This window comes from Taudactylus pleione, unplaced genomic scaffold (genome assembly GCF_031769625.1).
Source record: "Taudactylus pleione unplaced genomic scaffold, aTauple2 ptg000114l, whole genome shotgun sequence".
NCBI lineage: Eukaryota > Metazoa > Chordata > Amphibia > Anura > Myobatrachidae > Taudactylus > Taudactylus pleione.
This window is the reverse complement of record NW_028284516.1, coordinates 10,416,193-10,704,550: the sequence shown is the minus strand read 5'-3', so window position 1 is coordinate 10,704,550 and position 288,358 is coordinate 10,416,193. Positions and strand designations below refer to the sequence as shown.

The following is a 288,358-nucleotide window of genomic DNA, read 5'->3' as shown; positions in this document are numbered from 1 at the left end:
TACAGCTTTGTTGTCGGGCCCTAGGATTTGTATTTTTGTCACCAAGTAATTGTTAGAAAGTTGCATATTATGCATAACGACACGTGACATGAGAAATGGCGTGGCTCACGCCTATTGGACTTCTGTCTTTGGCCTTTTTACCTAGTCTAACAACTTAGAAACTGCATGAAGCGTCAGCATCTGTACTCAGGGCTCCCTGCTTTGTACTTTGGTTGCAGTAAAGAAGCGAATAAGAGACAAGTTTTGTGAGAAGTCTCTGGCGGGATGCAAGGTGCGTCTACATCACAAAGTCCATGGAGTGCCAAACAGGTTTATTTGACGTGATCTGTTTCATCGCGGATGTGTATGCGGGCACATCTGTAATAAAACAGTTTGGCATATCTTAACAAGAAATGTACATAATTGTAACCCATGTCATTACAGCTCCTGGAGATTGTCGTTAGTCAAACCAATCTATGCTTTTTAAATTATAGACCATTTTATTGATTTATTTTATAAATAATACATTCAAGTATTAAATCTGAAATAACATACTGTATCCACAGTAAACCCAGCACCTATATAGCAGGATGTGGTCGCAAATTGCAAAGTTCTGATCCCATATTATTGATCTCATGTCTTGTATCCAAGTAGTTTGCCGAAATTAAATTCAAGGGGTTTTTTATATCATCACTTTCTCTTATTGTGACAGATTGTTTTGAAAATCATGAACCTCATTCTCACTACACAGGGCAGTTCATGGCAGATGGCAGAGCAAAATGACCCAATTCCAATTTGGGTACAAGGATACCCCATCCAGCACTCAGATCTGGTCACATCCCTGTCAGTCAGCAGATGACTGCATGCTGATTGCTTTTACGATCTAAAAGTGGATAATTTTGAGACCATGTATGAGTGGTCAACACTAAATTATGCTATAGTGCTAGAATTGGGTAGCTAAAAAGTAAGAACATAAAGGGCCTGATTCGGAGGTCTGAGATGCCCATTTTGAGCGTCTGTAGACATTGTAATGTCACCTGCTGCGTCTTTAGACTTCACCATCGGTAGCGCCATTAAAAGTTCCACCGGCTCTGTGGCAGGTGCAGAGTATGGCCTCCAAAATTAATGATTGTCTGTCCATGTCACGCCCATAACATGCCCATTAGATGGGCCATCTCTGTGCCTCTGTTTAGCTGCCTCCCAGTCACCGCCCAGGAACGGCCAGCACTTTTCCAAGACATTTCTAACACCCTGGGTCTCACTCGCAGCAGCACCTTTGAATGCACACTGTGGGCCTGATTCAGAGCCGAACGCTCTGACCAGAGCGCTCACTCTGAATCAGTGCCCTCCTACCTGAAAATGGAGTGGCCTCCTGGCATTACTGATGTCAGTGGGGCCGGCTTCAGATGGTAGGCGTTCCCATGGGAATGCCTCCGTCTGGCAGCCACGCCCCCGGCACTCACGTGCTGTCACTCACCATCGACAGCACGCCCCCTTTGGTTCGAGACCCCGAGCGACGTATTCCTCATCGCTCGCCGGGTCTCGCGCATTGCACGACTGAGCTCCCTCCGCCGTGCGCATTCACATTCGCACAACATCGACCCGCTTGCGAGCGTCCTTTGCTCACGAGCGGGTCTGAATGACCCCCTGTGTACGGAATGCGCCGCATACTATTGCTATTAATACCATCGAAGAGGTTGGAGATCAATACCTGCTCAGCCAATAACAAGAAGCCAGCATGCAAGCATTGCATGTGATTGGCTGAACTTTTTCCATTGATTGTGTTTTAATGGTTTTTCTGCAGCCAATGAAAATCTGTTTTCTGTTCAAATGAATGAGTAATGTGACAATTTTGCATTGCCAAGCAAACACAATGAATATATACTGTATATATATATATTTTTTTATATATATATATATATATATATATGGAGTAGAATAATGGGCAGTATGGATACTTAATTCATCAATTTTTTTTTGCTATTTTCATTTCTGAACAAAATATCGCATTGTATAATAATGGCATTCATTTGAACCAAACATTGTGCAACATTAATAGTGGTATAAATGATAATTTATACACATATATGTGTATATGGCTGTGCACCTGTTTGTGTAATGAAAAAGCTTCTATGTCCGTGCAGAAAGTCCTTTCTAAGCCCGGCGTGAGTGCTTCTATCCACTAGTCTTTGGCCAAGGCATTAACTAGATTCTGTTTTTAATGTACCATTCAAGCCACTTTTCACAGAATCATTAAGTTAATTATAATTGTTACACATAATGTACACTGTTAATTGTCACTGTAGTGTTGTAACATGTATAAAATGTTCGCATTTGCATGTTTCAATGATGAATTCTTCAAGTACTCAAAGAGAACGTAGCTATGTTCCTGCTATTTACTGTAATTGTGTTATAGTAATACAGCTGATGCGCCAGGATTAATGGTGCATCGCCTGATTTAAATGTCAATCATATCTCTCACTCTGGTGCACTTAATATAACTTCCCCCTCCTGAAAAAGCAGGAATTGACATTTGAATTGGAGAAAGGTACTTTCCTTTTAAACTTCATATTTTACTTAAGTACCATAATTGGTTGCTCCGACGATTTTTATGATTGCTATATTTTTTTTAGAACGTTTTGATTTTTATTATTATTTAATTTAAAGTTCCAGGGAAAATATGTTATAACCCTGAAGCAGGTTTACGCAAACTGCAGCCTTTCAGCTGATGACAGCTACAAGTGTTAGAATGCCGCATCCTTCCCTAGGTGTAACATTATGGCGTGACACACGTGTAATTTTTTTCTTTAAAATGTTGGCTATAAAATAAATGTGCAATTAGGGCCTGATTCATAGTTGCACGCAAATCGGCCATATTGCGTGCTTGGAAATAATCTCCGACTATATTCATAGTTGGCTGGATCTATGTGGCCACACCTCCCCTATACATCCGCTTGTGCAAGTATCCATCTTAACTATCAGTGCACATTTGCACCAGCCGTATCCTTGTGCACAAAATTCGACGGATATCAGAAGAATCTCTGTATATGTTCATCCATGAGTAGCCAGCAATTTTGTTTACATGCCAATGACATGCCCTCAGAACAATAATCCTACATGTGAAGAACGGTGTTTCGCAGAGGTGTGCACGACTCTGAAACGCCCGTAGATGATCATAGTTGGATATGCACAGTAGAGATGAGCGGTTTGGTTTTGCTGAAAACTGAGCACACCCGAACTTTGAGGTTCCAAGCCAAACCGAGTCCCAGCTCAGATCAGTTTGAGGTTCCAAGTAGCACTGAGTCCCAATCGAGGGTTGGTGCAGGAGGGAGACATTCTTCAAAAGAAGAGAAGTATTAGAACAAGAGGACATGCACTGAAACTGGAGGGAGGTAGATTCAAAGGAAATTTGAGGAAAAATGACTTCACAGAAAGGGTAAGTAGATAAATGGAATAGCCTCCCATCAGAGGTGGTAGAGGCTAAGACAGTAGAACAATTTAAACATGCTTGGGATAGGCATAAGAATATCCTTATAAAGAACTGAGGAGCACATAGGGTTGAGGTTACCAAAAGGTAAAAAAGGCAGACTAGATGGGCCAAGTGGTTCGTATCTTCCATAGAATTCTATGTTTCTAGGTCTTCTCGCCAAGTTCGGAACTCTGATCTAAATCCTGGATCTCAAGGATTTTGGATTGCATATAGGTCACTCCCTTGTGATTTCAGGTGCTGTGAAGTAATTGACTGGAAATTAATGTTATTGATGTTAATAATACTATAGGAACAAAACCAGGTCCAAGATACATGATTTTAGCTGTTGTTATCAATTTTTAAAGAAATCCAAAACCGAACCAAAACACTTCATGGTGGTTTTAACAAAACCTAACATTTGAGGTTAGTTCTGACAAAACCAAAACACAGTGATCCGCGCATATCTCTAATACACAGTGCAAAGCTCCATCAATAATGCTTCAAACTAGTGGAGGATCCACACCAGCAAGGGTAATGGAATTGGCCAATGAGATTTTTTCTTTTTTCATATTTCCATTGAGTTATTTTACAATAGATTTGTAAAGCAATATCTAATGCGTTTCTGGGAAAGTCTGCTGGGAAGTATGTGTTAGTTTTTATTCTTGTATAGAGTTTATATGAGGATCCAAGCGAGCTATATTTTCAGATGCAAGGCTGAGCAGAAGCAGGAGCCATCCTCTACATAATTCATATGTCAGAAAAACCCCTTTAGGTTTGGCAGCACTTTTAAAATATCACGGTCTCCGAAGTGATTGTTATTCTCTGACTAACATGATGCATTTTACACATTTTACCCAGCTTTAGAAAAATAACAGCAAGCCATACACACACTCTGGCAAAGCTCTCTGGAGAAGACACAACTTTAAATTGCAATTCCCTACAACAAAAGTTAAAGTTTCTATTTTTAATAGTGCTATTTAAACTGTGCTATGATAATAACCAAGCAAACCTTTCCCTCTGAGATAGATCAAGACATAAATCTGCTAGATAGTTATGGAAACTCAGGTCAGTATGTGAGTAACATTATTTGCTCCAAGCAACAGATTATAATTGCAAATTGACTTAATGATTAATTTATTAGAATACAGTACATTATCTGTCAGATTAATTATTTTGCTGTGTTCTAATTATATCAATTAGTTTACTGCATGCAGTCATGAGCCACACATAGGTCATTCCTGTGCCTCATGGCGAGAACCAAGCAACAGGATTAATGTCAAATCGGTCACACATGTAGTTACCCAAATAGGACAAGGTACGGCCATTCACGTTTGAGACGAGCACTTTCGGTGTCATTAGATCCTATAGGTTGTTCAGTTGATTGTTACACACACAGACTAGTAGGGGGCCATCTACGTGCATTTACTAAAATTCCCGAAAATAATCCTATTGAGTTTGTTAGGACTATTAATGGACATCATTCATTTTCAGGCCAAACTATGATATTCAGAGCAATGTTACAGCACTTATATGACTAGCATTAGAAAGCTTATAATGATTGCTTTGGTTAGCTATTAAGGATATTATCTTTAGTAAAGGTGACCCAATGTTTTTTTTAGTACAATCCTAGGACACACAATGTGTTCACTGCCACGAAAGCACTGCTGTAGGGGGTTGTGACATCATCCCACAGAGGGTGTGACAGTCCTCACAACTGCAACTTCGTCCTACACCCCACACTCTTGCAAGTCTGCATACAAGTTTTTGGTGTATTCCTTTGTCCTGGCTCACTCCTGCTGTCTACTTTATGGCATGCAGATATACAGTAGCTTGTGGAACAATAACACAGTGCTGGAGCAGGGCATTTTTGCACCTTGTGCCGGCCCATCCCCTGTGAACACTAGGAAGTACTGTACTGACTGGAGCATTCATAGGATGCTGCTTTTCCTTGTGTTATCTCCCCATCCTGCCCACTTCACTAGGAAGTGGGCGGGATGCAGAAGATTCACACACACTTCCGGGGATGTGGGGAACTACCTGCCCCCTCCGGGAGAGTAGGTAAGTATGGTTTGAAGGTAGGGTCAATATGGGAGGAATATAACAGTGACCTGCGATGAGGTAACTGGCTGGGGAGGCACTGGCCAGTATCAGAGCATATATGAACCCGAGGGTTTATGTGGGCGTTATACAAAGGTGCAGCAGTATACAGTGCTGGAAATTTGGTGTGGTTTGATCAGGGATGTGCGGAAAAAGGGAGACAGGGGAGGCTATAAAAATTATTAGAATAAGACAAGCAAGATATTTATAATATTTTCTTCACATTTTTCTTATAATTTTTATAGTCAAAACTCTGGAATATACCTACAGTAAGTATGACAGGAAAGGCTCTGCCTCAGCTACCTCACTGCACATCACTGGGATACAGGTGTGCCCGAGTCAGAAATACTGTGGTATCCCCAGGGCCGAATTATAGGTGGGGGCCCCCACATATTGGGGCCTCCACACTCAGTAAACTCTTTAACTCCCTCCTCCCTCTCCCTCCATATTTCCCTCTCTCTCCCTCTATCCCTCTCTTTTACCTCCTTCCTCTCTCTCTTTTCCTCTCTCCACCTGTCTTTCTCCATCTGTCTCTCGCTCCATCTCTTTCTTTGTGTCTCTGTCCCTGTCTCCCTCCTCTCTCCTGCTCTCCCTCACAATCGATATCGCTCTCCCTTTCTCTCTCTCTCTTTCCCTCTCCCCTCTCTTTTTCCCTCCCCCGATCTCCCTCTCTCTCTTCCTCTCTCTCTCTCTCTCTCTCCTCCTCTTTGTCTCCCTCCCTCTCTGTACTCCTCCTTCTCTTTCCCTCCCTCCTCTCTCTCTCTCCCTCCATATTTCCCTCTCTCTCCCTCTTCCCTCTTTCTTTCCCCCTCCCTCTCTCTCTTTTACTCTCTCCCTCTTTCTCCCTCCCTATACCATCTGCTGCTCTCTCTTTCTCCCTCTGTCTCTGTCTCCATCTCTTTCTTTGTGTTTCTGTCCCTGTCTCCCTCCTCTCTCCTTCTCTCCCCCACTATCGATATCTCTCTCCCTTTCTCTCTCTCTTTCCCTCACCCTCAATCCCTCTCTCTCTCTCTTTCCCTCCCTCTCTCTCTCCTTCTCTCTCACCCACCACTCAAAATCCTGCATTTGCCCCTGGCAGTGTACTAGATCATGTCCGCTATGCTGAGGGGAGTCGGTTCTCAGCAGTGTTGCAGACATGATGTAGTGTGCTGCAACCTTGACAATCAGTGGAAAGGAGAAGTAAGGGGCATAGCAGTAGCTGCTGGGGGCTGTGGCAATTTTTTTGGTAGGGACCCCCACAACTTAGTTCCCCCTTGGCCCCCATAAGCCTTAATCCAGCCCTGCCCAGGGTTCTTTGATCATGTATTTTAATTTCTTTGCCCTTTATTGCTAATTTTTAAAGAAAAGAGCTACAGTATAAATTATAGGAACAGTTTCTGTTTTAATCAAAAGGAAACTCACTCTTTGTGAGAAGCAAGATAAAAAAAACAGGATAGTGCTAAAAGTTCTAATTAGTGTGGAGGAGGATTTCTCATTACTGTCTACTTAAATGTCTGACAGGTGATTAAAAGACACAAAGTATCTACATTTATGGATTCTGATTTAAGGGCAAAAATGTCATTTATTTCAAAGTTAGAAATGCAAATGCTCCATACTTTTCATTCAGTTGTGATTATTGTTTGTTCTGTGACATGAACATATAAAATGTAAAGTAACACAATATCAGGGTGGTTATAGCAGATGCTATCAAATAAATAAAACTTTTCTGTTATATATATATAATTATTATCTATATATATATGTAATACCCTGAAACTGTGGAGTATTACGAAGCTTCTGATAATTTTCCTTTCAGCTACACCTAATGGTAATGTTGCTAAAAGTTACTTTTTGATGACGTATGCGGTCTCACACTTTTCTCCCAATGTAACAAGTCAATTGGTACTTTAACACATTTCTTTTATTAACAATTACCTTGATAACAAGATAAGGTTTGAACAAATGTTCGTATACATTTCTAAACATATGAATTAGATTAATACATTCAATCACAGTTTGGCACATAAAACACACAAAATTACTGACGTTTTATTATTCTGGAACAATCTAGTCTCTGGGCTGTGCGTCTGTGGAGCCAAAAATGGTTAGATCAGGGCATACAAAACGAATCAAACACATCAGACCAGATCCTGCTCTCTGTAACATATAATCTACCTAAACAATGTACAGTATACTGGTTCAACTCAAAACATTACACATATTGCTGGCCAGTTAATTCTTTAGAGGAGGTGCACTTTCTGGAATTATACCCTGATTTTAAGTCAATTATTCTTGTACAATAGTTATTTTCCGTTGCCCGTGATAATATTTTAAATTGCAGTTACAGACACATTAGCTTCCTCTTCTATTAAACTTTGCTACCTCTGTATAACAAGTTCTGCAACATTTTGTCCTTTAGTAATAAAACTGGATACTTTAGGTAAGATAGTGACATTAGCAACCAAATGACTCTTAAACTGTTACTCCAAAGTTCAATTAGTATATAATATATCTGTGGTGGACCTCCTTCCACCCTGCAACTATGGGGTTACCTCTGCTTAGTGAATATATCCTTTTCTAAGGCATATGGAGAACCCCACTTCTCTCCTGGACACAATTTGCTAGTTAGCTCCATATAAGATAAGATGACTAGTCTCTGTAACTGGCATAGTGTACAGTACTTATCTATATGTAGATAGCATTATTTCTGTGCTGTCTGATAGGGTAATTACTTTTCTTCAGAGTATTATACTGGGTATGCATGTCTCGGTGGAGGAATCAGGGAGATACTCCTCCTGCTTACCCATCTCCTGCAGTGTTGCTCACCTGGAACCACCCTCGGTCTCTGGTTATGTTTGGGTAGACTGGGTAGTGTGCAGGGTGTTGTCTGATTGTAGCCACCTCGATCTGCCTCCACCTCTCGGCATCCGCAACAACAGACCGTCAGTCTGGGTCACTGCTCCAAAGATTTCAGATCACCGTACCAATTATTAGCGTTACTCTGCGTCCCAGTCACAATCAGTGGTTACTGGACACCGGTAGGTAAAGCTGCGCAGCCCCTCTCCATCTGAAAGCCTCCCCAGGACCCCTGTAACTGCCCTATCTGCTGCTGGCTCCAGCCGGTTCTATGTCATGTAACCTGCTGCTGACTCCCCACTGCTATATTCACTCCTCTCTTTCCCTATTGGCTCTGGGTTATCCTTGTGGGGTCCAGAGCCCTAACATAGTAAATAAAGAACAATATAAATAATTACATATTATAACAGCCATAGTACCGTACTTACAGTATACAAAATTCTAATATATGTTTTAACATCTATACAGGGGCACACTACTATAAGTGGTACTCCTAGTATCTGGGGTACCACATATATATAAAATCGAATATCCTGACTCACTGACTGACTCATCAAAGCCCAGCCCAAATCCATGGAACTAGAAACATGAAAATCAGGGAGTATATTCCATCCATGACGTATGTACCCAATAAGAAGGGAAATTTGGAAATTCGACTCCTAAGGGAAAGAAAAGGACTAAAATGTTTCCTCCCCCTGTGCAATGTCCTGACTGACTGACTCATCGGGCCTGCAGCATAGTTCATAATCAAACACCAACTGTCATCCCAAGTGCTGCCAAACATCACTGGCAGTTGGTGTGGCTCCCCTATTTGAATACTGAGGGAAGGGAATGTGTTACTACAGAGGTGAGAGAGAAAAATGTGTAATGCTGGGTACACACTGTTCTGACATATCAGCCGTTCAATTGAACAGCCAATATATCGTGTGTGCGTCGACCATTGTGTACCAGCAATATGTCTGTGAATGACATAGTTCACAGACATATCGCGTCAGCTGTGCTGCACAGCCGATGCCCAATATATCTGCAGATATACACTTGCTGAACAGGCCGGTGGTGATTGACAGCTGAACTGGGAGGGCGCATGTAAATGCCCGCCCAGTTGTGACGTAAGTCACAATGAATAAGGCAGTCTGTATGCAGAACATATGTTCAACACAGTCTGCAGATATATCTGCAGATAAGCGGATCTGCAGATATACTGTATCATTTAGGTATGTACTCACCTTAAAGCTGGGCACACACCTGAAAGATATATCTGCAGATGATGGTTGTTTAAACACACTGAACATCCATCACTGCCATCTGGCCGGTGCCCCACTGTCCAGGGGTCGCATCGCGCTCCCTTCCGCAGCGGCCTCTGCAGCAAGTGTACAAGCCCATACACACATGGCCATAGAGAGCTGGCCCGGGCTCCATTAGTAACAGGAAGTGGCCTAATCGCAGGAGGCGTGGCCAAGCCCCTTTAGGAAAATAAACCTTTTTGCAGCGCCACGAAGGAGCATTGCGCACTGGGGAGGGGGGCGCTGTGAGTGTCCAGGAAAAGCAGGGGTTAACTCCCTGACAGCCTTTCACATGAATAGCACAGGACTGCAGTGTGTTTGGAGGAAGGAGGAGGACTTTAAAACCCAGAGCTGGCTGTAGGGAAACAGCGTGTGTAAGCAGCTTGTGCCCTGACTGAGAGAGAGATCCCAGGAAGTTTGAGGAGAGGGGAATGCACGTTGTGACCAGGGGCCAAGTAAAGAGCAGGAGTGCTGTGTGTTTGGAGCCCCTGTAATTACAGTAAGTGGGGTAGCAGTATGAACCTGTGGCTGCAGTGTGAGAAGAGTCAGACCCCTAGAGACAGGCAGTGGATGACCTTATGCTGGGTACACACTGGCTGACATATCGGCCATTCATTTGAACAGCCGATATATTGTGCGTGTGTTGGCCAGTGTGTACAGATTCGTTCACAGACATATCGCGTCGGCTGTTCAACACATCATGCTGTGTGTACGGGTGGTCAGCTAACCACCCATACTCTTGCTGCACAGGCCACCAGTGACTGACATCACAACTGGGTGGGCAAATGTAAATGCCCGCCCAGTTGTGACGTCAGGCACAACACATCAGGCCGACGATTGGTAAGTGTGTATGCACTTACCAATCATCAGATAGGAGGGTGATCGGCTGGATAGACGATCTGTCGTCCTAATTTGTACCCAGCTTCAAATTACGAGATCATTCTTAGGTATAGGTTGTATATATCAGTCTATTTATTATCGACAATAAAATCAAATGAGCTCATATAGAGCCAAACATAAAATTAAACTCTATAGAGCAAATGTAGCAAACAAATAAATTAGCTCTGATGGAGCAACAATGGCAAATAAGGTAAATTAGTTCACAAAGATCAACAGATAAATGAATGCAAATAAGAGCAGGGGGAGCAAGTAAAAACAATTGTCACCGTACCAAATAGATGATAAGTTCAGCATTGGATTGCATACAAGGTGATTGAAGTTTCAGCTTTATTATATATAAAACTTTGTTTGTTCTGTAAAACATGCCAATGACGTTTTAAAATATTCTCAAGCTTTGTGTGGTGTGAACCATGTTTAGTAAAAGCTCATTCCTTCCTTTTATCGCTCTTAACTATAACTGACTGTTTACCATTGGTAAGATCAGTCAAAGGGACAGCAATGGTGGCAAAATGTGGTATAAATCTTCTATAATATCCTGTGATTCATAAGAAAGCTCTCAATTGCTTCTTATTTAAGTCGTGGTCAATTTTGTAAAACCTCAATTTTATTGAAATGGGGCTTTATAAAACCTCTACCTATGCTGTATCTAAGATACTTCATATCTAACTTCCCCATACTTGCCGACATTCAGCTCCCTCCTTCCGGGAGGGAGCTGATTGTCATCTAGCAGCGGGGGGCATGCCCGGACAGTTATGACACATTGGGGGTGGAGCCAGGGGCATAGCCATGGATTGCATCATTGTGACCCCGCCCCCTCTTCACAATGCTATTATTTTCAGCATTGTGAAGCAGGGGGCGGGGCCACAATGACGCGATTCAGCATGATTCGTGTCACTGCCCCCCCCCCATCCTGCTGCGAGGATTTCTAGTTTATTCTGGGGGGAGGTCGGGAGTAATGGTGGATGCCAGGAGGCTTGCCTGCCTTACCGGAGGGCCGGGAACGGTACCCGATATTCGGGAGGCTCCTGGTCAAATCGGGAGGGTAGGTAAGTCTGACCTTCCCCAATCAACACTTTTTTGGGTTCTCAATCATGCCTCACAGGACGAAGTCCAACACTGCTTGTACTTTGTGTAAGTGTGACTGCCAGTCTGGACTATAGATGTCTACATCATCAAGATAAGCAGCAGCATACTGTCTATGGAGCATTTGAATGTTATCCATCATCCTCTGAAAGAAGGCGTATACCCCATGTTACCCAAATAGCAACATTTTATATTGGAACAGCTGCGGAAAAAGCTGTGCAGGAAAAGCTGTCTTTTCTTTTGTATCTCACCTACTTGCACATAACTGCAGACAGAGGGCCTGATTCAGACCCACTCGCGAGCTTATAGCGCTCGCAAGCGGGTCGATGGTTGGGCAGTGCACACACGTGGCGTGCGCACTGTTCATGCATGAGCATCGGAGTGAGTGAGAACTTCACTCGCTTGGGGCTCGCAGCAAAACGGGGCGGCTGTCAATGTTGATCGACAGCTCGCTCCGTTTTGTAGGCGGGCCGGGGGGGGGGTGGCTGCACAAACCGAGGCGTTCCCAAAGGAGCGACTGCCATTTGTGGGTAGCCCTACTGACATCACACGTGAAACGTGATGTCAGTAGTGAACTTCCTGCTCTATTAGATAATCGCGACCAATGCCAGGCCGCCCGGACAAGCTGTGGGTGGTCACCCACAGCTATGCGAGCGGGCTGGAGGCGGATTTTAATTTTTTTTTTTAAATCTGCCCTGATTCAGAGCGATCGCTCGCAAATAGCTTGCCCCTCTGAAACAGGACCAGAGACCATAGATATCAGTCCATAACCACCCTTTCTACAATCTGCGACCCTGCTAAAGTCTCTGGTTGTAGCAACTTCATGGTGAGATGGATGAAGTCTTGTATGTAATATCCTCTGATATGTTATCCAGGTCCTCCACTTTGACCAAGAGTTTATTGATTTCCTTTTATTGACGTCTATTAAATCATTGTGCGATTTGGCAAAAGTCTCTATTTTATTTTCAATAGTTGAGTTGTGCTGCCCTATTTGTATCATATCTGCCTGTATTCCAGTGACAATATGCTCAAAGGCTTCATGGAGGGAAGATTCAGATAGAGGTTTTGTCATTAATTAGAAACTGGCAGCTCTATTATCTGTATAGCTCTGGCTGGAACTGAAGCTGGAGATAATACATCATTCCTGAGCCAATAACTGCCCATTTTTTCAGGCTGTGATTCTTAAGAGTCCTGATCATACTGGATCAGTTATTTATGCTTCTCTATAGACAGAGCTGTAAAGTAACATATTTGCTGTATTTGGTGGCCAAGCCATTTGTCCAGTGTGTCTTTTACAAATCAGTGTATTGCAGTTTCTGAACCAGTTTTATTTTAGACCTGCAGATGTATTTTAGATGTACAATTTTTTTTGGTTACACTACCATACAGTAATGGGCAGTGGACCTTATTCAGACTTGGACGCAAACAGAATCACAAAATGCATCTATACAAAGTTTGCAGCTGCGGCCAGGGGCGTATTAAGAGAGTAGGGGTCCATGTGCATTCCCCATCCGGGGCCCCTCCTCTCTCCCTGGTGGCCTCCAGGGAACTGATAGCAGCAGCAATCTCCAGGCACTAGTCTGTGCCCGGAGTCTACTCCACAGGACACCGGGAAAATGACGTGGCAGCCATTTTCCAGATGATTTGCTTACTGTGCATGTGGAAAATGCAGGCTCCAATTTTCCAAGCGTATTGTGTAGTGCTACACCTGCCAAAGTGGGACTTCAGAGAGGTAAGTATAAAAAATGATGGGTGCGGTGTGGTCCCTCCTGCACCCAGGGACCTGTGTGTCCCGCACACCCTGCACCCATTATAGATACGACCCTGCCAGTGACTCCCTCCCCGTTATGTGCCTGGGTCAAATGCAGCTGGAATATGACTGCTTATACATTTCATTCAGGGGCATAACAATAGCCCCTGCAGACCCTTCAGTGGCTTAAGGGCGTGGTGGCTTGGGGGGTGCAGAGGATTGGAGGCTGCAGATTGCAGGTGGACTAGCCATGGTGTGTTGCATAATGTGTAATGGGCATTTTGTTGTGTATAATAATGTGTAATGGGCATTACTGTGTTTGGCATAATGTGTACTGGGCATTTTGGTGTGTGGAATAATGTGTAATGGGCATTACGGTGTGTGGCATATTGAGCACCCCTAATGTACCTGTGCATGCCTTAGGGGTGGGGGTGTAATGTGAGCATCACCAATATACCTGTGTCTGTGCAGGGCTTATGTGGTGGGCTGTAATGTGAGCACCCCTAAAGAGGTAAGCAGGTGTGTGTTTGTGTGTGTGTGCATGCATGCACTTGCGTTTGTTATGTTGATTACAATACCAGGTAACACAGACCCACAAGTGTCACTGCCCCCAGGACTTGAGTCAGCCCCAGGGAGGGAGAGAGCTGCAGTCTGATGCTAGGTGCCAACAGTAGCAGCCATGTTTTATTATTAGTGGCCCCACACATTTGTTGCCATGGGGCCTCCACAGACCTTAATCTGGCCCTGATTAAGTACCCGCACAGGGCTTCTCTGAGCTGGTCCTTGTTGTGGAAAAACAGGGGACTAAATGAGTAGGGGTCCCCTGTAATTTACATAACCAGTACCAGACTCTTTCTAGTGGGGAGGTAATGCCACAGCCAGGAAAATCCTTTCACCGGTTTCCTCGGCCAAAGCATTGCCCCTGACCGCTAGCCAGCCCAGACCGGGGATCCCTGGGGAGGTGGGGACCCACCAATAAAGGGGTCCCCCTCTCCAGGGCAATCCAGGTCTAGGCTTATAGCCCGGGGCTATCTCCAGCACCCCTGTCCAGTGGGTGCCGGGTTGATGGTGTAAATGTGTTGTGTAAAATAGAAGTGTTATTATTGTCTTTAGAAGTGGTACTGCACATCCCAGCAAGTCTCCCATGCATGCTCTTATTTGGAGAACCACAAGTACCAACATGCGGGACATTACGGGCCCGCTGGTACCTGCAGTTCCACAGCCAAATAAATATTTAAATAAAGACAAGACACACCGTGAAAGTACAATTTTATTAAAACACACATGCACACTCACACTAACTGACACACATACTCACCTAGTATCCCTGATGACATTATGTCCCCTTGTCCAGTAGGATGCCATAGATGTACCTGTAATATAAAATCCATGTGATGTTCATGTCCTCTTCAGTCCCTGTAGGCATCCATGGAGTTAAAAAAAAAACACAAAAATCCGAAACCATGCCAGACAGGAGGAAAGGTATGTGTTTACACATACCTTGCCTCCACGCGAATGACTGGGGCCCACGTGTGGGCCAGGCATTGCAGGAGCCGCCACCAATCAGCGGGTGTCTCCATCGAAGCTGCTCGCTGATTGGCTGTGTGCAGTAAGCCTGTCTCCTCTATAGACTTCAATGGTGAGAAATCTCCATTGAAGTCTATGGTGGGAACCGTCACATTGTATCCAGTGATGTAACCACAAGGTTCACCTCAACTAACCTTTTTTTTTTTTTTAACCCCATGGATGCCTACAAGGACCGAAGAGGACATGAACATCGCATAGGAGAGGTGAGTATGGATTTTTTATTACAGGTACACCTATGGAATCCTACTGGACAAGGGGACGTGATGTCATCAGGGATACTAGGTGAGTATGTGTGTCAGTTAGTGTGAGTGTGCATGTGTGTTTAAATAAAATTGTACTTTCACTGTGTGTCTTGTCTTTATTTAAATATTTCTTTGGCTGTGTAACTACAGATACCAGTGGGCCCATAATGCCCTGCATGCTGGTACTTGTGGTTCTCCAAATCCCAGCATGCGGGGAGGCTTGCTGGGATGTTTAGTACCACAGCTAAAAACAATATTAAACACTTTTATTTTACACAACACATTTACACTATCAACCCGGCACCCACCGGCCAGGGGTGCCGGGGATAGCCCAGGGCTATCAGCCTAGGCCTGGGGTGCCCTGGAGAGGGGGATCCCTTTATTGAGGGGTTCCCCACCTTCCCAGGGATCCCTGGACTGGGCTGACTAGCAGTCAGGGGTAATGTTTTCGCCGGTGAAACCGGTGAAAGGTTTTCCCTGGCTGTGGCATTACCCCCCCGCTAGAAAGTCTGGTGCAGTTATGGAAATTACAGGGAACCCCTACTCATTTTGTCCCCATGTTTTTCCATAACCAGGACCAGCTCAGCAAAGTCCTGTGCTGGTACTTAATATACAGGGGCCCCCTATGCATTTTGGCCCCTATATTTTTAGAACCAGGACAGGCTGTACAGAGCCCGGTGTTGGTTATGCTTTTGGGGAGGGGATGCACGTCTTTTTTTTAAAACACACAGATAGAAGCCTTCACGGATCACACTGATCTATGATGGCCTCTGTATAACTCGTACCTTTTAATGCTAGTAGCATTAAAAGTTGTACAGTAAGTTTACATAGGGAAATACTCGCACAGATTCGCATAGTGTAGTAACATGGAGCTGAAAAGTTTGCAGACTAATACATTTGCGAGTCCCAGCACCAACTCGCACATTCAAAAAATGCATGAAGGTGCGGGTTGGATTTTTACTTTAATTCGTGACATTTGGCCCATTATGTCTAAAGGGAACTTTTAAGTTATGGTGATCATAATATGATAACTTTTGATTTGTGTTTTGATAAACCCGTGTGTAAGGGTGCTATAAAATCTTTTCATTTTAGAAACTGCCAATTTTGAACATATGAGTCATGCATTAAATCTGTTTGAATAAGATACTCTTCTTATACAGAGAAGCACAGAGCCCAAATGGGATGCTAATTATTGTTGCGGGTATATACACTACAGCAACAAGACTTCTAGGCATAAAATGAAAAATGTGGCTATATAAAAGTAAAAATGATGCAGGAAAATAATATCAGTATTTAAGTTGGGTGCATAAAGTTCATTACTTAAATATAAGCAATGGATCAAAAATATGCAAAGAGAAATTAGATTAGCAATGAGAGAAACTCAAAAAATATTGCTAAAGAAAAGAAAGTCTTACCTCAAACAGTGGCAGATTTAGGAGATTTTGTGGATTTTTTTTTTTTTTAAACAAACTACTACTGGGCGCTTGGGGCTGGCTTCCAAAGGCAGTAGACCAGGACTTGACTGTTCGGGCACCGCACTCTAGTGTGTCCTGCATTTCACCAGCCCCAACTCCCACTTGATCAGATGCATGATATGGCTAAGTCCCGCCTTCTGCACCTGTAGATGAATGCCACTCCACTACTGCTCCATGCGCAGCACCAGTGCCTGGTTATCACCACTAAGTGCCCCCCATCCTTCTCTCCTCTCTCCCCATTATGAGTGCAACATCATGCCACCGCCTGCTGGTCAGGACAGGGGATGCCATGATATATGGAAGCTGCAGGCATGACAGCAGACTGAAAAATTGATCAGAGAGCAGCAGGAGCAGCCCTGGCGGTCCCTGTGTTTCCATGGTGGGCAATCAGGTAAGGGCAGGGGATAGGCAGGGGGCATGTAAGAAAAAAAAACTGATTGACAGGAATGCATGTGAGGAATTAGATGGTAAGCTGGGGGGCATGTGAGAGAAAGTTGCTGGGCAGGAGGGAATGGGAGGGGAAGCTGGTAAGCAGGTGGCATGTGAGGAAAATGTGGCAGGGAGGGGGAAGTAATGAAAAAGCTGGTGGACAGGAATGCATTTTATGGAAAAGTTGGTGGGCAGGGTGGCATGTGAGGGAAAATCTGGTATGCAGATGACTATGTGAGGGAAAAGCATGGCATGTAAGAAGAAATCAGGTGGGCAGTGCGGGGCATATGAGAAAAATGCTGGTGGGCAGTGGGATGCATTTGAGAGAAAAGATGGTGGGAAGTGGGGCATATAAGAGAAAAGATATTGAGCAGTGAGGCATGTAAGGGAAAAGCAGGTGGGTAGTGAGGCATGTTAGAGAAGATCTGATGGGTATAGAGGCATGTTAGAGAAGAGCTGGTGGGTAGAGAGACATATCAAGTAGAGGAAAGTGAGGAAAATGTTGATGGGTAGAGGGATATTTGAGGGAAAAGGTGGGGACAGAGGTACATGTAAAGTAATAAGTGGTAGATCTTTTTATGTTTTCATTATTTTGTTTCTCTGATTTAGAATAAACACTTTGGGGGATTTTAGTTATTGATAATGTGTGGCTGCCATTATGGTACCCCAACCTTGTACATTTACCTGTGCATCTCTATGGTTAAAGGCCATGATGGCTATGTTGATGGCCATGATGTGCCAGCATTCTGAATGTTTCTCCAGCACTTTGTCGATATCATTGCTAATTGAATTTTCTCCTTTATTCAGGTTTTAATTTTCACAGTGCCTTTGAATATGTGTTGAGTATCTGCTGATTTTGACAAGTATTTTTGCTTACCTTTTTAAAAATCAAGCATTTGGAAACCCCCTCCGAATCTAGGAATCCTACTTTTGCCCCTGGACAACAGTGGAGCCTGGACAGCATGCTGTACCCAACATCAGTGCATCTGGACAGCAGTCTTGCCAGCCAGCCTACCAGCCAGAAGCAGGCAATGTAATAGTTATTTTTATTATACAAACATGCTTGGATGTGTTATATAACTGTATATTTGCAATGACAGCTCTGGAATCAGGAGCATAGTAAGATATAAACTGTTTATTGAAACAAAAACATATTCCAGGCAATGCAGAAAAAACAAGAGTGATGCTTGAACCGGACTGTAGCCATTAGTAAACAGAAATTTGAAGGTATGCAAAACTGGATATAAACAATAACCAACTGCTGCTGAGTGGATGAGTCAGAGTGACATGCAGCAATAGGAGGAACAGCTTGCAGAGGCCCAGCTGGCTGGAGCTGCACAGATTATGGGCTACAGATATACAGACTGGATATAAGAAAAGGCAAAAAGCTGCAGCGTAGATGAAACAGTATCACAGACAGCAGTGGAGCTGCAGCTTGCAGAAGTCCAGTAGACAGGAGCGCAGGTTTAGGCAGTGAAATACAATTCAAGGAAAACAATCAATGACCAGCAAGGTGCATGGTGAGGGGCAGGAATAAATAGTCTGTGAGGCAGGTGCAGGTGGTTAAACAGGGGAGTGAGATTAACTCCTGCATGTGATGAGAAAATGCCAGAATACACCAGCAGCACATCTGGTGGCATAGAGCTACTGCAGGCCAAAGGCCAGTGGGCCTGATTCAGAGACGGACGCTCTGAAAGAGCGCTTACTCTGAATCAGGGCTTTTCTTTTTTTTTGGAGCGACCTCCTGGCCGCTCGCATAGCTGTGGGTGACCACCCACAGCTATAGCGAGCATCCAGTTTGATGGTCGCGATGGTCAAGAGCATCGCGACCATCGGGCTTGCGACGAGACCCTTGTGGTAGTCTCGTGGCCCCAAGCCCCAGAGAGCTCCTGGCTCTAATAGAGCCGGAAGCTCTCCCACTGACATCACTGGTGATGTCAGTGGGGCCGCCCACAAATGGCAGGTGTTCGCTTGGGAACGCCTCTGTTTGTGAAGCCACCCCCCGGCCATGCTTACCAATCACCATCGACAGCTCGCCCCCTTTGGTGCGAGACCCGGAGCAACGGAGCACCTGTCGCTAGCCGGGTCTCGCGCATGCGCACGACGGAGCCGGCTCTGTCGTGCACATGCCCAGTGGGCAAGCATCGACCCGGTTGCGAGCGCTCAGTGCTTGTGTCTGGGTCTGAATCATGCCCAGAGTCCTAAACGGATGCATGTCTTGTGGGGCAAGGAGGGGCAGTAGGCTGAAATTTTGCCTAGGGTGCTAAAAAATCTTGTGTCCCTTACCGGTAGAATCTTGCCATGAGGTGCTATACAGGTGGTCTATTCTAATCCACTATTATTAGAACCCTGGAATTTTGGAGGCACTATTGCCCACTCAAATGCAATACTGATTTACGTACACGGTGCCTGGTTCACTACCGATTGCTATTGCGATCACAGCTGCGATTATGCACAAAGGTCTGCTGCAAAAATATGCTAATGAATGCAATCGCAAAGCCGTCGCACACCCAATACCGCTTACTACCTCTATCTCACATCCGTAATACCTTGCAGTCCTGCATATACATCGGGAACATCGAGTAACATTGGCCACTCACACAGAATTGCAGCAGCCCTGACCTTACTCAGAATTTGCTAACCTCGTTGTCCACCTAGTACCTAACCCTAACCCCGCACCCTAACCTTCCCCTAACACCCCAATACTTATGTTTGGGTTGCTGGCGGTCGGGATACTGGTGCCGGGATCCCGACCTATCAGGATTTTGGCGCCGGTCTTCAGACCATCTGCATGTCGCACGCCAAGATGCTGACTACATCCCCTCCCACATCACCACCCCCAAACACTGATCTCCCGTCACTCACTCTGTGATATTTCTCTTACTGTGTGAACGCCCGCATGCACACTGCAGTGAATACGCATGCACAGTACGCACCATGAACCGTTCTGCGTATGCTGTTGCAGTTGCGATCCGTGATGAATCAGGCCCACTGTCTGCTATTTCTCCACAGCTACTAGTTTACAAAGTGTTTAATAGGTACACATACTGTACATACTGTAAGATGCTGAAAACTTAAAGAAAAACTTTCACTCAGCAATGGTCAGTCAAGGACCTGTTCCCCTTTCAGTAGTGCCCAATGACTGTGCACATGCCTTACATTCACAGCAAGCTTGAGGCAACAGCCCTCTATGCAATTGGCCACAGCAGCCTATTCCATTTCCTGTTGCCCCCCCTCCCCCTCCCCAGCCATTTGTTTTCCTGGATCAACCAATGACCTCAAAGTATTAGTAATATTGAAATAGCAATAAAATATAAAGCTGAGAACACAGGTTCACTAAAAGAAAGACCTATTAATTTTAGTTGATACAGAGAAAGCTGACTTGTTAATTATGTTATTTTCCTCTTTGTTTTCACAGGAAGAACCAATGCTAAGGAACATATTTAACAGAAAAATCTACGCAAACTATTAGATATTTTGGTGGACTGTAACTCAAAAAGGAAGTTAATATATAGAACCCTTAAACTAGTTTAATCATAAAATAAGATTCTTCGTATCGCAGTGAGATTTTATTTTTACAGGCACTTAAACAAATATATTTTACACTAGCTGAGGTACCCAGGGTTGCCCGGGTTTAAATCTTCAAGTTAAGTTAGGCATCCCAGACCACTTGCCAACCCTCTGTGACGCTTTCATTCAAATCCATCCAATGGAAGGCCAGAAGAGGCTCCCTGGTTGAATGCACTGACCAGCGTACACCAATGGGAGGTCCGACCTGGACCCCAACTCCCTAGTATGTCATTTGGGATCCAATGTTATCACTTTGTGAAGTTTCAACCAAAATCCATCCAGTGGAAGACTCAGAAGAGGCTCCCAGGGTCAAAGTTCTGCCCAGCATACACCAAGGGGAGGTTTGACTGGGACCCTAACCCCCCTAAAACCTGGCCAGGATCCAACTGGAGCACCTCGTGTTCGTTTCATCTCAATTGGTGCAGGAGTGTCCGAATGCATAACTGGACAGATAAGCAAACAGACCAGTGATTTTTATTTGATTTAATAATTTTTTTTAACTAAAAGATACTCAGATTTTGCGGAGCAACTGGCACCAAACAACATGATTTACTCAATGCTTTACAGGGCTATTCTCCATCATTGCGACCAAATGGAACAGGTAGCTCAGCGAAAGCATCCATTTTCATTGGCAAAACAGTGTGTACTCCTTTGATAGATAGGCCTTTGCTAAAATAGGCACCTTAAATGAATAAAGAAAACCGGCAACGCTAAAGACAATCTATATAATAATATTAAGATAAATAGAGAGATGAGGGGTAACAGTGGGAGGAGCGCTGAAGAGAGAGAGGAATAAAGCGGGCACAACGAGAACGGGTTGGGTACGGGATGCCAGCGCTCAGAATCCCGATCCAATTAGGTAAGTGTCCTAAGCCTAACCCTAACCTTCCTCCTAACCCACCTTTCCCGCAGCCTAACTCTAACCCTTCCCCCCTACAGCCTAACCTTAACCCTCCCCCTGCAGCCTATCCCTAATCCTCTCCTTCCCCCGCAACCTAATCCTAACGCTCCCCCTAGTGTCTAACCCATAACCAAAATGTAAAAGCATGTTCAATCATATAACCTGGGTGCTAAGAATCATTAAATACACTTCCCTTAGGGTTTTGTAGGATCTTTTCTACTCCTCCTTGCGTCTCCAGATATTTCAGGTATATATTATAAATAAAGGAAAAACACAGTAAGATCCTCGTGTGATACAGTAACATAATGAGGTGATTTTCACAATAAGTCACTCTGTGGGACACATATAAATAGCTTCTGGTAAAAAAATAACAGGATTATGGGGAGACCCCCTTTCCTAGACACTCACAATGATGAGGCTATTGGGCTATATGCTGCTGCTTTACACATGGAGACATACAGCTGATCATTCTCCTCTGGGTCTTCCCACCGCTGAGACAATACACCCGCAAGTATTTGCAAACCACCCTTCTGAGTTCTATACACCACGTCTGTTGCTGTACAGACCACGCTGCAGCCTTGTCATCACCCTCCTCACAGACCCGGTGGTCAGGGTGCACGGGCTCACAGCATACAGCGGGGACCTTAAGCGGACAGCCTGTTGGAGTTTGGCGGACTTTCCACACAGCTGCAACCCACAGCCGTGTCATCACCCTCCTCACGGACCCGGCGGTTAAGGTGCACGGGCTCAAAGCTCACAGCGGGGAGCCTAAGCGGACAGCCTGTTGGAGTTTGGCGGACTTTCCACTCAGCTGCAACCCACAGCCGCAGCATCCCACCAAGCGGTCAGCGTGCACAGGCTGAGAGCATCAACGAGGAGAAGCTCTCACAGCAGGCTACCTCACTCGGTGAGCCGCAGGAGTCTACCACTCTACACCACGGCCCGTTTCTCCTATTGGGGAGTCACGGATCCAGTGTAACCCCCACCTCCACTAGTTTTATTTTTATTTTTATATATTTTTCAGTGGAACATTTATTACTATTGTGGAGAGACTTTGTCATTTATTGATCAGCTCCATTTCATTGCCAGCATATTTGCGCTTTGAAACTATGTTTATTATTTATTTCTATTGCTTGTAACATTTGTACATTAAATTGTTTTTATATTGTCTACTAGTGCTACCTTGTTTCCTTCTTTTTGTAACTCACAATGATGTGTATTAAACAGGCATATCGTCTCCGGCTTTATAGTGGTTCTGTATCGTCACGTCACGTATAAAGATCGGGGATGCCCCGTTTATAAAACACTCACGATTGTGAAATAATAAAGGGCTTATCAGGTGGGTCTTTATCTCCGCCATCCTCCTTTCCGAGTGCATGCAGCCTGGCGATTGCTGCGTTACGTACTATGCCGCGATGCATGCGCACGTGAGACAGATAAACTTTTGAATGAAAATTGGCCATATAAAACATTATCAAAACAATATAAAGAAGATAAAAATAATATAAAAAATATAAAAAACAGCGAGGGCTTAAAAATATGAATCATACTTACAAATACAGATTTTAATCCTATTATAAAAACCACTTAATTTCGAAATCCTGAGTGTACCAGGGTTTTACATGTAAAAATCGATTTCATCTCAGTCTTGGCCAAAAAGGTAGAAACATCCTTAACTCTCTCTGTTGATTTAACTGTTTTTATACCATAATTTTTTTTTATATGGTCAGATGTTCTGTACTTTCTTCAAGTGCGAGGATAAAGAATACGTTTCTAAACCCTACCTGATATTTCTCAGATGTTCCTCTATTCTAACTTTTAGTGGTCTTGTTGTGTGGCCAATATAAACTTTACACACTATGGGCCGTATTCAATTAGTTTCGCGTCTTGGATAAATTTTCACCTGCCGGACTTTCCACCTACATCCCGTATTTTGGATGCAAAAACTTATTGTGCGTGCCCCCGCTAAACAAGTAGATCTTACTAACTCCTTTTCAGCTTATTTACATTTGAATGTAAATTAATTTTATGACACGCCTCTCAGATGTAGCAGTACACGCACACTTTACCGCCGCGCTCATAGGTGCTGCATTCACAATCTCCCTAAAATACTTTTTCAAAAGCAGGCAAGTATGCCCATAAACCTACCTTCCCCCTAACCCTAATACTTTCGGAATGTCGGCAGTCGGCATTCTGGCACCGGGATTCCGACTGCTATCAGGATTCAGACGGCTGTATTCTGAGTGTCGGCACCCCTTCAACTTGGATGGTACTTACATCCTGGGACAACATCTGGTAGTTAAATAAGTAAAGTTGGAGGCATTAATTGGGTTTACTTACAGGGCTTAGTGCACAAATACGAAAATCGGGTGCTGCTCCCGGCCCCCCGGAAAGGCAGGCAAGCCTCCCGGTCCCCGGCAACCCGTCTGCCCCCCCCCCCCGCGATTACCATATAAACCCCGGCAGTGGAGGGGTTTGGTGGCGCGATTCACGCTGAATCGCATCATCGTGGCCCCTCCTCCTGCTTCACAATGCCATCATTCTGGGCATCGTGAAGAGGGGGCAGGCCGTGATTATGCGATCACGCTGTCACGCCCATGCCCTGCCCCCATTTTCACATCAGTTACCTGGCCACGACCCCTCCCCGCTGATGAAGCCCGACAGCTCCCTCCCGGAAGGAGGGAGGGAGGGAGGGAGCTAAAAGTCGGCAACCCTGTTTAAGACCCAGCCACAAATTACAAGTACATTTTCAGGCACAGTTAACTAACTGACAAAAACAAAACCCTTCTAGTTCTTATAGCTTGCAATATGTGTCATCACCTTCTGTTTACTAGACAATCAAATAAAGAGGTAAATGACTTTGTATATAGTATAGTACCCTCACCATTGTATGTGTGTTTTGTTATGCTTCTTGTATGCTCCAAATATCTCACAGTGGGTGCAAACTGAGGACGAATACTTTCTTAAAATTACAAAATGTCAGACAGACCCATTATTTTTCTGAAAATTGCCATTTGAAAAGGTCACTATGACTCGTGGGCTCTCTATTCTGTTTTGAAAAATGCCATCCATATACAAAGATCTCTATGAGGGCCAACGTCTGCTAGAAGTTGAAGACCCTTCAGATAATTACATTATTTTAGTGTCATTAAATATGAAGACTCAGAAAGTGAAGTGAATTACAGTCAAATGTAAGGTGTTTTTTTTTTTTACTTTCAAGCTGATATGATCTAATGTTATGGTAATAACTGCTTGCACCCACATATATTTCTCTTTTCTAAGGTGTAAGGTAAAAAAGTATTTTCTATAGTATTACAGTAATTACTTGCATCGATTAAAGTATCATATCTCAACACAAGTTTTAATGGCATTTTTAGACTGCGGGGCTCAAGCTGAGTTGGGAAAAAATGCCCATTTGCTAGTGCAAAATATGCAAATTTGTACTACATATGCCCACAAAAAAAGTGTACTCCTAAATCATGCTCATTTACTCTCCTGTACTTTCAAGAGAATGTTGGGTGACTCTCCCAGACTTCGAGTAGAGTAGGCAAGTGTATTGGACATGGCTAACTGCTGCCCCCCCCGTCCATATTTTTAGCAGGGCCGTCAAGAGCTCTGACGGGCCCTGGAACCTGCTCCCCCCGCCTTTCAGCGCCCCAGATCCCTAATGAAGTTGGCAGTCCAAGCAGCTGGTTGATGTGATTCAGCAGAAATCACGACACATTACAAATCACAACATTGTGGACCTAAGCCCCCCCACTTTACAAAGCCAGAAATCGTGGCTCCGGATCTCCCACCTGGCTGCCCCCTCCAAGAGGGAAAGCAAAATATCAGGAAAAATTACCTGCGTCAGTTTGGGCAGCATGGTTGGCATAGTGGTCAGCATTACTGCCTCGCAGCACTGAGGTCATGAGTTGTGTGGAGTTTGTATGTTCTCCACCTGTTTGCATGGGTTTCATCTAGATACTCTGGTTTCCTCAAACATTCCAAAAACAGAATTGTAGGTTAAATGTGTTGATACTTCCTATTGGTGTAGAACAATTGGCACCTGCACAATGTGAAAAGAAGGTTAGTCTAGAAAGCTTATGCTTAGGCAGGTTTGAGCTTTATTCAGGATAACAGCAGTTGTGTACAGTAACCGAGGTAACACAATGTAATACAGAGTAGGCGGATTGTTACTAGAGACAGCAGTAGCAGTGACATATGTGGCATGGGCGTTAATACCATAGGTGCATAGGCTTCTTTATAATGGGTGCAAGGTGTGTGGTGCACACAAGCCCCTGGGTCCAGGGGGGACCACACCGCACACCCTGCACCCATAGTTAATAAATACTTATCTATCCGCAGATTCCGATGTGCTGCTCAAAAGCACCGGACTGGCACTGCAGAGCAGCAAAAAATCACTGGGAAAATGGCGGCGACCATTTTCCCGGTGACCTGCACATGCCCAGAAAAGATGTCTCCAGGAAAATAGGCACAGGTGCCATTTTTCCGGAGACCCGCCCATGCGCAGTAGATTCTGGCATGAATCCATAATCTACTGCGCTCAGAATGCCGACAGAGAGGAGGGGGCCAAACGGAGACTGCACACGGGACCCCTCCTCTCTTAAAATGCCCCTGCATAGGTGCAAGGGTTGCAGCTGCTATGGGGCCCAGAGCTGAGGGGGCCCATCTTCCTTGTCAAAGTTAAATGTGTTATATACATTTTTCACCATTGGGTGGTACATAGGGGCCCTTATAAACTTTTGCTATAGGGCCTTCATATTCCTAGTTACACCCCTGATCTGTGATACTACCTACCTGGTGGAAAATGTACTGTACATCAGTGCAGTACATCACATAGTCACAGAGACACACTCTCAGATGGCGCAGGGGCGCGGGGTTACACATGTGTATTAAGGGTTTGCGGCGGCAGTCTTGGTAAAGGTGGCTGCTTGGCTTCAATATAGGAACAGGAGATAGCGCTGGAGCACACTCCTCTCCCACATGCGTCCTCGCTAGACTGTCTCCAGCTCCTATAATCATATTTACCTCATATCATGGATATATTGTAAATTTTCTGTAACCAAAACAGGGGTTATGCATCAAAAACATAGAACAGTGAAAACATATGAACATGTCAAATACTTTTCAGTCCAGATTTCCCTATGAATGTGTCTACTAAATGTGATGTTAGTCCCTTTGTAAACATATTGGCAGGATTATCTTTCCCTTGCCACAAAGGTAACACTAATAGCTCCTCTCCCCACTAGTTCACGGATAAAGTGTTGTCTAATAGCAATGTGTTTGGGCCGTCCATGGTCCTTGGTGGGAGGCACATATAGAAACTGTTGTAATTCCTACACCGTTCACCTGATTTGGATGTAATTACCCTCAAATTAAATCTGAAAGTCTGCAGTTAAAGCACATCTTATTTTTTTCATTTCAAAGCCATTGTGGTGGTGAATAGAGGCCAAAATATTAAAATTCTGTCAATGTCCCAATATTTATGCACCTGACTGTGTATATATATATATATATATAATATATATATATATATATATATATATATATATATATATACATATGCAAAAAACAGCAGCACTCACAGGACTTGTAAAACAGACTCCAGACTCCTTAGGTCAAGTTTGAACTTGAACTTGGGAGTCTGGAGTCTTCTTTACAAGTCCGGTGAGTGCCGCTGTTTTTTGCAAGTGTACATTTTGGCCTGTTTGGACCATCAGAGGGCACCCAGGCATTTGTATGTTATTTAACCTGTGGAGTGCCGGCTTTATTTCGAGATATATATATATATTAGGGGTGTGCACTGGCCACTTTTCGTGTTTTGTGTTTTGGTTTTGGATCTGGATCTTTCTTTGTGTTTTGGATCTGGATTGGTTTTGCCAAAACCACCCTTCCGTGTTTTGGGTTCTGGGTTTTGTGTTTTGGATCTGTATTTTTGTTTAAAAAAGCATAAAAACAGCTAAAATCACAGAATTTGTGGGTTTTTCTGCTCCTATGCTATTATTAACCTCAATAACCTTAATTTCCACTCATTTCCAGTCTATTCTGAACACCTCACACCTCACAATAGTGTTTTTATGTCCAAAAGGTAGCTGGATAACTATTCTAAGAGATACGAGTGGGCGGCACAAACACGTGGTCCATCTAGGAGTGACACTGCAGTGGCAGACAGGATGGCAGTTTGAAAAACTAGGCCCCAAACAGAACATAATGCAAAGAAAAAAAAGAGGTGCAAGATGGAATTGTCCTTGGGCCCTCCCACCCATCCTTATGTTGTATAAACAGGACATGCACACTTTAACAAACCAATCATTTCAGCACCAGGGTCTGCCACACGACTGTGGCTGAAATGATTGTTTCGTTTGGGCCCCCACAAAACAAGCTGGCAATTAATCTGTCCCTGCACAAACTGGCTCTACGGAGGCAAGATGTCGTCCTCATCCTCCTCATCCACCGATTCCTCACCCTCTTCAGTGTTGTGTACATCCTCATCCTCACAGAGTATTAACTCGTCCCCGCTGGAATCCACCACCACAGGTCCCTCTGTACGTTCTGGAGGCTGGTCTCCCTGGAAGAGTTGATAATTCATTTTTATGAACATCATCTTCTCCACATTTTGTGGAAGCTACCTCCTACGCCTTTTGCTGACAAGGTTCCTGGCTGCACTAAACACTCTTTCGGAGTGCACACTGGAGGGGGGGCAACTCAGGTAAAATAAAACCAGTTTGTACAGGGGCCTCCAAATTGCCTCTTTTTCCTGCCAGTACAGGTACGGACTGTCTGACATGCCTACTTGGATGCTGTCACCGATGTAATCCTTTAACAGACAGACGCACGCTTGTCGCTGCTGCTTTGAGGATGCAAGTGTGGCTACATCGTACACAAGTCACAAACACATTAAAAAAATAGTTTTTTATTTTTTGGAGCACTTTGAGAGCTACACCACCCTTTAACAGACAGACGCACGCTTGTCGCTGCTGCTTTAAGGATGCAGGTGCGGCTACAGCCCACACATTTCACAAAGAGAAAAAAAAGAAGAATTTTTTTATTGTTTGTGGAGCGCACTTTGAGGGTTACACCACCCTTTAACAGACAGACGCACGCTTGTCGCTGCTGCTTTGAGGGTGCAGGTGGAATCTAGACGGGATTTGGAACCGGGGAAACACTACCTCCATCAATTGTCTAAATCCCACTGCACTAATGGCGGATACCAGACACACGTCTAACACCTAACATAGCAGTCAAGGCCTCAGTTATACGTTTTGCTTCAGCATGACTGCTGTCGTACTTCATCCTCATCGCTAGGGACTGTTGGAGGGTCAATTGTTTAGTAAAAGTAGTGGTGTTCCTACTTCCTCTCTGGGATGATGAACAACTCCCAGCAGCAGCAACAGCACTAGGAGGAAGTGGTTCTTGATCTTTCCCTATTTTATTTTTATCGGAGAAAGTTTGGTCCTCCATTTATGTTATATTGATATATACGTGTGGCTAAGGCGCACACAAACACAGAAAATATTTTTATATTTTTGCTGGAGAGTAGTGCACTTTGTGGGTTACACCACCCTTTAAGAAATGAGCCAGCCGGCTCTTTACTTATGGGACACAGCTGCTCCTTTGTTGATGCACGTGCAGCCACAGTGCACACAATTCACAAACACAGAAAATATTTTTTTATTTTGTTTGGAGTGTACTTTGGGGGTTACAGCACCCTTTAACGGTCAAGCCAGCCAGCCCTTTACTTATGACACAGGCGCACGCTTGGCACTACTTTGTTGATGCACGTGCGGCTACTGCGCACACAATTCACAAACACAGAAAATATTTTTTTATTTTGTTTGGAGTGTACTTTGGGGGTTACAGCACCCTTAACGGTCAAGCCAGCCGGCCCTTTACTTATGTCACAGGCGCACGCTTGGCACTACTTTGTTGATGCACGTGCGGCTACTGCGCACACAATTCACAAACACAGAAAATATTTTTTTATTTGGTTTGGAGTGTACTTTGGAGCTTACAGCACCCTTTAATGGTCAAGCCAGCTGGCCCTTTACTTATGACACAGGCGCACGCTTGGCACTACTTTGTTGATGCACGTGCGGCTACTGCGCACACAATTCACAAACACAGAAAAAATATTTTTTTATTTTGTTTGGAGTGTACTTTGGGGGTTACAGCACCCTTTAACGGTCAAGCCAGCTGGCCCTTTACTTATGACACAGGAGCACGCTTGGCACTACTTTGTTGATGCACGTGCGGCTACTGCGCACACAATTCACAAACACAGAAAATATTTTTTTATTTGGTTTGGAGTGTACTTTGGGGGTTACAGCACCCTTTAACGGTCAAGCCAGCCGGCCCTTTACTTATGACACAGGCGCACGTTTGGCACTACTTTGTTGATGCATGTGTGGCTACTGCACACACAATTCACAAACACAGAAAATATTTTTTTATTTGGTTTGGAGTGTGCTTTGGGGGTTACAGCACCCTTTAACGGTCAAGCCAGCCGGCCCTTTACTTATGACACAGTCGCACGCTTGGCACTACTTTATTGATGCACGTGCGGCAACTGCGCACACAATTCACAAACACAGAAAATATTTTTTTATTTTGTTTGGAGTGTACTTTGGGGGTTACAGCACCCTTTAACGGACAAGCCAGCCGTCCCTTTACTTATGGGACACAGGCGCACGCTTGGCGCTGCACCTTTGTTGATGCACGTGCAACCACAGTGCACACAATTCACAAACACAGAAAAAATATTTTTTTTTTAGCTCTTGGGGGGAGCACCTCGGATGGACAGAGCACCCCCTGGACAACACTACAGCACCCCTTTAGGACTGGAACACTGCACAGGACTTTGGAGTGGACACAGCCCCTATGGACAACTGACTGCACAACACAGTCCAGCCAGCCCCTATGGACTTTGAAGTAGTGGACACAGCCCCTATGGACAACAGCAGCACAGCACAGCACAACACTACACTGCACTACACTACGCTACACTACACAGCCCAGCCAGCCCTAACTCCCACCCTCCCTCTTCACTGTCCACAGCCGAGTGAGAAAATGACACCGACGCGGGTACCTTATATAGGATCCAAAACCCGCGAGACCCGGAAGGTGGGATGATGATGTTTTGCCTCGATTTCAGATCCAAGTCAGGCGGGAAAAGTCGAGCCTGACTCGGATCGGCCTCGGATTAGGGGGGCTCGGGGGGGTTCGGATTTCAGAAATCCGAACCCGCTCACCCCTAATATATATATATATATATATTATATATATTTATAACAGGGCACGGACCATGCATTCTCTGATGATTAGTCAAGCGTCTGTTGCTGCTGGCCACACCCCCTATAGTGAATGACTACACCCCTTAAGCATGGGCCCCAACCCACTGCACTGCATTCACTCAATGGACCTAACATTGGCAACTTCTCCAGTTGTCCACTATTTAGAAGGTTTGATACATCCCCCCCTGCCCTTCCCAATGAGCATCAGTCCCTGATTCTCAGTCTAAATTTACAGATTGTCTTTGCATGTATGTCTGTTTTTCCTCTTGAGTGGTTGTGAGGTCATTTAGAAATCAGAAAAAAAGCAGAAACCCATCTTTTTTCCAAAGGAATTCTGCCATTTCTTTGATAGGTGCAAATATTTGATTAGATCAATAGCCTCATTAGCTTCCATTTTCCAGTTTTTCTGCACAATTTAGCTTCATTTATGGCTTTAATTAATCATAAGAGTAAAGAAACATTGAGGCTGTCTGTACTACACAAGTCACTATTGTGAGTTTGAAGATTTTGTATACAAAAGAGCCTTTTTCATAGAGCTTGAAGGAGTAAAATGCATTATAAATACTTGTATATAGACTCAATGATCGCAACCTCAGAGGTGTACGAGAATTAGCCTATTGTATGGGGGAACACTCTAGTACACATACCCTTACCACTCAAGTAGTGTGAGACTGTAGATCCTTTTATACTCTTGCAAGACAACTGAAATTCGTTTCTTTGCTCTCCATTTAGTTTATAAGATTTGGTAAATTTTGGGCTAAACTGGGCAGATTTGTGAATCACTGATTTTGGTTGATTTTTAGTGTAGCTTGCACAGGTTACACTATTTGACTGTAAATAAGTCACAAAATATGATCTAATAACAAGATTAGGAGCGCTTAGCTTATATTTTTACATTTTCTGTGTACTTGGTGCTCAGCCAGTTTATTCCATACAGTTCTTTAAATGTCAAAAACATTCATTTCCACTCTACGCTTTATGAAAAAGTATTGTCAGTGGCCCCTTATCCAGCAGGTAGTACTTACAGAATAATTACTTTTAGCATACAGAAAAGTAGTGCTCTGCAGTTGTCCAAACATAAAGAGTAAGAACAGACATAGAAAGAACATTGTAGGTTTGAAACATGCATTCTTGGATTCTATTCCTGACAAGCTCTTTAGCACTTTTAAATAAAGTTATATTCACAAACATAAGCAAATGAAACCAATGTGTCTTGCATCCACTCAGATCCTAATCAACCAATAGGTTGCAGCCTAAGGCATTGCTAGCTAGGAAGGTGCCACTGAAGCCATCAAGCTACTACTGTATGCTGGAGCAGCAGACCTCATAAATAGTTTAACTTAAAGACACTCCTGGCCTTTTAGTGGCTGGGTCTAACATAATTTTGCATCCTGGTGGTCACATGCCCTCTGGGTGGATTCATCCCTCTCCTTCTTTCCTGCTTCTCACTTGCTCTCCCCCCACTCGTGATGTGCATCATGTTAAGTGAGAACTACAGGAACACATCCACTAGACGATATTAATGAGCAATTGAATGATATCAATATCATTATCATTCTATCGCTCATAAATCGTGCACGAAAATGTCAGAAACAACCAGCGATGCGCGCTCCCACTGGTCGTTTCCGCCATCAATCATCTCCGAACGTGGCAGTCAATCTGCCGATAATGACAGATTGGCCATGTTCGGAGATGATGGAGGGTCCCTACACTGAACAATATATCGTTCAGTGTAGGCACTGCACTGTACAATGAATGAACGATAGCGATATCAATATTGTTCAGTCTTTTCGTTGTCATCTAGTGGATGTGCGCCTTAAGGGCATACTTCAGGAGTCTCCTGGACATTCTGGGAGAATAGGGTAGCTCAGACCTATGGCTCCTATCTAAGTGACATCAGGCAGGCCCAACAACTGAGGAGCCTGTAAGAACACCAGCAATTCATGGTGCCTGTATTCATCAGCAGAAATGTCTTGTTTGCTGCTACACCTGATTGGTTTATTTATTGGGTTACAATACTTAGATATTGATGCACTCTAGGGTGTTAGTGATATTTCATGTATACATAAATTGTAAATAATTTGCATTCCATCCTGATGTTATGGATCGCCCAACAGCTCATAAAAAGTTTGGCATAACTAGAGGAAAACGTGTTTCCCACACCAGTGCCCCAATGTTGTAGATAGAACTCATCCTTAAACCACAGATCTATGGGATAAAATGCATTGGTAACATGCCCACTACCTAAACATAAGATTTGTCTAAGAGCAAATTTAATATTACATTGTTAAGTTGCTATCTTGATTTTATGATACCATTGGTGCTCCAGGCTGGAGTTACCATAGTTACTTGTAATTGTATATGGAAATAAACCTGTGCATTTCATACAAGCACAGCAATCTGATTCATTGATTGGACTCACACTCCCACATACCAAACTCTCACCCACATGCAACCAGCAACAAGACACTGGGACTCTCAGCACCAGCAGATACCACGGGACCTCCCAGGTAAGTAACATTACCTTACCTATACTCTGTTAAATAGTGTCCTTTGTAGTTCCGATGCTGTGTGGCTTGATTATTTAAGATGGAGAGACGGTGACATTGTGTAGCACAAATACAGGTTGGGCATGAAATGCAGACGGCCGGGAAGCCATCTGACTAAATACCGATGCCGCAAGTCTAACGTTAGAAATCTCGACTGGGGCTGGTAAGTACCCTAGCCCTCCCTTCTCCCCCCTCTAACCCTCCTTTAGTGGTGCCTAATCCTAACCTCCCCCCAGTGGTGCCTAACCCTAACCTCCCCACGGGGGTGCCTAAACCTAACCTCCCCTCCCCACACCATAAACCTAACCCTCATGGTGTGGTGCCTAACCATAAGTCCCCCAGGGGGCCCCTAAACCTAACCCTCCCCCCCCACAGCTAAGCGCTAACACTGCTTGGCTTACCTTCATTCGGGAAGCCATCCATCTAGATTTTGGCATTGGGTTTTAGACAGGCGTCGGGATTTTGACGTTTGTCTTTAGTCCCAAATCGTAATTTCGACACTGGGATTTAGACAGACGGCCTCCCGTCCATCGGCATTTTGACTGTATCCCGTCCACATATGGCCAGAAATATGGGAGAGGATTCATGTATGAACAGTGTACAGAGACTGCAGTCATTTGAAACACAGCATACTGAAAGCAGTAATAACAACTTTAAAAACACCCTCTATACCAATCACCGTCTTTAAGAACCCCCTCCATACAGATCACCAAGTTCTTTTAAAACTTAACCAATTCAAGAACATATGAAGCATTGGTAACTCACATGTATCCTCATCATTAGGACACATGGGTCAACATGGTTATTACAGGTTGAGCAATGATTACCATACATTGGATTTTTAATATTGACTTATACTTGATATAACTAGTGGGGTTTATTTACAATTTCTGTATACCTGAAATATCACTAGTGCTCCAGAGTGCGCCAATTTCTCAGTATTATAATTATTTAGGAGGCTGGGACACCTCTAACATCAGAGCTACTAATGGTACACACTTGAGCACTGTACATACCCCATTACATTATTGGGTTAATCTAAAAAGGCAGCAGTGGAGTCAGGGAAGGATATTGAGAGTGATTAGAGAGATAGGAGAGCAACCAGGACAGAGTTACAGAGACCAAGGGACTAGTGTCTGAAGGAGGAGAGGGTTGTCCATGGTATCAAATGCAGCAGATACAGTAGGCTCAACAGGATCAGTACGAGAACTCACCTTTTGATTTAGCAATAAGCAGATTGTTAGTGAACTTAGTGAGGGCTGTTTCTGTGGAGTATAGGGATCAGATTCCAAACTTATGTGGGTCATGGAGTGAGTGGGAGGAGAGGTAAGTGGTGAGGTGGTTATAAACAAGTCTCTCAAGGGGGAGAGAATGAAAGAAGGGCATGGAATTAATTCCCAGTAGCAGGGAGGAAGGATACATAGTAGACAGGCAATTGTAGTTAAGAGAAGATAGGACAGGAGGAGACTGATGGGAGGAGATATTATGGTGGATAGAATCTATTTTGGATGTAAAATGGGTGGCCAAGTCAGGGGCCCTGAGGGAGGGAGGAGAGGGAGCAGAGTAGTGTGTTGAAAAGAAGCATAGGGATTAGAGAACTGGAAGGAAATTAGAGACTTGAAGTAAGATTGTTTGGAGAGAGACAGGGCAGAGATGTAGGAGGAGAGGATGAATTTGAATTGGATGAAGTCAACAAGAGAGTTTGACTTCCTACAGTGTTACCCAGTAGTGTGAGAGCATTTTTGGAGGTGGTGGATGAGTTTGAATTGCTAAGGTATGAGTGACAGCTTATGCGGTGGAGTCCAGGGAAGAAGTAAGGATAAAAGGATAGAGCATGTTCAGGGCAAGTGAGTGTGGAGCTATTGTAGATAAGTACATCAAGTGAGAAATAAAAGAGGGCTGTATCAAGTAAGCTGAGTTTGTATGTGGTGAAAGTAGACTTGGGAAAAGGTAAAGATGAGATGAGATGAGAGAGAAGAAAGAGTTAGTGAAGTCAGTGATTTCACATTGTTGTGAATAGATTAAATCAAGGGAGTGACCAGTGCACCATGAGGTGGAGGAGGTCCATTGGATGAGACCAAAAGAGGAAGAGTGGAATAGGAGTTTGTAGACAGTAGCTTTATTGGGATCATCAGTGGGGATGTTGAAGTCCTCCAGGATGAGGGAAGGAAGGTCAGAGGAGAGAAAGTGGGGGAACCATGCGGCAAAGTAGTAGGTGGATCCAGGGGGTGGTAGATGACTATAACCCATAGGTAAACAGGGTTGCACAGTAGGATAGAATAAAACTCAAAGAAGAGAAGGGAAGGACTCCCACACAACCAGGTTACCTCCCAGTTAACACCTTTGAAGACAATGGTCGGAAGCGCTCATTGGCTGAGAGGCGGAAGGCTCGCCTCCCTCAGCCAATGAATGTCCAGACTCAGCATTTCTAAGGAAAATGCTGCATCTGAGCCCATCATTCGGGAAGTACCTACAGTTTGTGGTTCGGGTCTACTCGTTTATTTGTTTTCAGAAGACAGTGGATGCCTACATGGAGAAGAGGATCAGCCCAGGTATTGTAGGTGAGTATGTGTGAGTGTGTATGTGTGTAATAATCTTATATTGTCATGGTGTGTGTGTCTTGTCTTTATTTTAACATTTCTTTACAGGTGAACTAGAGGTACCAGTGGGCCCTTAATGCCCTGCATGCTGGTACCTGTGGTTCTCTAAGTACCAGAATGTGGGGGAGGCTTACTGGGACCTGTAGTTCTACTGTTAAAGACAGTGTTATCACTTCTATTTTTACACCACACTTTACACTATCAACCTGGCACCCACTGCCCAGGGGTGACGGGTATAGCCCTGGGCTACTAGCCCAGGTATGGGGTGCCCTGAAGAGGGGGACCCCTTTATTTGGGGGTCACCATCTCCCCAGGGATCCTCACCCTGTGCTGACTAGTGGTAGGGCGTAATGGTTTGGCCTGGGGACCTAGTGAATGGGTTCCCCTGGCTGTGGCATTACCCCCCCCCCCCCGCTAGAAAGAGTCTGGTGCTGATTATGGCAAATACAGGGAACTCCTACTCATTTTGTCCCCTGTATTTCCAAAACCACCGGCTCACTTAGCCCAGTGCTGGATGTGCTATAGACATGGGACCCCTACGTCTTTTGCCCCCTGTATTCTCACAACCAGGACTGGCTCTGAAGAGCGGACTCCACTTTTTATTTTTTTTTATTTTAACACCTAAGAACATTTTTAAAGACAGATGCATGCATGGATTTCACTGATCTGTGCATGCATCTGTGTCAATCAGACCTGCTCATGCTAAAATTGAAAGCATGAAGCAGGTCTATTCATTTGGGGATTTGAAGTTTGATTTTGAGAGGGATTTGGTGTTCGATTTCTACATGGGCATGCAAAATTGAACCAAAACAAATTTCATTTAGAAAAGGCTTCTAACATCGAATTTTAATAAATGTGGAATTTGATGAGGGATATCTACATTTGATTTGATTCGATTTGAGGTGAGCTAAATCGAACATCAAATCAAATGCAAAATTGAACTTTGATAAATATTCCCCATAAGGTTGTAATTTTATAATATCCATGAAATTACAATAAGCTTATTTATGGGAACAAGTTACCTTTCACTGGAATATGAATTTAAAGAATGTTTGGCACTGCAGAGGAATGAGTGTAACGTCCTGGTGCATGTAAGACGGTGGCACTTCCTGTTGGTTTGAACCTCTGGAAAATTGTCCACAACTATCACCACTGGGGCCACTTAAAATGACTGTATTGTATTTGTATATCAGTCAATATGATGCTCTCTGCATTGTATATAGGTCACAAGAATGCGCCCTGTTTTGTATGGCGGTCTCTGAGATGCTCTCTGTACTGTATATTGTCCACTGTGTTGCTACCTGTACAGTATATAGATCCTTAACATGCCTGCGCTTGTAGCTCCAAACATAAGCATTGGTGTGTGTGTGTTAGAGGAAGGGATGGGGCTGAACTACAATAGTACTAGCCTATTGCCTTTTATAATGTAGGGAGTGAATATTTCTGATTTTCAAGTTCAAGGAGTTAGCGGTGGTCAGGAGTTTAGAGTGTTGGTAATGCAAAAATGGAAGGATTTGAAAAAGACAGTGAAAGTAGGAAAGGAGTTGCTCCGTGTGGTGGTAATAAAATGAAGGTAGGAGAAGATAGCAGTAGTGGGAAAGGGATAGTTTAGGATAATTGAAATGAAGGAGGAGGAGTTCAAATGATGATGAGATGTGAGTACTTCATGGTGTAGGTGGTATTTGATGGGGAGAGTATCAGGATCATTGCAGGAAAAGTGTAATTCATGGTGGTAATGATGGTAGGTGTGTGCCTGCCTCCTTTGTTAGAATGCCTTGATTTTTACACCATTGTAATTGGCTAGCTTCAATTGTGAAAGTTGATGGTTCTCAATGCACTTTTACCTGACATCTGGAGTTCACACACCTGAGCTGGGCAAATGACCATGCGGCTACGACAGTGAGGTTAAGCTTAAGCTTCTCTGAGAGTGGGTGTGTAGTGATGCCTCTCTATTGAATGGACTGGCAATGACAGTAAACTTGATCCATAGATTACCACTTTTCCCTCACCGGTTTCTCCAATAGAGAGGAATCATCGCTGGGGGTTGTCTGAGCCATGGAAAACACCCAAAACTCCTAATTGTGTGTCCATGCTGAAATAGGCATTGGGCGTCCACATTTTTGTACTGTTCTTAAATGACCTTTACTATTTTTAACAACAAAACAAACTTTTGAAAACACTAAAACCTAAAATGTTGCATTAATCTGTACAGAACAAAAGCATTTCAAAAATGTGAACACATTGTACAGTACTTGGTCCAGGAGAGTCAGTAGAGGACTCCATTAACCCCAATGTGTCCAGTTGCATTGAATACAAGGAATTTGAGCAAGAAGGGTTCTAAAGATGCTACTGGGATGTAATAGTTCCCAACCACAGGTGCAGCAAAAGTGGACATATGGTCATTGAAACCATTTTCATTACAAAGAGCAAATATAAGCATTATTTTGGACACCAGTGAATAAGGGGCCTTAAAATGAACAAACAGTTGTTGAATCAAAATTAAACGCTCCCAAATAATTTTAGTGCAGGAACTAGGCAACCTTTACAAGTGGGGAACAACTGCATATGCTATGATACAACAATGCACAGTATGTTCAGACTTTGAATGAGCTTAGAATGACAGAATAGATAATTACAGAGCTGTTTTCTCCTATCTTTCACAGTCTTCTGAAAGCTATAATTCAACTCCCACAATGTCATTTATTTTTTTAACAGTTCATTTTTTTATTTACTTTACCAGAGGTAAATTTAAAAATATAAAACACTTCTGTTTACTGCATGTTTCTGAATATGTGGAGTTTTTTTATCTTAAAATGTAGTTATGCTCAGCAACTGAAGTGGAAATTTAGATGTGTCAGTCTGGAAAATATACATGAAAGGTATTCTGGGATGCGGTCAACTATCCAACGGCCGGCGCCAGAATCCCGATCAGCTGAAGATGCCGACGGCCGGAATCCCGATCAGCTGGAGATACCGAAGCCGGAATACCAACAGCCGGCATCCCAAATGTAAGTACAGCAGGGGGGTTAGGTTTAGGTGCCCTGGGGGGACCTAAGCTTAGGCTGCGGGAGGAGGGAAGTTAGGGTTAGGCTACAGACAGGTGGTTTAGGGTTAGGCACCATCAGGGGGAGTTTGGGTTAGGTACCCCCGGGTAAGTTAGGGTTAGGCACCCCAAGGGATGGTGAGTGTGGGTAGACGGGGAGGGTTAGGGTACTTACCAGCCGTAGTCGGGATTCTGAACAGCGGGCTTCCGGTGTCGGGATTCCAACCAGCGGCTTTTCAGCTGTCGACATATGATACCCAACAAGGAGTTCTATAGCATTAAAATTAAACCAGCATAAGAAGTAGTGGTATGGCATAGCTTCTTTTACCGGACCGAGCACTGCTTATACTAATATTTATTTCTATACTCCTGGTAATACATACAGTACGTGATGTACTGTAACAACCATGCAGGTGTGTACACGGATGAAGTCAAGAGAGAGATGTATTAACTTTAAGTACCTAGTTACATCAGTTGGGACATAATGGCCTCTTACTCTTTTCTCATTCTTGAGCAGCAACAACGGTTCTTTTCTTGTAAAGCAGAGAGGTAAGGGCTCCCAACCCCAGAGACAATAAACATACACTGGTGAACATATATTTACAGTATTAGCATGTTCTGCGAAGGAAAGACTAGAAGAGGAGAATTCAATTAAGCATTATGTGAGCAGACTGCAGCTGAAATAAGCTGGGTATACATTAGACGATGTGTACAGAAAAAAGAACAAATAAACTGGCGCAAGAAGTAAAAAAAGCTGCCACAGTGTCAGATACAGTGGATTTCCACAAGCCACAAAAGTAGCCAAATAAAATAATGAAAGATGTGCATAACACTTGCGGCGCTACTGCATGGAGTTTCTTGTAATATTAGAGTTCTGTCAATCTCTTAATAGAACTTTCTTGTAATATTAGAGTCCTGTCAATCTCTTCAAAAGATGGTCATATACAATTCAATGATGTCAATCGATTATTTGTTCAGACAATCAAAAGAATTCCAGCCATTCATCGATGTGACCCTATTGGCGAGCCTGTTCTAATATAGACTCTGCTAGCCTGAGGCTGCACCTGCATTCGGCAGCATGGTGGGATATAGACAGAGGAGACAGCGTGGTGCGGGAAGCCTGACACTTACACTAGCGAATTGAAAGTGAAGCAGAATCTATATTAGAACAGGCTCGCCAATAGCGTCACATCGATGAATCAATTGTGTATGACCATCTTTTGAAGAGATTGACAGGACTCTAATATTACAAGAAAGTCCTATTAAGAGATTGACAGAACTCTAATATTACAAGAACCTCCATGCAGTAGCACCGCAAGTGTTATGTACATCTTTCATTATTTTATTAGACGATGTGTACCCAGCACGTTCTTGTGGGCAACGGGACCAGGCGGGGGAGCCGGTATCGGCAAGTGCATAAACACTTGCCGATTTTGGCAGTGACTGGGTGACGGTGGGGGGGGTGCGACATCCTCAGATCTTTCTGCATGTACAAAAGATCTGAGGATGCGACGGATGACCTGCGGGAGTGCACATCGGCATCGTGAGTACATACTGGACGATATGAATGATTTGACGTTCTGATGCATTGGAATCAGTCAAATAGTTCAAGATATCATCTAGTGGTCACCCATCTACAGTCATATGGAGGCTCTCCGGGACCAATAGTGCTATGCAGTTTTGTATTGAGAATGTTTTTATATAAATATTTAATAAGCATTTGATACCAAACTCAGAAGTGTAAGATGGAATCAAATAAATAAGATTCTTCCCAGATGAGCTCCTCAAACAGAACTCTGAATAAGTTAGTGTAATGTTCTTTTCATGTTTTTTATGCAGAGCCAGCAGCGATTCGGCTAGGCATTCGCTTTGGGCAAAGGAGCTGAAGGTCAGTTCCTTTATATGCCTAGAAAAAGCCTGAACTGATTAATTTCATATTACAAATTGATGAGTGTTAAATTGATTAACTCCTTCAGCAATCAAAGACACTGTTTAATGTTAATGTATATCAAAGTTGTGCATTACTGAGTTGAATATTAGATATTAATATTGATTATATAATTGCAGTGTTTATAATTACCTTTAACCAGTCATGTCCACCATGCCGTCTCTCTGTCAGGCTGGAGGTGCTTATATAACACAGCGTACAGAAGAGGTCATTTGTGTTTTGCCTCTATGGACTCAATTCAATTATGCATGATTATATGATTAGATGACATTTTAGAAATAAAGTCACTTAGTGGGGTCAATTCAATTTTATATATATATATATATATATATACATTTATTTATTTTTTTTATTATTTTTTTTGCATGCAGCCCTGTGGGGCTGTGAAGAAAAATCAGTGAGTCTAGAGCTACCATACAGTAAGGGTGGCATGTAGCCGCACTTGCTCGCGGGTATACATAGTCGCAATCATGCACAGCTCATTACTGTGCTGGGATAGTCATTTCCACTCAATTTTGACCGAGTTTGGCACCTGAAATCAGGAGGGAGAGTCTTACATGCAATCAAAAACACTCAAGATCTGGTTTTTAGATTGATGTACGGTGATAAAATCCTTTCAGCAAATTGTTTTAGCAGATTTAAGGTCTGCTGATAAATTGCACAGGTGTGTGTGCATAGACTGGTTATAAAATCTGCAAACAGGTCTGCATTAGGATTGTATAAACAGTCTGTTCTGTAGTTGGATCCCCGGAGGATTGGACAAGTGCGTACCCAGCTTTAGGGGTCTATGTATCAAGCAGTGAGAAGCGTGGAGAAGTGGACCAGTAGAGAAGTTGCCCATAGCAACCAATCAGCTCCTACAGGGCCAGATTAAAGGGGGGTCTACAGGGGCGATCGTCCCTGGGCCCCCACACCTGAAGGGCCACCACACCCAGCCATCAGGGTTAAAGTGAACCGGAGGAGACGGAACCAGTGTCTGGTGTCTCCGCCTCCTCCGGACACCTAACCCCGGTGCCGCACGGAGACACCAGGCGCCCGCTGAGGTTGTAACCAGCGGGCGCCAGGCTCCCTCCCCGCAGCGGCAGTCAGAGCCGGACAGTAGAGCTCACTCGTGAGCTCCGGCTTCCGGCTCAGGCAGTGAACTATGGGAGAGACGTCATGCGTCTCTCTCATAGTGCAGGGGAGCAGCGCCAGCCCAGCGGATCAGAAGGCAGCGGTAGCGGGGCTTAAGCTAAGTATGATTTTTTTTTTTCTTTTTAGCGCAAGCGGCTTTTCCACTGCTGGGGAAGACATTACTCGGGGGGGACATTATTACTGGGGGCATTACTACAGAGGGCACTACTTGGGGGGGACATTACTACTGGGGGCATTACTCGGGGGGGGCATTACTTGGGGGGGACATTACTACAGGGGACATTACTTGGGGGGGACATTACTACTGGGGGCATTACTACAGGGGGCATTACTCGGGGGGGACATTACTATTGGGGGCATTACTCGGGGGCGGGCATTACTACTGGGGGCATTACTCGAGGGGGGCATTACTACTGGGGCATTACTCAAGAGGGACATTACTACAGGGAACATTACTCAGGGGGGACATTACTACAGGGGACATTACTCGGGGGGGAGGGGGGAGGCATTACTACTGGTGCCACAACCATAGGGGGCATTACTACTGGTGCCACTACCACAGGGGGCACAACTACAGGGGTATTACTACTGAGGGCATTACTATTGGGCACACTACTACTGGGGGCATGAGTACTGGGGGCACAACTACAGGGTATTACTACTGGGGGTATTTATACAGGGGGCATTACTATTGGGAACACTACTACTGGGGGTATAACTCCAGGGGGCACTGCATAAGGGGCAACACTCCTGGGGGCACTACTACTGGGTGCACTGCATAAAGGGCACGTAATAGGGGACCCCACATGTTTGTTGCCCAGGGGCCCCCACAGACCTTAATCTAGCCCTGAGCTCCTACCTATTATTTATAGACTGTACTTGATAAATGCGACTTCAAAGTTGATTAGTTGCTATGGGCAACTTCTCCACTGGTCCACTTCTCCACACTTTTCACTGCTTGATACAAAGACCCCTTTGCAGATGCTGTAGCTCACTGTTAAAACACAGCAGAGATAAGACATTGTGAAGTGCCCCTCTCTGCTGCTGCGGCCACGCATTACATGACTTTCAAGTCCCTGCCGGGGGGCCACCAGGGGGCCTGCTGCAAATCACTTATGAAATGTGTGGATAGAGATCTGTTGTTGCTCAGCAGCCCCCTTTGTAGTCCATGACTGCTCCTTTCTCTCTCCTCTGTGTCACCCTGACAGCTAGCTACCGGAGGCCAATGCCTCTACTGCATCTGGAAGTTACATCCAGTGTTGGACTAGGGCACACAGGGGTTTATGTAACCAATCAGCTTTGAAGTAGAATTTATCAAGTACAGTCTATAAAATAATAGGTAGGAGCTGATTGGTTGCTATGGGCAACTTCTCCACTGGTCCACTTTTCCACACTTTTCACTGCTTGATACCTAAACCCCTAAGGGTCCACCAGGTAAGGCAGTCTTAAGGGTCCAAGCATAAGGGGTGTGGCCAGCCACCAGAGGGGGTGTGGACAGGTATCACAGAGTGACTTGGCCAACCATTAGAAAGGACATGCAAAGAACAGGGACCTTTATAAAGAAGGGGATAGGGGTGTGTCAGGACCACCCACTTTCATTAGCAGTAAGGCTAATTTTGGTGTCATTTCCATAGACTCACACCAAGCACCCAGGTTAATTAATGGTCCTGCTCCACCAACTTACTGAACCATAGAGGATGAAGTGGGGCCCTCAGGTAGAGGGGCCCACCAGAGATTTCCCCTGTACACCTGTGGGCTGGTCCAACCCTAGTTACGACACTGTATGTATATGTATATAATATATATATGCACACACACATATCATAAACTTTTTTTATCTGTATAAAACATAATTTTACCTACACTTCTTGCAGGACTTCACAGTCACATGTAAGAAGAGCAGCTAGCAGCAGGGGGCGATCCATGACTGCTGGCTGAGAGGGCCGTCAGAAGCCCAGGCTGGTGGGTGAACCTATCAGGATCACCCATTGCAGCCGCCAGGGTCGTAACTAGGGTTGTGTGACAAGTGCCATGGCACAGAGCACCGCAGGGCAGGGGGCGCTGCTTGGGCCTGTCAATTTTTCTGCTTATTATCATTCTCACTTGTAGCTTCCTCTTCTTTATCCCCAGCACCTCCTGGCCTCTCCTATCTCTTCCCTGGCCCTTCCCCATGAGGCCATGGCCCTTTTTCAGATGCACTATCTTATGTCTCTATTTAAAAAAATGTGTGGGGGGGGGCTCTCACTCAATGCTCTGAAGGCCAGCTGGTAGGAGGGAGCTGAGGAGAGGTTGCTGCGGCAACCAAGGGGCCAGCCAGGTGGGCTTAGCCTGGCAGCTGCTAGAAGATTAGCTGTCAGCAGCTCCCGGCAGGCTCCTCTGGCACAGTTGCATCAGAAGCAACCACGCCAGGCAAGTGTTAAAAAGTAAAGACTCTATTTCGTGCCTAAATCCTCAAAGTATGCACGCAAGCTAGGTTAAAAAGCCTTCATCTATTTAAAAAGAACTGAACTCAACGGTGTTTTGCAATTAATAAGAATCTTTGTGAATGCCTTATTTCATTCTTTGAAGTGATATACTGTGTGTATATATATATATATATAATTTTAATTATGTTCGATTTTGTTGTTATGGTTAACGATATCGTTCAGTGTGTACACCCAATATCGTTTGTCCTGCTCTACAGAAAGTTCACGGGAATCTTTCACCGATATCGCTCATCACACACATCGTCTAGTGTGTATGAGCCTTTACTGCAAGGTCAAGGGTGTATCGTCGTGTCACTATAAACTTCCATTGACGTCACAGGCAGACATCCTCTTTTAATTAGAAACAATTTTGCTATCCTGAAGCAAATAAAAACAAAAATTGGAATTCCCCACATTGGGTTTTAGTTCATTTTGGGGCCCATCGATCAATGAGTTTTATCATACGCAGCGAGCCTGGTACAGCCTAGTACAGATCCTACACATGCGCCGATCTTCTAACATTGGAGTAGTGCACAAACAATCGGGTTTGTGTACTACTGTGAATCAGGCAATATCTATTGCCATTCATTGCTAACGTACATTATGGGATTGTGACCCATTGGTAGAGTTGCGCTGGTGGTTCATGCCTGTTCCTGACTAACCATGCCTGTTCCTGAGTCCGTAATTATTCGCTATTTTTCATCTATCTGGTTTGGTTTTACTTCCCACTGAGGGTGTTAGCAAAATATAGCGTTTCAAAACCCAGCTGAACAGGTATCTCACCCCTTGGTCTCTTCATATAATGCATCTTGTACTCAGTATTTTCGTATCCGAGCTGCAACTTCTGTGATGATGGGTTTTTCCCATGCCGGAAATAAAAGTATTTGACCAATGGAGAGTGGCTAGTTACAAACGTTATATTTACTTTTTTTATTAATCTTGTTTCATGATATTGGATATTTTATTATGTTGTTATTATTTTGTTGGCTACTGGTTATTTGTCATGTTAATTGTGTTTGTGAGTGGTCCCATTGGTCTGTTCTTAGTCTTGTCAACCCTGTCTTTCCTACTTGAGGATCTGCTACCTGAGGGAATTTCATCTTTTTCTTTGTCTATATGGCCACAATTAGCTAAAACATAAGAGAGAAAAATAAAATAAAATCCCTCAGTAGGTTTTTTTGTTTTTTTCCTCTCGTTGAGTTAACATGTCTTTTCCTTGCCATATTCCCATCCCTCCCACCCATTTTTTCCTCTGACTTCCTGTTTGCGTGTCTATGTTTGCTCTGGCAGATCCAGTGCTGTAACAGGGCGGCAGTGCGCCATGTGCAGGCCCTGCCCCTTGAGAGAATGATATCATAACATTGGTCAGAGTGGGTGGATACGCTAGCACCAGGAAGTGCAGCACTGCTCAGAGCATCCTGAGGACGGTCCAAGCAGCGGCACAGATGGCATGGTGCATGCCTGTATCTAGTCAAAAGCAAAGGCCGTGGGGCAGCATTGGCGCTGCCCACAGTGCCCTGTGCTCTGTGTGGCAGCACTGCTCACACACCCCCTAATTAAAGCCCTGGGCAGATCATTAATTAATTATAGTCACTAAACAATTTTAAACAAATGTAATTTTTCAATTTCTTCTTTGGTCTAGGGGCTAAGATGGATGAGTTGGACATTTGGATTATAGGTCTTTCCTGATGTATATTGGGCAGCGCGGTCTGAGGCTGTTTTAGGTCATTTGTTTTTCCTGGGTCCGGTAGAGTGAGATGGTTTGGTTTCAGAGTCTCCATTTAGGATTGTTTTTAAACGTCAGTTGTTGGCAATGTCCTAGTTTAAAGAACAGTTTTAGATTTGTGGCATGCTTTTGTACATGATTTTTGATCTTGATTGTTATGTATGGTTCCTAGGTTTGTGTGGTGAAATGTCCACAATTTCATGGTCATTTTTGAGGCGCTCAAGAAAGTTAATGTGACAGTTAAATTCATTTTTTTTGTTGGCCTATGGTGGATTCGTTGCTTCCCACCCTATAATTTGTTTTCAGTATACTTATCTGTCCCAACCTCATGGCATCCACTTAACTGAGGATGGGTTAATTGTATTTGTGGAAGATGTGTTTCAAGTTCTAGTTAGGGAAGGTTAGGTTGGTGCATTGTGTCTCAGTCATTAGTCAGAATCTTGCTTTAAGTTGAAAGAATAGCAGTTCATCACCTCGGGTCAAGGTTTATTGTTCTAGGGTGCACTCATCTCAGGTGAGTGGTTTTGGGATTCACCACCCTTAACAGGCAGCAACACCACCCTTACATGATGGGTTAATCAAGTTTAGAAAGGGGAGTTGGATACCCTGGTTTGTGTTGATAAGGACACCCAAGAATGTCTCCGACTGCAATGTATTTTTGTTATTATTTAATGGTGCGTTTATGGGCTGGGTTGATTTCTGATTGTCACCATATGGTTTTATTATATTGCCTTATAAATAAACAACTGACCTTTATCTGCCAGTTCACGACTCTTAACACGAGTATTAATTTATTGTTATGTTAAATCTTTTTTATGTGACTCGCACATGGGAGGATTAGAAGAACTGAAGGGTCTAAACCACAAGGCTGGGAGCTGACCTACAGTCACATGTTCGATATTTAATCTAGAGTATTAGTACTTTGGGGCAGAGCCGTATCTAGACTTTTTGGTGCCCTGTGCCAGAAAGAGCATTGGCATAAGATAGTGCATCTGAAAAAGGGCCATGGCCTCATGGGGAAGGGCCAGGGAAGAGATAGGAGAGGCCAGGAGGTGCTGGGGATAAAGAAGAGGAAGCTACAAGTGAGAATGATAATAAACTGAAATATTGACAGGCCCAAACAGCGCCCCCTGACCTGCGGTGCCCTGTGCCATTGCACTGGTCACATTACCCTAGTTACGGCCCTGCTTAGGGGGTGTGTTTGGCTGAGTTAGTTATGACTGTAGCTTTAGGGCCCTTGCCTCTTTGACTGGTGGAATTTTATTTATTATTTATTTATTACCAGTTATTTATATAGCACACACATATTCCGCAACGCTTTACAGAGAATATTTGGCCATTCTCATCAGTCCCTGCCCCAGTGGAGCTTACAAACTATTTTCTCTACTACATGTACACGCGCACACATACACACTAGGGTTCATTTTTGTTGGGAGCCAATTAACCTACCAGTATATTTTTGGCGTGTGAGAGGAAACCGGAGCACCCGAAGGAAACTCACGCAGTGGGAATTTAACCCACGACCTCAGTGCTGTGAGGCAGTAATGTTAAACATTAGCTGCCCAACCTTTGCCACCCTTTGCCCCCATTTTTGGCTGATCTGCTGTTTAGGTTGTTTTGTTGGCTATTTTTGTTGGAAAGACAGCAGATCATTCGGCCTGGGTGCAAGTTTATTGTTTTGAGGTGCATTCACCTTCGTTGAATGGTTTTCGCCTGCAACACTTTTACAGGGGCAGCCACACCAAAGTTACATGATGGGTTGATCAAGTTTATACCCTGGTTTGTGTTGATAAAGGCACCCAGGGCCGTCTCTGTCTGCAATGCTTGCTGTTATTATTTAGTGGTGCATGGATGGGCGGGCTGCACTGATTTCTGCCCATATTTTATTATCACCATCATATTGTCTTTATTATATTGTTTGTCCCATTCTCACACCACTTTTTGTGACTGGCTGTTTTTGCCAGATCATCAGTCTGGGTGTAAGTTTATTGTTTTGGGGTGCACTCACCTTAGTTGACTGATTTTAGGCTGTAATACAAAATAGTGGTTGCTCATATCAACTTAATGGTATTTCCCAGGTGCTTGTAAGGGGAGGGGTTTATTCTGAACTACAAGGAAAACGAAAAAAGGTTTCCCCCCAGCACACTGCACAAAAACAGCAGAAAAACTTGAATACTACATGTATGCAACAAATACCTCTGAATTTCTAATATCATCATGTAGTATTCACGTTTTTCTGCTGGTTTTCTGCAGTGTGCTGGGGTAAAACCTATTTTTGTTTTTCTTTTTTCCTTGTGGTTTTAGGCTGTACCACTTTTACAGGAGCAGCAACACCACCTTTAATGGTACATTGACAGGCTGCACTGATTTCTGGCTGTCCTTTCTTCTCCACCAGTTTCATTATATTGCTTTACAAATAAATAGCTGACCTTTATCTACCAATTCATGTCTCTGATTTCTTTATTATTAATTATTATTATTATTTTTATTATTATTATTATTATTATTATTATTATTATTATTATTATTATTATTATTATTATTATTATTATGTCTTTGCCATGTGACATGTACATTTGACACTCTTCAGTCGATTTAATTCAGTTTTGTTGCTACAGTAAATTCATTGTCTGCCCATTTTGGCTAATTCCATAATGCAGTGTATCAGAATGATGGTGACGTGTGGAGAGCCATTAAAAAAATGTATTTACCTGGGCTACAAGCTGTGGCTCAGTCAGTCGGAGTACAACTAGATCAGTGAGCAGTAAAATGCTTAGTAACTATCTTGTGGTGTAATAATTACATTATCTGCAAAGGCAGATGCATGGCAGCTAATTTGATTGGTCGCCAGGCTGCCTGTCACAGGTAACCTCTGTTGTGTCCCACCCCGATGAGTAATTACCACACTTCTTCCCCATGTCAGATGCAGAACAAAAATGTTAAAGAAAATAATCTTTAGGAGGAAGAGTAAAATATTAACACTACCATAGTGGCGGCTCTGTCTGGGGCTCCTATGTTAGGTCCATAGATTGTGCATGGCTGATCTAGACTGCATCTGTCCATATGTATTGTCATTATCAAATTGCACTAATTGTACATTGGATTCCACTATCCCTCTAGAGTCACAGGGGTGAATTCAATTAGTGGACATGATGCAGGGGTGCGTGTATACAGGACCCTGGCACTGTGGCAAAATTTCCGATTATTTTGTGTACCTGTATCTGAGAAAATGAAAATCGGTGTAGGTGTTATGTGGAATAGCATTATGGAACACGATTCGCACCTTTTAAATCAAATTTATAGAGCAGAGGTTCCCAAACGCGGTCCTCAAGGCACCCCGACAGTTCAGGTTTTAGAAATATCCATGCTTGAGCACAGGTGGTTAAATCAAACTTACTGAGGTACTAATTAAGTCACCTCTGTTCAATCATGGATATCCTTAAAACCTGGACTGTTAGGGTGCCTTAAGGACCGAGTTTGGGAACCTCTGCCATAGAGTATACAATGATGGTGTATTCTCTACCTCTACCACCCCCTCTCATTCACTTTTGAATAACATATTACCAATAAATGTAATTACAGTCATAATACACTGACATTTTCACTCCCAAAGAATCTCTGTTCATTCATTTAGTCTATGGGTGCTGATTTTTTAATATTTCACTTGTGATCACAGTCATTATTGTTATCTGCCAGTCATTGCTATCTGCCAGTCATTATTGTTATCTGCCAGTCATTGCTATCTGCCAGTCAGTATTGCTATCTGCCAGTCATTGCTATCTGCCAGTCATTATTGTTATCTGCCAGTCATTGCTATCTGCCAGTCATTATTGTTATCTGCCAGTCATTGCTATCTGCCAGTCATTATTGTTATCTGCCAGTCATTGCTATCTGCCAGTCAGTATTGTTATCTGCCAGTCAGTATTGTTATCTGCCAGTCATTGCTATCTGCCAGTCATTGCTATCTGCCAGTCATTCATGTTATCTGCCAGTCATTGTTATCTGCCAATCATTATTGTTATCTGCCAGTCATTATTATTATTTGCCAGTCATTGTTATCTGCCAGTCATTATTATTATCTGCCAGTCATTATTGTTATCTGCCAGTCATTGCTATCTGCCAGTCATTATTGTTATCTGCCATTCATTGCTATCTGCCAGTCATTATTGTTATCTGCCAGTCATTGTTATCTGCCAGTCATTATTGTGATCTGATTGCTACCCTTTAAGAACTACAGAGAAAACATCGCTCTAAATAATAACTCTAAACATTGATCATAATCAATACAAGATTTAATCTCAAGAATTCATATGCACATAACAATAAAAAGCACATGAAGGTGTATAGATAAAACTATATCAGCAATATAATATAGAGTAAAAAATGAAGAGTAAAAATCACCCAATCCACATGAGTGAATGGTTTTGTCCCAAGCAGTTAATGTAGGAGCATGAATATAGAATAAAGTCCATAATCACAAATTATCTTTTTGGTGTTTTGTGAAGAGATATGTCCAGCATAAGTGTATAGTTACCAGTTCCAGTGTCCAAATGATAGTATGGGGTCCTTTAGCAATGCTGGCAAAGCTTTTGCAATGAAAGTAGTCCCCTATGGTACAGGTCCGGTCTGCTAGTGGTATGACAGCTGTCTAAAACACCAATGTAGGCAAATAAGGATGAGCTCCCGCTGGGTATTAAGTAATGGAGGGTGAATCAGCCACTTCCTAATGCGTCTCACTGTGTACAGTCTCAGCTTTATCAAAGGACCCCTTTGATAAAGCTGTGACTGTATGCAGTGAAACTTGTACATTTGTTATTGTGCTGATATACTTATTGTGCTGATATAGGCCCTGATTCAGACCCACTCGCAAGCGGCTGTCCGCTCGCAAGTGGGTCAATGTTGTGCACTGCGCATGCGCACGACGGCGGGAGCTCCGTCGTGCGCATGCGCCAGACGCGACGAGCGAAGGAAAGTCCTTCGCTTGTTGTGTCTGATCAAAGGGGGAGTGCTGTCGATGTTGATTGACAGCACGCCCCCTTTGGTGGGCGTGCCGGGGGCGTGCCTCCCTGACGGGGGCGTTCCCAAGGGAACGCCTCCCGTCAGAAGCCAGCCCACTGACATCACTAGTGATGTCAGTGGGAGTGATTTTGGCTCTGATAGAGCCAAAATCACTCCGGGCCTTGCGGTTGAAAACCTCAACCGCAGGCTCTGGCTCGCAGTTTCGATGGTCGCGATGGTCACGACCATCGCGGCCATCAAACTGCACGCTCGTATAGGCTGTGGGTGGTGACCCACAGCTATACGAGCATCCAGGGGGACGCTCCATAGTTATGGAGGACGGCCCTCATTCAGAGCGTGCGCTCTGCTCAGAGCGTACGGCTCTGAATGAGGGCCACAGTTTTATCTATACACCCACATGTGCTTTTTATTGTTATGTGCATATGAATTCTTGACATTAAATCTTGTATTGATTGTGTCCAATGTTTACAATTATTATTTAGAGCGATGTTTTCTCTGTTCATTTATTTGCATGTGAGGACTGACTATCCTCCTATCTATCCAGCTGCTCACTACATCATTAGATACACACACCACATGCGAGGGGATGCAGTCAGGAACCCGACGGTTGCAATGCCGACTGCCGACTTCCTGACTGTCAAATCCCGGCAAGGTACTAATGACAGGCGTCGAAATCCAGATGCCTGTCATTAGACCTACGCCGGGAGCCCAACACCCGGCATGCCGATCGAAGGTAAGCTGGGAGCGGACAGCCACGGGGGGGACTTAGGGTTAGGCACCCTTGGAGGAAGGTTAGGGTTAGGCTGTTGGGGGGGGATAAGGTTTAGGCACTTAGAGGGGAGTTAGGCACTTGGGGGAGAGGTTAGGGTTAGGCACCCCTAAAGGAGGGTTATGGGGTAGAATAAACTTAGTTAGTACTTACCTTTTTTAGCTCTTCACCCCTGCCGGGCTTCCGCTGTCTGGATTTGAACCGCGGTATATCATACTGATTCCCATGGTAGCGCCCCATCAGTAACTCCTTAGTTACTGTTCTCCTTGCTATCCTTTAAGAGTATAATGGTGAAATCTTTAGAGTTTGGCTACACAGAAAGATACCTAAATTGGGCCCACAGCTGTTCTCTCTCTGAGCTTTAGTTATGTGCATGGATTTACCTATGTATGGGCGCATGTTGGGTGGATGTACCCAAGGGAGTACTCAGCAGCATATAGTGACCCCATTTCTGATTATTGTTGTGACTGACCATACTCTGGCATGTAAAGAAAGCCCCTTTGTATCCCCTTTTACAATGTGAATTAAATCATTTTTGAGGCTTAATTCTACTTCAGTAATCGCCAACATCTCTGTCTGATCTTCGTTCCATTATAATTGCAATTAGTTGAAAGATGTTACAGCCAACAATACTAGTTATTCTGCTCATAACACAAAGGGTCCTTTTGATATTGTACTTTTTTCCGCTATAAATATGAACTGTATAGAAATGCAACCAGCCTTAGATTCTTTCATATCTATTTTTGGACTGATCATTGTGAATCCAATTATATTAGAGATCAAAATGATTCTATTCCTCTTCCCGTAACAGCAGCAGACATTGTTGAACTGCTTTGTGCCACATATATCCGAAGGACAATGTAAAAATAAAGAAAAAAAGTACAGTAGAAGTCTATGTGCTATTTTAAGAGGAGCTGGCAGCTTGTTTTTTGTCACTTTTTAACTAGAATTACTACATCGATAAAGGAACATAAACTATTTTTTTTTATAAAGTAGTATTAAAATATGAACTCCATTCACATGTTATGAAAGTCCCTCCAACGTTACATGAATTAACATACCTCCCAGGCATCCGAAAATGCAAAAGCTGACAAGGCCAGAAGGGGGCGTTTCCCCATCCAGCTATGGTAAAAGGTGCATCAAAGTGGGCATGGCCACACCTCTCAGAGCATGCTAGACCACGCCCCTTCCCTACACAAAAACACCACTTCAATGTATTGACATACCAGTTCCAACTGTACCTGCAACTGGACAGAGTCCTGACAATCAGAAAGGCGAGACGGTTGCTCCAAATTGGGACTGTTCCGCCTCAATCGGCATAGTTTGGTGGTATGAATTACAGTAATACAAAACCAAATTAGCAGCAGTTTATGTCACAGCAAACAGTTTCTCTCTAGTTTCCAGCCATATTACTGTTCTTTTATTACTTTAAATGTGAGTTTTGGAGTGCTAAATTTTAAATAGAAGTTACGTTTTTTAATCATATTAGGGCCCATGCAGAGTTTTACAGACAGATCTTTTGTGGTTTCCCACTGCGCATGCTCCAGAGCTAAACGTACGCAACCACGCTCAATACTGAGTTACAGATCAATACTGAGTTACACCCACCGCATTCTTCTCTGCGCCTATGGCTGACGGAGCATAGCTGCCTAGTAATGGAGCAGTCACATGTAGGATAAGTTAAGAGCGGGCGTGAGCAAAGTTGTGTGTGTGTTTAATTATGACAGTTTTCAGAAACATATATTTCATCAAGGAGAGGACTGTGCACAGGGGCGTATTAATGCCCGAGGAGCCATATTTGCAGCGGACCCCCTTCTCTGTGCCACTGCTCCCAGCCTCCCACCTCTACAGCGATGCTGGCGCTGCTACCCGCACTCCCTCCCAGCACCCGCGCTCCCTCCCAGCGCACTGCCACGATCGGAGCTCTCCGATCGGGCTGCGCAGCGGATGGCAGGCCAGTCATGTGACTTGTGACAGGGATCCGCATCCGCCCGGCCCTTAGTCAGAATGAGCTTCTGCATAGAAGCTCATTCTGTCTACAGGAGAAACCAAGATGGCCACGGGAGGGCATGCTGCACATGCCCTGGGGCTGCTACACCTCCCATGGGCCTTTGCGGAGCAGAGCCGTGAGTAACAACTTACGGCAGCTCCGCCTCCATCTAATAGACGCCTAGGCCCCCAGCCAGCCTTTGCGAAGAATCACTGCAGGCCACAGGTAAGACAGCCAGCAGCATAATTCAAAAACAAAGGAGGCAGCCTTTCTCACTCTCTCACTCTGACTCTGGCTATATTAGAGTGGTTTTGTCAGTGCTGCATCTGTCATTGACTGACTATGAGAGGAGGTGGTGTAATCTCATCTGTATGTTATATACTGTATGTGTGTATATATATATATATATATATATATATTATATACAAACACACATATATATAATATATATGTATGTGTGTATATATATATATATATATATATATATATATATTATATATATAGATAGTTAAAGATAGGTGTGTATATATATATATGTGTGTATGTGTGTATATATATATATATATATATATATATATGTGTGTATGTGTATATATATATATATATATATATATATATATGTAGTGGTGTGTCTTATTGAAAGTATCTGGAGCACTATATATATATATATATATATATATACATACACACACATATATATAAATGTATGTATATATAAATGTATACACATATATATATGTCTATATATGTATATATATTAGGGGTGAGCGGGTTCGGATTTCTGAAATCCCCCCCGATCCGAGGCCGATCCGAGTCAGGCTCGACTTTTCCCGCCTGACTCGGATCTGAAATCGAGGCAAAACGTCATCATCCCGCCTTCCGGGTCTCGCGGGTTTTGGATCCTATATAAGGTACCCGCGTCGGCGTCATTTTCTCACTCGGCTGTGGACAGTGAAGAGGGAGGGTGGGAGTTAGGGCTGGCTGGGCTGTGTAGTGTAGTGTAGTGCAGAGTGGGGTTATGCTGTGCTGTGCTGCGCTGTGCTGCTGTTGTCCATAGGGGCTGTGTCCACTACTTCAAAGTCCATAGGGGCTGGCTGTGTTGTGCTGTGCTGCTGTTGTTAATAGGGGCTGTGTCCACTACTTCAAAGTCCATAGGGGCTGGCTGGACTGTGTTGTGCAGTCAGTTGTCCATAGGGGCTGTGTCCACTCCAAAGTCCTGTGCAGTGTCCCAGTCCTAAAGGGGTGCTGTAGTGTTGTCCAGGGGGTGCTCTGTACATCAGGGGTGCTCCCCCCAAGTGCTAAAAAAATAATATTTTTTCTGTGTTTGTGAATTGTGTGTGCAGTAGCCGCACGTGCATCAACAAAGTAGTGCCAAGCGTGCGCCTGTGTCATAAGTAAAGGGCCGGCTGGCTTGACCGTTAAAGGGTGCTGTAACCCCCAAAGTACACTCCAAACCAAATAAAAAATTATTTCCTGTGTTTGTGAATTGTGTGCGCAGTAGCCGCACGTGCATCAACAAAGTAGTGCCAAGCGTGCGCCTGTGTCATAAGTAAAGGGCCGGCTGGCTTGACCTTTAAAAGGTGCTGTAACCCCCAAAGTACACTCCAGTCCAAATAAAAAATATTTTCTGTGTTTGTGAATTGTGTGCGCAGTAGCCGCACGTGCATCAACAAAGTAGTGCCAAGCGTGCGCCTGTGTCATAAGTAAAGGGCCGGCTGGCTTGACCGTTAAAGGGTGCTGTAACCCCCAAAGTACACTCCAAACCAAATAAAAAATTATTTTCTGTGTTTGTGAATTGTGTGCGCAGTAGCCGCACGTGCATCAACAAAGTAGTGCCAAGCGTGCGCCTGTGTCATAAGTAAAGGGCCGGCTGGCTTGACCTTTAAAAGGTGCTGTAACCCCCAAAGTACACTCCAGTCCAAATAAAAAAATATTTTCTGTGTTTGTGAATTGTGTGCGCAGTAGCCGCACGTGCATCAACAAAGTAGTGCCAAGCGTGCGCCTGTGTCATAAGTAAAGGGCCGGCTGGCTTGACCGTTAAAGGGTGCTGTAACCCCAAAAGTACACTTTAAACCAAATAAAAAAATATTTTCTGTGTTTGTGAATTGTGTGCACTGTGGCTGCACACGCATCAACAAAGGAGCAGCGCCAAGCGTGCGCCTGTGTCCCATAAGTAAAGAGCCGGCTGGCTCATTTCTTAAAGGGTGGTGTAACCCACAAAGTGCATTACTCTCCAGCAAAAATAAAAAAATATTTTCTGTGTTTGTGTGCGCCTTAGCCGCACGTATATATCAATATAACATAAATTTAGGACCGATAAAAATAAAATAGGGAAAGATCAAGAACCACTTCCTCCTAGTGCTGTTGCTGCTGCTGGGAGTTGTTCATCATCCCAGAGAGGAAGTAGGAACACCACTACTTTTACTAAACAATTGACCCTCCAACAGTCCACAGCGATGAGGATGAAGTACGACAGCAGTCATGCTGAAGCAAAACGTATAACTGAGGCCTTGACTGCTATGTTGGTGTTAGACGTGCGTCCGGTATCCGCCATTAGTGCAGTGGGATTTAGACAATTGATGGAGGTAGTGTGTCCCCGGTTCCAAATCCCGTCTAGATTCCACCTGCATCCTCAAAGCAGCAGCGACAAGCGTGCGTCTGTCTGTTAAAGGGTGGTGTAACCCTCAAAGTGCGCTCCACAAACAATAAAAAAATTCTTCTTTTTTTTTCTCTTTGTGAAATGTGTGGGCTGTAGCCGCACCTGCATCCTTAAAGCAGCAGCGACAAGCGTGTGTCTGTCTGTTAAAGGGTGGTGACACCCTCAAAGTGTGCTCCACAAACAATAAAAATATTCTTTTTTTTTTTCTGTCTTTGTGAAATGTGTGGGCTGTAGCCGCACCTGCATCCTTAAAGCAGCAGCGACAAGCGTGCATCTGTCTGTTAAAGGGTGGTGTAACCCTCAAAGTGCGCTCCAAAAACAATAAAAAAATTCTTCTTTTTTTTTCTGTCTTTGTGAATTGTGTGGGCTGTAGCCGCACTTGCATCCTCAAAGCAGCAGCGACAAGCGTGCGTCTGTCTGTTAAAGGGTGGTGTAACCCTCAAAGTGCGCTCCACAAACAATAAAAAAATTCTTCTTTTTTTTTCTGTCTTTGTGAAATGTGTGGGTTGTAGCCGCACCTGCATCCTTAAAGCAGCAGCGACAAGCGTGCGTCTGTCTGTTAAAGGATTACATCGGTGACAGCATCCAAGTAGGCATGTCAGACAGTCCGTACCTGTACTGGCAGGAAAAAGAAGCAATTTGGAAGTCCCTGTACAAACTGGCTCTATTTTACCTGAGTTGCCCCCCCTCCAGTGTGTACTCCGAAAGAGTGTTTAGTGCAGCCGGGAACCTTGTCAGCGAAAGGCGTAGGAGGTTGCTTCCACAAAATGCGGAGAAGATGATGTTCATAAAATGAATTATCAACTCTTCCAGGGAGACCAGCCTCCAGAACGTACAGAGGGACCTGTGGTAGTGGATTCCAGCGGGGACGAATTAATACTCTGTGAGGATGAGGATGTACACAACACTGAAGAGGGTGAGGAATCGGTGGATGAGGACGACATCTTGCCTCCGTAGAGCCAGTTTGTGCAGGGACAGATTAATTGCCAGCTTGTTTTGTGGGGGCCCAAACGAACCAATCATTTCAGCCACAGTCGTGTGGCAGACCCTGGCGCTGAAATATTTGGTTTGTTAAAGTGTGCATGTCCTGTTTATACAACATAAGGGTGGGTAGGAGGGCCCAAGGACATTTCCATCTTGTACCTCTTTTTTTTCTTTGAATAATGTACTGTTTGGGGCCTAGTTTTTCAAACTGCCATCCTGTCTGCCACTGCAATGTCACTCCTAGATGGACCACGTGCTTGTGCCGCCCACTCGTATCTCTTAGCATAGTCATCCAGCTACCTCGGTGCAACCTTTTGGATATAAAAACACTATTGTGAGGTGTGAGGTATTCAGAATAGACTGGAAATGAGTGGAAATTAAGGTTATTGAGGTTAATAATACCATAGGAGCAGAAAAACCCACAAATTCTGTGATTTTAGCTGTTTTTATGCTTTTTTTTCAAAAAAATACGGATCCAAAACACAAAACCCAGAACCCAAAACACGGAAGGGTGGTTTTGGCAAAACCAATCCAGATCCAAAACACGAAGAAAGATCCAGATCCAAAACCAAAACACAAAACACGAAAAGTGGCCGGTGCACACCCCTAATATATATATACACACATACACATTTATATATGTATATATACACACACATATATATATATGTGTGTGTGTATATATATATATATGTGTGTATACATATATATACACATATATATATGTGTGTATATATGTGTGTATACATATATATATGTGTGTATATTATATATGCATACATTTATATGTGTGTATGTATATATATTAGGGGTGAGCGGGTTCGGATTTCTGAAATCCGAACCCCCCCGAGCCCCCCCGATCCGAGTCCGATCCGAGTCAGGCTCGACTTTTCCCGCCTGACTCGGATCTGAAATCGAGGCAAAACGTCATCTTCCCGCCTTCCGAGTCTCGCGGGTTTTGGATCCTATATAAGGTACACACGTCGGCGCCATTTTCTCACTCGGCTGTGGACAGTGAAGAGGGAGGGTGGGAGTTAGGGCTGTGTAGTGTAGTGTAGTGTAGTGCTGCTGTTGTCCACTACTTCAAAGTCCATAGGGGCTGGCTGTGTTGTGCTGTGCTGCTGTTGTTAATAGGGGCTGTGTCCACTACTTCAAAGTCCATAGGGGCTGGCTGGACTGTGTTGTGCAGTCAGTTCTCCATAGGGGCTGTGTCCACTCCAAAGTCCTGTGCAGTGTCCCAGTCCTAAAGGAGTGCTGTAGTGTTGTCCAGGGGGTGCTCTGTCCATCAGGGGTGCTCCCCCCAAGTGCTAAAAAAATAATATATTTTCTGTGTTTGTGAATTGTGTGCGCAGTAGCCGCACGTGCATCAACAAAGTAGTGCCAAGCGTGCGCCTGTGTCATAAGTAAAGGGCCGGCTGGCTTGACCGTTAAGGGTGCTGTAACCCCCGAAAGTACACTCCAGTCCAAACCAAAAAAAAAATTATTTTCTGTGTTTGTGAATTGTGTGCGCAGTAGCCGCACGTGCATCAACAAAGTAGTGCCAAGCGTGCGCCTGTGTCATAAGTAAAGGGCCGGCTGGCTTGACCGTTAAGGGTGCTGTAACCCCCGAAAGTACACTCCAGTCCAAACCAAAAAAAAAATTATTTTCTGTGTTTGTGAATTGTGTGCGCAGTAGCCGCACGTGCATCAACAAAGTAGTGCCAAGCGTGCGCCTGTGTCATAAGTAAAGGGCCGGCTGGCTTGACCGTTAAGGGTGCTGTAACCCCCGAAAGTACACTCCAGTCCAAACCAAAAAAAATATTATTTTCTGTGTTTGTGAATTGTGTGCGCAGTAGTCGCACGTGCATCAACAAAGTAGTGCCAAGCGTGCGCCTGTGTCATAAGTAAAGGGCCGGCTGGCTTGACCGTTAAGGGTGCTGTAACCCCCGAAAGTACACTCCAGTCCAAACCAAAAAAAAAATTATTTTCTGTGTTTGTGAATTGTGTGCGCAGTAGCCGCACGTGCATCAACAAAGTAGTGCCAAGCGTGCGCCTGTGTCATAAGTAAAGGGCCGGCTGGCTTGACCGTTAAGGGTGCTGTAACCCCCGAAAGTACACTCCAGTCCAAACCAAAAAAAATATTATTTTCTGTGTTTGTGAATTGTGTGCGCAGTAGTCGCACGTGCATCAACAAAGTAGTGCCAAGCGTGCGCCTGTGTCATAAGTAAAGGGCCGGCTGGCTTGACCGTTAAAGGGTGCTGTAACCCCCAAGTACACTCCAGTCCAAACCAAAAAAAAAATTATTTTCTGTGTTTGTGAATTGTGTGCGCAGTAGCCGCACGTGCATCAACAAAGTAGTGCCAAGCGTGCGCCTGTGTCATAAGTAAAGGGCCGGCTGGCTTGACCGTTAAGGGTGCTGTAACCCCCGAAAGTACACTCCAGTCCAAACCAAAAAAAAAATTATTTTCTGTGTTTGTGAATTGTGTGCGCAGTAGCCGCACGTGCATCAACAAAGTAGTGCCAAGCGTGCGCCTGTGTCATAAGTAAAGGGCCGGCTGGCTTGACCGTTAAAGGGTGCTGTAACCCCCGAAAGTACACTCCAGTCCTAACCAAAAAAAAATTATTTTCTGTGTTTGTGAATTGTGTGCGCAGTAGCCGCACGTGCATCAACAAAGTAGTGCCAAGAGTGCGCCTGTGTCATAAGTAAAGGGCCGGCTGGCTTGACCGTTAAGGGTGCTGTAACCCCCGAAAGTACACTCCAGTCCAAACCAAAAAAAAAATTATTTTCTGTGTTTGTGAATTGTGTGCGCAGTAGCCGCACGTGCATCAACAAAGTAGTGCCAAGCGTGCGCCTGTGTCATAAGTAAAGGGCCGGCTGGCTTGACCGTTAAGGGTGCTGTAACCCCCGAAAGTACACTCCAGTCCAAACCAAAAAAAAATTATTTTCTGTGTTTGTGAATTGTGTGCGCAGTAGCCGCACGTGCATCAACAAAGTAGTGCCAAGCGTGCGCCTGTGTCATAAGTAAAGGGCCGGCTGGCTTGACCGTTAAGGGTGCTGTAACCCCCGAAAGTACACTCCAGTCCAAACCAAAAAAAATATTATTTTATGTGTTTGTGAATTGTGTGCGCAGTAGTCGCACGTGCATCAACAAAGTAGTGCCAAGCGTGCGCCTGTGTCATAAGTAAAGGGCCGGCTGGCTTGACCGTTAAAGGGTGCTGTAACCCCCAAGTACACTCCAGTCCAAACCAAAAAAAAAATTATTTTCTGTGTTTGTGAATTGTGTGCGCAGTAGCCGCACGTGCATCAACAAAGTAGTGCCAAGCGTGCGCCTGTGTCATAAGTAAAGGGCCGGCTGGCTTGACCGTTAAGGGTGCTGTAACCCCCGAAAGTACACTCCAGTCCAAACCAAAAAAAAAATTATTTTCTGTGTTTGTGAATTGTGTGCGCAGTAGCCGCACGTGCATCAACAAAGTAGTGCCAAGCGTGCGCCTGTGTCATAAGTAAAGGGCCGGCTGGCTTGACCGTTAAAGGGTGCTGTAACCCCCGAAAGTACACTCCAGTCCTAACCAAAAAAAAATTATTTTCTGTGTTTGTGAATTGTGTGCGCAGTAGCCGCACGTGCATCAACAAAGTAGTGCCAAGAGTGCGCCTGTGTCATAAGTAAAGGGCCGGCTGGCTTGACCGTTAAGGGTGCTGTAACCCCCGAAAGTACACTCCAGTCCAAACCAAAAAAAAAATTATTTTCTGTGTTTGTGAATTGTGTGCGCAGTAGCCACACGTGCATCAACAAAGTAGTGCCAAGCGTGCGCCTGTGTCATAAGTAAAGGGCCGGCTGGCTTGACCGTTAAGGGTGCTGTAACCCCCGAAAGTACACTCCAGTCCAAACCAAAAAAAAATTATTTTCTGTGTTTGTGAATTGTGTGCGCAGTAGCCGCACGTGCATCAACAAAGTAGTGCCAAGCGTGCGCCTGTGTCATAAGTAAAGGGCCGGCTGGCTTGACCGTTAAGGGTGCTGTAACCCCCGAAAGTACACTCCAGTCCAAACCAAAAAAAATATTATTTTCTGTGTTTGTGAATTGTGTGCGCAGTAGTCGCACGTGCATCAACAAAGTAGTGCCAAGCGTGCGCCTGTGTCATAAGTAAAGGGCCGGCTGGCTTGACCGTTAAAGGGTGCTGTAACCCCCAAGTACACTCCAGTCCAAACCAAAAAAAAAATTATTTTCTGTGTTTGTGAATTGTGTGCGCAGTAGCCGCACGTGCATCAACAAAGTAGTGCCAAGCGTGCGCCTGTGTCATAAGTAAAGGGCCGGCTGGCTTGACCGTTAAAGGGTGCTGTAACCCCCGAAAGTACACTCCAGGCCAAACCAAAAAAAAATTATTTTCTGTGTTTGTGAATTGTGTGCGCAGTAGCCGCACGTGCATCAACAAAGTAGTGCCAAGAGTGCGCCTGTGTCATAAGTAAAGGGCCGGCTGGCTTGACCGTTAAAGGGTGCTGTAACCCACAAAGTACACTCCAGTCCAAACCAAAAAAAAAATTATTTTCTGTGTTTAGCCGCACGTATATATCAAATCGATATAACATAAATGGAGGACCAAACTTTCTCCGATAAAAATAAAATAGAGAAAGATCAAGAACCACTTCCTCCTAGTGCTGAAGCTGCTGCCACTAGTCATGACATAGACGATAACATGCCATCAACGTCGTCTGCCAAGGCCGATGCCCAATGTCATAGTAGAGGGCACATACAATCCCAAGTGGCAAAGTTCAGGAAAATGACCTTGAAAAAGACATTTAAATCAGCTGAAGAGAAACGTAAACTTGCCAATATGCCATTTACGACACGGAGTGGCAAGGAACGGCTAAGGTCGATCCCTAGTATGTTCATGACTAGTGGTTCAGCTTCACATGACGATGGAAGCCCTCCTCCCACTAAAAAAATCAAAAGAGTTAAGCTGGCAAAAGCACAGCGAAGAACTGTGCTTTCTAAGAAGATATCACAAATCCCCAAGGAGAGTCCAAGTGTGGTGGTGGTTGCGATGCCTGACCTTCCCAGCACTGGACGGGAAGAGGTGGCTCTTTCCACCATTTGCATGCCCCCTGCAAGTGCTGAAAGGAGCACCCACAGTCCACTTGCTGATATGCAAATTGAAGATGTCACTGTTGAAGTACAACAGGATGAGGATACTGGTGTAGCTGGCGCTGAGGAGGAAGTTGGCGAGGAGGATTCTGATGGTGATGTGGTTTGTTTAAATCAGGCTCCGGGGGAGACAGTTGTTGTCCGTGGGATGAAAAAGCCCATCACGGTCATGCCTGGGCAGAAGACCAAACATTCCACCTCTTTGGTCTGGCAATATTTCTATCCAAATCCGGACAACAACTGTCTTGCCATATGTACCATATGTAAAGGTGAAATAAGTAGGGGTAGGGACGTCAACCACCTAGGAACATCCTCCCTTATACGGCACCTGCAGCGCGTTCATAAAAAGTTACTGTCAAGTTCAGAAACTTTGGCTAAGACCGTAAGCAGTCCAGGGACACCTAAATCCCGTTGTCCTGTTGTATCCAAGCGCCTGCAAACCACACCGTCAACTCCCTCCTCGTCAATTTCCTCCTTAGTCAGGATCGGAAGTAGTCCTGCAGGCCATGTCACTGGCATGACTGACTCTCCTATCCGGGATTCCTCTGGAGGATCCTGCATTGCTACGCCTACTGCTGCCGCTGCTGCTGTTGCTGCTGCTGGGAGTCGTTCATCATCCCAGAGAGGAAGTAGGAACACCACTACTTTTACTAAACAATTGACCCTCCAACAGTCCTTAGCGAGGAGGATGAAGTACGACAGCAGTCATCCTGAAGCAAAACGTATAACTGAGGCCTTGACTGCTATGTTGGTGTTAGACGTGCGTCCGGTATCCGCCATTAGTGCAGTGGGATTTAGACAATTGATGGAGGTAGTGTGTCCCCGGTTCCAAATACCGTCTAGATTCCACTTCACTAGGCAGGCGATACCGAGACTGTACAGAAACGTCAGAAAAAGTGTCCTCAGTGTCCTGAAAAATGCCGTTGTACACAATGTCCACTTAACCACGGACATGTGGACAAGTGGAACAGGGCAGACTAAGGACTATATGACTGTGACAGCCCACTGGGTAGATGTATCACCTTACGCAGCAACAGCAGCAGCGTCACCAGTAGCAGCATCTCAGAAACGCCAGCTCGTTACAAGGCAGGCTACGCTGTGTATCACCGGTTTCAGTAAGAGGCACACCGCCGACAACCTCTTAGAGAAACTGAGGGAAATCATCGCCCAGTGGCTTACCCCACTTAGACTCTCCTGGGGATTTGTGATATCTGACAACGCCACCAATATTGTGCGGGCATTACATCTGGGCAAATTCCAGCACGTCCCATGTTTTGCTCACACAATAAACTTGGTGGTGCAGAATTTTCTGAAAAGCGACAGGGGCGTGCAGGAGACGCTTTGGGTGGCCCGAAAAATTTCTGGCCACTTTCGCCATTCAGCGACTGCGTGCCGAAGACTGGAGCGCCAGCAAACACTCTTGAACCTGCCCCGCCATCACCTGAAGCAAGAGGTTGTGACACGGTGGAACTCAACCCTCTATATGCTTCAGAGGATGGAGGAGCAGCAAAAGGCCATACAAGCCTATACATCCACCTATGACATAGGCAAAGGAGGGGGTATGCACCTGACTCAAGCGCAGTGGAGAATGATTTCCGTGTTGTGCAAGGTTCTCCAGCCCTTCGAACTTGCCACACGTGAAGTCAGTTCAGACACTGCCAGCTTGAGTCAGGTCATTCCCCTCATCAGGCTTTTGCAGAAGCAGCTGGAGAAAGTGAAGGAGGAGCTAAGACGGAGCGATTCCGCTCGGCATGTGGGACTTGTGGATGAAGCCCTTCATTCGCTTTGCCAGGATTCCAGGGTGGTCAATCTGTTGAAATCAGACCACTACATTTTGGCCACCGTGCTCGATCCTAGGTTTAAAGCCTATGTGGTGTCTCTCTTTCCGGCCGACACAAGCCTGCAGAGGTGCAAAGACCTGCTGGTGAACACACTGTCAGCTGAAGCGGAACGTGACACGTCAACAGCTCCTTCTTCATTTTCTCCTGCAACTGGGGCTGCCAGGAAAAAACTTAGGTATCCTAAGCAACCCGCTGGCGGTGATGCAGGACAGGCAGGACCAAGTTTGGACATCTGGTCCGGACTGAAGGACCTGGCAACAATTTCTGACATGTCTACTGTCACTGCATATGATACTGTCACCATTGACAGAATGGTGGAGGATTACATCGGTGACAGCATCCAAGTAGGCATGGCAGACAGTCCATACCTGTACTGGCAGGAAAAAGAGGCAATTTGGAGGCCCCTGTACAAACTGGCTCTATTTTACCTGAGTTGCCCCCCCTCCAGTGTGTACTCCGAAAGAGTGTTTAGTGCAGCCGGGAACCTTGTCAGCGAAAGGCGTAGGAGGTTGCTTCCACAGAATGTGGAGAAGATGATGTTCATCAAAATGAATTATCAGCTCTTCCAGGGAGACCAGCCTCCAGAAGGTACAGAGGGACCTGTGGTGGTGGATTCAAGTGGGGACGAGTTAATACTTTGTGAGGATGAGGATGTACACACTGAAGAGGGTGAGGAATCGGTGGATGAGGAGGATGAGGATGACATCTTGCCTCCATAGAGCCAGTTTGTGCAGGGACACATTAATTGCCAGCTTGTTTTGTGGGGGCCCAAACGAACCAATCATTTCAGCCACAGTTGTGTGGCAGACCCTGGCGCTGAAATGATTGGTTTGTTAAAGTGTGCATGTCCTGTTTATACAACATAAGGGTGGGTGGGAGGGCCCAAGGACAATTCCATCTTGCACCTCTTTTTTTTCTTTGCATTATGTACAGTTTGGGGCCTAGTTTTTCAAACTGCCATCCTGTCTGCCACTGCAGTTTCACGCCTAGATGGGTCACGTGTTTGTGCCGCCCACTCGTGTCGCTTAGCATAGTCATCCAGCTACCTCGGTGCAACGTTTTGGACATAAAAACACTATTGTGAGGTGTGAGGTGTTCAGAATAGACTGGAAATGAGTGGAAATTAAGGTTATTGAGGTTAATAATAGCATAGGAGCAGAAAAACCTACAAATTCTGTGATTTTAGCTGTTTTTATGCTTTTTTAAAAAAAAATACAGATCCAAAACACAAAACCCAGAACCCAAAACACGGAAGGGTGGTTTTGGCAAAACCAATCCAGATCCAAAACACGAAGAAAGATCCAGATCCAAAACCAAAACACAAAACACGAAAAGTGGCCGGTGCACACCCCTAATATATATATATTAGGGGTGTGCACCGGCCACTTTTCGTGTTTTGTGTTTTGGTTTTGGATCTGGATCTTTCTTCGTGTTTTGGATCTGGATTGGTTTTGCCAAAACCACCCTTCCGTGTTTTGGGTTCTGGGTTTTGTGTTTTGGATCTGGATTTTTTCTTAAAAAATAAAAAAAAACGCTAAAATCACATAAAATGGGCCTTATTTTTCCTACGCTATTAATAACCCCAATAACATTAATTTCCACTCATTTCCACTCTATTCTGAACACCTCACACCTCACAATATTGTTTTTAGGCCAAAAGGTTGCACCGAGGTAGCTGGATGACTATGCTAAGCGACACAAGTGGGCGGCACAAACACGTGGCCCATCTAGGAGTGGCACTGCAGTGGCAGACAGGAAGCCAATCAGCGTTATGGTGCCCATTTGCATGTAGCACGAACCCGGGAGATCCGTGCTACATGCATCTGTGTGATTGGCACAGAGCAATGACAGGTCCGTGAGACCCGTCTGTGCTGCTGTGGTAAAAAAAAAAAAAAAAACCTGTGTAAAAAAAGAAAAAAATGGCGTGCACCCCCCCAAAAAAGAGCAACCAGCCCCGGGCATTAGTAACCCAGTGCTGGGTGTGCTTAAATACAGGGGACAAACGACGTAGGGGTCCCCTGTACTTAAGCACAACCAGCACCGGGCTAGTCAGAACCAGCGCTGGTTGCCAAAATACGGGGGACAAACGATGTAGGGGTCCCCCGTATTCTGCGCAACCAGCTCTGGGCTCTGATCCGGTCCTGGTTCTGGAAATACAGGGGAAAAAAATTTGTAGGGTTCCCCTGTATGTTCCAGAACCAGCACTGGACTTTTTCTAGCGGGGGGCTGATGCCACAGCCAGGGGAGCCCTTTCACCGGGCCCCCCAGCCGCAGCATCAGCCCTGACCGCTAGTCAGCCCAGGCCGGGGATCCCTGGAGAGCTGGGGACCCCCCCCAATAAAGGGGTCACCCTCTCCAGGGCACCCCAGGCCTAGGCTGATAGCCCGGGGCTATCCCCGCCACCCCTGGTGGCGGTGGGTGGCGGGTTGATTGTGTGGTGTGGTGTAAATAAAGAATATCAAACATTGTCTTTACAAGTAGAACTGCAAGTCCCAGCTAGCCTACCCCACATGCTGGTACTTGGAGAACCACACGTACCAGCATGCAGGGCATTAAGGACCCACTAGCACCTGTAGTTCACCTGTAAAAAAATGTTTAAAAAAAACACAGGACACACACACCGTGACAGTATAAGTTTATTAAACATACATACACACACACACACATGTACACATACTCACCTATGTAACCTGTAGCATCGGTCCACTTGTCCGGTAAAGTATACATAGGGGACCTGTGAAAAAAAACATACTCACCATCTCCTATGCGAGGTTCTGTCCTCTTCGTTCCAAAGTAGGCATCCCTGGACTTGGCAAAAAAAAAAACGAAAACGCGATCCACGAACTTAGTACCGTTCTATAGAACGGTACTTCCCGAATGAGAGCTTAGCGGCGGGGAATCACCATGGAAACCCCGCTGCTAAGCGTTCATTGGCTGAGGGAGGTCATCTCCCGTCTCTCAGCCAATGAACGGCTCCCTCCATTGTAGTCAATGGTGGGAGCCGCAAGGTTATTAAAGTTTACCCTGCGGCTGGGGTTGCGGGGATAGCCCCGGGCTATCAGCCTGGGCCTGGGGTGCCCTGGAGAGGGTGACCCCTTTATTGGGGGGGTCCCCAGCTCTCCAGGGATCCCCGGCCTGGGCTGATTAGCGGTCAAGGCTGATGCTGCGGCTGGGGGGCCCGGTGAAAGGGCTCCCCTGGCTGTGGCATCAGCCCCCCGCTAGAAAAAGTCCAGTGCTGGTTCTGGAACATACTGGGGAACCCTACTAATTTTTTTCCCCTGTATTTCCAGAACCAGGACCGGATCAGAGCCCAGAGCTGGTTGCGCAGAATACGGGGGACCCCTATGTCGTTTGTCCCCCGTATTTTGGCAACCAGCGCTGGTTCTGACTAGCCCGGTGCTGGTTGTGCTTAAGTACAGGGGACCCCTACGTCGTTTGTCCCCTGTATTTAAGCACACCCAGCACTGGGTCACTAATGCCCGGGGCTGGTTGCACTTTTTTTTTGGGGGGGGCACGCCATTTTTTTCTTTTTTTATACAGGTTTTTTTTTTTTTTTTACCACAGCAGCACAGACGGGTATCACGGACCCGTCAGTGCTCTGTGTCAATGACACAGATGCAAGTAGCATGGATCTCCTGGTCCATGCGTGCATCTGTGTCATTGAAATAAACAGCAGCACAGACGGGTCTCACTGACCCATCTGTGCTCTGTGTCACTGTCAGTCACACAGATGCATGTAGCACGGATCTCACGAGTCCGTGCTACATGCAAATGAGCACCATAATGCTGATTGGCTGAGAGCCATGACAGACGGCTCTGTCAGCCAATCAGCACTTTGCCCATTAAAGGCAAAGGCATTTTTTTTTAAATGACCGCTCGAGGCAAAACCTCGAGATCCGACAGCAGATCTCGAGGTTTTGCCTCGGAGAGGGATCCGGGGCAGACAGGGAGATCCGAGCTTGGGCTCGGATCGCCCCGGATCCCCGAAGTTCGGGTGGGTTAGGTTCTCAGGGAACCGAACCCGCTCATCGCTAATATATATATATATATATATATATATATATATATATATGTACTAGGGGTGTGCACCGGCCACTTTTCGTGTTTTGTGTTTTGGTTTTGGATCTGGATCTTTCTTCGTGTTTTGGATCTGGATTGGTTTTGCCAAAACCACCCTTGCGTGTTTTGGGTTCTGGGTTTTGTGTTTTGGATCTGTATTTTTTTGAAAAAAAGCATAAAAACAGCTAAAATCACAGAATTTGTAGGTTTTTCTGCTCCTATGCTATTATTAACCTCAATAACCTTAATTTCCACTCATTTCCAGTCTATTCTGAATACCTCACACCTCACAATAGTGTTTTTATGTCCAAAAGGTTGCACCGAGGTAGCTGGATGACTATGCTAAGCGACACAAGTGGGCGGCACAAACACGTGACCCATCTAGGCGTGAAACTGCAGTGGCAGACAGGATGGCATTGAAAAACTAGGCCCCAAACTGTACATAATGCAAAGAAAAAAAAGAGGTGCAAGATGGAATTGTCCTTGGGCCCTCCCACCCACCCTTATGTTGTATAAACAGGACATGCACACTTTAACAAACCAATCATTTCAGCGCCAGGGTCTGCCACACAACTGTGGCTGAAATGATTGGTTCGTTTGGGCCCCCACAAAACAAGCTGGCAATTTATCTGTCCCTGCACAAACTGGCTCTACGGAGGCAAGATGTCATCCTCATCCTCCTCATCCACCGATTCCTCACCCTCTTCAGTGTGTACATCCTCATCCTCACAGAGTATTAATTCGTCCCTGCTGGAACCACAGGTCCCTCTGTACGTTCTGGAGGCTGGTCTCCCTGGAAGAGTTGATAATTCATTTTATGAACATCATCTTCTCCACATTTTGTGGAAGCAACCTCCTACGCCTTTCGCTGACAAGGTTCCCGGCTGCACTAAACACTCTTTCGGAGTACACACTGGAGGGGGGGCAACTCAGGTAAAATAGAGCCAGTTTGTACAGGGACCTCCAAATTGCTTCTTTTTCCTGCCAGTACAGGTACGGACTGTCTGACATGCCTACTTGGATGCTGTCACTGATGTAATCCTTTAACAGACAGACGCACGCTTGTCGCTGCTGCTTTGAGGATTCAAGTGCGGCTACAGCCCACACAATTCACAAAGACAGAAAAAAAAAAGAATATTTTTATTGTTTGTGGAGCACACTTTGAGGGTTACACCACCCTTTAACAGACAGACGCACGCTTGTCGCTGCTGCTTTGAGGATGCAAGTGCGGCTACAGCCCACACAATTCACAAAGACAGAAAAAAGAAGAAGAATATTTTAATTGTTTGTGTAGAACACTTTGAGGTGTCACCACCCTTTAACAGACAGACGCACGCTTGTCGCTGCTGCTTTAAGGATGCAGGTGCGGCTACAGCCCACACATTTCACAAAGACCAAAAAAAAATGAACAATATTTTAATTGTTTGTGTAGAACACTTTGAGGTGTCACCACCCTTTAACAGACAGACGCACGCTTGTCGCTGCTGCTTTAAGGATGCAGGTGCGGCTACAGCCCACACAATTCACATAGACAGAAAAAAAAAGAACAATATTTTAATTGTTTGTGTAGCACACTTTGAGGGAGTCACCACCCTTTAACAGACAGACGCACGCTTGTCGCTGCTGCTTTGAGGATGCAAGTGTGGCTACATCGCACACAAGTCACAAACACATTAAAAAAATAGTTTTTTATTTTTTGGAACACTTTGAGAGTTACACCACCCTTTAACAGACAGACGCACGCTTGTCGCTGCTGCTTTAAGTATGCAGGTGCGGCTACAGCCCACACATTTCACAAAGACCGAAAAAAAAAGAACAATATTTTAATTGTTTGTGTAGAACACTTTGAGGGTGTCACCACCCTTTAACAGACAGACGCACGCTTGTCGCTGCTGCTTTAAGGATGCAGGTGCGGCTACAGCCCACACAATTCACATAGACAGAAAAAAGAAGAATATTTTTATTGTTTGTGTAGCACACTTTGAGGGTGTCACCACCCTTTAACAGACAGACGCACGCTTGTCGCTGCTGCTTTAAGGATGCAGGTGCGGCTACATCGCACACAAGTCACAAACACATTAAAAAAATAGTTTTTTATTTTTTGGAGCACTTTGAGAGTTACACCACCCTTTAACAGACAGATGCACGCTTGTCGCTGCTGCTTTAAGGATGCAGGTGCGGCTACAGCCCACACATTTCACAAAGACCGAAAAAAAAAGAACAATATTTTAATTGTTTGTGTAGAACACTTTGAGGGTGTCACCACCCTTTAACAGACAGACGCACGCTTGTCGCTGCTGCTTTAAGGATGCAGGTGCGGCTACAGCCCACACATTTCACAAAGACCGAAAAAAAAAGAACAATATTTTAATTGTTTGTGTAGAACACTTTGAGGGTGTCACCACCCTTTAACAGACAGACGCACGCTTGTCGCTGCTGCTTTAAGGATGCAGGTGCGGCTACAGCCCACACATTTCACAAAGACCAAAAAAAAAAGAACAATATTTTAATTGTTTGTGTAGCACACTTTGAGGGTGTCACCACCCTTTAACAGACAGACGCACGCTTGTCGCTGCTGCTTTGAGGATTCAAGTGCGGCTACAGCCCACACAATTCACAAAGACAGAAAAAAAAAAGAATATTTTTATTGTTTGTGGAGCACACTTTGAGGGTTACACCACCCTTTAACAGACAGACGCACGCTTGTCGCTGCTGCTTTGAGGATGCAAGTGCGGCTACAGCCCACACAATTCACAAAGACAGAAAAAAGAAGAAGAATATTTTAATTGTTTGTGTAGAACACTTTGAGGTGTCACCACCCTTTAACAGACAGACGCACGCTTGTCGCTGCTGCTTTAAGGATGCAGGTGCGGCTACAGCCCACACATTTCACAAAGACCAAAAAAAAATGAACAATATTTTAATTGTTTGTGTAGAACACTTTGAGGTGTCACCACCCTTTAACAGACAGACGCACGCTTGTCGCTGCTGCTTTAAGGATGCAGGTGCGGCTACAGCCCACACAATTCACATAGACAGAAAAAAAAAGAACAATATTTTAATTGTTTGTGTAGCACACTTTGAGGGAGTCACCACCCTTTAACAGACAGACGCACGCTTGTCGCTGCTGCTTTGAGGATGCAAGTGTGGCTACATCGCACACAAGTCACAAACACATTAAAAAAATAGTTTTTTATTTTTTGGAACACTTTGAGAGTTACACCACCCTTTAACAGACAGACGCACGCTTGTCGCTGCTGCTTTAAGGATGCAGGTGCGGCTACAGTCCACACATTTCACAAAGACCGAAAAAAAAAGAACAATATTTTAATTGTTTGTGTAGAACACTTTGAGGGTGTCACCACCCTTTAACAGACAGACGCACGCTTGTCGCTGCTGCTTTAAGGATGCAGGTGCGGCTACAGCCCACACAATTCACATAGACAGAAAAAAGAAGAATATTTTTATTGTTTGTGTAGCACACTTTGAGGGTGTCACCACCCTTTAACAGACAGACGCACGCTTGTCGCTGCTGCTTTAAGGATGCAGGTGCGGCTACATCGCACACAAGTCACAAACACATTAAAAAAATAGTTTTTTATTTTTTGGAGCACTTTGAGAGTTACACCACCCTTTAACAGACAGATGCACGCTTGTCGCTGCTGCTTTAAGGATGCAGGTGCGGCTACAGCCCACACATTTCACAAAGACCGAAAAAAAAAGAACAATATTTTAATTGTTTGTGTAGAACACTTTGAGGGTGTCACCACCCTTTAACAGACAGACGCACGCTTGTCGCTGCTGCTTTAAGGATGCAGGTGCGGCTACAGCCCACACATTTCACAAAGACCGAAAAAAAAAGAACAATATTTTAATTGTTTGTGTAGAACACTTTGAGGGTGTCACCACCCTTTAACAGACAGACGCACGCTTGTCGCTGCTGCTTTAAGGATGCAGGTGCGGCTACAGCCCACACATTTCACAAAGACCAAAAAAAAAAGAACAATATTTTAATTGTTTGTGTAGCACACTTTGAGGGTGTCACCACCCTTTAACAGACAGACGCACGCTTGTCGCTGCTGCTTTAAGGATGCAGGTGCGGCTACAGCTCACACAATTCACAAAGACAGAAAAAAAAGAACAATATTTTAATTGTTTGTGTAGCACACTTTGAGGGTGTCACCACCCTTTAACAGACAGACGCACGCTTGTCGCTGCTGCTTTAAGGATCTAGGTGCGGCTACAGCCCACACATTTCACAAAGACCAAAAAAAAAAGAACAATATTTTAATTGTTTGTGTAGCACACTTTGAGGGTGTCACCACCCTTTAACAGACAGACGCACGCTTGTCGCTGCTGCTTTAAGGATGCAGGTGCGGCTACAGCCCACACAATTCACAAAGACAGAAAAAAAAAGAACAATATTTTAATTGTTTGTGTAGCACACTTTGAGGGTGTCACCACCCTTTAACAGACAGACGCACGCTTGTCGCTGCTGCTTTGAGGATGCAGGTGGAATCTAGACGGGATTTGGAACCGAGGACACACTACCTCCATCAATTGTCTAAATCCCACTGCACTAATGTCGGATACCGGACGCACGTCTAACACCAACATAGCAGTCAAGGCCTCAGTTATACGTTTTGCTTCAGGATGACTGCTGTCGTACTTCATCCTCATCGCTAGGGACTGTTGGAGGGTCAATTGTTTAGTAAAAGTAGTGATGTTCCTACTTCCTCTCTGGGATGATGAACAACTCCCAGCAGCAGCAACAGCACTAGGAGGAAGTGGTTCTTGATATTTCCCTATTTTATTTTTATCGGAGAAAGTTTGGTCCTCCATTTATGTTATATTGATATATATACGTGCGGCTAAAGCGCACACAAACACAGAAAATATTATTTTGTTTTTGCTGGAGAGTAGTGCACTTTGTGGGTTACACCACCCTTTAAGAAATGAGCCAGCCGGCTCTTTACTTATGGGACACAGGCGCACGCTTGGCGCTGCTCCTTTGTTGATGCACGTGCAGCCACAGTGCACACAATTCACAAACACAGAAAATAATTTTTTTTTTGGTTTGGACTGGAGTGTACTTTCGGGGGTTACAGCACCCTTAACGGTCAAGCCAGCCGGCCCTTTACTTATGACACAGGCGCACGCTTGGCACTACTTTGTTGATGCACGTGCGGCTACTGCGCACACAATTCACAAACACAGAAAATAATTTTTTTTTTGGTTTGGACTGGAGTGTACTTTCGGGGGTTAAAGCACCCTTAACGGTCAAGCCAGCCGGCCCTTTACTTATGACACAGGCGCACGCTTGGCACTACTTTGTTGATGCACGTGCGGCTACTGCGCACACAATTCACAAACACAGAAAATTATTTTTTTTTGGTTTGGACTGGAGTGTACTTTCGGGGGTTACAGCACCCTTAACGGTCAAGCCAGCCGGCCCTTTACTTATGACACAGGCGCACGCTTGGCACTACTTTGTTGATGCACGTGCGGCTACTGCGCACACAATTCACAAACACAGAAAATAATTTTTTTTTTGGTTTGGACTGGAGTGTACTTTCGGGGGTTACAGCACCCTTAACGGTCAAGCCAGCCGGCCCTTTACTTATGACACAGGCGCACGCTTGGCACTACTTTGTTGATGCACGTGCGGCTACTGCGCACACAATTCACAAACACAGAAAATAATTTTTTTTTTGGTTTGGACTGGAGTGTACTTTCGGGGGTTACAGCACCCTTAACGGTCAAGCCAGCCGGCCCTTTACTTATGACACAGGCGCACGCTTGGCACTACTTTGTTGATGCACGTGCGGCTACTGCGCACACAATTCACAAACACAGAAAATAAGTTTTTTTTTGGTTTGGACTGGAGTGTACTTTCGGGGGTTACAGCACCCTTAACGGTCAAGCCAGCCGGCCCTTTACTTATGACACAGGCGCACGCTTGGCACTACTTTGTTGATGCACGTGCGGCTACTGCGCACACAATTCACAAACACAGAAAATAATTTTTTTTTTGGTTTGGACTGGAGTGTACTTTCGTGGTTTACAGCACCCTTAACGGTCAAGCCAGCCGGCCCTTTACTTATGACACAGGCGCACGCTTGGCACTACTTTGTTGATGCACGTGCGGCTACTGCGCACACAATTCACAAACACAGAAAATAATTTTTTTTTTGGTTTGGACTGGAGTGTACTTTCGGGGGTTACAGCACCCTTAACGGTCAAGCCAGCCGGCCCTTTACTTATGACACAGGCGCATGCTTGGCACTACTTTGTTGATGCACGTGCGGCTACTGCGCACACAATTCACAAACACAGAAAATAATTTTTTTTTTGGTTTGGACTGGAGTGTACTTTCGGGGGTTACAGCACCCTTAACGGTCAAGCCAGCCGGCCATTTACTTATGACACAGGCGCACGCTTGGCACTACTTTGTTGATGCACGTGCGGCTACCGCGCACACAATTCACAAACACAGAAAATAATTTTTTTTTGGTTTGGACTGGAGTGTACTTTCGGGGGTTACAGCACCCTTTAACGGTCAAGCCAGCCGGCCCTTTACTTATGACACAGGCGCACGCTTGGCACTACTTTGTTGATGCACGTGCGGCTACTGCGCACACAATTCACAAACACAGAAAATATATTATTTTTTTAGCACTTGGGGGGAGCACCCCTGATGGACAGAGCACCCCCTGGACAACACTGCAGCACTCCTTTAGGACTGGGACACTGCACAGGACTTTGGAGTGGACACAGCCCCTATGGAGAACTGACTGCACAACACAGTCCAGCCAGCCCCTATGGACTTTGAAGTAGTGGACACAGCCCCTATTAACAACAGCAGCACAGCACAACACAGCCAGCCCCTATGGACTTTGAAGTAGTGGACAACAGCAGCACTACACTACACTACACTACACAGCCCTAACTCCCACCCTCCCTCTTCACTGTCCACAGCCGAGTGAGAAAATGGCGCCGACGTGGGTACCTTATATAGGATCCAAAACCCGCGAGACTCGGAAGGCGGGATGATGACGTTTTGCCTCGATTTCAGATCCGAGCCAGGCGGGAAAAGTCGAGCCTGATTCGGATCGGACTCGGATCGGGGGGGCTCGGGGGGGTTCGGATTTCAGAAATCCGAACCCGCTCACCCCTAATATGTACACATATATGTATATAATATATTTATATAATATATATACATACACACACATACATATATTTATAGATTATATATATGTATATATATATATATATATATGTGTGTGTGTGTGTGTGAATGTGTATGTGTATATGTATATGTATATATATTAGGGGTGTGCACCGGCCACTTTTCGTGTTTTGTGTTTTGGTTTTGGATCTGGATCTTTCTTCGTGTTTTGGATCTGGATTGGTTTTGCCAAAACCACCCTTCCGTGTTTTGGGTTCTGGGTTTTGTGTTTTGGATCTGTATTTTTTTTTTAAAAAGCATAAAAACAGCTAAAATCACAGAATTTGTTGGTTTCTCTGCTCCTATGCTATTATTAACCTCAATAACCTTAATTTCCACTCATTTCCAGTCTATTCTGAACACCTCACACCTCACAATAGTGTTTTCATGTCCAAAAGGTTGCACCGAGGTAGCTGGATGACTATGCTAAGCGACACGAGTGGGCGGCACAAACACGTGACCCATCTAGGAGTGACACTGCAGTGGCAGACAGGATGGCAGTTAGAAAAACTAGGCCCCAAACTGTACATAATGCAAAGAAAAAAAAGAAGTGCAAGATGGAATTGTCCTTGGGCCCTCCCACCCACCCTTATGTTGTATAAACAGGACATGCACACTTTAACAAATCAATCATTTCAGCGCCAGGGTCTGCCACACAACTGTGGCTGAAATGATTGGTTCGTTTGGGCCCCCACAAAACAAGCTGGCAATTAATGTGTCCCTGCACAAACTGGCTCTACGGAGGCAAGATGTCATCCTCATCCTCCTCATCCACCGATTCCTCACCCTCTTCAGTGTGTACATCCTCATCCTCACAAAGTATTAACTCGTCCCCACTTGAATCCACCACCACAGGTCCCTCTGTACCTTCTGGAGGCTGGTCTCCCTGGAAGAGCTGATAATTCATTTTGATGAACATCATCTTCTCCACATTCTGTGGAAGCAACCTCCTACGCCTTTCGCTGACAAGGTTCCCGGCTGCACTAAACACTCTTTCGGAGTACACACTGGAGGGGGGGCAACTCAGGTAAAATAGAGCCAGCTTGTACAGGGGCCTCCAAATTGCCTCTTTTTCCTGCCAGTACAGGTATGGACTGTCTGACATGCCTACTTGGATGCTGTCACCGATGTAATCCTCCACCATTCTGTCAATGGTGAAAGTATCATATGCAGTGACAGTAGACATGTCAGAAATTGTTGCCAGGTCCTTCAGTCCGGACCAGATGTCCAAACTTGGTCCTGCCTGCCCTGCATCACCGCCAGCGGGTTGCTTAGGATACCTAAGTTTTTTCCTGGCAGCCCCAGTTGCGGGAGAAAATGAAGAAGGAGCCGTTGACGTGTCACGTTCCGCTTCAGCTGACAGTGTGTTCACCAGCAGGTCTTTGCACCTCTGCAGGCTTGTGTCGGCCGGAAAGAGAGACACCACATAGGCTTTAAACCTAGGATCAAGCACGGTGGCCAAAATGTAGTGGTCTGATTTCAACAGATTGACCACCCTGGAATCCTGGCAAAGCGAATGAAGGGCTTCATCCACAAGTCCCACATGCCGAGCGGAATCGCTCCGTCTTAGCTCCTCCTTCACTTTCTCCAGCTGCTTCTGCAATAGCCTGATGAGGGGAATGACCTGACTCAAGCTGGCTGTGTCTGAACTGACTTCACGTGTGGCAAGTTCGAAGGGCTGGAGAACCTTGCACAACACGGAAATCATTCTCCACTGCGCTTGAGTCAGGTGCATACCCCCTCCTTTGCCTATGTCATAGGTGGATGTATAGGCTTGTATGGCCTTTTGCTGCTCCTCCATCCTCTGAAGCATATAGAGGGTTGAGTTCCACCGCGTCACAACCTCTTGCTTCAGGTGATGGCGGGGCAGGTTCAAGAGTGTTTGCTGGCGCTCCAGTCTTCGGCACGCAGTCGCTGAATGGCGAAAGTGGCCAGAAATTTTTCGGGCCACCCAAAGCGTCTCCTGCACGCCCCTGTCGCTTTTCAGAAAATTCTGCACCACCAAGTTTATTGTGTGAGCAAAACATGGGACGTGCTGGAATTTGCCCAGATGTAATGCCCGCACAATATTGGTGGCGTTGTCAGATATCACAAATCCCCAGGAGAGTCTAAGTGGGGTAAGCCACTGGGCGATGATTTCCCTCAGTTTCTCTAAGAGGTTGTCGGCGGTGTGCCTCTTACTGAAACCGGTGATACACAGCGTAGCCTGCCTTGTAACGAGCTGGCGTTTTTGAGATGCTGCTACTGGTGACGCTGCTGCTGTTGCTGCATAAGGTGATACATCTACCCAGTGGGCTGTCACAGTCATATAGTCCTTAGTCTGCCCTGTTCCACTTGTCCACATGTCCGTGGTTAAGTGGACATTGTGTACAACGGCATTTTTCAGGACACTGAGGACACTTTTTCTGACGTTTCTGTACAGTCTCGGTATCGCCTGCCTAGTGAAGTGGAATCTAGACGGGATTTGGAACCGGGGACACACTACCTCCATCAATTGTCTAAATCCCACTGCACTAATGGCGGATACCGGACGCACGTCTAACACCAACATAGCAGTCAAGGCCTCAGTTATACGTTTTGCTTCAGGATGACTGCTGTCGTACTTCATCCTCCTCGCTAAGGACTGTTGGAGGGTCAATTGTTTAGTAAAAGTAGTGGTGTTCCTACTTCCTCTCTGGGATGATGAACGACTCCCAGCAGCAGCAACAGCAGCAACGGCAGCAGTAGGCGTAGCAATGCAGGATCCTCCAGAGGAATCCCGGATAGGAGAGTCAGTCATGCCAGTGACATGGCCTGCAGGACTACTTCCGATCCTGACTAAGGAGGAAATTGACGAGGAGGGAGTTGACGGTGTGGTTTGCAGGCACTTGGATACAACAGGACAACGGGATTTAGGTGTCCCTGGACTGCTTATGGTCTTAGCCAAAGTTTCTGAACTTGACAGTAACTTTTTATGGAATGCGCTGCAGGTGCCGTATAAGGGAGGATGTTCCTAGGTGGTTGACGTCCCTACCCCTACTTATTTCACCTTTACATATGGTACATATGGCAAGACAGTTGTTGTCCGGATTTGGATAGAAATATTGCCAGACCAAAGAGGTGGAATGTTTGGTCTTCTGCCCAGGCATGACCGTGATGGGCTTTTTCATCCCACGGACAACAACTGTCTCCCCCGTAGCCTGATTTAAACAAACCACATCACCATCAGAATCCTCCTCGCCAACTTCCTCCTCAGCGCCAGCTACACCAGTATCCTCATCCTGTTGTACTTCAACAGTGACATCTTCAATTTGCATATCAGCAAGTGGACTGTGGGTGCTCCTTTCAACACTTGCAGGGGGCGTGCAAATGGTGGAAAGAGCCACCTCTTCCCGTCCAGTGCTGGGAAGGTCAGGCATCGCAACCACCACCACACTTGGACTCTCCTTGGGGATTTGTGATATCTTCTTAGAAAGCACAGTTCTTCGCTGTGCTTTTGCCAGCTTAACTCTTTTGATTTTTTTAGTGGGAGGAGGGCTTCCATCGTCATGTGAAGCTGAACCACTAGTCATGAACATACTAGGGATCGACCTTAGCCGTTCCTTGCCACTCCGTGTCGTAAATGGCATATTGGCAAGTTTACGTTTCTCTTCAGCTGATTTAAATGTCTTTTTCAAGGTCATTTTCCTGAACTTTGCCATTTGGGATTGTATGTGCCCTCTACTATGACATTGGGCATCGGCCTTGGCAGACGACGTTGATGGCATGTTATCGTCTATGTCATGACTAGTGGCAGCAGCTTCAGCACTAGGAGGAAGTGGTTCTTGATCTTTCTCTATTTTATTTTTATCGGAGAAAGTTTGGTCCTCCATTTATGTTATATCGATTTGATATATACGTGCGGCTAAACACAGAAAATAATTTTTTTTTTGGTTTGGACTGGAGTGTACTTTGGGGGTTACAGCACCCTTTAACGGTCAAGCCAGCCGGCCCTTTACTTATGACACAGGCGCACTCTTGGCACTACTTTGTTGATGCACGTGCGGCTACTGCGCACACAATTCACAAACACAGAAAATAATTTTTTTTTTGGTTTGGACTGGAGTGTACTCTCGGGGGTTACAGCACCCTTAACGGTCAAGCCAGCCGGCCCTTTACTTATGACACAGGCGCACGCTTGGCACTACTTTGTTGATGCACGTGCGGCTACTGCGCACACAATTCACAAACACAGAAAATATTTTTTTTTTGGTTTGGACTGGAGTGTACTTTCGGGGGTTACAGCACCCTTTAACGGTCAAGCCAGCCGGCCCTTTACTTATGACACAGGCGCACGCTTGGCACTACTTTGTTGATGCACGTGCGGCTACTGCGCACACAATTCACAAACACAGAAAATAATTTTTTTTTTGGTTTGGACTGGAGTGTACTTTGGGGGTTACAGCACCCTTTAACGGTCAAGCCAGCCGGCCCTTTACTTATGACACAGGCGCACGCTTGGCACTACTTTGTTGATGCACGTGCGGCTACTGCGCACACAATTCACAAACAAAGAAAATAATTTTTTTTTGGTTTGGACTGGAGTGTACTTTCGGGGGTTACAGCACCCTTTAACGGTCAAGCCAGCCGGCCCTTTACTTATGACACAGGCGCACGCTTGGCACTACTTTGTTGATGCACGTGCGGCTACTGCGCACACAATTCACAAACACAGAAAATAATTTTTTTTTTGGTTTGGACTGGAGTGTACTTTGGGGGTTACAGCACCCTTTAACGGTCAAGCCAGCCGGCCCTTTACTTATGACACAGGCGCACGCTTGGCACTACTTTGTTGATGCACATGCGGCTACTGCGCACACAATTCACAAACACAGAAAATAATTTTTTTTTTGGTTTGGACTGGAGTGTACTTTCGGGGGTTACAGCACCCTTAACGGTCAAGCCAGCCGGCCCTTTACTTATGACACAGGTGCACGCTTGGCACTACTTTGTTGATGCACGTGCGGCTACTGCGCACACAATTCACAAACACAGAAAATAATTTTTTTTGGTTTGGACTGGAGTGTACTTTCGGGGGTTACAGCACCCTTAACGGTCAAGCCAGCCGGCCCTTTACTTATGACACAGGCGCACGCTTGGCACTACTTTGTTGATGCACGTGCGGCTACTGCGCACACAATTCACAAACACAGAAAATAATTTTTTTTTTGGTTTGGACTGGAGTGTACTTTCAGGGGTTACAGCACCCTTAACGGTCAAGCCAGCCGGCCCTTTACTTATGACACAGGCGCACGCTTGGCACTACTTTGTTGATGCACGTGCGGCTACTGCGCACACAATTCACAAACACAGAAAATAATTTTTTTTTTGGTTTGGACTGGAGTGTACTTTCGGGGGTTACAGCACCCTTAACGGTCAAGCCAGCCGGCCCTTTACTTATGACACAGGCGCACGCTTGGCACTACTTTGTTGATGCACGTGCGGCTACTGCGCACACAATTCACAAACACAGAAAATAATTTTTTTTTGGTTTGGACTGGAGTGTACTTTCGGGGGTTACAGCACCCTTTAACGGTCAAGCCAGCCGGCCCTTTACTTATGACACAGGCGCACGCTTGGCACTACTTTGTTGATGCACGTGCGGCTACTGCGCACACAATTCACAAACACAGAAAATAATTTTTTTTTTGGTTTGGACTGGAGTGTACTTTGGGGGTTACAGCACCCTTTAACGGTCAAGCCAGCCGGCCCTTTACTTATGACACAGGCGCGCGCTTGGCACTACTTTGTTGATGCACATGCGGCTACTGCGCACACAATTCACAAACACAGAAAATAATTTTTTTTTTGGTTTGGACTGGAGTGTACTTTTGGGGGTTACAGCACCCTTAACGGTCAAGCCAGCCGGCCCTTTACTTATGACACAGGTGCACGCTTGGCACTACTTTGTTGATGCACGTGCGGCTACTGCGCACACAATTCACAAACACAGAAAATAATTTTTTTTTTGGTTTGGACTGGAGTGTACTTTCGGGGGTTACAGCACCCTTAACGGTCAAGCCAGCCGGCCCTTTACTTATGACACAGGCGCACGCTTGGCACTACTTTGTTGATGCACGTGCGGCTACTGCGCACACAATTCACAAACACAGAAAATAATTTTTTTTTGGTTTGGACTGGAGTGTACTTTCGGGGGTTACAGCACCCTTAACGGTCAAGCCAGCCGGCCCTTTACTTATGACACAGGCGCACGTTTGGCACTACTTTGTTGATGCACGTGCGGCTACTGCGCACACAATTCACAAACACAGAAAATAATTTTTTTTTTGGTTTGGACTGGAGTGTACTTTGGGGGTTACAGCACCCTTTAACGGTTAAGCCAGCCGGCCCTTTACTTATGACACAGGCGCACGCTTGGCACTACTTTGTTGATGCACGTGCGGCTACTGCGCACACAATTCACAAACACAGAAAATAATTTTTTTTTTGGTTTGGACTGGAGTGTACTTTCGGGGGTTACAGCACCCTTAACGGTCAAGCCAGCCGGCCCTTTACTTATGACACAGGCGCACGCTTGGCACTACTTTGTTGATGCACGTGCGGCTACTGCGCACACAATTCACAAACACAGAAAATAATTTTTTTTTTGGTTTGGACTGGAGTGTACTTTCGGGGGTTACAGCACCCTTAACGGTCAAGCCAGCCGGCCCTTTACTTATGACACAGGCGCACGCTTGGCACTACTTTGTTGATGCACGTGCGGCTACTGCGCACACAATTCACAAACACAGAAAATAATTTTTTTTGGGTTTGGACTGGAGTGTACTTTCGGGGGTTACAGCACCCTTTAACGGTCAAGCCAGCCGGCCCTTTACTTATGACACAGGCGCACGCTTGGCACTACTTTGTTGATGCACGTGCGGCTACTGCGCACACAATTCACAAACACAGAAAATATATTATTTTTTTAGCACTTGGGGGGAGCACCCCTGATGGACAGAGCACCCCCTGGATAACACTACAGCACTCCTTTAGGACTGGGACACTGCACAGGACTTTGGAGTGGACACAGCCCCTATGGAGAACTGACTGCACAACACAGTCCAGCCAGCCCCTATGGACTTTGAAGTAGTGGACACAGCCCCTATTAACAACAGCAGCACAGCACAACACAGCCAGCCCCTATGGACTTTGAAGTAGTGGACAACAGCAGCACTACACTACACTACACTACACAGCCCTAACTCCCACCCTCCCTCTTCACTGTCCACAGCCGAGTGAGAAAATGGCGCCGACGCGGGTACCTTATATAGGATCCAAAACCCGCGAGACTCGGAAGGCGGGATGATGACGTTTTGCCTCGATTTCAGATCCGAGTCAGGCGGGAAAAGTCGAGCCTGACTCGGATCGGACTCGGATCGGGGGGGCTCGGGGGGGTTCGGATTTCAGAAATCCGAACCCGCTCACCCCTAATATATATATTATATATATATATATATATGTGTGTATGTGTGTATACATTTATATATACATTGCTTCAGACCTGCTTGATAAAGGCAAGAGGCAAATACCACAATCCTCTACCAAAACCGGCTGAGGAGGGCCAGGTCATTTATGTCAGTCACTATACCAACAAGTCTAAATTGACCGAGAGATCTGTCCGGCGTCATTGGCCCATTGTCCAATCTGATTCCACCTTACCATTTAAGAACACCAAAGCACCAATGATGGCATACAAACGAGGACCCAACCTAAGACAATTATTGCTTAGACCAACATTAAATCCTGAGTCCTCAGACTCCATCATTAAGGTCTTGCAAAGTCGTCCAGGTACCTATCGATGCGTGGGGTGTGTGACTTGTAGCTCCATGATTCTGGGCAACACCTTTGCACATCCTCATACTGGCAAGCCAATAAAGATCAAATGGAGGTTACATTGCAAAATGGACCATGTCATTTACATTCTTATGTGTCCTTGTGGCCTATACTATGTCGGCCTTACCTCCAGAAATTTCAGGGAAAGGATGGCGAATCACAGAGCATCCATCAGGGCGGCCCTTAATAGTGGAGAATCAGACAAACCTGTTGCCCGACACTTTCTACAAAGGGGACATCAAGTGGCCACCCTGAAATGTAAATTAATCGACTGGTTACCCCCCCCTGAACGAGGGGGAGATAGACTCGCCTTACTCAAGAGATGCGAGAGCAGATGGATTCATAGGCTTGATACTGTAGCTCCACGTGGTCTTCCTCTAAAGAGACGTTTTACTGCCATTTTTCAGTACTTGATTCCCGAATAATTGCTCAACATAGTTCATATTTAATATATAATATTGTCCCTGTTGATTACTTGCTTTGGTAGTCATGTATAGGGTACCCTCAGGCCCTATAGTCCCAGGTCCTTCCTCATACTCATATATTCCCAATAGCTTTTTTATTTATTATTTTCTATTTTTTATTTTTATTTTTTATTTTTTTATTTTATTTTAATTCCATTTATGTATGATTTATGGCTGCCTGCATTGCCCGATATCGCATACCAAGACATATGGACCCTTATGTATCACCATGTATGCCGTTTTGACATCATTGTCCTCTTTATATACATGATTGTTTTATCCACAGCTTCTATCTTATTACGATCATAATAGCTGATAGTTATCTCGGCCATTCCTCTATCAAGATGGCCGACTGCACTGGACATTCTGCCCCACTTCCTGTTACACTATTAGCCCCACTTCCTGCTGTGCCATGCTGCTTTAGATTTGTATTCCTGCAGCTGTATATTAGTTCAAATACAAGTCCAGCCAGCTTCTTAGAACCGAGCAAACACCACTATTGGACACACAGGCACTTATAATACGGTGCACTATATCGCACACGCACGCTTCCGGTTTTCCGGCAGCGCTGACGCACTTCCAGTCGTGGGGTATATAAACTCTGGAGTCTGACACAGTGTTTGCACCAGCTGATCCCTTGACAGACCAGCGCACAGGTAGGACACAGCTATGGCTTGCCTTTAGACCTTTGTTATTTTTTACATAGACTCACCACGCTGTCACTCACCTATGGTTATTTCAGCTATATCTGATATGTGGTGTGTGCTAGTTTTTCATTATTTTTCAATATTTTTTATTTTTTTATTACTTATCATATATATTATCATGTTTCATGCACTCTTTGGTGTGTTTTTTACAATGTCAGTCATGGTGTATTGTGCAGGTATATGCATAATACACAGTCACTGTACATTATGCAGGTATATGATGTATACATATCAGAATTCACCCAATATTAGCATATGTGTGTGGTTTACGAATAGACATATACTTTATGGTTATATTTGCCTGCACGGACACCTTTCGTGCTAGGTCATGTTCATTATTCCATTATATGTCTGAACACTGCTTTCATGATCCATTTATAAACACAGAGATTATGGCATTTATACACATGTATGATTGAAGGGCCTGTTAGACTTTGCATGCTGACGTTGTTTATATGTACTCCCATGCAGTTACTATGATGTCTAGAAACTCAATGCCTTGACAAAGGTCCATGTTGGACCGAAACATTGGCTGGCAAATTACATTGGTATATTATTAAAAGCTGATTAATGTTGCTGAAAATCTGGAGAGTGCTTTTTTTTCTTTTCATTAAGAAATACAATTGATGTTTATGGAATATATATGAGTAATATATATATATATATATAATGTGTGTGTATGTATGTATATGTGTGTGTATATATATATATATATATATATATATATATATATATATATATATATATATATATATATATATTGCTCCAAATACTTTCAATAACACACACCGCTATACCATGGCTAATGACAATTTTTTTGCTTTCTCACTACAACTCTGGGTATGTTAGGTGTGTTAAAAAAATGAATGTGTAGCTGGCTAGCTGGGAGAAAGGTGGGCACCCGCGACTGGGGCTGGGGGCAAAGAGTGGTTTTAAACCAATGTGTTATATTTGGCGTCCGCGGAAAAACAAAAAGATTGGTGGTGGAATCATCTGCTAGGGGGCACCAGTCAAAATTTTGCCTAGGGCACCAAATTGGCTAGGGCTGGCTCTGCCCATCATTAATATGTCTATGACTGTGCACTAAAAATTATGACGGAGATGAAGCCAATCATACAGATGGGGGCAACCCAACCTCATCTCTGCATGGGGGCAAATACCTACATTTACTGTCACGCACGCAATTTGCACTTTTGCAGACAGCTTCCATTTAATTCTGCATCAGCAACAATATGATGTTTACAAAATGTAACAGCGTTTTAAAGCCTTACAATTTCTGTCTTCTTCAATTGTACAGTATATCACCCCCCTTTGTTTTTCATTTCAGGTTTTCAACTGGACAAAATATACATGGGTTTTGGATGCAATTTTGTTTTTTAATTTAATTTTAAAAAAATGTATGCGTTTTAGATTATCTTCAAAATTCAAGGGAAGCTACAAAAATCAAATTTGCAATGTTGTAATGGAAAGTTATCTGCGACATCACATCATTCGTTAGCTGTCGGTAGAACATTTCAGTTTCCTGTGAATCTCATCAATCATGTGTCAAGCACCACTGTAGATTGCCGTATTACCATCCATCCTATGTCCAAGGTCACTGAACTGAAGTTGAGCAGATTCTCCAGATAATCGACATAAAGTCTATGTTAGAAAGCAGAGTTCTTGCCTCTAACCTGTAGGCTACACAAATGTTCATTCTCCCATCGGATACATACTGACATCAAAGCACAATCTTTAGAAATGGTAAGAACTTTATTGTTACACATTTTTTCTTAATAAACATGACTGACTTTATTCGGATTTAGCATCCTCAAACATGTCTGTGGGTGAGACCTCAAGCAACAGTTGCAAATAGCAGGTGACCCTATCGAAGTACGGGATTTGTATCTTGAAGTGTACAAAGGGGATATAGACAATGACACTGCTAAACATGAACAGCAAGGCATATAAATATTCCACCTTCGGAGACATTATTATTGGTGTCAGGACCAGAAACACTGACACTGCGACAACTCCAAAGGCGATAGGGAGAAAAACCTGAAATGTGAAAACAAAGATTGTCATTATCATAGCAGCAAATCATCTATACAGTGTCAGTATAATTTACTATACTACGGTATAATATAATCTCTCTCTGTTTAGTTGTAGTGAAGGAAACAGAGGTTTAAGAAGCTATATAACTTTCTGATTTACAAATTCTACATCATTTTGATTATATTTCCTGCTATGTTATGATGATGATGATCCATCTATTCTATGTGTTCAAATAGAGTCGGACGATCTAAGTTAAGCCTCCCAGAACCCAATTTCCTTTACAGAAGATCCATCGCTAAGAGGACGTTAATGAAAATTCAGGGGGATACTAATTCTCCAGTCCACAGATAGAAACTTAATCAGTGGTGTCACAGGGTTTGGTGTCACCCAGTGTGCCTACTACTCAACCTGATTCCTTACACTCATGAAAAGGGTTTAGTCTCATGTACACAAAGCCATGCTCCCTGTAGGATGACATTTTTGGGGCATGGTCACATGTCACGCCCCCATTCTCCTCACACTGGGGGCTTGCCTAGCACTCCTGGAGCATCCCCAGCCTCTCAGGACACAGTCATAGTGTAGATGACGCCCATCATCGGCGCTGCTTGGTGATACAATCCGAGTGGGTGACACCAAAATAGCAGAGCAGCTCTGATTGGTTGCTATGGAAAACTGTTTAGCTTGTCCTCTTTGAAAAATTTGATAAATCACTTACTGGTCTTGTCCATGGGATATCTTCAAAGGCTACATTTACTCCCTAAACAATTCTTAAAATGCCAATACAATAAGTGTCTTGATTTTGGCTGGTCAGTGCCAGTTTTAGAGGACTGTCCCGTTGTACAGCGGTCGGCATGTTTGTCCTGACTCGCCGGAAGTTGGGAAGTTTGCAGGTGTTGCGGACATCAGAGGCAGGTGTCTCAGGTGCCTGTGGCAATTGAAGGGGTGGGGTTTTGTGGGAGTGCTAGCACTTTGGCCTGCTAAACACACAGCTGGAGTGTGGCCACACCCCTTATTTTGTAGCCACATCCCAGAACATGATACAATTAATACCCCATTAGTCCTGATCTAGATAATTACAAATTCTGCCATTGTCACACTTAAAATCACATTAAGGGGCATATTTATTTACGGCAATAAAAAATTAAAGATCGCTGGCATGCCCTTGGGATCAATAGCGCCCAGCGATCTCCTGTAAATTTAGCTCTAAAACAATTGAGTACCGCCCACAGAGTGGGCAATGCTATGCATTCTGGAGCTTGGTAAATTCAGCAAGTAGCCAGCCGCCATAGGTTTGTATGGGATATCCCTCAAACATTAATTCAAGAAGCGAGTGGATGAAGATGTTATGTTACGTTTAGAAGAAACTGAGATGTTTACAGTTAAAGATAAATTATTAGAACTTAAGAATTGGACATAGCACTTGTATCCACAAAATATCAGTAAATAGACTGCCAATATTGAAATAACATTGTTACTAATGATTCCTAGGTCATACCACCTTCATCCATTAAAAAAAGTTATTTTTCCGAAAATTGTTACATAATCTGCTCACCTCTACAATTGATATATAGGCCCTTAAGATAATATGTAACTTTCAACCACAGAGATTCTTGCTAATTGGTACAATGCATATCTATCCATGGCACCAAAGGCCCCATGTTCTGCTCTCGAACTGACAACACTAATGGGGGGCATCCACTAGACGATTTTATCCCTGTCCAACCTCTGAACGATTTTCCCTTGAAGTTTCCCTTGACATATGATCTTCCACTCTGAACAATTTGCAAAATATTTGCAAAAGATCTAACAATAAACTATGTTGTTTTAATCTGTGATTGAGAGCTTTCAGCTATAGTGGGCAGACAGTGGTTCATCGTTTGATCGTTCAGCGTGAACGATGTGTAAACGATTTGTAAGCAATCAAGTGAAATTGACCTGCATGTTCAGTCGATGGAGGAGACGATCAAACGACCAGCGGGAGCGTGCATCAAACATCGTTAGAAACAATTGCTGCACGATTTGCAAACGATATTCAAATGATGTTTGAACGATTATCGAACAATTTTATCATTATCGTTCAATCGTTCAACTTTATCGTCTAGTGGATACCCCCCTTAACTCCCATGATTGATCATGTGCTGTCCCCAAACATCAGCTCAGAAGAGCAGAGCAGGGTTCTCCAAAGGATGGATACTTTTCACGGCCCCCTTTCCCCTAAGTGCTCTGCCCCATATGAGTCGTATAGGCTGCTTCAGTAGTACCTAAGCCCCTGACACTAGGTAATACTTGAGGTATGGCAGCTCTGTATGCAAGCATTTAAAACTAATTTTTTGGTGAATTGTGAATATTATTAGATTTTTGTTTGTTTGTTTTATTTTAAGAAAGCAAAATCAATTACTAATTTGCATGTACCTGACATAATGTTTACAAAAATACCAATGACTAAAAAATGCACTAATGTATTAAAAAAGACAGTACGTGTGATCTCACATATTAAAAAAAACAACATTATTTTACATATTAGAGGAGAGGAACTATCTAATTCTTTTGTGAACCAAATCTCCATATGAAATATAGTTTATACATCCAACTTATTTTTCAGAATCTATGTAGCATTTTATTTGTGTTGGAGAGTCTATATGATACATTGTTTATACTTCTTTTCTATTCTTCAATATAACTGTACACAAAAAATAAAATAAAATAGAGAAATCAGTTTTCTCCTGACTAGTGACTACAATATACAGTATTAACGTCTTCTGAGATATTATAGATATGAGAAATAATGAGACATTGCCGAGAACGCAGATATTTCTAGGTTTAATATGCCTAGATATTCTTAGTTAGCATTCATCCACCTCTATATAACATTAAGTATGGGAGTCTTTATCTCATATATTACGATGTTTGTTCTTACCTTGTATGGACGCTGGAGATTGGGCTCTCTGTAACGCATAACAATCAGACTAACACAAGTGAGTCCAACTAACAACCAGGATGCAAAGCTGAAGTAATTTGTCAATGAAATGAGGTCAGAGGGAATGACAAAAATAATCGCAATAACCGTGGAGATGATCATCGCTGGAGCTGGAGTCAAGTAATGCACATGGAGCATGGATATGAGGGCTGGTAGATGCCCCTCTTTGCTTCCAGCATAGTTTAATCGCCCTAGCATAAACATGCCACCATTGAGGGAGCCAAATATCGACACAGCCACTGAAACGGGAATGATCCAGGCCACAGATGGGATTGTTCTATCAGCCCATGTAACTGACACCGCAGCTGTAACAACACAATTTTATATATTGTTTCACATACGTGTATAGGAAACTATGGGTAAGCCTTGGAAAGACATACATAAAGTGGGTGAAGATAAAGTACCAACCAATCAGCTCCCAACTGTCACTTTACAGGCTGTGTTTGAAAAATGACAGTGAGTAGCTGATTGGTTGGTACTTCATCTCCGTCCGCTTTATCTCTCTCCAAGGCTTAGTACATAGATTCTTATATGTATACTGATGACATACAAAAGCCACATTCCGTATATATTATTACACAGTTTTTTGTCAGTGATATACATTATGAAGAAACATCATTATTAATTACAATTATTATTGAATCATTAACCTCAGTCTCTGCCTCATTGGCGTTCCAGTAAAATTCCCTACACAAACTCACACTAGGCTCCATGGGACATATGTTTGTAGGCTATGGGGGGGAAATTGAGCGAATCAAAGAAAACATACGCAATGACATGGAGAACATTTAACTCCACACAGACAGGTCCCTGGTCGAAATTAAATACATGGCCCCAGCACTGTGACTCAGCACTAATAAAGTATCACGTGTGTTCTATTAATTTACAATCCTCTTTGGATATTAAGGGGTCTATTTACTAAGCCTTGGATGGAGGTAGTCAACAGAGATAAAATTCCAGCCAATCAGCTTCTAACTTGGTCAATCAGGCAATACTGATAATGAAGTGTTCAAAAAAATGTTTTGTGTATGCCCTATAGGGGGGTGTACAGCACTGGAGGTAATTATTAAAATATGGATATTAACTAATAAAATACAATTACAGGTGCAAGATTTTAATTCTAAATTTGCCAAATTCTTTATATAATATGCTTTTGTGCAATTTTCTAAAGCAGAAATTAGTGGCGCAAGAATATATCAGTAGAAAAGTTGTAATGGTCTTTAAAAATCTGTCGGCTAAAATAAAAATCTTTAAATTAATATTTTTAATTTGACCGAATGGGGAAAAACAGCATTGTCTTATTCTTTTACCCTGCTCATTGCCAGTAATTAGCTGGATGGATTTGAAGTCTGCAGGAGGTAAAGTTATTCCATTTATTACTGCTTACTGAAACTCCTCCATTAACATGGGAGACATTAATATTAATATAATGCTGCGGCAATTGGAAGAATCTACTCCATTAATGATAAGCAATACTCTGGATCAAATCACAGTGACAAAGTATCACCAGGGATCTACAACAGATCAGCTGTAGCCTGTAGCTACAGAACCTCTTACATGTGTTTAAAGCAAAAGCATAATAAAGCTCTATCTTCTGTATGAGAACATTATTGTTATATTTTTACAATAAAAGCTTGTGATTATTCTCCTGTACTAATTGAAAACTTACAAACAAAAATCATGATAGAAAATGAAATTTAGCATCAACATTTTATATTATATTTTAATTAGAAATGTGCGCCGACCTCCGTGTTTTGGTTTTGCTTTTGGATCTGGATTCATCTTCATGTTTTGGTTTTGGATCTGGCTTTTTTTTTTTTTTAAATATTGGTAAAAAGTTTTTAAAAACAGCTAAAATCATGTAATTTTTACAATCCAAAACATTAAATTCAGATTTAAAATCCGAATTCCGAACCGAGGGAAGATCAGAACCGTGACTCTGATTTATACGGATCTACTCTATAGGCACTGGTTTGATGGTGCCGGCCAGCTGAGTCTCAGCATACGTAGGCTGGCCAGCTTGCGAGGCCAGGAACCTGTGTCCATGGATGCAGTCCTGGCCTTGCCATACTCAGAAAACGGCAACACGACCCCGTACCGCCCAGTACATGCCTGTGCCTGTCAATCATGATCGGGAATCTGCATTCAGCAATGCACTCACTTGCACTGCCGAATCAGACCCTTTATGCACTAGTTTTGATGTAGTTGCTCAGTGTTCACAGACTTTTAGCCCTGACATCTTTAGATACTGCATGGTTATATCTGGTTGCAGCCATTAAAAGAACATTAGTAGAGGTTTGCTTAATACAGTATATTGGTCAGTTTTTATATAAATCTAATATTGGCTCTACTATGCGAACAATTTCTAATTTTGTATAAAAACTTTATACCTCTTCCAATAATCCATTTTATATCATTCATTATTTTTTTGTATTTTTTTTATTGTTGACATGTGCTAAGATATAGTAAATTGTGGTTTTCTATATTGTGGTTTTCTATATTGTGGTTTGGAGTTTTCCTTTTCTGGTTCAGGGGTAGGTGCTGCCATTCTTGCTCTTATCTCTCACCTATATTAATGTTTTTAGGGTGTTGGCGAACCCCTAGGTTAGCAGCCACTCCATTTAATAGTGTTACTTAGAGGGTGCGCTTGATTGCTCTTTCTTCTAAATGATAGAAGTAAGTATGGTAAGTCAGCTTCATTTTTCTATTCATAGTTCAGGGAAAAGATAGACACATGTTGAGGGGCCCTGTAGGTTGGGGGAACCCACCCAGTATGCCTGGCTGGTGCTACCAGAGTTTGCAGGCAACTACTGCTGGCCAGGCTTTCATTTACATATCCCTTGCAACAGTGCTCTCCTCCTGTGTCTCCATCAATTTAAAGAGCAATAAGTTCTGCACATGTGTGGAACTAATTGCCACTTGCTGGTCCACCCTAGGCTGTGACATAGCGGGCTCTGGGAGTGATTTACTATAGGACGGAATTGCGTAGCTGCATGCAAGCAGCATTTCAATTCCATCCTTGCAATTATGGTAATGCAGCAGGAGGCGTCATGCCTCCTATATGCATTACTTATCCGAGCTGCGTCTGAGGATGCAGCGTTGGATAATCATCAGCAGATACAACAACAAGGCTAGGAAATCTCTGCCAGCCAACGAAGATCCTAGCCTCTTCCCTCCACCCCCAATATCGGCAACATGCCTCCGTTTCGGGAAACGGAGGCCTTCACCACCCCCTCCCCGCCCACAAATGGCAGCAGACAGTCAATCACTGTCAGTCTGCTGCCAGACGGCGTTGTGAACACACAGGACCCGTACCGCACATGCGCAGTATGGGTCCGGCACCTTCCCAACCCTCAAAGAGGGAAACTGAAGTTCCATTCTGAGCACTAATCCAGCGATCTCTGCGAGTGTAAATCAGCTGGAGCAAGACGATTGATGATCAGTCCCCTCTGAGAAACTCTATGCTGCACTCTGCCACAGGGACAAATGGACAGGGGAAAGGTGGAGGTAATGCTACAATAGAGACCTACGAACAAAGGGTAGGGGGAATGCTACAAAGCCATAGGCATAGTTATAATGGGTGCATGGTGTGCAGTGAACGGAAATGCAGATATTCGACCACATGCAGAGAAGGGCCACCCCCATCTGTATGCTTGGCTCCATCGCTGTCATCATTTTAGTGCACAATCATAGGCGTATTTATAATGGGTGCAGGGTGTGCTGAGCACCCGGGACCCTGGGTTCAGGAGGACCCTGCATCACACAACCTGCACGCAATGTATACCTGCCTTGCCAGAGCCTTTTCTCTATTGTGTGCATGTACCATCTTCCCGAATATCACTGGGAAGATGGCACCTTGGATGAGGAGGGCCAACTTTCCAGAGTAAGTAAGATGCAAGGCTTGGGTGTCCCGCTGCACATGGGCCTCCTTGGGCGTAGAAGATGCCTGTTCAGGGGCATCAAAACTACAGTGAGTGAGCCAGAGATCAAACGTGTTGAAGGGCCCATCATTCTTTTGGGTGGCCCTGCCTAGTAACCTTGTTTGACAATGTTATAAGTATTATCGTATTAAGATAGCACTACGGTATTATACTGTGAACATCATTCTCTGTCACGTCGGAACTTATGCTGGGTACACACTGCAAAGATATATCTGCAGATGATGGCTGTTCATACACACTGAACACCCATCACCTGCTTCTGGCCATGGGTCCCACCGGCCCTTCAAGTTTGATCTTTGGCTCACTCACTGTAGTTTTGATGTCCCTGTACAGGCATCTTCTACACCTGAGGAGGCCTATGTGCAGTGGGACCCTCAAGGGGGCTGGGCAGGGGCGTGTCCACCATCGTTCATAGACATATCTCTGATACGCACTGGACGACGAGTACCAGACATATTGTCCGATCAATGGATCGGCCAATATATCTGTCAGTGTGTACCCAGCTTTAGAGTCTAAGGGGTCTTTTTGAAGCACTGATGAGCCTAATCATGACTGTTTTGAAGGAGATTTGCATTTATCAAGAGGTTAAATCCCCAGAGAAATCATGATGCTAGTCTCAGTTTTAATACAATTTTAAATAATTACATGCATAGCTATTAACTAAAATCACCATTTCAGAGAGAGTTACTACTATATCTGCTGGGCTACCATGAGGACAGTATAGAGCACCGCAATGGCAAGCTACTGTGGCTGGGAAGCTCCATTTCGGCCATATTAGTATGTAGTGCACACAGAGACAGGAAGGAAAAAGGAAACAGTTTTGTGCAGTCACGGAGCTTGGGGAATTCCGATCACCTTGAAATCAACTAAGTGCAGAGTGAAGTGTCCACATTGCTTCTACCTAAGTGGAAGTACAAAGGTACAGATGAAAGTTTCTGGACATCTGTGAAGGAAAGGGAGATTTCTAGGCACCTGGAAAGTGTACCCCTGCCACTAACAAGATATTATTAAAAACTAATAAGTCTGAGAAACTGAAAATCAAAGAAACTCAATGAATGGAACTGAAAAACAAAAGAGCTGAATGTAGATCTCTATGTAGGTTCCTCACAAATATCTGACAAATGACTTCAACTGTGAAAGTTCTTTCATGTTTCATTAACAAAATAGAAATCACAGCACCTGAAGATACAATTTCCCTGGGTGTCAGAACTGTGAGGTATGAGATGTTCACCAGCAAATAGAAGACAATCACGGCAGACATGGCTGTTATTATACTGCGAGGGATATTCTTGCTGGGGTTCTTTATCTCTTCTGAAAAATAGGAACATAAAATAAATCATTAAAGATATATTGCAGCGTTCAACACAGAAACATATTCAATAGCTGTCTTATTTGTCATATATGGAGGTGACAGAAAAAAAGTACTATATAAACTAAAGCTTTAGATTTATATTTTTAAAAATAAAAATGAAAATAAAACTTTCAAATATTGTGAGCCACTTATTTCATATTTACTAACCAGAATGTTATTAAAATCACAACCAGTGGATTTAACAGAAATAAATGCTAAACAAGCCTGATTTATCATTTTCTCCTATTGCCGTTTTTAACCTATCTTTCAAAGCCGCTGGTGATCGGGGGCTTTGACAACCCACCGGTTATTAAATATACCTCCTAGTCTTGCCGTGTTGGACTAGCAATGTCTGGATAAATTTAGCTGGTGTCAGCTGTATATTCTAAGGGGCTGCAGTTGTATTCCAATGTATATTTAGAACATCATAATCTATTAAGTTAAATTAGACTCAACCTTTGGCAAATGAAATAGAGAATTGATGAGTGAATATAAAAATCTACAATTGGTAAAATGTTTTGTTAATTATTTTGCTTTTTAAAGTTAGTAGGGCCAGTAGAGGGTACTGATTGCACCTGATATTTCTCCAACAGTAAAGGATTTTTTTCATTATTTTTACTCCAGCTAATTATTTATTAACAGCTTCTTATATAGCACAACATATTCTGTTGCACTCTACAATTGGAAACAACATTAATAAAATAAAACTGGGTAGTTACAGACAGATATAATGGTGAGAGAGCCCTGCTCGCAAGCTTACAATCTATAGGGAAATAGGTGTTGATACACAAGGATAGGTGCTACATATTGCAAATTGGTCCAGCCAGATTGCAGAGGATTTTGGTGAACTATATGATCCAGTCACACATGAATGTTTGCCTAGGGTTAGGTGGATGTGAAAGAGAACAAAGAGAAAATATGTGAGGTTATGTGTGAACTGTAAGAAGGGAAGCAGGGCCCTAGCTAGGGTGGTGCGGTCGGTGTTTCCGCACAGAGCGTAACATTGCTGAGGGCGGAACACTAACCGCCGACCATCTCATATATAATAGTATCCCAGTGTGTTCTTTAATCCAGCGCCGGGCGGGCACTGCTGCTTGTCCGCGGCGCCCAGAACAGAGGAGAGAGACAGCCGCAGCCTCCCCGCCTCCTTCTGATTTCCCGTCTCCCGGGAACCTATTGTGATAGGTGAGATGGAGAAGTCATCATGTTTCCCTCCCAATGTGCCCAGAGGTCAATGAGGAGGAGCTGCTGTGTGGTGGGGCTGGCTCAAGGAGTGGCACGGTGCGGCGCTGCATGTGTGTACTGGCTGTGTACACAGGACCGAGGACCTACCACTGTGCCAAGTGAGGTCTGAGTCTCTGACTGGTCCAGACAGAGACTGGGGTAGCAGTATATAGGAAAGATCTACTAGAGTATAAAACCAGACCAGAAAAGAAAGATCAAGTACCCTTTATTACACAATTTAATAAGGAAGAAAAAAGAATTAGACATGTCCTCAATAAACGTTGGGGGAGACTAAAAATGGATCCAATATTGTCAGACATCCTTCCTAACAGACCTAACATTATTTTTAAGAAGGCAAAAAATCTTAAGGATATACTATCCCCAAGTATGCTCACACACACCCAACCCACTAGAGAAGTTCTTAATAAATGTCTGGGGGCCTATAAAAGTGGTCATTGCAATATGTGCAAGTATTTACACCCCTGCAGAAGAGTTTTCTATAATCATAATAACACTAAAAATTCTACATGAAGCACTTTATTAATTGTAATACGTGCTCAGTAATCTATGTATTGGAATGTCCTTGCGGCCTGAAGTATGTAGGCAAAACGAAGAGAAATTTAAAGCTTAGAATACAAGAACATGTGAGAAATATAAAACACAAGATTGAAAGCCACTCAGTATCCAGGCATTTTAAAACACATCACAATGTTAACCCCAAACACTTATTTTTTAGGGGTATTGAACATGTAAAACTAGGAGCAAGAGGGGGTGATCTCGCAACCAAACTCTCTCAGCGAGAGATGTACTGGATATTTGTATTAAATACACTCCTACCTCATGGTCTGAACGACAACTATGAAATTGCTCCCTTTTTATACAGTGTTTTTATATTATTTATGCTGTATCTTCCCTACTGCTACATACTGTCACCTGAGTCGCACCTTGAATTTGTTCGAGGGTTATTATCATTGTCATAATTTAGTCCTATTATGTTTTTAAAATATTTTGTTTTAGTATATTCCATGTTAGGTTTTATTTTCACATTCCTGTAAAGGCCCTTCTATATCATTATGGTATATTAATTGTATTTTTATGTGTATATCTATTTTTAAATACCTTATTCTTTTTAGGCATATATCTATCTAATTATTTATTTGATGTTTTTTAGCAGTTTTATGTATGTTCTTTTGTGCTTATATTTATACTACTTGATTTATAGTAATCTATGGGATTTTGTTTTTAATATTTATTTTAAGGGGAATATCCACCCCACTAGAAATGTATATCTAACCAACAAAATGGCCACTGTTGAAATCTGTCTCTTTTTGGGTCAGCTACCCTCCAACAAAATGGACGCTGGTTTTCACAGTGCATCCAGCTAACCAAGAAAATATCCGCCGCTCCTAAGAGCGTTCGACAGGAGTGTTGTAACGCTATCTTATAAATGCATTGCATCACTTTCTACACTATGGATCTGTCCACTAAGTGGACAATCCACTATTGTTGATAAACAACACCGGAACTAGCGTTAGAGGCCGTTATGTATGGACTGCAAGATGCGCATGCGCGATCCATAGTGTTAGGCATCTTGGGATACCTCCAACGTCATGGCTGATGTCACCATGATGGCCGTGGCGTACCGCGCATGCGCGGACGGGCATTTAGCGCCGTTTTTATTTTCTGATGTTTAACCCACAGATAGCGTATAAAAAGGGTACTCCCAGACCTATACCTCTACCCCTAAGGAAGTCCAAAAGATGAAACGCATTGGAAAACTGCCAGTCTTACCTATATGGACCATTGCAACGATTTTGCAGATAAGCACTTCATTCATTTATTCCTTTGTATTAATTTGTTTGCATGTTTCCACCGCAATTTCCCTTGTTTGTTTGAAATAAAGCCCCTTGCCTTAAAAATATACCACTGATGATGGATCTTTCTTTGATCTAAAGACCACCATCCTTGTACGTGGAAAAATCCTGGGGCAGGAAGAAAAGGGAATATGGATGATTAACAAGAGAGCACACCTTTATACCTTTATACAAGAATCTATCTGGTACGCACACTGACAAATAATAACGTATTTGTGTCCTGGAAATACTACACTATATTTTCTCTCTCCTGTGTGGCTCTGATGCTAGCCATTTTCATCAAGGTCCTCTGTGGCACCAGAAATCCGGGTCCAGCATTATCTGCATCCCGCTGACATTTTTCTCAGATAAGCCTCAAAGAATTTATTTTTGGTACTCACATTCTCACTTGAGCACGAGCACACTTGTTTGTAATTCATCACACTATTTGGCGCATGCCCTTTCCACTCCATTTTTCTAGATCACATTTCATCTGACTGCCCTACAGATACACGAAAAGGACTGCTGCCTCCTTTTACTAGAAGGATCAAAGTGTTATATTTATTATATATATAATTGAATGTATGTGTGTGTAGTGTGTATGTGTGTGTATATATATATATATATATATATATATATATGTGTATATCCAACAAAAAGCTTGTGCCCCTCGCGGCCAATTTTGAAATACCGTGGATATGCGCGCTCCCAATACCCGTGGTATTCAATTACCAAAATATTGGTCGCTGGGTTTTCAGTTCTGAAAACCCTGCGGCGCATATTTTTTGTTGAAAAAAACCCCACCACTTACCTTACCGGGGTCTCCAGTAGTCTCCGCGGCTCCCAGCGGCCTCCCCTCTCTCTTCTTACTGGAGAGGGGGCTGCTGGGAATTCCAGGGGCTGGTGGGAGAAGCAAGGGCTGTTGGGAGATGTAGTTCTCCCAGCGTCCATTCCGGGGGTCCACACTAGCACTGCGGGGGCACACTGATAGTGGGACACACACACACACACTTATACACACACTGACATACTCACCGCTGCTGCAGAAGAGCCGGCTCCCGACGCAGGATGAAGAAGACAGAGCTGCTGGATGTAAGCAATTAAGGACTAATTAAGCTAATTGGATATTTCCAATTGCTTAATTAGTCCTCATGGGGGTGTCAGAGCAAGTGTCGGTGTCGGTAATTTAACCTAAAATCAACGATTTTAGGAAAAATCACGCTTGCTCAGGAGGTGCGTGGAAAAAAACCTCCTGGCGTGTGTTTTTTAAAAAAACACGCACCTAATAGAATAGCAAAAATCCGCACCTGCAGGAAATAGCTCGCAGGTGCGGGTTTTTTGCTAATCTCACAGCCTATTGAATATTCCCCATAGTATATATACATATGTATACATGTGTATACATACACATGCATACATATATATGTAATGTATGTGTGTGTATGTATGTATATATATATATATATATATATATGTGTGTGGGGGGGGGGTGCACCAATGAACTTCTCGCACAAAGCACCAAAATGTCTAGCTACGGCTCTGAAGGGATGTAACTAGATAGGGAGGCTATGAAGGTTGGGTGGGCGGTTCTGGAATCTGATAAACTTGTTTGAGGAGGTGAGTTTTTAGGGAACGCTTGAATGTTAGCGTAAAGCAGTGTTGCCAAAGTGTGCGCCGTGGCACCCTGGGGTGCCTCAGGACACTAGCAAGGGTGCCTCAGATTGGTGGTCCAGCACAAAATCAAATTATTTATGGTCAATGTAATGTAAATATGTGAAGCAGAGACCTGTCCACTCCACCACCACATAACTGAACCAAAGGATGACAGATAAGCACAATTCACTTCACTTTACTACATTTTTTTCTGAATTTTTCAATAACAAGCTTTTGGCTTAGGGGTGCCATGAAAACTATGCTGATACTCTAGGGCGCTGTGCTTCAAAAAAGTTTGGGAACCACTGGCGTAAAGTCTTATTGTGCGTGGGAGGGCATTCCACAGAGTGCGTGCAGCCTGAAAAAAGTCCTGAAGCCGTGCATGGGAACAAATAATGCGTACAGATGAGAGACGGAGATCTTGTGCAGAGCGGAGATGGCGGGTTGGAAGATATTTTGAGAAACTGAAGAGATATATGTTGATGTGGTTTGGTTAATAGCCTTATGTGTAAGTAAAAGTATTTTATATGGAATACGGTAGAAGACCAGTAACCAATGGAGGGACTGACAGAGTGGGTCAGCAGACAATGAACCTTAGGTGAGGAAGACCAGCCTAGCAGCTGTATTCATAATGGATTGTAGCGGCAAGAATCTGTTTTTGGGAAGACCAATAAGGAGACAATTGCAATAGTCAATGCGGGAAACAATAAGTTCATGGATTAGAGTGTTTGCAGTGTCTTGTGCAAGATATGGTCGAATTTGGATATGTATTTTAGAAGTATGCAACATCATTTTGTGAAAGATTGAATGTGGGGAACAATGGACAGTTCAGAGTCACGAATGACACCAAGGCAGTGAGCTTGTGGGGCAGTGATAGAGAAATCAGGTTGGTAACTGTTATTGGCCGGTGGAAATATAACTAATTCCGTTTTAGAAATACTTAGTTTGAGGTGGTGGCGAGATGACATCCAAGATGTTTTTGGGTATGTGGGGTGGAATTTGATTGTCGAATTGTCAACAGTTATAGAGATATCAGGTAATCTAACAACAAAATAACTCTTACATTTTTATATTAATTTTTTTTTTACTCAAGATTTTTCATAAAATTTTCTTGTACGCCCATCCTGAGTCTCCTGCATCGTATGTTGCATCAAGCTCTACTCCTGTATCCTATGGCAACAGGGTTACGTCAGGCGTACCTACATCCACATATACACACATTTGTTTTTATATTGAAAAACACATTATTCATTAAGGGCCTGATTCAGACCTGTTCGCTAGCAAGGGGCCACTCGTTGCAGATGATGTTCGCTAATGTGCGCATGTGTGTAGTTTGCAGTGTGCGTGCACAAACTAGTACGTGCGATCTGATTTTGCTCGCTCGCCCAGCAAAGACTACCCAGTGGAATGAGTGACAGGAGAGACCATTTTTGGGTGGTAACGGGCAGTGCAGTAGTAGCGGGGGAGTGGAGTTGCGGACGCAGGCGTGCCAGAGTGTTTCCACACCATTTCTGGGGCATGCATAATTAACAGGCAGAGTCATAGTACATGTTACCTGGTTGAAAAATACACTGAAGTGCTCGCAGTGCTTGCGGTAGGGTACAGTCAACCGCAAGCACTGCGGTCAGATCCGATGTGACCCGATGTACCGATGGTTGAATATACTTCCTGGAGATGACGTACGCTAGGGGGCAGCTAAAGACAGACTGGTGGGCATCTGTAAACACAAAGTGATCGCTCGCCAAGACATAGTGGGTGTGCCTATGCCTTGCTGAGTGAGCGGCTGCCTTGATGTCACTTTGCAAAATTTACATACCCTGGGAGCGAGCGGCCGCATCTAGCGAGCGGGTCTGAATCAGGCCCTAAGTCTAATATAATAAAGCAGATATACTATTATGTCTCAACGAATGAAAGTAGCAAATACATTTTTTTAATAATTCCTATGATCTATACATGATAAATGAAAAAAGCGCCTATCAGTGTCAGAAGTGAAAACGTAATTATATCAATAGCGGCTAGTTCATGCTGGTGATCGCCATCATTAGTGTACTATATATGTGCACCAGTCCTCGGGGGCACACCATAGATCCGGTTACTGAGAGATGTTTCTTCTTCACCACAAGGATCTGCATCTGATCCTAATTACGCAAACATGCCTTTACTAGATGCAGGCTATGCTAAACTGCCCATTCTTCCCCATCCCACCTCTTCAGGCGCTAGAAGGTGCAAGTGTCAAATGCTAGCACTTCTTCATATGTGTATACTGTATGTGTGTACAAGTTTGAGGATTTAAGCTTTATGCCCAGTGATGGAAGGAAAATAAAAAATTATATCCTTTATAGGCTAACTGAATAGATGTTAGTTGTAAAATTCTTAGGGCGAGTTATCAAACCTTCTATAGAGGACAAGTGGAGGTGTGGCCATAGAAACCAGTCAGATTCTAGCTATCATTTATCTAGAACATTTTATAAGATTAAAGCTAAAATATATTGGTTGTTATGGGTAACATCTCCACTTGACCTCTTTAGAAGTGTTGATAAATCTCTCCCTGAGACTGCTGATCAGGGTTGGTGTTGGTCTGACCCACGGGGGTACAGGGGAAATCTCTGATAGGCCCCACTGCTTAAGGACCAACCCCAGGCTCTAGGGGTCAGTTTCCAGACTGTGCACTCTTATTATACATTGTTAATCTATGAGAGGGTAATTTAACCTAGTGGGACAGGACCACTGATGAACATGGGTGCTTGATTGGCTTTTATAGAAACTACAACAAAATTTGCCCACTTGCCAATTTGATCTCCATAGTGGGTGATCATAACAGGAAGCAGCCGGGAAGCTGATGGACGGAATCCCAACTGTCAGCTTCCCGACTGTATATTCCCGGCAAGGGTTAAATGACAGGCATCGAAATCTCGACGCCTGTCATTTTCCGTATGCCGGGAGCCCGACACCAGGCTTACCGATTGAAGGTAAGCCAGGCAACAGGCGTGGACAGCCGTGGGGGTGGAGGGTTAGGTTTAGGCTTCCCAGGGAGGACTTAGGGTTAGACACCTAGCATTCTAGCTCTGCATTAATTCACTAACCTAGAGTGAAGAGAAGTGGAATCTAGAAGGCACATTGTAGCGGGGACACAGGACCTCCATTAACTGGGTAAAACCCACTGCATTAATGATGGACACTGACGCACATCTAATACCAGCATAGCTGTTATGGCAACAGTAATCTGCTGTGCAACTGGATGTTTGCTGTCATACTTTTTTGCCAATGCAATGGATTGGGTAATAGTCAAATGTTTGGTTGTACTTGACCAACTAAGAGTAGTCTTCTTCCTGGTCCCCTTCTGGGATGAAGATCCAGTCATAGCAACAGCAGCAGGCGTAACATTCAAGGATCTTTCTGAGGAACAACGGATAGGAGAGGAGTCAGTCCTTATGATATTGGATGCAGGACTACTTCCGATCATGAATGAGGATGTTGATAATGATGCAGGTGTTGGTGGTGGATATTGCAGGTGCTTGGATCCAGATAGGAGGGAGCAGCTTGGTGACAGTGGACTGATTGTTGTTTGTTTTACTTTTTTTGTCCGCAAAGTTTCAATACTCGTTCCGATTTGATGAATGCGCTGCAAGTGACGTAACAGGGAGGAGTCTCCAAGATGGTTAAGGTCCTTACAGCTACTCACTTTTATTTGGCAACGGTCACAAATGGCTTGGCAAAAGTTGTCCGGATTTGGGTGGAAATAATTCCACACATGAGATGTGGATTTTTTGATCCTTTGCCCAGGCATGGCAACAATGGGATTTTTCCCACCATGGGCAACAACAACTGTTGCCTGATTTACAGTTTTTACACAAACATCCTCTCCATCAACATCCTCATCATCATCAACATCCTCATCATCCTTGTTGTTATTGCCAACTACATAAATATCCTCCTCGTGCAATTCCACAGAAGCATCCTCAATTTTTACGTCATAAAAAGGCACACATGGTGGAAGGAGGATCCTCTTCAAGTACAGTATTACTAGAAAGTTCAGGCTCACACATGGCAACAGCGGACACACTTGGACACTCCTCTGGGATTTGGGAGTTTTCAGAGCACACAGTTGGTTCCAGTGTATTACTCGTCTTAACAAATTTTTTTTGTACCTCTCCTACAAGCAGAGGGGCTTAAATTATCATCACTAGAACCACTAGTCATAAATAATAGAGGCCAAGCCCTTATCCTTTCCTTGCCACTTTGTGTAGTGAATGGCATATTGCCAATTTTTTGTTTCTCTAAAGCTGATTTAGCTTTCATTTTTTTTGCTTTAACAGGGTAAAAGTTGATTTTATTAACCTGACTTTCGGCCTCACTTAAGCCCTGGTATATCGGCCTTCATAGATGACATTGATGGCCTTGCATCGTCATCATGACTGCTGCCAGCAGCTACCAGACTGGTATGTGGATTTTGCTCTCTGGTCATGTGACTGTCCTCTACCTCCATACTCACTACGCACACAACCACACACACAAAAAAAAAGCCCTTGACAGACCGCAGCACAGCACTCCTGCGCAGGTACGCCGATGACAGTGACAGGTGTGGCTAACACGCACAAAAAAAAATAGTTTTTATTTATTTTTTGGGCAGCAGCCCCAGCACAGCACCCTTGCACACCTACACCAATGACAGTAACAGGTGTGGCCTAACACGCACACAAAAAAATTGGTGTTTTGTACTTTTTGGGGGGGGGGAGCAACAGCCCTTGACAGACACCCCTGCGCAGCTACGCCGATGACAGTGACAGGTGTGGCTAACACGCACACACAAAAAAAAAATATATATATTTTTTTTCACACTGCGGGTGGGTGAAGACGAGCAACCCTGAAGGACAGAGCACCCCCTGGACAAGACAGCACAACAGCCAGCCCCTATATGGACAACAGTAGCCAGCCAGCCCCTATATGGACAACAGTAGCCAGCCAGCCCCTATATGGACAACAGTAGCCAGCCAGCCCCTATATGGACAACAGTAGCCAGCCAGCCCCTATATGGACAACAGTAGCCAGCCAACCCCTATATTGACAACAGTAGCCAGCCCTTATGGTCAGCGTTAGCAACAGATCCCAGCTCTCTCACTGTGCACGCTCCAAAGCCTGAATGAAAAATGGCAGTGATCGCGGGACCTTTTATAGAATCCAAAACCCGCGAGAATCCGACAGCAGGAAGATGACGTTTTGCCTCATTTTCAGATCCGAGTCAGGTGGGAAAACCGGAGCCGGCTCTGATCTGACTTGGATCCCCGATGTTCGGGCGGGTTCGGATCTCTGAGAACCAAACCAGCTCATCTCTAGAAATGACCAGTGACCCAACCCTCACCCACCTCTATGGCTACCATCCAAAATAAATGCTTATTTTCTGACCTTCAGGTCATATTGGTTTCCAGTTCTGTATTTATGGGAGTCCCCTCTGACAACCAGCTGCTCCTATCTGGGTGTATACATGGGTGCCGAGAGGGGGGAAGCGGGTACAGTTTACCCGGGCCCAGGTATTGCAGGGGGCCCGGGCCGCCCGCAGCACGCTACCGTTTGTTTTCCAATTTTTTTTTTATTCACTTTTACTGGTGACGGACGGCAGTTCGGGGGAGGGGGGGCAGGAGGTCTCTGTTACCGTACTGTCTGTGTCAATGTCTACCATAGACAGTGTCACTTACTTGCAGGCTGCTGTAGCTGCGCCGCTGATCCTCTCGTGAGATGATGACATCACCATCTCGCGAGGCTTCTCTCTTCACCAGCAGGCACCACTGCACTAGTTCCAATACAGTCTCCGGGCGGCAGCGGGCCGGGACGGGTAGGGGATCACAGAAAAGTAAGTGCCTGCGCCACAGGCGTGGACCTGTCATCCAGTAGTTTGAGGATGTGAGCCTGGGTGCACTGTGAAAAAAGAGCCCGCGCGTGCCAGTGTGAGTGACTGACACTGCCCATCAAGTGTATATTAGATATACCATATATATATATATATATATATATAATCACATATAATATATCGTATTTATAATAGATATATGTATCTAAAAATTTGTGTAATATACGCAGGGGCGCATAGTAGCGTTTTTTTTAATTTGCGTTTTTTTAATAAAAAGGTAAAATAAAAATAAAAAAAAGACGTGCCTCCTCCCCGGCCGGCTACGCCTTGGCTGCACGCTGAGACAACCTGCCCGTGGTCTAGCGGGAACACTAATCCGGCTGCTATGCACTGCGGCCAATTACATCTTGCCCTGTCTCCCCCTCCAATAGACGGCGGAAATGTCATGCGCTGTCTATGGCTGGGGGGGCCCGGGAGCTTGCTGTACCGGGGCCCAGGATATTTCTTGGCAGCCCTGGGTGTATATGACAATGTCACTAAGGCCGGGATGTACTAAGGTTGCGGTGCCATTCCGCCAGTCACCGCAACCTTATTAATCGCATATGTACTAACATATGCGATTAGTATCGCAAATAACAGTTCTTGTGATAAGTGCTGCCCTTTGCGAAGCGGGATGAGGGGGTTACTGTGGGACCCCGCCTCCTCCAAGCCCAGGGATCCTTCTCCTCCTCCCTGAACCCGGAAGATTATGAGGAGGAGGACCCAGCAAGAGCACGGGACGGCAACCATGGAGAGCAGGTGAGTGGGGTCCAGTGCTGGGCATCTGCGGGGTGGCGAGGCGACGGTGAAGCGTCAGGAGTGGGGTGCGGTAAGAACATACTTTCCTACCTTTTAATATATCTTCCCGGGAGAAGCCCGGGCAAGAGAAGCAGGAGGGTGGCGATGGGGGCAGGGCCTGATGATTTGCATCATTAAGACCCGCCCCCTCACTGTAAATTTGCCGCGATTGGCTAGAATTTACATAGAGGGCGGGGCCAAATGATGTGATTCATGTAGAATCACATCTTAAGCCATGCCCCCTACACGGAGACCCGCAATCGCCGCTGGAATTCTCATTCTGCCCACTTCACTAGTAAGTGGGCAGAATGCAGGAGAAATGCCTACCCTTCCGGGGGTGCGGGGGGTTACCCGAAAAATCGTGAGCCTCCTGCGAAAACCGGGAGGATAGGCATGTATGGGTAAGAAACCCATAGGCTTCTATAGGGTACCGCCAGGTTTTTCTGGCTTTACCCTCTGCACCGATAAAAGTGCGCCAGGGGCTTAGTACCTATGGAAATGCAGTAAAAACCCCGGAAACGGGGGTTTTACCGTATTTTCCTTTAGTACATCCCGGCCTAAGTAGCAGCATAATTTACATTTTCCTTTCAGTTTTTCAAAACATCCACGATAACAGAATTCAGGGAACAGATACACATAGTTATAGGGAAATGTGGCTGCAGAGATACAGTTGTAGCTGAAAGTGAACAGGGAACGATAGGGGTAATAATCTCAGCCAGAATCTGTTGTGTGTACACAGATATATAATATCTCTGCTGATCTCCAGGCTTTGTGATGCTGAGTGATGACATCACAATCACTTCTGCTAACAATGCTGTACTGTGCCCACTACTCACACACACAGAGGAGACTGACACAGCAACACACTCAGTACACACCTAGCAGCTGTACTGTGCCCACTACTCACACACACATAGAGGAGACTGACACAGCAACACACACTCAGTACACACCTAGCAGCTGTACTGTGCCCACTACTCACACACACATAGAGGAGACTGACACAGCAACACACACTCAGTACACACCTAACAGCTGTACTGTGCCCACTACTCACACACACATAGAGGAGACTGACACAGCAGCACACACTCAGTACACACCTAGTAGCTGTACTGTGCCCACTACTCACACACACATAGAGGAGACTGACACAGCAACACACACTCAGTACACACCTAGCAGCTGTACTGTGCCCACTACTCACACACACATAGAGGAGACTGACACAGCAACACACACTCAGTACACACCTAGCAGCTGTACTGTGCCCACTACTCACACACATATAGAGGAGACTGACACAGCAACACACACTCAGTACACACCCAGCAGCTGTACTGTGCCCACTGCTCACACACACATAGAGAAGACTGACACAGCAGCACACACTCAGGACCTCATTCAGAGCCGCTCGCAAAATGCCAGTTCTCGCTCTGAATGAGGGCGGTCGCATCTCTAAAATGAGCCGGCCTCCTGGCCGCTCGCTAAGCTGTGGGTGACCACCCACAGCTTTAGCGAGCGGCTAGGTTGATGGTCGTGATGGTCAAGACCATCGCGACCATCGGGGCTTGCAACGAGACCCTTGTAGTAGGGTCTCATCTGCCGCAAGCCCCAGTGAGCTTTCGGCTCTATTAGAGCCGGAAGCTCACCACTGACATCACGAGTGATGTCAGTGGGGCCGCCCCCAAACGGCAGGCATTCTGTCGGGAACGCCTCCGTTTGGCAAGCTGTCGATCACCATCGACAGCTGCCCCTGTCGATCACCATCGACAGCTGCATTCTGTCGGGAACGCCTCCGTTTGGCAAGCTGTCGATCACCATCGACAGCTGCCCCTTTTGTAGTAAGCCCCGAAGCGAGAGAATTTCTTTCTCGCTCCTTGGCTTGCGCATGCGCAGTGAGGCCGCTGCGCGTGCGCAGGGCCTCTACATCAACCCGCTTGCAAGCTCATCGGCGCTTGCAAGCGGGTCTGAATGAGACCCTCAGTACACACCCAGCAGCAGACCCTCTAACATGACCCCTTCCAGCCGGTACAAAATGCTCTGCTCCTGGACTTCCTTCTTAATTGATGATTGCAGTCACCTGTGATGAAACATCGGTCTCATCTGTTAACTAGCTCAACACAGGTGTCTGCAATCATTAATTAGTTGGGAAGTCCAGGAGCAGAGCATTTTGTACCGGGTGGAAGGGGTCATGTTGGAGGGTAGGCAGCAGCTGTACTGTGCCCATTACTCACACACCTATAGAGGAGACTGACATAGAGGCACACACTCAGGGCTTGATTCAGACCAGGTCGCAAGCGTTGAGCGCTCGCAACCAGGTCGTTGGTGGCCCAGAGTGCATGCGCATGACGGAGCTGGCTCTGTCGTGCGCATGCGCATGATGGAGCTGGCTCTGTCATGCGCATGCGCGAGAAGACGAGGATAGCGACGGGCAATCCGTCGTTCCGGGTCTCGCACCAAAGGGGGCGTGCTGTCAATGTTGAGTGACAGCACGCCCCTTTGGTGGGTGGGCCGGGGGGGTGGCTGCCCAGATGGAGGCGTTCCCATGAGAATGCCTACCGTCTGGGGGCAGCCCCACTGACATCACAAGTGATGTCAGTGGGAGAGCTTTCGGCTCTGTTTGAGCCGAAAGCTCTCCGGGGCTTGCGGCCACGAGACCCTACCACAAGGGTCTCGTCGCAAGCCCGATGGTCGCGATGGTCTTGACCATCGCGACCATCATACTGGCCGCTCACATTAGCTGTGGGTGGCAACCCACAGCAATGTGAGCGGCCAGGAGGCTGCTCCATGAAAATAAAAAAAAAGACGCCCTGATTCAGAGCGAGCGCTCTCTGTCAGAGCGTCCGGCTCTGAATCAGGGCCTCCGTACACACCTAGCAGCTATACTATGCCCACCACTCACACACACATAGAGGAGACTGACACAGCAGCACACACTCAGTACACACCTAGCAGCATGGAGTGTGAGTATACAAACTGTTCTAACTTTGTTATCTTTTTAGTAGCCCGGACCATCATCTGGTTCTATTCGGCCCTATATACGGGAGGAGGAGAGGTATGTACCCTGAGGCATGCAATGGAGGTAAGTGCTTCCACCACCTGCAGCAGCAATTGTGTTATTCCATGCCCACTGTTACATTACACGGTCCTCATGCCACCATGATTCTGAATATGCCAGCAATGACAGACATGATAACTAAATAACTTTTGTGCTAATTATTATGGATTTAATATACAGTATATTATTAATACAGTAGACACTAGTAACTGGGTTTCTGGTGTTCCCTGCCCATCCCAGTCTGACATCACCCCTCTTTATCCAGGAAACACATTATAAATATTTTCTAAATATAATAATCAATTTAATCTATAGTACTGTAATCAGACACCATTTTATAATGTTCCCTCTTTACTGTCTATTATTACTATAAATTTTATATAACATATATAATGTTTATTCCTAATTATATCAATATTAAATTTGTGATTGAATGGTTTATAAATCAGCAATACATAGTCAGGGTGGGATGTACTAAGCATCGCATCGTGGTTACGGGGAATACATCCCGCCACTTATCGGGTACATACATAATGCTGGTATGTACCTAGAAATGCGATTACAATCGCAAAGAGTACATCTCTTCGGAAAATGGAAAAGACCCGCCCTTTGGGGGACTTCCGAATTTATGACCCAGAAGTCCCTCTGCGCATGCGTTGGTGATGCGCTCATTGCGGGGGTGCTGGGAGGGATCTGATTGGATCCTTCTCACAGCACAATGCGAAAAGAATGTATAGGCTTCTATTGGGAGACGCCATCTGCAGATGGCATTGCCCAACGGGTCCAAGCTCCGGAATGTGTTGTATTCCGGAGTTTGGTATATGGGGAATGCAGTCAAAACATGGGATTTCAGAGTTTTGACCACATTTCAGGCTTAGTACATCCCACCCTCATTCTTTTACAGAGGGGCGCATGTACTGAAACGCCTTGTCATTGTCAGTGGTGTTGAACATCCCTCAAAAAGGACTCTAGGTGTGTGAAAAGCCCTTTATCACTTATGACTGGCTTATAAAAGGGCTTTACACTGCTTTCAGATGTTCATGTACCGGGTTACTGCAGAGAGATCTCTGCTTTCCTCTGCGGCTTCCCTCTTTTCATGGAGATTTATATTAGCTTTTATGAGTGGGGAAGAGTCAGAGCGAGTCCGGCGGTGGAGCTGGAGATGGAAAGTGTGCCTTAAGATCAGAAGACAGAAGACCTGTTGGAGAGAGAAGAAAAGACGATGGACAGAAGTACACAGACACTGTACAGAAGTGGAGAAGAGAAACATCGCGCTCCACAGGGAGGAAGAAATGGTCGTGCTGACCAGGAAGCTATGTGGTTGTGTGGTTGTCTTGTTGACAATCAGAATATCGACAAGCGGGATATGGACCCCAGATGCAGACAGTGTGAAGCGTTACATGCATGCCAGCAGTACACTTATAAACAAGATGATTTACCATCATGTTTAAAGTTATACTACAAGCGTGCAAGAAATGCTTTAAGACCTTATGGTGCCTGCATTTCCACATACTGCTTGTCAACATTCTGGTTGTGGGCAAGATGTATGTATCCCAGCTAGAACTGTTTAGCAACAGAAGGCCCAGTAGGAAGAGGCGGCATGAAAGCCCTGGGGTCAGTGGCGTGATCTTGCAAAAAGGGCTATGCTTGCCCTCCACTGATCAAGTGAAGACTGTGCCTGACAAGCTGACAAGGCCTGGCAGTGGAGCACCTCTGACCTCTGCAGGGAAGTACGGGCACAAGGGGTACCCCTCTGTGCCTGCCAAGGTTCATCAAAGCAGGTAAGGCCTCAGTGGGGAACTTATCACCATAACATCCTATAATCCTCCAAGGTATTTGACCTTTGTTAAGCAAATGCTAGGCCTGTGGCACCAGTGAGCATTAGGTACATTTTATTAGTCCCTTTGTTATTTAGCATAGTTTGCTTATCTAGGGTTAGTGCAAACACATAGCTTTGTAGTTTGTGTTCCACATTAGGGATCAGTTGTAGGTCCCATATATTGTTACCTAGGTTAGAGTGGGTGGACTATGGTATGCTGTTAGATTGCATAGTGCAGCTGTGTGGGTGGACAGTGTATGTATTTTGTGCAGAAGGTGAAAGACGCGGCCATCAAGGTGACCAGTGTGGCTCTGATGAGTAGAGTTTGTATTGCATTTTTTGTCTTTTTGTAGGCCTGGTCTGTCCAAAGCATGGTGGTGCTAGGACAGACCATCTGTGTGTACCCCTGTATGTGTCTTCCCAATTATGCCAAGCCTGTCTGATGCATGTGGGTACAAGTACAGACTCGGGTCAATACCCATCAGCCGGTCAGGTTGTCAGGCAGGACTGACTGACAGCTGCCCCCTGAGTACACAACCATAGGTGACAATGGGATGTCTGAGGCATTTGTGCCAGTGATAACCCTCCCTGATCTGGCAATGAATTGGAGGTTCCCCTCTGTGTTGTACATGTCTAACATCTTGTGTTTGCCCAGTCCTCACATATATTTATTCCTAGAGAGTCATTCTACCGGCTTTTCAGGAGTATCGGTAATACCTCAGAGGCCTGAAGTGAGGGTGAGTGGAGGAAGGTAACTGACTGTATGTGCACCACATCCTCCACACCTCTTCACAATTACATAGTAGAAACAGAGATTCAGGCTACTTGGGTGACGATATGACCTGCATCCATTAGTAGGAGCATCTACTGCCATTTTCTCAGCCTTTGGATATAATACAGATGGGAATGCAGGATACTGCACAGTTAGGGAACTCAGGAGCCTCTTTATGAAGTTTTGCAAATAGGTTACGCTACACCACATTTCAAATTGTTGCACTTTACTACAAGGAGACCTTAGATACTGGAGCGATTTATAATTGCTCCTGAGGTGCACAGCATAGAAGCGGCAAACATTTACACCATCTGGTTCTATTCCAGCAGTGGTACCGCCCATGCCTCACGCTCTGAAAGCTGGAAGAGACTGAGGGTTCTACCTCTGTACACTCTGGGAGCTATTTCTATATTAAACAGTGGGTGAGCTCCAGATGGACCTTATGTTCCTGCATTCAGACTCTGAAAACTTTTAGTTTTTGGAGCTTGATAAATAGCGCAACCGCAACATACTCATACATTGTATGGGTATTACAGAGTGTCCTGATACCTACAGTAAGTCAGGAGATAGCCACGATATCTCCTGTGTTAGAGGCCTAAAAATAGCCTTAATCTAGAGGTAATTATGCGGTAACAGATTCAGAAATTGCAGCATGAGAACTAAACAAAAGCTCTGACACAAAAGGCCAGATAGAGAGGTGACCGGGATATCTCACAGGATTTGACCATTGTCTTCTCTTATTTTCACAGTAGGATGATCTAAAAGTGCCCATAACCTACAGCCCCTCACCTGGATGAGTGTGCATGCCTGGAGGATTATACTAAGGTTTCGCCCTGGCTGTTTTTCTTCCCTTCACAGGTTTCCTGTTCCGCTGGCCTCTCTGTACAGCCTCTTAATGCCCAGAGGGAAGGGCCGTCCTCCCAGCCATGGTTCCCCAGAGGTTTCCTCCACAGGGGGTTTTTCCTCTCCTGAGAGCTGAAGGATGACTCTTAGTGAGTCAGAGGCATCGGCTGACAAGGGTCTTTTACAGGCATAGTCCCTGAGCAGCCATCAGCCTTTTTGGTCATAAGATTCCCTGATAATCAGAGAGAAGAAGGCCGGCATCTGCAATTTACTAAAATAAATATACATTTATAAGGATTTTCTGGCTTATGTCGACTGTTTCTTTAATTAAATGATCACAGACAGAATATAGAAAACTGGTAATGTATAGCAAACGGGGTAATGAGAAGCTATAACAGTCACCAAATATGCTGATATAGCGGATGTGGAAAAGACCCAAAGGAGTGGAACAAAGTAATAGAAATTATAGTAAAACAATTGTGGAACTGTCTAATTAGTGTGTTGCTGTGTCTGATTGGTAAATAAGGATAGACCACAATATCAATTCTAGCAGATTAACTTATGCCTATGATATAAAAATCTTATAAACGTTAAATAATACTAAATAAGTCCAGATATAAACACTGAAATAAAATGTCACCAAGTATTCCTAACAATTAGAAGCTAAAACTGCACAAATCCTGTATGAAGATGATGTAGTAAAAACAAAGCTTAAATGCCTTTTATCCAGTTGGTAGAGAGCAAATGGTGTTTATAGGGCAGATATGTATCATTCATGGTGCACAAATCTCTGCATAAAGAAGCTTATTGAAGGTGACCGTTAATTCATTAGAAAGTCCTAATAAAAGATATTTCCAGGTTTATTGTCCTAAAAAGCTGTAAGATATGAGCACGACCCAAAGGAAGCCAACTATCAAAGGGCCTGATTCTGTCGATGTTAGGCCACTGCGCATGCGCACGCCTGAGCCGGCTCCGACGTGCGCATGCGCGAGACCCGGCTAGCTGGTGCAAGTGCCAATAGTAATGATGATGGTTGTGAGCGGTTAGCGTAAAATCAATGAGCGGTACAGCATACGGCTTGCAGACGCACAGGCCTCCGCATTACCTGAACAGAATAATGCATTAGCATAATGTAGTAAATCAGGCTTCCTCGGCTGCCCACAGCTACAGTCACTATGAGTGCGACTTAGTGTGCACGGTGGAAAAGAGCGGCTCTTACCCAAAAGTGCCTTCAAATTGTGTTGGTAAAGTCAAGTAGTAAATACATTTCCGGTCTGTGGTTAAACATACTGCCACCCTACATTTGGGATCTTGTGTGGCATGAATCACTGCTGGCTAACGCATTTCACTGCCACCAGTGACTTCTTTAGAAACATATACATTGGTGAGTGAGCAAATCTATTGAATGCACAGTAAGAGCATTGGGAGTGTGTTCTTGAAGCCATACGACTGTCCAGAAGAAGACAAAACAAAGGGTGTGTATTCAGTGTCGGAAAACTATGAAAGAGCATTGGTGCCACGGTGGGTTCCCAAATTCTATATAACTGTGTTGCAGCATTATTAAGAATACTGGTCACATGTTCATGTTGTATCATCACATAGGAATGGGAATTGGTGATGGTAAGGGGTTTACAGACTGTAAGAGACTTACTTTTGTAATTGATAGCGTGGCCCACAGAGTTTTATAATGTAAGAGGATTGTATTGGTCACTTTGTGGTAGATGCCATGGGCAAGAAAGCAAGAATGCTTACAGACTGGGAAATTCCCCATGGTACTGTACATCCCAACCTGCTTATTACTCATTATTCCACCTCACCTGTATAAACTCTCTATTGGCTTATGTCAGCTTACATTTACACACAGGTTAGCACTAATACGTATCTAAAATAAAAAAGGAGCCTTCTTGGCAGGAAATTTATTTATTTATAAAGGGAAAAGGTATGGTGGCAAGGGAATATTGTCACTAGACATAGTGTACCATCTGCTTAAGTAAGACAGGCTTAAATGGAGGCCAAATGCCAGCCCATCAGCAACCACTCAAGGTATGCAAACTCCCCTCCCAATAACACACAAGAAACTCACCTGGACCGGTGGTGCCTCTGACCCTAGTAGGATAGAATTAGCCTAAACTGTGTATTGGTGGGTTAGACTGATTCTAACCTGCCAATACACAAGGCCTAAAACAAGACAGTCGCTGCTACCATTCTTTCCAGCAACAAGAAAGCCAACAAAAATAAATAAATAAATTTAAAAAAAAAGCAAGAGACCTCCCAGCCCAGTAACCAATAGTATAAAACACAAAGCCACACCTCTAACACACCTTCCATACCCTGATAGGCCAGAGGAAAGAATATGCCATGGCTCAAGTTATAGACTACTAGTGACTTAACTCCTTTTGGTAAATATATGCTGACCCATCCTGAAGGTTTATATTCTGCCAGGCATATTAAATGCCTTCTGTCACATTAGAAATATATTTCTCAGGTTGCCAAGTTGGGGTTATTGTCTGTCGTGAAACTGCAAGTCCCAGCATGCCATGGATTACTAACCACTGAATCAGTGATTTCAGAGGTTGGCAATGTGTGGTTCCGAGCTGTCATGGGAGCACAAGTCGGTAGGGTATGTCATTAGGTTGGTTGTGGCAAAGGGAGAAAGGTTGTCAAACCCCGAAAATGCAGGCTTCACCGTATTTCTCATATGCATTAAGTCTCGTAATGCGATGCACTCCGGGGCTTGGATGGCATTACCGGGAGAGTGCTGTGAGAGGGATCCCTCCCAGCTCACCCCGCAGCATGCACAGAAGGATGCCTGAGACCTGAGCCATAGAACTGGAAGTCCCTCTTTCACAATGGACAGCTCTTACAGAGAGAGCAGTCCTTTGTGGTGTTCTTCATGCATATCTGTGTTACTAATACCGGCATGCATGCAAAGGGTGGCGGGATGCAACGCATTCTGAACGCGATGCATCATGCATCCCGCCCAGTGGCGTAACTAGGGTATTTGGAGCCCAGGGCAAGTAGAAAAACGGAGCCCCCCAAGTATGTGCATGCGCCGAAAAGTGGTTGTGGTCACATGCCACAGTGGGCATGACCAGTGGAAAATAGGGGCGTGTCAACGTAATGCATCACCGTTTCTCATCACTCTGGGAACATTCTTTTCCATTCCATATGCACCTTAATGCCCCCTGTAGTAGTGCCCCTCTTGCAATGCCCATTGTAGTTGTGCCCCTTATGCAATGTCCCCAGTAGAAGTGCCCCTTATACAGTGCCCACAGTAATGCACCCTTATACAGTACCCCCAGTAGTGCCACTTATGCAGTGCCCCCAGTAGTGCCACTTATACAGTGCCACTAGTAGTGGTCCCCCTATGCAGTGCCCCCAGTAGTAGTCCCCTCTATGCAGTGCCCCTTATACAGTGTCCCCATTAATGGTACCCCATATGCAGTGCCCCCAGTAGTAGTCCCCCCTATGCAGTAGCCTCAGTAGTGCCCCTTATACAGTGTCTCCAGTAGTGGTCCCACCTATGCAGTGCCCCCAGTAGTAGTCTCCCCTATGCAGTGCCCTCTGTAGTGCCTCTTATACAGTGCCCTCTGTAGTGCATCTTATTTAGTGCCCCCAGTAGTAGTCCCGCCTATGCAGTGACCCTTATATAAAAACACACACAAAAAAAACACTTACCTGAATCCCTACTCCTGCCACGCACAGCGCTGTCCGCTCCGCCGTCCTTCCAGCCCGCTCTGCACCATGGGAGAGACGTCATGACGTCTCACCCATCACACACTGCGGGAGCCGGAAAGCGGAGCTCATACCTGGCTCCTACAGTGGGCGCAGCAGTCAATGAGAGTCTGTCTGACTCTCATTGGCTGTCAAAACAAACACACCACCGGCAGGTACTACAAGTGTACTACCCGGCACTGACGGTGGTGTTTGTACTGTGTACCGTGGTCCACACTACACCATACCTCCCAACTTGTCCCGCATTCAGCAGGACAGTCCCGTTTTTTTGGGACTATCCCGCTGTCCCACCCGCGGGCCGCAGTGTCCCGCGGTTGGGGGGGAAGTTGGGGGAAGCATAGACCGCTACTCTGCATAGCAGAGCAGTGTGTATGTAGAGCGAGAATAGATGCTGCGCGCATGCACACAGCATGTATTCACTGCATGGAGGGAAGCCTGGGGGCAGCCCAGCATCTCGGAGATGCTGGGCATGCCCCTTAGTGATGAAAACGGGGTGTTCCGCCAGGCCACGCCCTTTACACATAGACCACACCCCATTTTCGGGATCGTGCGCGCTTTCGGCGAACAGATGTCCCGGTTGGGCTTCACCAAATGTTGGGAGGTATGCTACACTGATTTGAAATCGGTGTCCTGGACCTTAGCCGGCGGTGCCCAGGGCACGTACCCTGCTTGACGCCCCCACGTTACGCCACTGATCCCGCCCATTAAGTTTAAACTGATGTGGAACAACAAGTCTCAACATTTTATCAGACTTTCTCAGAATTGCAGTTTCCCTAGACCTTAGAGTCGCAGGTTCACATTTATTAATACATTTATAAATAGACTGTACCATTCTCCCCCTCACTAGAAAATGAGGGAGGTGCACTTGTACTTAATTTTATGGAACATCACAGCTGCTGAAATTGGTCTCCTGTGCAACTGGGGCCTCTGTCAGACTCCCCTAGTCTGGGGCCCCTGTCAAACTACCCCAATCCACCTTGTGTTCAGATTTTCCCTCTAACAATAAACATTAAACTACTTTTTTAATAAACATAAAATAGAGATTTTCTTTTAGGTTTGGTGAAGTGTAAAGAACAGCCAGGTCTAACTGCAAAGTGAGAGAGTTATCTCCTTAGCCACCTGCATGTGATCCTGCAAGTAATTGTTATTCCCAGGCAGTGAAAGGGTTAAACCAGAGGTTCCCAAATGCAGTCTTCAAGACTCCCCAACAGTTCAGGTTTTAGAGATATCCATGGTTGAACACAGGTGGCCTAATTAGTACCTCAGTCAATTTGATTCAACCACCTGTGCTCAACCGTGGACATCTCTAAAACCTGAACTGATAGGTAGGCTTGAGAGCAGCGATTAGGGACCTCTGGGTTAAACCAAAATGTTACATTCATATAAAAAGGTGCAAGTGTGCCGCAGCTTTTCCTCTCAAAGAGTGATACCAGATGCAGAACATGGACAATTGGAGCAGCAATGTGAAGCCCAGGCATGACAGGTAGCCAGAGCAACCCATCCAAACCCATTGGTATAATGACATAATTATAACCATACATTAGGGGTTTGCTGTATTTCGTTACAGTTATGGGGCCTGATTCTTAGTCGCAGGCAGTGCCGATGTTCTTGTAGTTGATAGATTATTTTCAACAGCGAATGCGCTAAAAATTCTGAAACCCCTACGCATACATGCCTACTATCCCTGTTTGGTCGGGAGCCTGCCGAGAATCGGGTGCCGCTCCTGACCTCCCGGAACAGTAGGCATATGTCCCGGGAAGAAGTCCCCCCTCCCGCCCGCCGGATGTATTAGATAAAAATATTTACCTGCAGCGGGGGTGCAGGGGGGCTGATGATGCGATCGTGATGTCACGCCCCCGGCCCGCCCTCAATTCTTTGCCACGCCCCCCAGCTGTACCAAGCTGGCTGCTTCTCCCGGAAGAGCCAGCCAGAAACTCGGCAAGCCTGCCCCTACGGCGCATACATTATACAGAGCGTGTACATAAAGTTGCTGTTGCAATCGGCATCAGAAAGATGGCAGAAAAGTGATGGGCGTTCCCGGGTGGTTACCAGGTGGTGGTCTATCTCATGGGCGTATTATGGGAGTGTCAGGGGCGTGTCAGTGCAAGTGACTGCATTCCCGAACACCCAGCCGCAGACATAGGAAGCCATGGTCAGATAGAGAAATTGCTCCTGCCATAGGTCTCGTGCATTTTCAATGGGGTGACCAATTCGGCCATACGGATTTACACAAGGGAAGGCGTTTGTAGGCCATTTGCATAAAGTCGCAGGTGGGCGCACTGCTGTGTGTCATACATGAATAAGGGACACTACTATGTGGTGTAATGTGAATCGGGTGAATCAAGATTGTGCTACTGTGGCATAATTTAAATTGGGCATACTATTGTGTGACCAGGGCCTTTATGAGACCACACCCCTTTATTCTGACGCGTGCCTACGCCGCACGCTGTCCTATTGTTTAATAGGCTGCCAAGGGGGGTGGGGTTCCACCACTTCTCTAGGACCGCTTTAAGCCCTGAGCAGAGGCATGTCCAGCAGAGAAGGAGCCAGGCGCATCGCTACTATTATACATTGCAGCGGCCAGTGAGTGGTAGACGGTGTCCATAATATATATAGAAGAACCCCTAAAAGAGTCAATGATAGATGTCAGAAAGTTAAGTCTGCCGAGTACAGTGTACCAGACCAGAGTATAGTTTCCAAGGGGGTCAGCACTCATGTTCCAGAGATATAATAGAGGGATTAATAGCCACAATCAGGGACGTAGAGAGCCCTGCCGTGCCCAGGAGAAGAGGGGCGTGGCCTAATTGTGGGAGGCCACGCCCTCTTTGGGGAAAAACAACAAAAAACACACTTTTTCAGCAGGGGAGGGGGGTGCTGTGAAGCCCTCAGCCTGGTGCAAAGCCACGGCTCAGGGCCTGATTCAGAGCCGAACGCTCTGACCAGAGCGCTCGCTGTGAATCAGGGCCCTCCACCCTCAACTTGGAGCGGCCTCATGAACGCTCGCATAGCTGTGGGTTACCACCCACAGCTATAGCGAGCGTCCATGATGATGGTCGCGATGGTCAAGACCATTGCGACCATCGGGCTTGCGATGAGACCCTGCGGTAGGGTCTTGGTGTCCGCAAGCCCTGGAGTGATTTTGGCTCTATCAGAGCCAAAATCACTCCCACTGACATCACTAGTGATGTCAGTGGGGCTGGACTCAGACAGTAGGCGTTCCCATGGGAACGCCTCTGTCTGGCAGCCACGCCCCCGGCACGCCCACTAAAGGGGGCGTGCTGTCACTCACCATCGACAGCACGCCCCCTTTAGTGCGAGACCCATAACGACGGCTTGGCCATCGTTATTCGGGTCTCGCGCATGCGCACGACGGAGCTCCCTCCGTCATGCGCATGTGCAATTCGGCACCATCGACCCGCTTACGAACGTCCTGCGCTCGCGAGCGGGTCTGAATCAGCCCCTCAGTGTGATCGCAGTCCCCCACAGGCATAGGAGACTGCTGTGGCTGCTGCTCAGCAGCCACAGCAGTCTCCCACTACAGATCAGCATGCACTGTGTGCTGGGCTGCTGTGAGGGAGGGAGAAAGGGAGGAGGGGCAGCGCCGACCCCGGGTCCCTCAGGAAGCCCGGGCCTGGGTAAATAGTACCCCCCCTCTCGGCACCCCTGGCCACAATTGGTCTCAACATGGAGAGGTTCATGAGTCCCTGTAGTCAGTTGTATCCAGAAATGGTTGGTGCTCTGGGAACAGGCTAAACAGAGAGTGATGTAACAAGTGGAACCGACTCCAGCGTCTTCTCCACATGTACTCACAGCTTGGAAAGCTAGACTACCCCACCCCCCGCCCCCCACAAGGTCATGCTATTTTCAGGCAATCCAACATACTTAAGGAAGAACTTACAGTTTGAAATGCATTGGGAGAGGAAAAAAGGGGAAGCCTACAGACGACAGTGCTGTATTCAACTTTATACCATCACCCGGCGATTTCAGAAAGAGCAGCAGAGAACTAAGGAGCTGAAACCACAGATCGTCACCATTGCCTGCCTGGCTGAATACAGCAGACATATACTGCAGACATCCGGGATTGGGCACTTGACATGATGGCCAAACTGAGGAGCAGTTACAGCAACTGAAACCATCCAGAAGTTCTCCTCCCCAGCACTGAGCCGGCACAGTGAGCGAATACAGACAGTTAGCATTACTGCAAGTGTTATGCAGTGTGCTGTATTCTGAAGCTCTCGGCACCTGGCAGTGGTCCCCCAGCTAACATCAGTTCAGGGAGAGGAGGTATTGCAGCCTATGACCAAGAACACTGAGAGCAGTAGAGCAGCTCGTAAGCGGCCGCTCGTTTGCTCCGAGCGATGTTCGTACAACTGCGCATGCGTATGGGTCGTAATGCGCATGCGCCAACCAGTCATTGCGGTCGGAAATCGAGCGCTCGCAAAATAGCGAGTGCCTGCTAATTTGAGTGACAGGATGTGGCGTTTGTGGGTGGTAACGGGAAGCTGCTTGAAAACGGGGAGTGGCGATCCGAACCCAGGCGTGCCAAACGGTCAAAACGGGCATTTTAAGGGTGTGCATAATTAACAAAGCAGCGTCATCGACCACGTCACTTGGTTGTTTCTTAGCCTGAACTGTTCGCATGATTGCGGTAGGAAAATCCAACCACAAGCACTGCGAGCAGTTCAAAAGCCTTTCGATGTACTCGATTAATCTATAAATAGCGGAGATGACGTAGGATGCGAGCGGCCAGGGGGCGCCTTTACAAAATAGCGAGCGCATGTTTCGTTCGCTCGCTCAGACATAGAGGTGTCAACAGACCGCAAAGAGCGAGCGCTCAATTTAAATAGCCGGACCCTTTTTCCGAACGAGCGAGCGCAGATAGTGTCCGGCTCTGAATCAGGCCCAGTGCTCCTTGGCTCCCGCTATCCAAAATCTGGCACCTGCCATTCAGCATTGATTCTACAGCCTGCATCGGTGAACGGCCACAGAGACAGTACAGCCTTACATACAGGATGCTGGAGATAAGCTAAAGGAAAAATAGGGTTAGCCTCCTGGGACTGCTCTCCTTTTCCTGGTTACCATTGCAAGTTTGTAGCCCTGCTCTGAAAACACCACGCTGTAAACTATCTCAGGCATCCTACCAGTATCTATTCAGCAGCCCGCTATCATTTTAACAGGCCACTGTTTGGCCGAGAGACATTATTCTAAGCCAACCAACGGCCTATTACCATGGTAGTGGTCGCTGACAGGATCCGACAGAAGACAGATTTCCTGACCAAAGCATAGAGATCCAACAGCGGTAAGAGGATGTTTTGCCTTTTTTGGATCTGAGTCTGGCAGGAAGACCCGAGCTAGGACTCTGATCCGCTTGGAACGCCAAAGAGGTCCCTACTAGTGTGAGCTTGCAATCTAAAGGGGAGTGAGAGACAGACAGGGGTGACACAGAGGGGGAAGACAGTGAGCAAGCAGCATGGAGCAGTGAGTTAGAATTAGAGATGAGCAGGTCAAAACTAGAGATCTGCGCCGACCCCCGTGTTTTGGTTTTGGATCTGGATCTCCCCTGGTTTTGGATCTGGATCTGGTTTTGGATCTTTTTCCTTGATGTTTTGGTTTTGGATCTGGATTTTTTCTTAAAATATCATAAAAACAGCTAAAATCACATAAAATGGGAACGTTTTTGTTCCTACAGTATTATTAACCTCAATAACATTTGTTTCCAGTCATTCCCAATCAATTTTGACCACCGCACAATATTATTTTTTTCATCTAGTTAAGGCGAAAAGGTTGTTTCCAGCTAGCTTGCTGACTAAGCTAAGCAACACAGTGGGCGGCACTAACATGTGGCAGTTCAGCTTCCAAGTTCCAACACAGATACAGGGCCTGATTCAGACCCGCTCGCAAGCGGGTCGATCGTGGCCCAGTGCGCACGCACGATGTGCACGAGCCCCGGAGCGAGCACAAAAAGCACTCGCTCCGGCACTCGTATCCAAAAGGGGCAGCTGTCGATGTTGATTGACAGCTGCCCCGTTTGGAAGGCAGGGCAGGGGGGTGGCTGAGCAAATGGAGGCGTTCCTGCAGGAACGCCTCCATTTGTGGGCGGCCCTACTGACATCATTCATGATGTCAGTGGGTGGACTTTCTGTTCTAATAGTGCAGGAAGTCCACTGGGGCTTGCGGCAACGAGACCCTACCGCAAGGGTCTCGTCGCAAGCCCGATGGTCGCGATGGTCTTGACCATCGCGACCATCATCATGGCTGCTCGCATAAGCTGTGGGTGGTAACCCACAGCTATGCGAGCAGCCAGGAGGCCGCAACAAAAAAAAAAAAACACATGCCCTGATTCAGAGCGAGCGCTCGCTTTTTGCGAGTGGCTCTAAATCAGGCCCACAGTGTGTTATATTGGATACACCAATAGTGCACTTACTGTGACAGCAGTGTCGACAGTGCGGGGTGCTGGCGGTGTCCTTAATGTGAGAGTGGCAGTGGTGGCCTCAATACGAAAGTGCCGTCAGTTTTGGCAGTGTGGTGTTCTTGGCAGAGTGGGTGCCCTGGCAGTGTCCTGAGTGCATAGTGCCGGCAGTGTCGGCAGAGCGGGGGTGCCAGCGCTGTCCTCAGTGCAGGAGTGCTGACAGTGTCGACTGTGCAGGGATGCCATCGGTGTGGGAGTAGTGGCAGTGTGGGGTTGCTGATGGAGTCCTCAATACGTGGGGCAGTAGTGCGGGGGTGCTGGCAGTGTCCTTAGTGCATGGAATGGCAGTGCTGCGGTGCTGGCAGTGTCCTCAGTGAAGAGTATCGGTGGTGTCGGCAGTGCGGGGGTGCCAGCGGTGTCTTTAGTGCAGGTTTGCTGGCTGAGTCGGCAGTGCGGAGGTTGCTGATGGTCCTCAGCTCCCTGTCAGCTGTCGCGGTAGCGACAGTTGTTCAGGGCTCTGGACACCCCCTGCTGTCCCCCTCTCCTTCCAGCCTGCAAGCATGGCTGGCAAGAGGAGCAGCGGGAGTTACAGGCACCCCCCGGTCACAGGCTTCTATTTTTAGCGCCGGAGGGGACAGGCAGGCAGCCCCGCTGGCAAGCCCCGCCCACCAGGATGCGGGTGCCATTTTAAGTGATAAAGAGATTTTAACCTCTTCGGGTTCCCCCCCTATGGCTCTAAGAGCTGGGGTTTCTGTCTCATCCCCAATCAGCAGTGTGTATTCCTCTCCCATGGGCCATTTAGTGGGACAAGTAGGTAGCTGTCATGCTTCACCGGGTAGGGGCTCCTTGCACAGGCTAGTTGCCCAACAAGGAGGGACCCAGTTTTCAAATTTTATTCCTCCTATGATTCCCTCTCCAATGGCTGCAGTAAATAATCAAGGTGGGATGCAAACATTTAATTTTGCCCAAGGTGGGATGCCTGCACCAGGTTTATGTTGGTCCCCTTATTTTAAGGGGACCATATGTACAGCAGGTACAGTATATGCATGGGCTACAGGCTAGTCAGCAGCAGATGTTGCAACCCCCCCTTCCACTTGCTCCTCTGCCAGCTTTGCCCCCCATTCCCAGGCAGGCAGCACCAGCGCAGCCCCGGCTTCTCCATCACCGCAGACTGAGTCAGTGCCATTAGTTGATGCTAATGTTTTAGATGTTGTAGGCCCTAATACTGCTGTTTTGAGTTCGCAGGCTCCTTCTTTTCATTCAGCGTCGGCTGTGTCCGCATCCACTTCTATGGTAGCTGAGGATCAGTTATCGACGTGTCAAAGTGCGGTGGGCGTGCCGCACAACGAGGGACAGGCCTCTTCATCTGTGGTCGAGCCAATGGTTCCTTCCACATCAGGAGCAGGTGAGAAAAACAATGTCTAATGTTAGCGCTCAATTGTCACGATCAGAAGAATCTTGTGATTCTTCTAGCTCCGCTGAAAAACCACGCAAGTTGATGAAGTATTTCGTGCAGCAGTTAAAAGGCAAGAGCCCTAAAAGAGCAGGTAGCATGGCCGGCTCTGCTGCTGATGCGTCGGGGGATGCAGTCCATTGCTCCAATACAGAGATTTTGAGGGGAGTTAGATCTAAGGTTAGGTAGCGTATAAGAAAGGGTCGTCATGTAGATATGTTTTCAGTCACGCATGGCGCTAAAAAAGCATTGGACTTAGCCAAGTCTGGGGGTCCGGCAGCAGAGGAGCCTAGGAGTTACCAGAATTGGCTTTCTAGTATTTATGTTTTTGCAGCCTGTTACATAGAAACCCGACCAGCCGAGTGCTTAAATATATTAAAATATTTACATCTGGTGCAGGGCATGTATGTTTCTGCTAGGGTTAATGTCTGGAGGCAATATGACGAGCTTTTTAGAAAAAGCAAGATGGTCAGAAAATGTTTCTTTTTGGTTTTAAGGACGTTGAAGTGTGCTTAGAAGTCACGCAGCATACACGACCTACTAACAAAGCGCCTGTGGGGCGTAAGCAGCCCTTTGTGGCGCAACCAGGTTTCAACACAGCAGATAGAGGGAAGTGTTATGCGTTTAACAACTCGCAATGCACTAGAGGGACAAGCTGCCGTTATAGACATGTCTGCATTCTCTGCGGGGGAAATCACCCGTCAAAGGAATGTAGTCGTCCCGGAGGTCACGCAGGGGGTAATGGAGACCAGCGTCCTAACTCTAAGTAAAGCTGCGTCTCCAATTAATGTCAAAGTTTTAGAGCGTTGGTTAAAACGTTATCCTCTTAAGGAGGAGGCGGAATTTTTATTTCAAGGTTTTAAAGAAGGTTTTAGGTAGCAGAGAAAATTAATGTAGAGTTTAGTTTGGGTAGGATGTGTGGTCCTTTTACCTCACCTCCAATAGGTAATCTTTGTATTTCGCCTCTTGGCCTGGTACCAAATAAGGAGCCTGGGAAATTCAGGTTAATTCAGCACCTGTCTTACCCATAGGGTGGTTCGGTGAATGATGTTTTAGATCCAGCGGATTGCAGCGTCACTTACCAATCATTCGAGGATGCCCATAGTATAGTGTAGGGTTTTGGGAAGGGGGCTTTGTTAGCCAAGATAGATATTGAATCCGCCTTTAGGTTGCTTTCCCTGCATCCTGATTCCTTTCGTTATATGGGTTTTAAAGTGGGCAGTTCATTCTGTGTAGACAAATGTCTACCTATGGGCTGTTCTATTTCATGCTCTTTTTTTGAGTGTTTTAGCTCCTTTTTACAGTGGTGTATTCAGGTGGGTACAAATTAGGGATGAGCGGGTTCGGTTCCCTGAGAATCTAACCCACTCGAACTTCGGGGATCCGGGGCGATCCGAGCCTAAGCTTGGATCTCCCTGTCTGCCCCGGATCCCTCTCCCGAGGCAAAACCTCGAGATCTGCTGTCGGATCTCGAGGTTTTGCCTTTAAAAAAAATGCCTTTGCCTTTAATGGGCAAAGTGCTGATTGGCTGACAGAGTTGTCTCTCACGGCTTTCAGCCAATCAACATTATGGTGCTCATTTGCATGTAGCACGGACCCGGGAGATCCGTGCTACATGCATCTGTGTGATTAACAGTGACACAGAGCACTGATGGGTCAGTGAGACCTGTCTTTGCTGCTGTGGTAAAAGAAAACAAAATGTGTAAAAAAAAGAGAAACAAATGGCGTGCCCCCCCGCCAAAAAAAAGAGCAACCAGCCCCGGGCATTAGTGACCCAGTGCTGGGTGTGCTTAAATACAGGGGACAAATGATGTAGGGGTCCCCTGTACTTAAGCACAACCAGCACCGGGCTAGTCAGAACCAGCGCTGGTTGCCAAAATACGTGATGCCAATCACACAGATGCATGTAGCACGGATCTCCCGGGTCCGTGCTACATGCAAATGGGCACCATAACCAGGGCCGGATTAATAATGGGGATGATGGAGCTACAGCTCCAGGCCCACCATCAGAATAGGCCCACAGAAGCAACTGTGTGTGCTGCTGTAGTCAGGATTTTTTTCCTTCTATAGCAGCTTGCCAGTGCAGTGGCCGTCCGAGGCCCCGCCCCCCGGCCACGCACCCCCCGTCCCACCCACCCCTCCCCCTTGCCTGCGGTGCCGGTGGTTCAAAAGCATACATATGATGACGTTGAATGGAGGGCTTTACTAGCCCTCCCAGCGCTGCTAATGCACAGTGACCCGGCGGCATGTCCGCCTTCGCATCACGTGACATCACTTTGTGTGATGTCACATAAGTGCCGCCCGCCTGCCACCACCGCACCCTGGAGTATTCCGGCGGCCGGCCCCGACTTTGTCCTCCAGCAAAGCCAGGCTCAGCACTGCAGATCCGTGAAGGCGGCCTGGCAGCAGCAGTCCTGAGGTGAGGTGCTTGAAAGTACTGCTGGCCAGGCTGCTGCTTTATACTAGTATAAATTGTACATAATGTAGGGCAGGCTGAGTTACTTATAAAAGTTTAATAATTATATATAAATATATATTTTGAGTATACTTTCACAAATGTGTTTATATATATATATATGTGTGTATATATATATATATATATATATATATATAAACGACAGGCTCAATCCACGGCACTCGACCATCTGGGGTGCCCTTGGTATGTGACCACACCATCTACATAAAAAATATCATACAAACTCTGCACTCACATGCTTTTCAAACTGCAACTCCTTTGAACATAGGGAATGTTGCTTCCAAAATATTGCAATAATTTGTTAAGCTGGTATATATATATATATATATATATATATATATATATATATTAGGGGTGAGCGGGTTCGGATTTCTGAAACCCGAACCCCCCCGAGCCCCCCCGATCCGAGTCCGATCCGAGTCAGGCTCGACTTTTCCCGCCTGACTCGGATCTGAAATCGAGGCAAAACGTCATCATCCCGCCTTACGAGTCTCGCGGGTTTTGGATCCTATATAAGGTACCCGCGTCGGCGCCATTTTCTCACTCGGCTGTGGACAGTGAAGAGGGAGGGTGGGAGTTAGGGCTGTGTAGTGTAGTGTAGTGTAGTGCTGCTGTTGTCCACTACTTCAAAGTCCATAGGGGCTGGCTGTGTTGTGCTGTGCTGCTGTTGTTAATAGGGGCTGTGTCCACTACTTCAAAGTCCATAGGGGCTGGCTGGACTGTGTTGTGCAGTCAGTTCTCCATAGGGGCTGTGTCCACTCCAAAGTCCTGTGCAGTGTCCCAGTCCTAAAGGGGTGCTGTAGTGTTGTCCAGGGGGTGCTCTGTCCATCAGGGGTGCTCCCCCCAAGTGCTAAAAAAATAATATATTTTCTGTGTTTGTGAATTGTGTGCGCAGTAGCCGCACGTGCATCAACAAAGTAGTGCCAAGCGTGCGCCTGTGTCATAAGTAAAGGGCCGGCTGGCTTGACCGTTAAGGGTGCTGTAACCCCCGAAAGTACACTCCAGTCCAAACCAAAAAAAAAATTATTTTCTGTGTTTGTGAATTGTGTGCGCAGTAGCCGCACGTGCATCAACAAAGTAGTGCCAAGCGTGCGCCTGTGTCATAAGTAAAGGGCCGGCTGGCTTGACCGTTAAAGGGTGCTGTAACCCCCAAAGTACACTCCAGTCCAAACCAAAAATAAAATTATTTTCTGTGTTTGTGAATTGTGTGCGCAGTAGCCGCACGTGCATCAACAAAGTAGTGCCAAGCGTGCGCCTGTGTCATAAGTAAAGGGCCGGCTGGCTTGACCGTTAAAGGGTGCTGTAACCCCCGAAAGTACACTCCAATCCAAACCAAAAAAAAATTATTTTCTGTGTTTGTGAATTGTGTGCGCAGTAGCCGCACGTGCATCAACAAAGTAGTGCCAAGCGTGCGCCTGTATCATAAGTAAAGGGCCGGCTGGCTTGACCGTTAAAGGGTGCTGTAACCCCCAAAGTACACTCCAGTCCAAACCAAAAAAAAAAATATTTTCTGTGTTTGTGAATTGTGTGCGCAGTAGCTGCACGTGCATCAACAAAGTAGTGCCAAGCATGCGCCTGTGTCATAAGTAAAGGGCCGGCTGGCTTGACCGTTAAAGGGTGCTGTAACCCCCAAAGTACACTCCAGTCCAAACCAAAAAAATAATATTTTCTGTATTTGTGACTTGTGTGCACTGTGGCTGCACGTGCATCAACAAAAGAGCAGCGCCAAGCATGCGCCTGTGTCCCATAAGTAAAGAGCCGGCTGGCTCATTTCTTAAAGGGTGGTGTAACCCACAAAGTGCACTACTCTCCAGCAAAAATAAAAAAATATTTTCTGTGTTTGTGTGCGCTTTAGCCGCACGTATATATCAATATAACATAAATGGAGGACCAAACTTTCTCCGATAAAAATAAAATAGGGAAAGATCAAGAACCACTTCCTCCTAGTGCTGTTGCTGCTGCTGGGAGTTGTTCATCATCCCAGAGAGGAAGTAGGAACATCACTACTTTTACTAAACAATTGACCCTCCAACAGTCCCTAGCGATGAGGATGAAGTACGACAGCAGTCATCCTGAAGCAAAACGTATAACTGAGGCCTTGACTGCTATGTTGGTGTTAGACGTGCGTCCGGTATCCGCCATTAGTGCAGTGGGATTTAGACAATTGATGGAGGTAGTGTGTCCCCGGTTCCAAATCCCGTCTAGATTCCACCTGCATCCTCAAAGCAGCAGCGACAAGCGTGCGTCTGTCTGTTAAAGGGTGGTGTAACCCTCAAAGTGCGCTCCACAAACAATAAAAATATTCTTCTTTTTTTTTCTGTCTTTGTGAAATGTGTGGGCTGTAGCCGCACCTGCATCCTTAAAGCAGCAGCGACAAGCGTGCGTCTGTCTGTTAAAGGGTGGTGACACCCTCAAAGTGTGCTACACAAACAATAAAAATATTGTTCTTTTTTTTTCTGTCTTTGTGAATTGTGTGGGCTGTAGCCGCACTTGCATCCTCAAAGCAGCAGCGACAAGCGTGCGTCTGTCTGTTAAAGGGTGGTGTAACTCTCAAAGTGCTCCAAAAAATAAAAAACAATTTTTTAAATGTGTTTGTGACTTGTGTGCGATGTAGCCGCACGTGCATCAACATAGTAGCAGCGCCAAGCGTGCGCCTGTGTCATAAGTCAAGGGCTGGTTTGGACATCTGGTCCGGACTGAAGGACGTGCCAACAATTTCTGACAAGTCTACTGTCACTGCATATGATACTGTCCTCAAAGCAGCAGCGACAAGCGTGCGTCTGTCTGTTAAAGGGTGGTGACACCCTCAAAGTGTGCTACACAAGCAATAAAAATCTTCTTCTTTTTTTTTCTGTCTTTGTGAATTGTGTGTGCTGTAGCTGCACTTGCATCCTCAAAGCAGCAGCGACAAGCATGCGTCTGTCTGTTAAAGGGTGGTGACACCCTCAAAGTGTGCTACACAAACAATACATATATTCTTCTTCTTTTTTGTGTCTTTGTGAATTGTGTGGGCTGTAGCCGCACTTGCATCCTCAAAGCAGCAGCGACAAGCGTGCGTCTGTCTGTTAAAGGGTGGTGTAACCCTCAAAGTGCGCTCCACAAACAATAAAAATATTCTTCTTTTTTTTTCTGTCTTTGTGAATTGTGTGGGCTGTAGCCGCACTTGCATCCTCAAAGCAGCAGCGACAAGCGTGCGTCTGTCTGTTAAAGGATTACATCGGTGACAGCATCCAAGTAGGCATGTCAGACAGTCCGTACCTGTACTGGCAGGAAAAAGAAGCAATTTGAAGGTCCCTGTACAAACTGGCTCTATTTTACCTGAGTTGCCACCCCTCCAGTGTGTACTCCGAAAGAGTGTTTAGTGCAGCCGGGAACCTTGTCAGCGAAAGGCGTAGGAGGTTGCTTCCACAAAATGTGGAGAAGATGATGTTCATAAAATGAATTATCAACTCTTCCAGGGAGACCAGCCTCCAGAACGTACAGAGGGACCTGTGGTTGTGGATTCCAGCAGGGATGAATTAATACTCTGTGAGGATGAGGATGTACACAACACTGAAGAGGGTGAGGAATCGGTGGATGAGGACGACATCTTGCCTCCGTAGAGCCAGTTTGTGCAGGGACAGATTAATTGCCAGCTTGTTTTGTGGGGGCCCAAACGAACCAATCATTTCAGCCACAGTCGTGTGGCAGACCCTGGCGCTGAAATGTTTGGTTTGTTAAAGTGTGCATGTCCTGTTTATTCAACATAAGGGTGGGTGGGAGGGCCCAAGGACAATTCCATCTTGCACCTCTTTTTTTTCTTTGCATTATGTATAGTTTGGGGCCTAGTTTTTCAAACTGCCATCCTGTCTGCCACTGCAGTGCCACTCCTAGATGGACCACGTGTTTGTGCCGCCCACTCGTATCTCTTAGCATAGTCATCCAGCTACCTCGGTGCAACCTTTTGGACATAAAAACACTATTGTGAGGTGTGAGGTGTTCAGAATAGACTGGAAATGAGTAGAAATTAAGGTTATTGAGGTTAATAATAGCATAGGAGCAGAAAAACCCACAAATTCTGTGATTTTAGCTGTTTTTATGCTTTTTTTTAAAAAAATACAGATCCAAAACACAAAACCCAGAACCCAAAACACGGAAGGGTGGTTTTGGCAAAACCAATCCAGATCCAAAACACGAAGAAAGATCCAGATCCAAAACCAAAACACAAAACACGAAAAGTGGCCGGTGCACACCCCTAATATATATATATATATATATATATATATATATATACAGTATATATACAATATATATACACACACTGTGTGCGTATATATACACTGCGTATGTATGTATGTATATATATGTATGTATGTATATATATATATATATATACATATATACTCTGTGTATGTGTGTGTGTGTGTATATATATATATATATATATATATATATATATATATATATATATATATACATACATACATATACTGTGGACCATTGTTGCCGGATCTGGATTTGCTTCTAATTCGTCGTCCGGTGACTGGCTTTGGATTTGGATTTGGATTTTTTTTACAAAAATTGACAAAAAAAGCTAAAATCACATAAATTGGTCTTTTTTTTCTTCCTAGAGTATTATTAACCTCAATAACATTAATTTCCAGTCAATTTAGACCATATCACAGCTTATAATATTGTTTTCAACATTATTGGCCAAAGGTTGCAGTGAGCTGACTGGTTACTAAGCGACAAAGACCATCGCGACCATCTTTTTGGCCGCTCGCATATGCTGTGGGTGGTCACCCACAGCTATACGAGCGGCCAGGAGGCCGCTCCATTTTTATGGAGGAGGGCCCTGATTCAGAGCGAGCGCTCTGGTCAGAACGTTCAGCTCTGAATCAGGCCCAATGTACTAATAATCGTGGACCAGCCGCGATTATTATGTACCTAACTCGCAGGGGATATTTTCATTTTGAATATAAATATCCTGGCTATGTACTACGGGGAACCCTGGCATTTAGGAGAACTCTTTCACAGAGGGAAGCTGATGCTGCACATGCGCACAGCATCAGCTCCCGGACCTGGCCAGGGGCTGCGTAGGAGAGATCGAAAGATCTCTCTCCTGCACCTGGAGCCCCCATAGGCTTACAGTAGTTTTCACATTATCTAAAGATGGTGTAAACTACTGTGGCCAAAATCAGAAAAGCTTAACTTTTTGGAGTTTAGTATATAGGGGTCAGATCGTAGTCCCCGTTGATAATAATGGGGACTGCGATCTGCAGCGCTAATTAGTACATTGCGGAGATTTCTGTGAAATAGGAGCAATACATAAAATATTTTTACATGTCAAACAGCTTGATACATAAGCCCCTTAATCTTAAATCGTTACCACCCAAACATGAAGTATACACAATGCATATTAACAGCATTAATGCCAAACAAGTACACTTCATCTTGTTTATGCTGTTGTGACTGTCTTGAGAATGGTCATACAAATGACTGAAATGTCAACTGGTATACTATGAAGTTGAATAGAATAAGGCATTCTGGCTGTAAATATGCATTGTGAATAATTCATGTTTGGGTGGTAACGATTGAAGAGCAAAAGAAGATTTTTCACTATTAAAGGAGAGTGCTCATTTGTGATTGTAAATATATATAGAGAGCATGTTTGATTATTGGCTGTCTGAAACAATGGCAAATGTGCAATATTTGAATGAGATAGGAAGGGGCAGGTGCAAGATTAAAATTTTTGTCAGGGTGCATACAAACAAAACTACCAAACTAAATACCCTCACTGGGCCAACAATGGTACAGCAGGATCCCAATCTCATTCTTTGTTTACAGCTTACTTGTAGTCTCCCACGGGAGATTTAGGGTTAGGCTGCGTGGAAGGGGGGGGTTAGGTTTAGGCACTTGGCGGGGAGGTTAGGGTTAGGCACCCCTAAGGGAGACTTAGGGTTACGGGTGGGGGGGTTAGGTTAGCAATACTTACCTTAGTGAGCAATCGGGATTTTCACCCCTGCCGGGCTGCCACTGTCAGGATTAGAACCGCCAGCCATGCTAATTCCATGTGGAGGTGAAGTGCAGTGATATTGTGATGGGAAGCAGTGTTGGGAGGTAATTCAGTGATATAGTATGGGGAAGTAATGTTGGGAGTTAGTTAGCGCTGATTATATCCTGCGGCGACACACAATGGGCCCTTCCTAAATTTCAGCTCCAGGTCCATGTGGACCTTAATCTGGCATTGACCATAACGCTGATTGGCTTCCTGTCTGCCACTGCAGTGCCACTACTAGATGGGCCACGTGTTTGTGCCACCCACTTGTGTCGCTTAGCATAGTCATCCAGCTACCTCGGTGCAACCTTTTGGCCTAAAAACAATATTGTGAGGTGTGAGGTGTTCAGAATAGAGAGGAAATGAGTGAAAATGAATGTTATTGGGGTTATTAATAGCGTAGGAACAAAAAAAGGTCCATTTTATGTGATTTTAGCGGGTTTTTTTATATTTTAAGAAAAAATCCAGATCCAAAACACAAAACCCAGAAACCAAAACACGGAAGGGTGGTTTTGGCAAAACCAATCCAGATCCAAAACACGAAGAAAGATCCAGATCCAAAACCAAAACACGAAAAGTGGCCAGTGCAAACCCCTTGTACAAATCAGTCAGGCGTCGCACATTAGTTGGTTGATTTTTTATTAATAGCTCCAAGTAATAGTGATGTGTGCAGTGAGCTTCTTTTTTCGGTGCAGGCTTTTTTTTCGGTGTTGGGAGTCCCCATCGCTGGATAAAAGACGGAAGGGCCGATTACCAGATTATCTTATCTAGGTATTGAAGTCAATACTGATTTGGGCCTTTGCAGATTGCCATCTGATAAAGTGCAGACACTTAATGATTTATTGTTCAGTTTGGTTTCAGCTAAAACAGTTTCTTTGAAGCAGCTGCAGTCTTTGCTAGGTTTACTTAACTTCGCTTGTAGGAGTCATCCCAATGGGTAAGGTCTTTTGCAGCAGGTTAGAGCGAGCTTCAGCAGGTGTTAAAAAGCTTCATTACATGATTCGCCTGTCTGAAGAAACGAAAGATGACATTAAGGTTTGGTTGAGTTTTTTACGCAAATTTAACGGGGTACGAATTTGGTTGCCACCGCCAGTGGCTAATAATAATTTGCAGCTGTATACGGATGTGTCGAGGTCTATGGGCTTTGGGGTGTTCTTTGAGGGAGAATGGTGCGCGGAAGCTTGGCCAGAATCATGGCGCGTTGAAGGTTTGACAGGCAATTTACTCCTGCTGGAACTGTTTCCCATTGTGGTTACGGTTGAGATTTGGGCTTTAAAGCTTAGTAATCATAGAATCATATTTTGGTGTGATAACCTGGGGGGTAGTGCAGGCCATCAATAATCAAAAGTCAGTTTGCCAGCAAGTTATAAGGCTTCTTAGGCATTTGGTTTTTGTTTGTCTGTCTATGAATATTGATTTTACAGCTAAGCATGTTCCTGGAGTTGAAAATGGGATTGTGGATGCGTTGTCTCGTTTTCAATGGAAGAGATTTAGAGCGCTTGCGCCTTCTGCAGCAGTCAATGGTTTATCTTGTCCTGATTATGTTTGGAAGATTATAAGGCCGGCATTATAGCACTTGCTTTAAGAGCACTTGCTCCTGGTACTTTGAAATCCTATTCAGCAGCTTGGAACTAATGGCAGGCCTTCAATTCTGGCAAAGAAGAGGGTAAGAGCATTCAGGATTTGATGTTAGAGTTCGTCTGGCATTGGCATGAGAGCGGCCATTCAAAGTTATCCATGTCGGGCGCTTTGGCAGGAATTTCCTATTTTGCTCCTTTAAATGGTTTGGTGGACCCTACCAAGTCTTTTGTCATTTCTAAAGCACTGAAGGGATGGGCAAACGAACAGTTGAAGCCTAGTGATTCCCGTAGGCCTATTGACACGGGGATGCTAAAGGACTTGGTGGTGGCTGTATCGGGTATAGCAAAAGACTATTTTGAGGCCAGTTTGTTTAGTTTGGCTTTTACATTAGCATTTTTGGGGGCATTAAGGGTTGGGGAGTTAACAGCTGTTAATAAGAAATCCGTTACTACAGGTATTATGTTGGTTAATGTGATAGTTAAACCAGATTTGCTTCTTATTAAAATACAGCGATCAAAGACAGATCAGTTAGGGAGGGGGCATTGGATCTCTGTCCCGTCACATCCGGAGCCGAGCATATGCCCGGTGGCGTTGGCTGGTAGTTACAACCAACACAGGCCCAAGGGAGGGGTGCAACGGTTAGTGCATGCGGATCTTTCCCCGCTATCTAAGTTTCAGTTCACAAGTGTTTTTAATGATTGCCTTGTGGCTCTGGGCTTGCCAGTTGAGCTATATGGCATTCATTCATTCTGAATAGGACCAGCAACATGTAAGGCAGAGTCAGGCTATTCTGCTGAGTCGATAAAACGCTTAGGAAGGTGGAAATCTTCTGCATTTAAAAGTTATCTATGAAGTGATAAGCTGCAAAAGTAGTGGCACTCCCTGAGAGTTTGTTCTTTGGGAAATCCAGGGCCTTATGTCTCCCGCCGCTAGGGGGGATTTGGAGTTCTTTTCACCTTTGCCCTCAAAAGTAAAAAGAGGTTTGGTGTCATTCACCTCCATCTGGGTCACCCAAATAACTCAGTTTTCTCCTGCCTTGGTTAATCATATTAATGAATTTACGTTACTAATGCTTTGTTATAAACTTCACATTTACAGGTATTTTGGGAAGAGATTGTCGGGTGTGGATTGTAGGACACTCTTTTGTTTTCTGGGCGAGTAGACACCCTTGTGCCAGGTCAAGTCCTTGCGGAATCTGCTGGATCGGATTGACAGTTTTTAAGTGGAATGATCTTCTGGACTTTTGGCAATCAGAGAGTAAATGGGGTGTAATGATCTGGGTACCGGTAAAGGAGTGGAGTTGAACATTGGCCACAAGTTAAGCTATGTTGGTCAGAGGTCATCCCGCGGAGGTTTTGGCGTGGTACACACACTGGACCTGCTATAGATCAGATCAGGAGAAAGTTGAATGCTGCAGTGTCCAGGTTTGCAGTTGGTTTGAATGGGATTGTGGTTAGGCATCCGCGTATTTGTTATGAGGAAGAGCATTTGTATAGGCCAGATGGGGTTCACCTGATAGACGAGGGTTTAGAGTTATTTGTCGCAGCCATTTTGTTGTGCTTGGCGTAATTTAGAGGCGTCTTCGGGGTCTTGGTGGCATAACGTGGTCAGAGTCCACGTTTGTGTGGCGGAAAGCAGTGCTCATCGGCGGCTCAATTTAGCGCAACAGATCTTGGCTAGCATTTCCCCTTTGAGAAAGGCGAGTCAGTCATTACTTTATAAGAGGACCAGGTCACCATCCTAAGGAGGGACCAGCACTGTGCAAGTTAAGGGGAGGTGGTACTACCCAGGATGGTTTGCGCACAGGATGGAAACTCCATCCCATTTTTGGGTAAATAATACTTATATGGGCTGTAGACCGAGTGAGCACTGCTTTTTTCGCCACCAGGCTTAATTCTGATTCTAATTCGTATTAATAAATTTGGCTGTGACCTCTTTTTGCAGTTTATACAGTTGTTGCATCTTTATTTATTATTTACCATAGTTATAGCTTAAGAGTGGTTTGAAAATAATAAAACTATGGGTGACTTAATAGCCTATTGACATCCGGTTGTCTCAAAATGGGAGCTTTGATAAAGCCTTGCTCGAGAAGTTGAAAGGCTGTTTCCACCTCAGCCATACAGCAGGATTGGCACCTTTACAAGTTAAGGCCGTGATAGGAGCCACCAAGGAGGAGAATCCCTTAATAAAACTTTGATAGTAATTGGAGAAACCAAGAAGTCTCTGGGTAGCTTTCAAAGACGTGGGACGGGACCAATCCAAAATTGCTTGGACTTTCTTGGGGTCCATTTCCAACCCTGATCCGGAAATGGTATATCCAAGAAATGGAATACTTGGTACACCGAACACACATTTCTCCAACTTACAATACAGTTTATTCTTCCTCAGATGAGACAAGACTTCTTTGACATGATTGTGGTGTTCCTCAGAAGAGGATGAAAAAATCAAAATGTCATCTAAATAGACAACAACTGAGACATATAAGAGATCCCTAAAGATCTCATTAACAAAACCTTGAAAAACAGCAGGTGCATTACACAACCCGAATGGCATGACCAAATATTCAAAATGACAATCCCTTCTGTTGAATGCTGTTTTCCACTCGTCACCTGCTTGGATACGGATGAGATTGTATGCACTTCGGAGATCTAACTTAGAGAATATAGTGGATCCCTTGACCCTGTCAAATAATTTGGTGATTAACGGTAGTGGGTATCTGTTCTTCACCATGATATCATTCAGGCCTCTATAATCTATACACTGTCTCAAGCATCCATCTTTTTTAGAAACAAAGAAGAATCCTGCTCCAGCAGGAGGTAGATGGTCGGATAAATCTCTTTTTTATATATTCTTGGATGTATTCTGACATGGTGTCGGTTTCTGGTAAGGACAATGGATAGGTCCGACCACGGGGAGGTGTCTTGCCAGGTAACAAGTTGATGGGAAAATCCCATTCCCTCCGGAGAAAAGATCGGTGAAAGAATGATATTCTTTAGGTATAGATGGAACATCTAATGCCTAAATTTCTCTCACAGGTCGAATCTTCGAGAGGCAAGACCCTTGGCATTTCTCACTCCATGACTGAACCTGCATATTACTCCAATCAATTCGGGCGTTGTGCTTACACAGCCAGGGGTGTTCGAGTATAATCTCATGGGAAGCTCATGTGTTCAACATGAAGGACTCCAATACAAACTAGGACAGGTTGAGTTCTTTTAGACACAGTCCCATTTGAAATAGGTCTATCATCACTAGAGGCCAAGGACACAGCATTATCCAAGGTGACACAAGGAATTTGTAATTTATCTGCCAAACGAAGGGACATGAAATTTTCTGCTGCCCCAGAATCCAGGAGGGCAGATACGAATACAGGACTAGACTTGTTCAGAGCTATGGACAAGACAGAATCATTCTGCTGTGGGGACAGAAGTAATACTCCTAACTGAGTGTCCCTGGGACTAGTTAGGAATGGACGTTTATCGGCTTGCGGGTACAAGAAGCCACCAGGTGACCCGTGTCTCCACAGTATAGATAGGTTCTTTTGAATGTGTCTCTGTCTTTCTTCTTTAGAAAGATGGGTATGATTAACCTGCATGGGTTCTTCATCTGTAAATGAGGGAGGAGAACGGGTAGGAGCAGGTAGAGGATGAGGCCTAAAACGATCAGCTCTGTGCTTCTGAGCTTGGCACTCTCTAAAGCGTATGTCTCCACTTTGTTGCAGAGAGAAATTAGATCATTAAGGCTAGAGGGTAAATCACGAGTAGCGAAATCATCCTTTATACAATCTAATAGTCCATGCCAGAAGGCCGATGTTAGGGCTTGTTCATTCCATCTGAGCTCTGATGTCAACGTCTGGAACTGAATGACGTACTGACTGACAGGACGGATACCTTGTTTCAGATTCATAATACTGGAAAAAGCAGAAGTGGTTCTTCCAGGCTCATCAAAAATTCTCCTGAATGATGTTAAAAATTATGTGTAATTATTCAGTAGCGGATCTGATCTGAGAAACCCAATCTAAGGCTGAGCCGGACAATAAAGACACAATATAGGCCAATTTGGTTTTAGTAATAGGGAAATTGGAGGGTTGTAAAGAAAAATGTACATCACACTGGTTGAGGACTCCACGACACAGTTTAGGATTGCCATCAAACCTACCAGGTGTAGGTAGATACAAATGAGGAGGAACTCCAGAGGCAGATACCACAGAAGTGGAGAGAGGAGTTACTGCAGGCATACTTGGAGTAGTTAATGTAGCTTGTAAGGTATTCTGACGGAGTGCCATTTCTTGTACATAGTGCTAATTGCTGTTGCATGGTTTCCAATCCATCCAGGTGAGAAGCCATGCCGTGAATTAAATCCTATCCAGTGGCCGAATCCATTTGGCTAGTGCAAACTGTTAAGAGTCTTTGTTTGTTGTGGACCCGGTTTGGTAACAGGAGTAACCACCGGAACAGGTTTAAACTGAAAAGTAGGTTATTTAATGTGAATGTTGGTAGACATGAACAATAAGATAAACTAAAGTCCAGTAATAACAAACTAATAAATGTAGCAAAAGGAAACTGTAGTCAGGGCTGAAACTAGGATATCCATCACCTGGTGCAAGGCAGCAATTTTGCGCCCCCTCCCTTCCTGTACCTGGATTTTGTCCTTGCTCCTCCATAAGGCAGTGCACTACTCAGACGTCCCTGGTATAGTGACTTACATTATTCCACACACCATAATGCCCATTACACATTATGCTACACACTGTAATGCCTATTACCAAAGTGCCACTTACATATTTGCCCGACACCATTTTATATCCCACAGTAAGGCTTCTAATTACTTTAAAATGACCTGCTTGTTGCCAGGGGGTTTATGCTCGTTGCCAGGGGTTACATGCTCATTGCCAGGGGTTACATGCTCGTTGCCATGGGGTTTCAGGAGGGAGAGCACAGGGCATGGTCAGGCACTATGTAGTACCTGGTTTGAGCATCTTCAGTTGGCAGCCTGGATCAGCGCTGATGGCATTTCAGGACGATTGCTGCACCCACCGGCATTTCACCTGGTGCAGGACCCAAGCCAATCAGGAGCGTCCGCTCCTGATTGGCTGCCGGTCCGTGAGTTTTGATTGGATGGCGCCGGGCGCGAGCCAATCTAAGCTCTCGGACCGGCAGCCAATCAGGAGCTGACGCTCCTGATTGGCTGCCGGTCCGCGAGCTCAGGCTGGCTCGAGGCCGGCACTGTATTTGTAATTAAAAATTAATGCAGCAGGCACTTTCACTACTCTATGGCTGCCGATGCAGCACCGCAGCCAGCTGGGCCCCCCTCTGTCTCTGCTCTCTCCTGGCCCAGGACTCGAGGCCCAGCAGTCCCCCCCTGATGGTGGCCCTGATGACCGCCCAATATATTATTGCCCAACCGCATTCGGCTGCATCCAGTAGCATGGTGTAGGACATCGGATCTTCTGATATGCCGTGCATGCGCAGCAAATCAGAAGATGTGACAAACGACGCAATGGAGACCGCAATCCCTCATACACACTGAGCGATGTGGCCAATATATCGATCCGATCCGCGTCAGAGTGATTTGATTTATTGTCAGATATATTGCTTAGTGTGTATCCCAGTTTATTGGTTAGCCAAGTCTCTGTAGCGACTGGCCACACCCCCTTCTGGTGACTGACCATGAACCCCTACAATTGTATAGCCCCAACAGGCCCCTCTTGCCCCAGTACAACACTGCTGATAACCATCTGGCCAGTACCTGGGTATTCATATCTGTGCAGTAGTTTTTCTCTTGTATGCATTTGTGACGTTATTGTCCATTTGTAATTTGCTAAACTTACATGTGTATAAATAAAACACATCTCAGACTATGCTTAAACCATACAGATGAAGAATCGAAGAAACCTACATAGCGGAAAACGCTTTCATTAAAATCTCTCCAGTTAGTCAATAAACATTTTCACTTTTAACTCTACGCTCCTGCTAACAAAGGCCAACCAGATATAACACTCCGCTGCTACAAAACACCGCTCAGCAGTCCCAGAAAGGTACCGTATTTACCTCAGCAAAGTCCTATTACATTTAATTCACAGATAAGAAAATCTAAATGGAGCACCGGTCTCTGGGCAATAAGGTTTTGTCATCACTGAGCTGTGCTAGAACTAAATCCATGAACATTTTAGTGGTTCTGCTTGCATCTAATTATAGCTTTACAATGAGCTGTGCCACCATACTAAGCAATTATTGGCATGTATACAGTGTTATAGATGAACATATGTACGTTTACTAAGAAACCACTCAGTTGGAAATCTAATTCCTTTTCCACCTAGGGGGTAAACAGTCTGTGTTTCAGTTGTGCAATTAAACTGCAGCATATTTTACTTTGCCATAAAATGTTCTTAAAAGCGATGTGTCTCATTTACAATATCATTAGCGAATTTCCCATCTGTGAATAACTGTCTTAAATAGTTTAATTTTTAAATACATCAAACCCCATACTGGAACATTGTCTTAATAAATGATAAATTATGGAAATAACTGATTAGAAAAGTTTTAAAAAAGTACTATGTGCTACAATGGGCAATGTTTCAAAACAAGCGGAGCTCATAAGAGACCAGAACTAGCAAATGATTACCAGGGTAAAAGGAATTCATCCTGCAGTATGGTCATCTAGAGACGTTGCTTCATTGTTATTGGATATTAGCTTATTAGGTTGATGTTCAATACAATAGAACCTTGTTTGTCTTCCCCATGTTATCTAATGACAAGAATTCAAGCTGCAATTTAATCTCATCCCAGGTAATGGTGCACCCAGTGATCACAGAAAGTTAAACCTTCAGATTTATTGGTACTTTCAACAAAATCAATGACTAAACATAAAAACCATGACGAGGATTAGTCAACATGAACATTATAAGCTTTGAAAAACACAAACATTTTAATATATAAATTATATCTGCAGCCCGCACATACAGGGGCACCACCCCCCACACCTCCCTCTTTCTTGTCAGCAGCCCAACACATGCTACTGTGTTCTGGGCTACATTGGGAGACTACTTGCTGCTGCTGAGCAGCAGCAGCAGTCTCCTCTGCCTGTGTGCAGAGCGATCACACTTATTTATCAACCAGGCAACTAGGTCTGCAGCAGCTCCTCCCTCTCCTCTCTCCCATGCTGCTGCCGAGTTAGGGTTGTGATGCTCCGCCCCATGTTTGGACTCCACCTCCCTCTTCTCTAGCTCGCATTGCAGTTCCTGTCCTGCACTGCAACTAAAGTATGGGGGTACCCTGAGAGAGGGGAGGATGGGAGGATGTGCTACCAGTGCCCCCCTCTTAATGCAGCTCTGTGGCTGCAGGCTGAGAGGCAGGTAGAGAATACTACCTGGCCACTCTAATTATTCCCAGCCTGCCTCTCAGCTTCCCTTTGCATTTAGCGAGCGAACGCACATTCCATTTAGTTGACAGCCCTCCCCTGCTCGAAGGCCCCTAGAATCACTAGTATTCCTAGTTGATTATTATCTTGGTGCCTGTCATTTTAACAAATTATTTTTTTCCCCAGACAACCAGGATAAAGGTTAATGAATTAAGTAGTCAACACAGGGACACAGGCTGTACCTACAAATGTGTAAAATCCACTCCTTTATCAATATTTCTTAGTATACCGGATAGATGTCAAAGGAAAAGGGGAAGAAAGAGAACTCTAGGGGGCATATTTACTAAAGTGCGGGTATTTAGAAGTGGAGGTGTTGCCCATAGCACATACTTGCCAACTTTCCCTCATTGTCAAGGAGTCTCCCTGAAATAGCAGCAATCTCCCTGAATCCCTGAAGAGTCCAGCAGTCTCCCTGATTGCACCTTACCCCCATTATGTAGCTGTTATATACTTGGAAATATAGATATTTACACTAGAGATGTGCGCCGACCCCCGTGTTTTGGTTTTGGATCTGGATCTCCCCTGGTTTTGGATCTGAATCTGGTTTTGGATTTTTTTCCTCTGTGTTTTGTTTTCGTGTTTTGGTTTTGGTTTTGGATCTGGATTTTTTCTTAGAAAAATCATAAAAACAGCTAAAACCACATAATTTGGGGCTGTTTTTGTTCCTACAGTATTATTAACCTTAAAAACAATGATTTTCAGGCATTTCTAGGCATTTTTAACCACCTCACAGCTCACAATATTGATTTCACTATTTATCACCAATATAGGCCAAAGGCTGCAGCGAGCTGGCTGGCTAAAGTAAGCAACAGAGCAGCGGCACAAACGCACTGCAGTTTAAAAAAATATAGGACATCTATGAAATATTGCCACACAGCAATGGCAGACAGAATGGCAGTTTAATAAACTATAATAATGTCAGTCGGAAATGCTCCAAATTGTGCCAAATGTGAAGGAAAGAGATGCAAGATGGAATTGTCCCTCCCACCCACTCTTATGTGGGATATTAAAAAGGACATGTACATGGGCCCCAACAAATCATTTTTTGGAAGGACTACCTTCCATTATTAAGGAGGAGGTTGATGATGAGGGTGTTGGTGATGGAGATTGCATGTTATGGTCCAAATTGCTGGTAGCTGATACTGGACTGCTTATTATTAATATACAAATTATAATTTTGTTAAACAAATTGCATGAACTTACTGCAAATGATGTAACAGGGAGGAGGTGCCTAGATGGTTAACGTCCCTTCCTCTGCTAACTTTGGCTTTACAAATGGAACAGATGCCTTCACAACTGTTGTCAGAATTTAGATTAAAATAATTCCACACCCAAAACGTTGCTTTTCTGGCTTTCTTTTTTGTCATTAGCAAGAACTGCTGTCACTGGTGGCTGATTTATGCAAACCACATCCTCATCATCAACATCCACATTAGCGTCAGATAGGACACACATTTCCCCCTCATCCTCCTTTTGCACTTCCTCCACACTATCATCCTCATTTTGTATTATTTCACCATCTAATACTAGCACAGCTGTCATGGCGTCAGTGATCCGCTGTGAAACTGGCTGACAGCTGTTATACTTACTTCCTCTATCAAAGGACTGTTTAATAGTCAATTGTTTTTTTAAATTACTTCCGATCATGAATGAGAATGTAGATGATGATGTTGGTGTTGGAGATCGAAGGCACTTGGATCTCACAGAGAGGGAGCAAGCAGGTGACACCTGACTTGTTATGTTTTGAGTTTTGGAACTTGGCGACGTACACTTTGATATTTGATGAATGCGCTCTAAGTGACGTAATAAGGAGGAGGTTCCCAGGTGGTTTAAGTCCCTCCCTCTACTCACTCTTGCATGGCAACGGGCACATATGGTTTGACAACTGTTGTCCAGATTGGGATGGAAATAATTCCACACGTGAGAAGTAGATTTTTTTGTCTTTTGTCCCGGCATGACAACAATGGGCTTTGGCTTTTTCAATCCATGGGCAACAGCTATTGCCTTACTTACACAAAGGACATCATTGGCATCAAAATCCTCATCACCAACATCTTCATCATCAACATCCTCATCATCCTTAGCTTCTTCATCTACCAAAATATCCTCCTCCTCCATGTGCAATTCCACAGAAGCATCCTCAATGACTACGTGTGCAAGATGTTGACTGCATTTCCCCACATTTACAGAGGGCACACAAATGTTGGAACTTTGAGGATCCTCCAGTACACTAGTATTTAGGTCGGGCTCACACATGGCAACCGTGGACACACTTGCACTCTCCTCGGGGATTTGTGATTTCAATTTCTCAGGGCACACAGTTGGGTTTCCCGGAGCTGTCTTAACAACTTTCACATTTTTAATTGGACCACCACCACTACTACTACTACAAGCAAAAGGGCTATCAGCAGTCTTCATAAAGAAAGGCCGAGGCCTTATCCTTTCCTTGCCACTTCATGTAGTGAATGGCATATTGCCAATTTTTGTTTATCTAAAGGCAAATATCCTTTCAATTTTTTTTTCTTAACTTCAGTAAAACTTGCTTTACCCATATCAATGGCGTGACTTAAGCCCTGGGGCATGGGCCTTCATAGAGGACGAGGAAGTCGACGGCCTTGCACTGCTGGCGGCAGCTCCAACATGTTGTTCTTGGCCTTGCTCTCCTGTCATGTGACAGCCCTCCATATTTTCTGCAGTCTTGAAGCAGTGTCACAATCACCAATAATGTAGCCAAGGTGCGGTTACAAAATTCACACACGTGCAGTCGTGCGCACACACAAAAATATTAGAAAAAAAAGACAAATGATGATTTTTATTCTTTGTCAGCTCCAGAAGAACTTGGGCCCAGAGCACCGATTCATCACGACTGGAGTCGGGCAGCACAAGGTTGCAACTTGCATTGCTGGCTGGCTCTTGTGCGCTACTGCGGTTAAGCCTAACACGCACGCACACACACAAGAAAAAAATATAAGACACTTTTATTGTTTATTTTTGAGAACGACTGGAGTCGGGTAGCACAAGGTTGCAACTTACGTTGCTGGCTGGCTCTTGTGCACTACTGCGGTTAAGCCTAACACGCACACACACACAGAAGAAAAAAATATAAGACACTTTGGGTTTTTTTGGAGCATGACTGTAGTCTGGCAGCACAAGGTTGTTGCAACCAGGGCCGGCCCGAGCCTAATTTTTATGGTAAGCAGATATAGATTTTGGCGCCCCCTGTTGAAATAATCCCGATTTTCCGGCGTGAGAAAAAGGCTATTTAATTGTACAGCCTTTCCCCACGCAGCAGGGATATTTTCCGGTAATTAGTCATGGGGGAAACCGTGTGGCTAATTGAATACCCCCCCAAGGGCTACCCATAAAGAAGAAAAAACACATTAGCCCCCATGTGAAAATAATTATGCTTTTCTGCTCACAAAAAAAAAATAGGCCCCACATGAAAATAATTAAACACACACATAGGCCCCCACTTGAATATGTATGAAGTCCATATACAGCAGGACCACCTTGAGTGCTAAGATACAATTATACTTAAAGATAAATATTCAGGGACAGGGTAACAGCACTGGGTGACGGGGAGAGGGTGACAGCACTGGGTGACGACAGGGAGAGGGCGACAGCAATAGGTGACAGGAAGGGGGTGACATCAGTGGGTGAGGGTGACAGCAATGATTGATGAAAGGTAGAGGGTGACAGCAATTGGTGACAGGGAGAGGGTTAGAGCAGGGTGAGAGCGACAGCAGTTGGTAACAGGGAGAAAGTGACAGCGGTGGGTGACAGGGAGAGGGTAACGACAGGGAGAGGATGACGACAGGGAGAGGGTGAGAGTGACAGCAGTTGGTAACAGGGAGAAGGTGACAGCAGTGGATGACAGGGAGAGGGTAACAACAGTTGGTGTCAGGGAGATGGTGACAGCAGTCGGTGCCAGGGAGAGGGTGACAGCCAGTGGATTACTAATATACAAATCAGACCACAGTATTTATATTCTCTAACCTGGGCCCAGAACTCTTCCTTGGACTTAACGCCGGGGCCGGTCATGAGTTTGATCCCACCATCCATCCCAGCCATTCCTGTACTCAGGGCCGGTTCTAGATAATGTGGAGCTCAGGGCGGAAATTCCCAGTTGCCCCCCCCCTCCGCAAAAACGTCTTTGCAGATGTCGTTCCTCTGCGCCAGCCGCTTTCAAAAAGGGGTGTGGACAATCGGGGATGGGGTTTTTTCCTTGCGGAACATCCCCAAATGATCACCCTTTCTAATACATTATGCCACACACGTGTAATGCTCTTTATAATAAAGTATGCCACGCATGTAATGCCCTTTATAATAAATGATGCCACACATGTAATGCCCTTTATAATAAAGTATGCCACACATGTAATGCCCTTTATAATAAAGTATGCCACACATATAATGCCTCCCCCTCTCTCCTCAGCATTCACCGGCTCCTAATCTTCCCGTTCCCCCAGTGACTTACCTGCTGTGGGTCCCTTCAGACAAAGGCTGCTCCTCCACGTCCCGGTCCTGCAGGCTGCTCCATGTCTACAGTTCTCTCCCCTGCGTCCCAGAATGCCAGGAGTGGCCGCGATGATGTCATGCGGTGCGCCCCACAGGCATTCTGGGAGACAGTGGGAGGGACTGAGAGGGAAGGAGGCAATGGTCATCATGGCGCCGCCGGATTAGCTGCGACCTGAGCACTGTCGGTGATTGACAGGCTGTACTGTCAATCACTGACAGTGTTCAGGCTACAGCTCTGGCAGCGCCGGCGGGCAGCGTGGCGGCAAGTGTGGTGGACAGCTGCAGGACACCGGTCACGGCACCCTTACAGCTTGGCGCCGTACGCGGCTGCGTACTTTGCGTAATGGGCCGGCCCTGGTTGCAACATGCGTTGCTGGCTTGCTCTTGTGCGCGACTGTGGTTAAGCCTAACACCCACGAGCACACAGAAGAAAAAAAATCTGACACTTTAATTGTTTTTGTTTTTTTTGATTGAGCACGATTGGAGTCGCTGGATCTTGTGCGCTAATGTGGTTAAGCCTAACACACACGCACACACAGAAGAAAAAAATATAACTATATAAGACACTTGTAATGTTTTTTTTTTTGATTGAGTACGGCTGGAGTCGGGCAGCACTGGCTGGCTCTTGTGCGCTACTGTGGTTTAGCCTAACGCACACACAGAAGAAAAAAATATAAAACACTTTGATTGGGTTTTTTTTGGAGCACGACTGTAGTCGGGCAGCACAAGGTTGTTGCAACGTGCGTTACTGGCTTGCTCTTGTGCGCTATTGTGGTAAAGCCTAACACGCACGCACACACAGAAGAAAAAAATCTAAGACCCTTTGATTGGGGTTTTTTTGGAGCATGACTGTAGTCGTGCAGCACAAGGTTGCAACGTGCTTTTCTGGCTGGATCTTGTATGCTACTGCAGTTAAGCCTAACACCCACGAGCACACACAGAACAATATAATAAAGACACTTAGATTTTTTTTTTTTTTTGCCTTTTTTTTTTTTCTTTTTTGGAGTCCAGAACTTGGGCCCAGAGATGAACACTGCACAAGCCCAGGACACAACAGTCAGCCCTGATGTATCAGCAGACAGCACAGTGACAGTGACAACACCGTGACCAGAATGGATCAGCAGACAGCAGAGTTATAGTGACAGCACCATGACCAGCGACCGGAATAGATCAGGACTCAGGAGACAGCACAGTGACAGCACCGTGACCACAGACCAGAATGGATCAGCACCAGCCCAGGACACAGCAGATAGCACCAGCACCTCTCCCAGCCCTACACTACCCACCCTCCCTGTTCAGTCTCCACAGCCGGAGTGAAATGGCGTCTGTCACGTGGTCCCTATATACTACATTGATCATAGAGACGAAAGCTCGCGAACCGTGAGATTTCCGTCTCTATGGTTTGCCTCAGTTTTGAGAACCGAGTAAGGCAGGAACCTCTGAGCCTGCTTGGATCTGACTCGGATATGCTAATTTCAGGTGGGTTCGGTTCTCTGCGAACCGAACCCGCTCATCTCTAATTTACACATTCAAATGGGATAATCAGTGCACAATGATCCCTATGGCTACATGCATTTTCATATAAGGTCTCTCATGGCTACTTATATGGAACCACTTGTAAAACAATACATGCAGGTTTTACTAATTGCTTTGAAGCTCATTTCCATTTGGCTGTAAGTCAGTTTTATGGTACGCCTCTCAGATGTAGCACTACACCACTGTACTCATAGGTGATGCCTTCACAATCTCCCTGAAATGCTTTTTCAAAAGTAGGCAAGTATGCCATAGCAACCAATCAGATTCTACTTAACATTTATCTAGCACCTTTTAGAAGATAATAGCTAGAAATATGATTGGTTACTATAGGCAACATCTCCACTTCTGAAAATCCACACTTTAGTAAATATACCCCTAGTTGTTGTGTATAAAAACATATATTAATCATTTGTAACAAACACTGGTTTCTGAAAACCACGTCAGGAGATCTAAATATATCAGTATGAATGATATCTGCTGATAATTTAAATATGGACAATTTTTTCTCCTTGGTTATTTGGGTTCCATTTATTTGACCCATAGTGATAATGAATTGATGTAAATGAAAGATCTTTCAATGTATGGAGATTGTCAGGCTCTAATTTAGTATGTGCAGTTAGGACAGTCTTAAATATGTACCCTGTGTGGCACTTTGTTTAGCAGTGGTCTGTGTGATAGACGTGTGACCAGCTTTATAGAACAATTATGGTAGTAAGATCTGTAGCGATTAGTTATACCCCTTTTATACCAAAGTACCGGGTCTGACTTGGGATTTGGAAAACGTTTCCAACCCGGATCAGACCCCTTTTACACCACGGCACCGTTCACACCGGAGCCGGGTCAGCACTGACCCGGATCTTCTGGCGCAGGTGAGCAGCGGTTCTTCCCCTCCCACCCCCTCCCTGACCCTCTTACCTCACTACGCAGTGGTCCAGAGGCAGGGAGGGTGGGTGGGGTGCACTGCTGCGTGCTGGTCAGCCCGGCCCTTTTTGCAGTGGATGCTTGGAGATTATGTCATCTCCAAGCGCCACTGAAGCCAGCCAATCAGTTGGCATGCAGCACGAACCATGTTTTCTCAGATGTAAACTGGTTAAATCGAAGGATTGCATCTTATGTGCAGTTTAATATTCATCTGAATTGACCGGACCAAAATTGCAGTGTGTACACACCTTCGAACGTACTTGCGATTCTATACCAGCATAGGTGTGCATGTGCGTATTGGCACTGTGGTTGGTACTTCCGATCGGGGGTGAAGTCGATCGAAACATTGCATCGATAGAGTGATAGCAAAGGTTTGTAGCCATCTTAAAGCTGGCCACACATCTAAAGATTATCTGTCCAACCAGCCAACTAGTTGATTGGTTGGAATGAAAATCTGGTAATTTATGGAAGAAAATGATGATCAGCAATTTGCTCCTAAAATGACAGAAAACAGATGAAAATGGTCGTCAGACAAGTTTGTTAAATGTTTGATCTAAACAATTTGTTCAAACAACAGTTTTTGTACATTTTGTGGCGTTTGGGAGCAAATTGCTGATTGTCATTTGCTTTCATACCTTACCAGATTTTAATTCCAACCAATCAACTAGTTGGCTGGTTGGACAGATAATCTTTAGATGTGTGGCCAGTTTAAGAATCGGACTTCAGACTCCTGTATAGTAAAAAAAATAATAATTTACTAATCAGCTGAACAATGAACGTGCATAAGGCAATAAGTATCCTACTCCAGACTGTATAATGAGTGCACTTAATAACAGAACTTTCAAAGATTAACTAAATAACCAATTTTCTGAATAACTGGACAATCAATGTATATACAGGACAAAAAGTTTCAGACTTGACTGTTTAATGGATCCACTGATTAGCAGGGCAGCCAATGTTTAATAAGTACTCAAATAGGTGCTATTGCATAATTGCTAAGCAGGTATTGGACCAAAAGTGCATCTGAGTAGCAAGACAGTCAATGTATAATAAGCAGACAAATAAGTGATATTGTATTATTGCTAAACAGGTATAAATCAGTTTCAGGTGGATAGAGGCTATTAAGCTGGGTACACAGCATAAGATTTTTCCCAACAATGCGAATGACTAGAGCAACTCATACCAATCAAAACAATCCCGAAAACAGCCTATATACACCATACACATTACACGATAATCGTTTAGTTCCAAACTATCCTTTTAATTCTAAATCATTTCTCTGATATAGAGTGTCCGTATACACAGGGCAGACATCTGGCCGAGGTCCGTACACAATGCACTTTCTAAATGATACCAAAATGACGGGACCGACATAGGATGTACAACACACGCTACTGTATATCTGGAGCCATTCCAACAGGTTTTAGACCGACCGTCGGGCCCTTGTGCTGCTTATATACCACACAGTTATCGGCCCTATCTGACAGATATAACCATGCCAGGCCAAGAATTGCATAGCGTGTACCCAGCTTTAGTCTCTCCAAAAAATGAAATTTTATACATATGTCATTGAAATGAACAAATCTGCAGAACAATTAACAACTTGCAAAGCGATCATATAAGGAATAAGTTGTCTGCATGTAGCCAAGCGTTCATGGATACATTGATCAGTCAGATAACAAAGTATATATGTTATGACAAATGCCAAGCATAACAGGAAAGTCATTAAGTTGTGTGGATGATAAGCAGATAAAAGTAAAAAAAATGCTGCTGGTTGAAACATGTAAAGATACTGTAAAAGACTGATGAGGCAGTCAGCGGCAAAGAGTCCCCCTGCTTCTGCTGTCTATATTTTTATCTGAGCATTGTACGACAGATGAGGGGACAGAAGTGCTGGTGCTAAGTAGAGTAACAGAAAAGAGATGCTTTTGCTATCTCTTTTTTATTACTATTTTAATGGAATTCAATAAAATTATATATTTTTTATAACCATCGCACCTCCACGTGTTTCCCAATGTGAGCTGCTTTCTCTTCCCCCTTTCTTTTGACATGTTCAGTTGTCTTTAGGGAGCAGCACCTTTCAGATACTCTCTCAATTTTTTTCCAAAATAGGTAATTCTTATCTCTGATAGGAGAAATTTCATTTTCCTATAAAAATGATTATCCTGTGCCTCACCCCTCTTTCCTCCTGTGATAGAGGAGGATTCAGAATGGCAGAGAGTGGAACGGAAACTATCACAAGGATAAATCTATAATTGAAATTTGAAGATGGTGGAGAGGCAGTTGAACATATGAGATTATAGAGAATAGAAGAAGTTGAAGAGCGTGTCGCCTACATAGAGGTGGTAACGGCAGTGGTGTAGCCAGCTTTTGATAGGAGGGGAACTAAAGATGGAAATATAGGCATCCGAGGACCAGGTGTTTCAAATTTCAATGTAAATTTTCCTCTGACTAAAGTCCTTCTAGGCTTTATGGACATTGACAGCATGCAAGTTTATCTTAGCGGCTCAAACTTCTCACTGCTCAAAAAATCCGGTCAATTTTGTATAGATGTTGCATCATCTTCAGCATGAGTAGCATGTTTTTTTTATCATTTTATTTACATGATTAATTGCCTCTGGTCTCTGGCCATTGCCCCTCTGCTGCACGTCTGGCTGTCTCTATGCCTGCACAGATTTTCAAGAGGGTGGCGGCATGTGATTTCATACAGTACATCACACGGAAGAGGCGGAGCTTCAGCACACACTGGAGTAGACACTGTAAGGTCCTTGAAGTTCCTGATTGCACTGGTGTGATCACCCTCACAGTCGTGAATAGGGATGGCCATCGGTAGGGTGTTCATTGATGGTTACCATTGATGGGTCTATCGGTGATTACCATAAAAAAAACATCTATGGCGATCCATCGATGGTCTGCAGCCCCTCGATGGTCACCGCTGCTGGTGGCATGTCAGGCCACCAGCCAATCAAATATGGGGCCTCCACAGTCAGGTTACCATGTTTAAATGCAAACATCAGAAATTGGACAGTTAAAACAAGGCTTGGGATAAAAAAAAAAAAAGATCAATTCTAGCCTATAAGGAGGTACTGTCCAATAGTAATACAATTAATACTCTTTTTCATGCCTTCTCTTTATAATAGATAGTACTGTACATGAAACATCACAGGCAACATTAGCAGAATATGAGGGAGATGGATCAAACCTTGGACAGAGATAAAGTGGAGAGAGATAAAGTACCAACCAATCAGCTCCTGTCATTTTTCAAACACAGCATGTAACATGACAGTTAGGAGTTGATTGGTTGGTACTCTTTTATCTCTCTCCAAGGTTTGATACATCTCCCCCTATATGTTCCTCCTGGTAAGTATTTATTCATGATGTAAATAGTAACTATTCTGAAGTACATTCATGCTTGACCTTTTTGCTGAGCCATAGGTCATAGATGTAAAATAAAAAGATTTGTTATAAGCCAATGTGACACAATCTGCGTTTGCTTTCTTCTGAATTGAAGAAACTGTATTTACTTGAGCAATTGCCTTTCATTGAGTTAAAACTACAGTCCCATGCCATATATTGATCATTTTAATTGGACTGTCTGCTTTTATATTTCCTAGATACAGTATTAATGGTCATCATGAACCTTTATATGAATCCACCTATGATTAAGACATTTATTGTATATATTTTCATCCTGCACATGTCTTTATAAGGCTGGGGTTATAGAACCAACAACTCGTGTAGTATATTACACAATATATGCAGCTATATGGGTTGTATTAATATTACTATTATTACTAACATTTATCTATATACAGTAGTGCTAGCATATACTGTTGCACTTTACAATGGAATAATAAAAGCTATTAATTTACTAGGAACTAATGACATCGCCAAATAGGTTCATGAGAATGAGGGATAATAATGAATTAGGAATTAGGAATTAGTTACTCTATATGACTTGTGACCTGAGCTACTGAGTCTCATGCCTCAGTGAATTTGCAGGTTTCTAATGTATTGCGTTGCACGGCTGCATTCCCATTAATATGGCATTTGCAATTTAATTTTTTTCATTCTATTAAAGCATCACATTTAGGGCCTGATTCAGAGGCTCCCGCTATTTGCGCGCACTCGCTCTGAATCAGGGCGTCCCTATTTTTTTTTTGACCGGCCTCCAGGCCGCTTGCACAGCTGTGGGTGACAGCGCGTGCGTGCGGCCTGGCGATGGTCGCGACCATCGGGCTTGCGAGGAGACCCTGCGGTAGGGTCTCAGGTTTCGCAAGCCCGAGTGGATTTCCTGCTCTAACAGAACAGGAAGTCCACTACTGACATCACTAGTGATGTCAGTAGGGCCATCCAAAAACGGCAGGCGTTCCTTCGGTAACGCCTCCATTTGTGCAGCCACCCCCCTCCCCGCCTACAAAATGGGGCGAGCTGTTGATCAACATTGACAGCCACCCCGTCTTGTAGCGAGCCCTGGAGCGAGTGATTTTTCACTCGCTCCGGGGCTCGTGCATGTCTCGCGTGCGCAATGGCCCACCATCGACCTGCTTGCGAGCGCTATGCTTTATGAAGATTCAATGTCTTCTGGACAATGAAACATATTTTTTGTACCAAAATAGGCTCAGCACAGGGCTCTGTGAAGAGTAAAGAGATTCAGGGGTCTATTTACTAAGCAGCAGGGGCTGGCTGGCAACTTTCAGCCTGGGGGGCAACACAAGCAAGTGGCCCTGGTGTTGTTAACCCTGACTAGAGGTTGCACTTAAAACACAATAACCCTCACAGGAAAAGAATAAAACACAGTTGTCCCCTACAGGAAAAACAAATCAAACGCAATGGCCCTCACAGGAAAAAAAATAAAACACATATGCATTGCCCATGCCGCCCTACAAAAGTTTGACCTGACCTGTCAGACTCACACAGCGGAACTACCGGTTGCTGCCACTTCAACTTGCTGGAGCGGAATAGAGAGAGGAGCTCCCAGTCTCCCCCTTGCCCTCAGCCACGGGCAGCACCGGCACACTGCAGCATCAGTGACTAAGTCACTGCAGATCACAATGCACAGTACTAAGCCCTGGAGAGAGTTAAAGTGAATGAAGATAAAGTACCAACCAATCAGCTCCTGTCATTTTCAAACACAGCCTGTAAAATGGCACGAGCCGATTGGCTGGTACTTTATCTTCATTCACTTTAAGGTTTAGTACACAGGCCCCTTAGTGTTGATCTTGCATGTGTGTGTGTGTATGTGTATCCGCCTTCAGTATACTTAGAATGGATTCGGCTATTATACTCTTCCAAAAACACACAACAGCAAACAAAAACAATATCCACTAAAGGACTGAAATTGAAAAACATACTGCACATAATATACAGTATACACAGTATTTACACACACTAGATATAATGTCTGGCGTTGCCTGGCTTAGCGTTAGGGCTAGGGTGAGTGTGTGGTGCTTAGTGTTAGGGCCAGGGTGAGTGTGTGGTGCTTAGCGTTAGAGCCAGGGTGACTGTGTGGTGCTTAGCGTTAGAGCCAGGGTGACTGTGTGGTGCTTAGCGTTAGAGCCAGGGTGAGTGTGTGGTGCTTAGCGTTAGGGCCAGGGTGAGTGTGTGGTGCTTAGCGTTAGGGCCAGGGTGAGTGTGTGGTGCTTAGCGTTAGAGCCTGGGTGAGTGTGTGGTGCTTAGCGTTAGAGCCAGGGTGAGTGTGTGGTGCTTAGCGTTAGGGCCAGGGTGAGTGTGTGGTGCTTAGCGTTAGGGCCAGGGTGACTGTGTGGTGCTTAGCGTTAGGGCCAGGGTGACTGTGTGGTGCTTAGCATTAGGGCCAGGGTGAGTGTGTGGTACTTAGCATTAGGGCCAGGGTGAGTGTGTGGTGCGTAGCATTAGGGCCAGGGTGACTGTGTGGTGCTTAGCATTAGGGCCAGGGTGAGTGTGTGGTGCTTAGCGTTAGGGTCAGGGTGAGAGCAGGAATACAGTAAATGATGAGTGTAAGCAATATGAGGATCAGTGAGAGTTATACAAGGGTGAATGTGACAGAGTGACAGGGAAATGAGAAGCAATGAGAGTGACAGGCAGTATAAGTGGCAGGAATATTGAGGGTGTGTTACAGAGGGGCTGAGGGCAGGGACAATAAAGGGAAGATACAGCCACTCGCTGCTTTGAAAAAAGTCAAACTGTATTGAAATATATATATAATAGTCGATGTTTTGGGCCCAACACACCCCTAAACAAAACAATTGGTGTGTATACTATATATATATATATATATATATATATATAGATATATATACACATAATACATATATATAATGCAGGATCTACAGGTATCTATGATTTTAGATGGCCACCTGAGAAAATTTGCCCCTGTGTATGAGTGCCCACAGATTGTGGATTTCACCCTCTCTCTCCCTCCACATTTTTTTTATTTATTTATACACAAATATATACACAGATATACATCACATATACATCACACACACATATATATATATATATATATATATATATATATATATATATATATATATATATATATTAGGGGTGAGCGGGTTCGGATTTCTGAAATCCGAACCCCCCCGAGCCCCCCCGATCCGAGTCCGATCCGAGTCAGGCTCGACTTTTCCCGCCTGACTCGGATCTGAAATCGAGGCAAAACGTCATCATCCCGCCTTCCGAGTCTCGCGGGTTTTGGATCCTATATAAGGTACCCGCGTCGGCGCCATTTTCTCACTCGGCTGTGGACAGTGAAGAGGGAGGGTGGGAGTTAGGGCTGTGTAGTGTAGTGTAGTGTAGTGTAGTGTAGTGCTGCTGTTGTCCACTACTTCAAAGTCCATAGGGGCTGGCTGTGTTGTGCTGTGCTGCTGTTGTTAATAGGGGCTGTGTCCACTACTTCAAAGTCCATAGGGGCTGGCTGGACTGTGTTGTGCAGTCAGTTCTCCATAGGGGCTGTGTCCACTCCAAAGTCCTGTGCAGTGTCCCAGTCCTAAAGGAGTGCTGTAGTGTTGTCCATGGGGTGCTCTGTCCATCAGGGGTGCTCCCCCCAAGTGCTAAAAAAATAATATATTTTCTGTGTTTGTGAATTGTGTGCGCAGTAGCCGCACGTGCATCAACAAAGTAGTGCCAAGCGTGCGCCTGTGTCATAAGTAAAGGGCCGGCTGGCTTGACCGTTAAAGGGTGCTGTAACCCCCGAAAGTACACTCCAGTCCAAACCAAAAAAAAATTATTTTCTGTGTTTGTGAATTGTGTGCGCAGTAGCCGCACGTGCATCAACAAAGTAGTGCCAAGCGTGCGCCTGTGTCATAAGTAAAGGGCCGGCTGGCTTGACCGTTAAGGGTGCTGTAACCCCCGAAAGTACACTCCAGTCCAAACCAAAAAAAAAAATATTTTCTGTGTTTGTGAATTGTGTGCGCAGTAGCCGCACGTGCATCAACAAAGTAGTGCCAAGCGTGCACCTGTGTCATAAGTAAAGGGCCGACTGGCTTGACCGTTAAGGGTGCTGTAACCCCCGAAAGTACACTCCAGTCCAAACCAAAAAAAAAATTATTTTCTGTGTTTGTGAATTGTGTGCGCAGTAGCCGCACGTGCATCAACAAAGTAGTGCCAAGCGTGCACCTGTGTCATAAGTAAAGGGCCGGCTGGCTTGACCGTTAAGGGTGCTGTAACCCCCGAAAGTACACTCCAGTCCAAACCAAAAAAAAAATTATTTTCTGTGTTTGTGAATTGTGTGCGCAGTAGCCGCACGTGCATCAACAAAGTAGTGCCAAGCGTGCGCCTGTGTCATAAGTAAAGGGCCGGCTGGCTTGACCGTTAAGGGTGCTGTAACCCCCGAAAGTACACTCCAGTCCAAACCAAAAAAAAATTATTTTCTGTGTTTGTGAATTGTGTGCGCAGTAGCCGCACGTGCATCAACAAAGTAGTGCCAAGCGTGCGCCTGTGTCATAAGTAAAGGGCCGGCTGGCTTGACCGTTAAGGGTGCTGTAACCCCCGAAAGTACACTCCAGTCCAAACCAAAAAAAAAATTATTTTCTGTGTTTGTGAATTGTGTGCGCAGTAGCCGCACGTGCATCAACAAAGTAGTGCCAAGCGTGCACCTGTGTCATAAGTAAAGGGCCGGCTGGCTTGACCGTTAAGGGTGCTGTAACCCCCGAAAGTACACTCCAGTCCAAACCAAAAAAAAATTATTTTCTGTGTTTGTGAATTGTGTGCGCAGTAGCCGCACGTGCATCAACAAAGTAGTGCCAAGCGTGCGCCTGTGTCATAAGTAAAGGGCCGGCTGGCTTGACCGTTAAGGGTGCTGTAACCCCCGAAAGTACACTCCAGTCCAAACCAAAAAAAAAATTATTTTCTGTGTTTGTGAATTGTGTGCGCAGTAGCCGCACGTGCATCAACAAAGTAGTGCCAAGCGTGCGCCTGTGTCATAAGTAAAGGGCCGGCTGGCTTGACCGTTAAAGGGTGCTGTAACCCCCGAAAGTACACTCCAGTCCAAACCAAAAAAAAATTATTTTCTGTGTTTGTGAATTGTGTGCGCAGTAGTCGCACGTGCATCAACAAAGTAGTGCCAAGCGTGCACCTGTGTCATAAGTAAAGGGCCGGCTGGCTTGACCGTTAAAGGGTGCTGTAACCCACAAAGTACACTCCAGTCCAAACCAAAAAAAAATTATTTTCTGTGTTTAGCCGCACGTATATATCAAATCGATATAACATAAATGGAGGACCAAACTTTCTCCGATAAAAATAAAATAGAGAAAGATCAAGAACCACTTCCTCCTAGTGCTGAAGCTGCTGCCACTAGTCATGACATAGTCGATAACATGCCATCAACGTCGTCTGCCAAGGCCGATGCCCAATGTCATAGTAGAGGGCACATACAATCCCAAATGGCAAAGTTCAGGAAAATGACCTTGAAAAAGACATTTAAATCAGCTGAAGAGAAACGTAAACTTGCCAATATGCCATTTACGACACGGAGTGGCAAGGAACGGCTAAGGTCGATCCCTAGTATGTTCATGACTAGTGGTTCAGCTTCACATGACGATGGAAGCCCTCCTCCCACTAAAAAAATCAAAAGAGTTAAGCTGGCAAAAGCACAGCGAAGAACTGTGCTTTCTAAGAAGATATCACAAATCCCCAAGGAGAGTCCAAGTGTGGTGGTGGTTGCGATGCCTGACCTTCCCAGCACTGGACGGGAAGAGGTGGCTCTTTCCACCATTTGCACGCCCCCTGCAAGTGCTGAAAGGAGCACCCACAGTCCACTTGCTGATATGCAAATTGAAGATGTCACTGTTGAAGTACAACAGGATGAGGATACTGGTGTAGCTGGCGCTGAGGAGGAAGTTGGCGAGGAGGATTCTGATGGTGATGTGGTTTGTTTAAATCAGGCTCCGGGGGAGACAGTTGTTGTCCGTGGGATGAAAAAGCCCATCACGGTCATGCCTGGGCAGAAGACCAAACATTCCACCTCTTTGGTCTGGCAATATTTCTATCCAAATCCGGACAACAACTGTCTTGCCATATGTACCATATGTAAAGGTGAAATAAGTAGGGGTAGGGACGTCAACCACCTAGGAACATCCTCCCTTATACGGCACCTGCAGCGCGTTCATAAAAAGTTACTGTCAAGTTCAGAAACTTTGGCTAAGACCGTAAGCAGTCCAGGGACACCTAAATCCCGTTGTCCTGTTGTATCCAAGCGCCTGCAAACCACACCGTCAACTCCCTCCTCGTCAATTTCCTCCTTAGTTAGGATCGGAAGTAGTCCTGCAGGCCATGTCACTGGCATGACTGACTCTCCTATCCGGGATTCCTCCGGAGGATCCTGCATTGCTACGCCTACTGCTGCCGCTGCTGCTGTTGCTGCTGCTGGGAGTCGTTCATCATCCCAGAGAGGAAGTAGGAACACCACTACTTTTACTAAACAATTGACCCTCCAACAGTCCTTAGCGAGGAGGATGAAGTACGACAGCAGTCATCCTGAAGCAAAACGTATAACTGAGGCCTTGACTGCTATGTTGGTGTTAGACGTGCGTCCGGTATCCGCCATTAGTGCAGTGGGATTTAGACAATTGATGGAGGTAGTGTGTCCCCGGTTCCAAATCCCGTCTAGATTCCACTTCACTAGGCAGGCGATACCGAGACTGTACAGAAACGTCAGAAAAAGTGTCCTCAGTGTCCTGAAAAATGCCGTTGTACACAATGTCCACTTAACCACGGACATGTGGACAAGTGGAACAGGGCAGACTAAGGACTATATGACTGTGACAGCCCACTGGGTAGATTTATCACCTTACGCAGCAACAGCAGCAGCGTCACCAGTAGCAGCATCTCAGAAATGCCAGCTCGTTACAAGGCAGGCTACGCTGTGTATCACCGGTTTCAGTAAGAGGCACACCGCCGACAACCTCTTAGAGAAACTGAGGGAAATCATCGCCCAGTGGCTTACCCCACTTAGACTCTCCTGGGGATTTGTGATATCTGACAACGCCACCAATATTGTGCGGGCATTACATCTGGGCAAATTCCAGCACGTCCCATGTTTTGCTCACACAATAAACTTGGTGGTGCAGAATTTTCTGAAAAGCGACAGGGGCGTGCAGGAGACGCTTTGGGTGGCCCGAAAAATTTCTGGCCACTTTCGCCATTCAGCGACTGCGTGCCGAAGACTGGAGCGCCAGCAAACACTCTTGAACCTGCCCCGCCATCACCTGAAGCAAGAGGTTGTGACGCGGTGGAACTCAACCCTCTATATGCTTCAGAGGATGGAGGAGCAGCAAAAGGCCATACAAGCCTATACATCCACCTATGACATAGGCAAAGGAGGGGGTATGCACCTGACTCAAGCGCAGTGGAGAATGATTTCCGTGTTGTGCAAGGTTCTCCAGCCCTTCGAACTTGCCACACGTGAAGTCAGTTCAGACACTGCCAGCTTGAGTCAGGTCATTCCCCTCATCAGGCTTTTGCAGAAGCAGCTGGAGAAAGTGAAGGAGGAGCTAAGACGGAGCGATTCCGCTCGGCATGTGGGACTTGTGGATGAAGCCCTTCATTCGCTTTGCCAGGATTCCAGGGTGGTCAATCTGTTGAAATCAGACCACTACGTTTTGGCCACCGTGCTCGATCCTAGGTTTAAAGCCTATGTGGTGTCTCTCTTTCCGGCCGACACAAGCCTGCAGAGGTGCAAAGACCTGCTGGTGAACACACTGTCAGCTGAAGCGGAACGTGACACGTCAACGGCTCCTTCTTCATTTTCTCCTGCAACTGGGGCTGCCAGGAAAAAACTTAGGTATCCTAAGCAACCTGCTGGCGGTGATGCAGGGCAGGCAGGACCAAGTTTGGACATCTGGTCCGGACTGAAGGACCTGGCAACAATTTCTGACATGTCTACTGTCACTGCATATGATACTGTCACCATTGACAGAATGGTGGAGGATTACATCGGTGACAGCATCCAAGTAGGCATGGCAGACAGTCCATACCTGTACTGGCAGGAAAAAGAGGCAATTTGGAGGCCCCTGTACAAACTGGCTCTATTTTACCTGAGTTGCCCCCCCTCCAGTGTGTACTCCGAAAGAGTGTTTAGTGCAGCCGGGAACCTTGTCAGCGAAAGGCGTAGGAGGTTGCTTCCACAGAATGTGGAGAAGATGATGTTCATCAAAATGAATTATCAGCTCTTCCAGGGAGACCAGCCTCCAGAAGGTACAGAGGGACCTGTGGTGGTGGATTCAAGTGGGGACGAGTTAATACTTTGTGAGGATGAGGATGTACACACTGAAGAGGGTGAGGAATCGGTGGATGAGGAGGATGAGGATGACATCTTGCCTCCATAGAGCCAGTTTGTGCAGGGACACATTAATTGCCAGCTTGTTTTGTGGGGGCCCAAACGAACCAATCATTTCAGCCACAGTTGTGTGGCAGACCCTGGCGCTGAAATGATTGGTTTGTTAAAGTGTGCATGTCCTGTTTATACAACATAAGGGTGGGTGGGAGGGCCCAAGGACAATTCCATCTTGCACCTCTTTTTTTTCTTTGCATTATGTACAGTTTGGGGCCTAGTTTTTCAAACTGCCATCCTGTCTGCCACTGCAGTTTCACGCCTAGATGGGTCACGTGTTTGTGCCGCCCACTCGTGTCGCTTAGCATAGTCATCCAGCTACCTCGGTGCAACGTTTTGGACATAAAAACACTATTGTGAGGTGTGAGGTGTTCAGAATAGACTGGAAATGAGTGGAAATTAAGGTTATTGAGGTTAATAATAGCATAGGAGCAGAAAAACCTACAAATTCTGTGATTTTAGCTGTTTTTATGCTTTTTTTAAAAAAAATACAGATCCAAAACACAAAACCCAGAACCCAAAACACGGAAGGGTGGTTTTGGCAAAACCAATCCAGATCCAAAACACGAAGAAAGATCCAGATCCAAAACCAAAACACAAAACACGAAAAGTGGCCGGTGCACACCCCTAATATATATATATATATATATACAGACCACAGTATTCACAAATTATATGTATATATAACTGCTTTAAAAAATATTTCTGTCGGTGCTTGCTTACCATTTGGAGTTTAGAGTAGCACTGCCTGAGGCTCATTGGTAAGCAACAGCCAACAGCCACCAGGAGGTGACAGCCAGGTACCCGAAAGACAACATCAGTCACCAGGCGGCCTCGGACAGCCTACACGGAGCTGAGCTCCGAGTGGGGTCAGCACCTATGTGATGTCATGAGGAGGTGCCACAGCCAAGACGCTAGTATTTGGCGCAGGGAGAGGGCTACCAGGCACTGGTATAGTCGGTAAAAAAAAAAAAAAATGCTATAGTCGGTAATGAAAAAAAAAAATGCATTGACGGCCCTGAATTGTACCGGCCCGGGGGGCAAATGGCACCCTGCTCCCCGGCCCAGCCCGCCACTGCTAAGCAGTGTTAGGAGACAGAGTGAAAAGTGATAAGAAAGTGATAAGGTACCAGCCAATCAGCTCCCAACTGCCATCTCACAGGCTGTGTTTGAAAAATGACTGTTGGGAGCTGATTGGCTGGCACCTTATCACTTTTCACTCTGTCTCCTAACACTGCTTAGTAAACAGACCCCTAAATATTTATAGCAGAGTACATAAAACAATATTTGTTCTCTTGAATTGAAAAAGGCTCTATTTCAAATAAAATGGCAAAATTGTACACAATGGTGATATCCGGTACTGGTGCCGGGATCCCGACCTGTTGGGATTTCAGCACCGGTATTTAGACCATCGGCATCCTGCACGCCGGGATGCCAACTACATCCCGTTAAGAGATCTCCTTCCTGCATACGCATATAGGCCTTGAAAAAAAGCCTCTGCAGTCTCAACTGCATTGGGGACTTGCAAGTTAAATGCGTCCATAAAGAGTTTTGAAGCCCGTTTATTACTTCCAAGCTCAATGAAACCACACACAATAGTGAGGATCAAGGACATCATTTTAAGTATTGTGAATATAGCCTGAACCTAGGTGGCGATCTTGATACTTTTGGAATTTATGATTCCCAGAGTAAAGAGAACTCCAATAGCTAAGATTTTCTTCAGTGCTTCAGGTGGGGGCATCCGGAGTAAACTGGGCGGATGACATACTCCGCTAATATCATGGCTCATGCGTATTGGAAGCGAGTCTGATGAACAACGTTACAGTCCACTTTAATAAAAGCCTGTAGAGATCCTAATCCTCGTTTAACAAGGTAGTATTCTCCACCAGCGAATGGCAGTACACAGCCTAGCTCTGCATAACTCAGGCAGCACATGATAGAGACCAGTGGCGGCTCCAGAGGTGGGGCTGCAGCACAGTCCAAATTTCAAATAGGGAAACCACAACAATTGTCATTTCAAATGCTGCCAAACATCACTGGCTGGGACTCACTGGCAGTTGGTGTGGTTCCCCTATTTGAATTTTGGACTGCGCTGCAGCCCCACCCCTGGAGCCGCCACTGATGGAGACCACACCACAGGCCTCCCATATACAGTACATAGGGACAAACCAGTGTTGAGTTGAGAATATTCCAAAACACTTTTAGGAGAGAGAAATATTCCAGCACCTATGACACTGCCTGCAAGAAAGCACACACTATCAAAAAAGCCTAAACGTCTTTTTAAATAAACCCTTCCATCTTTTTCATCAATGTCCTTTTCTTGAGAAGATTGCTCTGCTTTCATCACGTTGTCCTTAGCCTGGATAATGCAGACAAAAGTGACAGAAACTATTTACTGTAGTATATAATGAAAAGAACAAAAATGTTTTAATGAACTCTGGAGGAATATGCTCTAGTTGTTCATTCTTCATGGCTACCAAAGTAAACTAATTAGAGGCAAATGTGTAGAAGACACGTGTAAAAAAAATATACCCTAGTTTAGTTACATTTTAGTCTTTAGATATTACAATTAAAGTGCAACTGAAGCCAAGTCTTCACACTAGCATATAGCAAAGGACGTGTAATAGTGTGCTAAACATTTACCCAAATAACTGATGTGCTGCTTATCCCTAACTAAATGTGTCCACCATGCTCTGCTGTGCACCAGGTTACCATGCAATTAAGGAGATTTTTTTTCTAAATAAGCAAGCCAGATTTGACTGACAGTTTTGCAGATGCAGCAAGTCAGATTAGCGGCAGACAAGGAGGCGAGAATACCTCCTAAATAAAAGAAGGAAGAAGAGCCAGTGGAAGAAGGAGTCCTGGTGAGAGAATGAACATAGAAGATGCCGGCTGAGAAGAAGAAAATACACCGTTGGTCAGGATGGGTCAGCAGAGGACTCTTGCAAAATAACTGCTGCTTGCCCTTCACCACCCTGGTTAAGTCTTCACTGGTCAAGGTGACAAGGCCCAGCTGTGGAGTGGCATTGGTTTCTGCAGGGAAGGACCAGCGCAGATGTTACATCTCAGCACTCGTCTAAAGTGGCCAGAATAGATAATTCCCCAGTGGGGCACCTGTATTTAATAGCCACTAGGTCACCAGAGTATCTTCACTGATAATATCAAACCATAGACAAATCACTCCAGCATTAGTTTTGGCATTAGGCCTATGGTTCCCCTACTTGAGTTATGAGCTGAGCACTGAGCCCATAGTACATTGGGCACTAGGCCCTACATAGTGATTGCTCCTGGTAAGGCGGGCATCAGACCCATATCATTGGATAGATTGAGCACAAGGCCTGTGACCCCCTGTTAGCATTCAGATATGAAGCCCTTGCACTCAATACCTAGTGTGAAGGGGTTTGCCACCACCACCCAAACACACACACACACACACCTTCCCTAGCCCATCAGTTTGAAAAGAGTCAAACCGCTGCTTTCTGCGTATCAGTGTAACCTGTGCAGTGGCCGCATGGTGTTACAGGTCACGGTCAACCTCCCCAAGTATGTGTGTGCATCTGTTGGAGTGTGTTATGTTCAAGGCCCCTAAGAGAAAGTGAACCCTTGCGTCTTAACACAGCATTGCTTGTATCCAAGGTCTTACACGGTCCTATCACTGGCTTTCCCCAGCAGTCACACAGACTGCTGGTTTAATTGAACCTGCCTCTTAATGTAATCTTAATGTATTGTGTAGAGATGTGCGCCGACCCCCGTGTTTTGGTTTTGTTTTTGGATCTGGATCTCCCCTGGTTTTGGATCTGGATTGGTTTTGCCAAAACCTCACCTCAGTGATTTGTTTTCGTGTTTTGGATCTGGATTTTTTCTTAAAAAAATCAAAAAAATAGCCAACATCTCATAAAATGGGCCTTTTTTTGTTCCTACAGTATTAATAACCTCGACAACCAGCTCACAGCTCACAATATTGATTATTTTCATCTAGTTAAAGGGCCAAAAGGTTGCATCCAGCTTGCTGGCTCAAAACTGATTGATATAATTATTAATAGCGTTGAGGACTGTGCGAAGATGATGGTTGGGATACCCTTAAGGATTGAAGAGTTGATAGTTGGTGCAGCCCCTGGCTGTAAAATTGATAAATTAATAAAAAAATGATTCATTGGGTGCAGCCCCTGGCTGAATAATTAATAAAAAGAAATTCATTGGTGCAGACCTGGCTGTAAAATTGATAATAAATTAATTTAAAAACAAATCATTGGTTCCTAAAACAACCATAACATTAATAATGGAAAGGAAAAAGGTACAAGATGGAATAGTCCTTGGGCCCTCCCACCCACCCTTATGTTATATACGAAACAGGACATTCACAGTTTAAAAACCAATCATTTCAGCGACAAGGACTGCCAATTGTGGCTGAAATGATTGGTTTGTTTGGACCCCCTTAAAACAAGCTGCCAATGTGCATTGGACATGGAAATGATCCCATACACAAACTGGCTTTACATTACAACATCAGATATCGTTGTCATCCTCATCCTCATCATCCCCATCAGTATGTACATCCTCTTCTTCACACAATATAAATTTGTCCCCGCTGGAATCCACCATAGGCGCATCTGTAATTTTTGGATGTAATTGTTGGTAGAGGTCTTCCTCGTGGAATTTGTAATTCATTTTAATGAACATCATCTATTCCACATTTTGAGGAAGTAACCTCCTACCCCGATCAATTACAAGGTTGCCAGCTGCACTGAAAACTCTTTCAGAGTACACACTGGAGGGTGGGCAACTTAAGTAATGCAAAGCCAGTTTGTGTATGGACTCCAAATTGCCTCTTTTTCCTGCCAGTACTGAAAGGGACTGTCTGACATGCCTATTAGGATGTTATCTCTGAAATAGTCCTCCACTATTCTGTGAATGGAGACCGTATCACACATAGTCACGGTAGAAGACATGTCCCTAGTAGGCAGTTCTCTTAGACCCGACCAGATGTAATTTTTTGGTGAACGATCTGCATGACCAGCAGGCTAGATGTGAAGAAAATTGAGTTTTTTCCTGGCAGCTGCAGAAACTGAAGGAGGAGATGATGGCATTTCACATGTGGCTGCAGCTACCAATTTTTTTACCAACAGCTCTTTGCACAGTTTTAGATTTCGGTCTGTTGGAAAAAAACTCACAAGGTAGGACTTAAACCTAGGATCCAGAATGGTCGCCAAAATATATGTTTCAGATTTCAATAGATTGGCGACTCATGGATCCTGGTTAAGTGAATCAAGGGCTTGATCCACCAATCCGACATACTTTGTGCAATCACTCCGTTTCACCTCCTCCTTCAGTTTCTCCAGCTGTTTTTGCAAAAGTGATGAGGGGTATGACCTGACTCAAGCTGGCAGTGTCTGAACTAACTTCAAGTGTGGCAAGTTCAAAGGGTTTGAGAACCTTGCACAACATGGAAATTATTCTCCAATGTGCTTGAGTATGGTGCATTCCCCTCCACGGCCTATGTCATAGTCCATTGTATAGCCCTAGATGGCCTTTTGCTGTTCCTCCATCTGCTGAAGCATATAGAGGGTAGAATTCCACCGAGTTACTACCTCTTGCTTCAGCTGATGGCAGGGCAAATTTAACAGTACCTGCTGGTCATGCAATCTTCGACAAGTGGTCGCCGAATGTCTAAAATGTCCGGATATTTTGTGGGCAACCGAGAGCATCTCCTGCACGAGCGTGTCAGATTTTTAAAAACGTTGCACCTTCAAATTAATTGTGTGAGCAAAACATGGTACGTGTTGGAATTCGCCCACATGTAATGCTCTCACCATATTGGTGGCATTGTCCGAAATCACAAATTCCGAGGAGAGTCCAAGTGGGGTAAGCCATTTAGCAATGGTTCTCAGTGGTATGCCTCTTAGTGAAACCGGTGATGCACAGAGTAGCCTGCCTCTGTATCAGCTGTCTTTTGGTAGATGTTGCTGCTGCTGTTGCTGTTGTAGTCAATACACCTACCCAGTGGGCTGTCACAGTCATGTAATCCTTAGTTTGCCCTGTCCCACTTGTCCACATATCAGTGGTCAAGTGGATAGTGGGTACAACTGTATTTCTGAGGACATTAGTAAGGTTTTTTTTAATGTCCTTGTACAGACTTGTAATTGCTGTTCTAGCGAAGTGGAATCTAGAAGGGATCTGGTATCGAGGACACAGGACCTTAATTAACTGTTGAAAACCCACTGCAATAATGGCAGATACTGCACGCACATCTAATACCAGCATAGTTGTTATGGCGTCAGTAATCCGCTGTGCAACTGGGTGGTTGCTGTCAAACTTGTTTGACCTTGCAAACAATTGTTTGACAGTTAATTATTTTTTGGAGGATACGCTACAAGTAGTCTTCCTCCTGGTCCCTTTCCTTGCCACTTCGTGTAGTGAATGGCATATTTCAAATGTTTTGTTTGTCTAAAGGCAAATGTCCTTTAAATTTTATTTTCTTAACCTCAATAGTAGCTTTACCATATCGATGGCGTGACTTAAGCCCTTGGGCATGTGCCTTCATAGAGGACGAGGAAGTTGACACCCTTGCACTGCTGGCGGCAGCTACAACATGTGGTTCTTGGCCTTGCTCTACTGTCATGTGACAGCCCTCCATATTTTCTGCGGTCTTGAAGCAGTGTCACAAGCACCAATAGTGTAGCCAAGGTGTGGTTACAAAATTCACACACGTGCAGTCGTGCGAACACAGAAAAATATTAGACAAAAAATGACAATTGATTTAAATTTTTTTTATGATCCAGAACTTGGGTCCAGAGTACAGATTGATCACGACTGGAATCGGGCAGCACTAGGTTGCATTGCCGACTTGCTAGATCTTGTGCGGCTAAGCCTAACACGCACAGACACACAGACAATTATTAGAAGAAAAGACACGCACACACACAGAAAATTCTAAAAGACACTTTGATTGATTTTTTTTTTTTTACTATATTTTATTTTTGAGTCCAGAACTTGGGCCCAGATGGACACAGCACCAGCCCAGATGTATCTGCAGTTCTGCACCAGCTCAGATGGACACAGCAGACAGCAAAGCACCAGCCCAGAATGGTTCAGCAGCACCAGCCCAGGACATAGCAGACAGCACAGACAGCCCAGATGGATCAGCAACAGCCCAGATGGACATAGCAGACAGCACAGTGGCAGCAACAGCCCAGCCAGAATGGATGAGCACCAGCCCAGGACACAGCAGACAGCACCAGCGCATCTCCCAGCCCTACACTACCCATCCTCCCTGTTCAGTCTCCAGAGCCGGAGTGAAATGGCATCCGTCGTGTGGTCCCTTTATATACTACATTGATCATAGAGATGAAAGCTCGCGAACCGCGAGATTTCAGACTCTTTAGTTTTGCCTCGGTTTGAGATCTGAGTCAGGCGGGAAAAATCGAGCCTGCTTGGATTCGACTCGGATCTGCTAAATTCGGGTGGGCTCGGATCTCTGAAATCCGAACCCGCTCATCTCTAGTATTGTGTGGTATTTGCTATTAGCATGGGTTATTTGTATAAGAGATAGCAATGTAATACACTAGGGTGGGCGGGCGGTACATACTACCCAGTTAGATAGGTGTAGTACAGGTATTTTTTGAAACATGCCGTATTTGCTTCCTGCAGGTGCTGAGATCCATTGACACATCCATCAAGGGGACACGTGACTCCGGTGAGTGTGTTGTTGTGGGCTGGGTTTGGTTAATGCATGTGGGTGCTGTGGTAGACCATTTGTGTGATCCCCTGTGTGTCTTCCCCTTATAGGCAAAGCATGTAAATTGCATGAGGATGCTAGGAAGTGCTAAGGGCAATCCCAGGAGCTGGTCGGATTGCCAGGTGGGCACTACTAGCACAGTGGCACCTAAGTGTGTGAGTAAGTATGGGAGGAACCAGTGTCTGAAACCATTGTGCCAGTGATGACTTACCTGGTCTAGCAACTGAAGTTCTCTCTCCCTTGTTGTTTGCTGATGTCTTACAATCATGTAACAGCCTGTTATCAGTCTCTTCCCAGAGAGAGTCATCATCCAATCTGTTTTCCAGGAACTTTTGCAACATCTCAAAATGCTGAAAATGAAAGCGTGTTGAACGAGGTATGCACATGACTGCACTGCACCAGACCCCTCTACACACCTCTTAAATTTATAATTGTCAACAGGATCTGGACAACAAACAACATGTGGAGCATCCCAAAGAGGACCCCATTCATGATGGCAATGGAGCAGATTCATCCTCAGACATGTGAGGACAATCGGTGTCCAGCAAAGATGACAATAGGATCATGCAGCAGGCAACACAGCACAGCATAAAAGCACTGGGAGAAGGGCTTCAAGAAAGCTACCATGACCTCTGTAGGTAGGGCCAGCAGCTGGGAAATTAATGACCCTGGAGTGAAGCTGTAGCAGTGAATGGACTAAAGAAGAAGTCTCCAGAAGTGGCCACCTCAATGATGCAGCATGTGGAACATCACTGGTAGCTCTGGCGCAAGGGGGCCAAAGATCCAATGTGTGAGCATTTTGAGGAGAGAGAGCATGTGGACCAAAATTATCTGTGGGATGAAGAACATTTGATCACGAACGGCCAGGGCCTGCAATGGACTGAAGAAGGGCCTGCTAGATGACAGATCACCGGTGTCCATTTGTCTGGGCAGAAGTGTAAAAGTAGAGATCCTTCCATGCAGCAGACAGCTGACAGCTGAAGTACCCTCATGTTGGAAGTGCCAGCAGCAGGAACACTTGACCCATAAGTCCCTGAAATGATGCCAAGCCACTGTTATGCCCCAATAAAGAGGCCCTGAAGAAGGATACTTACTCGCAGAAGACTGACATGGATGAGAGAGGCTTGGAGGTACTGCACTGCAAGGAAAAATACACTGTTAGTGCTCCCTGAGGAATGTGTTGGGGAAACACTTCTCTAGTCTATGATAACAAGTGGTGAATGTTACCTACCCCTAGTAAAATCCGACACCCTGCAGGGACTGCCTAGCAGTGGCAGTGACTTCCCATTGGAAGCACTTCTTGCGATCACAGCCGGACAGGTAGTCTAAGGGGGAAGTGTTTTCTCCACTTGGGACTGCCAGTTTGGACTGCAATTAGCAGTGAGAAGCCACTCCCCTGCAATAACGGCAGCCCTATCACTTGCAATTAATCACATATCCTTGGGCGCACAGCCACTCAATAGCCATCAGTGTTTCCTCCATGGTTGGCAGAAGATTATAACATTACATACTGGGCTTTATTCAGAGGCGGCCGTACGGTCTATGACTGCACGGCCGCCTCGATGTTTGTCTAGTGTGCATGCGCACGAGGGAGCCGGCTCCATCGTGCGCTTGCGTGAGACCCGATACGACCAACAGCGCCGGCCATAGCGGGTCTCTTTCCAAAGGGGGCGAGCTGTCAATGTTGATTGACAGCTCGCCCCATTTGGAAGGCGGGCCAGGGGGGTGGCAGCCCAAACGGAGGCGTTCCCATGGGAACGCCTGCCGTTTGGGGGAGGCCCCACTGACATGTCAGTGGAGAGCTTCCGGCTTTGACTAGGGTCTCGTCGTAAGCCCCGATGGTCGTGATGGTCAATGACCATTGCGACCATCACCCTAGCGGTCGTTAGAGCTGTGGGTGTTAACCCACAGCCTAACGACTGAAACAGAGGCGGCCGGTCGGGATGCAAGCGGCCGCCCAGTTTCTGAGCAACCGCTTGCATCCTCCGACCACCTCTGAATGAGGGCCACTGTATCAGTATTTTTGCTCACCCAGCCCGGACTCAGGGATTGTGGAAGATGCTACAGGAAGTCAGGGAGATCACCACTATTTCTGGAATTCTCCCTGACATTCAGGGAGAGTAGGCAAGTATGGTAAATTTATGGTGTGCCTAATTTGTAAAATGGAATGCAGAGCCCAGGAACTATTTTGCCACAACCTATGTTAAGGTATCAGGGGCCCCTGACATTTGAACCTCACTTTGGGACGATCATTGCTTTCTGGTAATGTGAATGGTTGCTTTTCTGCCTGAGTGAATGTTTGTCCTGTGTTAACAAATTAAGCTAAGTATAGGTTTAACCACTCTACCTACTTAATCCTTTTACTTCTTAAATTTATAAATTTTGTTACCTTTTATTATAGTATATTGTGGGTTGTATCATTTGTTAGAGTCGCAAACCTTCGAATCGGAAACAACTGTGGCCTATAATCAACAGAGATCCAGCATTGCCCAGTTTAAAGAACATTAGCCTATTACCGTGTTCCAAAAGAGGGAAAAACTTCAAAGACCGGGTTGTATGCTCTGACGTCAGATCACAAACCTAGTTCTTCCACTCATTTGCTTAATTGTAGACCTAGCGGCTTTACTACGTGCAGTCACCTTGAAGTGGGTGACACTTTTGTGCACCCTCATTTCGGTTAAAAAATTAAGATAGTCTACTACATATACTATCCTTGTGGTCTTCTCAACATAGGGAAGACCACAAGGCAGTTTAAAGAAAGGATGGCATCACACTGGTCAGTAACTAGATAGAAACTTGATGGCCATGATACTGACCAGCCAGTGGCAGTTGGAGGATGAAAGGTTGACAGTAAAAAGGTGGCAAGCATTAGGTTGACATCAGATTGCTGACAGTCTATAGGTCGACATGTACAGAAGGTCGATACACAAAAGGTCTGCATGGATGCAGGTCGACATGCACAAAATGTCAACGTGGGAATGGTCAACACATGAGTTTGGGTTTAGGCAGTTACCGGAGGATATGGGTTAGGCTCTAGGAGGGATGGTTAGGATTAGGCTCTCACCGGAGGGTATGGGTTAGACCAGGGGTCTTCAAACTTGGCCCTCCAGCTGCTGTGGAACTACACATCCCAGCATGCACTGCCACCTTTTTGATATAACAGCATGCTAAAACTATGTGCAGTGCATGCTGGGATGTGTAGTTCCACAGCATCTGGAGGGCCAAGTTGGAAGACCCCTGGGTTAGACTCTAGGAGGGATGGTTTACGGTAAGCATCTACTGGAGGGTTCAGGTTAGGCACTAGGTAGAATGGTTAGGATTAGGCACTTACAGGAGGGTATGGGTTAGGCTCTAGGAGGGATGGTTAGGGATAGGCACTTACTGGAGGGTTCAGCTTAGACACTAGGTGGAATGGTTAGTATTAGGCACTTACTGGAGGGTTACACTCTAGGAGGGACGGTTAGGGTTAGTCACTTACGCCAATGGTTAGGGTTAAGCACTAGGAGGGACATTTAGAGTTAGGCACTTACTGGAGGATTCAGGTTAGGCACTAGGTGGAATAAATAGGTTTAGGCACTAGGAGGGAGGTGTAGGGTTATGCACTTACCCCGACTGTTAGAGTTAGGCATTAGGAAGGACGGTTAGGATTAGGCACTAAGGGGAGGGTTAGGGTAAGAGTGAAGATCAGGGTTAGAAAAAAAACATGTTGTACATTCCAATGTTGACCTATTGACCTCATTGACCTTTTGTACCTGTTGACCTACATGCATTTTGTGTGTTGACCTTTTGTAACTGTCGACCTTTTGTCCCTGTCGACCTATTGACTGTATACCATTTGGTGTCTATCTAGTCATTGTCTATCTTTTAAAGGTGCCTACACACTTGGCGATGGGCTCCCGATCTGACGATGTGTCCGATTTCCCTTTGAACTTTCCCCAGCAGCTCCCCGGCAGTCGTGGGCACGATTTGGTGTTAAAAAACTGTCCAATATGACAAACGATCTATCGTGCCTCCTAACTACTCCAGTGCATTGTGACTGAGATTGGGTGTGATGTCATGCGCGCACGCAGGGGGGGTTTCTGAGAACTCAGAAACCCCCCCTGACAGACTAAATTTGTTTCATGGAGACAGAGACAGCCTTGTCTCCATCTCTGAATGCTGCCATGCATTGGCCGCGGGTCACCCGTGGCGCCGGGTGCGACGGAGCTATCGCTCCTCAGATAGAGAGTTCTGATTGGCAGAGCTCTCTGCAGAGGATTTGGGTGGGAGCAGCTACACTTGCTGAGTAGCAGCTGCAGCTCCGCTGGACCCCGGCAGCGACCCTCCTCCTCCCTCCTCAGCCCTCGGTTTTGTAAGTATGGTGGCTTTCGTGTATGTTTGTATATATGCTGTGTGTAATCATGTTTGTGTTTATTTGTGTATGTGTGCATGCTGTGTGTATGTGTGCATGCTTGTGTGTGTGTAATACATATATATATATGTATATATATATATATATAGCAAGCACAAATGATCCAGCACTCACTGTACGAAAATCCCGAATACATGCTCTGGTGTCCTCCTTAAGGGGAACGGCGTCCCCAAAAACTTTGTAGATGCAAAAAAGATGGCGAAGATTTAATGCAGAAGCATCAACGTTTTGGGACTACATGTCCCTTCCTCAGGATGCACAATATATTATTCTTATTCTGTATTCTGCATCCTGAGGAAGGGACGTGTAGTCTCTGAGTGCCACCTCTGTGTGATGTATGTATATCTATATCTATATATCTATATATATATATATATATATATATATATATATATTAGGGGTGAGCGGGTTCGGATTTCTGAAATCCGAACCCCCCCGAGCCCCCCCCCGATCCGAGTCAGATCCGAGACAGGCTCGACTTTTCCCGCCTGACTCGGATCTGAAATCGAGGCAAAACGTCATCATCCCGCCTTCCGGGTCTCGCGGGTTTTGGATCCTATATAAGGTACCCGCGTCGGCGGCATTTTCTCACTCGGCTGTGGACAGTGAAGAGGGAGGGTGGGAGTTAGGGCTGGCTGGGCTGTGTAGTGTAGTGTAGTGTAGTGCAGAGTAGTGTTGTGCTGTGCTGTGCTGCGCTGTGCTGCTGTTGTCCACTACTTCAAAGTCCATAGGGGCTGGCTGTGTTGTGCTGTGCTCCTGTTGTTAATAGGGGCTGTGTCCACTACTTCAAAGTCCATAGGGGCTGGCTGGACTGTGTTGTGCAGTCAGTTCTCCATAGGGGCTGTGTCCACTCCAAAGTCCTGTGCAGTGTCCCAGTCCTAAAGGGGTGCTGTAGTGTTGTCCAGGGGGTGCTCTGTCCATCAGGGGTGCTCCCCCCAAGTGCTAAAAAAATAATATTTTTTGTGTGTTTGTGAATTGTGTGCGCAGTAGCCGCACGTGCATCAACAAAGTAGTGCCAAGCGTGCGCCTGTGTCATAAGTAAAGGGCCGGCTGGCTTGACCGTTAAAGGGTGCTGTAACCCCCAAAGTACACTCCAGTCCAAACCAAAAAAAAAATTATTTTCTGTGTTTGTGAATTGTGTGCGCAGTAGCCGCACGTGCATCAACAAAGTAGTGCCAAGCGTGCGCCTGTGTCATAAGTAAAGGGCCGGCTGGCTTGACCGTTAAAGGGTGCTGTAACCCCCAAAGTACACTCCAGTCCAAACCAAAAAAAAAAATATTTTCTGTGTTTGTGAATTGTGTGCGCAGTAGCCGCACGTGCATCAACAAAGTAGTGCCAAGAGTGCGCCTGTGTCATAAGTAAAGGGCCGGCTGGCTTGACCGTTAAAGGGTGCTGTAACCCCCAAAGTACACTCCAGTCCAAACCAAATAACACAATATTTTTTCTGTGTTTGTGAATTGTGTGCGCAGTAGCAGCACGTGCATCAACAAAGTAGTGCCAAGCGTGCGCCTGTGTCATAAGTAAAGGGCCGGCTGGCTTGACCATTAAAGGGTGCTGTAACCCCCAAAGTACACTCCAGTCCAAACCAAAAAAAAAATTATTTTCTATGTTTGTGAATTGTGTGCGCAGTAGCCCCACGTGCATCAACAAAGTAGTGCCAAGCGTGCGCCTGTGTCATAAGTAAAGGGCCGGCTGGCTTGACCGTTAAAGGGTGCTGTAACCCCCAAAGTACACTCCAGTCCAAACCAAAAAAAAAATAATTTTCTATGTTTGTGAATTGTGTGCGCAGTAGCCCCACGTGCATCAACAAAGTAGTGCCAAGCGTGCGCCTGTGTCATAAGTAAAGGGCCGGCTGGCTTGACCGTTAAAGGGTGCTGTAACCCCCAAAGTACACTCCAAACCAAATAACAAAATATTTTTGCTGTGTTTGTGAATTGTGTGCGCAGTAGCCGCACGTGCATCAACAAAGTAGTGCCAAGCGTGCGCCTGTGTCATAAGTAAAGGGCCGGCTGGCTAGACCGTTAAAGGGTGCTGTAACCCCCAAAGTACACTCCAGTCCAAACCAAAAAAATATATATATTTTCTGTGTTTGTGAATTGTGTGCGCAGTAGCCGCACGTGCATCAACAAAGTAGTGCCAAGCGTGCGCCTGTGTCATAAGTAAAGGGCCGGCTGGCTTGACCGTTAAAGGGTGCTGTAACCCCCAAAGTACACTCCAAACCAAAAAAAAAATTATTTTCTGTGTTTGTGAATTGTGTGCGCAGTAGCCGCACGTGCATCAACAAAGGAGCAGCGCCAAGTGTGCGCCTGTGTCCCGGCTGGCTCATTTCTTAAAGGCTGGTGTAACCCACAAAGTGCACTACTCTCCAGCAAAAATAAAAAAATATTTTCTGTGTTTAGCCGCACGTATATATCAAATCGATATAACATAAATGGAGGACCAAACTTTCTCCGATAAAAATAAAATAGAGAAAGATCAAGAACCACTTCCTCCTAGTGCTGAAGCTGCTGCCACTAGTCATGACATAGACGATAACATGCCATCAACGTCGTCTGCCAAGGCCGATGCCCAATGTCATAATAGAGGGCACATACACTCCCAAATGACAAAGTTCAGGAAAATGACCTTGAAAAAAACATTTAAATCAGCTGAAAAGAAACGTAAACTTGCCAATATGCCATTTACGACACGAAGTGGCAAGGAACGGCTAAGGTCGATCCCTAGTATGTTCATGACTAGTGGTTCACCTTCACATGACGATGGAAGCCCTCCTCCCACTAAAAAAATCAAAAGAGTTAAGCTGGCAAAAGCACAGCGAAGAACTGTGCTTTCTAAGAAGATATCACAAATCCCCAAGGAGAGTCCAAGTGTGGTGGTGGTTGCGATGCCTGACCTTCCCAAGCACTGACGGGAAGAGGTGGCTCTTTCCACCATTTGCACGCCCCCTGCAAGTGCTGAAAGGAGCACCCACAGTCCACTTGCTGATATGCAAATTGAAGATGTCACTGTTGAAGTACAACAGGATGAGGATACTGGTGTAGCTGGCGCTGAGGAGGAAGTTGGCGAGGAGGATTCTGATGGTGATGTGGTTTGTTTAAATCAGGCTTCGGGGGAGACAGTTGTTGTCCGTGGGATGAAAAAGCCCATCACGGTCATGCCTGGGCAGAAGACCAAACATTCCACCTCTTTGGTCTGGCAATATTTCTATCCAAATCCGGACAACAACTGTCTTGCCATATGTACCATATGTAAAGGTGAAATAAGTAGGGGTAGGGACGTCAACCACCTAGGAACATCCTCCCTTATACGGCACCTGCAGCGCGTTCATAAAAAGTTACTGTCAAGTTCAGAAACTTTGGCTAAGACCATAAGCAGTCCAGGGACACCTAAATCCCGTTGTCCTGTTGTATCCAAGCGCCTGCAAACCACACCGTCAACTCCCTCCTCGTCAATTTCCTCCTTAGTCAGGATCGGAAGTAGTCCTGCAGGCCATGTCACTGGCATGACTGACTCTCCTATCCGGGATTCCTCCGAAGGATCCTGCATTGCTACGCCTACTGCTGCCGCTGCTGCTGTTGCTGCTGCTGGGAGTCATTCATCATCCCAGAGAGGAAGTAGGAACACCACTACTTTTACTAAACAATTGACCCTCCAACAGTCCTTAGCGAGGAGGATGAAGTACGACAGCAGTCGTCCTGAAGCAAAACGTATAACTGAGGCCTTGACTGCTATGTTGGTGTTAGACGTGCGTCCGGTATCCGCCATTAGTGCAGTGGGATTTAGACAATTGATGGAGGTAGTGTGTCCCCGGTTCCAAATCCCGTCTAGATTCCACTTCACTAGGCAGGCAATACCGAGACTGTACAGAAATGTCAGAAAAAGTGTCCTCAGTGTCCTGAAAAATGCCGTTGTACACAATGTCCACTTAACCACGGACATGTGGACAAGTGGAACAGGGCAGACTAAGGACTATATGACTGTGACAGCCCACTGGGTAGATGTATCACCTTACGCAGCAACAGCAGCAGCGTCACCAGTAGCAGCATCTCAGAAACGCCAGCTCGTTCCAAGGCAGGCTACGCTGTGTATCACCGGTTTCAGTAAGAGGCACACCGCCGACAACCTCTTAGAGAAACTGAGGGAAATCATCGCCCAGTGGCTTACCCCACTTAGACTCTCCTGGGGATTTGTGATATCTGACAACGCCACCAATATTGTGCGGGCATTACATCTGGGCAAATTCCAGCACGTCCCATGTTTTGCTCACACAATAAACTTGGTGGTGCAGAATTTTCTGAAAAGCGACAGGGGCGTGCAGGAGACGCTTTGGGTGGCCCGAAAAATTTCTGGCCACTTTCGCCATTCAGCGACTGCGTGCAGAAGACTGGAGCGCCAGCAAACACTCTTGAACCTGCCCCGCCATCACCTGAAGCAAGAGGTTGTGACGCGGTGGAACTCAACCCTCTATATGCTTCAGAGGATGGAGGAGCAGCAAAAGGCCATTCAAGCCTATACATCCACCTATGACATAGGCAAAGCAGGGGGTATGCACCTGACTCAAGCGCAGTGGAGAATGATTTCCGTGTTGTGCAAGGTTCTCCAGCCCTTCGAACTTGCCACACATGAAGTCAGTTCAGTCACTGCCAGCTTGAGTCAGGTCATTCCCCTCATCAGGCTTTTGCAGAAGCAGCTGGAGAAAGTGAAGGAGGAGCTAAGACGGAGCGATTCCGCTCGGCATGTGGGACTTGTGGATGAAGCCCTTCATTCGCTTTGCCAGGATTCCAGGGTGGTCAATCTGTTGAAATCAGACCACTACATTTTGGCCACCGTGCTCGATCCTAGGTTTAAAGCCTATGTGGTGTCTCTCTTTCCGGCCGACACAAGCCTGCAGAGGTGCAAAGACCTGCTGGTGAACACACTGTCAGCTGAAGCGGAACGTGACACGTCAACAGCTCCTTCTTCATTTTCTCCCGCAACTGGGGCTGCCAGGAAAAAACTTAGGTATCCTAAGCAACCCGCTGGCGGTGATGGAGGGCAGGCAGGACCAAGTTTGGACATCTGGTCCGGACTGAAGGACCTGGCAACAATTTCTGACATGTCTACTGTCACTGCATATGATACTGTCACCATTGACAGAATGGTGGAGGATTACATCGGTGACAGCATCCAAGTAGGCATGTCAGACAGTCCATACCTGTACTGGCAGGAAAAAGAGGCAATTTGGAGGCCCCTGTACAAACTGGCTCTATTTTACCTGAGTTGCCCCCCCTCCAGTGTGTACTCCGAAAGAGTGTTTAGTGCAGCCGGGAACCTTGTCAGCGAAAGGCGTAGGAGGTTGCTTCCACAGAATGTGGAGAAGATGATGTTCATCAAAATGAATGATCAGCTCTTCCAGGGAGACCAACCTCCAGAACGTACAGAGGGACCTGTGGTGGTGGATTCAAGTGGGGACGAGTTAATACTTTGTGAGGATGAGGATGTACACACTGAAGAGGGTGAGGAATCGGTGGATGAGGAGGATGAGGATGACATCTTGCCTCCGTAGAGCCAGTTTGTGCAGGGACAGATTAATTGCCAGCTTGTTTTGTGGGGGCCCAAACGAACCAATCATTTCAGCCACAGTTGTGTGGCAGACCCTGGCGCTGAAATGATTGGTTTGTTAAAGTGTGCATGTCCTGTTTATACAACATAAGGGTGGGTGGGAGGGCCCAAGGACAATTCCATCTTGCACCTCTTTTTTTTCTTTGCATTATGTACAGTTTGGGGCCTAGTTTTTCAAACTGCCATCCTGTCTGCCACTGCAGTATCACGCCTAGATGGGTCACGTGTTTGTGCCGCCCACTCGTGTCGCTTAGCATAGTCATCCAGCTACCTCGGTGCAACCTTTTGGACATAAAAACACTATTGTGAGGTGTGAGGTGTTCAGAATAGACTGGAAATGAGTGGAAATTAAGGTTATTGAGGTTAATAATAGCATAGGAGCAGAAAAACCTACAAATTCTGTGATTTAAGCTGTTTTTATGCTTTTTTTAAAAAAAATACAGATCTAAAACACAAAACCCAGAACCCAAAACACGGAAGGGTGGTTTTGGCAAAACCAATCCAGATCCAAAACACGAAGAAAGATCCAGATCCAAAACCAAAACACGAAAAGTGGCCGGTGCACACCCCTAATATATATATATATATATATATATTTATTTTATGTATGGAAACCCCCCTTAAAAATTCTGCGTTTGCCCCTGGATGTATGACCAGCGGGTACGCACATCGACATCATGATCGTGAGTGGAAACTCACAAATTGGGCATATTTTACATGATTTGTTGTCACGATTCGTCGGAATCTGACAAATCGTGTAAAAAATCACCAAGTGTGTAAGCACCTTTACTGTCAATCTAATGAGCCACACCCCCGGTGGCATGACTGATATCTCGCACCTTGCAACCGGCTGGTGCAAGTGCAGATACCAATAATGACAGTTGTGGCAGGTGGCGCACAAATCAGTGGGAGGCGCAGTTTTCTGCTCGCAGGCGCACAGATCCACGCACTAGCATAATTCAGTATATAAGGCTTTACAGCTTCCCACAAATACAGACACTAGAACTAGGCCCCTAATGTTCTTCCTGGCAAATATGTATTCAAGATATAAATGGTAAGTATTATAAGGACATTAATGTTTTACCTGTTTGCTTCCTTCATAGGTCATAGAGGTAAAACGAATAGTCATAAACCAATGTGACACAATCTGTGATTGCTTACTTCTGAATGGATGAAACTACATTTACTTGAGAAGTTGCTTTTCATTAAATGAAAATTACAATCTCATTCCATAGATTGATAATTTCATTGGACTGTCTGTATATATATCCTAGATATTAATGGTCATGAATCCTTATATAAATCCCTCCATAATAGGTTATCCATGAATGAGGCATGTACTGTATGTATTTTCATCCTGGTTGTGAAAGACCAGAAGGTTCATGAGAATGCAGGAAAATAATTAACTAGGAACTAGGGACCTGATTCAGCGTTAGGAATAGAGGCCCTGATTCAGAGCGCTCGCTCTGAACCAGGGCCGGTGTTTTGTTTTTTTTTAGAACGGCCTCCTGGCCGCTCGCATAGCTGTAGGTGACCAGGAAGATGGTCGCGATGGTCAAGACCATCGCGACCATCGGGCTTGCGACGAGACCCTTGTGGTAGGGTCTCGTTGCCACAAGCCCCAGAGAGCTTTCAGCTCAAACAGAGCCGAAAGCTCTCCCACTGACATCACTTGTGATGTCAGTGGGGCCGCCCCAGACGGTAGGTGTTCTCATGGGAACGCCTCCGTCTGGGCAGCCATCCCCCGGCCCGCCCACCAATGGGGGCGTGCTGTTACTCAACATCGACAGCACGCGCCCTTTGGTGCGAGACCCGGAGTGACAGCTTGCCCGTCGCTATCCGTGTTTCGCGCATGCGCACGACGGAGACGGCTCCGTCGTGCGCATGCACTCTGGGCCACCATCGACCCGGTTGCGAGCGCTCAGCGCTTGCGACCGGGTCTGAATCAGGCCCGCAGTGAGAAATAGCATGTAACTGTGTACCTCGACAAATCATATTGTAATACGAGGGGTGTAAATATATTTAAAAAAAAATTGCATGTAGGGTAAATACTGGTTGCTTTTTCATGTAGCCCACAAATAATGCAGAGCTTTATCCTTACACTGCAATTTAGATGTCAGTTTGGACGCACCCCTCCCAAATCTAAAGGCCCCCATACATCAGCAATTGATTGCAGCAATCGTGCAATTTGCAATCGATTGTGTATAAAGATCTTTCCCTTTTTCAATCGATTGTGGCAATTCTGCAATCTGCAATCGATTGAAAAAGGGAAAGATTTTATACACAATTGATTGCAAATTGCACGATTGCTGCAATCAATTGCTAATGTATGGGGGCCTTTACTCTCTCTGCACATTTTAAATCTGCCCCACCTGCAGTGCAACATGGTTTTGCCAAGATGATCAGTTACGTGCTATATCTCACTCTATTTCCAGAGCTGAATCAGGCCCTAGATTCAAAGTTTTTGACCTGAGATACTGTGTGCCTCATGCCTCACTAATTTTACAGGTTTCTAGTTGATTACACTGCAAGACTGCATTTCCTGAATACAGAATTTGCATTTATTTCATCCTATTATAGTATCACATTTAGTTATGTTAAAAATGATTGATATTAGAGTTCTTTTATATAATATACTTAGAGGGGTATTCAATATGGGAGCGAAAACTCCGTGCTGGACTTTTCGCTCCACATCGGAGATTTTCCTGGGATAAAGTATCGGGCGCGCGCCCGCTTTATCCCCGCATTCAATATAAAACCTACGAAAACGGGAAGCTGCGAAGTGGGATCTGCGTAAAAAAACAAAATTTTCCTGGAATAAATTGTAGGACCCCCCTAAAGTTGTAAAAACATGGTGGATCACTATGGGTACCCCCGTTTTAGTCTGCAAATGAAAGTCGGGGATTTAAATAGCCGCAGCAGGTGTTTTTTCCCGATATTGAAGAAGTGTTGCAGAAGAGCACTTAGGTTTTTTTTTTTCGTTTTTTTAAGTGGTCCCATCAAATTTGGGGTACATGAAAATGGGTACTAGCATATTTTTATGTCCCTAAAGTAAGTTTTAAAAATTTTGCAACTATGCACCTGCCGCGAATAGCCTATTCTAGAAAACACCTGCCGCATACTTGCAGAATAGCCCTGAACCTATTTCCCTATTTTTAAACACTTTTTTCCAAATTTTTTTTCACCCCAATTCTTAAATTAATTTTTTGGGGTGTCCCTATTTTTTTTTAACCTTTTTTTGACACAGTTATTTTTAAAATGTCATTCCCAGGGGTGCAGGCTATTTTTTTTAAGCCTGCACCCCTAAACCCCAATTCTGCAATTTTTTTCGCCACCTATTCAGTGGTGAAAAGTTATCCCCGTTTCTTTTCAAAGACTTTTCGAACTTGCGAAAAGTCTTTGAAATTGAATACGGTATAAAATCAAAACCTATGAAAATAACGTCATTGGTGCGAAAACATCGCAAAAACTGAGATTTCGCTCCATATTGAATACCCCTATTAGTGGGAGATTCGCTAACGGTGTCACTGAATGAAGTTTTTGCAAACTCTTGAATCATATCTTCCAACATTGGGAGGTGATCGTGGTAATCTGGGGGTGTAATCACAATTTGAGTGGGCATGGCTATGCTCCCAATGGCTGTTTATTCCATTAAAATGCCTTTTTAAAGATGTACATGTGTAAAAGCGGGATGTAGTCAGTTTACCTACGATAAGGCTGCCGGTGGGCGAAATCCGGGCGCTTGAATCCTGATCTGCGGCAACAAAACACCAGCGCCGGTATCCCAACATCAGGTGAGATACCAACACTGGAATCCCGACAGCCGGCATCCTGATAGCAGTCCGGGTTAGTTGTTAGCAGCGGGGAGAGGGGGGGGGTGTTCGGTTATTCACCATGGTGGGGTTAGGATTAGGCTGCTGGGGTGGGAGATTAGGGTAAGGCACCCCCGGGGGTGGGTTAGGGTTAGGCACCACCAGGGGGGGGGGGGGTTAGGCACTAAGGAGGGAGGATTAGGTTTAGGCACTAACCGGGAGGGTTAGGGTGCGGAGGGTTAGGGTTAGGATGCAGGAATGGAGGATTTCGATTAGAGGGAGAAGGGGGGAAGGTTAGGATACTTACCTAGCCCCTGTGGGGATTCTGAGCGTCAGGATGTCGCTGTCTGTATTTTGGCAGCTGGCATCCCAACATCCGGTCTCCAATACCCAACCCTGTAAAAGCATGGTGTCCCTCATGTGACCCATTAGTAGTTGGTGAGTCCTTACCAGACAACATAATGCAATGTGCATTGCAAATGACGATAAAAGGTGACTATTGCATATTTGCATTCCTAGAAACTCCTACAATAAGGGGCCTATTTTGTCAAGCCCCCTTTTTACTTAAAATCATGCTAAAGCTACAATTTATACATGATTTATGTGCCAGGAGGACTACATTATTTAATAAAAACCTTACAAAGAGAAAACACAATTTAACGTTGCAGACCTCAGTCCTCAATATTATCAATGGGGCTGTGGTCTGGACCCTTTTTAAAAAGCTTCGAAAAGTTACACTCCATTGGTTAAAACAGTGGTTTCCTCCCTGGGGTGCCACGGCAATGTCATTGGGGTGCTGCAGCGGCCAGTGGCCTAAAGAGGCCGGCCAGTTTATTTTTCATTGTGTGCGTACGTTTTTGTTTTTTCACCAGTGCGAGTGGGTTTGGTGGTGCGGAGTAGAGTGTAGTGGCAGGGGGGCTGCGATGAGTGGGGGGAGAGTTGTCACTGTAAAGCAACAGGCAGTGAATCATGAGGCTGCCTGTTGCTTAATGGAGTCCTACAATGCAGTGCATTGTGGGAGATTAGACAGGAAGTGTCTGTTCTAATCTGAGGAGCAATGCATGGCAATGACGCAACTAAAGGTAAGTATGGGGGGGACATCGACAGGGACATATTGAGAAACATGGAGGGAGCAAATGGAAATACATGGAGGGGACAAATAAAGAGACATGGAGGGGGCAAATGAAGGGCCATGGAGGTGGCAAATGGAGAGACCTGGAGGGGGCAAAGGGAGAGACATGGATGGGGCAAAGGGAGAGACATGGAGGGGAAAATGGAGAGACATGGAGGTGGCAAACGGTGTGACATGGAGGGAGAGAAGGGAGAGACATGAATGGGGAAAGGGAGATACACAGGAGGAAAAGTTAGATACATGGGGGGGTAAAGGCAGATGGCATGGAGGGGGCAAAGGTAGAGACATACAGGGGGCAAATAGAGAGACATGAAGGGGGAAATGTGAGACAGAGGGGCAATGGGTGAGAAACAGGGGGCAATTGGAGAAACATTGAGGGTACATAGGGAGAGACATGGGGGGAGTAAATGGAGAGACATGGAGGGGGCAAAGAGAAAGACATGGAGGGGGCAATGGGAGAGACATGAAGGGGGCAAAGGGAGAGACATGGAGGGGGCAAGGAGAAAGACATGGAGGGAGCATAGGAAGAGACATGAAGGGGGCAAAGGGAGAGACATGGAGGGGGCAAGGAGAAAGACATGGAGGGGGCAAGGAGAGAGATATGGAGGGGGCCAATGGAAAAACAGAGGGGGAAATAGAGAGAGACAAATGGGGCAATGTTAGAGAGCCGAAGGGGCAATGGGGGAGAGATGGAGTGGCAATGGGCAAAATACAAAAGGGGCAATGGGATAGAAATGGAGGGAGCAATAAAAGAGATACGGAAGGGCAATTGGTAAGAATAGCACAGTTATTCTCTTTCTTATTTAAATACTTTTTATGTTATTTTGACCCAACTACTTATTTTGGCTTAGGGGTGCATTGAAAAAGTTATGGAGACCCTAAGGGTGTCTCAAACTGAGAAAGTTTGGGAACCGCTGGGCTAAAGCCATCTTCAGATGGTGTTTAGGTGCTTTGTGTCTATGAAGACATTATCACATGGAAGGCATCTTTGTTGTCCTTGGCAGCCATTTTCAAAAGGTTATAAGGCTTGATTTTGAGTCGGCTGCTAACCACTTGCAATGCTGATACGTAGTTAGCTGATGTTGTATGTACTACACAAACAAATTTTGATGCAGGAAGTGTGGATTTCAGTGGGCATTCTTGGGAGGTAACGGGGGTGGCTAGGCAGACGTGGGCATGTCGCGGAAAACGGCTATGTCTGCGCTGAACCATTCACACAGAACTCCATGTTCAGTTGGAGAAACTGTGTCTGCCATAAGAATGGTGAAAGTATTGATGGTGCATCTGATGGTGCACCAATGATGCATCTAAAGACACCCCAAGATGGATTTGCACCACTGCAGGTGTGCATCTCACTATAAACAAAATAACCCGCTGTATTAGTCAGAAAAGGCAGCTGTAACTTTACAACCAAGTTTTTCACCAGTAAAGAATCTTATCAGACCAAATAAGCTATAAAGGATCATTCCTTATTTCTGCAAGCCTGCAATATGCGCCAATAAGCAATTATAATTTACGGTGCCTATTTCTCAATATTGCTGAATAGGCCTAGAGGTTTACATGTACAAATGGGGTACCATTATTTTCAGATTAGCTATTCAGAAAGCTATGACAACCCAATTTATGCAAACCTGATTCAAACAAAGGGCAAGGGCAGGAGTGGGCAGCTGTACGAGATGCATACGGCAAGTCTCTGCAGCGGAGGCGGTGCCTGGCGGCTGGTTCTCTGGAGCCAAAGCGGTACGTCCCATACCCAGGCAGCGACCAACTCTCTTTGTAACACAGACTCCAGGGGTTGCCTGCCCATAGACGCACCGCTGGCTGTCTGTTCTCCTGTAGAGGAGGTCAAGTCCAGAGCCCCTTCAATACTCCAGTAGCCCAGCTCATGTCCCTACTAAGAACATCCAGGGCACCATGACCTACAGAAGTTGGTAACAACCACATAAATGCACAGATATTTTTGAGATGCTGCTGTCTGAATGTTTCATTGGTACTGTATATGGGACTAAGCCAATGTCCATCAGTATGGATTGCAGAGTGCTTTGTGCACCTTTCTGCATGTGACTTGTAGTTGTTACACCAGTATTGTCATCATCATTATTAGTTCTGTACTGGCGGAGACACTGGACGTCATTCAGAGGCGGTCGTTAGTTGCAAGCGGTCACACTGAATCAGGGCGGACGCTTGCATCCTGAACGGCCGCCTCCTTGTCGATCGTTAAGCTGTGCGATCACCATCGCGACCATCGGGGCTTACGACCAGACCCTAAGGTTGGGTCTGGGCACTCGTAAGCCCCAGGGAGCTTTCTGCTCTGATGGAGCAGGAAGCTCCCCACTGACATAAGTGATGATGTCAGTGCGGCCACCCACAAAACGGTAGGCATTCGTTAAGGAATGCCTCCGTTTTGGAAACCACCCCCCCGGCCCGCCTACCAAATGGGGGCAGCTGTCGATCAACAGCGACAGCCGCCCCTTTGGTAACGAGCTCCGGAGCGACAGAGTTTCTCTGTTGCTCCTGGGCTTGCGCACACGCAGTGCGGCCGCTGCACGTGCACAGGCCAAACCATCAAGTCGGTTACGAGCGCATCGGCGCACGCGACAAACTCTGAATGAGGTCCACTATCCATTACAGACGCCACCATCTGTCCAATACACAGAACCGATACTCTTGCTCATCTTTGTTGTATACTGTATTATATTGTACTTTATTATTTATTTAGAAGTAAAGTATTTTATGTGATTCAGAACATTTCTCAGATGTTGCATATTCCTGCTCTCACAACTATAAGGAATAGAAGTATACATATAACTTAGGGCCTGATTCACTACGGAATGCAATATTGTGTACACACACAGGGCCTGATTCAGAGCCGCTCGTAAGCGGTGTTCGCACAACTGCGCATGCGTATGGGTCGTAATGCGCATGCGCAAACCAGTCATTGCGGTCGGAAATCGTGCGCTCGCAAAACAGCGAGGGGCTGCTAATTTGATTGACAGAATGTACCGTTTGTGGGTGGTACCAGGGAAAGGTGCTTGAAAACGGGGGAGTGGAGATCCGAACGCAGGCGTGCCTAACGGTCAAAAGGGCATTTAATGGGAGTGCATAATTAGTAAAGGAGCGTCATCGACCACGTCACTTGGTTGTCTTTTAACCTGCACTGCTCACAAGCACTGCGAACAGTTCAGATGCCTTTCGATGTACCCGATTAATCTAATAAATACCGGAGATGACGTGTGATGCGAACAGAAAAGGGGCATCTTTACAAAATAGCGAGCACATTTTTCGTTCGCTCGCTCAGACATAGAGGCGTCAACAAACTGCAAAGAGTAAGCGCTCAATTTAAATAGCCGGCCCCTTTTTTGGAGCGACCGTCCGCAAATAGCGTCCGGGTCTGAATCAGGCCCACAGTTCAAGTGTGATAGTATGCTAATCCATTGCGATCGCAATGCAAACTCAGCACTACATAAGGATGCCCATTTTACATTTCACACATCCGTAATACTTAGCAGAATAGCAAAACCATTGGTACAATCGAGTACCATCTCAGCCTCCTGTCAATCATTCTGTGAGGGGTCTGCGTAGCCTCTGCGATCGATGTCCCGATCGCAATAGCTACAGTGGTTTGCGCACTGCGATGCATACGCATGCGTAGAATGCAGCAATCGCCAGATTGCGTGTGTAATCGCAGTTGCGTACGGTAGTGAATCAAGCCCTTAGTTCATCATTACCGTTTATATACGTCATTGCATTATAACAACCCAGAGGCTGAGCGCAGCACAAGCTCCACTTAATACTGATTTGGTAAATGTAGGAGAAAAATAATATTATTATTGAGCCACCATCTGGAAGCTACAGTATTGCACTTTCCAGTCTTGGTCATTTGATGCTGTAGATTGTCTAGCTTTCAAAGTGGTTTGTCTTCTTTGTGCTACCCATAATATTACGTATTAAGTTTATACACAGCGCACACTAGGAAGTATTGTAGATTGGTAATTAAAAAAACTAATTCAGAGATGGACACTAAAGGCACGGAATCGGTATGATTTACCGCCGGATGCCTGTCCAGCAGTTGGAAACCCGACAGCGGCTGCCTGACATGGGTGAAAATCCTGATCATCCCTAAGGTAAGTATTCACTAACCTAATTCCCTCCCCTAACCCTAACCCTCCTTAGGGGTGCCTAACCCTAACCTTCCTCCCAGTGCCTAACCCTAATCCCCCCTCTAAGTGCCTAAACCTAACCCCCCCCTTCCCTGCCGCCTAAACCTAAGTCCCCCAGGGGGTGCCTAACCCTAAGCCCGCCCCCGGGGGTGCCTAACCATAAGTCCCCCCCCGAGGGTGCCTAACCCTAACCCTCCCTCCCTCTAGCCTAACCCTAACCTCCTGGGGGGCTGCCTAGCCCTCAGTCCCCCCCCGGGAGTCCTAAACCTAACCCATCCCCCCCTGCGGCTGTCCGCGCTCGGAGCCCGGCATGACTTTGATCGGGATGCCATGCGCCGGTCTCCCGGCGTTGGTAAAATGACAGGCGTCTAGATTTAGACGCCTGTCATTTAACCCTTGCCGGAATAAAGCAGTCGGGATTAGGTCCGCCGGCTACCCGACTGCATGCCGAAGGCACAGCTGCTGCTTTTTGTGCTCAGCGGCTGTGCTAAAACATGCAAAGCCCGCAGTAGGCATCTTAAGTAAAAAGACAACCACTGTAGACAGCAGCACTGGATCATTCTGCATAACCTGAGTAACCTCAGAGCTTCAGTGTGTCCTGTGCTGCTGCCTCCCCTTCTCTTGAATGCATGCCATCATAATGCTGCGCCCCAAGTTGACCGAAGCAGTGCAAATTGGCCAAAGTGTCCTAAAGACGCTCCAAGCACCTGTACAGGCTGCAGGACGCGTGGCCAGAGCATCTAAAGGACACTCCGATCAGCGTTGCAGCACCAATACTGGCTATAGGGTGCTGTTCCAGGCACCCAGCTAGCCAGATGCAGGGGCCGAGAGGCTGCCCTCCTTACGGCCCCGCTGTCTGGTGAAATCACGTTACTGGAGCCATCCAAGGATGCAGCCACTGGATTCGGCATGTCCTACAAACGGGACCCACACACCCCCATTTTCTGGAATGCTGCTCATCGCCGCCTCTAAACTCCAGCAGCATGTCAATCATGCTGAAGCTTTTGGGGCACTGCAAGCGACATTGCACCCCCAGATCTGCCCATGCGCATACGCAGATCATGAAGAATCTGAGATTTCCATGGATATATCAATTCACCGTAAATCTCTGAATCAGACCCAAAATACACACATTTACTTTCAATTCACTTTCTTGCAATTTCGATAAAACAAAAAAAATTTTGCCAAATTTTCTTTGATTTGTCAGGAGGTATAAGCCAATGAATGGTATTTTTATGAAATTCCAATGTCGTCAGAATAAAACACCAAATAATTTGTGTGGACACTGCTTAAGCAATTTCTGATATTGATGCTGTGCAGAGTCTATAAATTATATGAGTGAGTAAAGCTTCAGCAGTAAAGAGCTTAATCACTTATTGCAATACAAATTATTATTATTTTTATTTTTATTTATTAACAGTTTCTTATATAGCGCAGCATATTCCGTTGCGCTTTACAATTGTAAACATTAATAGAACAAAACTGGGTCATAACAGACAGATATATAGGTAGGAAGGCCCTGCTCGCAAGCTTACAATCTATAGGGAAATAGGCATTGATACACAAGGATAGGTGCTATATATTGCATTTGGTCCAGCCAGAATGCAGTTTCTTGGTTGGCTGCGTGATCCAGTCACACAGGAATGTCGACCAAATGTCATGAGGATATGAGAGAAAGACAATGTGTGAGATTGTGTGTGGACTGTAAAAAGGGGATGTAATTAGATATGGCAGCTATGAAGGTTATGTGGGAGGTTCTGGAATTTGATAAGCTTGCCTGAAGAGGTGAGTTTTCAGGGATCGCTTGAAGGATTGGAGACTAGATGAAAGCCTTATTGTGCAAGGTAGTTCATTCCATAGAGTGGGTGCAGCGCGAAGAAAGTCCTGTAACCGTGAATGGGAGCAAGTAATGCATGGGGATGAGAGACGCAGATCTTGTGCTGAGCGGAGAGGTCGGGTTGGGAGATATTTTGAGATGAGTGAAAAGATGTATGTTGGTGTGGTTTGGTTAATAGCCTTATGTGTAAGTGAAAGTATTTTGTATTGAATACGGTAGAAAACCGGCAACCAATGGAGGGACTGACAGAGCGGGGCAGCAGAAGAAGAACGTTTTGTAAGGAAGATAAGCCTTGCAGCTGCATTCATAATGGATTGTAATGGTGATAGCCTGTTTTTGGGAAGACCAGTAAGGAGGCAATTGCAATAGTCAATGCGGGAAATAATAAGTGCATGGATTAGAGTTTTTGCAGTGTCTTGTGTGAGATATGGTTGAATTTTGAATATGTTTTTTAAGTGTATGTAACATGATTTTGAGACAGATTGAATGTGGGGAACAAAGGACAGTTCAGAGTCAAGGATGACACCAAGGCAGCGAGCTTGTGGGGCGGGGTGGATGGTCGAGGTATCAACAGTGATAAATTATGCAAAACAATGGTTATTTTCTTGCATTTAAAAAGGCTTAATTTCAAATAGATAGGCAAAATTGCATACAAATACTGATATTTTAAGGATCACAAAAGTAATGAGTGAACCTACCAGCCATGTAGTTGAGATAATTCCATCCTCCATACGCATATAGGCCTTGAAAAAAAGCCTCTGCAGTCTGAACTGCATTGGGAACTTCAGAGTTAAAGGCGTCTATAAATGGTTTTGAAGCCTGTGTATTACTTCCAAACTCAATTAGGCCGCACACAATAATAAGGGTCAAGGACATCATTTTAAGTATTGTGAATATAACCTGAACCCAGGTGGCCATCTTGATACTTTTGGAATTTATGACTCCCAGAGTACAGAGGACTCCAATAGCTAAGATTTTCTTCAGTGCATCTGGTGGGGGGCATCCGGCGTAAAATGGCCGACTGACATACTCCGCTAACGTCAGGGCTCGTGCCGCATTAGAAGCCGGTCTGATGAATAATGTTAAAGTCCAGATGGTTATAAAAGCCGGAACAGCTCCTAATCCTCGTTTAACATGGATGTATTCCCCACCAGCGAACGGCAGCGCACAGCCCAACTCTGCATAACACAGGCAGCACATTATAGAGACCACACCACAGGCCGCCCATATACAAAGGGACACACCAATGTTGAGTTGAGAATATTGCAAAACACCTTTAGGAGAGACAAATATTCCAGCACCTATGATACTGCCTGCAAGAAAGCACACGCTATCAAAATAGCCCAAACGTCTTTTTAAATAAACCTTTCCATCATTTTCATCAATGTTCTTTTCTTGAGAAGATTGCTCTGCTTTCAGCATCTTGCTCCTGGTCTGGATGATGCGGACAGAAGTGACAGAGCAGAAACTACTGTAGTATAAGCTGAAAAGAAACCGTAATGTTTGCCCATTGAACAGCTGTAATAAAAATGTATTACACATTAAACTATTTCAAATTTTCATTAACTTAGGAGTATCTCTAGTTGCTCATTCAGGGAAGCACACTACACTAAGTAGAGGTTAATGTGTCAAGAAAAATGCCTTAGTTCAGTTTGAATTTTAACATACAGTAGTGTGATACAGATGTGTCCACATACATCTAGCCTCCTTGCATAAAAAGTCCTTCTAGTGGCGCCATGCTGTGGCCTGACTTGGTAGTGCTGAGCGTCTTTTCATGTGACTTTCCACTTAAATTGCGTATTATCTGCAAAGCGATGCAAATAGGATGTACAAGCGGCTTATGCTGGTTAAAATGATATGCTACTAAGAAAAAGCCTAATGGGGTACTTTTTTTTCTAAAAAAATAAATAAATAACATTAGGAGCACTGTGTTTAATGGGCACTGTAGAGGCACTGGCCCTGATTCAGACCCGCTCGCTGCCGCAGGCAGCTCGCAGGGTCTGTGGGCATATTTTTTTTTCTCTGGGTGCTTGCAAAGCTGTGGGAGACCTCCCACAGCTTGTGCGAGCGGCCAGGAGGCCATCGCAATAATCGCGATCATAGGCCTTGCGACGAGACCCTGTGGTAGGGTTTCGGCTACCGCAAGGCTGAGTGGACTTCATGCTCTAATAGTGATAGTGATGTCAGTAGGGCCTCTCACAAATGCCAGGTGTTCCTAAGGGAACGCCTGCGTTTGTGCAGCTACCCCCCTACCCGCCTACAAAACGGGGCGAGCTGTCACTCACCATCGACAGCCGCCCCGTCTTGTAGCGAGCCCAGTAGCAACTGAGCTTTAGTCGCTGATGGGGCTCACGCATGCGCATGCCAGATGCGGCGCATGCGCAGTGGGGAAACATAGAGCCCAGATGTGTGCTGCTGCAGCTCTGTGAGGCACAAAAAACGCTATTGGAGTGGACTGCAGCACTGTGTTACTTAAAAAGCCTACTGGGGCACTTTTTTATATAACAAGAAAAAACTATTACTGTTTAACGTCATCATTACCATTAGGGTGACACCTAGCTTATATTAGGGGCACAACCTACACAACAAGCCATTACATAGGGAGAGGATGGGGAATGTAGCTTAGTCCAGCATACTGGAGAATATTCTCTGTTTTATGCAAGATACTGAAACCATTTGAAGTAGTAACTAATGAAGTGAGTTCAGCTTGAATCAGGTGAGTCCCTTAATAAACCTACTGGAAAAGTTGCTAGAGGAACTGAAGGAGGAAATAAAATTAATTGATTCCACTTCCACTATGTTGGACTTGTAGATCAACTTATTTATTCACATGGCACATGACATGACGACGTCTCCTGCTTTAGTTTCTCCAAGTGCTGCTCCAAGAAAAAACTGACCTTTTCCAAGAGGCCCACCGGGGGTGTGGAATATGAGCCAACTCAGCGCACCAAAGTGAAACACCATTTTGACATCTGGTCAGGCCCAATGGTAGCTTGTTTTGCGTGGGCAAACAAAACAAAGCACTTTAGCCACAAAAGTGGCAGTCCCTGTTGCTGAAATGCTTGGTTTGTTAAACTGTGCATGTCTTTTTTAATATACAACATGAGGATGGGTGGGATGGCTCAAATACAATTCCATCGTGTACCACTTTTCTTTTCATTATGGGCTGTATTTTTGGGGGACATTGGTGGTGGTCTATTTTGCATAGACAAATATTTTTATTGGTTATTGCTCTAACACAAAACTAATTTGCAACACATTTTTAACCAGAAATAATGTGGTACCTCACAAAATATAAAACAATTGACAGAATTATGGAGCATATTTACTTTATTTAGTATTATTAAGTAAAAGGAACAAGGCCACATCTCAATTTTAATTTTTTTAATTAATCAATCAATCAATTTTTTACATGACTTACACTACATACGCCACCTCCACTTCCTTGTACTGCCCTTGGGCCTCAGAGCTAGTTCCCCTCATACTCAGACTCTCTGGTGCACCTCATAAATGTACTACAGAGGATGCTACCAGTGGCGGCACCAGAGGTGGGGCTGCAACACACATCAAATTCAAATAGGGGAGTCACACCAACTGCCGGTGAGTTCCGGCTGTTGATGTTTGGCAGTGTTGGATGTGGCTTCTTATTTGAATTATGGACTGCGATGCAGCCCTATGTCTGGAGCTGCCACTGGTTGTTACCCAATTAGGAAAGAGGGAGGGGGGTAGTATGGCCCTTGCCTATCGCTCTTCAACCCTTGTCAAGAAGCCTTGGCTATATTAACAACAACATTGTATTCTTGTATGGCATTTTCTCTTCTTATTTGCTGAAATACAGATCTCGCAATGCCACATCTCAAATTAATTTTCTTAATTTGTCAATCAACCAATGCTTTACCTGCCTTCCACTACATACTCCACCTCCATTACCCTGTAATGCCCTTGGGCCCCTGATCTACTACTTGATTAATGAAAAATTCTTTCTGTGGGTTGTATAGTTTATTAAACTTCCATCCTGTCTGCCACTACTGTGCTGCAATGTTTCATAGATGTGCTATATTATTTTAAACTGCTGTGTGTTTGTGCTGCTGCTCTGCTGCTTAGTTAATTCAGTCAGCTTTTGGCCAATATGGGTGAACAATATTCAGGCCCTGCGCATTTGCAGATTTCCTTTATTTGGTAAACAGCCACATGGGTCACAGCCAATCAGTGGCCGCTTACTATAGAGTGGTCTCTTATAGGCTGGCGGGCCTGGCTAATGACAAAAACCACTCGGTCTCTGTTATTTACCGGGGTACAGATATATCTATTATCACATATATATCTACATGTCTGAGGGGTCCACGCTACTAGTTGTTTTTGTTTTGCCAAGTCCCTGGGAGTCTACTGGAGAAGTGGACCAAGCTACGCCAGAAGGTAGGTGAGTAATGGAATTTTATTTTCAGAAATACTGTGGGATTTCTACTGGAGAAGGGGACGAACATCTGGCAGAAGGTGAGTATTTGTGAGTGTGTTTTGTATGTAATAAAATTTTACTTTCAACGGTGTGTGAGTACCGTGGTTTTTTTACTATTTTTTTTTTTTACAGTGGGGGTACGGGTGCTGGCCACCTGTTAGCACTTGTAGTTCCACAACTTGTAGTTCCATTGTAAAAAACAATAGTACATATCTGTTTTTCACACCATTACCCCTGCACCCACCTGCCAGAGGTACAGGGAGGAGCCCCGGGCTTCAGCCTAAGCCTGGGGTGCTTGTGAGCAGGGGGGACCCTTTATTGGGGTCCCCATCTCCCCTTAGATCCCCGGCTTGGGCTGACTAGCTTGGAGTGTTAATGCTTTGACCAGGGAATCCCGGTGAAAAGATCCCCTGGCTGTGGCATTACACCCTGCCTAGGTTTGAGTCCGGTGCTGGTTTTAAAAATAGGGGGAACCCCATGCCATTTCCCCTGTTTTTAAATCACTTTAGAGAGTAATTACAGGCAGAAACATACACAGATCACACTAATCTGTGTATGTTTCTGTCAAACATGCAGCTCAGGAGGTAGTCTATGTATAATTCTATTTAGGACCGAGTTTGCTAAAATTACACCTGTGATTATAATCATGATTCTTGGTAAATTCCTGAGTTGTATATTTTCAACAGAAAGTACTTGCGAGTTTGGCCGATGGTGTATTTATTTCTCTTTGTGTTTTCACCCGTGTTTTACACAGAGTTTCATGATTTCTCACACGAGTTTGTCTTTAGAAAATGTGCGAGTGGTAAAAAATGGCAAAATACACCCATGTATTGACATCTCGACCAGACAAGATTCTTAGTAAATTTACCCCATAGTCTCACATTGTACATATAGTAAAAGAGAAGTACAGTATGGGGAAAATTCTCCAGTGGTTAGTGAAGGGAATGGCTGCTGCACACTATATACCCCTGGTATTTACTATTAGTAGTGTGTGAGCGGATTCCCTAAACACATCTGGTAGAATGAAAATATAGATAACAGGCATCTGCTTTCAGAGTGAATTCAGTGACGAATCTAATACCACAGGCAGAGCAGATGCACTTACAATTAAGGGCATGATTCAGCAAGGATCGCTACTGCTAAAGTGTATTGCAGACAGTCGATTGTTGCGTACTGCACATGTGTATGCATCGCAGTGTGCATGCGCAAAAGCTTCACTTCAATTGGGACTGCAATCGCACTGAGTACGCAGACCCATCGCAGAGTGATTGACAGGAAGTACCGTTTGGGTGTGGTGAGGGGGGTGTGGTCGGAGAAACGCAGGCTTGCCAGTGCGTTTGAACACCGTTGCAGGGGCGTGCATAAATTAGCCACTGCGATGGCATGCGCAGCATGAGCTCTCACTGCATGCAGGGAAGTTAGCAATTTAGTGGTAGAGTCCTACCTGCCTTAAATGTGCAAGTGGCTCAGATGTTACGGATGTGCAAGAGGAGAAGTGGGCGTCTGCATGTTGTCCGTGCGAGTGCTTTTTGATTGCAATTATTAACATAATTTCACAGCAGAACTGCATGCACGATTGCAGCCACAATCGCATCAGCGATCCTTGCTGAATCAGGCCCTAAGCTCACAGCTGATGAGAGTGCCTGATTAAAGAATGACAGTGCAGTAGGTAAGGGAGAAATACTCACTGGGTGCTGCTTCCTGCTGTGTGTGGTGATACACAGTGACCTGCAGGTGAGTGTGCCCCAGCTGTGTGTGGTGATACACAGTGACCTGCAGGTGAGTGTGCCCCAGCTGTGTGTGGTGATACACAGTGACCTGCAGATGAGTGTGCCCCAGCTGTGTGTGGTGATACACAGTGACCTGCAGATGAGTGTGCCCCAGCTGTGTGTGGTGATACACAGTGACCTGCAGGTGAGTATGCCCCAGCTGTGTGTGGTGATACACAGTGACCTGCAGATGAATGTGCCCCTGCTGTGTGTGGTGATACACAGTGACCTGCAGGTAAGTGTGCCCCTGCTGTGTGTGGTGATACACAGTGACCTGCAGGTAAGTGTGCCCCAGCTGTGTGTGGTGATACACAGTGACCTGCAGATGAGTGTGCCCCAGCTGTGTGTGGTGATACACAGTGACATGCAGGTGAGTGTGCCCCTACTGTGTGTGGTGATACACAGTGACCTGTAGGTGAGTGTGTGCCCCTACTGTGTGTGGTGATACACAGTGACCTGTAGGTGAGTGTGCCCCGGCTGTGTGTGGTGATACACAGTGACCTGCAGGTGAGTGTGCCCCTACTGTGTGTGGTGATACACAGTGACCTGCAGGTGAGTGTGCCCCTGCTGTGTGTGGTGATACACAGTGACCTGCAGGTAAGTGTGCCCCTGCTGTGTGTGGTGATACACAGTGACCTGCAGGTGAGTGTGCCCCTGCTGTGTGTGGTGATACACAGTGACCTGCAGGTGAGTGTGCCTATAGAGTGGTCCCAAAACCTGGATATAGATAAGTGGTAAAAGGCTCTTGCTGTGTATAACCCTGCGCAGGGATGTCTCAGGGAAATGAGCAGAGGACCAATACCTTAGGTAAAGTGTACCAGTATGACGGTAGTTAGTTGGGTCCACCGTGTCCTTCCAATTGAGAAAGCCCCTCTCTAGGTGAAACGTACGTCTTGAATTAATGAGCCACCATTGTGCGCTCCCCCAGCTTAGGACACTGTGGACCCAACTAACCACCACATCCCATTTGAATTGCACAAGTGACAATTTCCAGTTAAATAAAATAAGTTTTGTTTAACTTTCTATATATATATATTTATATTGTGTCTGGGCCCGGCGTCGGGTTACTACCTTCACCTGTCAGCCAAGGAAGAAAGGGAATGCACACCTGTTGCCGTGTACACGATTATCCATACCTCCCCAATCCTCCAGGCACAGCAGGGGAGTGTTACATGAATAATGAGTAAACAGTTGGGTGTCAGTGTGTGGTGACATCTCAGTGTGGGGACTGAGTGGAAGGTGAATTATGAAAGAGGAATAAGCCTAAACAATGAAAATGGTAGTTGACTAGGAAATTAAATAATGGTACAGATTGGGAAGGACTGAAACATAGATGGGGGCTGATTGGGATGTGGAAGAGTGGAATGTAGGGAATGTAGGGTGAGGAGTGTGACATGGACAGTAAGATATGGGAGCTGGATAGGTATTTAGAAATCTGAATGGCACTTGCGATGTGGGAATTGACTGATATGTCAGGATTGAGGTTGGCTTTGGGGAGTGGAATGTGGGGACTGAGCATTAAATATTATGATAGTTTTGGCTATTAAGCAGAATATTTGTAGGAGCTGAATTTGGGCACTGAATAAGATGGATGTAGGGAGTGAGAGGGAGTTGTGAGTCCCTCTGTTAGTCTTCCTGCTATAGCACCTGCCCCCCCCCACTGGTTCAGCCTGGTGCTGGCTATTGGAAAATAGGTGGAACCCCATGCTGTTTTTTTCCCTCTATATTCCAATACCAGTCTAGGTTCAGAGGCCCAGGGCTGGTTATGGATTTTGGGGAGACCCGCACATTTATTTTCTAATTTTAACCATTTATTGACATTTTACACTAATAAAACCTGCACAGATAATAGTGATCTGTGCAGGGATTTACCACCACAGCAGTTTGATGATGGGTTTGCCATCATTCTGCTATGGTACATGGGTGCATATATTATTCATGGAAAGGGTCACTCAAATCATGTATTGTGTATTTTTCTCTCCAACTTTACAACTTTTCCTTTTCCTTATCCTTTATTGTGCTACTTTTTCAACAACCTTGTGTCTTAGGGCCTTGATTCAGCAGTGTACACAATTGCGAACACAGCTGCGATTCCATACAGAACGCAGCTGCGAAAATATGCTAATGCTTGCCAAAGCACAGCCAGCATAGGGACTGCTGCTTGCTCATATCCGTCCAACCTCGCTTTTCTGCGTATACATCTGTACCATCGACGCACATCGGCCCGTCACGCGGCATTTACAGCAGGTCTGACAAGCTGGAGAAACTGCAAGACTCGTCGCATGCCTGCATTTTTCTGACCACTCCCTCGTCACCAACCCCAAATGCTGACGTCCCGTCACTTATTTTACGATGGATTCCTTTGTGCATCCATAATCGCAATGCAATTGCAGCACATGCGCTGTGCGGTTTGTATGCATGCGCAACGGCAAACAATCACTCGACTGCGTCCGTAATCGCTATTGTGTACTGTGCTGAATCAGGCCCTTAGTACGCAAATAGAATACTAGGGCCCTCATTCAGAGCCGCTCGTTAACAGCAGTACGCACATTGCGTTCCGATGTTGAGAAAGCGCGCATGCGTCGGTGTAACACTGCGCATGTGCGTACGGCATATTGCAAGGTTTTTTTGTCTCGTTCGTCAAATTGCGTACAGTAAGTGACATGTCAAATGTGATTGACAGAACAGGGCATTTTTGGGCGTTGACGGGGGTGGATATGGAAAAACGCAGGCGTGGCGAGGCGTTTTTTGGGCGTACATACATTATCTGATGCGAACGTCAAATGTGTTCGTACCAAGTCATACGTCACTGGATGATCCTCTTTCCGTTCAAACTGCTCGCACAGCTTGGGGTCTGGATTACTCGACCACATTGGCGATGGCCTTCTCCTCCGTCCCGGCCCTCCACGATGTTTCATCGATTAATCACGGCTTGTCAGAAAAACAATCAGTTTTGTATTGAAAACCAGCTTGTAATGTGTTTGGAAAACAGTTTTTTTGGTTAGCACAAAACCGTACGCAGGTGGAAATCATAGCTGCTAATTTCAGGTTTACACAATCAATTCGCGTACATTTGTTGGTATTTTTTTTTGGGTTGATATTTGGTTTTTGTGCTATTGTAACAATAATGTCATCATGTTTGTGTGTATTTTTCCAATTTGAATTTGTCGGGCGAATTTGCATCCTTATGTAAATTTTAAAGTGTTCCTTAAAGTGCCCTTTGTTTTTTATTCAACTTTTAATTTTTTGGGTGCTCGTTTTTGCCTTGTGGGCCAGGATTAAATGTAAACCATTTCTAAAATAATGTCAGAATACAATGTCGAACATTTTTTCACAATTTATTGGAAATTAAAATCAATTTCTGGCACATTTTTGGCCCAAACATTTTTGGCAGTGTTATTCCTTAAAAAAATATAATTTGTGCAAACATAAAAGGTATGGAAACTTAAATCAAAAATTTAAAAACAATTCACAAGAAAGGAGAGGGAAGTTTTGGCCAGAAAGGAATGTGGGGCAAGCACAGAAGGAGTGTGGGAAAAGTAGCCAGTGCTGTCAACGTTTTTTCCCCCGTTTGGCTGGGGGAGGGAGGGCGCCAGACCGGGTCCGGGATGTCATCGGGCTGGCCCGTCCAGAGGCAGATGTTGTGGCCTCTGGACTAGGCACAGGGCTAGGCACATTTGGAGGATTGGCTGATGTTGTGCCAGAGGTGGCGGATCCTGATGTTCCGGCAGGAAGGGAGGTCGGCTCCACCATGTGCTGGCGAACGAGCTGCTCCAGGGCATTGGCGATGCGGATGTTGGCCCTGGTATTTTCCGCCAGGGCCTGACCAATGGTCACGTTGGCCGCAGCATTTTGCTCCAGGGCCTCAGCCACCCGTACCAGACTGGCGTCCATCCTCTGCAGAATCTCCGTATGGAAATCCGATTTAAAATTGAGTTCTGTAAGGAGGGACACTGCCTGCGAGGGGGATTGCCCTGGACTGGCTTCTGCAGGGTCCTCAGCTGGATGTACTGGTTCCTCCCCTGCAGAGCCAGCAGAAATTCTGCGGCCAAGGCTCCCCTCTGGAGCAGACTCATCCGCCTGTGTCTCTGTTTGAAAAATGAGAAAAGAGTCACATTAGAATCTACATATTGGCACAATAACATTTCAGAGTTGGTGACATCACAATATTTACCTGGGACAACATGAGGAGCTGCAAAGTCTGGCATGTCCGTATCCATGTTGGACACGCCAAACACCTCCACAGCCTGCACACACCCCTGTGCCAGCTCTTCTAAATCATTCAACTCCAATGACACAGGGGTGGGACCCCCACCTGTCCCCCTTGCATGCCTAGCCCTGTCCGCAAGTTTTTGTTTCAGGCGATATTTGAAGTCTTGCCATCTGTGGGTGAAAAAGGAACCATTATTCTGTTTTTTTGGGGGGGTTTTGTTTTAGGGGGGTCAAGTTTTTACTTACCGCCATTTGACATCCCAGGCTAGACGGACATAATCACCCACCCTATTGACAGCACTGGCTACCTCCTCCCACATTCTCCACTTCTGGCTTGCACTCATATTCCTGTCTGCCTGTGGCAGGATGTCCACACACTTCTGAACCAAAACCTCCATCTCCTTTCTTGTGAATTGTGGCTGCCTTTACTTTTCCCCTGCTTTGCCCGGAATACTGGGCCCAGCAGCCTCTTCCATGTCATCCTCCTCACCTATTCGTTTAAACGTTGAGAATTTTAAGCTTGACAACTTGCACTATATTATGTTTCAAAATAATCCTTGTTTGGAAATGCATGAAATACTTACCGGCAGACTCTTGGCCATTGTTTCCCTGGTCTGTAGCCATTTCTTATCTCCCAACAAGAAATACACCAGAACGTTTTTTTTTGGTCGTGACGTATTTATACATGCGTCCTTATTTTTCGTCCGCATCATTCATTGTGCGTTCCTATGATCCCTCCTTAATTTGTGCGGGAAAATAAACACTATTTATGGCTTGGGGCGTCTCGAGTCGAGGTGGCGGTTGTTGGTTGTTGGAGATTACGTTGGTCGAAGTGGATTGTTGGCGGGATTTGGATTTGGCGTTGTTTGGAGTGGTTTTTGTTTGGTCTTTTTGGAGTTTTATTTTCCGTTCGCTTTTTTTGCTGTGGTTGTTTTCTTTGTCGTGGTTTTTTTTGTTAAGTTTTTGCCCGTCTTACTTTTGTTCACTTTGTGTCTCCTTGTTTTTGTGAAGTTTGGCTCGTTAAATTCTTTAAAAATCTCCTTTGTTAGGTTTCTTTTGGCTCTGCCCCCACGACCTTTTTATCCGGTGACTTATATATCCTCTATTGGTAAGTTTATATTTTCCCTTGTTTATTAAATGGTCATGTTTTTTATAACACAACTTTGTTTTACCTTACACTTTTAAACTTTGGTTTTGTGATTCCAAAATGTATGAACTAATTTGTTTTTTTTTATCTGCGTATTTTTTGCCTTGTATTTGTGAATTAATTAGCGCATTTTTATCTGCGTATTTTTTGCCTTGTATTTTCGAATTAATTAGCGCATTTTTATCTGCGTATTTTTTGCCTTGTATTTGCGAATTAATTAGCACATTTTTATCTGCGTATTTTTTGCCTTGCATTTGCGAATTAATTAGCGCATTTTTATCTGCTTATTTTGTACCGTAAAATTGGTTGTGATTTCCCTTTAGCAATTTTTTAAAACATTTGGGCCCAAATTGAGGTAGTAGCTCTTTGCCCAAATGTATGTTTCTCCCCTTTTCTGTTTTGTCTTGCACCCAATTTAGATTCCTAAGTGCCCACCCTAAATTGTTGCATTGTTTATTTGTTATTATTTATAGGTTGGGAAAATCATGACAATACCCCGGCATGTAAGCATCATTGGATTGTATCGTCAAGCTAAGTAATTTTTCAAATCTTTTTGGTCAAAAAATCCTTACATTCAATTCTTGCAATTTCAGGTTGATCTTCGTTGGATTGTTCTGGCCATGCTCCCGGAATCCAACCAATCTCAATCTCGTCCCAGGCATAGACATTGTAGGCGTGCAAGGCCCCAGATATATCGAATACACGTGTCACCCTTTTTGGAATGCCCGATGATGAGGTGTTAAGACGCTAGAGTCTTCCGCCCCAAATCATCATAGACACTCTCTCATTAATAGAGAGTGATCTTGAGCGGCAAATTGACAGTCCTACAGCAATACCACCACTTACGCAATTTATGGCGGTGTTACATTTCTGTGCCTCAGGATCGTTTCAAACAATGGTGGGAATAGTGGCGGGAATCTCTCAATCCTCCTTTTCAAGGATCCTGAGGGCAGTGATGGAGGCCCTTTTCAAGCACTTCCATCATTTTATTCAAATGCCTTTGGATATGGGTGCCCTTAGTGTGGCCAAGGCCAATTTTTACCAAATAGCTGGCTTCCCACACATCATAGGGGTTGTGGATGGTACTCACATACCACTTCAGCCTCCAGCACGGCTGGAGGCCATATTTCGCAACCGGAAACACTATCACTCCCTGAATGTAATGGTGGTATGTGATGCCTCCCTCCAGATCCTGTCCCTGAATGCAAAATTTCCCGGAAGTGCACATGACTCATTCGTCATCCGGCAATCAGGGATATGGCACAAATTAAACAACCTACAAGCTGGTGATGTGTGGCTTCTTGGTAAGTGGAGACCTTTAGTACATAACAATGTTAAGCTTGATACACAGTGATCCTGATGTTGTCACTTCTTTTTCACAGGAGACAGTGGCTACCCTTGCACGCCCTGGCTGCTCACTCCTTATTTGGCTCCCACACCAGGGCCACAAAGTAATTTTAATGCCGCACTTACAGCCACCAGGCAAGTGGTGGAGCGCTGTATCAGCCTTTTAAAAGGCCAATTCAGATGCCTCCACCGCTCTGGTGGCGAGCTCATGTATTTGCCGGATATGGTTTCGAAAATTGTGGTCCTGTGTGGGATATTTCACAACATCGCCATAAGGAGTGGTGTCCCAATGCAGCCAGAGGATGCCTTGCCTGAGGATGGCCCCCCCGAGGTTGGTCAGAGGTCAGTATGTGGGGGGGCCATAGGCGATGATGTGGTGGCCAGATATTTTAGGGAATTATTGGCAACAAAAAAGTTTTTACACACAATGTGGTAAGAATTTTTGGAGACCATCTAATTAATTTGTTTTTTGTTTCCCATCTTCTGTTTGATTTCATAATCTTTGGGACTCAAACGATGACTACTTCCTGCTACCCAAAAAAAACCTTCATGGGGACACATTGGATATATATTCTGGAACCAATATTGCAACGCAACATTTGTGGAATCATGTTGGCATGCTCCTTCGTCAACCAGTTCTTGATTTTTCATTTCTTTTTTCATATGGTGTTTGATGGGTTGTATTTTTTGTTTTCACTGTGTGTATTGTTTGTGAGTCAACACTTTGGTTTTTTAGTTATGTTGTGAATAAATGTTTTGAGAGAGTAATTTTGCAAATTTTATTGACCATTACAAGCAAGTGTAACCAGGTTCACCCACGTTAAAATTTATTAAGGGTTAATCCTGTAATGACGCAATTTGATCTAAATTTAAATATGCTTTCTGGGTCAAAACCAACACCAAAAGGAATTCTGTACAATCAGTAGGCTTGTAATCTCGGCCTAAGCAGGTTGCCCCCCAAATTGGAACATGTAAAATGTAGTAATATATAAATTGTCACACACCAAAAAAACCCAAGCAGATTGTTACTGTTAGGTGTTTCATGTGCCTGTTTCCCTAAAAAATACAACACACAATCTTAGTGACATTAATTGCAAATACTTGCTTGAAGAGTCTACTTATGTCAGTGTAAACAATCTAAGATTTGGAGACAAGGAATGAGAAAGGACGTTAAGTTTAAATTTTTAATTAATACAACTATTTTAAAAAAAATAAAATAAATTAGGGACGCAGGATCACAGACATATGGTCAAGGACCACCAGCAGCCCGATGACGTAGCCCCACATCCTTTCGACGCATCCGGCTAGGTCCGCCAAACGCCTCTGGTCCTCTGTGGGTTAGAAAAGTGTGGGGCTTAATACATAATTAATGAAACCCAATGAAAAAACAAGCCAAACAAAGCTATCCAAAAATGACAATATTGTGACCAAAAGCACATTTAACCCAAAAAAACCAAGGACCCAAAAATGGACACCCAAAAAATTGCATCAAAAAACATCAGATTTTGACAGGTGGGATATGTGTATGGGGAAATCAGCAGTAAAAGGTAAAGACAATCAGAAATCTACACCAAATTCTGACAAACCAAAAAAAGTAAAAGGCACAGACACAGGATTAGATACAAACATTTAAAAAAAAAAAAAAAAGGCAAACATACCGCTCAAAATCACGCCCGATCCAGAAGCAACTCCCTCGTCCTCCTCGGAGGTGCAAACATTCCCCAACGAGGTGGGAGGGGTGATTTGGGATTCAGGGGAGGGGGTAGTTACGAGAGGGGTGGTTGGAGGAGAGGGGGAATTGGGATGGAGGGGAAGGATCCCGGACACATGTTCCACAGGGTCTATGCAGGCTGGGGAGGAGGGGGAAATTAGGGAATTTTGGGGTGTGGATGTTTAGCTGGGGGTTGGGGAGAGGGGCCGAGAGCGCCGTCTTTGACGGCGATGACGCCGTAGTCTTCGCTCTGCCCTTAAAAGATGGGAAACAAATTGTGGTTATCTTCGACCCTGACCTTGTTAAACACTAATTTTTGACACCACAAATATGTAAACATGCACATGCAGATATGAGTACAAAGAATAAATAGGCCATACATGAAAACATGCACATGCAGATATGAGTACAAAGAATAAATAGGCCATACATGAAAACATGCACATGCAGATATGAGTACAAAGAATAAATAGGCCATACATGAAAACATGCACATGCAGATATGAGTACAAAGAATAAATAGGCCATACATGAAAACATGCACATGCAGATATGAGTACAAAGAATAAATAGGTCATACATGAAAACATGCACATGCAGATATGAGTACAAAGAATAAATAGGCCATACATGAAAACATGCACATGCAGTTAGGGCCACAAAGATAAACATGAAAACCACAGTCAAAAAAACTTACTTTCCGCGATCTGCATGCGAAAGCATGCCAGCAAGCGGGGCGTCCGCCGTTGCAGGTCGGACCACCTGCGCTCCAGCTGGCCGATCTGGCGGCGTGAGCTGAAGGAACGCAGGCGGCCACGTACCTCCGCATATGCAGAACGCTTTTCCCTATTGGTGATGGGGGGAGTCTTGCTGGTGATCCGCCTGTCCATCACCTCGGTTAACACCATCAGCTCGCGCCTGGTGAATGCCGAGGCTCTCATGATGGCAATGGTGTATTTTATAAAAAACTATTTTAATAAAGACCCGAAAATAAATTCGATTGGCTAATGTATTTGGGTAATTAACAGGACAAATTCTATTGGTTAGTGTATGAGTCATGTGTTCGACAGGGCCACAAATCTTTTGCGAGTTATGATAGGCTTGATGCAGTGACATGCGTAAGCTAATTTAAATAAAGAAATGAACCCAGTAAAATATGCGTGGTTAAAAACAAAGAAAGCAAATATTTAATTGGCTCAAATATGTATTTTGACGAATAAAAGCGAATGTTTAAGCCGTACGTATTCTGCGGGTAAACACAAACACGGACAAGAGTAAAGTTTATTGCATTGCCTAAAAAAAAAAAAAAATGACGAGCAATTAAGATAATTGATATATTGATTGGCATGATTCGATTGAGGGAGGTAGGCAGAATAAAGGAGCAGGTAATCGGAATCTGACAGGCCCACTTCCAGGTTGAACTTGTGCGTGCGTTCCCTGCAAGCCACATTGGGGATGTACGCTCGCTATTTGGCACGCTCGTTAGTTAGAGGAGGGGTTGGTAGAGTTTGGGGAGGATGTTTAGATGCGTTCGAAATTACGAGCGAGTGCTTGAATTAATATATTTCTGTACGTACGCTGAACGTACGAACGCCCACTTGCGTCCGGGTCTGAATGAGGGCCTAGGTTTTTTGTCACAAAGGAACAAGTATAAAGACGCAGATTTAGCATAATTATGCATTGCACGTGTTGTTCATATCAGACTTGTGCTGAGTACTTTTTCCTCAGCTTTGCTACTTTTTCCTCAGCTTTGCTACTTTTTCCATGATCCTGCATCTTAGTTTGCAAATAAATGAAGGGGAGAAGAGTAAGCCATGGGTGGTGGTCTCCAGTTACTGGGGAGGTCTGTATCCCTGTAGGGGAGTATCTGGGTACCAGGTTAGTGTATATCCCTGTGAGTAGGTTTTTGGCTGCTGCTGCAGGTGGGAGTCCTTACCCCAGTATCAGAGTGACTGAGGAAAAACGCAGAGCTCTTAGCCCAATGTGTGAGTGCTACAGCTGCTCGAGGGTCTTCTAGACTGGACTGGCGGGGGTGGGCTGCTGCTACTGCCAGACTGCAGACTGGGGCTGTGAAAAGTGGCAGGTGGGGGCAGTGTGGAGGTCTCTGGTTAATGGGTGGTCTCTCTGTGCAGGGATCGCAGCCTGGGAGGTCATTCTGCTGCCGTCTGCCTGTGGCCCCCTGATGGGACAGGATAGTCCTCCTGCCCTCTCTCATATTATGGGCTGCTGGTGCTGCCTGGTGGTATTGGCCTTACCATAACACTCTGCAGCCTGAGGACGGGTCACGGGCAGACAATTTGAATTACCCAGTGCCAGGGCATGAATCTCTGATGTCACCAAGCTGGAAGTGGCTTGTACTCTCTCTGCCATCTCCGGCACCACAGGGATCATAATAAACTTTTTAATTACACCTGTACCAAGGCTAATAATTTAACAGGTATGGGTGCTGAGAGTAGGGGTGGCGCGGCTACTAATTACCCAGGCTTGTTGAAGTATCATGGGGATCCTGGGTCCAGCAACCCCAACGTCCCTCTTACACTGCTGTGTGCTGGGCTGCAGTTGAACAAGGGAGAATGCTGCAGCTGAGCAGCAGCATTCTCCTCTGTCTATGCAGAGGGTGCGGGGGTAGCGATCACTTTGATAGCGCCCCCCCTGGAATTGTCCTTTACAGTGCTTGTCATCGCTGCAATAATTTTTTTTTTTTAAATTCCTAAGGGGGCATAGCCACGCTTCCTGCGATTACTCCACACCCCAAAAAATAAATGGCCCGGTTCTCTACGGGCCTGATGGTATGACTGGTTGACAGGTCAGAAGGCTGAAATGGTCATTAGGTTGACTACTAATACGTAGACATGTATTTAGGTCAACATGATTAAATAGTCGACACATTTGAAAGGTTGATATTTAACATGTCAACACAAAGATGTTGACATATCATGTTTTAGTTATTTTAGCCTAACCCTAGCCCTTACCTTAAACCTCACCCTAAACCCTAGGGAAAAAGCTAGGGAAAAAATATGTCAACATTTTAGTGTTGACATGTAAAATTACAACATTTTGAATGTTTTGACCATTTAACCATGTCGACCTACATAGGTGGTTGACCTAATGACCATGTCGACATTCAGAATGTGTCAACCTTCTGGTGTTGACCTTCTGAATGTTGACCTTTTTTATGTCGACCGGATACCCCAAAACTCCCCCCAATCATTTTGTATAATATAAATAGGGCTACTTACTTTCCTAATCATACAACAAGACGTCAGTCATATCGCTCCATTCAAGTGATTTATACTACACCCACTGCAGGCAGCTACTGGACATGCGCAACGTTATGAAAATCCCTATCTTTAACATGTGGCATATTTTACCAAATGTAAAAAAAAGATTGTAACTTTCTCAATAACCTCAACCCTAAAAGGCCCTATACTTAAACAAGATCTATCAAAGCAAACCCCTATGGCTACTTTTAATAAACTGTGGGTTATTAGGTGGAGATGTTGCCCATAGCAACCAATCAGATTCTAGCTATTATCTTCTAGAAGGTGCTAGATAAATGTTAAGTAGAATCTGATTGGTTGCTATGGGCAACATCTCCACTTCTAAAAACACACAATTTAGTAAATATACCCCTAGTCTTAAAGCATCATCTACCCTGAGTTATTCCTTCCCAAAAATACCTTTTTGTCACTTTTGTCAAACAGGAAGTGGAGGAAAAACATTTTCAACTTTATAGATTACTTCACATTTCTAATTTGTACTTTTTTTGCCCAGAAATTTGGCATGTAGCACCGAGCGACGGTTCTACAAGGACATGCCAAATTTCAGCTCAGTATACCCAATAACTTTTAATGTGTAGACTCTCAAACATCATCCCCCCCCCCCCACTCACAAAATTATAATAGCAGAATGTTCAATTCGGTATGCAGGCAGGAAGCCGCCGGACCTAATCCCGACAGCCGGCTTCCCGACTGTCATATCCCAGCAAGGGTCTAAAGACAGGCGTCGATATCCCGACGCCTGTCATTAGACATATGCCAGGAGCCCGACGCCCAGCATCCTGATCGAAGGGACGCCAGGGCGCCGAGCGCGGGTAGCCGCTGGGGGGGACAGGTTAGGCTTAGGGTTCCAGGGGGTTAGGCACCTGCCCGGGAGGTTTGGTTTAGGCGGTGGGGAAGGGGGGGTTAGGTTTAGGCACTTAGAGGGAGAATTAGGGTTAGGCACTGGGGGGGAAGGTTAGGGTTAGGCACCCCTAAGGGAGGGTTAGGGTTAGGGGGTAGAAATAGGTTAGTATATACTTACCTTTGACGATCGGGATTTCCTCCTCTGCCGGGATTCCAACTGCCAGGCATGGGTCTGGCGGTAAATCATACCGATTCCATTCAATTCAACCTTAATATAAGGCCACCACTGTGCCCTTATAATATGAAAAGACAGAACAGCAAGGTGCTCAAAGGCCTGATTCTGAGTCGGATGCAGTGGCTCTGTTGGACGCAGTGGAGCAGTATTTTTCTTCCACGCACTGCGCATGCATCCATATATATCGTGTGTACAGAGTGTAAGTTGTGACTGAGGCACATGGAAGATGCACAGTGTGGACGATGACAGGGAGGTGGCTTAGTGGACACACGAAAGGTGGTCCATTGTATGGGCGTCTTATAGGAGTGTCGCAGGCTTGTCGCTGAAAGCGGTCATCTATAGAAAAACTCAACCACTCACATAGACGGCCATACTCAGACAGAGACACTGCAACTCCCATAGGGCTTCCACATTCTGATGGTGCAATCAATGGTGCAGTTAAAGATGTGCGTACTTTCAAATGAATAAATAAAGTTGATCTGTTGCCTTTGACACTTTAAATGTTCTCCATCACTGTCACTCAGAAAATGAGCCAGATGAAAATTGGAACGTGTATGAATATGAATTTGATATGTCCAAAATCATGACGTATGGAACCGTGCACAAGCAGCGAAAAGGAGCTCCAAGCCAGTGTCAAACCAACTTCTTATGCGGTAACCCTGAGGAAGTTGTCAAAAACTAAATGTGTCAGACAGTTCCTGGATGCTGTCACTGTGGCATCATCATCCTGAAGTCCGTCACTGGCTCGGAGCTCCTTTTCTCTGGTTGTGAGCAAGAGAACACTCACATTTGTACCTTTGCTTTTCACTTGGGTTGTGAAAAGCAAACCTAGCTCAAATACTTTGGATTCTGGATCTCCATAGTTCCCTGATCTAAATTTTCATTAGAACCACATATAAATTATCAATAGGTTTCAATAAAATGTTTATATGGTTACAAGAGTGTTGTAGAATTTGGTGTTTTAGTGAAGTCTTGCATGGACTGACATTTTGAATTAGTTGCATGTTATAAATTTTGGTTTCTTTTATGTTGTTGGATGCAGTTTTTAAGTATTACCCTTGATTAGTTCCCTGCTGCCATCAACTTTCAATGAATAAATTATCATTATGTTTATCATGACACTCAAAATGGCAGCTGTGTTACTTTTTATAAAATATTGACAAATAACTGCAAATGAATGTGATTAGAAGCAATTAGACGCAAGAGATTAGCTTCATAGGAAAGAGTCTGAACATATTACAAATAAAACCCATCAAAACAAATTAATTGTGTGTTTCAATTAGAGGAAAATAACTACAATGTTGTTAGCCTCAATGTTGATAATTAAAGGGCCATAATATACAATACGCAGCAATCATTGTTATCATAAGTGCCCGATATATGCAAATAAAATAGTAATTTTAAGGAGAATATACCCCATTAAATAGGATATGTCTTCACTACATTTTCCTTTATGAGTTCAGCAACACAAATAGTAATTATGTCTCAAGAGCCTATTTTCTCTATATGCTCAATTGATTCATTTAAATAGCTCTGCCATGCTGCTTGTCCAGCCATTGACCATACCAAACAGTTCCCCCATTGGCACAGTTATACCTCTGAGAGTGGGCCGAAGTAAGGGCTTCATTGTATTCCTCTTAACAGCCCACCTAATACCCCTTTTCCACTGCTGCAATAGCCCAGGTTATTGCCGGGTCTACCCGGGTCACTGGTCAGTGGAAAAGGGTCCCTGAAAAATAACCCGGGTCAAGTGGCACGGGAATCAAACCCAGGTAGCTACCAGGGTCGGACCCAGGATGGACACAGGTAATGGTGAAGTGTAACCGGCGCGACCCGGGTTATCTGACCTGGGTCATACCTAAAATGAGCTGATTGGTGGTTGTGGAGCAGTCACCTCCCACTTTTTATGACCTCACAAATTTAGCAGGGCAGACCCGGGTTCAGTGTTAACTAGGGATGAGCGGGTTTGGATTCTATAAAAGGTCCCCGCGTCGGCACAATTTATCACTCCGGCTGTGGACAGTGAAGAGGGAGGGTGGGAGTTAGGGCTGGCTGGGCTGTGTTGTGTTGTGCTGTGCTGCTGTTGTCCATAGGGGCTGTGTCCACTCCTCTAAAGTCCATAGGGGCTGGCTGGGCTGTGTTGTGCTGCTGTTGTCCATAGGGGCTGGCTGAACTGTGTTGTGCTGCTGTTGTCCATAGGGGCTGGCTGGGCTGTGTTGTGCAGTCAGTTGTCCATAGGGGCTGTGTCCACTCCAAAAGTCTATAGGGGCTGTGTTGTGCAGTGTCCCATAAAGGCTGTAGTCATAAAGGGGTGCTGTAGTGTTGTCCAGGGGGTGATCTGTCCATCGGGGTGCTCCACCCAAGTGCAAAAAAAGCATTTATTTCTATGTTTGTGAATTGTGTGCACTGTAGCTGCACATGCATCAACAAAGGAGCAGCACCAAGCGTGCGCCTGTGTCATAAGTAAAGGGCCGGCTGGCTCATCTCTTAAAGGGTGGTGTAACCCCCAAAGTGCACTTCAAAAAAAATAAAAAATTATTTTCTGTGTTGTGAATTGTATGCGCTGTAGCTGCACGTGCATCAACAAAGGAGCAGCACCAAGCATGCGCCTGTGACATAAGTCTGTTAAAGGGTGGTGTAACCCCCAAAGTGCACTCCAAAAAAAATGTAAAATTCTTCTTTTCTGTGTTGTGAATTGTGTGCGCTGTAGCTGCATGTGCATCAACAAAGGAGCAGCGCCAAGCGTGCGCCTGTGTCATAAGTCTGTTAAAGGGTGGTGTAACCCCCAAAGGGCGCTCCTCAAAAAATAAACAATTCTTTTTTCTGTGTTTGTGTGTGAAATGTATGCGCAGTAGCCGCACGTGCATCAACAAAGGAGCAGCGCCAAGTGTGCGCCTGTGTCATAAGTCTGTTAAAGGGTGGTGTAACCCCCAAAGTGCACTCCAAAAAAAATAGAAAATTCTTCTCTTCTGTGTTTGTGTGCACCGTAGCCGCACGTATATATCAATATAACATAAATGGAGGACAAAACTTTCTTCGATAAAAATAAAATAGGGAAAGATCAAGAACCACTTCCTCCTAGTGCTGAAGCTGCTGCCACTAGTCATGACATAGACGATGAAATGCCATCAACGTTGTCTGCCAAGGTCAATGCCCAATGTCATAGTAGAGGGCATATAAAATCCCAAAATGACAAAGTTCAGGAAAATGACCTTAAAAAAAAAACATTTAAATCATCTGAGGAGAAACGTAAACTTGCCAATATGCCATTTACGACACGGAGTGGCAAGGAACGGCTAAGGCTATGTTCATGACTAGTCGTTCAGCTTCACATGACGATGGAAACCCTCCTCCCGCTACAAAAATCAAACGAGTTAAGCTGGCAAAAGCACAGCGAAGAACTGTGTGTTCTAAGAAGATATCACAAATCCCCAAGGAGAGTCCAAGTGTGGTGGCGGTTGCGATGCCTGACCTTCCCAACACTGGACGGGAAGAGATGGCTCTTTCCACCATTTGCATGCCCTCTGCAAGTGCTGGAAGGAGCACCCACAGTCCACTTGCTGATATGCGAATTGAAGATGTCACTGTTGAAGTACAACAGGATGAGGATACTGATGTAGCTGGCGCTGAGGAGGAAGTAGGCGAGAAGGATTCTGATGGTGATGTGGTTTGTTTAAATCAGGCTCTGGGGGAGACAGTTGTCCATGGGATGAAAAAGCCCATCACGGTCATGACTGGGCAGAAGACCAAACATTCCACCTCTTTGGTCTGGCAATATTTCTATCGAAATCCGGACAACTGTCTTGCCATATGTACCATATGTAAAGGTGAAATAAGTAGGGGTAGGGACGTTAACCACCTAGGAACATCCTCCCTTATACGGCACCTGCAGCGCGTTCGTAAAAAGTTACTGTCAAGTTCAGAAACTTTGGCTAAGACCGTAAGCAGTCCAGGGACACCTAAATCCCTTTGTACTGTTGTATCCAAGCGCCTGCAAACCACACCTTCAACTCCCTCCTCGTCAATTTTCTCCTTAGTCAGGATAGGAAGTAGTTCTGCAGGCCATGTCACTGGCATGACTGACTCTCCTATCCGGGATTCCTCCGGAGGATCCTGCATTGCTACACCTACTGCTGCTGTTGCTGCTGGGAGTCGTTCTTCATCCCAGAGAGGAAGTAGGAACACCACTACTTTTACTAAACAATTGACCCTCCCACAGTCCTTAGCGAGGAGGATGAAGTACGACAGCAGTCATCCTGAAGCAAAACGAATAACTGAGGCCTTGACTGCTATGTTGGTGTTAGACGTGCATCCGGTATCCGCCATTAGTGCAGTGGGATTTAGACAATGGATGGAGTAAGTGTGTCCCCAGTACCAAATCCAGTCTAGATTCCACTTCACTAGGCAGGCGATACCGAGACTGTACAGAAACATCAGAAAAAGTGTCCTCAGTGTCCTAAAACATGCGGTTGTGCCCAATGTCCACTTAACCACGGACATGTGGACAAGTGGAACAGGGCAGACTAAGGACTATGGCCCTCATTCAGAGCCGTACGCTCTGAGCAGAGCGCACGCTCTGAATGAGGGCCGGGCTCCATTTTCATGGAGCGTCCTCCTGGACGCTCGTATAGCTGTGGGTCACCACCCACAGGCTATACGAGCGTGCATTTTGATGGCCGCGATGGTCGTGACCATCGCGACCATCGAAATTGCGAGCCAGAGCCTGCGGTTGAGGTTTTCAACCGCAAGCTCCGGAGTGATTTTGGCTCTATCAGAGCCAAAATCACTCCCACTGATATCACTAGTGATGTCAGTGGGCCGGCTTCTGACGGGAGGCGTTCCCGTGGGAACGCCCCCGTCAGGGAGGCACGCCCCCGGCACGCCCACCAAAGGGGGCGTGCTGTCAATCAACATTGACAGCACGCCCCCTTTGATCGGACACAACGAGCGAAGGAAAGTCCTTCGCTCGTCGTGTCTGGCGCATGCGCACGACGGAGCTCCCTCCGTCGTGCGCATGCTCAGTGCAGACCATCGACCCACTTGCGAGCGGACAGCCGCTCGCGAGTGGGTCTGAATCAGGCCCTATATGACTGTGACAGCCCACTGGGTACATGTATCACCTTACGCAGCAACAGCAGCAGCGTCACCAGTTGCAACATCTCAGAAACGCCAGCTCGTTCCAAGGCAGGCTAAACCATGTATCACCGGTTTCAGTAAGAGGCACACCGCCGACAACCTCTTACAGAAACTGAGGGAAATCATCGGCCAGTGGATTACCCCACTTAGACTCTCCTGGGGATTTGTGATATCTGACAATGCCACCAATATTGTGCGGGCATTACATCTGGGCAAATTCTAGCACGTCCCATGTTTTGCTCACACAATAAACTTGGTGGTGCAGAATTTTCTGAAAAACAACAGGGGCGTGTAGGAGACACTGTGGGTGGCCCAAAAAATTTCTGGCCACTTTCGTCATTCAGTGACTGCGTGCCGAAGGCTGGAGAACCAGTAAACACTCTTGAACCTGCCCCGCCATCACCTGAAGCAAGAGGTTGTGACACAGTGGAACTCAACCCTCTATATGCTTCAGAGGATGTAGGAGCAGCAAAGGCCATTCAAGCCTATACATCCACCTATGACATAGGCAAAGGAGGGGTTTGCACCTGACTCAAGCGCAGTGGAGAATGATTTCAGTGTTGTGCAATATTCTCCAGCCCTTCGAACTTGCCACACGTGAAGTCAGTTCAGACACTGCCAGCTTGAGTCAGGTCATTCCCCTCATCAGACTTTTGCAGAAGTAGCTGGAGAAAGTGAAGGAGGAGCTAAGACGGAGCGATTCCGCTTGGCATGTGGGACTTTGCCAGGATTCCAGGGTGGTCAATCTGTTGAAATCAGACCACTAAATTTTTACCACCGTGCTCGATCCTAGGTTTAAAGCCTACGTGGTGTCTCTCTTTCCGGCCTACACAAGCCTGCAGAGGTGCTGGTGAAAACACTGTCAGTTGAAGCGGAATGTGACACGTCAACAGCTCCTTCTTCATTTTCTCCTGCAACTGGGGCTGCCAGGAAACAACTTAGGTATCCTAAGCAACCCGCTGGCAGTGATGCAGGGCAGGCAGGACCAAGTTTGGACATCTGGTCCGGACTGAAGGACCTGGCAACAATTTCTGACATGTCTACTGTCACTGCATATGATACTGTCACCACTGACAGAATGGTGGAGGATTACATTGGTGACAGCATCCAAGTAGGGATGTCAGACAGTCCGTACCTGTACTGGCAGGAAAAAGAGGCAATTTGGAGGCCCCTGTACAAACTGGCTCTATTTTACCTGAGTTGCCCCCCCTCCAGTATGTACTCTGAAAGAGTGTTTAGTGCAGCCGGGAACCTTGTCAGCGAAAGGCGTAGGAGGTTGCTTCCACAAAATGTGGAGAAGATGATGTTCATCAAAATGTATATGCATTGAGGGTAGAGTGGAGAATACCCTCTCACTTCCTAGCAGCAGTAATAGTATTAGGAGGTCTATATTGATTGACGTGCGGTGTTCACTCCCAGTTCTTTCAGTGCCTGTGCCTGCACTAGATCCCTACTCATACTCAGAGGAGAACCTGTTTGTGTTTTTTAGCAGAGTAGCACACTGCACCACTCATATCTATGATCACATCTGTGGGGCATGCTTACCTACTGTCTGGCTGCCCCATCCAGGAGGGGGCAGCCAGGTGGGAAGTGCAGGGGGTGTAGCACAGTCAAGTGGGCAGTGTAGGAGGTGTGACAGCATGATGAGATCATCATGGCCCCCCCATCACTATACAATGCCATGATTACTGTCACATTAAAAGTTGGGGGCAGGACTACAATGAAGCAATTCAGTGCAAATTGTATCCTCAAGCTGCTCAGACCACCCACTTCATACAGGAGGTGAGCAGCACAGGACGGCTGCTCAGGGAAAACGTGCCCACTCTTCCACCCCAGATTCAGGACTTTCCCAGATGTGACGGGAGAGTAGGCAAGTACACTGTTGGGCCTATTTATTATTTCGCACATCCATTACTTTCTCTACATTTGAGGTTCATACTAATGACCTCCATGCTGCCAAATCCAAGGGCCACTACTCTTTGCTCATTCTCCTTGAACTCTCTGCTGCTTTTGACACTGTTGACCACCCTCTCCTGCTGCAAATCCTTTACCCCCTTGATCTATGTGACACTACCTTCTCCTGACTGTCCTCCTACTTCTCTGACTGATCCTTCCCTGTCTCCTTTCATGACTCCTCTTCCCCTCCACAGCTTCTTACAGTAGGTGTTCCCTAAGGTTCTGTTCTTGGACCTCTCCTATTCTCCCTCTATACGTCCTCGATAGGTGAACTCATCAGCTCTTTTGACCTCATTATCATCTCTCATGTCTCTCTGCTATCTCTTCCTGGATGTCCCAGCGATTGTTCTTAAACCTAATATGTCTAAGACTGAGCTGATGATCTTCCCACCCTCCCACATAACCTCACTTCCCACTATTTCTTTATCAATTGATGGCACAACTATCACTTTAGCCCCAAAGTGCGCTGTCTTGGAGTTATCCTGGACTCCTCCCTCTCCTTCAAACCACATATCCAGAACCTCTCGCAGTCCTGTCATTTCCATCTCAAAAATATTTCCAAGATCAGACCCTTTCTCACCCAGGATGCTACTAAAACCCTCATACACTAACTGGTCATCTCCAGATTGGACTACTGTAACCTCCTCCTATCTGGTCTCCCCAATTCCCATCTCTCTCCTCTCCAATCTGTCCTCAATGCTCCTGCTCGGCTCATCTTCCTCTCCAAACACTCTACATCTCCTCTAATTCCCATCCTACAAGCCCTCCACTACAAAGTAAGGTGATACGTTATACTATTAGCTTCTTTCCATGTATGTATGCAAGTATGGGCTGTTGGAGAGGGATCTGAAGTTTTTTGTCTACAATTGCTAGCACCATCTAAAGATTTCATTAGCCATTGGCACCCTGCTCTGAAAAGCTAAGCTTTTCTAAGCTTAGTAAAATTTGTATTTCCACAGTCCCCATAGAAATCTATTCCCATTATCAAAGGATTACCGGCAAAAAGAGTTTAATAAATAAGCCTCTATTTCACATAACAGTTTGATGTTTTAACAATGTAATTATAAATATTGAGGATCATCACACACTTTCATCTCTCAACTACTTTCGGCCATGACTGTCAATAATAAACATTGAATCCAGAGAGGGGGCCAGGAAGCATTTTGTTTGGCAACTGGCACCACAATGTGCAAAATCACTTATCAACAGGTTTCACCCAAACATTTGCATTTGTTGGGAGATAGGGACTCCATCTGGGCAGACCGGGGTGGAGATTGGGCAGAAAGAATGGGCATGATTTTTTTTGTCTCATTTTTGTGTGTCTAAGGGGTCTATTTACTAAACTTTGTTAGGAGATAAAGGGGTCTATTTACTAAGCAGTGTTAGGAGGCAGAGTGATAAGTGATAAGGTGACAGCCAATCAGCTCCCAACAGTCATTTTTCAAACACAGCCTGTGAGGTGACAGTTGGGAGCTGATTGGCTGGCACATTATCACTTTCTTATCACTTTTCACTCTGTCTCCTAACACTGCTTAGTAAATAGACCCCAAAGTGAACGGAGGTAAGGTACCAGCCAATCAGCTCCTAACTGCCATTTTTCAAACACAACCAGTGACATGGCAGATAGGAGCGGATTGGCTGGTACCTTATCACCATTCACTTTATCTCCTAACAAAGCTTAGTAAATAGACTCCTAAACCTTTAGGGCTGTTTCCAATGTCCCTCAAGCATCCCTACTGTGTGGTTTGCAGAGTGCTACAGAAATCGTTTCATGTATTACTACTAGTGTAGCTGTGAGAAGTGGGGAGAGAGTGTGTCTCTCCTGCTGCACTTTGGCATCAGACATAGGGACTTATTCAGAGAAGGACGCTAATGCAATTTTCACGCAGATCGAGCGATTGTTTGCCATTGAGCATGCATATGCACCTCACTGCCCGTGCGCTGTGATCACATTGCGATTATGCATGCATAGAGGAATCCATGGCTAAGCGAGTGACAGATTGCCAGCGTTTGGGGATGGTACTGGGGAGTGGTTACAAAAACACAGGCGTGCCTGTCCATCTCTGAATTAGGCCCATAGTGCCCAAGCCAAATATAATGGACACTCCGGATAGAATGGGAAGATCAGATGCAACACATGTCCATTTGTGATGGACGTCTTTGGTGATTTTGCACTTCGAAATCAACTGTGATCAACAATGGGTGATGCAGAGATGTCCACAAACCGACGCATCCCAAACTGCAACTGAAGGGGCGTGATTGGGTCATAATGGTCCTACTGTCCAGTAGACTATGTTCAGTGAGGTCATGTACAGTAGATGTCTATCTGGGCTTTGCTGTGTATGTGTAACTACGTCTGTATTCCGGCAGGTCTTCTGCGGTACGGCTGGTGCAGATGAGAACTGTTAATGATGATGGCAATGAAACAAAATATACTGATAGGTGTCGTCCAGCCACCGAGATGCATATAACATATAGAATATACACATTTATTTTCATGCACCCAATACAGGAACAATTGCGACCGACATACGATAAACTCTGCATCAGCTCTACAAGGTCCTGGAAACGATCGTTTTTAATTTTATTTCTACATACATAATTGGGTAGCTACTGTTCGGCATTTAATTTGCATGTCATTATCATTAGTGCTGAAAAGAAATATATAAGTAACATAGTATAGCACTCATTAGTGTAACATAAGAATGGTATAATGTCAGTTTAAGAATGATTAACATTAATAGGAACCTGAGTACCAAACTACCAAGTAACAACTCTGTTCACTGCTAGATTTAGCATTTACTGTACAGAAGAGAGCAATATAGTGCAAGGTACAGTGTAGGACGAAGGGGACAAAGTCGTATTGCACAAATTGTGTAACAGTGTAACTAACCATGACTTAAAAATTAGATTATATTTCTTGCACATTTGCACTTGCTACAGTAGGCATTGACAAATTATACAGTATCATTACATGCTGACCCTACAACAAAAACCTACCCATAACCCCCTCTCTGACAGACTGATTGTTTTTTTCGCAGACAAAAGGGGGAAATGTAACAGCTTGCAACTTGCAGGCATCTGTGAGATCCCATAGAGTGTGGCAATCATTTAAAAGACAAAAACAGTTTGGTTTTACACTAGTTCCTGGATAATTCTATCAGCCTAGTGGGTTGGGTATGAAATATCGGCAGTCGGGATGCCTGCTGTCAAAATGCCGACAGCGGCATCCTGATGCTTGGTATCCCAACAGGAGTAGGGTAAGTATACTAAGCCTCCCCCATTCTCCCCCCAACCCTCCCTGCTTGCACCCTAACACTCCCCACCTAGCACCCTAACCCTCCCCCGTGCCTAAACCTAATTCTCCATGCTTGGTGTCTAAACCTAAACGTCCCCCCTTAGTGCCTAACCCCCCCCCCCCAGTGGTGCCTAACCCTATCTCCCCCAGTGGTGCTTAATCCAATGAATCCAAACCTCCCCCCCCAAAGCCTAACCATAACCCCACCGTGGTGCCTAAACCTAACCCCCCCCCCACAGCTAACAGCTAAGACGCCCCGGTGTACCTTCGATCGGGATGGCGGCTGTCAAGATTCCGGCTTCGGGACCTAGACTGGCGTCGGGATTTCAATGCCTATCCTTAGTCCTGGGTCGGGCTTCAGACACTGGGATTGCCATAGCCGGCATCCCGTCCACCGGCATACTAACTACATCCCCCGCCTGGCATGTCTACCAAATTATTATCCACTGGTGTCTGACTATAACAACTAGTATACACATATCAACAGCCTGAAGTGTTAAGAAGCTTGTTTACTTGAAACCATCCTGTGTTGGAAATGTTTATACAGGTGCGGTGGTATGGCAGAATTTATATACACACCAGCAGATACCTTACTACTGCGAACAGCCCAGTTGCTTATCCAGTGGAATGGTTAGCAAAATTGAGGTACAGCCGTACTCATTGTGATACAAACTGGTTTTGGGTGGAGCGGAGCTTGAGCGGAGTTGGGTGTCATACAGCTCACCAGCCGGTGAGTGTATGTAGCTTGCGGGTAGTGCTGCAGGATGCTGGAACAGCGATAAAGGTAGGTAATAGTGCAGGTCTCACCAGAGCGAAGTGAAAGATGTCCATCTTCAATGGTAAAAAACATCAGTAGTACTGATGGTTTCTTTCAATGCCCTAACCTTTGTTGAAGGTGTCTGGTAAGGGGGTGGGAGGGGCCCCAATATGATGCAAATCTTTTAATCAAATAATTTTGCTAAAACCCATACACAATTATACATATATAGAAACCCTTCCTGCAAATCCTGGGTTTGCCCCTGAAATTAGAGAATCAGATTGACATTTCAGTATAACTGGTATAATAAACATAGTGAGAGTTAATTATCATTATTGGTCAAAGCAGCAAATCTGCATTAACACCATAGCAACTAATAAAAAAATAGCTTTAATTTTTTTAACATTCATTAGAAATATATAAACATTTACTTGGTTCCTATTGTTTTAATGCAGATTAGCACATTTATGCAAGGATAGTAAATAAACCTTTATTCTATTTTATTATCAGCAAACAATGGGAACACAAACAGTAGGTAATTCAAAAAGTGCACTGGAAAACACCCTACAGTAGTTTTTCACACCAAAGTACTACATGCCCTAGCCACCCCAAACCCCATCAGGCTGCCACTCTAACTCAGTCACTGCCCCACTTTTTCCTTATTTTGAGAGGTGACATCTGCTCCTCTAGTAGCCTGAGAGTCTCTACACCACACACCCAGGAATTCAGTGACATGGAAAAATAGCAGCCGGTGGCTTTACGTGTTAGAAGTTACTGGTACTCACTGTCATTAGCAACATTATGTCACTTATTCAGAGTTTAATGTACCCCACAATTCTTGGCACATTAAGCAACCAGCCAGATTGATTTAGTTTTAGCTCTCAAGAAATGCCTCCACAAGATGGAAGTGCACATTTGTGTACACAGACATGGGGAAAAGCTCTACAGTCACATTGTGCAAAACTGTAATCGTCACATAAAGTTCAACCTCAAACCACCATAGTTATACACCATTCAGTAAAACTATTTATATTGCTTGCTTTAACCTCATCTATGGATTAGACAATTATACTGCGAGGGAATGAGGGAACTGCTTTTATTACGTATGTCAGTATTATGTATTTTATCATATTTAATACATTTCTCATAGTGCACCAGGAAATGCACTTGTCCACCAAAGTGCCTTATTGAAACACTGAATGGGTTCTATTAAAAGTACAAGAGGAAGACAGCAGCTAAGGTACATATCTTAAGTAGTTTTTTTTATTTTGAATTGCTAAATGATGGCCTTGTTGAAGCGATAGTGAAATGCGCGTTGGCGTTTCCACTATATGCTATGTGCTCTGTAACAATGTTAAACCAGCTGTCTGTTCTATAATGAAACCATAACTTTGGTTCACTATACGGCCTCTGCCCTATATCTTAAGACTAGTCACAGCTGTTACAATAAATGGGAAGCAGCTGCGGTCTAGCCAACATAGAGCCTGATTCAGACCCACTCGCAAGCGGCTGTCCGCTCGCAAGTGGGTCGATGGTGTGCACCGCGCATGCGCACGACGGAGGGAGCTCCGTCGTGCGCATGCGCCAGACGCGACGAGCGAAGGACTTTCCTTCGCTCGTAGTGCCTCATCAAAGGGGGCGTGCTGTCGATGTTGATTGATAGCACGCCCCCTTTGTTGGGCGTGCCGGGGGCGTGCCTCCCAGACTAGGGCGTTCCCAAGGGAACGCCTACCGTCAGAAGCCGGCCCACTGACATCACTAGTGATGTCAGTGGGAGTGATTTTGGCTCTGATAGAGCCAAAATCACTCCGGGCCTTGCGGTTGAGAAACTCAACCGCAGGCTCCGGCTCGCAGTGGCGATGGTCGCGATGGTCAAGACCATCGCGGCCATCAACCTGCACGCTCGTATAGGCTGTGGGTGGTGACCCACAGCTATACGAGCGTCCAGGAGGACGCTCCATAATTATGGAGGACGGCCCTCATTCAGAGCGTGCGCTCTGCTCAGAGCGTCCGGCTCTGAATTAGGGCCATTGTCTAATATGTGAGCTACATTGTGACCGTTAACAAATTCCTGCTGTAAGACATGCGGGTTATTATAATAAACATATGCAGTGTGATTGAAATGGTTCGAAGCCTAAATAAGAGTGATGTGGAAGAAAATGACTGAACACTGGGGGCTTGGCCTGGCGTGCAGTCGAGGAGGATGTGGAACCTCTAAGCTCCCGACTGGCGCCCATTACAGTATATTGCTTGCTTTTTAGCTTAAAGTGAGCAGCGTGGGACCCCTGTTGCCTTATGCCCACCAGTTGTCATCAAGGGCTAATGGGGAGTCAGAACGCGGAGCCGGGCCTCAACTTTCGTGATCCCGCAGGTTGTGGCCCTCTCTCCCCTCTGAAGCCATGGACTCAATTATTGATGCAGCTTGGTGAATAGCCCTGCCCCTCTCCCGAAAACGCACGTTCGGTTTCTCTCACCATGAGGGTCCACTGGTCTGCTGAGAAACTAACTGGGGACCTGGTCTCCTGCATCCTGCTCCACAAATGAATGGCAGTGAGGGTCGTGATGGTCCCCGGCTCTCCCGTGGCAGTCTGATATATCCGCTATTGAGGGTCGTACTGGCGACTTGAAATGCAAGATGGATGAACTGTTTTCTTCCCATAATGACCTTATTTTGGCCCATGACTACCTGCAATCTGAAATGGAGGGCTAAAATGGCAGACATGGAGGAACGTTCACGGCAGAACAATATCAAGATCTGGAGTATCCCTGATTCAGTCTCCAACTCCGAACTGCAAGACTATGCTCTATCCCTCTTCCGTAAATTGTTACCTAATGTTGAAGACAAGAACTTTCTTATAGATCATATCCATCGTCTCCCCAGACCCCATTCGGTCTCAAGCTTCCTCCCTAAAGATACTCTACTCTGTGTCCACTTATTTACGATCAAGGAACGTATCCTACAAGCTGCACAGTTGGTGAGTGACTCTGATGTCCTGGGAGACCTCCAGCTCTTCCCTGACTTCTCCACTGCAACCATTTCCAAACACAGGTCCTTTGCGCCCATCACATTCCCAGGAGATTACTTACCATTGGGGCTTCCTAGTCAAATTGATTGTTCAATATGAAGGTTCCTCTTATACAGTACCATCTCTCCATTGGCTGCCGGGACTAAGCTCCTTTCTGATTGGGACATTTTGGTTCAATTACCTCCAGCCCTTCGGAAAAAGTCCTCAATATAGTCCGAGTGGTCCACACAGTGACTCCTTCCCACGCTATGATGGGTTGATTACCATTTGCATTGTCATTCAGGACTCAATACTTGTTATGTCAGATCCTTCGGACTATGGGCCAGATTCAGCAAGGAATGCAGTTGCTTATAGCCTTATATGCACACAATTGGATGATTGTTGCATACTGTGCATGCGTATGCATCGCAATGCAGGTGCGCAAACTAGCCACTGAGATCGGGGCTGCAATCGCAAAGGCTACGCAGAATTATGGCAGAGGGATTGGCAGGAATGGCCATTTGTGGGTGGTGACTGGGGTGGTTAGGTGAACAAAGGCATGCCAGTGCATTTCAACGGCGTTGCAGGGGCATGCACTGAAGTAAGCAATTCCTGAGTGAGGTCTGACCTGTCTTAACTGTGTATGGGTATGGGTCTGATGTTACTCGATGTTACCAATTGTTTTGCTATGTTGACAAAGAATATGGATGTGAGTAAGGGGAAGTGGGCTGCGATCGCAATACAAATGCAAACATTTACCTATCCCTAGTAAAATAAGAATTCAGCGCTATGTTAAAATAATATAAACATAACAATCGCATAAAATGATGTTTATAGTCTTTTTAGTCTAAGTGAGAAGTGGTGTGAAGCAGCAAAGTCCTTTTGGTAATACGCACCTATCAACAGTCCGTGGTGCCAGCCCCTTATCTAACTGTCCCTACCTTACTATCGGTGATGGATTCCTTCTTGCTAACCTGGCAGATATTGCAAAGCAATTTGCAGATTATTATTCTAAGCTATATAATTTATCTAGAGACCTTTCCATTTTTCAACCCTCCTCAGCTTCCATTCAATCCTTCCTAGAGGGCTTAGAACTTCCTTCCGTATCCCAGGTCCAATTGTCTGCACTCAAAGCTCCTTGGACGGCCTTTGAGGTGTCGTTAGTGATTGATGCTTTTCCGTCAGGCAAAGCCCCAAGTCCGGACGGTTTAATTAATGACTTCTATACTTCTTTCCGTGACTCTTTACTGCCTACATTGACAATATTATTCAAAGAGGTCACTGACTCTGGGAAATTTCCATGAGAAATGTTAGAGGCACAGGTAGTGACTCTTCCTTAGCCTGGGCAGGATCCTGCAAAAAAATACTATCCCATAGCCCTTCTGAATGGAGATGTCAAGATTTATGCAAAAATAATTGCCAATAGTTTATGTCCACTCCTCCCCCCTTTAATACACCCTGACCAGGTGGGATTCGTACCAGACAGACAGGTCTCCGACAATACCCAAAGAGTCTTTAGCTTGATTGATTCTATTTCATCCTCTGGAACAGTGTTTGTATTATTATCACTCAATACTGAGAAAGCATTTCATAGGTTTAATTGGCTGTACATGCATACGGTACTTTCTAAATTTGGCTTTTGAGACCAAATCTTATCCTCTGTCTTAACTTTATATAGTTACCCCTCTGCTAGGGTATGTAGTAATTGGTTTCTGTCCGATACATTTCCCATCTCTAATGGCACCAGTCAGGATTGCCCACTCTCCCCCCTCATATTCGATTTAATTATTGAACAATTAGCCGTTAGGATCTGTGCTACCACGGATTTTATTGGAGTGCAGGTTGACGATACCATTCATAAACTTTGTCTGTTTGCAGATGACGTACTCCTTTTAGTTTCAGAATCCGTGACCTCATTGACTTGCCTCCATAAATTATTGGACAGTTATATTGGTGCATCCTTTTATAAATTAAATGCTTCCAAATCAGATGCCCTGCCTTCGATCCCAGTTTAATTACACCTGGCAAACTACCTTGATACAATATATTGGTCTCCATATCCCTTCATCCATCTATGCTGTCTTTGATGTTAACCTTTGAAAAGCCTTTGTTTGCAAAGCAGCTACTCCCTCCCATTCATGGCTTTATACTAATATTATCAGATTAGTCACTGATTTAGGAGTATTATTAAACTTTCAGGATCAGTAGGTATACCACCGGGAGACCTAATACCTCATTTAACATCTAGTAGAGGTCGAGGTGACATTTCCTACTGGTATAATCTCCAACTTCATTTGCAGCAATGGGTGAAATCCCCCACTCAGGTTCAGTGGGAATTAGACCTGCGCCGATCTATCTCGGATGCTCACTGGAAATTGGCTTATTATACCTCTTATCGTATGTCCAAATGCCTGAACCATTCAGAAGTGCATATTAAATTATTGTATAGATTGTATCTTACTCCTTATTGTTTACACACCATTTGGCTAACACAATCTAAGTTTTGTTGGCAGATTTGCGGGGAGGTGGGCCATATCTACTATGTTTTTTTAGACATGTCCTGCAATTACAAATGTTTGGGAGGAGTTTTTCTCTTTGATTAATAAAGTGTTAGGTCTTGTGTTGTCTCCCTCTCCTGATCTGGCTCTTCTTCATTAATACCCTTCATTCATTCCAATTTCTCAAAATATGTGTTGGATCATATACAGTCAGGTGCATAAATATTGGGACATTGACAGAATTTTCATATTTTGGCCTATATTCACCACCACAATGGCTTTGCAATGAAACAAACAAGATGTGCTTTAACTGCAGACTTTCAGATTTAATTTGAGGGTAATTACATCCAAATCAGGTGAACGGTGTAGGAATTACAACGGTTTCTATATGTGCCTCCCAATTTTTAAGGGGCCAAAAGTAATGCGACTATCAACTCAAAAGCTATTTCATGGACAGGTGTCTGCTATTCCCTCATTATTTCATTATCAATTAAGCAGGTAAAAGGTCTGGAGTTGATTCTAGTTGTGACATTTGCATTTGGAATCAGTTGCTGTCGACTCTCAATATGAGATCCAAAGAGCTGTCACTATCAGTGAAGCAAGCCATCATTAGGCTGAAAAATCAAAACAAACCCATCAGAGAGATAGCAAAAACATTAGGTGTGGCCAAATCAACTGTTTGGAACATTCTTAAAAAGAAAGAACACACGGGAGAGCTCAGCAACACCAAAAGACCCAGAAGACCATGGAAAACAACTGTGGTGGATGACAGAAGAATTATTTCCCTGGTGAAGAAAAACCCCTTCACAACAGTTGGCCAAATCAAGAACACTCTCCAGGAGGTAGGTGTATATGTGTCAAAGTCAACAATCAAGAGAAGACTTCACAAGAGTGAATATAGAGGGTTCACCACAAGATGTAAACCATTGGTAAGCCTCAAAAACAGGAAGACCAGATTAGAGTTTGCTAAACAACATCTAAAAAAGCCATTACAGTTCTGGAACAACATCCTATGGACAGATGAGACAAAGATCAACTTGTACCAGAGTGATGGGAAGAGTATGGAGAAGGAAAGGAACTACTCATGATCCAAAACATACCACCTCATCAGTGAAGCATGGTGGTGGTAGTGTCATGGCGTGGGCATGTATGGCTGCCAATGGAACTGGTTCCCTTGTATTTATTGATGATGTGACTGCTGACAAAGGCAGAAGAATGAATTCTGAAGTGTTTTGGGCAATATTATATGCTCATATTCAGTCAAATGCTTCAGAACTCATTGGACGGCACTTCACAGTGCAGATGGACAATGACCCGAAGCATACTGCAAAAGCAACCAAAGAGTTTTTTTAAGGCTAAAAAGTGGAATGTTATGCAATGGCCAAGTCAATCCCCTGACCTGAATCCGATTGAGCATGCATTTCACTTGATGAAGACAAAACTGAAGGGAAAATGCCCCAAGAACAAGCAGGAACTGAAGACATTTGCAGTAGAGGCCTGGCAGGGCATCACCAGGGATGAAACCCAGCGCCTGGTGATGTCTATGCGTTCCAGACTTCAGGCTGTAATTGCCTGCAAAGGATTTGCAACAAAGTATTAAAAAGTGAAAGTTAGATTTAGGATTGTTTAGTTTGTCCCATTACTTTTGGCCTCTTAAAAAGTGGGAGGCACATATAGAAACCGTTGTAATTCCTACACCATTCACCTGATTTGGATGTAATTACCCTCAAATTAAATCTGAAAGCCTGCAGTTAAAGCACATCTTGTGTGTTTCATTTCAAAGGCATTGTGGTGGTGAATAGAGGCCAAAATATGAACATTCTGTCAATGTCCCAATATTTATGCACCTGACTGTATGTATAGAAGCACGTGCAGAACTTGCTCAAAACTGGAAACAATCCCAACCCCATCCCCTATTCAAGGTATTTTAAAAAAATCAGTTCCATTTCAAAATGGAGACCACCTCAGTACCTTATTCATTCCAGGCTTCCTCCCCACTTGTTAAATTGGTGGCCATTGCATGAGTTTGTAACGGAAGGCGAAGGTGCACAACTCCTTAATAAGCCTTCCTTATATGATCCACTTCAGTTTAGCCTGAATGAGACAGTCGACCTCTGATTTATTGTACTTTGTATGCGTTTCTTCAGTTAGAAATGTTATATTCAGGTTTGTGATCTACTAATTCTCTTAATATGTTATTTTGGACTCCCATATGTACCCCCTTTTTTCTCCCCTTACTCCTTTAACTTTTTTCTGTACCCCATATTTGTTTGGAAACGTAATAAAAATAATTGATTTAAAAAAAAATGACTGAACACTAATATACTGTTTAAAATACAGCTGCTATATTACATTACAAGACTGACTGCAACTGGTGTAATGAACAGGAATCAGCTAGCAGTCCAGCTGGCATGATCTTATATGTAAGCTGGTGCATGACCGATAATAAAATATTGCGGTATGATATGCAACTTACTATAATCAATATATGCAGTGTTAATGATATGGGACGTGATTCATCACGGATCGCTACTGCAACAGAGTACGCAGATTGTCCGATGGTGCATACTGCGCATGCATATGCACCACAGTGAGCGTGCGTGAGTTGGCATTGCCATCGCACTGCGATCACCTACGCAGATAAAAAGCCATCGCAGAACAAGGGACAGGACGTCAGCATTTGGGGTGTTGACGGGAAGTGGTAGGAGCAACGCAATAGCGATCCCTAGTGGATCAGGCCCATGGCCCGATGATTAGGTGACTTTCCTAAATAGAAACATACGATATTTACACACTGCCACTACTCTGAATCATAGAGCCGACCATAGGTTTGTGTGACCGATTTGTAGCACCATACGGTCTAGTCAGCAAAGCCTGATGTATAAAGCTGCTACCTGATAATTATATGGAAAATTGTTTAATAACATGTGGCCTATTGCAATAGATATGTAATTGATGCAAATCGATATCTAAATAATCCTATTCAAAGAATTAGTGATCAACATCTATCAGAAAATAGGTTGGCTTTAGCAGTAATTAAATTATTAAAATAAATGTCAAAATAAGTACAGGATAAATGAATGGAAATTTGAGTTTCATGAGAACATAGAAAATAAAAACACTGAATGGGGATTAAGTCTAATTGGAATACTGAGAATCAGTGATTACATTTGTTGCATTTTATGAGAACACAATAAATAGAAACAGAGGGGCCCCCATTTATTAATAATCGCAATTGCAATGCGACCTGGACATGACATTACTGCCCATGATCACATTGCAATAAGTGATCATTGCACTTGGATGCATCACTCGGCACATGTGCCCAGAGAGCAGCCGGGGCTGCTGCAATTGCGCAATCTCACTGACTGCACCTGCACGGCCGCCATTTGGCTAATTATGCGCAGTGACGCCCATAGGCTAGAGCGGCTAACGCCACCTTCAGATGGCGTTAGCTGCGGGGGCCAACATCCGGAATGCATCGTATTCCAGATGTTGGTAAATTTGGTGGCATAGGATCCCCCATAGAAAGCTATGGGGCATAGGCAAACGCAGGGGCGGTTTCTGTCTGCCTGGAAACCCCCCTCCCCAGCACACACATGACCACAGTAGAAATAGTAATATAATAGAATTTTGCTAGTGATGCATGTTCTTTTCAGTATCACAAATGAAATAATTAGCACCACCTGTGGATCTTTTAACATGTATCAGACAGTAATAAATAACCTGTGCACCAACTAGGAGATCTGGAAAACATGCACTATTAGGGATACACTGCTATAGAGCCCAATATGTACATATGTGTCCAGGGCAGTGCTAGGTTCTTCTGCTGCTCTTCCAGGCTCCTGGACTTGCTCCAATAGTCTGGAATGGGGCTCACATCTAAAATAATAACATCCAGCTCAGGAAGGATGGCACTACTGCTGCCTCTAATGGCTTATTGTGATCGCTGGTCCTATATATGCTGGAATTAGGATACACAATACACTTTGTATGACACATATTAAAACTGGTTGAGTACTAATTCTACCCTCTTCATGGACTGGCCACTCTCACTCTAAAATCAGGCATTTGGAAACCCCCCTCTAGAAATCCTGCGTTTGCCACTGTGGGGGTTGCGGCAGCAGCGGTAATGGAGGGATCGCATGCCGGTATCGGAGATACCTGCTGTGGTCCCTCCTTCATACATACGGGGAAACTTAATATTTGTGGTTAACCTCCGAAAACCGGTCTTTTCAGGTATATAGCAGCAAATATAGAATGATAAATGGGCCCCAGAGTGAGTATACTAATAACGATGGAAATTAGTTGTTACATTTGTTGCAATAGGATTTGAAAGTTGCAACATTTGATTGAACCTGGATTAGCAGATACCCAGAGTTTATAAAAATAGTAAACAAATGTAGGATATGCGGAAATACTTCTGGAATAATAAAATCCACATACAATAATTCACTCCTAATTATTTACAAATATTGAATACTCTCAACCCACGTGAAGTTCTTATTATATTGATGCTTAGTAAATTTAGAAGGAACATACATTATATAAGAAATAAAGAAGACTAAATATAGGCATATAGTGGTGTTTTCTCAACACATTTATATATCTGTACACAATCTATTACTATCTTTTATATTTCGCTATTTTAATTCACCTTTATTTTAATATAATTGTATAAAAGATATTTATTTTATTATATTTCTCTTTATGTGTGCCAAAACAGATCTTTCCTCTTTTCTTTAGAATTTGCATTTAAACAATCTGGGGCAGTACCCCCGGTCCCACATAAATGACCAAAGGTTAGGTTATGGGAAAGTAAGTTTTTTTTCTGGATTGATAACTGATAATTACTTTCTGTGCAATAGATTTCCTTCTATTTCTATATCCTGATTTGGAAATGCGTATGCACCTACCTACACAGCATGGGGCATCCTACAAATACACCCTGTCTACCTAAAACTGCTCTGCAAAAGTACATTTCATTTCTGCGCAGCTCCGCATATCAAAGTTTGGCGCTCCTACTGTCGAGTGTGCCACCCCTGGCCTCTGCCGTTGCTCCCTTCTGTGCCACCACTTGACTTTGCAAACCCAAGAGCCTAGGTGCAGTTGTGCAAATCTAGTTCCATAGCAGCTGGTTTTACATTGCACATCAGAGGGTTTGCATTTTGGCCCTGATGCAGACCCGCTCGCTGCCGCAGGCAGCTCGCTTAGTCTGAGGGCGTTTTTTTTTTTTGTTTTCTCCTGCCACTCGCAAAGCTGTGGGTGACCACCCACAGCTTGTGCAAGCGACCTGGAGACCGTCGTGATTGTCGCGACCATCGGCCTTGCGACAAAGACCCTGTGGTAGGGTCTAGGTTGCCACAAGGCCGAGTGGACTTCCTGCTCTAATAGAGCAGGAAGTCCACTACTGACATCAGCAGTGATGTCAGTAGGTCCTCCCACAAATGCCAGGCGTTCCTAACGGAGCACTTGCGTTTGTGCAGCTACCCCCCCTACCCACCTACAAAATGGGGTGAGCTGTCACTCACCATCGACAGCCGCGCCATCTTGTAGTGAGCCCCATAGTGACTGAAGTTCAGTCGCTCGGCCGGGCTTGCACATGTGCACGCCGGACGCGGTGCATACGCAGTGGCCAAACATCGAGCCACTTGCGAGCGGCTCTGAATCAGGCCCTTTATACATACATTATAGCCTCAACAGAACGCTTTAACCCTACAGGTGTATGGTATATCTTTAACTTTACCTACATTTATCAATGCTTTATTCATTCATAGCCAACAAGCCAGTAAACATTTACCATGTGTAGCAAAAACATACCTATGACGTAATTAAGAACATTCCATCCACCGAATGCAAACATGCCCTGGTAAAACGCTTCTCCGATCTGTGACACATTTGGAACATTTCCCTCAAACGCCCTGTGAAAGTTAAATGTTTTGCCCATTGCCAAATGGACGATTCCACTTATGACGATGGCACTGAGGGCAAGTATTTTGAGTACAGTAAAAAAGTTTTGCAATAAAATGATCCATCTTGCATTTAAGCAGTTGATGATCCCTACGATGAAAAGAACAGCAATAGCAATGGCCTTTTTGATAGCTTCTGGGGAAGGGCATCCCGGGAAAATGGGTTGTATAACGTATTCAGCAAACATTAGCGCTTGAACGGTTGTTGCAGCAGGTCTGAGGAACACAATGAAGGTCCATAAAAAAATAAATCCAGGGTAGGGGCCTAGGCCCTTCTTGATGTAATAATATTCCCCTCCGGATGATGGGAAAGTAGTTCCAAGTTCTGCATAACACAATGCTCCAGCCATGGATATTATGCCACAGGCAGCCCATATCACCAGAGCCACTCCGACATTTAGCTGTGAACAGAGAAGAACAGCTCCTGGAGAGATAAAGATCCCAGTGCCAAGGATGACAGTGATAATGAAGCTAACGCCACTGAAATATCCAATGGTCCTTTTCAGGATAACCCTATCCTCTGCTGAATTCAGCTGTGCATCCATTGTGCTTTACATTAGCCTGATCAGACCTGTCTTCCTCTTTTATTTTACTGTCTAGAATCTTGTTTATTTTGGAATAGTTTTGTTTCTAAGCTCAGTAACACATTCTGTACTTTGCCCTTTTGATCAAAGTTACGGTATTGTGAATATGTGGATGAGACACGTGAAATGCTGCTGAGTTTCAAATTACTCATTTGAAAACATTGTAACGCAATCATTTGATGGGTTTGACATTGGCCATAAATGAAGATAAGCACAAATGAAGAATAAACTGCGCTCAACTAAAAATGGTTATGAATATATCCCCTCCAGTGTGGAGGGGATATATGGTTACCGGCTTCGCATGGCACGAGCCATAACATCCCTCCCCACCAATGTATCAGCTACTCCGTGGGGCAATGCTGGCGAGCGCCTGGGACCAGACGTTCCGCCAGCAGTTGCCATAGGAGTGCCATACTGTTCGAGATTTACCCCTCACTTGCCGACTAGTCCGTACTCCTTCCTCAAAGAAGTCTACCCCGGGCATCTCTATACCAACACCTGGACTTACTGCTAGGTATCAGCGGGACGCCGCTGGTACCATCACCGCTTTACATACCAGATTCTTTCCCCGCATTTCCCCACTCATCCACCTACCAGGACAGCCTCCTTGTGATTTATTCCGGGATTTGACATATACATAATATTGACTTACCAGGATTTTCCTCCATTTATGATTAGCGGATTCTGTAACTGATCTCCCCTGCACTATTGAACTTTATTTACGCCAATCTGAGAATTGGGAACTTTTACATATTCTATTTTATGTGAGCTATTTATACTTTGTTATTTCATATTAATTGGATTTACATGATGATAATTCCAATTATACAATAGTCCACGTCTGTTCTATATTTTTTATTTATTTTTTCATTAAAAAATGTATTCATGTACCAGCATACTCAGTTATTTTCAGTAGCACAAACAGGTCAATATCAGTATGTTGTGGTAGGATTTTTCTGCATTCTCTGTTTGCTGAACTATTCCATTATCACGGAGAATAAGAATATGTGTAGTGTCACTTTGGTAGATACTGATCCGTATAATTAATGTGCAAACATCATTTATGTTTCATAACCATTTTTAGTTGAGCGCAGTTTATTCTTCATTTGTGCTTATCTGTTCAGGGATTTAGTCAGTTACCCAAAACCGCAGCTCGCTTAATTTGGACAGTCCCCAGTGTTTCAGTGCGCTAATATTCCCTCTTTTGTTGACATTGGCCATACTTTTAAAGTATTTTATAAAAGGAAGTTGGTACTAAGTATAAAAAAGAAAAAAAAATAGGTACTGAGTAAGACCTTGCACAAATTTACTTGTGAACATACAGGGGCTGCTGTAGAGCTGAACCCAAAACACAGGTGTAAAATGCACCCAATAAAATCGCACCAGTTTTGCGCCAGGAGAAAACAGTATGCATCTGGAGATGTCGTTCTGGGCAGTGGGCCTAAATCAGGGTTGTATGCTAATGCCGTCGCTTCTGCGCATGTGTACGCAGCTTCTATGCGAAAATATGCAAGCATCGCAGCCATCGGGAGATATAATGAGACGCCCACCTCGGGCTCTGCAGATCCAAATGGCTGCGTAAAATGTCGCAGCATCTGCATAAAAAGATGCAGCATTGGTCATGGATCATTTTGAGTGTCGCAGTCCTGAGTACGCCTACGATCTCGCTGAAATGGCTGGGGGAACTCAGACGCCGGAGCCATATTTCTTGCATATGGGATCGCAGTCGCAGCAAGTGAAATGCCCCCGAAATGGTCACAACATGCCTGCCTTCGTTGCTGCCACTCCCCAGACTAGTAGCTTAGGGCTTGTGTACTTGTAGCTTGTGTTCCTGCACCCATAACCTGTTGGAAATATGTGTGTTCAGGCTTGAGAATTTAGCAGAGTTTCTGTACACACCAGCGGATACCTTACAACCAGGAACAGCCCTGTTACAAAACTAGTTGAGTGGTTTATTGGTGTTACACAGTATACAGTTGTACTGCGAGTTTAGGGGGGTTTCATTCAGCTCACCACCCTGTGAGTGTATAAAGTTTGTGTGTAGCGGTGCAGGATGCTGGAAAAACTTCTGGAAGCAGATAATACCAGGTCTCACCAGAGCTAAGTGGAAAACTACTGTATTTCACTGTGGCACTCTAACACAGAGACAAGATGGCACTGATCATGTGCAGTACTTACGTCGATGGCCATCTTGGACCAGGGTATGAAGCCTCCTTGGAAGAACATGGAGTCTGTGCAGCACACTCCACTCAGGGTCTGACTGGCCCACAGGGCTACAGAGGGGGATGGGTATGGGATGCCAGCGATTGGGATCCCGGCTATCATAATCCCGATGCCGGCCTCCTAACTAGGATACAATATCGACGCCTCCATGTATGTAAGCCTAACCTAACCCTACCCCTAACCCTCCCTTGCCTCAGCCTAAACCTAACCTACCCCCCTAGTGCCTAAACCTAACCCTCCCTCCTCACAGCCTATACCTAACCTCCCCTCGCAGCCTAAACCTTACCCCCCCAGCCCTAACCCCAGTACTTACCTTCAGGATCCTGGTGGTCGGGATGCCGGTGCTGGTATTCTGATGTGAAACCCAGTGGTCGGGATTTTGATCACATCCCTACAGAGGAAATCCCCGGTAGGCCCCACTGCCTGAGGACCCCACCCCCTCCTCTAGGGCTGACAGGATCATGGATGAACTTGGGTGCTTGATTTGTTTCTATGGAAACTACACCAAGATTAGTCCTCATCAGTGGCGGACTGAAGCATGAAGGGCCCACAGGGGAACAGAATAGTAGAGTCCCACAAAGGGGTGTGGCCAGTCACCTGAGGGGGTCTGGCCAATAATAATATAAATATATTAGTGGGAGTAGTCAGTGATCTACTCCTGTGCATGGCAGTCAGTTATGTTGGCAAGGGAGAATGTGGTGGGCATGGAAGGGTCATGTAGGCAGTGCAGTGTTTGAAATGGAGGGGTCAGGGGGATAATAAAAACAGCAAAGAGATAGTGTTTGGTATGGAAGGGTCAAGGGAATAGTGCAAATAGGTAGCGGTGAGTATGGAGGAATCAGGAAGGTAGGGCAGAGAGATAGTGTTTGATGAGGAGGGGTCAGATGGGTTGTGCAGAGAGGTAGGGGTGAGTATGGAGGAGTCAGAGAGGTAGTGGTGAGCCATCCAGTAACCCTTGCAATGCTGCTCAGCTTGGGTAAATGAGACCACTACACATGTACTAACAGTATGCCACACTGTAGTGCACGCCATATTATGCCACAGTGTAGTGCATCGACATTATACCACGCTATAGTGCCCCACACATTATATCACACTGCAGTGCCCCACATTATGCCACACTGTAGTGCCCACACATTATGCCATACTGCAGTGTCCACACATTATGTCACACTGTAGTGCCCTCCACATTATACCACACTGTAGTGCTCCCCCACATTATGGCACACTGTAACATTCACACATAATGCCACTTGTAGTACTCACACATTATGCCACCTGAAGTGCCCACACATTATGCCACTTGTAGTGCGCACACATTATGTTACACTGTAGTTCCAACACATTATGCCACCTGTAGTGCCCACACATTATGCCACTGTAGTGCCCACACATTATGCCATACTGTAGTGCCCCCCACATTATATCACATTGTAGTACCTACACTTAACACATTGTAGTACCCACACATTATGCCACCTGTAGTGCCCACACATTATGCTACACTATAGTGCCCACACATGCCACCTGTAGTGTCCACACATTATGCCACCTGTAGTGCCCCCCACCATATGCCACACTGCAGTGCCCACACAGTGTACTCACCAGACAGACGCATCCTCAGGCAGTCAGCAGAGCAGCAATCACAGTAGCAGTCACAGCCTCACAATGAGTCACACCCATGAGGCTGCGCTGCTGCTGATCTCCAGGTCAGAGGAGCATGAGATGGGCTCCTCCAATCAGAGATCAGCACATACTTCTCTGACCCCTCTGCAGAGACTATTGGGATTTATTACCCAGTAATGCACTGCAGTGATGAATCTGCCCAGTCCGAGCCTGGTCCTTATGCCAATCAAAGTGGGTGGTCCTGACTCTCCCCTCTTTTATAAAGGGGCCTTGTTCTTTGCATGTGGCTGGCCACACCCTCTCTGGTGGCTGACCACACACCTTAAGCTTGGACCCCTACCACTGCATTCCCTGGTGGGACCTTCATGCCCCAGTCTGACTCGGACTCCACTTTCAACATATATTAGCAATTTATTTAGGAATATATTATATATAACCTCAATTTAAGTACCTCATGTTATTCCTGTTATATCAAATCCAACTAATACTTAAAAACCATGAGACTCATAGATAAGTTGTGATACTGATTGGATTATATTTTCATGCTACTTCTCCTATCCCTATTTCTAGATTTAAGTACAGTATACCGTATTTGTCTCACACCACTTTCTGTAAACTGTCATGTATGAACACATTCACTGCTAGAATTATTCTACCAAGATAACATATTCCCTCTGAATTTAGAGGCAGACATTTATATGCTTTCTTTCCAGATATATATAATATATTAGCGGGTAACATATAGTGCCTAGATACATGCGTTATATCAGGGCAGAGAACAGCTACAACTGTCCCATACTCATGCTGCCATCAATTCTTTACAATCTTCATCCTGTAAAACTATTCTATAATATTTTGGTGAAACCATCTCCAATTACATCTTCTTCCCTTCTCTCCCTCAAAATAATTAAGCAAGAGAATAAATATAGTCACTTCCTAGAAGATCTCCAGAAATCCAGGAATAAGAACAAACGACCTGATTGAGAGATATACAATAATCACACAGTCACAGGGGGCGTGTGATAATATACTAATCACACAGTCGCAGTGGGCGTGTGATAATATGCTAATACTGCAGAAAGGGTTTTGTGTAAATGCTAGATGCCTTATGCCAGCTTCTCTGATCCGCTGCTCGGACCATCTGGGTGAACATCAGTCATTATTATTATTATTATCCTTTATTTATATGGCGCCACAAGGGTTCCGCAGCACCTTACAAAGTACATAAACAAATGCGAACACAAAAGACAAGTACATAGACAAATGAGCACACAAGAAAAACAGTTAATAACAGTATAACCAACACAGGACAAATAAATGATTTATACATTGCTGCATAACACTTAAATAAGCAGCATGGTGTCAGCAACCAAGGGTTAGGTGCTGTTGTAAATTAAAGTAGGAGTAAGTGAGGGAGAAGCACATGAGGGAAGAGGGCCCTGCTCGTGAGAGCTTACATTCTAAAGGGGAGGGGGCAGACAAACAGGGGTGACACAGACTGGATTGTGAGGAAGAAACATTGAGTAGTGGGTTAGGATGAGAGCTGGAAAGCTTTGAGGAAGAAAGGGGTCTTGAGAGCCCATTTCAAACTTTGAAGCCAAGAAGCAAAGTTAACATGGAATTATGAGTTAAGGCCAGGGGGACAAGGAAAGGCAGCTACTCAAGGTAGTTGGAAAAGGCAACTGATATGAGCATTGAATGCAAATAATGAAGTGGAGAGTTTAGAAGGTAAGAGTTGGTGGGAATGACCAGATGATAGAAGTACCCCAATACCAACACTGTGGCAACCTCCAGGCCAGGGAGTGTGAAAGAATGTGAGGCTCCCAAAGGAGATAGCTGCAGGAGAAGTGGTGTCAGATGGGTAAGTCCAGGATTTGGTGATGGCTAGGAGATTGAAGGAGTTGAATATGAAGCTGTAATGGACAGGGACCAGTAGATTATAGACAGGACTGGCTTTCCAGAGGAGACAGGAGAGAGGGACAGAGTTGGGAGGAGAGAGGAGATTGTTAGTGTTGCTGTAGCGTGGGGTTGAGATTGATTTAGAGCAGGGGGATAAGGCGAGTGAGGATACATGGTGGGCTTCTGAGTGAGGTAGGGTGACAGCAGGTGGTCGGCAAGGTGATGATTTAGTGTGGTGTGGGTTGAGAAGAAGAGGTGTAACTTGGAGAAAAGGTAGGGTGCAGGAGTTATGAGTTATGGGAGATGCGGTGGAGAGTACTAGATGGGATGAAGGGAGATAGAGGAGAGGAGGGAGGGAGAGGAGAAAGTGGAGGAGACTATGGAGGGAGAATAGAAATGGGAACTGGTGGTAGAGGAAAGTATTATGTAGCTTCTGAGTGAGGAGGGGAGTAGAAAAAAGAGAGACATTGCGTAGATGAGCGATTGGGGGGAAGAAAACAGTAGTAGTAATGATGAGAGTGAGATACAGTAATAGTACAGTTAAAATGTCTAAAAATCAGATAAAAGGAAGAACAGTGTTAGTAGATGTAAAGGGACATCTACAAGAGTATATAATAAACAAAATGAGTTTAAAGCTGTTAAAGTTGCAGGACTTTAAATTAAGGATAAAGCATTCTTATAGATGAGAAGGTGTTTAAAAATGGTAGATACTACAGTGGTGTAGAGATAAATTGGCAGTGGTATAGGAATAATAAACAGTGTTGGGTCAAAAAACATACATTAAAAAATTAAAATGCCGCAATCCACCTGGTAGTTGCTTGCAATGCTGAAGCAGACTTTTGGCATAAGGTGGTAAGGTCATCTGAGTAACTCTGAGGAATTCACGCTGCTGAAGCCACTGGCTTCAGCACGGCTAGAAAACTAGGGCAAACCCCCTACCCGATTTTCTGCAACGCTGTTTGTCACCACCCCTGCAACGCCCCCAAATGGTTGCAGACTGTCAATCAGGCTGCGACCTGGGCAGGGCGAGCGATCTGGCAGAATGAGATCTGCACTTGTGCAGAGTGGCATCTGTGAATGCGCAGATCTCACACCATCGGAGATGTACGTAAACCATTGGGTTTGTGTACATCTCTGAATTAGGTCCAAAGGGCAGAACAGAGAAAGGCAATTAGAACAGAAGGGGACATGGAATATACTAACTGATTGAGAACATTGCACATAAAGCTGCAAAAGTGACATTGAATAGAAAGCTAGGGTGAAAATCAGGACAGGTCAATGTCCTCTGGGTTAAAGCAGCTCAGGATCTGGATGACAAGTTCATGCTCAAACTGGGCAACTGACCAAAAAATTTGACTTTATATATTTTCTGCATTGATAGAATTATAAATAATAAAACACAGTGGAATACAATAATCTATATTGTTCTGTAATAAAACATCTCACGCAAAAAGCACCATAGCACACATTAAAAGGCAATTTATTATATAAAGATAAGAGTATAACTTACTACATTTTTATTAAAGTATAGATAACTTGAAACAAATGCAATCATTGTGCAACTATTACCTGTTATTATTCTATATGAGTGGGGGGAAATCAGCTTACCATGAAATTGCCTTGTCAGTTGTTATAGTCTACATAACATGAAAATCAAACATTATTGATGGAAGCAAAGAATGTCAAATATACTCTCTGTACCACACACAGGAAAACTGATCGACGACTGCTTCCCATCGACACTGTGATCACTGCAGCAACATTCACTTATCCTACTGTACATTCTAAGTTTGTGCCTTTCTGAAAAACATTATTAACGATGTAAGAGAAACACACAGTCAGATGGAGGGGGAGAGGTATCAAAGCTTGGAGAGAGATAAAGTACCAACCATTCAGCTCCTAACTGTAAATTTTCAAACACAGCCTGTAAAGTGACAGTTAGACACTGATTGGTTGGTATTTTATCTCTCTCCACTTTATCTCTTTCCATGCTTTGATACATCTACCCCAAAGTCACATAAACTGCTGAAGAATCTCCTCACCAATGTACAGACCCGGGAGCTATAAGTGACGCCATCAGACCACATCTGCCATTTCTTGGAGTCCAGGATGTATGACAAGCCAGGGATTCTATTAGCTTAAAGCTATTAGTGTTATAACCTATTAGCAGAGTAGCAGTAGCGAGGATGCAACACTGGGTGGAATTAATGTAATTAGTCCCACTAGATAACTTGCTAGCCCATAGTGCTCATAACATCTAGATGCAGGTCCGCCAAGAGCCGTAGCGGGCCCCGGTAATAGGGGGCGTGGCCTAATCGGGAAGGCGTGGCCACGCCCTCTAGCCGAGAAAAAAAAAGATTTGCAGGGGAGGGGGGGCGCTCTGAGCCCCCTCAGCCCGGCGCAAAGCCAGGGGGGGCGCGATCAGTGTGATCGCTCCCCTGCACAGACATAGGAGACTGCTGTGGCTGCCACAAGCAGTCTCCAACTGCAGCTCAGCACACACTGTGTGCTGGGCTGCTGTGAGGGGGGGAGCGGCGCCGGACCTGGGCCCCTCAGGAAGCCCGGGCCCGGGTAATCTGTACCCGCCCCCCCCCCCCCTTTCGGCGCCCCTGTCTAGATGACCACATTGTTTGCATTGACAGAGGGAATACTGATCCCTACAACTTATGCATATTAATAAAGGAGGGCAGAATATATACAGGATATTTTTTTACTACATTGGCCCAACTTCACTTTGCAAAACTCAATACATGGTTTGTATATATTTAGATTTAATTAAACTGGTCTAATACAATTTCATTAATCCATGATTGGATCTACTTATGTAACGCAATCACCAGACAACACCTGTACATAGTAGCAGCCTCTGACCCAGCCGTGCCAAAAGTCTAGATCAATGCAATTTGATTTATGACATGTGGCCATTCAGGCCATCGTATCTGGCATGTTCTGTAGGAGACTGGCCTACTCTTCCCGGTGCCTGGGAGAGTCACCCAAAATTCATGAGTCTCCTGGATATTCCGAGACAGTAGATAAGTATTATTTGCAACCTGATCACCAAATGACCAACCTTGTCCCATGGGTGTCAGTTTGAAGCAAAATTGCTTCCCCTTTTTATATGCCCTTCGGTTGATGAAACTGATGGATATTTATATACAGTGTATATGTGTATATAATATATATAATTAATTGGTCTATTTGTTTGTCAATCTGGTTATGCATTCGGAACACCCCGGCACCGATTGGGATGAAACCAATGCGAGATGATCCAGTTGGATCCTGGCCAAGTTTTAGGGGAGTTAGGGTCCCGGTCGGACCTCCCATTGGTGTACGCTGGGCAGAACTTTGACCCGGGGAGCCTGTACTGAGCCTTCCACTGGATGGATTTGGATGAAAACTTCCCAGAGGGATGACAATTGGTCTGGAATGCCTAATGGAGTGATTGGACCACATGGCAGAGTGCGCAGGGCAGAACTTAAATAAACTAAAACTTAATAGCTTGGAGATTTAAACCCAGGAAAAACCGGACCTCAGCTAGTAAATGTATAGGCGCCAACCAAAGTCTTAAGGGGCCCAACATGATTGTAGTACCGGCAAACCACAGAGTCTCTAATTGGCTTGGTCATACTTCCCACCACCTTCCGTGGGTGGCTGCCCAGCTTCTCAAAAAAACGTTAGGTGAAACGGCAGAAATAAAACCTGTTATGACTGAGAGAGAAAGTGAGTGAGATATCTTGAGAAAGGTCCATGGTTAGGACTTTTCAGGTTGATAAAAAAAAAGGCTCATTGCAGAGGAGTTAGAATATAGAAAGCCCAGTGGCAGATGACATGCCACGTTGTTCACACTACCAGGAAGTCCAATTACTCTGCTTAGTGAGCTGGTAAGACGTTGCTTTTTCTTTTTGGAGCAGGAACATGGACAGGTAATAGTGTGCCAAGTGTGAATGTACAGGTGGGAGCCATCACAAGACAAAAGGAAAGGTATGCATAAATGGAAAGAGAGAGAGGGAGAGTGACAGAGGGGGAAAGAGAGAGAGAGATGGAGAGAGCAAGGAGAGAGAGAGAGAGACAGTTGCGCGCACACACACGCACACATACACAAACTCTGAGGCAACAGCTAGTATCATAAAACTATATCATACATAAAACAAAGACAGCTTTTTTCTTCCCTCTATTTTTCTTTAGCAATAGTGATTTTTCATTAAACTGCATGTTGTTTTTTCACTTCAGAGTGTATAGATCAATGCGAGTCCAAACTATCCATCATCAACCTATCTAGACAGAAAACAAAACCACTCACTGCAGAATAATACACAAGTCATTCCATGGCTTTAATGATTTTAGCCTGGAGTTTTGTATATAGATGAAGCAATTTTGTGAATCAAAGGCAGCAGAGCTTTATAAGTTGGATGTAAATGCTGTATGCACCACTGGGTATCACTCTTTAGTAAACAATGGGATTGCTGTTATGCTGACATAAACTCAATGTATTGTGTGAGCTACTGAGCACATTTATTTCAGATAAATCAGTCTGCCACTCAACACTAACGTAACCATTTTATATTTACGGATCAACACATATGTGCTATGTAGAAAAGTTTAATGTATATGAATATTTCACTAATAAAATAATCAGAGGGGTCATTCACACCTGTATTTTTTTGCTTTTCGCATGTTTCTAAAACACATGAAAATCAAATAAAACTAGATCAAATATCCACCATTCCTAACAAAGCATATTTCTAAAAAAAAAAAAAAATGGCGAATTTAAAAAAAATGCAAAAATAATAATAATAATAATAATAATAATAATAATAATAATAATTATAATAAAGAATGGTATACAAAAACAGCACTAAACACCATGAAATAGTCAATTAGAATAGTTTGAGATGGATAGCTGAGACAAGCGTTATTATGCTAAAAGTAAACTTAAAAAACTGGTCAAGATTCAACCAAGAGAAAGATTCCATAAGAAAAAAAAACAATATATAAGCAAACACAAAATACATATGCTGAGGCAATAAGTGAAAGAAAACATAAATGGGAAGTCATCGCCAACACTCTCCATGGGAATAATTAGAGTTGCACTTTTTGCTCAATGTGGGAACTGCAACGCTCTGACCAATCACAGAGACCCTAGTCATACAGCAACCAACCAGGTTGCCCTACAATTGCAGGTCTATAAATTCCCATACATCAGATTACACTGATAAAGATGACATTCTTTTTTAAAAGATACTAACAGGGAAATGTAATATTACAGCATATATTGTGCTAATAAAGTAGCAGCTCTTTATCAAGGTAAGCAATAGCGCCAACATGTATTAGTGCCCCCTCCGGCGATCTCAGTAAGTCCCGTAGTGCATCAGCCTAGTGCTAGCATGCTACATCATGACTCCTGTCTGACCACTATGCTCATGCTCAAGACTTCACATAACCACGACATTTCATCATGGATAAATTATGCATGCGCGAGGACAAGCTGGCGATGGGATCGGTAAGTAACACATAGTACCAACCTCAGATGGCGCCATGTGTTAGATGACAAGCAATGAAAAGTTCAGCTTTTCATCACTTATTAATTGCCCCATATTGCCCCATTGCCATAGCTGGCTATTTGTATCAGCATTATTTGTACAAGCCAAAGGTGCTGCTGGACAAATCTCTTTAATTTATATTAGAGAAGTGGTAATAACCCCTTTTTCAGCAAAAACACCAAAAATAAGGGTCTGTAACCACCTGATACATGTACCACAAATCTGCTTAAGAGACATCTCAAAACTTTGTTTGGTCTAAATGTTACCACACCACAATAGGTGAAGTATTTCATTTGTGAAATTAGTAAATTTATACTGTTTATATTAAAACATAATCATTTCACATTTTTAAACAAATATTACCTGTAAACAGGTGACACCACAATGGGTACATAATTCACAACCAAGCTTTGCCAATCTCCAATGGAAAGATGGAAACACAATTTTATCAATGAGAATACCAAATACATATATATGACCAATTTAAAACTAACAATTATTTTTTGGAATTAATAAGATGTATAAATAAGAAAATAATATAATTAAAAATTTACATATAACACACAAAAACAAAAAATAAGATTGTATACTTTACTATAAAAGCTGTCGTCTGGACAGATGGAAAACAATGTTCAGTTTTTCCACATAGAAATAAATGGCAGTCTAGGAACCACTTATAATTAGCAAATTCCCAAATACAAATATATATTTATTATTTAGTGATAAATAATCTAGTAATAACATAGAGTTAGCCCTAAACTAATAAAAATTTATAGAAATCAACTTTTGGTGTATGAGAGAAGACAGACACCAGAGGAACTCACCACTTTCATTAGCAAATTATTACCCAATTTTTAATCAGTAGTACTGTAATTTGACTAAACCAGAAATTGTACATAAGGTGTGGCTTTTAAATAATGAGGTTTTTAATTAAACTTATGTTTAATTATATTAAGTACATTTTAACTCAGTTCATCTTCTATGTACTCCCCTTCTGCATCCATGCACCCCTGCATTCTTATTTTCCATTGGTCAAAGCCGTGCTGTAGCTCATCAGTCAGCTGTTCTTCTTTACCTCAGTAACTGATACAAAATGGGTTCCCTTGAGTACAGATTTGACTTTAGGGAAAAGAAAGAAGTCACATGGTGCCAGGTCTGGTGAGTATGGAGGGTGTTCTAGCACTGCAATCTGATTCTCAGCCAATGTCTGCTTTACAGAGAGAGCTATGTGGACTGGTGCAATGTCCTGATGGAGGATGAAATCATTTTCCCACAACTCTGGCCTGTTCCTAATGATTCTTTCCCATGAAGTTGATAGAACATTAGCATGTAGCAATGTTGAGTCACTGTTGTGCCTTCTGGTACCCAGTCCTCCAAAATAAAAGTTGATATCAAAGAAAACAATTAACATGGCTTTGAATTTGGATTTGCTTTGATGTGCTTTCTTCATTCTTGGTGATGATGGTCTTTTCCAGTGCAAGGCGTTTTGTCTCAGGATAATACTGGGAGATCCATATTTCATCACTAGTAATGGGCTAAATGTAATAGCCTCCAAGTTGCTGACGCTGCAGGGATTTATATGAGTCTCCCCATTTTTTAAAATGGGAATCATTCTAAATGATGGTGGTGGTATGGCCCACCCACAGATCTGCAAGCAGTAGCTGAGCTATTGCTGCCTCATCTCTTATCTCCCTGCAGTCCCAGGGAGCTCCACAAAGCTGGTGAGTGTTAACTATAAAAATTATTACAATAAACAAAGGTTTTATGTTTATAAGCTATAAACATCATCTTTGTATTATTCTAATCCTTTGAATATCAGATCTCAGGAGTATGACAGGGGAGGGACGTGAACACGCTGCTCTACTTTTGAACTAAGCATTTTTATGATGCACGGGAAAAACACAACTTCTTTGAATGATGTGTGACAGTAAACTATCTGTGCAAGAGGGTTGAAACTGGCAAAACCATTTTAGGACAGTCCAAGGTGAATGTTCCACTACTCCCTTTTAACTCATGTGTGTGGCACCCCACCAACACCTTGTGTTCCTACCCACACTGATGTGCCCCTAAGAAAATGTAAAGTATTAATGTGACTCCTGCCATTGTCTAATATAGGGCATGATTTAGCTGGTTTCATTAAGGTTCAGGGACTTTTTGCACTGCCCCCTCAGCAGTGGTGGACGTTAGGGGACAAGTGAGTACTGTAGCAGGATCGAGGATTTGAACTAGAGAAAAACAGCAGTTGGTGGCTGCGCTGTGGTGAGGTGACTGCCAGTGGGAGCAGAGCTTTACATTGTGTGTGTTTCACCAGATTCCCAGTGGGATTTCCCAGTGACCGGAGGGTTTCTCCCTTGACAGGCAATTGGTGGGCTGCAGAAAAAGGTATCCAATCAGTTGGGGAGAGCAATGGCTACAGATAAAGAGGACATCTTGTCAGCCCTCAGTTATTAGTTGGAGCCAGCATTAGTGTATGGTACAGGTCGGTAGCCCTGCATTACTATCCACACACAGCCCAAGTCCATATTAGAGAGGGGCAATGCCAGAGACAGTATAACCCTTTAGCTGAACAAAGCACAGTCCCAACTATTTGCCACTTCCCATAACAGTGTTGTTAATACCACCGAGTGAGGAGTTACTGCCATAATGTAACAGGCAGTTACTCTGAGAGTGCCAGAAAAGACTAGCCAGTCAGCTGATTGCACAGAGCTAATAGCTCCACCTTATAGGAGGAGCCAGGACTGGACAGTGTAATAAAAGTACTCAGTCAGTACAGAGAGGGTATAGTCAGGGGCGCCGAGAGGGGGGGGGGAGCGTGTACAGTTTACCCAGGCCCGGGCTTCCGGAGGGGCCCGACGGGGGCCCGGCGGGAGCCCGGGTCAGGCGCTGCCCCCCTGACTTCCTCCCTCCTCCCTTCCTCTGCAGCAGCCCAGCACACAGCGTATACTGGGCTGCAGTGGGAGATTGCTTGTGGCTGCTAAGCAGCAGCCACAGCAATCTCCTATGCCTGAAGGGGGGCTTTGTGCCTCGGCTGAGGGGCTCACAGCGCCCTCTCCCCGGCGAGCAAGCGGCGCTGTAAAACAATGTGGTTTTTTTCAAGGGGTCGTGGCCATGCCTCCAGCGATTAGGCCACGCCCCCTCTTGGCGTGGCTCTCTACGCCCCTGGGTATAGTGTTCAGCCCTGACCAAGGAACAGCACCAGAATCTTAGTAACATCTTTTGAGCCAGCAAACTTTCCAGTAATAATATTCTCAGAGACTTCCTGGAGCACAGGGCCTGATTCAGAGCCGATCGTAAGTGGCCGCTCGTTCGCTATGAGCGATGTTCGCACAACTGCGCATGCGTATGGTCATAATGTGCATGCGCAACCCAGTCATTGCAGTCGGAAATCGTGCGTTCGCAAAACAGCGAGGGGCTGCTAATTTGATTGATAGAATGTACCGTTTGTGGGTGGTAACAGGAGAAGGTGCTTGAAAACGGGGGAGTGGAGATCCGAACGCAGGTAAAAAGGGTGTTTAATGGGAGTGCATAATTAGTAAAGGAGCGTCATCGACCACGTCACATGGTTGTCTTTTAGCCTGAACTGCTCGCAGGAAAAACCTACCACAAGCACTGCGAGCAGTTCAGATGCCTTTCGATGTACCCGATTAATCAAATAAATACCGGAGATGATGTGTGATGCGAACGGCAAAGGGGCGTCTTTACAAAATAGCGAGCATTTTTCGTTCGCTCGCTCAGACATAGAGGCGTCAACAAACCGCAATGAGCGAGTGCTCAACTTAAATAGCTGGCCCCTTTTTTGGAACGACCGTCTGCAAATAGCGTCTGGCTCTGAATCAGGCCCACAGTACTAATGAAACTTTGTTGCTAATGCTGGGATGTTTACAAAGTAACAACTGAGATCACATCAGTGTGTTGCAACTATTTCTATGCAAAACTAAAACACTTTAGTCCTTAATTCAGCACAGTTTAGCAAACACAGTATGTGTTGTATAACATATATAGATTGCAGGCTCCATAACTCTGATAAAGAATCTAGAAGGAGGAAATACGTTCTGGCGAGTGCACCATCAAGCTCCATCATACTGAACTGATTTATCTCACTTTATGGGACCCCAAGGTTAAAGTTAATAAACTAACTGCCTTGTTCTATGTAAAATATTGTTGACACTGTGGGCCTGATTCAGAGCCGGACGCAATCAGCCGTTCGCTCGTACGCATTCGATTGTTTTAAACCACGCATGCGTCCGGTTCTCATTGCGCATGTGCCGCCGGATCATTGCGGTCATTTTTCGTTGGCTCGTATACACAGCGAACAGGAAGTGACCTATGTCATTTGATTGACAGAATGTTCCGTTTATGGGTGGTAACGGGGGTGGAGATGAGAAAACGCAGGCGTGGCAAGCCGTTTTTTGGGCGTACATGTATTATCTTGTGCGAACGTCCAATGTGGACGCTATTTTGTAAACGTCACTGTGTGATCTAGTTTCCATTATGACTGCTCGGTCAGCTTGTGGTAGGGTATTGGATCTCGCAAAGACGATGGTCTCTTTGTAGCTCCCTTAGCGAATCGATGTTTTGCTATTCTCCTTTACAAGGCACAAAACCAATCACCTAATAATTGGATCACTTGCGAGAAGGTGATTTTCAATGGCCATGATTTATTAGCTAAATTTGGAATGCATGTTGTGTTCCTATTTGTTTGGGTTTTGTAATCACAGCAGTCACAAAAAACAAGTTTAAATAAAGGTTAAAATGCTTGTTTTTTTGCTAAATTCCGTACGCATGTTGTTGTCAGTTTTTTTTTGTTTTTGAAAAGGCCAACACCTTTTTTTTATGTCTAATTTTTTTGGACTATTTGGTTACAATACAGAAAGACAATCATCTACTAATTGCTCTGCTTGTGTTATTGTTTACCTACCTGTTACCTTATGTTTTTTGGTTTTAAATATTTTTTAAAGTATGTGACCTTTGTTATGTATTTAAGTATGTTTGTTCCAGTCCCCTTTCAGCCATTTGCTAATGAATTGGACACATTTTTTTGAAGAATGGATTTTTATTTTTGCAAAAATTAAATGTTGACATTGTTTTACAAATGTGGCTTTTTTTACAGCCAATTTGTTATTTTATTTTATATAAAAAAAATTAATGTAACAAAAAAAAAATTCACAAGAAAGGAGAGGGAGGTTTGGTGTAGCCAAAATATGGGGCAAACACAGAGATGGAATTTATAGAAATTAGCCAGTGCTGTCACACCTTCCCCCCCACTTGGCTTGATGTTGGAGGGAGCATGATTTTGTCTGTCTGGTTGTACGGCGTGCCTGGGCAGAGATAGCTGGTGTTTCCTCTGGGCTAGATATAGGGCTAGGCACATTTGGAGGGATGGCCGATGTTGCGCCAGAGGTGGAGGGCCCTGATGTTCCGGCAGGAAGGGAGGCCGGCTCCAACATGCGCAGGCAGACGAGCTGCTCCAGGGCATTAGCTATTCTGACGTTGGCCGCAGCGTTTGCCTCCAGGGCGTGCGCCACCCGTAGCAGATTGGCGTCCATCCTCAGCAGAATCTCAGTGTTTTTATCTGTTTTATCATTGAGATCTGTGAGAAGGGCCACTGCCTGCGAGGGGGAAGGCCCTGGACTGTCCGCCACAGGGTCCCCAGCCGGAAATACTGCTTCCTCCCCTGCGGAACCAGCAGATCTACTGCGGCCAAACCTCAGTTCTGGAGCAGACTCGTCCTCTTCTGTGCCTGTGTGAAAAAGAGAGATCATAAAAATATTAGTACATTTGTCTTTGTATTTAAACAAGTTGTTCAAATATTTTTAAAAAAATTACCTGCAGCAACATGTGGAGCCGCAAAGTCTGGCATGTCTGTGTCCATGTTGGACACGCCAAACACCTCCTCTTCCTGCACACACCACTGTGCCAGTTCCTCCAAATCGGTTAACTCCAATGACACAGGGGTTGGCCCACCACCTGTCCCCTCTGCATGCCTAGCCCTATTAGACAGTTTTTGTTTAAGCCAATATTTGAAGTCGCTCCATCTGTTGTTTAAAAATGTATGTTTAGATTTTTAACTAAGTTTTTAGAATTGTGGAAATAGGTTATATCATTTACTTACCGGCGTTTGACTTCTTTGGTTGAACGGACAAAATCACCAAAACCATTGACAGCACTGGCTATTTCCTCCCACAGTTTCCATCTCTGGCTTGCACCCATATTTCGGGGTGCCTGTGCCAGGTTATCCACGCACTGTTGCACCAAAGTCTCCATCTCCTTTCTTGTGAATTGTGGCTGCCTTTTTCGTTTGACCCTGGCCTGGGTACTAGGCCCCGCAGTCTCCTCATTGTCAGTCTCAACACCTTACAAAAAAAAAAGCAATAATTATTTTATTTTATTTTTTTTGGTGTGTTAACTTTACATTTGGAGCTACTTACTGTTTGGTCCTGGAATTTGGCTTTGCTGCTGTTCAGTGGACATGATTAAACCCTTGAATTCAGCAGACCCATTGTGGCCTCTCGTGACGTTTTTATAGATGCGTGTGCATTATAAGGGCACATCTATTGAGTGTCATTGATTTGAGCGGGAAAGTTAGGTCTATTTAAGGCTTTTTTGTGGCCTTGTTTCGGGGTGGGTTGATAGAAGTGGTTGGTGGTTGTTCTAGGTGCGGAGTTGTTGTTTGTGAAGGTGTTTGGATTTGCTGAGAGTTGTCGAGTGGTTTTGTTTTTTTTCGCATCTTTGCGTTTTTGTAATAAGCCTTTTTTTTGTTTTGAGGTAAGTTTGGTGGTTTGCTTTTTTTGTTTTTTGTTTTTTTTAATTTTTTTTATAAAATGTTCTTTTTGTTTTTTTGTTTTTTTTATCTCCATTCGTCTTGTGGACTGCATTTCGAGTTTCGGGATCGTCTTTGTACGGTAAGTGTTTATTGAGATACATTAGACCCTGTTTATTGTTAACATTTATCATGTTTTTTTAAGGGATCTCATTATGCATTTTTTTTTTTTGTACAAATGATTATTTGGCCATCAAAAATGCGACATGTCTGGCGTATATTTGGCACAGCTCCTGTCTGTGGCATTAGCATACCATTTAGCGGTATTTTTTGTCCTCTATTGCGTATATTTTGCACAGCTCCTGTCTGTGGCATTAGCGTACCATTTAGCGGTATTTTTTGTCCTCTATTGTGTATATTTTGCACAGCTCCTGTCTGTGGCGTTAGCGTACATTGGATTAATAGAATAAAATCAGACACTAACAACATCTGTGTAGTGCATGCATTCTTTATATTTTTGCCTTAGGCTGTCTTTATTTTGTTTTTGTTTTTTTAGTTTTTATTTATGTTAAATCTTATTCATAGGTTTTCTTCAAGATGTCACTGCCTAACCCTGTAAGATTCTTCTTAATGTGTCAAAAAGATAAGTATATTTTCTTAGTTTTCAATTTTTGAAAAATAACTACATTGTCTAACATTTCAGATTGATGTTGGGCGAATTATAGTGGCAATGGTCCACGACCCTGACCAACCTGAACATCCTCCTAGGCATAGGCATCGTAGGCGTGCAAGGCCCCAGATATTTAGAACACGTGTCACCCTTTTTGGAATGCCTGATGATGTGGTTTTATGGCGGTATCGCCTACCACCCCAAATCATCCTAGACACTCTTTCATTAATAGAGAGTGATCTTGAAAGGCAAATTAACAATCCAACAGCAATACCACCACTTACGCAGTTAATGTCGGTGTTACATTTTTGCGCCTCAGGATCCTTCCAGACCACAGTTGGGATTGTTGCAGGCATTTCCCAATCCTCCTTTTCAAGGATTCTGAGGGCGGTCATGGATGCACTGTTTAAGCACCTACATCATTTTATTAATATGCCATTAGATATGGGTTTCCTTAATGTGGTGAAGCAGAAATTTTTCCAAATTGCAGGCTTCCCACACATCATAGGGGTTGTGGACGGCACTCACATACCACTTCAGCCTCCAGCAGCGCTGGAGGCCATATTTAGGAACCGCAAGCATTTCCATTTGATGAATGTAATGGTGGTATGTGATGCCTCCCTCCAGATCCTGTCCCTGAATGCCAAATTTCCAGGAAGTGCACATGATTCATTTGTCATCCTGCAATCAGGGCTTTGGCACAAATTAAACAACCTACAAGCTGGTGACGCATGGCTTCTGGGTAAGTGGTACCCCTAATTTTTAAGCCAAACACTGTTGACTTAGAAATGGTACTGAATGCTTTTTTTTTCTCACAGTAGACAGTGGTTACCCTTGCACTCCCTGGCTGCTCACTCCTTATTTGGTTCCCACACCAGGGCCACAAACTCAATATAATTCCGCACTTACTGCCACCAGGCAGGTGGTGGAGCATTGTATCGGCCTTTTAAAAGGCCGATTTCAATGCCTCCACCGCTCTGGTGGCGACGTCATCTATTTGCCGGCTATGGTTTCCAAAATTGTGATCCTGTGTGGGATATTTCACAACATCACCATAAGGAGTGGTGTCCCAATCCAGCCAGAGGATGCCTTGTCTGAGGATGTCCCCCCCGAGGTTGGTCGGAGGAGAGTGTCAGGGGGGGGCCATACGTGATGATGTCATTTTCCGCTTTTTCAGGTATTTGAATTTCCTTGGTTTTACATTTGTTGACATTGTGAAGACTGAAAATTATGTGTGTTTACTATCCTATGTTTCGAATTTTGACCTTTTTTTTGCTTTTTTTTTGCAAAATCCAAACAACAACCTTCTTACTTCCTGAAAATGCTCACCTGTGACATTAATGACTCCAAAATTACCTTTACACCTGGACAAATGTGTTTCTTACCTGATTTTGGGACAACATGTTGGCATGCACCATCTTCAAGCAGTTCTTGATTTTTTGTTTCCATTCTTTGTGTGTATTTGCTTTTTATTATGAAAAATTGTATAGTAAACTACTTTTAAAATTATTTGTTTGTTTTTTACCAGAAAAACCAGCAAATGGACAGTACCTTTTAACTTAATTTACAAGTGTTTTTTTAAAAAATTTTACCTTTTTTGGCTAAACAATTTTAAAAACAACATAACAATTAACAACATGTTTGCATAGTTGGGCTTACCTTTTTTATTATTTTTTAAATTATTATGGGAGTTGCATGGATATTTTTGAATAACTTAAATAATAACATAAGAGATTTTTTGCAAAACATTATGGAGTTAATGTCAATTGGACCAATTATTGGAATGTACAAATATGTCTTTAAAGTCTGGGAAACCACTTTTTTTTAAAAAAAAGTTTAACTTTTAAAGAATACTTACTCCAAAATGGTTACACGAAAAAATGAAAAAAAAAATGACCTTGTGAGCTAATTTTGAAGTCAATAAATGAGATTGGTTTAAACAAACAGCTTTTATTAACAAAATAAAAAAACAGAATCAATTAATGTCGCAAAAACAAAATCAAATGGTCCATTGCGACCAGCAGCTGGACCAAATGTCCCCTCATTGCCATTATCTGGCCCAAAATGGCTTGATCCCACATCCTTTGGTCTGTAGAAAGACAAATATGTGTTTCAAATAAATGTGAATTTTTAAAAAAATACATACAAGAAAAACAGGATTATTTACAGTTAAATAAAGTTTACATACCATGCTAATTTTGTTGCAAAACTATAGTGGTAACATAAATTTGCCTAAATTACCAATTGGCACCAAAGCAAAACTAAAAAAAACACAAACATGAGAATAGTGGTTTGAACAATCACTTTGGGATCTTAATTAATCCTTACACCATTTGTATATTGATTTTAGTGTAGAAATTTAATCAAAAACAATGAAACTTGTATTTGGCTCTGGCATATGTGGTTATTGTAAAGTTTATTTTGTTTAGAAACATGAATAAATTGGTCAAAAATGTAGGAAAAAAAATCCCAAAAAATTTACAAAGAAATAAAAAAGCATTTAAAAAAAAAAAAAATTGCAGCAAAATTAAAAAAAAAATACCACCCAAAATAAACAAAAAATAACCAAAAAATGGACTGCCCTTAGATTGTAAGCAGGGATACAACAGTGTATGCATATAGGACACATTTTTACACAATAATTGCAAACAACCCCCAAAAAAATACCTGCAGGTTCAGGGCCAGGTTGGCCCAGATCCTCTTCCTCCAAAGTGGGCCAGTGGATGTGTGAAGACGGGGGCAAAATATCCGGGGGGGATAAAGGGGAGGGGTTGGATTCAGGAGAGGGTGTATCAGGGGAGAGTGTGGGAATGTGGATGGGTAGGTCAGGGGAGGGAGGGGTGATTTGGATTTGGGGAGCAGGAGAGGGAGGGGAAATAGGGATGACCAGGTCAGGGGAGGGTGGCGAAGGAGGGAGGAGGGAGGAGTGGGCAGGGGAGGAGATGGTGGGAGTTGGGGAGAGGGGTCGAGCAGGCCTCCGTCTATGTCTCTGGATCCGCTCCTGACCTAAATGATGTATAGTTTGTAATATTAGCAAATATGTATACCCAAAAACATTTTTAATGTAAAACATTAACCAAAAAGAAAATATTAATCTTAAAAAAAAACAATAACAAGGTCTCATTTAGCCCGAAAAAAACACATACTGCACACATGCACACGCATTAATGCAAATTTACATTAGCAAAGACAAAAAGTAACAACAGATTGTCATAGATATATAAACATTCAAATATCCACTTACGCCGATGGATCCTCATCCGAAGATGCGCAAGCAGGTGTGGGGACCGGCGTCGTAAATCTGACCAACGGTGTTCTAATTGGCTGATGGTCCGATGAAATCCCATGGCCCGCAGCCTGCGCCGCACCTCCGCGTACGCCTGGCGCTTGCGTTGGTTGGTTACGGGGGGCGGCATGTCAGTAATTCGGCGATTGAGCACTTCAGTGAGCACCAGCAGCTCATGCCGTGTAAAAGCACTGGCTCTCATGATGGCAATGTTTTTTTTTTACACAAATCAGTTTTATTACAGGGACCCCTAAATTTTGATTGGCTAATGTACTTTCATAAATAACATGAAGAATTCTATTGGTTAATGTGTGAGTCATGTGAACAACCCCTAAAAATATATTGTGACTTATGATTGGCTTGCTGCATTTGGATGCGTTAGCAACAAGCTGGAAATAAAACAATTACAAAATTATAAACCAAAATAAAAGCTGTTAAAAAAGAAAACAAACTGCCTTTGGATTGAAAAAAAACAAGTTTTTTTTGAGTGTTCATTTTTGTGTTCAAAATGTTCATTTGTGTTCATTTTGGTCCGTAGAATCCGTTAAAAGCGGTCGGATTCTACGGACCAAAATGAACACAAAACAAACAATAAAGTTTATTGACATTCAAAAAAAAACAAGATTGAAAACTTTCGACCAACAATTAAGTAAATTAAGGTAATGATTGCCACCAATCGATTCACGGATGTTTAACGAAGGAAAAACAAGGCAATCGACAAATGACTGGCCTACTTCCGGTCGTACTTGTGCGAGCGAACACTTCATCCAAAAACGAGTAGTGCGCTCGCTATTTCGGACGCTCGTTAGCTAGAGGAGGGGCTGTGGAAATATGGGGCAGAAGACTTGCGAACACCCGTGCGAGCGCTTGGTTTGACATTTGGACGGATGTACCTACTGCGGGCGAACGGCTGATTGCGTCCGGCTCTGAATCAGGCCCTGTGATCTGTTATTGAGTAATGCTTTAAATTGGTTGTAAGTATAAGAGGTTTGTTTTGCTATAGAAGTGTTTAATTATAGGGATAATACAACCGCATAAGTGTAATATTACAAAGCAAAACAAGTCTACCCAGTCAACTTTCCAGGTAAATAAATTGTATAAAACATTATTGTGGTGAAGGTTATTAGATATTGTAATATTTTCTGTGTGCAACGATCCTGCTTTACTTCTATGTTGAGTAACAGTGGAACCTGCGCTGAAGCGGCAGAACAGAATAATATGTTTTGATAAGGAAGAAACTTCACAACTCGATACTGCTTACTTGAGTATCACACATGTAGTGTGGTTTATTTTCTACAAGTACAGTCTCATTATTTAACAGCCACACCTCGTATATAGAAAAGCCAAAGGCCTAATGGATATCATTGCTCCAAGTTTATCATTGTAGCATGAAATGTTCATACCAAAGTCAAAATATTTAATAATTTTGACAACTGTAAAGAAAACAAAAGAAGATTAAATTACTAATGAAATGCTTAACCAAAACTGTCAGTACTACATGTCACAATGTCCTTATGTGCTTAAATATATAGGCAAAACTAAAAGAAAGCAAAGGTATGCATTTTGGAATACACCAAATTTATTAAAAATAGACGTACGACTCACAGTGTATCAAAAAAAATTAAATACATCGTAAATTAGAGTGCAAGCTAATCATATGTGAAATTATAGACGGCGCTTGTTCTTGGATCCCCGCTCCTTCCTATGGGAAGGAGTTTCGGGGATGCGAAGAGGGATCCGAGTGGATCCCTCTGCCCCCTCCTCACCTGCTCCCCAGTGGCTTTGCGCATGCGTGACCCGAGGACGACGGGGAGCAGGTAAGTAACGCAGCTACAAAAGTAGCTGCGATACTAACCACGGGGACAATTGCCTTCTGGAGCAGTTGTCCCATTACCGGAGCAATGATGAATTGCTTCGGTGTCACGTTTCCCCCGCTACGAGTTGGATACTTAAGTATCCCTCACAGCGAGTTCAAACTTCATCTTCGGAGGCCATACGGCCTTCGATGATGAATAGGCCCCTATATATGAAAAAATATCTCTCAAAGAGATATACTGTACACTTTACATACTATAATATCATGTGGATTAAATTATTCCTATGACATCTTGCCTTGTACAGTGATCTGCTGATTCCAACAAAAAATGGTTGTTAGTCAACGGCATATGATTGGTGTGCTGCAGGCCCTCCACTTATCCCGAGTCCAGGCCCGATACAGCTGTACTGCTTGTAGCCCCACTGGTGGTGACCAGGGCCAGCCTGAAACCAATTATTTAGTTTAGCAAATTTTTGTTTTGGCGCCCCCAGGGGTACTGTTGCGTGTGCCGAAAAAGATAAGGAGACGTGGTCTCATGGGAAAAGCCGTACATAAACATATGTACATGTGTATATGAAATATAAAAATAAAAATCATCATGTGCCCTTTTAAGCAACTATATTTCATTGTTATAAGGCAGAAATGATATAGCACGGATGATATATTTTCTCTAAATCTCAAACAGAGAAAGGGAAACAGGGAAGAAAGAGCAAGATAAAGGGAGGAGAAGAGAGAATTGGGTGGGGTAAGAGATACAACAAAAACATGGGGTGGAAGAGAGAGCAAGATGACGGGGTGAGGAAAGGGCAGAGATATAGAATGTGGGGGGTGTAACAGAGAAAATGGGGTGGGTGGTGTAAGAAAGAGAGAGAGGTATAAAAATATTTCACAATGTTGGGGGGATGGGTAGCTGAGTTAAGGAGTTTTAGGCACAATTATGGCACCTAAACAACCATATTGACATTTATAGGCTTGGTGCTGCTCAAAGAGAAGTTGACAACATAGGACAGCATGCATGCTTCCAGTCACCAGAGACCCATACCTTCTCATGTCAAAGGGCTCTCCAGCTCGTCACCAGATGCTTCGCCTTCTCCCTCCCCCACATCGGTGGAGGGCTGGGGAGGCCATTCATCTAATGCATTGAAGTAGCGTTCCGGTTCCTCCATCACCGCCTCCGGGGCCAGCTACAGCCTTAGCCATGCTCTCTCCCATCTCCCCTGCTGAGAGCAGGCAGTGACAAAACATAGAGCCCTCACTCAAAGTGTATTACTCACTGGCTGCTGCTGTAGGCTGCCAGAGGCTCCCAGTTAGAGCAGTCTCCCGGGAGGTGGAGCAGTGAGTACAATGCCTCCTCTGAATAGTGGAACAGCTATCCGCCTGTCAGAGGAGTCTGTCAGTGTGTCCAGTGAGGGCGCCTGGGGGACCAAGTGAGTAACTGTTACATGTGCCGCTGCGGCTCTCTGCCTAATTGGCTCTCAGTTGCTATTCTAGCTACCTGGACTCTGGCTGCTATCTACAGCTACTCACCTGTTGGTAGTCTCGTTACCTGATTTCAGCCTGAGGGACCAATCACAGGAGACCTCTCCCTTCATTAGGGTGCAAGTCAGTCCCTGCCTGCCGGTGATATTGCTAAGTTTATGTACCTAGTGGATGTTCATGTGGTCGCTGCATTGTGCAGTTCCTCACTCCCTAACCTTTGTTCCTGTGTCCAGTATCCTGCCGTTGTATACCTTTGCTCCCAGACTCAGTCCTCAGTGTCCTGTCAATGCCAGTCTTACTCCTGTGTCCTGCTGGATTCTGCCCTGTTCCTGTGTCCATCCTAGCTCTGTGCCTGTGTCTTGCCAAACCCTCTGGCTTACCTTCTGTGTCTCCTCGAGTTTGTGTCGAGTCCCAGGGTGTACCTGCATCTGCCTGCCAGTTAACTATATCAAGTATTGGTTCTGCTACAAGCTCCAACCTGCATTCACCTGCCAGTTCAACCATTTCAAGTACTGATTCTGTTACAAGCTCCAACCTGCATTCACCTGTCAGTTCATCTATATCAAGTACAGGTTCTGTTACAAACTCTCACCTGCATCCAGAGTAGCTGGCCTGCCATAAGCAAATCCATATCCAGCATTACAGGTTCAACACGATTCACCCAGACTGTGTCTGTATATTCAAACTCAGTAGTTTCCCAGATCATCTAGCAAGTCTCCCAGTTGCAGACTCAAGTACTCACCTGCACCTGTTTGCTCCTGCAATTAACTCTTGCTTTGCCTACTGCTAAACTCCAGATTACCTCGTTCTTAACAGTAATGGTTATTCAGTGACCATGACTGCCACGGCGCCCTCATTAGTCTGGCGCACTACGCAGCCTCCTTCCTGGCGTATAGGTTTGGCTGGCCCTGGTGGTGACCCTGGTTGGCAGTGCAACTAAGTGGTACTGTTGTGGCAGTCTGTATATAACTATCTTTTGTTCTCCCATCGATCTTGATTAATATGGACCTCGTATACTCCAGGAGAGAAAAACACAACAAACAAATATTGCACGTTGATTTTAAAAGGTGTTAAACCTTTCCATGTATGGATATCGAAATGAACTTATCATATTCACATAAAAGTCACCGCAGGACAACTTTAATCAAGATTCACAGGGGCGGGCTGATCCAGGTGACAGGAGGGCTAAAGCTCCTAGGCCGAAACCCAACATTCACCACCACAATTTTGGTCCTACGAGGATCAATGCTGTCAATGAATTATACAGTAATAGCAGTAGTTTCTAGACAATTTTGCTCCCAGTGCAAACAGTCAAAATGCCCCTCCCCCCCATCATGGGTAACTTCAAGATCAACAACATTCTTGCACGCACAACAGACATGCCTGCCAAAATAGGAGTGTGGCCTCACAGCAAGGGGCGAGACCTTGCGGGAAACCTTCTACTTATGCAGATATTTGAATTAATTTCCCTAGTGGGGGTTGGTTTGTTGACGGGGTTGGTCTGCTGAGATTGCGGGTTCCTTGGAGGAGGGTAAGATACTCCTTCCTCTTAGGGCAAGGATTGGGAACCTCAGGCCCGATAATTTGGTCTGGCCCTCTGAGCTGTTTTCTGCTAGCCTCATCTGGCTAGCAGGGTGCCGAGAATGGCACCCTGCAGCCAGAATTTATGCAGCAGTGCCACCTGGAGAATCCGCAGGACGCTTGAGATGGTCACACTGCTGCCCTTACAGCTCCCCCGAGCATCCTGACTGCTGTAATCACAGGCGATTGTGGCTCCACCCAATGTGATGTCACATGGAGGGGGCATGGTCTGCACCAGGCCCGCTAATAATTTTATATATATCAAAATGGCCCTCAGCAGAAAAAAGGTTCCCCACCCCTGTCTTAGGGCCTGTTGCAAGCCACTGAGGGGAGGAGGGCCGGCAACAGAAATCTTGGTGGGTGATACAGTCTTTTTGGGGCCCCTCATCCCTCTGCACTAGGTACTGGCCAGTCAGTTTGAAAGTCTTTTCTTACCTACTGTATATGGTGGTTCCTCTGCAATGGGGAACTTCTGAAGAATTTGAGCCTCACTGGGCAGCGTCTTCAGCCGGTATTCACTCTTCATGTAGGAAATCACCTTGTCTGGAAGATTTCTGTTTACATAGAAATATAACCAATGTCAATATCATAACTTATCATAACTGAGGATTGACCAGATACTATATAGTAAGAGAAGTTTTTATGCAGGGTAAAATGTGAATTTTCCTGATCAAACAATTTCTGTGTCTTCAGGCCCCCCTGTGTTACTCCAGACCTCCCGACGTCTCTCCATCCCCAGACCCCTGGCTCTTTCCAGACCCCTGTTGTTCTCCGTTCCCATCAATGTATCTTCATCTCCCAGCCCCCTTGTGTCTCTCCAGATCCCCTGTGTCTCTCCATCTCCAGGGCCCAATGCATCTCTCCAGGACCCCTTGTGTCTCTCCAACCCCAGGTACCCTGTGCCTCTCCAGGCCCCCTGCATCTTTACAGGTCCCCTGCATCCCTCCAGGTCCCCCTGCATCTCTCCAGGCCCAGGCCCACCTGTGGCTCTCTTATTTCCCCATCCCCAATGTATCTCAGCCTCATTCCCCAGCCCCATGTGTCTCACAGTCCCATTCCCCAGCCCAAGTGTGTCTCTCAGTCCCATTCCCCAATCTCCCTGCACATCTTACATCTGCCCCACCTGCAGTGCAGCATGGTTTTACTAAGGTGCTAAGTTACTTTTTTGCTTTGCTCCCACCTCAGAGTAAGCACCATGATAATTTAGGGGGTCTATTTAGTAAACAAAATAAAGGATTTTTTTTCCAGCATTTTTGCTAGCAAAAGCCTTTCATTTTGTTTGTCACTAGTTAGAAAAAAAGAAAAGTGCAAAGAAATCACTGATTTCTCCACCTTCTCTTATCTCCAATAACAGTGCTGCACCCCCTATACGTTTCAGCAGGGCTGTGCACAAACTGTATTTAATAAAATTTAATAAAATGAGAGAAGTGAAGCTTCTCTCTGAATGGCGTCATGCGCATACTTGCCGACAATCAGCTCCAGCCGTCCGGGAGGGAGCTGATTGGCGGCTAACAGCGGGGGGCGGGGCCGGCCAGTGACGTCACATTGGGGCAGAGCCGGCTATTGATGGCACATTGGGGAGGAGCCGGGGCGGGGCAGCACTATCGCGTCATCATGGTCCCACCCCCTCTTCACAATGCAATTATTTTCGGCATTGTGAAGCAGGGGGCGGGGCCATGATGACGTGATTCAGAGCGAATCGCGTGACCGCCCCCCCACTGCGTTTTTTCCAGGGGGAGGTTGGGAGGGTCGCAGGCTTCCGGGAGGCTTGCCTGCCTTTTCAGGGGGCCGGGAGCGACACCCAAAAATCGGAGGCTCCCGGCCAAATCAGGAGGGTAGGCAAGCCTGGTTATGCGAGATAAGCAGAAACAGACCATTCTCTTCCTGCTCGTTCCCATACTGCGTTGCCACTTTGGCCGGGAGGCACATGAGTACAGGGCACATGCTGCTTTTCGCGAAGCTCTATTATCTCCTCGCCGGGACAGACCTTTACCGCTAGGTCTGTTGTAGCATCCAAAAATATGAACATAAGGAGTTAAAAGGAAAGCGATGTTTTTATGCCACTTTTAGCTTTACTTTTTAAATAGAGTCATATGGGGCCTAATTACTAAGCCTTGGAGAGAGATAAAGTAGATGGAGATATAAGTGCATCCGTACGGAACACTGCAAAACAATGCAACGGTGAGATTTGGTGGAGGTAGAATAGGTGTAATTTTAAGTGTAATTACATACATAGCTATAGTGACAGATAGATAGATAGATAGATAGATAGATAGATAGATAGATAGATAGATAGATCAAAGTTGCCTACTGTTGCTGTCTCTTCCCCAGGAGAAGCCCTGGGAGGAGAGGTAGGTGGGTGGCAATGGGGGCAGGGCCTGATGATTCATGTCATCAAGCCCTGCCCCCTCACTATAAAATGCCCGCGATTGGCTTAAATTTAAATAGGAGACGGAGCCAAATGACGCGATTCACGTCATTAAGCCCCTCCCCCTGCACGGACACCCGCGATTGCAGTGGAAATTCTCCTAATTCTGCCTACTTCCGGGGGTGCGGGGGTTACCCAAAAAATCATGAGCCTCCCGCGAAAACCGGGAGGGTAGGCATGTATGAGATAGATGGATAGATAGATAGATAGATAGATAGATAGATAGATAGATAGATAGATAGATATTGTATTCAGTACTACATGGTTTTAAGTGACTGTGGAAACCTATTAAATTTTTTGACTGGCATATAATTTAATTGAGAAGTTAAGTTGAAACCAAACTAAACAGATGGCCAGCAGGAAAACAAGAGCAAATTATTCTCAGTCTTCTGTGTGTGTATATATTAATTTTGATGAATGTAAAATCTTTATTCTCATTTATTGCTTATGTGTTTTGTCATTTGGATACTCACTTTTCATGGTGTATGAGTAAGCTGAATGGCACCAAAGTACATTATGTCTATATTTACATTCACCTGGGGAAATTAAAAGCCAGCGCTATCAGCGACTAAAACTGACTATTAATATCGCAGAAAAATGAAAACCGACAGCTCAATTAAAATGACACAACTATGCAATCAGCTTGCACATTTAATTCAATATAAAGAAGCCACTACTCAGCATAATGAGCTTTCACAGACATAGCAGAAAGCTATTGTTGATGGTGTTCAGTCAATAAAATATTTTATTCAAGCTCTGTCTGAAACAAACAAGTCCTGGTGGCAACATCAGCGTATAATTGTCACTTACTGTCATTGCTTTTCAATGTCTATCGCTTTGAACATGGAGTTTTGAGCTTTTTCGTGGCTGTTTCTGAGTTGGACACATCCACGGCTGCTTTTCCATATGGCCGCGGTAGTCTACTTACTAGCTTATGCTAACCTTAAAATCCACCCATGTTTGCCGAATATCTTTGCATCTGCATGTGGAAGCCTATCCCACCCACTGTTTAACCCTCCGCAACGGCAAACGTCATTATTAGTAATTTGTATCAACCATGTGCTGGGTGCAAAACGCACAGAGAGGACCGGTCCAGGCACTAAGCAGGGGACTGGTACACAGTAAAGCTGGGTACACACTAAGATTTTGCCCAACGATGCTAACGGCTATATACAATACAATAGTGAGCTTTTGTGCTGGAAAGGAGAAGCCCAGGATTCTGTCCAGTGTTATCAAACCTGGACTAATATAGTACATAAAAAATAGGTGATGGAAACCAACAAAAAGGGCCCCAATCTGGTTCCTACGATAGGAGGGAGTACACTGGTCAATGATAGTTGTAATAGATCTATCATTGACCAGTGTACTCCCTCCTACGGTAGGAACCAGATTGTTGGTTCCATACTGATTTGGACCAAGAATTTTTAACAGCATCTTGATGTAAAGAATATGATCTTTTACTTATTAGTTTAATTTTTCGGATATTTGGATTTTACGTCTGAATAAACATTCTTACACACATTTGTGAAGTGAGAGTGGCATGTGTGATTTGAAGAATTCCGTAAAGAAACCACTAAATGAACATACAGCATCCTCTATATGTAAGCATGCATGTAAGATTCTTTTTGGCCCATGAATATGGATATATGATAATTGTGATACCTATATTGTGAAGGATAAAAGATACCTTTATATGATTTCAACATATCTTTTGATGTAAGCTTTGGATGTAAGCAGTGCTGATTTCTAAACTTCACCATCTTCTCCATCTTTGTATCTCGACATGTGGTTGTGAAATTAGTTCAAGGAATTCCCTGGGACTTTTTGCCCTACTTTCTCCTTAAGTGAAGAATATTTGTTTTAAAAAACAGGGAACACTATTGTGTATTTTCTTTCTTTTATGTACGGACCATTGGCTTAAGAGAAATATTTGGACTGCAGGACAATCTAAGGACTTGGAGATACATAAGTACCCCATGTTTTTTTCTGTATAATTTACTGTATATGATTATTATGTTATTTTGAACTGTAACCCTATAGTGGAGTCCTAGGTTTAGATGCTAACGACTAGCCCAATTCCGACTGACCAAAACAACCCCGAAAATGGACGATACACACTACTCGATAATCGTATAGTTTTAAATGATCGTTTCCATTCCAAATCGTCTCGCCGATATAGTGCCTCCATACACACTGTCACATTAATTATGCTTTCTGGCAGGAAAATTCTTATAATAATTGGCTGGACTGAACAGATAATACATGAGGAAGAAGTACAATGTTCACCAATATGGTATTGCTATTGTAATGCTATTGTATTGTGTAGATGCTAGTTATATACTCTACTACTCCACTCTACTATTAGAGTGGCAGTGCTACTATTGTAGGTACAGTGCTATGTAGCGCCTGGACCTTTTATTAAATAAACAACCCCCAAAAAACATCCCTCTTTCACCAATTTATTACTTACAAAATGATGAGGTCACGTCCTCTTTGGTCCATATAGCATCCCTAATCTTGGCAAAACCAAAAAAAAATTATACTTTTAATCTCAATCATAAAGTAACAAAAAAAAACATATTTTTTTTTCTCTAAGAGATTTAAATACTCCACCTCCATCAAGTGGAAATGTTGATGCCCTTTTAGTAGGATTGGTGGTGTGGAGCAGGAACCGGGCGAATGCTGGAATACAATCGGTAAACTATCCGTATCTTACCCTTTAGCAGTGAGCACTTTCTTCTTCTATTCCTTTGTCAGTTACTGTGTCCCCCACTGGGAGCAACCAGCGTCGGGTCCAGGAGTGAAGACTGCAGCTGTAGCGGTGTCTACCAACGCATTTCATACTTCAGTACTTTTTCGAGGATGAAACATTGTAGCAGGGCCGATCCTTTCATCCTAACTCCAGTGTTATTTATTTACTTTTTGTTTGAGATTAAAAGTGTGCAGTAGTTGTGTATGCAAATGCACAACATATACGACATAGCGCTCATCTTTACTTATCGATCATAAGTACCCCATGCTGATTAAGCAGACCCATTATAACTAGAAAAAATTACAGTATATATACGGTATATATATATATATAGGGTCTGGTTTAAACTGATGTGAGACGTTGAAGTTATCTGCTATCTCCAGAAGCAGCGCTGACCCGAAGGCTCCTATAGCGGTGGCGGTATATGTATCTGCAGTTATCAAAAGCCAATGCTTCAATGCTGGTGCATTGTCATCAGGGCCCTGATGAAAATGTGCAAGCATTGAAACGTTGGCTTTTGCTACCCGGTGGTCTTGTGTTTCTTTCAATCCCTGAGTGCCGCCAATTGTGTGGCTTTGTGTAGAAGATAGTGGTTACCATCATCTTCGTGACAGAGGGCAACAGGGTCAGATTTCCGCAGTATGCAGTGAGTGTCAGAAAATCCATATTTAAATATATATATAATTATATATATATATTTACATTTATTCTGGTGAGAGGGGTTGTCTCTCACGTGAATTGCCCACATTCTGGTTGAATTAGCTCCCTCCAAGGGAGGCTGGAGTGAAACCTGTGCGTTCGGCATTAGCAGTGGAGCTGTGGAATTCCAGGTTTTCACATTTACACAGGCCCAGCTGGAATAATCACTGGAGCACAGGAAGGATTTAAAACTCCCACACAGCTGATGCTCCTTGCTCCTGATGCCAGACAAACTGGAGGGGTGGTTAGCATTAGGGTACCAGGACCTGGAAGGTCCACAGAGATTGTAGCTGCTGACTGTTAAGCACAAGGAGTGCTGAGACATTTACTTTTATGTTGCTGGCTTATTTTCTGTTATGTGATTGTGTGTGTCCAGGCCTATGCTCACATATGCTAAGATGTAGTGTTTGCTACCATTAAAAGAAACTGCTTTACCAAGTACCTGCCTGTCTGGAGTCCTCATTTCTATACCCTGTGTTACTATATATATATATATATATATATATATATATATATATATGTACATGTACACCAATATTTTGAATGGATGCTACATTGTGAATAACTAATACATAACACAATCATTTTCCAAGACATTTCATCATGCTCTTTGGCTATGAAAATGTTTTCTTTCCATAACAGCCCATTTGCAAATAGTCTTGATACTATAGCCTTTGCCATTAATGAACACTTTTTGCGGCCAGTGACTCGTGACTTTAAGATATATCACAATGACTTTGATTGAAGAAACTCATAGGCTTTATGACTTCAAGCTCAATAAAACAATATACACAGTTACATTTCAGATAGTATCTGTCTCTCTATCCATTTTTCTTCTATCTCCGGCAAATTGATACAGTATAAACTTCTAAAATAACAAATCAATCAAATAGAATGAGATGTCACAGTTACATTAATCAAACAATCCTCCACTGCCCAAGGCAATATATATTTCATCCATTGAGACAAAAGCAATTGATGATGCTACTGAAATGGTTAGCAACTTGATAATAGCCATTTTGTCATAAATCCAACAACTGTCTCAAACAAATATGTCAATCATTAATGTTCATTAACATTCACCGCCAGCTATTTTAATATTTAGAATTTATTAAGGCATATTTCTGGGAAGAAAAGTTTAATGTCATAGTAGAGATGCACAACTTTCCTGCTATGTTTGCAATAAAAAGGACACTTAGACCCGTATTCAATTTGAGGCAAAAAGTCCAGACTTTTTGCCTGCTGGACTTTTCACCTCCTTCACCTATTTTCCAGGCAGAAAAGTATTGCGTTCATGCCCACTTTTCCCCGTTTTCAATTCCAAAGTAGGCGAAATCGGGAACAGGCGAAACTTTAATTGGCGAAAAAATACGGGAATTTTTTGGGAAAAAATTGTAGTACCCCCCTAAAGATGTCCATACCTGGGGGATTACTATGGGTACCCCCGTTTTTGCCTGCAAAAGAAAGTCGGGTTTTTAAATAGCTGCAGCAGGTGTTTTTTTCCTGACATTGAAGAATTGATGCAGAAGAGCATTTAGCTTTTTTTTTCATTTTTAAAAGTGGTCCCATCAAATTTGGGGTACATGAAAATGGGTACTAGCATATTTTTAAGTCCCTAAAGTAATTTTTCTAAAATTCTGCAAAAAAACACCTGCCGCTAATAGCCTATTCTAGAAAACACCTGCCGCATACTTACAGAATACCCCTGAACCTATTTCGCTATTTTTAAACACTGTTCCCCTATTTTTTTTTTTTCACTCCACATTGTTAAATTATTTTTTTGGGGTGTCCCGATTTTTTTTTTTTTACTTTTTTTACCATTTCGTTTTAAGGGGGCATTCCCAAGGGTGCAAGCTATTTTTTTAAAGCCTGCACCCCTAAACTCCAATTCTACACTTTTTTTCACCTGCTAAAGGCAAGTGAAAAATTATCCCCGTTTTTTTTAAACTTACTTTTTGCACCATCTACGAAAAAAAAGGGAATTTTCGAGATATGTGCCTGGGACCCCCTAAAGATGTCCAAACATGGGGGATCACTATGGGTACCTACATTTTTGCCTGCTGATGGAAGTCGGGATTTGTAATAGCCTCGGCAGATTCATATATGCGGCTATGAAGAAGTGGTGAAGAATAGCACTTAGTTGTTTTTTTTTGTTAAAATAAATATTCCTATCAAATTTGGGGTACATTAAAATGGGGGTAAGCATATTTTTAAGTCCCTAAAGTTATTTAAAAAAATTCTGCAAAAATGTACCTGCCGCAACTCTGCGCAATGAAGAAAACACCTGCTGCATACAAGGGAACCCCTGTGGATTTTATTTGCCTATTTTCGAAGTGGTTTTTCTTTTTTTTTTTCACCCCAAAAATAAAGTACGTTTTTTGGGGTGTCCCGATTTCTTTAAAAAAATTATTTTGACAGTTTTTTTTAGAATGACATTCCCAGGGGTGCAGGCTATTTTTTTAAGCCTGCACCCCATAGCCCCAATTCTGGACTTTTTTTCGCCATGTAAAACATGGTGAAAACTTATGCCCATTTTTTATCAAAGACTTTTCGACTAGGCGAAAAGTCTTTGAAATTGAATACGGGGATAATTGAATCAGCCTAATTGAATACCCCCCCTTATTGTCAATTTGGAGGGGCCAAAGCAGGGCTAATGCTCTTATTTGCAAACCAAGTTGGTCACGTACACCGCCAATGGTTAGGAGATGCATTGAACTCATCCAGTGTTTATAATGCTTACTTGGGGCCTGCATTAAAAGTGTTGGCCTTTGAAATGCCGGTGAAGCACCAGCAACTACTTACTGTATCTGTGAAGTTGATGCAAAGGCTTCCAAATTGGCGGATATAATACACATTGATTTTGAGGGCTTTTATAAAGCCAAACTGGCAGTGGCTTAGCCTATTACAGCAAGTTTTCTGTGATTTCTTTAACCGCTTAACTGACTAAGGGGTCTATTTACTAAGCCTTGGATGGAGAGAAAGTGAACGGAGATAAAGTACCAGCCAATCAGCTCCTAACTGCCATGTCACAGGCTGTGTTTGAAAAATGACAGTTAGGAGCTGGTTGGTTGGTACTTCATCTCCGTCTGCTTAGTAAATAGACCCCTAATATTTGTTCTAAAAATTTCCCAAATTTTTTTTCTAAAAATGTCATCAATCAGCGAGTCTGGTTTCCATAGCAGCGACTGCTGATTGGCTGGTGACAGCGGCCACTGATTTGCTAAGAGCAGCCGCTGCCATGGAAATGGTATCTCCATTATAGTGAATGGAGATGACCAGCAATGACCTTAAGCTGATTGGTTGCTATGGGCAACTTCTCCACTGGTTCACTACTCCTCACTTTTCACCGTTTGAAAAATAGACCTGTGTGAGTGAGTGAATGAATGTGTAATAAAGATTTACAATATTCGATGTGTGTGCACTCTTTTGTTTTTTGTTTTTTCTCACAGTGGGGATACAGGTGCCACCAGCCTGCTGGAACTTGTAGTTCTACAAGTGCCAAAGGGCAGGCTGGCTAGTACTTGTAGTTCCATTGTGACAAATAATATTATTACTTGAAATAACTCATTACCCCTGCATCCACCACCACCAGAGATGCAGGGAAGAGCTTGGGAGGGAGGACCCCATTTTTTCTTTGGGGTCCCCTCTTTCTGAGGATTGCCAGCCCTGGGCTGACCAGTTTGGGGCTGCTTTAATGCTTTGGCAGGAGGACCCCACACTGGCCCGGCTGGTTCAGCTGGTTAATGGAATATAGGGGGAAACACACTTTTTTTCCCCAATTTTCTATGACCAGAACAGGCTAAAAGGTGGTTATGGGACCCCATGCCATTTTTTTTGCCTATTTTAAGCATAAGAAGCATACACAGATCACTATGTTGTATTGTTTTGGTGCTTTTAAAGTCAGTATGGAAGTCGATATTTTTCCAATCTGTTAGCATATGTGGGGATCCTGTAGTGGGATATGGGAAGTACCAATGTTTGGTTGATGGTCGATTTTGGCTGAGATTCAGGGCTTCATTCAGAGGTGTAGACCGTACGGCCGCCTCGAAGTTTGTCCAGTGCGCATGTGCACGAGGGAGCCGGCTCCTTCGTGCGCATGCGTGAGACCCACTACGACCGACAGCGCCTGTCGTAGCGGGTCTCTTTCCAAAGGGGGCGAGCTGTCGATGTTGATTGACAGCTCGCCCCGTTTGGAAGGCGGGCCGGGGGGGTTTTAGCCCAAATGGAGGCGTTCCCATGGGATCGCCTGCCATTTGGGGGAGGCCCCACTGACATCACTAGTGATGTCAGTGGAGAGCTTCCGGCTCTGACAGAGCCAGAAGCTCTCCGGGGCTTACGACAAGTGAGACCCTGACCATCGCGACCATCACCCTAGCGGTCGTTAGAGCTGTGGGTGTAAACCCACAGCCTAACGACCGAAACAGAGGCGGCCGGTCAGGATGCAAGCGGCCGCCCAGTTTCTGAGCGACCGCTTGCATCCTCCGACCGCCTCTGAATGAGGGCCTCAGTTTTTAAGGTAATTTTATAGTCGAGTTCTCAAAAATCACCTATAAATACACCAAAAGGACAAATTCTACCCTATATGTTAAATTGTCCCAGAAAGCTCCAGAAACCTGTGGCTACCTTAGCTTAGGCTGACTCACATGTCCAGGAGTCTGTGATTTCTGATACGCCTCAGCATTTGAATACAATTATCCCTCAAGCTTCCTCTCTAATTACTATTCAGAATAAGGCGAGTAATAATTCACACTTATCAATTCCAATTTGATTGAAAATCGGTTCATGTTCAATTTCTACATTGGCAATGGCAGATTCTGGGGCAAATGGTAATTGGATATCCTATTTCCTAAGAAGTACCAAATTGAGAAAAACAGGTACCCATATTAGTGAAAACTATAGATGGTTCCCTCTTGAACTCTGTACCAGGTACCCATAAAAGTACACCCCTGACACTAGTAATTGAGCAAAATCACCATGAGACTCTAACATTTCTTCTTATCTCTTCCCTTCAATTTCCTATCATATTGGGAATTCCTTGGTTGTCTGTAAATAATCTATCAATTAACTGGGAATTAAAAACCATTTCATTTTCACAAGAGACTTGTGCTCCAGATATTTATACAGATTCCTTTCCTGTAGAGATGAATGAGATTTATAATTCCTCTACAAAGGTGTTGAAACAATATAAAGACTTTTCTGTTGTCTGTGATGAGAAGAATGCTGAAAGATTACCACCTCATACACCAGATGATTGCCCAGTGGATTTGTTACCTGGGGCTCCTACACCCTTCGGACGCACTTATCTTCTAGCTGAACCTGAATTAAAGGTTATATGTGGATAAATATTTAGCAAAGGGCTTTATTCATGCATCCACATCTACAGCAGGCACACGTGTTTATGGCGAAGAAAAAGCATCAATCATGACAATCATGGATTGATTATAGATAACTAAATAAAATTTAAATCAAGAATTGTTATCCTCTTCCACTTATTTCTGAATTGCTGGAAAGCCTTTGCTCAGCCTTTGCTCAGCTACGATCTTCACCAAATTAGATGTTTGAGGTGCAATCAACGTAATCCATATATGACCCGGTGATAAGGGGAAATCTGCATTTTAAATTAATTATGGACATTTCAAGTATTTAGTGATGTCCTTTAGACTGTGTAATGCACATGCTACATTTCAGCATTTCATGAATGATGTCTTTAGGATTTAATTTGATTGCTGTAATCTATTTAGTTGACATATTAATGTCATATTTAGCTGACATATGATTTTTTTTAAGTTCCCAAGAAGAAAAACAACTTTGCAAACACCATTTATATATTAAATTGTAAAAATGTTACACCGAACACAAGTTCAGTTACTGGGTTATATCATCTCACCCCAGGCTTTGCAAGGTTCAGGCTATTGTAGATTTGCAAATTCCAAGAATGTTAAGGTTGTGCAAAGGTTCATCGGAAGTGTCAATTTGTGCAGGTGTTTCATTAAAGATTTCTCTAAGACTGTGTCACCAATCACTCAAGTAACCAAGAAAGGATCATAAATGTGCCTTTTTCTCCCTAAAAATGACTGCTGCAGGCAATAATTATGATAGAGGGAACTTTTAACCATTGTGGCTGCATTTTACTGAGTGGAGACAATTGCTGGAAGGTACTGCAAATCAGATAACAATACTTACTGACCACCTGGATCTAGAGTTTGTTCGATCTACAGAGAGATGCTCATATTGAAAAGCCAGATGGAGTTTATTTCCAAAATGTTTTTATTTTGCCATATCATATAGAGATTGTATCAGGAGTGACCAAAATGGAGTTTTCAAGCCATTTTGATGTTCAATGCTCTCAGTCGGTTTTGCATCATATACAGATTGTGACAGTCCAGTATATATCAATATGTTTAGAATGCTAACTAGTTAGCTATTGCAAATGTTTAGTTATGTGACCAGACATAATTAATCCAAATAAAGATTGTGTTACCTTCAGCTAATATAAAATACACACCATAAAAGTTGTTATTGAGATGAATTCCAATATTCATAATTGAGGCAACAGTGCCCCCTACTGTCTATTAATATTTATGTATATTTCTAAAAATGACCTTTATACCTGTTAAAATGCCTATTCTGGAGTTATTCTCTCAGAAAGAAGCCTATATAAGTTGTAATGTGTCAGTATAGAAAAAGCCTTATTCCTGGAACAACACTGACTGCAGAAGTGCTAGGACATTTGAACATAATCCAGTCTCTAGATGCTGAGAGAAGGGCTCCTGGATTTGCTGATGTGATTGCTGTATCTACTGAATTAATCGACGATTGTAGCTAAGTATTATAATAAATTTACACTTTTATATCCAATTTGTTTGTTTAAGTATCATTTCTGGGAATCAACCCATCTGGGATCTCTTAGTTGGAACCCACCTGAAACAGAGATCAACAGATATTAGGTCGACAACAAATGCTCGACAGGGTCAAAATCTTGACAGATACAAAAAGTAGACTGACAAAAGGTCAACAGTGCAAAAGGTCGACAGGTACAAAAGGTCAGCACACAAGGTTGAGAGAAAAATGGTTGATACATTTTTTTTTTTGTATTTTAAGCAGGGATGTGCGCCGACCCCAGTGTTTTGGTTTTGGATCGGTATCGGTAAAACTGTTTTGGTTTTGGATCTGGATTTAAAAAAAAAAAAAAGATAAAGAGTTTAAAAAACAGCTAAAATCATGTCATTTATGTATGATTTTAAATCTGAATTCCGAACTGCAAAAAGATCAGAACCGCGACCCGACTTTTGACGGATCTCCTCAGGAACTCAGAACCACGACTCGGATATACCTGGATTCACAAAATTCGGGTGGATTCGGATTTCTGGAGAACCAAACTGCACATCTCTAATATATATATATATATATATATATATATATATATAATGCAAATATGTCCGGTGTGCCTGTGCGATCGTTAATGCACAATCCAGGCGAAATCTACAACTGCAGAAAACAAGCACAGTACTGCGGGTTTTTGCAAGATTAAAGAACGTTTCAATGAGTGTACCCACCATCCTCAGGAAGTACAAACAGGTCCACAGGTCCACCTCCCCAGTCATGTGGACCCGACGCTGGCATCAGCTGGGAGTCACTTTCATTAAACCTGCTTTTATTACCATTTGTACTTCCTGAAGACAGGGGTACGCTCCCTGAAAAAGTTGAACTTAGTGAAGAAAAGCTTCTTTTATCTTGCAAAAACCCGCAGTGCCGTGCTTGTTTTCTGCAGTTGCAGATTTCACCTGGATTATATATATATATATATATATATATATATATATATATATATATGTTATATATATATATTATATATATATATATATATATTTTTTTTTTTTTTTTTTTTTTTCATACAATAGCATTGTGGGCACTCACCAAAGTCCAACTACAGTAGGTGCATTTATTGGATAGACTCACATGAACTAAAGTCAACGTTTCGGCCCATACTTACGTCTTTGTCAAATCAAAGCAACAGGGTACAGCAGTAAACAAATCAGAAAACGATCCATCAAATTGAAGTTTATGTGAGTCTATCCAATAAATACACCTTGCAGTGTGGGGGTTCAGGGTTTTTAGGCTGAGGGGGATGGTGTCGGGGTAAGGGGGTTTCATGGGGGGGCAGAGACATCAGTGTACCGGGCCCCAAGATTTCTGTTGCTGGCCCTACTTGTGATTAGGCGCCATTTCATACAGTTGAGTGTATGAAGTGAGTGTGGGCTGTAGTTGTGCTTCAAGAGATGCCATTAGAGAGAGTTGAGTGGGTGGGAAGGGTGTAATAGACTACAGGCATCTTTGTCACTGTGTGTTTGTTTGTCAGAATCTAGTAGCATCTACAATCCGGTGCAATCACTTGTGTATGTTTGTTAGAAGTGAACTTGAAGTGAGCTGCACTTACAATTGTTTTTCAAAGCATATCCCTCTACACCACAGTATATATTGTCACTTGTGTATGAGGGCAGAAGCAGTGTGATTTCAGCAAGGCTGTCTTTAAAATACTGTGCTGTGTCTTAGTGAGCCACACCCCAAAGAACACATATTTTCCTGTTATATTAATAATAATTCATTTTAAATCAAAATCAAATTTAAAGGGTGTGTGTTTTCGAGAGGCAGCAAATCTTACTGTACTTACTGCATGTGGTCATGTACCCATCAGCTGCACCCTAACATGATGAAAGTGCAAAATTATTTTTTTTTCTGTTTCACATCTTTAGCAAATTTGCACTTTTGAATTTTGCATCCAGATGTTTTCCAATTGTTAAGGTTCTGAATTTGTTGTGGACCCGGGGTAGTGATAGAAGCAGACACAGGAGCAGACTTAAATGAAAAAGTGGGGTTTTTAATAAGTGACTGAGAAGACATGGGAATGGCAAATGAAAAAGTCCAGGTATAGCACTAAAGTGCACTTGATAACTGTAGTAAGGGTTAATGAACAAATGTCCAGATAGTGACAGGCAGGAACAGTCCAGTATAAGTATGGTGAGGTAAAACAGAATGCAGGTACAGGTTGAGTCTCCGATATCCAAAATGCTTGGGACCAGGGGTATTTTGGATAACGGAATATTCCGTATTTTGGAATATTTGCATTTCATAAAGTTTGTGTACATACATAAAATTCAGTTATGATTCATATACACCCTATACACACAGCCTGAAGGTAATTTTATACAATATTTTTAATAATTTGTGCCTTAGACGAAGTTTGTGTACATTGAACCATCAAAAATCAAAAGTTTTATTATCTCAGTCATGCCAAAATAATTCCGTATTTTGGAATATTCCGTATTTCGGAATATTTGGATATGGGAGACTCAACCTGTATGATGATCTGTAAGTGAATGCAGGATTGGTGAGCTGTAACTGAATGCAGGCTGAGGTAATGAAGTCCAGCTGGGAGTGAAATGAAGCAAGGTGCAGGGAAACAGCAGGTTCAGGTACTCAGGCAGGTAAGAAGGTATATGGAGGGTGCAGGGTAAGTCCAGCAAGTTGGAGCAGGCAAGGTTCATGCTAGGAGCATATAACAAGTAGGCAGGTAAGGCACAGGTACTCTCTCTCAGCCGCAGCTGAGAAACACGTTGCACTGTCAAAGGAAGGAAGGCTCTGGATCTTCCTAAATACTCAGTGCCATGCTGTGACTGGCTGGAATGAGCACATGACCTACCAGAATTGGACAGCTGGGATTACATGGCCGCAGGCAAGATGGCGGCACCCATGCCAACGGTATGGAAACACCGCCAGACCTCACCAGGCCTAGTGACAATGTGCCCGCACAGGACCACGCACAGCCAATGCCCCTCGCCAAACACCAGCACCACTGCCAGAGACCCCCCGCCACAACTACCTCACAGGTAATACCCGGCGGGTACCATGCCGAGAAACCCTGGCCGTGACACCAATGTTAAAGATACAACTCTTCAAATGTAATAGAGTGCGAGTTAGGAATTCGCAAGGCAAACTTTACTAAATCTCGCAATAACTTTAGACCAGGTTGAGATAGGTGAGTTTCAAGTCAATTTCTTAAAAAAAAATCTGTGCCAAATTATCCCATGTGAACTCCATAAAACTTATTTACATCCCTAGATAAACCACACCTACAGCCATTGCACCTGTGAGGGTTGGAGTAATGGAGTTTGTACAGTCTTCATTGGAGCTGTATGCTTGTGGCATGCTTTCTATGGAGGAGTTGCGCAGGAGGTGGGCGCAGGAGCATCACCAGATCCAGGTCCCTATTCTGCTTCGTGGCAGGCGAGGATATCGACTAATGATGGACCTGGATTCCCTCTCAGATCATGAGATGGTTCAGTTATTCACAGGTGAGAGATGATTTGGAGCCTTTGGCTGGTAGCAACTTTGCAGTGCCTGGGCTGCATAAATTAATGTGTGCCCTGCATTTTTTGGCACTGGCTCATTTCAGTCAGTGAGCGCTAGAGTGCTGGGTATTACGCAAGCCACTTTCTCTAGGCATTTATCTCAAGTGTTATCTGCCCTGAAGAAGTTGTGGTGAACATATATCTCATTCCCTCGTTGTGAGTCCGAGTGGCAGGACCTTAAGGTAGCTATCTATCACCTCTCAGCATTGCCTAATGTGCTGGGAGCCATAGACTGCACCCACATGGGGATCAGATCACCACACTTGAGGGGGTATGTCTATGTAAATAGACATGGCTAACACTCCCTCAATGTGCAGGTGGTCTGTGATGCTAACCTCAATATTCTCAGCGTGGTTACAGGTTACCTTGCTATGATGATCCTGCGCCAGTCAGCCCTGTGGGAGAGGTTTCTAGAAGGACACATGCCTGAGGGCTGGCTACTTGGTATGTTATTTTCATAGTTTCTAATGATTTACATCACCTAAGGCCTGTATTCAATTTGAGGCGAAAAGTCGGAAAAGTTTTGCCTGTGCGACTTTCCGCCTCCTTCGCCTGTTTAAGAGGTGAAAACTTTCCGTGCGCGTCCCCGCTATTCGCCCTACTCAATTCCAAACCACACGAAAACAGAAAGCGGCGAATGCGGAACAGGCGGAAAGTACTGTCAGAAGTGGGGAAGTCAGTCTGTACCCCCAAAAAAGATGCACTAACATATGTACTAATACCCCATATAAAAGTGTTTGGGGTACTTAAGTCGTTTAAATAGCTCCTTATTAGCATCTATGCAAAAGTGCTGAAGAATGGCATAAAGCAGTATTTTTTTATGGAAATAAGTAGTCCAGTCAAATTTTGGGTACTTGAAAATGGGTGCAGGCATATTTTTATGTCTCTAAAGTGAACTTTTAAAAAATGTGAAAAACGCATCGGCTACATGCTCCTACAATCCCAAAAACACCTGACTCATCCTTGCAGAGCCCCAATAAGTCTATTTCACTCGTTTTTATGCTTGTCACCCCACTTTTTACTCTTTTTGCCCCAAAAATGAAAGTATTTTTTTGGGGGTGTTCTTTGTGTTTTTTAAAAATTTGTTTGCAAGATTTGGCATTTGGGGGATTGTGCCAAGGATTCTGGGTTGTTTCCCCATGTTTGCACCCCAAAATAAAAATTTTACACTTCTTTTCACCTATTTATAGGCAAATCTTTTCCGCCTATTACAATGCATTGAGTTTCCGCTTAGGCGAAATCGTCCTGGAATTGAATATGGAGATACGTTGATAAAACAGGTGGAAAATCCGAATCCGCGGAGACTTTTCGCCAAATGGCACTTTTCGCCTCTAATTGAATACGGCCATAAGTTGGAATAGTTGTGTGTTTCTCTCTATTGTTTTTTTTTCTAAGTGTTTAAAAACCCTCTTTCATCATTTACAGTAGGTGACTCAGGATATGGGTGTCAGACTTGGCTCATGATACCTCTGTTGCGACCACGAGGCCCTTCACAGCACTGTTACAACAACGCACACATTGCTACAAGGTCAGTAATAGAGCGTACCTTTGGGGTTTTGAAAAGCAGGTTTCGTTGTTTGGACCAGTCGGCTGGCATCCTACTTTACGATGTGTGTAAAGTGTGTGACTTCATCCAGTCGTGCTACATGCTCCATAACTTGGCCCTTTGGCAAGGCCATGATGACCTGGGGACATTGCAGCAGTTGTGGAGGAGCTGGACCCTTTTCCATCAGAGGGTGTTGTCAATACAGAGGGCAGGAATGGATCATAGAGCAGCATTTTTAAAGTAAGTATTTGTGGCACAATGTTACAGAATGTGTATGTGTTCAAGTTGTATGGTTACAATCAGATTACTTAAACTGTTTGTTCATTTCACAGGGGACTGAGCTGGAACCGAGCAAGATGCTGCATATATATATATATATTGGTCCTTGAGAGTGTCTGATAAGTTTTTTTGGTTAAAAAATTAAATCACACTTTAAACAAAAAAAGTATAAAGACGAAAGGAAAAGGGGGAAAGAGGGGAGGGAGAGAGAAACAGGGAGGGGAGGAAAGGAGAGAAACAGAGGGAGGGAGACAGGGAGAGAGAGTGGGTGAAAGTGAGAGAGACACCCGCCGGGGTTTTGAATAGAATAGAAACCACCGTCAAACCACCGCTTAGTAAATTTTGCCCAGAGAGTGAGATAAAGGAAGAGAGAGGGAGGGGGAAGAGAGGGGGACAGAGAGAGAAGTGGATGAAGTAAGATTGAGTGGGAGGAAAGGAGTGTGTGTAGCACACTTACCTGTTATAGTACCAGCCTTTGTAAAGGGGCGGACACTTCGTGGCATTAGGCAATGCCAGGGCTTCCACAGTCAGCCACTGTCATAATCATGTCCATCAGTTAGGTGCTGCTGCACTGCTGTGCTGTGTGATGCTGCCAGGTGGCATGATGCGGGAGCCAGCCAGGGAGATTCTAGAGTAGCCAGGTTCCAGCCAATGTTTGTGGCATTGTGGGGGCCCCTGGACGACTGCCCCGTCCGCCCCACCAATAATCCGCCCATGCCTACTGTTAGCATATGTACGGCGCTGCTGACCACTTGTGGCGGCTTATAAATAAAATGTAATAATAATAATTTTTAATTTTCAACTAGGTTTTTTTTGTTTCTTGTTTTTTAGTTATTGATTAATGAAAATATTGTATAGTTTCTTAAACTGCCATCCTGTCTGCCACTGCTGTGCCACTATGTTTCATAGATGTGCTATATTTAAAACTGCAATAGGTCAACTCTCACGCTCGGCAGTTCTCTCAAATGTGGTCAGATACACTTCCACATCATCACCCATAGTGATTTTTTTTAAGACAATGACTAGTTCGTATGGATCTGGGGCTGGTCACTAAGCTGAAGGATACATTTTTTGGCCACCGCTGCCAGATACTGTCAAGGTTCCACGCTTTTCCCAGATTCCTGAAAGCTTTAATTAGCTTTAGCCTGGTTTATATTAGCCTGGACTAACTGCACAATCAGTTCCTCCATATTATAAGGTTTTACTGGCAACTTTGTAGCCTCTTTTAACCAGGACATGTACTGTATCATAACTGTTTAACCAAAAAAATAGAGTCTGGTAATTTTAACTGTAACAGTTTCCAAAACCATGCTTTGTATGCATGTGTGGCACTGCAACTCCCAGCCTATGTCCCGCTGTAAAATGTCTCTGCAGAGTATCACGTGTCTTGCAACTTTACTTTGGGCTTTATCTGTAGTCTGACCTCTTTCCAAGCACGTATGGACTTGTTTCCTGCAGGTCCTCTCAATATGCACAGATCAGATGCTTGCATTCTCCACCACATTGTAACAGGATTAGGGGGATAGGTACCATCTCCCTGGGTATAACAACAGCCGAGAGATCACAAAAGTTCAAGGTTTCGAGTACAACTGACCTCAGCCAGTTTTATTTAAGGTGATAAATAAAATAAAACTTCAAAATAAACACCTTGCCTGTCCGGCACTAATTAAACATAAATCTTTCCCGACTGTCAACTACAAAATCATTGGATATTTAATCAAGTACAGCTCGCTTGTACCAAATAGCAGGTTCTCTCTCACAGGCAGTGAGAGAGTAGGGGGTACATTTACGAAAGTGCAGGTTTTTAGAAGTGGAGTTGTTGCCCATAAAAACCAAACACATTCTAGCTATTATCTTCAAGAAGGTACTAGATAAATGAAAAGTAGAATCTGATTAGTTGCTATTGGCAACAACTCTACTTCTAAAAACCTGCACTTTAGTAAATATACCCCTAGATGTCCATTTTGACAGCTTTTTCACATACTCACACAAGTTCAAGTACTGATCAGCCTTCTCTTATGGTGGGCACACACCTAAGCGATATACAGTATCTGCAGATGATGGTCATTCATACACACTGAACAACCATCATCTGCATGCTGCCACGGGTCCCGGGGGCGGGGGGTGTCCTGGCGGGGGTGGGGAGCAGGTCCCGCTCCCCTCCCCGTGGCTGCCGCTGTGTGTGTACAGGCGGTCTGCAGACCACTCTTTTACACCTGCCAATGGACAGATATCTCTGCAGACATATTTGTCCATCGGCTTTGCAGGGCAGCCAATGGCATATGTCTGTGACTGACACCATATCGCTGGTACACTGGCCGACGTGCAGCAGATATATTGACCGATCAATTGATTGGCCAATATATCTGTCAGTGTGTACCCAGTATTAGTTTAGAGGAGTCAGCAAACAATCTGAGGCCCTAAAGACCCAAAATGGGGGTAATGGATGGAGCCGTCCTCACTCTCCATTCATAAACCCTTAACCGGCTTTTATGAAAAACCCAAAGCTCTCAGCAAGCCCTTTAAACAACAACAAACATTTTCCTAGGATTTTTAACCTGGAACAAATATACATGACCTGAAACTGTTGATGTGTGTACTATTTGTGATATACACAAGTGAATAATAGTTGACAGCAGTGGAATCAGTTTAGGAGGCAGATCAGGCAGAGAGACTTATCCAGGAGTTTAGGTTTATTTGAGTACACAGATTGTACAGCCGAACTCACAGCATAACCAGCAGACAGTGAAGATGGAGCGGAGAATATAGCATGCCGTCCGGTCATGTATGTGCAGAGGCAGCAGGGGAGTATCTACCCCTTGGCCAGGATGGCACTCGCAAGGGACGTCGGCCAAGGGGGGGCGCTAGGACCGCATTATGGATAAGGCGGTACAGGGGACTCGCCTGCAGCTGAGCAGCGGAGGTTCCAGCGAAGAGCGGGGGAAGAGGGCCACCCGGAAGTGGGATTCCCGGCCGAGAACGGGGAAAGGGAGGGGTGCACCTGAGAGTGTGTTCCAGCTTAGAGACGGGGAAGGGGGGACTGCCGCTTGGATCACTGGTCATGGCAACAGCGCAGATCAGTGATTACTGAGCTCCTCTGCTGTGACTGCTCTGTGGCCAGCCAATGAGTGAGCAATGAGCATGCAGAGGCAGGCTCAGTGTACAAACACTGGCTGCACAAACTGCAGGAATGAAAGGGGGCAGGAGGTGTTCTGTAGTTGCAGCATGACTGTGAGGTGAGGCCTGAGGGATTGTCACAGAAACAGGGAGTCTACACAAAAAAGTAAGTAACCATAGTGTAGAATAGAGGGATACAAGGTGGGTATACATAGTGTAGGATGTGGGTGGCAAAAGGTGGACATACATACAGTTAGTGTACAGTACAATAGAGGGGCACAATATGAGCATATTTAGTGTAGAATAAGGGTGGGAGAAGGTGGGTATACACAGTGTAGAATAGGGGTGGGATAAGGTGGGTATACATAGTGTAGAATAGAGAAGAAGCTGAGTATACACAGTGTAGAATAGGGGTGGGAGAAGGTGGGTATATATAGTGTAGAATATGGGTGGGAGAAGGTGGGTATACACAGTGTAGAATATGGGTGTGAGAAGGTTGGTATACACAGTGTAGAATATGGGTGGGAGAAGGTGGGTATACATAGTGTAGAATATGGGTGGGAGAAGGTGGGTATATATAGTGTAGAATATGGGTATGGTTGGGAGAAGGTGGGTATACATAGTGTAGAATATGGGTGGGAGAAGGTGGGTATACATAGTGTAGAATATGGGTGGGAGAAGGTGGGTATACATAGTGTAGAATATGGGTGGGAGAAGGTGGGTATACACAGTGTAGAATATGGGTGGGAGAAGGCGGATATACATAGTGTAGAATATGGGTGGGAGAAGGTGGGTATACACAGTGTAGTATATGGGTGGGAGAAGGTGGGTATACATAGTGTAGAATATGGGTGGGAGAAGGTGGGTATACACAGTGTAGAATAGGGGTGGGAGAAGGTGGGTATACACAGTGTAGAATATGGGTGGGAGAAGGTGGGTATACACAGTGTAGAATATGGGTGGGAGAAGACGGATATACATAGTGTAGAATATGGGTGGGAGAAGGTGGGTATACACAGTGTAGAATATGGGTGGGAGAAGGTGGGTATACATAGTGTCGAATATGGGTGGGAGAAGGTGGGTATACATAGTGTAGAATAGAGGTAAGAAGCTGAGTATACACAGTGTAGAATATGGGTGGGAGAAGTTGGGTATACACAGTGTAGAATATGGGTCGGAGAAGGTGGGTATACATAGTGTAGAATATGGGTGGGAGAAGGTGGGTATACATAGTGTAGAATATGGCTGGGAGAAGGTGGTGTCAAAACTGGATTATTAGCTGAGACAAGATCAGTTTAAAATTGAAGCGTGCGCGATGCCACCTTGCAAATGGCAGCTAGACTCCATTTTAGAAACAAGAATCTGCAAGACGCCATTTTATGACCAACGTCATTTCAAGTTACAACTAAGCTAAGAACAGATGGCAATGTTAATCTACCAAGGGCAACTGGAAAAACAAGCTGTCTCAGTAAAAGTAAATAGAAATAGACAATGGGTAGTTTTACACACAAATTGGGAATCCCTGGATGCAGATAAAGTAAAGTTGTGGCAATTGTAATATAATCCAGGCATTGATATACACAATTGGATTTGTCTGAATCCTAGACAGGATGGCCCCAAATTTCACAGCTTCAGGTGATAATACATTTGCATTCCACACAAGAGTCTAGGAGAACAAAATAGGTTCCCTTTTCCAAAGGGAAATTTGGACACAGGAAAGGTGGGAGGGCCTGCTGACAGGACATGTAGAACTATCTGGCCCAGCATGCTAAAATGTTAGAGACAAATGCACTCATCTTCATACACACATTAAATATGTCATTATATCAAACCCCGAATACTCACACATTTCATATTCACACATAAGGTTCCATAAGCATCAAAATGTATGATTTAAGTTGGTTATTTTAGTTTAAATGCTGAGAAATAAAGGTTTTTGATAACTAAGGTATTATACATGATAAGCAAGTTGTGTTTGGTCTTGTTCTGATGTGTACGCCTTTTACAGCATTCCAGTATTATCGGTGGAGAGATCGCATCATGCAAACTCAAGTTATGGATCGCAGAACCTACAAGCAACAAAATGTTTAAACTGTTGGAATGTACAGAAGGTGTTACTAGAAAGATTCCCCTGCTGTTAGAGGCAGGGAGAGTCTATTTGAAACAGCCTGTTAAATGTGCTGTAACATATGCTTCTCCTCTGGGAACCAATGACATCAGCAAGAAACTTCCCCATTGTCCAGCTTTAGTCTGAGGGAGATAAAAATGTGTGCCCAAATACTGGTTTTTTAGTCCATGCTGAAGGTTGTATGAACTGAAGGTCTCTTACTGATGTCTATCTCCGGGCCCGGAGTCGCAGCGTATGTATACTGTACTTGGGGTCTGTATAATTTCCTTTTGCGCCTAAAGTGTCTCTCTTTCTCTCTTTGTCTCTCTCTCTCTGTGTGTCTCTCTGTCTCTCTCTTTGTCTCTCTCTCTCTCTGTGTCTCTCTGTCTCTGTCTCTCTATCTCTCTCTCTGTCTCTCTCATTGTATTTATTTGCGCTTATTATACACAGATCATAGCATGTAACTGACTGTACTTTTACTTGAATAATACTTGTGCGTTGGAACCACAGATTCCACTCCTGTCTTTATTTGCGGTCAGACTGCGTACGCAAATTAGCGTTATTCTTAGAGGTTTATAGGAAGGATATTTAGAAGGTATAGGCAGGGGTATATAAAGTTTCTGATCCAGTTTCGTTAGTTGGGGGCTCATAAAGAAGTCACTTACCTGCTCACACGGTACATACGGTCATCGATATTTCAGCAAAGGGTGGAGTGGCCACATGCAGGGTTTGCCTGCAACCGCTTTGTGCTGAAAGATCGCTATCTGTCTCCGTGTGAATTAAGGAAGCTGACTAGAATCCAGGGACAAGAGAGGAAAAAGTTTGTTTTCCTCTGTTGATAGAACCTTGCGTTTAGAGGGGTGCCGCAGTATTGCGTACGCAGCTAAAATGCATTTTTGCGTACGCAGTTAAAAAGTCATTATACGGTTGTGTGGTAATCGCATTAATGTGTATGCGGATGGTCGCACAATAGCGTATACGCACTTCCGGTTCTGCTGCCACGTGTTTGAACAAAGCCATTGAGGTTTACATTTTTTTCTATTACCAATATCTGGGTTAACGTGTATTTTTCTGCACAGGAAAAAAGTGTGTAAAAGTGAATATTTGTTGAACAAAGTTTAGGGTATCGTATGATCCTTAAGGGCTAGGTGCAAGGGTTAGCCTAGTCGCTCAGTAAGCAGCTTTACCGTTCTACACACAGTAGCAGGTGTACATGTTGTCTTTGTTGTATAGAGGTGCGTTAGAGTAGCCGACATATAAACTCTCATAGGTTTGGAAGTTGCCTTACTAAAACTTATCTGGGTGTGGAAATTGCCTGTTTCAAATCTTATCTAGGTGTGGAAGTGGCCTTACTAAATCTTATCCAGGTGTGTGGGCGCCGCTGACTTAAATCGTCCACAGGTAAGTGAAAGTATCTTGATTGTCTTTCACCAGTTTAAATTTTTATTGAAAAGCGTAGGAGTTGTCTCAGAATGGGAGCCACGTAAACAGTAGAGATGTTAGGCAATGATGTGCTGCTAATGGAGGCTCCGATTGGATCAGCCCGTCGTATTATGCATACTAAGTACGGTACTTATGCAATAAGGTATTGTGATTTATGGTTTAATATGACGAGGAAGTGTGTTAGACCGTTTCCCAGAATTGGTAGTTTTGATAAAAATGTGTTAGAAAATGGTCCAGGATCACATTAGTATGGTGCGATCCCGAGAGAAAAAGGTTAAATATTTTGAATGTTTAAAACTATGGCAGCATGAAGGGGATGCTTGGCTTAAAAATGTGCAAACGACGCAAACCAGCGTTGCGAGCGCATTGCCAGAAAATAAATCCGTAACGCTGAGTTGCAATATAGGGCGAGCCGCAAATTGGCGCGCAAGTGCGGCAAGGTAGCGTCGTGGAGAGTATTGCCAGCAGTTCACGCTCACCTCCCCCACCTCATGTGGATGGAGGTGCAAGTACAGTTACAAAAAAAAAACATAAAAATGTAACAAGCAACTTGTACCCTCTCTTAAGCAACTATAAAGAAAATGTTTATGATGTAGATGAGCCTATTGTAATGTCTGCCATTTCCCATGCTGTGCAAATGATAGATGCTGCATCACCACAATCACCGGTGGTGCCGCCATCTCCATCGGCAACAGCAAGGGAAGTGTTAACACACTCTGCACCCATTGAGGAAGTTGTTAATACCATACGTAGCAGCAGCAGATTAAACCCCCAGCCAGGTAACCAGGTCAGAGGTAGCAACGTTGCCGGTCTGCATCCCATTCGGACAATAACTGTTCCGAATGGAAATGCGGATGCAAACGGTGTAGTGCCCACGAGGGAAGTAGTAATGCATTGTCCATGGACAAGAGCAGAACTAAATTCCATCATAAATGATTTCCCCAATCCCAAAAAGGAACTAGCCAAATGTCAAAGATTTTTGAGAAATTTGGGTAGTTCTCATGAGCCCACTAACAAAGATTGGCGTGTGGTGTTAAGGGCCTGTCTGCCACGCAATACCGATGTGACAAAATTTATCACGGATTGTGTATTGGATGGTGACATTCCCTTAACAGACCAAGTAAACCAAGGTAACATTTCCCGCATTGTGACTCAATTGGGTATATATTTTCCAGTAGTAGTTAACTGGAACAAAATCTTCACAATCAAACAAAAGGAGAGTGAAACTGCAGAAGACTATTGCGACTGGGCTCTGCAGGCTATCACCCAGTACACTGGGATAGAAGATATTAAAGATAGCACTCACCACAGGGGAATGATAGTCACGGTACTCATGGACGGTCTGAAAGACGATTTAAAGATTCGGGTTCAGACCTCACAACCTGGCTGGAGGGGACTCACAATAGATAACCTCATAGAGTCTGCCATAGAACATGATAAAAATATCACAAAGAAGAGAGAGACCCAGAGCGAAAAACTAATGGCTGTCAGTATCCAAGCTCTGGAAGGAATGACAATAACATCACAGCCAACCGACACACCTGCACCCACACACACACATGTACCTGAACAATTACATGTCCTCACCAATCCCACACCACAGCAAACACATCCTTACCCCACATATCATACACAACCACAGGTCCCATACTCATATCCCCCACAATATCCTTACCCTCCCTATCCTTACCCATACCCACCACCTTTCCCTCTTGCTCAAATCCCACAACAATCTTTTCATCCACCCCGTTCAAAATTATGTTTTAACTGTCACCAAGTGGGACACGTAAGTAAGAACTGCAAAATGAAGAACACCACACAGGAACACGAGTTTCCCATGGGTTCATAGGTAACCCCAGTATCTTCTCCCAGGCCTTATATGACTGTTTATAATCTTTTCAACCTATAAATGGATCTGTTCTAATGTAAAATGTGGATGATTTATTGTTGTATTTTAGGTCATGTTTAAATTATATTAAACGGTTGTGCTTTATCTCCCACTCATAAGACACAAGGTTGCTGAGGATAAACGGCAGCTATGCCAGGCTGAGGTCGACTACTCGGAATACTATCCAAAACAGTGGCACAGGCAATATTTAGAACAGTAGCTATTAATAACACGATTTAATTGCAGGAACCTGTATGCAGATACTATATCCCTAGAATTATTAAAAATGATAGGGGGACTTATTTTACAGGTGACGTTTCCAAGAACATGTGTAAGATGATGGGTAACAACACTGAGATTATCCCAGACTGTCTTTTCCTTTATTTGCCCCCCTTCGAGATACTGTTCAAACAGGCAGCCTCATGTGAAAATATGATAATGAGGTTACTGTGCAGGGTCTCACGAAGATGAATGAGAATAACAGAAATTGAAAGTGTTATTAACTAACATGTCTAATGCAAACTGTCATGATGTCAAAATCTGGAAGAATTTGTTATGATCCAAATTTTTTTTAGCTCAGGTTGTTTGACTGATCGGTGGAAAGGTCCGTATCTGATGATACAGCATCCTCAAAGGGTGGCCGGGGAAGATACGTGGGTCCATTCCACTCACTATAGGGAGGTTAACCAACCGGTGGAGATACAAGGCAGAGACAAGGCCGATAACGTGGACCTGTCGATTGCGAGCTTGTGCCGGAAGGATTAAAAAGGTGACGGTGAGATATCTGAGCTAAAGAAATGTGTAGATCAGTGCTTCCAGCAACGGAGTGGTCTGCTGTGGTCATCCTAGTTCTTTTTCTTTCCAGAGTTTTAGTCATGATGATCTGTTTGGGGATACTCAGTGTCTGTGATGGGGGACCGATAAAGGAGATGTGAGCTGATGGCGGAGCTGATGGAGTGGAGTCAGGAAGAGTGCAATGCCAATCAGGGCAGTTTCTGACCAATTTTAGTATTATAATTGTTATGTTATTTGGGAAAAATACTTCCAGAAGTTATGACCTTCACACATGTTGAAATGTTGGGAATACATAAAAACACACTGTCACCATATTTTCACACACAATATGAACACAGAGGCAAGAGAAATATGATACCTGGTGATATGCATAAAGCCGCTCAGTTAATCAGTGAGACAACTGGCTTCCAAGTTTTAGTCGCCCTGGATCCCACCAGGATTGCTAGGGGTACATTCAATTTTAGATATATCCAGGAACTTGCTAAATTAATAGATAATATCACCAAGATGTACGATGACACTTTCAGGTACACAGGGAGAGAATTGCAAGCGTACAAGAAAGAACTAGTGCAACACAGGCTAGTGTTGAATTATTTAACTGCTGTTACTGGAGGGTATTGTGTAACGTTAGCCACCCAATAGACCAGAAGATGGATGAGATTATGCAGCTAAAGTGGGAATTTCGTAAGAACAATAACGCATCAGTGGCTGAAGCAGAGGAAAAGATAGATGGATGGGTGTCATGGCTGAACCCAGTGAAATGGTTCTCAGGTCTAGGGGAATGGGTCCAGGAAGTGATCGCCAGCATAGGCAAATTCTTGATCCTTATACTGATTGCCATCATAGTAATTGGCATATGCGTCCGGTGTGTTCCTATAGTGTTGAAGTGTGGAAAATGTAAAAACAGAGTAAAATGAAAGAATGAAACTATGATGGTGGTCAGAAATGATAATATGTATACCGAGGTAGATACAGAACTGCATTACAACCCTGAGCTAAGAAGTACCATCATTTAATGTATTATATTTAGACATGCATAGAATATATTATTGAAATGTTATTTATAGAACACCTCAGACAATGTAAAGTCTCAATTCCCCTTCAAGACTGCTATTATAAGACTGGTGCATTCCCACACCTTTCACATGATCTTCCAAGATCCGCGGTGTGCGTATAATAGTAGTTTTATGTCCCCACCTAGAGACACATTATTGATGGATTAAGAACCATCTTGTGCCATCCCATAATAACACTAAATAATATGTAAATGTAAGCATAAATTAAATTTAAATAGCAGATTGTGATAGCATGTTGTTCACTATCAAAGGGTGGACTGTCAAAACTGGATTATTAGCTGAGACAAGATCAGTTTAAAATTGAAGCGTGCGCAATGCCATCTTGCAAATGGCAGCTAGACTCCATTTTAGAAACAAGAATCTGCAAGACGCCATTTTATGACCAACGTCATTTCAAGTTACAACTCAAGAGCTAAGAACAGATGACAATTTTAATCTACCAAGGGCAACTGGAAAAACAAGCTTTCTGAGTAAAAGTAAATAGAAATAGACAATGGGTAGTTTTACATACAAATTGGGAATCCCTGGATGCAGATAAAGTAAAGTTGTGGCAATTGTAATATAATCCAGGCATTGATATACACAATTGGATTTGTCTGAATCCTAGACAGGATGGCCCCAAATTTCACAGCTTAAGGTGATAATACATTTGCATTCCACACAAGAGTCTAGGAGAACAAAATAGGTTTTTCCCTTTGGACACAGGAAAGGTGGGAGGGCCTGCTGACAGGACATGTAGAACTATCTGGCCCAACATGCTAAAATGTTAGAGACAAATGCACTCATCTTCATACACACATTAAATATGTCTTTATATCAAACCCCGAATACTCACACATTTCATATTCACACATAAGGTTCCATAAGCATCAAAATGTATGATT

The 288,358-nt window shown here is 44.5% G+C and overlaps 1 protein-coding gene across 2 annotated transcripts; it reads right to left on the bottom strand.

Moving 5' to 3' along the window:
- Nucleotides 1–86,844: 86,844 nt before the first annotated feature.
- LOC148524952 (b(0,+)-type amino acid transporter 1-like) lies at nt 86,845–231,821 on the bottom strand. 2 transcript variants are annotated; one of them, XM_088471534.1, is made up of 4 exons: nt 231,323–231,821; nt 95,185–95,316; nt 90,005–90,369; nt 86,845–87,090 (listed from the first exon to the last, which is right to left on the bottom strand). In XM_088471534.1, exons 1-4 carry the CDS (start codon nt 231,819–231,821, stop codon nt 86,845–86,847), a joined length of 1,242 nt encoding a protein of 413 aa, XP_088327660.1. The 2 variants fall into 2 exon arrangements, with proteins under 2 accessions (XP_088327660.1, XP_088327661.1); XM_088471535.1 differs by lacking the exon at nt 231,323–231,821 and adding an exon at nt 190,550–191,282.
- Between the last annotated feature and the right edge of the window lie 56,537 nt (nt 231,822–288,358).

Bases quoted from the DNA above. Each gene is read 5' to 3' on its own strand.
- LOC148524952 (XM_088471535.1), bottom strand. From the start codon at position 191,273: ATGCTGAAAGCAGAGCAATCTTCTCAAGAAAAGAACATTGATGAAAAT. The intron at 90,370-95,184 runs GTGCTGTGATTT...GTGTTGTTACAG, and splicing joins CAGGGAAATTGTATCTTCAG to CTGCGGTGTCAGTTACATGG. The intron at 87,091-90,004 runs GTAAGAACAAAC...TTCACATTTCAG, and splicing joins ATCTCCAGCGTCCATACAAG to GTTTTTCTCCCTATCGCCTT.